The following is a 216856-nucleotide window of genomic DNA, read 5'->3' on the forward strand; positions in this document are numbered from 1 at the left end:
TATCGCCTTCGCATACAAAGTTCAGCATAGGTCACGAGACAAATCTCCCTAGTATTCCATATGTAATATCAATGAACAGAAGAGAGACCATGCCTGCTTTAGGGAGTGGTTATGCTTTTCCTAAGACTTTGCCTCCAGCACCTCCATTTGTGGCTGTCTCTGAAAAATAAACATACTACAGCAAGGGATGTGTTTGTGATATGTGTATAACCACTTTGCATCCAGTTAGTTTGGCCAGAAACACATGAAAAGAGCACACTACAAGCCTCAGTGTGCGTGGTAGAGCTTACCAGGGTCTGGTTGCCCAGGTTACCATGTCTTCACTCTCTTGCAAACAAGCTCCATAGAACATAGCTGGACTTGTTCTTTCCATGCATGAGCTTAAATATGGCAGTCAAAACTACACGCAGCCTTTGCAGCACAGTGTATTACACTACTTTCTGCAACATTATATTCCACAGACTATGGAATCACTATTAATATAGTCTATCATCTCGTTTGGTTTCTGAAAGCAGTGGCACAGAAAGCCACTCTGTTTTTTTTTTTTTCCTGGAGACTTTATAGTAATTCCAGACTACACAAGTATGGATGCAGTTGACATTGCTTGGTATTTGTCTGTATGGGGTTCACATGTTATTCAAGTACTACTATTCCTTAGGCTCTAATAAAGTCTCCTGAAGGCTCCATTTATTTTTAGTATTTTTGAAGCTGTATTTTTAAATCACCTAAGCAATAAAGCATGAGCTTAAAGTTACATTATATGATAGGGTAAAAACAAATAACAAGCCCACTCACCAGCACGTTCCCCTCAGCTATGTGCTCAGCCTCTAAAAACCTAGACTTTCTTTTTCCCTTGTTGTAATAACTAAACAATAATTTATGCTCCAAAGATTTGGACTAGAAAGGATATTTCATGGAGAACTTCAGATGGAATTTTTGCTGTGAAATCAAGTTTCTTAAAGATTTTAAAAACAAAAGAGAAAGCTTGGTTTGCCTAGAGATAGAATTTCATCTTCAATGAGCCTAACAGTGGCTGATCTATTATACAACATGAATTTCAGAAAGATGTCAACATCTTTTATGTATCTCCATACACACAAATGTAATTGAAAGACACCACAAACAAACTCCACTGCCTGCATAGATCCTCCAGTCAGACCCCGCAGCATATAAGAGTCTCTCTCTTTCATACACATTTCTGCATTAGGGCCCAAATCTCTGCCTTGCTATAGACATATTATGAGTTTCAGAGGTTGAAAGCCAAAGTCAGAAAAATATTTTTTGCTTGTTTAACAAGTCTTTATTTTCCAGATATCCCTATTAATACCATGTGGTCATCGTGCATCGTAGCCTTTTCAATAGTAAATTAAAATTGGGAATGTGTGCTCAGCCACACTGCTGGCCAGACCTGGAGAGATGAAGCTGCCATAGACTCACTTCCGTGGGGCTTCCAGATTCAGCAACTGAGCACAGTGGACAAGGCTAACTCACAATCTAACCTCTGGCTGCTATTTTCCTACATGTTAATAAAAGACAGAATTTAGACAAAAAGTACTGCGTTATGCTCACAGTGAAAAGCTCATAAGAGCAATTTTGAAGGATAAAAGCTTGATTGAAGCATTTGGGATGTCTTATAAAAATAACACCTTAAATTAAACATTTTTATACCATTGAATTTTCATGCCATATTTTTACTATTAATATACATGAACACAGACTCAGCAAATTTGTTACACTGTGCTTCAAACAGAAAAAAGATTCTTTAGAAAAAAGAAAACAATGTGAACATGGCACTAGTGCGAAAAAAGAACCTAGGGTCAAACTAACCATTTACAGATAGTTTATTTGTTTTAACCAAAAGGGTGGATGAGAAAAAGGTATCTGGCATACTTTGCCATTAATTTAATTAGTAGAAAATTAGATAAATAATAGCTACTGAATATAAGCCCTCAATAACTGCTACAATGAGGACATAAATATTAGGAGGCAGAAACTGTGGGTGAGGTGCTGAGATTAAGCACAATATTTCCTTCAGGTATCACTGCCTCTCTGTTAGACCACTAGAATGTTTTGAGATTACTTGTCTAACTCCTGTAAACCTTAGGAAAAGGATAGTTCAGCTGTTAATGCTATACGATCACTAATGAAATTATACTTCTTAGACAACTGCACATCCCATATCTACAAACTTTCCTCAGTTGTTGCATTTGGCCCTCTCTGCAGTAACACAATGGGGTTTCCTTTCTTCTCTAAACACACATGCAGCCCCTCACATAACATTTAAGGGAAAACTATTTTTCTACTTACCATGTAATCACCTGGAAATACGACAGAAAAAATCCCATAGAGATTACACACCAAAAAACCGAGATATACATTTGCAGAATCTATCACTTAAATGCAAAACAAACAAACAAACACCAAACAAGCAAACAAACAAACCCCACAAACACTGGCCAGTTCTAGTGCATTTAGTGATTACATTTTAAAAGTATAAATTCTTGTTGAGAAAGAGCAAAATACAGACAACGAGAAAAGAGGGTTAATCCATGCTGCCATCTCCTGGTTGCCACATCAGAAACACCGACTTCGATCACATTGCCTGCATTTTGAATGATACTGTGGAAAATGAAGAAACATCAGTAATGTTTGCTGAATAGTTAATGGCATGGACAGGTATTCCTTCTTTTCTGGAAAATTACTGCTATCTTTTCTGAAATAATAAACCAAGTTGCCATTTTCATCTTCCGATTTTCAGAGTGGTGTGAATGCAAAACTGAAGGGGGGCAGTGTATGTTTACTTATTCTTTCACGTGTAGGCTGACAGAGCTACAAACATAATACACACACTTTCAAGTGCAGGTAAATGAAACCAATGGCTGATTTGGGTGTTTTACCAAAAAGTAGGTGAAGAACTAGCTCCACAGAATTGGCTCATTTTTGAAGTTTACTGCTCCTTTCTTCATGCTTCTTTGCCAATTATTCCTGAAATCCTTCTTCTGTCCTTTTGGCAGACAGAACTGCAGTCTTCTTCCTCTCTTTTCTCAACAAAGTTATTGTTTGCCTTGGCCCTGCCACTGAAGTACTCCCTGTTGCTGAGAAAACCTAGCATTTGTGTGACCTTTCAAACTCTGCCTTGTTATTCAAGTCAAAACCCCAGCCTAACAAAATTTACTTAGTCCATTTGAAATGCAAGGTTTGGGGCAGAATCTGGTTTTACTCTGTGAACAGTGCAAAAATACCAGTAACCTAGAATTTGTTACAAAACTTGCCCCCTGGAGGAGTGGCCTAGTTCATTATTTGGCAAGTCTAAAACCTGCATGGGAAAATCAGTTTAGTTTTAATTTAACTGTATTAGAAATTTGGAGAGTATCACGCTGCACCTGCGACAGCCAAAACAGGAGAAACATATCTCAGTTTTTCTGCAAATAATGAGAACGCAGAATACAGTTAATTCCAAAGCATGGACCTAGCGGTTTATGGCCCAGGAAACACCCTGTTTTCAAATGTGTGCGGAGGGATCAGGCCACATAGCCCCCGCCTTCCTCAAGACACCACTATGGCGGCGAGGGCTGCCCGCGCGGGCCGCAGCAACCACCGCCCTCCCCCTCCCGTCTCGCCGTGATTGGCTGCAGTGGGAAGAAGCGCTGACGAGGCGCTCGGTGATTGGTCATTGGGGTAGGTGTTTTGGCGCGCAGGCGGTGCCGCGAGGCTTTCGGGCTTCGTGCTGAGGGGGCGCTGTGCCGTGTGTTGTCGGTGTGTTCCCGCTCAGGCTTTTCACCGGCGGCTGGACGGGACCTGCGGCGGCAGTGGCGCTCTGGGTGCCGGCTGGGAGGAAAGAACAACTCTCCTGTCAAGTAGTAGGGGAAAAAAAAAGGCCAGAAAGCAGGAGTCGTGGTGAGTACACATGGTGGATTGCAAACAGGGCGTGAACCTACAGTATCGAGGAACTGCAGAAAACTGGGTCCTATTGAGGGTGTATGGTCAGGAGGGAGGTTTGAAGACCAGTGGTGGTATCTCCTGCTGTGTCTGGTGGTGCCTCTAGAGGAGGAATTGAATAGAGCAGAACAGGCCAGTCTTGTGCTACCTTTAAAAGATTTGCTTTTCAAGGAAAAAACAGGTGTATGTTTTCTATGGATTTTGTGTCTTTTTCATTTTACTCTTTGCCAAGTGATGTAAGCAACCTGTAGTGTTGGCTCAAATTATGATGTGTATATTGTAGAGAATGTGTTTTTTTTGGTTTTTTGTTCTTGTTTTTTTTTAGTAAAGTCAGACACCATCATGAGTAGAAAGAAAGACCTCTTGCTGGCTGACAGTAATGAAGAGCTTAATAGAAGGAAAATGAGAGCTATAAGGTATGTGAATTTTTACATTAGTGCCTTTATTACTTTTAAGTTCTGACAGTATAATTGTCAGGAAGTAGTATTGAGGGAATGTAGAAAATAATGTTGTATTCTGCAGTGTTGATAATGAGTCCATTTTTTTATAATATGTATGTGTATAAAACATACAGTTTGTGGAAAGTTTTAGCATTTGGAGTAAGTTCAGGGAAAAAGACATTTTAAATGCATTTTAGGATGTTGTCAAATACTGAGTTATTAGGCTACCAATCTCTAGTATTGATCTCTGTATATAAATAAATAACTGTTGATCTTTTCAGTGTATTTTTAGTTAAATAATTACGGAATGAATGTGGTTAAAATTTATTTTGTGGCAACCTGTTAATACTGGTTCTAGTTATCTTAATGCTAGTTCTGCATACTTAAAAGCTCAGGTATCACTTCTATTGATAATTCATGCAGTAAATTGTTTCTCTTGTGTGTGTGGTGTGTGTTTTATTATCTTCACCTTCTTTTACGTAACGTCATTTTGTAAAAAAGCAGCCAAGCTTTGTTCTAAGGAAGGTGCAAGTCAGAATTCGTGTTTGGTTGATATCTCTAATGATCTTAAACTTTTACTTCTGAAGGCAGTGTCTTAAGATACTAGAAGAAGATTTTACAGAACCAAATCAGAGAAACAGTGATTTGTGTCCTATGTCAAAAGGTATGAGTGTGAAAGGTAACCCTTTGGATCTTTTATTTCCAGCGGTTTTGTGTTGTGCAGTATTCACTGTAAATGTATATTTTATATGGTCTGTTAAAGACAAGTGATGGGCTGCCAGATTTTGATTAACACATTGTTTATTTGCTGCATTTCCAGTACTCAGCAAGAACAACCAATACCTTTGTCTTCTCTTCCTTCTGTTTTTCTTGACAAAGCTACAACAAAGTCTGTTTTAAAAGAAACCTCATTTTTCTGGGATTTTCTTCTTGAGTTCCAAGAGTTGCAAAATTGTGTTGAGTATATGCTATTTATGCACACTTCATGAAACTAATTTTTTTGCCTGTGCTATAGGTACACATTTGTGTGTTTTCTTTTGCCTGTTTGCCTTCCCTTTCATGCATTTATCCTGTCCTGAATGTAGCAACAACCTAATACAGGTAATCATGCAGCTAATACCCTGATCATTAAATGAAAGGAAGTTTTTGTAATTCCCAGATGACTTCTGTATCTATTTATCCAGACTCCTATTCCTAATTTTCAAATGCTGTCATTACAAAAGTCGATGTCCTGTTGACTTGAATACCATGCAGAAGACTATTCCAGTGATCGTGTGTTCTTGTTTGTCATCTTGAGTAAGATGCCCTATGGTTAACAACATTTTTGGTCAAGAGTTTCCTGTGCTTCCTTTTACAGTGTTCCATGATGATGTGAAGGATGAAGACACTGATGTTATTGGCTTCTCTTCTACAGAAGTAAGTTGATCTAAAGCTTTCTATTCGGTAGTCACTGTGGTGGTCTGAAACAGTGATATTCCAGGATCTTTTGCATTTTCAATCTAAGCGATTAAAGCAAGCTCAGGTCCCCTCTGAGGTGACAGCCTGGACTTAATAACTACCTGTTCCCCAGCAAGGCTTTGCTCACATTTCATGTTACGTGGTGTAGCTATGTAGTGCGCATCTGATGTCTAAAGTTTGGTTTTAGGAAGGTTTGTTTTTACAGTTCTCATTGGTGTCCCATGTTTCCAGCATCATTCTACCCTCTTGTCTGCACATAATATGAAAGAAAGGAACCAGTGTGTGTGTGTATTAAAAAAAAAAAAAAAAATCTCTTTCCCTGTCAGCTCCCAAATAAAAGGACTTAAAAACTTTCTGTAAAAAAACAACTTCACTTTGCATCATAGTGCATAACTTAAGAATAGGTTATAGTTGGACTTGGTCCTGAAGGTCTCTTCCAACCAGGATGGTTCTATGATTCTAATATATGTCTGTTCCTGCATTTTAAAAAAATGCTCTGCTTGTGAATATTTTCTGTGTTGTGACATGTTAATGCCGTTTGTTTCACAGAAATTCATGGTTTTGATAAACATTAAGAGCTTGTTGAAATTTTTAAAAAAATTTTAATTTATGCAAAAGATCAGATGTGGCCATTCTGTTTGGTTGTTTGGTTGGTTTGTTAGTTTTTTCCTGTTATGAAATTCAGATTTAGCCTTTCTTGCAAAACACAAGTAAGTCAGATCTTTGGATTGAAATGGGGATGGGGGAGGCAGTCATGTAGGTGAAAACCAGCTTGTAGAATGTTTTTTACTGGGACTTGGATTTAGGCCTGTATTTGAACTTGCTTTACCTTTTCCCTCTGAATTTAGACCAAAACTGATTTTAAACTTGGGCTGCGCAGTGGCAATCCACGAAGGCTAGTAAGGTAAACCTTTATTAACTCAACTGGGTTTTTATGTGTTTAGATGCCAGACTATGGCGGGACTTGACTGAGCAAGCATTTCCAGCCATTTTTCTTCAGCTGTTGGGGGTTTTTTGGGTTGTTCTGTTGTGTGGGTTTTTTAAAATTATGATTTATATATTGATGAATTTAATGTGTTCTTTAAACTTTACCAATGTGTCCTCAGTATGGGTTTGTAGCACTGCTCGACCCTCGAGTACAAATAGAAATTCATTGAAAGGCTACAAGAAACAGATGCGTTTGGCTTGAAAGTGTTTGGAAGGGAAAGTTGTAAGCACTGCCTGGTAGGGATTTGGAGGGAGAACAGCAAGCTGCTGAAATGGCAGGCTATGGTGGGAAGGACTGCATCACTGAAGTGCCTCCTTCTCTCCACTCCCCTGCTGCTCCCATTGCACCTTTTGCTTAGATTAGATGGCAGCCGTGTTCTGTGGTGTTGTCATATGCAAATTACATTTATTTGCTTTATTTGTCTAGCCTGTGTGAAATTGAAGGCAATCTTAAAGTGAGTGTCTTTCCCTCCTCTTTCATTGCTGTGGAGATTAATGTTGATACAAATGAGAATAGGCCCAGATAATTCTTACAGATCTATTATATAAGTGATCTGTTCTACACACATCTACTCTGTAAGGGACGTATAGGAAATTTATCTTCTGAGATTGGTGCATGGCTAACCTTGCCCAAAGGAAAACAGAAACTCAAGGTTTCATGTATGGCTGTCAGTCACTGCAGCAGTCTTCTCCAGGTCTTTTCACAGTCCATCAGAAACAACAAACTGGACAGAGGAAGAACAACACTGTGTGTCCTTCCTGTCATTACATTAGTTTATGCAGCCTGCTTTCAAGAGAGTCTTGACAGCTGTTTAGATCTATATATGCTCAGAAGAAGAGCAGGTATGGGTGACCGTGCAACAGAATTTTAAGAGTTTTCCTAACAGGTTGTCAGTAGATGGTTTTAATAGAATTGGCTGTGCATTCTGAAGATTTTAACAGCCTAATCAATATCTCATGGAATATCTAAAGGAAAATATTTAGGCAACAAATGAAAAATTAATCCTGGGATGCTACTCTCACTGAGGTTAAAAATCACTACCTTCTACTAAGGATTTTTTTAGCCTTGCCAAAATTGTCAGGTGAAAAATAGTTACAAAAGATGAATTTTAAGATTATGCCAGTAAAAAGGAAACATTTTGAAAAATGAGGTATCTCTAGTATATTACAGTGCGAATTCTACTGTTTCAGAAATTGGTGTGTGTGTGTGTGTACTTAAAGAGAGATTTTGTAATACTCGTGTCTAAAGTATTTGCGGGTAGCTTGATATTTAAAATGTGTAGGTTTTTTCTTTACAAGTTTTGTTTTGCAGTCCCTTCAGACCCAGTACTGAGGAGAAAAAAGTTCAGCACCGAGTTTCTTCAAATGGTGGACTGAGGGATAAACCAGCTCTAGCTTCATCAGGAGACATGGTGTGTTAATATGAAACTTCCGTATATTTTCACTTGTTATTTTTGTATATGCGTAGTTAATAATGCACGTAGAACACAAAAGCCTGCAGCCTTAAAAGTTACATGCTATTATTTCATCTATAGTGTTTGTAAAATAACTAGATAAAATGAATGCAACTCAAACCCAACCAAACCACAGCTGAGGAGGGCTAGTATGTTCAGCTGCCTGTGAAACTCTTCATTTTGAATTTAACTTTTGTAAAAAAGACACCTGAGGCATCATAATATTCGAGTTTGGGGGTTTTATATTTCTTTTTAAATTCAAGATAGCTGCAAGATTAATGCAACACATTTGTTATATCACTGAATTAGTATATTTTAAGTTTTGGATGTATTTTTATGACTGCGTCATGGATCATAATGAGAACTACAAAGCAGAGAGGAAGCAATGTAATTCCATTTTTACCTATTACATCTCCCTGCATCTGCTCAAAATAGAGTGGTAATAGTTGTCATAGGGAAGTATTTCTAACGCAGTTAACATCCAAGTCCTAATAGGAGCAGGGTTTTCTGCCCTTTTTCTACTTCTAGGAAGGAGACATAGTTGGTCGAAGATGTTCAGGTATAGTAATTGGAAAGTTGTTCTAGAGATGAAGGTGACAACAAGAGTCTTTAGTGAACTCTGTGGTGATGTGTGTGACTGACAGATCTCTTCCAGATTGTAGACCGCACTTCCTTTTACTGAAACCAGTGTCTGGTTGGAGGCAGATCTGTTTCAGGTTTTTGAACTCTAAGTTTTAATTTCTCTCTAGTTTGAGTTTGTTCTCCTTAATGCTAGTGAGGAACTCTTCAGAAACTGGAGGTGGTCACATGTTAGTTAAGTTGCCTTTTAGTGAGGTGAACTGGTTGTCTAATAGTGACAGACTTACACAGCGCCATCCCTGACTTTTTGGGGAATCCCCAGCTGATTATGTTCTCATTTTGCTTTTTACAAAATACCAGTACTCTTAACGCTAGCTGTAGTAGTGCCAGTGGCAAAATAAGACCTTTCTGTATATACCTTTGCTCCTGTGCCAATTCATATGCAAATATTTTATTGCCTTTCATCAGTATGCCACTGGGAGCCTCTCGCAGTTTTTAATTTTTCTTGGTTTTCCAGAATATTTTCCTTTTTTTCTGAGATGCAGTATTCTCTGTGTTAGTAACTTTATTTTACTTTTCCTTCATGTACTATCTTTTCATTTGTTTTTTGTGTGTATCCAAATAAATTGCATGTATTTAACAAACAAAAAAGTTGGAATCCATGTTTCAGAAATACTACAGTGTAAATGTTCTCAGTGCAATTCAGATGAGCTAAGTATTTTGGGCCTGTTTGCAGTTACAGAGCTGCTCAGAGCCTTACACAGGTGATCAGTAGCCCACATCAAGTGCCTCTTTGTCAAAATGGCAAATTAGTGTAGCCCATCTTGTCTTGCAGTCATACAACCAACTTTATATTCATTGGTGAATCTTTCCCTAGGACAGCAAAACTGTGGAAGAAATTGATGGAGCTTTGCATGTAGCTATTTGTAATCTCAGCCACTTACATGACGCAGATGAGGTGAGTGAAAATAAGTTAAATAAATAATCTTAAATCCATTGATTAAAGCTTTTTGTTACGTGTAGTGACATATTAACATGCTATATAAACATGCTTTTACTGCCTTTGTTTTGACATCTCTTTTGTCCTCCAGCTGTTTGTGCTATTTCTGTGAATATACAGCTTTAAACCTCAGACTGTAATCTGCAGTTTAAAGGCTACAGGAATGGTCTGTAAAGGAGTACGTGTGCCTATGCGTAATTGAAATTTACTGGGTCAATTCATATATTTTGCAGAACCATACATAAGCCAGTCTTTAAGTACTAAGCTTGTGGTTCCTTGGATCAGGGTAAAATTCAGTGTTTGTTTTTGCTCCAGCAGCTATGCTAACTTCATAGTTTCCATGTCTGTTTCTGGATTTAAAGTTGGAAAAGAAATTATATGTGCAACAGAAATTTTGACAGACACAATATGTAAAACATGTAAAGCAAGTAATGCATTTTTGTGCATAGTATAAAATACAGGAAGAATCCTAAAATACTGGATAAAGCTGTTAATAGTTTTTACTGAGTAACCTATGAACCTCATAAATGATAATTATTTTATTTTAACTCTTATTGAATGTGCTGTGGAAAAGTCTGCAGTTCTGTCTTTGCTGTTTATTCACATTTTACCTGTATTCTGAGATAATGAGGCATAGAAGTGTTTAATGATTCAAAAGCTCAAAGCAAGTTTATTCTAGTAAGTGTGACATGAAGTGTCCTTCAAAACTGTTTTCCATTTGTTGCAGTGGCCGATTTGTCAGTTAAGCAAAGTTATGGTAAATACCTAATTCGTATACTAATAGCATCTTGTAAAAAAACCTACCATTTCAGCAGCTCGATGTCATAACTCATGCATACAACTGTGGTCTTCCAGCCACCTTTCAGCAAAGACTGAGAATTGACAAAGCAGTGTTGCATGACTCGAGATTTTTCTCCATAGGCTCTTCATTAACTGTAACTTTAGTGACAATACTGATGCTTAGCCATAGGAAGAATCTTTCTTTTTTTCCTTTATGCTCACAATGAGTTTTAAAAAAAAACAGTAGAAATGTTATTGTGCTAGTTGTCTGTGTACAGTGCTGTATTAGAGCGTCAAGAAAGGAAAGTGAGGCAATGGGCCCAAGGTCTGTGTGGTTCTTGCCTCATAGAGCTAAAGACTTCAGCTGACATGAGGATCCAAACAACACGAGCTGACTAGATGTTAGAGAAAATAAAGGAATTAATGAGCTACAGGTTTTCCTCAATTACATAATATAGTCATCCTCTGATTTGCCTTTTTTTGGTCACTCTTACTGATGGAGTATTATTTGCTGTCTTACTGTTCATTGCTTCTGTTCTGAATTTGAAAAGTGAGAATAATGAAATAATAACAATGAATAATGAAATAATAAATGCATGTTTATTCAACACTGCATGAAATAGATCCTGAAATACTTGGAATTGAAAGTGAAGCAGGAAGGAGACAAAGTTGCAGAAGCTGCTGATAGAACGTTTGACGAACTTATTACTTTGCTCTGTTCAAGGTAGTAATCTGGTTTATAGTGTGGCGAGGGTGAGTTGTTTTTATCAAGAAGTTTCTAATTCAGATAAAGAACTCTAAAAACATTTCAGTCTTCCTCGTAGCAGTGTTTCCTAATAACTGTCTTTAACTTCTGTGCAATATTTTTACTCTTTCATAGTGGCATCTTAGGACAGGTTTGCGTGGTTGGAAAACACTAGCACATGCAGCCTCTGCTCTTCAAAAAAAGAAAAAAATTGGAAGACACTTAATGATGTTAGTTGTCTGAAATAGCTCAATTATGAGAGCTTTTTGATATTGCCATTAGTGGAGGATGAGTTTAACAGTAAGAATAACTTTAAAATTGACTTTCTGTAAATTTTCAAGCTGACAGAAGTCCAAAGACACTTTATTTCTTAATTTTCGAAAATATTTGTCATCAACTTTGAGGGGGGAGGTGTCCAGAAGAGCCTTTGAGAGGCGAGCCTGATATCTTAATAGACTGAATTGCAAAATTCAACTGGTTGATTTTTCAGTTGGATTTGTATGGAAATATCAGGAGACTTGAATAGAAGAGTGCTTTAAACATTTAATAAATGTTTCTCCAAACAAAGTGACTTTTCAGTATGAACTCTTAACTTTTTTGTTTCCTCTGATTATTAAGTGGGTTTTCCATGCTTTACACTTTTTGAGGAAAATTATATTCCTCTATGAGATGTATCTTGTTTGTATTGTGGTGTAACTGGCAATTGTGTGTTCTAGTTGAAGCTTGAATCCGTACAGCTGAATGCTTATTAAATTCTGAAAAGTAGTATTTTTGATACAGGAAAAAGAAGTTGTGTGCAGAATTAGTGAAGAGTGTCAACAACTACAGTGCTACTATTGCAAAAGCTAAGGAAGTCATTGAAGAGAAGAAAAAGTGCATGATTGGTGCTGTCAGGATTGCAAAGGAATTAAAAATGACACCTTCTGTAAGAACCTATTGTGATCTCACTCAGGTAGTTACATTCTTGCACTGTGAAATTATTTTTAATGAATTCAGTCAAATATGTATTGAAAGTTTCTGTGATCTTTCAGTTTGCTCACTTCAATATTGAGATTTTTGCAGTAATGTATCCTTACTCCACCTCTACCCACACCCCTCCAGTTTATATTTGGTCTTGTTCACGGACTGGGGTCTGGTGGCTGACATGAAACACAGAAGATGGTCCTTTCCTCGAAGAATTTGCTATCTGAAACAGCAAATGGAGGGGGAGGACTGGAGAACTCTGGCATGGTACTGATCAGTGGAAGGGCAGTGTTCTCAGCACTTTAGAAGTCTCAAACCTTTTCCATTCCAGAGCTCTCCAGCCTTCTCACTGAACTACTCCAGAATGAGTAGCCATACTCTCCTGATCCTCTTGGTCCCAGGCTTTTACTTCCATTCCTCCTCCCCATCATATCTGCCATTCATAGACCACCCACACTGCCTGCCATGCTGTATCAGAGCAAAGGTCCAGCCTGTGAAATCTTCTGTCTCTGACAACAGAGAGGAAAAGGTGCTTAGAGAAGAATCTTAAGAACCTGGGCATTTAAAGAGTACAAGAAGCTGAAGGTTAAGGATTTTATAATCACTAGGATACATCAGGATCATTACACTGAGTAAATTTTACCTCATTGAGTCATAAGCTCGTGTAACACTTCCTTGAATGTCTTCATAATGCCTGTGGCAGTGTGTGTGTGCATATGTACATTGTATATATGCATGCATATGCAGTGGTAGTGGGTTCTACATTTTAATATTTAAAACCAGGTGCTTATTAAATAACTCCCTGTTTTCTTTCTAAAAGTGCTACACAGTTATTTCATTTAGAGCCTTTGTAGTCCCTGTGAGAAAAATAATAACTGGTCTTGTCATATGTTGAAGTAGTGTGATTTTTAGATTGGCATGTTGCCTGCACCCAGTTGTTTTCCATATGAAGAAACTTAAGTCTTCATCTGACCCAGAAAAGAAACCTGATACCTCATTTTTCTTCCTGTTCTTTGCCTCTGTCTTCCCCAGCGTGACTTCAGGGAGCTGGCAGCCGCTGCTGTCCTGCCTTCTTACTTGGAAGTCACCTTCTCAGTAGCTGTTTATACAAAAGGAAAATCCAACTCTTGCTTCTGTTTACATACTAACATTACAAAATCCCCAACCGTTAGGTCTGAGCAATGTAAGATGACGTAGTTGAGAACGGGCTGTTGGCTGTTAACCAGTAAACTCTTGGGCTTTTTTTTCTGTAAAACTAAAGATGTCATACTCTGGCTTTATCATGTTGTAGATAATAGGTTTTTGTATATTAGAAGCTGAGACTGTGCTTCTTAATTTCAGGTTATTTGTAATTTAAAGTTGTCAGTTGACACTGAGGTCTCAAGAGTCAACAGTTTGAAGGAAGAAATATGTCCAAGGTAAATGACTGGAGCTGGAGGTATATTGAGGGGTAAATGGATGAACTGGTTTTCTTAATTATATAAACTGTTCCTATAGCAGTTAAATAGCAGAAATTGAGCTGCCTCACTTGCCTTTTACTGAAAAACTACTAGTTCAGATGTGTATAAACTCATCACTAACAATGCACAGTGGCCTTCATTTGAGCCATCAGGGAGAAAGCAAGTGCAATTTGCTGTAATGTAAACAAACATGCATTTAAAGAATCCTTGGCAGACATCTGCCACTTCTAAACTTCCTCTTCTTTCCTTATAAGTAGAAATAATTTGAGTAAATAAGGGCTTAATTGTTTTTTAAAAATTGAATCAGTTTCTAATCTTCAGGAGAGACTTTAATGTCCAAGATGATATTTGGGTAATATCCCAGTTATCATGTTGCCCCCACTGGAAATGGCAAATATAATTTCTATACCAGAAATAATCAAGTAATTGTGCCACGGCTGAGATACAGCTGACCCTGTGCAGCTTGGTCATAAGGCTGGAGCTAAAATGTCTGTCTCTGTTTTTCTTGGAGACCTCTGTAAGTATTGAAAGGCTGCAATAAGGTCTCTCCAGACCCTTGTCCAGGCTGAACAACCGCATTTCTCTATGGAGTCAAATTCTTCGAGGAATGACAACTCAAATCGCTTCCCTGGGCAGCCTGTTGCAGTGCTTGACAAACATTGTGATGGCTGCTGTCATATGTTAGTTGAATCATTACAATATGGATAAAGTAATCTTTAAAATAATATTTTAGTAAACTTACCAACTTAGTACGTAGGGCCTATTTTGAAGACAATGTCATTGGTGAATGAGTATTTCAGAGAAGGCTATTTAAATGCGCAGTGGCAAACTCTCCCAAACTAGAAAAAACTAGAATGTGACCAAATGAAATTTGTTTGCATTGGAAGACCTTACAAGAACTTGAACAAAACGGGAAAAGGAGATCTGATAAAAGATGAGTATGAAGGCCTTGCATGCTGATGCCAGTCTAAAATAACATCAAAGGTGGAAAAAATCACAGCTAGGCAGTACATGGGAATTGAGGTACGTTCTGTGGGCGTAGGATACTGTAGATTGAAGGGTGGATACATTCCTGGAGAGGCAGGGGGAAGAAGAAAAGATAGGCTCTTCAGTACTGCTGCGCTTCGGTTTTCACAAATTGTTTATTATGATTGGACAGCAAAGCTAAGGATTTGATTAAGTTATATTTACAGTTCTGTTAGCCTAACCGTAAAGTACTACAGATATTTTGCTAGCTTTCATCAGTAAAGGAAACAGCTGTTTATTAGTGTAACAATAAAGGGAACAAAAAGAATGTACATTTTGGACTTCAGTTACCATTTTGTTCTTCAAGGCTGTTGGAGAATTAATTTTCTCCTTGCAGAATAATTTGTTGAACTAAACTGGGTATAGGTGTGAAAACTCAGTGAATGTTGGAGTACTCCATGCATGAGACAGAAAGCAAAAGGCAAGAGTTTTTAAGTACAAATGTGAAGATAATTGAGCAACCCAGTTTGTTGTTAATAGGAATGAAAGAATGAAACTGGAGTAGGTAATTAGCCTCTTATTTTGCCCCTCCATGAATAATATTGTGCTGAAAAGTATTGTATATCCCAAAGTGTCGAAGTGATTTAGGTATTCATGTCACCCTCTGTAATGTCTCTTGTCTCGAGGTTCTCCCTAAACACTGATGAGATTACACCTTTGTTAAAAAATCTGGGCAAGATTGAATGGGGAACAACAGGGAAGTAAGTATTTTTTTTTTAATAAAGAGGGTAGGTACAGTAATATAGCTGTTCTTATAGTGGTTAAATACGTATTGGAGATTAAATTAAAAAAAAAAATCCGTATATGCTTCTGGGTTTCTAAGAGTATAAGGAAACACAGCAAAACTTCAGATGCTGGTATTTCAGTCAGCATTCCAGTTAATCCAGTTACTGTTGGAGTTCTCACATTTCAGTTTTACTTGTGTTTCACCCAGCTATATTTCACTGTATCACTTAAGTTACCAAGATTCTTTTTATGCTGTGTGCTTTTTAGCTTTGGCCGGTATTTAATGATACAATCATTGAATCATTTAGGTTGGAGTAGACCTTTAGGATCATCAGGTCCAACCATAAACCTAACACTGCCAAGTTCACCACTAAACAATGTCCCTAAGCACCAGGTTTACATATTCATAGTAGATGTTTATCATTTCAGCATATGAAAATTACTTCATAGAAGAGTAAATAAATCTCTAAAATCAGCAGCAAATATTGAAATGTATAGTATTTCCACTTCACGGTCTAAATACCGATTGTGCCAAATGCCGAAAGAAATTGCTTAAGATGAACTTGCAGTAGAAAAAAACCCCTTATTTTTAAAATTACAATTGTTTTTATTTTATTAGTCCCATTCATTTTTCCCCACAGTCTTTGAAAATAAAACTTGACGGAATGGAGTTGCGTTTAGAGCCGTTGTAGTTAGCACTGATTATGTTAGAAAAGGCTTATTGCGTGCTATAATGCTTGAAAATCCTGCACGTTACAGGGAAGACTAACGGGTAGTGTGAAAACATCTGACATGCCTTTTGTTCTTAACATGAACTGTCTATCACATTATTAACATTTCTTTCCAATAGTTTGTATTTGTACCTGTGGTCTCTGATCATTTAAATGAGTAGTTCTTGTACTGAGCTGTGCCCAAGAATATGTGCCAATACTTATTAGGTTTCAGAAGTCATGTTACTGTTTTTGTTGTCTTGATATTCAAAAACAGGTTGTTTAAACCAGCCCTTAATGGGTTGTTTTCTTAATGTAGTGATATGTTCTTAATAAAACCTCTGCTGTGACTCGTGCTTTTCTGAAACAGACTGGATTATGCTAATCTGTCTACAAATAAATATTTTCCCAAATATAGTGAAGATAATGGACAACACACTCTTACCCTTGATGACAAAGAAGTGCTAAGCTGTGATACTCAGTCATCTGTAGAGAATATGTCTCTAGCACTTAACAGAGAAAGTAAAATAAATGCTCTTGCAAATAAACTCAGTGTTCACAAAGAAGTGAAAAATACTCAAGATCAAGAAGCACTTCCTATGCTGTGTCAGCAGAGTATTCCTGCTTTACCCAAGTCTCCATCCAGCCCTGATGTCATAATAGAAGAAATATTTGAAGATGACCTAGAAAGTAAGTTTCTTAGTACCCGATGCTTTAAATGTTCCATTGTTGAGCATGTTATTATGTGTTTTGTATTATGTTGTGTATTTTTAGTTAGTCTCAGCTCATATGAATTCTTTAATGATGTCCGTATTTCACTTTGCCTTCCTTTGAGCTATCATCCTTTCTTTTCTGTCCTGATTGAACTAAGCTTAGTGAAAACTTTCTCTCAGGCTGTCTCAAAGAGGTGTCCTAAGTTCCTGTGTCTGCATGGATGACTCTTTTTGGCTCTTAGTTATTACAGTCCCCCTCGAGGTTTCTGATATTGACTTCTGGAGGATGCTTTTCTGGCAGTTCCCTCAGCTTCCTGAATCTTCTTCCACGACATTGTCCTATGTTAACTAGCAATAAGATTTAGGTTCTTTACCTTGCGACTGTATTTGTAAGTGTGTAGCTAACAGGTCCAGGAAACGATTCTTCTCCACTGTTAGGCTCTTATGAGACTGAATGTGGAGACCAGTCTCCAGGTTTGATGCTGCAGAACTGAAAATGACTGTTGGGATAGGACTGAAGGCATTGGGAACAAGGTGGAACATGGAAATTCCAATTAGATAATGGAGGGGTAGATGCATCACACAGTATTACATAATTATATAATTAATATGCTTAACTTCAGAGTGCTTTACCTCTGTAACATACCTAGAAAATCCCTATGATTAATAATGCTTGGGGAGGATAAGGGGGGCGGTAGGGATCGTTTGAGAGAGTAATTGTGGTAGCCTGTAACTGTAATAGAGGTGAAGTGAATTTCAGAGCTTCAGTATGACTGTCTAAACATATTCCAGAATCTCAGTGGACCTCACAACCTCTTGTCAGAACAAAATTCCTTCAAACTGAAGTGTTACATGAATTTTGCATGTCTTGAATCTAAGAATTTTAATTATAGTTTTGGTATCTTGGAATTAGCCTGTGGACTGGCCGTGTGTACAAAGCCACTTTGTGTGCATCTGTTTCAGTCACAGGAGATTTTTGCCTTCACAGTACTCTAACAATACATGTAATTTTTCCTTACTTTGTGTGCTGCTTTACTGCATGTGTATAAATACTTAACTAACCTAATTCAATAAACTTTTCTCCTAAAAACCAAACAGAGTTTCCCACAGAATGTCACACTGATGAACAGAGGAAGAAACTCTTCAACAAGGAAACACCTTTTCAACACAAAGCTGGTTAGTGGTTTTCCTATCTGGTAAATGGTTTTGTTTTCAGTCAGAGACCCATCCTCTAAATAGTGAGAGCAGACACTGGAATTTGTTGGAGGGTTGGACACGTTAGCGTTCTAGTTGAGATCAGGAATGATCTAGGAAAGAGATCTCCTGACCGTATCTAGTTGGTGTGTATTTTCTCACAGGTAAGAGCAGGCTTGGGTACATAAATCAATTTCCTTTCAGCTAAAACTAGACTGGGAGGTGCTTACAGTGCAGATGTAAGTCTTAGCACCAACAGTTTTGCTCTGCAAAAACACTCCCTGGTCTGCTCTGCTTGCTAACGTAAAGGCTATACTGTCTTTTTAAGATTTGCCGTAAAATCACTTAGTTGGAAGTTGCAATACAGCAGTCCCAGGCAGCTTTCAGAAACTAAACATTGGCAGTATTTCTCAACACCTGGCAGATAATTGACATAATGGTAACTGAACAGTGTGTCCCATTTCTTAGGTCAGTACTGGATTTTGAACTGTTGTCTTTTTCTCCCCCTATGTTTATTTTTTCTGAATTATGAGTGAATGTATAAATGTACAAAACTGAGAGTAATTTCAGGAAATAGGTTACTTAGCTCAAAAATTCTGTAGGTACAGTTTGTGTGGTGCTTCGAGCTTCATTTGTTGCTGAGTGTAAATGGTAATAAAAGTTGAAGAGTCAAGATACCAGTATTGGAGAAGAAAGAAACTGAGCTAAGAAGTTGACGGGAAGAAGCGGGAAAATACTGCTGCAACAAGATGTGCTTTAGTCTAGGACACAAAGTAATACTAGCAAAGAAAAGAGATTAAGGAAATTTTTTTGTTTTGTTTGGAGCGGTTTTGGTATTTTAGTTGGGGTTTTTTATGTTGGTTGGTTTCTTGGTTTTGGTTTTATTGGTTTGGTTTTAACTCTCTAGAGCCATATAAACATGCTCTTCTCAATAACTTGTGCACTCAGTGGCTGCTCTCAATGGGACTTGACAGAGTATTAGGGAATTTTAGCATTTTAAGTCCGCAACCAATTCTGTGCAAATAAATAATTAGCAGAGAAAATCTCCTAATGGCTATACTGAAGTTAGTGTACTGTGTGCTCACCCTTTAGTAGACATAAAAGAATTTGTATAGAGAGAGAAACATGTCACAACTGTAACAGGTATGTGACATTTGAGCCTTTCAGACTCCTAAGTTTGAGTATACACTAGGAGAACAAGATTTTAAGAGATTAAATTATCATAGAATTAACTTGATGTGATTGTTTTTATTGGGAATATGCTAAAAGGTGTGTTCTGTGCAATACTGTATATTCTTGGATTATGGGAAGCATAGTTTGAAACTTGATATAATGAGTTTTTCATTCTTTCCTGCTAGTAGGGTTAGTTATCAGACAAATAATAGTTAATATTTTTTTCAAATCCTTTTCAGGCAGCTGTGGTTTGTTGGAATTTTTTGTTTGCATTTAGTTTAAGGAACATTTTCAAACAACTTAAAGACATCTCCTCTGAATTCATCTGGCCCTAGTGATCCAGAACTGGCCCAGCTCCTGTTGTTTTTTTGACTGGAGGTATCGGCCTCTGCTGATCCAGTGAAGTGCTGTTAATACCTGCTTTTCCTGCTCTACTTCAGAGGAGCTAGCAGACTTATCTCGTCGTCGGAAATGATGACCGGGGTGATCCCGAAGAGTTAATGTACCTGTAGCTGAACTCTTTCAAGTCATTCAGACTTTTTTACTCCGATAGCATCTTGTCTACTGGAAGTATCCAAGAGTGCTCTTGCATCTGCTCTGGACACTGCATTTCCTAAACTTCCAAGTACAGTTCTGTGTGCATGCTCAGAATGTTTCAAATGCCAGAAGCTTGGTACCACTTTTTGCCCATGATCAGTTGTAGTTCAGAGATGTGTACAGACAGGGCAGGGCTCTAGAATGCTGCAAATCCTGTCTGTTTCCTGTGCCCTGATCAGCCATCCTAGTGACATTGCGTCTAGATGATGCTGTCCACTCTTTGCAGGAAGTTTTGTGGTGTAAAATACTCCTGTAGGAATTGAATTACTGGGCTTCTAAAACCTTCTGGCCCATCCAGCACCTTTGGTGAGTAGCTTCAGAAAGTGAATGGAGTCAAGGGAGGTAGCTGCAGTGCAAAGGATTTGGATGCTTAGAAGTCCTGTCTTATATAGGGGTCATATCTTGGCTGGCTTTAGGCCTTTTCTTGATTTTCATGCATTACCACTGAATAACTATACAAAAGTATTTGGCATACCTGTTCATAGAGGTAGGAGTCTTAATCTGTCTCATTTGCTCTATAGAAATTCCCTATTTCTCTGTTAAATAGAGGATATACAAACTCTGAGTTACCTACTTAAATTTAGGTGACCACTTTGTAAGCAGACAGCCTTTTCTTTTGCAGGGTAGCTTAAGGAAGGTCGTTCAAAAGAGTGGTTCTAATCAGACAGCAAACACAATAACTAGTTTGAAACAAGCATGAGCAGACTTGTCTGATTAAAAACCATTCAAGGTAATGTTATGATTAATGCAGCATAAACTAATCACATGTATAATAATATCTGTTGGAGTCTTACTCTGTAAGTCTTACTTGATATCTGTTTTGTCTTACTCAGGTTCAACAGAGCTAGTGTTTGTAAGCCATGTTATAAATCCATGCCACTTCTATATTCGGAGATACTCGCAGATGAAAGAAGCAGCAGTTTTGGAGAAGAAACTGAAAACACTTTGTTGTAGTAAGAGTTCGTATCTCTTATCTTCAGATGTTTTGGAACTAGGTAAATTATTAATTTCTGAAGGTCATATTAGCTTAAAATGCTATCTTGCAGTAGGTCTTCCTTAGTATAATTTTTTTTTCCCCTTCTTCTCCCCTCCCTTTACATAGCAGACAGTCCTTATATGTTCTGAAATCTACAATTAATGCTTTTTGGCAAACATATGTGGACTTTTATTAAATCACATAAATGAAAACTCCAGAAATAAAAAAGCTCTGCAGTTCTTCTCAGCCTCAACAAATTGCATGCTTAGACTAACCAGCAGTTGAAACACCTGGCTGTAAATGTGATGTTTTCAAGCATTAGGCGGTGATTGTTAACGCGTAGTTCTTTTTCAGGATAGTGATTTTAATGACCAGCCTAGTTCTTTTGTTACTTCAGTAAATCAGCTTTCTTTCATGCAAGCAACATTACTTTTGAGTGGATATATGTGTGTTGGTTGTTTTTTTTTTAAATTAACTTTCTAGATAGAAACCATTCTGGAAGTAAAAAGGAAAGACAATAATGCATTGGTAAATCACTAAAATTATTTTCTAGCCTGCCTATTGACAGTGTCACTCACTTGCAGAAAGTGTTTATAAAACTCATAAAAAGTCCGTAACAACCCTCAATGTCAGTGTTTTTTTTGGCACTTCACTAAGATGTATGGAAGGTTTGCCAGAAATGACTTGTTAATGCAAGACAAACATCTCCTAGCCTTACAGACACTGTGAAAGTGAATGTGAGGAGAAAAGTTCTGGTGGCTGTCAGCACAAAGTTTTTATGTCTTTGTGTCTGTTTTAGGAGTAGTGCTTTTACTATCTGTGGAAGATAGACAACAGTAGAATATCATGCAGAACTGTAATAATTCTTCCAGTATGAAATCCTTACAAATATTTAATTTAATCGTTCTTTTCTTTATTTGCTTCTATGTAGGGGCTAGAGCTTTTATTAAGAGTAAGGAAACTGGAATGTGGTGCCGTGGAACTATCACTAAACTAATTCCGCTGAAAAGTAAAAATAACAGGAAGCCTTGTCGTCCTGTAAGATACAAAGTTTGTGATATTGCACTGCTGGAAGTATTCCTGATTGATTTTGGGAGCTCTGTAGTTCTAACTTCCTCAGGGTATGTTTACAGAGAGAGGTTTTTGTCTGCAGTTGTTGTCCTTGACTGTTGTTGCTCACGCTGATCACTGCTAAGAAACAAGTCCTCCATCAGCTTCACACAAGCAGATGACTCGGTATCTAAATGGCACTCATGTTCTGTATATATTTCCCACAGGAAGAGTGGCAGCCTATTTAAGTACACAAGTGTATAAGCCCTCACCCATTAAAATGTTAAAGTTAGACTTGCATTGCAAAAGAAAACACATTTCCTCTGTGTTCAACAAAAATGCATTTCAGTGAGGCTTTCTAGTTTCGTTTCAATGACATGACATTGTGCCAATTATTGCAACAGTCACCTTTAGCTTAAGTCTGGGGTTCAGTTTGGGGTGCTTTTCGCATTGGGCGTTTTTGCTTTTCTTATAAGCTAGTACTGGTTTTATTCCCATTGACAATAGATATGTTCCTGCTGAAAGGCCTGAACCTGCTACTCTGCAAACTATTGAAACAGATGACTTTTCTTTGTTTGTACGGAAGCCCAGTCAGCATATTGAGGTAGAACTTGCAGCTGTTCCTCCTTTAGCAGTACGGTGCTCATTGAAGGATGTTGTTCCCAAAAATGCAGTAAGTAAAAGTTGTTTGTACTATTTCAGGAGGTTTTTTTTTTCTTCCCATGATTTATGATAACTAAAATACATAATTTACGGTAATATTATTCCAGTATACACAGAATGAAACTCAAGAGTACAGGGTATGTTTTATTCTTTTAAAAAATTGAATCATCTCTTGGAAAAAGGTGGGTTGCATTGCTTTCTTTGAAAAGGAAACAAAAGCGTATAGCAATCTGTCTTAAAAAGCCTCTGGGTTTACAAATACATATTTGAGGTTCAAATCTCACTACTCTCACTGTAGATGTGTTCTTTGTCAAATTTAAAAACAAATTGCAGAACTGATATTCTTACTTCATGACTGTTTAATTTTATGCAAGTAATAACTTTCAAAAATCATCCCAACAGAACAAAGGGAGAATCTTTTCAGTCCTTTATTATAATACTTAAATTTTTTGCCACATATTGAAAAGTGTTGTCTGTTGTCTTTCAGTATAACAGTAAATTAAGTACTATCGTTCTGTTTCCTTACAAAAAGGACATATATTGCAGCATTCTTTTGTTTGATAGTTATTTATTAGGCTTTATTTTTGCAGCATTCACATAAGAATAAACTATGTCCAATGCTGCTGTGCATTTCTGACAGTATAACTGTTGGTTAGGTTGGTTGTTTTTGTTTCTTTTTTTTTTTTTTACCAGTCTGATGTTGTCTGAAAGAGCTTTAAATAGAAAAGATCTGAAACAATATTCACAGATGTAGCTGAAATGCCTTCCTTGTATTTGCTTTCGTTTTTATCGTACCTAAAAAGCACAGATTTGCAGTATCAAATGAGAACTGCATTAACTTGATCCAAGAGAAATAAATTCAGACTGGCTTTTTCAAGGTAGATAAAATGTCAGGAAAGATGAAGTGTAAATGGACCAAGATATCAATAAACTTTCAAATGAATTGGGAGAGCAGAAATGTAAGTCAGGAGATGAAACTGTGTAACAATTCTAATTTACTTAGCAAAAGAATCAGAGGATGAAATCTTGAATCTTTAAAAGAAATGTGATGGAAAGTGCAGCACTTTGATCTGGCTCAGTTTTGTACAGTTAAAAACACAAATCCATCATAGAAAAATACTGTTTAGTGCTGTCATGTGTGTGGACTACGCAGCCTAACAGTGTATTCAGTATTTCGTCTGTTAAAATGTGACTACACTCCCTTCCTCGCTCCTGCTTTTATTTTAATTACTAATTGTATTTTTTGTTTTAACATTCTCTGACATCTTCGTTAACTTTTTCTTTCTTCCTAACACAGAGTGAAGGTTGGGGAGAGGAAGCAAAGACAAAATTCTTAGGAATGGTAAATAATAAAGTTGTTTTAATGACAATATTTAGAGAAGAGGATGGTGTTCTCATTGTGGATTTGAAAAAGCCTCCATTTAATAAAACAAACAATAACATGCCAGTGTCTCTCAAGGATGCATTAGTTTTTTTAGACTTGGCAAGGTATGTATTTTCCTTTAGTTTGTGCTCTTACGCTGTAAATGACAGCATAAGACTTCCAAAGTGAAGTTTACCAAACAGGTTGTTTTTGCAGTGTTTAGTATATAAATGTGTGGTGTATTAATCTTCAGCAATATATGTTGATTTCTTTTTTTCACCTTCACTAATTAACACTGTGCCATACTCATTTGCACTAGTCAGGGCTTTATTTGGGTAATGAACTTTATTGTCGAAAACGACAGAATTTAGATTTCTGTACAAGTTTGAATAACAAGGGGTTGAAAGGAGAAGCCCTTAGTGTCTGTAACAGACAGAAAAACATATAGAAATCAGCCTTGTAGCAGTTTGATGTGACAGTGATGTGACAGCCACATGATGTGATGCATGTAGCAGAATGAATAGGAGAAACAACTGTAGGTCATAAGGAGGGGGAGTTTGATGGCATTAGAACAGCAGAGAGCTGCTTTGGTGGGACTTGTGGAAGAAGCAGGAAACAGAGAAAGCCAAACAACAAAGTTTGTTGTTTGGGTACGAGAGTATACAGAATGTTAGGGATTGGAAGGGACCTTGAAAGATCATCCAGTCCAATCCCCCTGCCAGAGCAGGAACACCTAGATGAGGTTACACAGGAAGGCGTCCAGGCAGGCGGCATGCAGTCCAGGGGTATGGCATGCACATCTGTAGGAAATTATGGTTCATTTTCTTGCATGCAGAGAAAGGACTTCTTTATCATAGAGTCATAGAAACAGAATAGTTTGGGTTGGAAAGGACCTTCAAAGGTCTGGTCCCAGTACAGACCCCTGAGGGACACCACTTGTTACCAGTGTCCATCCAGACATTGTGCCATTGTTCACTACTCTGTGGGTGTGACCATCCAGACATTTCCTCATCCACCGAAGAGTCCACCCATCAAATGCGCATCTCTCCAATTTAGAGAGAAGGATGTTGTGGGGGACCATGTCAAAAACTTTACATGAGTCCGAATAGCACTTTCTTTGTCCACTGATGTAGTTAGTCCATTGTAGAAGACCGCTAGGTCGGTCAGGCAGGACTTACACTTGGTGAAGCCATGCTGCCTGTCTCGAGTCACCTCCCTGTCCTCCGTGTGCCTTAGCAGAGCTAGGAGGATCTGTTCCATGATCTTCCCAGGCACACAGGCGAGGCTGGCAGGTCAGTAGTTCCTGGGGTCCTTGTTTCTACCCTTTTTAAAAATGAGTGCAATGTTTCCCTTTTCCCAGTCACCAGGGACTTCACCTGACCGACATGAATTCTCAAATATCATGGAGTTATATTTGAGCATAACTAGTGATGGTGGTGTGAACAGTGATAGATCCTACATGTGTGTTCTTCAGGTCGTTGCTTTTTCTCATAAGTGAGGAAAAGGAAATCTGAAAGAGAATGCTTTTATCAATGTAGTGGATTCTAGACTTGTACTTTATTTTTAAAAACAATTTAAGTGTGTGCTACTGCATCCCAAATACCAAAGTCTTTTTAGGAGCCAGCTGCCATATGTCATTCTTCATATGTTAACATTTGTGACGGAAGCAGCATTATCGAGAATTGGCTGCACCAACTGCAAGAAAGAAAGTTCAAGCTATTCATACAACTATGAATCAAGTTATTTTTATAAGACCATTTTGCATTTTTTGTGGGAATCTTGACATTTTAATATAAAAAGGTTCCTTCTCACTTAATTTTAACAGAATTAATTCAAAATTTCATTTTGTTTACCTTAGGTTTAGATCACAGCTTCCCAGTGAGTCAGGAAATAATACCGTCCTGCAGTATAGTCCACCTAAGATTCCACAGGAAAGAGAAGTCATTTCTGTTGTAGTTTGTCACATTAATAGCCCAAGTGATTTCTATCTCCAGCTGGTAAGTGTAGAAATAACCTCTATTTAAGTAAAACTCTGAAGAAACATTTGAATTTTGAGCTACTTTTAGTCCAAATTAAATAAGTAAAACTTTGGTTAACTTCTGTCACTTGTTACCAGTTTTAGCATTCCTAGAATTAATAGATTAGATTAATTCCTTCAATCTTAGATTAATCCTGGATAAATAACTTTCTGGAATTTTAGCAATTCCTGTAAACATTTTTATCATAGAATCATGTAACAGTTTGAGCTGGAAGGGACCTTCAAAGCTCATCCAGTCCAACCCCCTGCAGCGAGCAGGGACATCTTCAACCAGATCAGGTTGCTCAGAGCCTCATCCAGCCTGGCCTGGAATGTCTCCAGGGATGGGGCATCTGCCAAATCTCTGGGCAACCTGGGCCAGTATTTTACTACCCTCATTGTAAAAACTTTTTAACTCATGTCTGGCCTGAATCTCCCCTACTTTAGTTTAAAACCATTACCCCTTGTCCTGTTGCAACAGGCCCTGCTAAAAAGTCCGTCCCTGTCTTTCTTATATGTCCCTTTTAAGTACTGAAAGGCCACAGTAGGGTCTCCCCGGAGCCTTCTGTTCTCCAGGCTGAACAACCTCAACTCTTTCAGCCTGTCCTTACAGCAGAGCTGTTCCAGCCCTTTGATAATTTCTGTGGCTTCTCTGGCCCCTCTCCAACAGGTCCATATCTTTCCTGTACTGAGGCTCCAGAGCTGGACACAGGACTCCAGGTGGGGTCTCACCAGAGCAGAGGGGCAGAATCACCTCCCTCCACCTGCTGGCCACGCTGCTTTTGATGCAATTGGCCTTCTGGGCTGCAAGGGCACATTGCTGGCTCATGTCCAATTTTCCATCCACCAGTACCCCCGAGTCCTTCTCCATAGGGCTGCTCTCAATCCCTTCATCCCCCAGCCTGTATTGACATGTAGGTTGCCCTGGCCCGTGTGCAGGACCTTGCACTTAGCCTTGTTGAACATCATGAGGTTCACATGGGCCCACTTCTTGACCTTGTTCAGGTCCCTCTGGATGGCATCCTGTCCCTTAGGCGTGTCAGCTGCACCACTCAGCTTGATGTCGCCCATGAACTTGCAGAGGGTGCACTCCATCCCACTGTCTATGTCACTTATGAAAATCTGAAACAGTACTGGTCCCAGTATAGACCCTGTGGGACACCGCTTGTTACCAGTGTCCCTCCAGACATTGTGCCATTGACCACTACTTTCTGGGTGTGACCAGCCAGCTAGTTCCTCATCCACTGAGCAGCCCACTCATCAAATCCATATCTCTCAGATTTAGAGAGAAGGATGTTGTCGAGGACTGTGTCAAAGGCCTTACAGAAGTCCAGATAGACAGCATCTGTAGCCCTTTCTTTGTCTTCTGATACTTTTTTTTTCTGGTTTTGCGATGTGGTTAATTGCTATGTGAATTTGTAGTGTTTTACTCTTTTGGGTGGTCATTGAACAGGGTAATATTTAACAATTGTTAGGCTCTTTAATTCACTTTACATGTTCACAACCATTGTTTAATTTGGAAGGGGAACACTAGGGAGTACAGTACTGGAAAAAATGTTCCTTAAAAGAGTAAAATTACCATTAAAAAAAAATGGTGTGTATGTATGTTTTGTTTTTCTTATTTTAGAGAGAGAACCTGGATTCTTTAGATCTTCCAAAGAAAATTCAGGAAGAATATAAACATGAGGATGAGAAAAACCTGAAAATTGTCTGCCCTGTTGAAGGTCAGGCGTGTATTGCAAAACAGAGTGATGGGAATTGGTACAGAGCACAGATGATAGGTGAAGTATTGATTCTTTCACCCTAATGCTAGGTTGCAAAATCAGACGTGGCACTAGAGCAGAGTCACACACTGAAAATGAATACTAACAGACATGATTTTTACTAGGCATTCTTACACTAAGAGGTTCAGAAAGTCAGTAGTACTAATGCATATCATATTTTGATATTAATGGAGTAGTTTATACATGTATTTTTTAATAGAAGTAGTATACTTCATTTTCTGTACTTTACTGAAATTTCGTTATATATTTAATGTTTCACTTACTTTACTGTTACAGTTTGAAATACAGGTTTGTCTTTTATAGCCAACCTGTGAGTGTAACTAGTGTGGGTTAATAATTCCCCATAGAAATTGTGAAAGGGGTGGGGGTGTCCTGGTGCTGACCTCTGTGTTGCCTCTGTGAGCAGTGTAGGATACCTGTGTGCTGACATGTCTACTTGGCATCTGTTTAATGTGCCAGCATCTCAGAAAGTTGTTAGATGGAAGGGGACCAACATGCTAAATCTGTCATTTCAGGAACCTGAAAGAGCTGGTTCTTAACATATGAAAATGTGGTATTTTAATGATTATATGGTATAAATGTGCATTTTGCTCTCAAATCCTGGTGCTTTAACCTGTATCAGATATTCATTTTTTTGTTTTAATAACTTGGGTTGTTTTTCTTGAAGGGCTGCCAAGTCGTGAAGAAGTTATGGTAAAACATGTTGACTTTGGCAACATTGATAACTTAACTCTTAAAGATATACACAGAGTAAAGAAGGAGTTTTTGAGCATTCCAGAAAAGGTAAATTAGTGCTTGCTTGGATAAAATACTCAAAAATAATAGAATGTCAGTGGATGGAGGAGGAAAGTGAAGGTTGTTGACTTTCTGAAATAAATGTTAAGCAGGTTCCTTTTCACGTGGGTTTATGATATGACTTATTTAATATGTTTGGGTGCATATTGAAAAGACTTTTTATATAATTCACTTTTAAATGAAATCTAATGTTACCTTTCAGTGAGGAGGTATATATAGGTTTTGTATGTGTTTAATTCAAATACCTTCTTTTAGTCCATAGTGAGCCAGATTAATTTTTTCATTCCTTCATTTTCAAATGATGACCCAGTATGGTATCTTTTTAAAATTATATTTTTGTTTGGTTTATGGCATTTAAAGTTTGATGCTTTGCTAACTTTAGAGACTGTAGGAGTTTCCTGCTTCTGATGAGAAAAACTGAGTCAGAAAGGAAATGGCAAAATATTTTTGTCAAATAAAAAGCACACATAAGTAGAAAATAATTCTTTTTCTTCACCTGTTCGTTCAATAATTCCAGTTGCCAACTAGAGTTATGCTAAACCTTAAATCTTTGTGTGTTGATAGGGGTTTTTTAGCTAGTTGTAGGCGCTAGAAGCAATGATTAATTTAACTAAGGTTGGCCAGCATCTTTTACCGAAAATAGGATTTGTTTATATTTTGAGCAGATGTTTGTGGGGAAAGTTTCAGCCAGAATAATTGAGCTTTTTTTTTTGACAGCAAGGGAGAGGAAACATTTTGAAAATGACAAAATGTTCTTGCAGTTGCAATGTCTTAATCCGTCAGATCAGAACAGCTCATAAATAAGGGGTTTGGGATTTTCGATGTGTGTTATCCCATCATTCCAACTGATTGCTTGTTATTGACCAAATATAAATCCTCAGAAAAATCTGTCAGGAATTAGTCATCTCTTGAGCACGTAGTACTGGGCCTCCTCGCTTGGAACATGAAGGAGAAGGGGCTGAAGAGCTATGGATGCAGATGGATATATGACCACCAGGGAATCGCCTAAAAAAACTTGAACCTATCAGTTATTCTCAAATCCCATCATTCTTATACCATATATAGATTATTGTGAAACATGCTGGCAAGGTGTTTACACTTGACGTTTGTGTAAGAAATGACAGCTTCTTGTTGCTATTAGTTTTAATGAAAGTAATAAAAAGATCAGCAGGCCTTAGTCTGCTTATGTGTTGCTATGGGTTCAAATCTTTTCTATTTAAAAAAAAAAGAAATGAAGGATTTAAAATTCTTTGAAACATAAATGAACGCAAGATTGCAAAATGGAGCATTAGGAAGGTAAGGTTGGTTGTGCATGTAAGCATTAGCAAGTCTGCACACATGATCACATACTGCAGTGCCTCAAATGCATGTTTATTGTTGAAGAGTTTTGAATTAGGCTGTTAGAAGTTGGGCTTATTTTCAGCCCGTTAATACAGTTTGCAGACATTTTAATGGACTTCGGTGGTGCAGAAATCATGACCTGGAATGAGTGGTGCTTAATGTACTGTTGGTTTTGTCATCCACAGCCCTGTCTTTTAGTGTTTTTGTTTTTTAAACCTGTCAGTCAGTCTGATTTTCTTATTCCTGAGCACTGCCTGTATCTTAAGAATATCTGCACAAAACATTGGTATTTCTGTTGTCTTTATTTCCTTTCCTTAATTTTCCCCCCCATGTGTTAATTCTTCTTTCTTTTGGCCCAGTGAACAAGAAGGAGGAAACTATAACATTTGCAGTTAATTTAAAATTGAATCATAGTGTAGCCACTAAAGTTTGCAATAAAGATGCCAAACAAAAATTCTTTTAATCAAAGTACTTAATCTCATCTGATTTTCTGGGTCTCTCTTTTTTTTATGTCTGCTAATTAATAACTTTCAAAATTCTGGCAGGAATTTTCTGACATAGGTGCTGTGGTCATCTCATATCTCTGTCTTTAGTCCTTCAGACTTCTATATTGGTATAGTCGTGTTAATCTTTGGTGCTTCAGGCTTGGGTTATTACATCATGATAAGCAAAATATGATGGAAGCTTTATCACCTCTCTGCAGTAATCTCTCCTCATCTCTGCAGCCGGGTCTCTGCCCCATCATAAAGGGAGGCCAGGAGAAGTAAGCTCTGTTTCTAGCAAGAATGTATCTGTATTTGAAGTTCATGCTCAGCTGCTGATGGGGGGAGGGGATCATCTTAAATCAAATAATGGTAATGTGGAACCAGAACCAAGGTTTTGCAGCCCTGCTTGAGTGCAAAGCAAAAGCTATGATTTGGCTGTAATGGGATGGTCTTCATATGTGGTGGTAGACACATAATTTGAATTATTCTTTAGGCATTCAGGTGCAGGCTGGCTTTCATTGGGCCTTATAAAGGGGAAAGTGAGTGGAACAGAAAAGCGAAAGAAAGATTTGAAGAAATGACTAAAGATAAACTTATGCTGTGTTTAGTTGTTGGTAAGTTATCAAGATGTATTAATTTACATTTAAATAGTATTAAATTAACTCAAATGTAGAAAGATGCATTTTCATATTTTAAATAGTATAATATTTGTTTGAAGTACTTAGGTTCATTTTCACATCAGGCTACCTGTCACAAATATATCTAAACATGAACTAATTTGAGGAGACACAACAAATACAACTTCTGGAAAACACTGTTTATGTCTTCTGTTACAGACCAAACCAGCATTATGTGATATAAATATCCTGATCTGTTAACAAATGCTTGTTTCCAAAATACTGGCTATCCTTGACTCTTCTTGAGTTTTTTGCTGGTTGGGAGTATGATCGCTGCTGCTCTAAAACATAGGGGAAAAAAAAGTTCACATAACACACATATGTCTTAGTAGGGTTTTTCTCAATACCATTTGTTCTTAATATGCAGCTAGTTATTTTTCAACAACTATGGAATAGTCATTTGGAAGCTTATCTAATAAACGAAATTACGTATAGCAGTTATTTTGTACAAAATATTTTGTAATTGCTGATGTATTTAAGTTAATTTTATAGGTATGTGCAAAGCTAAGCCTCTCCATACTGTTGATGCTCAGAATCAATTATTTTCTAAATTTAATTTTACAAAATTGTGTATATTAGTACCATTTGCTGTGTCTTCAAAACCATAATCTTTTTACTGTCATTGATCAGCACTAATTATGTTTATATTATTTATTCTCAGAAATTTTAGATAATAACATCTTATCTGTTGAACTCTTTGACTCCTCTGCTGTTCATCCAAGAAGCTTTAGTATTAACTTGCAGCTGGTTAAAGAAGACCTGGCATCATCCTACATACCTGGGTAAATACAGTCTACATAACTTGGAAGTATTTAGAAATACTGAATTTGTGTAACAAAATTACTTCTTTAGTATGGCACCTCTAGTGGCTGGAATTTACCACATTTGTGAGAAATTCATTGCAAATCACATTCGTCAGCTGGCATAAGTTACAGAGTGTAACTCTGCGGTTTGGCATAGTTGAATTCTCAAACTAAATATTGATTAACATAATTGATTGCAATTAATTCAAAAGTTGGAAATTAAATGTTTCTGTCATACTTGTAATGTACTTAACTGCCAAGTCTTCCCAAATTTGTTATCATTAAGGTTCCCATTCCATTATAGTAAGAAAAGAAGTATTGCTTTTGTGTGTTTAACCTGCACCTGAAGTAAGTTGTCTCTTTGAAAGGTCTTTATTAGAAAACAAATACTCAGGTAACCAGGTATGACAGTGACAGCCAGAAGGGCTGGGAAGCCTGCTGGGGAAGATGAGGCTTGGAAGGAGATAGCACTGCTACTTGTAATTTGTTGATTTTTTATAAAGATATTCAATGTGTTGTATTCTTGAAAATCAATAATTACTCCATTAGTAGTTTTTGAATACTGGAAAATAAAAAGATTGTTTAATAGAAAGTTTTGATTCCAAAAGGGAATTCTTGATTTTTTTTTTTTCCCAGGAGGAAGTAAATAAGTGGATTTTCATCTCCTAGCTCAGAAATGCAACTAAACTCTAGTAACACTTTCTTGCATTAGTCACAATTTTTAATAAGATTTTTATAGTTAAACGGCTTTATTTAAATCCAAACAGCTAAATTGTGGCTACCAGTAAAGTATTTTGTTGTGTTGCAACTATATTTTGACATCTGCTTGCGGCCTTGTGTAATTCTGGTAACTTTACTAATGTGGGGTTTTGATCGCTCACTCATTTCTTCTTCTTTAGTTGGACTGGGAAGAAAATAGAAGAAATGGGAGGAAGAAAACTCCTGAGTCAAAATAAAGATAGGGAAATGGCTTACCCTTGGTACTTTTGAGGGCAAACAAGACTTGATTAGTTACTAATTAGCATAAATATTACTGACTCAGGCATTGGGACACAAAATACATATATAGCACCTACCTACCCCTTTCCCAGGCACAAATTCAATCCAAGCAGCTCTTATCCCTCTCCTGCACTTAAATGGCACTTGGTCCCTTCAGTGAGGCAGTGAACAGTGCAGAGCGTTGGGGTCAGGTCACTGAGATTTCTCCCCGCTGCTCCTTCCTTCTTGCTCATTTCTTCCTCTGCTCCAGCGTGGGCCTTCCATGGGCCTCAGTCCTTTCAGGAGTATGCCTGTTCACTCACAAAACATTTTCTACTTGTCTGACCTTGTGTTCCTTATACCACTCTCTCCCTGGTGTTTTTGCCCTTTATTAAAGTAGAGGTGCCACCAGCTTCACAGAATCGTAGAATAATTTGAGTTGGAAAGGACCTTCACAGGTCATCTAGTCCAGATAGACAACATCTGTAGCCCGCCCTTTGTCCACTGATGTAGTTACTCCATCACAGAAGGCCATAGGCAGGACTTGCCCTTGGTGAAGCTTTTCTGGTTGTCTTGAGTCACCTCCCTGTCCTCCATGTGCCTTAGCAGAGCTTCTAGGAGGATCTGTTCCATGATCTTGCCAGGCACACAGGTGAGGCTGACAGGTTGGTAGTTCTCAGGGTTGTTGTTTCTGCCCTTTCTAAAAGTGGGTGCGATGTTTCCCATTTCCCTTTTCCCAGTCACCAGAGTCCTCCAGAGCTCATTTCTGACACTTACTGAATTTCCCGTTTGTGAAGGTGAATGTCTGCAAAAGGCAGGAAACTGGTGAATAATTGAAACTTTAGGTCATTTACGATCACATTTGAGTTCTGATTACTCTTCCATGTTTAATGCTATTGAGGGACACCCAGGCCAATTCTAAACTAGTATAAGACGATATAAGCAGAAGGGTGCAGCGTTCCATTAATGCTGACTTAGAAGCGAACACCATCAACTCTGCGAGATTTAAACAGTCCTAGGGAGCACTGCAACCAGGGCGAGCAGATGGGCATAGCACTTTGTGCAAGGAGGCACTGCGGGCTGCTCATAGGTCCCCAGCCCAGGATAGTGCTCCAGACCTTTCCCATAATGGCAGGCATTTGCCTCAGAGTTTAAAACTGCTCCTGCAGGGAATGCCCAAATTGTCTCATGTTTCCAGCCAAGATGGAGCTGCTAAGGAAGGAGACTTCAGTACAAGCAGTAGGTTGCAACAAGTGCCCAAGCCCTTCTCCTGGAGAAAAGGCAAGTGCCTGCACAAGGTGTGCACAGGTTGATGATCTGATGCGTCAGATGGCTGAGTTGCAGGAAACAGTTAAAAGGCCATGCAGTATTAAAGGAGCTGAGATGGAGATAGGTGGTTCCAGAACCGTGCTCCTGTAGCGGACACTACTGAGAACGTAGCAGACACCACTGAGAATGAGGTGTCTTGGACCCTAGCGACCTGCAAAAGCAGAGTTCCACCTCAGTCTCCACCCTCCAGCATCTCAACCAAAAACAGATATGAAGCTTTACCAACTATAGATGCCAACAAGCAAGGTCTGCAAGGAGAAACTGTACCAGCCACACACAGTGGATACCATAAAAGAAACAAAAGATGCTCGTAGTGGCTGGCTCACTGGAGCACCTATCTCCCCTCCGACGGGGAGTCACAAGAGGTATAACGTTACTGAGAGGGCTTCACAACTTGCCAAGAGCAGAGACTACTGTCCACTGCTACTCTTTCATGTGGTCACAAATGACACTGCAAGCCAGAACCTGGGCAGAATCACCCTGCGTATGCAAGTGAAGAATATTTGTGCCCAAGTCATCCTTTCCCCCATTCTGCCAGCTGGAGGAAAGGGGGCAGCCAGAAATAGACATATAATGCACATCAGCTCCTGGCTTCAAGGCTGGTGCTGTTGTGAGGGTTTTGGCTTTTATGACTGTGGGTCATTCTTTTATGACTATAACCTGATAGGGAGGGATGGAATCCATCTGTCTAGAAGAGGCAAGAGAATCTTTGGCAGTAGTCTGGCCAACTTTGTGAGGTGGGCTTTACACTGATGAGCTTAGGGGAATGAAGTCCAATGTGGTGATGCTCACACCATCACATCCAGCTGGCAATGAGGCAGGCCAGCCAGAGCAGCAACAAGTATTCCTTAGCTGCCTACCAAGATGAGAACCAGAAGACCAACCACCTCATGGATATGTGTGACTGCGGTGGATCTTTCCTCATGAGCAACCCACATGCTTGATTGCTTCTCTGAAGTGCCTGTACACCAATGCACATAGCATGGGGAATAAATAGGAAGAATGAGAGGTCTATGTGTGTTCGCAGCACTATGATCTCATTGCAATTACTGAGATGTGGTGGGACAGTTCACATGACTAAAATGTCTTAGGAGGCTGTGTACTTTTTGGAAAGACAGGCCAGCAAGGCAAGGTGGAGGAGTTGCACTTTATTTGAGAGAGCAACTTGAATCTATCAAACACTGCCTAGAGAGGGATGAAGAACAAATTGAGAGCTTATGGGTAAAAATTAAGGGACAGGCTAACAAGGGGGCCATTGTGGGTATTTACTACAGCACACTTGATCAGAAGGAGTAAGTTGGTGAGGCTTTCTACAGACAGCTGGAAGGGGCCTCACAATCACATGCCGTGGTTCTCATGGGGAACTTGAATCACCCTGACATCTGCTGGGAAGACAGCTAAGCGCACACAGCCCAGGAGGTTCCTACAGGTCATTGATGAAAACTTCTTGACACAGGTAATGGAAGAGTCAATAGTCAATGTGGAGAGGTGTGCTGCTGGACCTTGTCCTAACAAACCAAGAAGGACTGGTTGGAGATGTGAAGGTCAGGGGCAGTCTTGGCTGCAGCGACCATGGAATGGTGGAGTTCAGGATCCTGTTTGGAGGAAGCAGGACAATAGGATTACAACCATGGACTTCAACAGGTTGAACTTTGGTGTCTTCAGGGTCCTACTTGAAAGAATCCCATAGGTCACGGCTTTAGAAGGTAGGAGGGTCCAAGAGAGCTGGTTAATATTCAAGTGTCACTTCCTCCAAACTCAAGATGGATGGATCCCTATGGACAAGAAAACAAGTAAAGGGAGTAAGAGGCCAGCATGGATGAGTAAGGAGCTCCTGTCAAAACTCAGGTGGAAGAAGAATATTTATGTAATATAGACAAAGGGACAGACCATCTGGAAGGAATACAAGGGGGCTGTTGAAGTATGCAGGGATGCCATAAGGAAAGTCAAACTCTACTTGGAAGCAAATCTGGCCAGAGATGTCAAGGACAACAAGAAGGGCTTCTTCAAGTACATCAGCAGCAAAAGGAAGGTCAGGGAAAATGTAGTTCTGCTGTTTGATGGGGAGGGTGCCCTAGTGACAGATGATAGAGAGGAAACAGTTACTGAATGCGTTCTTCGCTTCCATCTTTACTGCTAAAACCGGCCCTTGGGTATCCCAGACCCTAAGAAATAGGAGAGAAAGTCTGGAGAAAGGAAGACTTTCTCTTGGTTGAAGAGGATCAGGTTAGAGATCATTTATGCAAACTGGACATGCACAAATCCATAGGCTCTGGTGAGATGCTCCCATGAGTGCTGAGAGAGCTGGCAGACGATATTGCTAAGACACTCTCCATTAAGTTTGAAATGTCTTGGAGAACAGGAGAGGTGCCTGAGGACTGGAGGAAAGCCAGTGTCACTGCAGTCTTCAAAAAGAACAAGAGGATGACCCAGGAAGCTACAGGCCAGTCAGCCTCACCTGCATCCCTGGAAAGGTGATGGAACAGCTGATTCTGGATGTCATCTCCAAGCATGTGAAGGAAAAGAAGGTTGTCAGTAGTCAGCATGGATTCGCCAAAGGGAAATAATGTCTCACCAACCTGATAGCTTTCTGTGATGGCATGACTGACTGAGTAGACAATAAGAGAGCAGTGGACGTGGTCTATCTTGACTTCAGCAAGACTTTTGGTGGTGTCTCTCAGAACATGCTCATAGTTAGAAGCTCAGGAAGTGTGGGTTGGGTGAGTGGATAGTGAGGTGTGTTGAGAACTGGCTGGATGGCAGAGCTCAGAGGGTTCTGATCAACGGTGCAGAGTCTGGTTGGAGGCCTGTAGTTAGTGGCATTCCCCAGGGGTCAGTACCGGGTCCAGTCTTGTTTAACCTGTTCATCAGTGACCTGGATGAAGAGACTGAATGAACCATCAGCAAGTTTGCTGATACGAAACTGGGAGGAGTGGTTGATACACCAAAAGGCTGTGCTGCCATTCAGTGAGACCTGGACAGGCTCGAGGACAGGGCAGAGAACAATATGATTAGATTAAACAAGGGCAAGTATGGGGTCCTGCACCTGGGGAGGAATAATCCCAGGCACCAGTACAGGTTAGGGGCTGACCTGCTGGAAAGCAGCACTGCAGAGAGGGACCCGGGAGTTCTGGTTGACAACAGGTTGACCATGAGCCAACCATGTGCCTTTGTGGCCAAGAAGGCCAGTGATACCTGGGGTGCATTAGGAAGAATGTGACCAGCAGGTCAAGGGAGGTTCTCCTCCCCCTCTGCCCTGGTGAGGCCACATATCTGGAGTACTGCATCCAGTTCCAGGCTCCCCACTTCAAGAAGGACAAGGAACTACTGGAGAGAGTCCAGTAGAGAGCTATGGAGATTATCAGGGATCTGGAGCATCTTATGGGAAGAGACTGAGAGAGCTGGGTCTGTTCAGCCTGGAGAAGAGAAGGCTGAGAGGGGATCTCAGCAATGTTTATAAATATCTCAAGAGTGGATCTCAATAGAATGGGACCAGACTCCTTTCAGTGATGCCAGATGATAGGATATGGGGCAATGGGCACAGACTGAAGCACAGGAGCTTCTGTCTGAATATGAGGAAAAACTTACTTACTTTGAGGGTGACAGAGCAATGGGTTAGACTAGTTGATCTCCAGAGGTCTCTTCCAACCGCAACTATTCTGTGATCAGACCTTATTCCTGCTTTGGGAAAGGAAGTAGTCCATACAGAATTCTAGGAAGAAACCTTGGAGTCTGAAGTTCTTCACAAATTGACTGTTTTTTTTCCAGTGGATCTGCAATGATAACACTACACTGGAGTTACTAGAGGGGGGTTGTGAGACATTAATGTGTATCACTTTGGAGAACTCTCTGTGACAGGTTGCTTCTGTCCATTTCATGGCTTAGACTAGTTGTAAGCCAGCTAAGCAAGTTTGAGATACAGTGTTAATTTCTTTCCTGGTTCTACAAGTGAGCTGTTTTACCTCTCACTTTCTAAATACGTGCATCAGAAAGGTTTGCATAAAAAATTGTGTAGCAGTGTGTAGTGGATGATTCAATACTCACAGAATTTTCTCTCACAGAGCAGTTTGTTTCTTTCCCATGAAGGAAAAGACAGGTGGTAGATCTCTGAAAACAGAAAGTATTTTCGTCCTGGAGGCCTAGAAGTGGTCAGCAGTTAAACTCATGCTTACTGTCTCCTGTAGTCAGGGATGTTTACAAGAAGCCAATTCTTTTGCATTAACAGTTTTTGGTTGGTTTGTTGGTTTTTTTTGTTGTTTTGTTTTTGTTTTTTAATTCAAACTGCAATCTCTTAACATCTCTAGTTGGCACAATTCACACAGAGTTGTATGAAGCCGAGCTGTAGCTCAAAATACATAGCAGCCAACTCTTGGTTGCTATTGGGCTTTATTCTGTCCAGTTCACACAACTTAAAGAAGTTTTCATCAAGGTATTATCATGGCCATAGTTCGTTCAGTACTCTGCTTTGGAAAGTGCTAGCACCCCTTGTGTTGTGTTTCTGTCCTCAGGGAATGCTAAACAGGGAAGCGTTTCACTAATGTTGATATTATTCTGAAAGGAATATTTACACATCTTAGTCGAATGTTGCAGCTTTTTCTCAGAGGCAACACTGATTTCCAGAAGCATGATATTAGTAATTTGATGTCTTTTAAGCGAGACACAAACATTAATGTTCAGCAGTCGATTTATGTCAGGCTTTTCTGCTGGCAGGCTATGTTGCGTAGTGCTCTCATCTGTCAGTAGAATGTGCAAGAATGCCTTCTGAAGGAGGATAAAAAGAAGCTACTATCATGATTGTTTCAGAAGTGGCATTTAGAAATGTTTTTGTTTTCACTGGGATTTTTTTTCTGCTTTTTTAAGTTATACAGGTTTTTTTCACTCTTCATACTGAATGATTCCTGTCACTTTGAACTGTGATTATTGAGCTCTTTTCCACTTTGTTTAAATCGCATTTAAACTTTCCATTCTGATTACTTTATGCTCTTTACAGGTCCACTGAAAATACTGCTGTAAGACCCAATGAAATATGGGATGTTCCTCTAGTAGGAATTCCTGAAACCTCAGAAGCTTTAAATCCTTCAGACATGGAATCTGTAGGTGGAGATTTCAAATCCCTTTGTAAGAAAGAGCTACAAGTGAGAATTAGTCATGTTGTGTCTCCTAGTAAAATTTTTATACAGTGGCTGTCATCAGAAAGTGTACTGAAAAGGTACTAAAATTTAAAGAACTTTTCTTGAGTTCAGGCATTTTTATTATGATTGGTGAAATACAGTTAGGACAAACTCATTAGGATTGCAGTTGGCACTGGATTCTCTTTTGAATGCTGCTGATTTTTCTTGCTTTGTTGAGGCAAGTGTAAGAACAGAAAACAGATTTCTACTGTGTTGTGGTTTATTAAATACTTACTATTCCAAATTAAGTACCTGGTCTAACTCCTGTTTCAAATCAGGTTTAATGTAGTGGGCGTTGGGGCCTGATAAATGCAACACTGTCCAGAAAGATTAAATCTTTGTTTTCTTTTCTCCTCCTCATTCCTTTGTTAGAAATCTTCTTAAATAATGCTGATATCCTAGGTCATAGAACTTCAAGTTATTTCTTTCAACATTATTCTAATATGCTGTTATGAAAGTTTGAAGGCAATTTCTAGACAAGTATCTACCAAAGGAAAGTTGATACACTAGGTAATGGTTAGGTAATAGTGCATACTGTTGAGAGACAGTTAAGTGGAAATGTCATTGCTTAGTGCAAGTTGCTTATTTTCTGTCTCTTCTCCTTTCTTTTGTCCTCTTCTTGCATGTAGCTGCCTAGAGTCCCATTGAATTAGTTATGACACTGAATGAGTAAGTACCACACTAGCAAGCTGTCGACAAAAGGAAGTGCACCTTTCAAATAGTGCTATGCAGAAGGGTCAGAATCACTTACATTAATAGTTTGATAGTTTTACAGAATTTACAGATGGCATGATAGTTTTACAGAATTTTAATCAGATTGCATGTATTTTGAAGCTCCATTTCGTTTATTTCTGACATGTCATGAAGAAAAACTGCAATACTACATGTCTGTTAAACAGTTACTAAACTTCACTGTATGCTATTTAAGCAGCAATGGACTAAATAAACCCTTTATTCACTGGATAAAATTTTACCACTAGAAAAGCGTGTTTTTTAATGTCAGTTTACAGGAGACGATGGCTTCAATCTACAAAGACTCCCAACCACAGTCCATGAAGTGGGAAAGTAATATGCATTGTGCTGTTTACGTACATGATTTGAAACAGTGGCAAAGAGGTCAAATAATCAGGATTGTCTCTGAAACAAGTGTAGAGGTAAACTTGTTATCATAAGAGGGTTCATACTTGTATTTCTAAAGTCTTTAAGCATTCCATGATTGAAATCATATCAAATCTTTGCTTCTTTTATGTTAGTGTTTTCTCATGCAGTGTTTTGCTTTTTTTGAGAGTTTAGGTTCTATTGTATTGCTGCAACTAAGATCGCGGTCTCATCAAAGCTCAGACACCTTTAGCAGGGAACCTGGTAGTTGAGGAAGGCTCATGAGGTTTGACTTTATGTATGTTTACACTATGCTTTGCAACATAGCACAGATTCCCAGGCTATAGCCTAACAGTTTGGATTTCAGAAGCTGAATCTGAGGATCGCATTAATTCACACTTAATGATCCTTGCTGAAAGATGGAGGTGGTTGAACTGAGTGCCCCACCACAGGAGCACATGCAGTCACGCTGTTGCTGGAACCCTAAACTGACGATGATGGTGCCATGCAAGGGTAACATTTTCCACAGTAATTTCTCATGCAGCAGTGCTTTAAGCATGCATTTTGTTGCACTCGTTTGAAAAGGGTAAGGAGCATCAGAAGAGGCATTTTGTGAATAGATAACTACTCAGTTCAAAAGTAAGAGTGTCTTTTTAATGAGACAGATAATCCAGCACTGGATTAGCATTGGTTCTCTCCACCTTCATCAGATTATGCCCATGGGTCTTGTTAGCAGGAGGCAGAAGTGGGACTTTCTATACTTCTGATTTGCATCATCTGCTTTCTAAGGCTAAAAGCCCTTGAACAGCTGTTTTACCACGTCAGAATAAAAAGCAAGGGCTGGAGGGCCACTATTTCAGCATTTCTAGGTTTGCAAATTTAAATGCATCAACATAACTGAAGCAGAGGAAGAGAAATTTTCTTATTTAAGTAACAGCTTCTGTAAAGTTGTTTAACCCCCTTTGAGCACGTTTGTGTGTTTTGTACTCTTGGTATGCTGTGGCAGTCATTTCAGTTGTGTGATGGGGTATTTCAGTGCAAAGGCCACTTATTGAATCCTGGTAATGCTTGTTTGAATTTTGTTTACTTATTTAGGTGTGCGTTGAATTATTATTCATTACGGATAACACTAAGAGGTGTGGTTTTTGTTATTTCATTGTGTTTCTTGTCTGTAAAAGGTAATTCTTTATGATTTTGGAGCTGAAAAAACAGTGGATATCAGCTGCCTGAGAAAACTTGAGGAAAACATGAAGATAATTAGGACATTAGCAGTAGAATGTTCCTTGACAGATATAAGGTAGCCTTTCCCTTATACTGAGTAGCAGTCTTAGAAACCTAATAATGTCATAGCTTAATATTTTTCTCTATTAGCACTGATTATCTAAGATTTGGATGTGGTTTGCTTTTTGAATAAAAAAGAAATAGGATGGCAGCTGCGATTTGTTTTATAAAGATTTGTTTGGGTTTTTTTCAAGGGTTATGCTACATATCAATAAAGCAGAAACTGTGCTATAGAAAGAATATTTATAGGATGAATTATAAAATACTGTACAGTTGATAGAGGTTTTTCTTACTTTATTGAATGCTTTTGCCTTGGCTTGGAATTTGAGATGGAATTTGTGAAGATGTGAAGGAGGTCTCCCTTTTCTGGACTGTAGAAAAGAGAGAGAACCAGGGTATTCTCCTGTGCATTTGTATATGTGCTGTCTATATTGCAAAGAAATACAACCATGTTTGTAATACCCATTCCCTGAATAAATATAAAAAGCCGAATTTACAAGTGAAGTATGGATTTTCCTTTGTTCTGTTAAGACAGATGTCATGCTTCTGGGATTCGTGATCCTCAGTTTTGAAGTTTTGTGGTTACTTTTTTTAATTCTTCCTGTCAAATAGATCCAGAGGTGAATAACAATTTCTTTTTCCTGTTGCCTGTAAGGCAGATTCTTTTTTCCACTGACAGTACAGGCAGTTTCAAACAAATCAGAACTCAGTAGAGGGAAGGGTTTGTGGTTAAGCTCAGGAGATGCGAACTTATCTTGTACTAAAGGAGATAACAGTTTGTTCTATGTTAGACCAACAGGTGGAAGCACCCAGTGGACAGCAACAGTGTGTGAATGTTTGTCCTATTACCTAACTGGGGCAGAAGTCAAAATAATCATACAGGTTTGTATTCAAAAGCAGTGATCTTTGTAAAACTTCTGTCAGGTTGTCTGTTAATTTTTTTCTGAGTATTTTCACTGTTCAAAAAAGTCCTGAGTGGAACTTGCTTGGATTCCTGTTTGCTGCAGGGTAAAAGATGCTTTTTATTTTTTCTGCTTTATTTTCATTATTCACTGGAGCACTAGAGCGGCTTGGCTACCCAGTGTAGAAAGGATACAGTTTCAGATATATTTAGTTACTGAAAAAGAATAATACTTACATCTTTGGGATCATTCATCCTGGCAACTTTTATGGAGAGATGAGCAAGATGCTCATGTTCTTAATGAGGAAAAAATTCAGTAACTACTATATTAGTTTTCAAGCCTTAGAAACTGAAAGAACTAGTCCGATGCTGTATGAACATGATTAGTAATTGATTTCTTCCATTGGTAAAAAAACCTGAATTATTGGGAGGGCTCAATTTGCTTAGTGTCTGTTGGCAGCTGCCGGTGAGGTTTTACAGAGTATCTGGAAATAAAAGCACTGATGAGCAAAGTTATTTATGAGTGGGTTTAAAGCTCCTACTAGAGGAAAACGAGTATTTGGCAGTTCATTCTAATAGAACAGCTATGGCAAGAAGAAAGGTTATGTTCTGGTACCTTTTATTTTAATGTCATATTTAGAACAGTTGATAAAATTATGGGAACTGTGACATGGATTAAATAAATTTTGTCTTCTGATATAGGCATCAGTTGTTCAATGATGTCTGATTTGCAGTCAGTAACAATAAAATGAAAAATATGCTGGTAGTTTAGAAGAAATGCATGTTGTGATGTGTTGTCTAGCTCTCTCATTTTTTACAGGAAAGTGATGCGGCTTGGACATTGCCTGTGAAAATTATTTGCAGAGATGAAACAGGACAATTGATTGATATTTCAGAACACCTTATTAAAATGGGTTTGGCTTTTAGAAACAGAAGGTTTGGATACTTTTATATTCTTTCAAACTGTTGTATTCACATCGTCATAAGTTAATAAGTAAAACAAAAATTTGCAGTGTCATCTACAACATATGTAGCAGCAGAATTCCATTTTTAGTGAACTTATATGAGTATAACATCATTAGTTGTATCCATTGCGCGTTTCAGTTCTCTGAATTAGTAGATGAGATGTTTGAGGGTATTTTAACAAGCATTTTCCATCTTTGTATGTTTGTTTTTTAACTTCTGTCATTTTATTCTTTTGCACTTTGCAAATCCTGTGTCAGTTAATGTGTTCATATGATTTGGTTGAATCTGCTAGAACTGATAAAGCTGCTGTGGCTTGCTCAGACTCCAAGGAACATCTTAAAGCATGTTTAGAGCAAGAGAACACACAACTGGATGGTTGCAATTCCAAAACTACATGTGCAAGAAACAGCGTTGCTCCAGAGGAAAACGTTACTGTTTCAGGAAGTGAACAAAAATCATTTGAAGCAAATAAGACACTGCTTCATTCAGGAATGGATGAAATATATAAATCCCCCATTATACCTGAAGCAAAAATTTTTCAAGCTGTAGTAAGCTATGTTGGACATGATGGAACTATTTACATAGTACCGAAAGCATTTGGTAAGATTACATAGAAGAAAATACATTTTTGTCAATGAATCTGATAGCTTTGGTATATTAGAATATACCAGATTTGTGTTCTGTTATTGTATATGTGTTCTGTATCGGAACACTGTTCTGGAAGATTCTTTTGGGGGAGGATTGCTGTTGGGAGGTAATGTGGCCTTTGGTGGGGCGGTGAGGGGTGCCCATGCACCCTGTTCTCTGCAGTGGTGGGGAGGTGTCCCGCAGCCCCCCAGCAGAGCAAGCCCAAATCCCCAGAAGGTGACCCCCTGTCCTTATACAGCCATCAGCATTGGCTCTCCTGCCACCCAGCCAAGAAATCAAACCACCCCAAGCGCTTGGACAGACAGGGTACTTGCCTCTCTTGCCTAGGCAGTGTTGGGTAAAGCAGCAAGTGCTTTAGTTTATAATGTTGAGATTGTGATACATTTTACCAATAATAATGAGGATACAGTCCTAAAGATTCTTAGCAGTTTTCCTGGTTCTTAAATATTACTGGAATTTTTCCTTCAGTATGAGCTCAGTACTCAGTTTCCTTGGGCTCTTTATTTGTATTGTGATAGATTCTGTAGCTCTCAGTCTTTTCTGTGTGTACTGTTTGAAAGAGGTTCATTTTCATCTGACAGACGCGGTGTCAGTCTTCAGTACCATCATAATATGTTGTGCTTTAGATAAATGCTTCCGTGTGAGAACACTCATTTTTTAAAGGTTTTTTGACAGCTTTGACTATTAGATCATACAATAAAACGCTGAAATTCAAAGCACAGTAACCCCATTTGCCTGAGACTGTTGTGTTCTTGCAGCTCTTTCTGTACAGTCTACCCATAGCAGAAGAGGGTCTCCTGGACACTGGTTTTCTGTTGTTTCATGGTGTCCTACAACTGCCTCTGGGAATTTCTTGTTTTGTTCACAGAGAGGCTCTTCTATTACTGCTGCCAAGGTGTCAGTTGCAAAATTTATAGACCCTTCTTTGAGGTAAAAATCCAGAATTACTAATGGCTTCGCAACTGGGAATGCAGTTTACTTTCTGCATTAAGTAATAACTTGTTTGCATATACCAGACATTGAACATATATATTGTGTGAGTGTTGGAAAGTATTGTTTGGAGCAGCATATGTATTTTATGTTTATACATGTCTTCATCTGAATCTACTGGGTTCTAGTGATTGAAATAATTTACACTAATATGCTGTAGACTATTTTGAATTTATTTTTTTTTATTTCCTTGCCCCCAGAAACTGAACTAAACAAATTGATGACTGAAATACAAAGTAACTTCAAATGCCTTGGTCTTCTGGAACCCTACTGCTGGAAAAAGGGAGAAGCCTGTGTTGTAAGAGGATCAGATACCATGTGGTACCGAGGTAAAGTTGTAGAGCTCTGCGGTAGTACTCTCCAGGTAAGTTTGATTATGGGGTGAGGGGTGTGCATGAGCATGTGCGCATGTATGTTTTGGTTTTTTTTAAAAAAAAGGCAAATAATATAAGCCTCTAAAATAAATTTATGATCGCACCTGTTTTTGTTCAGCTGGCCTGACTATCCAGATGTTTGTTCTGCTTTAAAGTGTGGTAACTGTCCTGATTTTTTACATTTATTTTAAAGATTAATTCCATCTGACTATTTCAGTTGTCACAATTTTTCCCATAGCATTCCTGGTGATTATAAATGTTCTTAAGTAAAAAGCTACTCTTGGTCACCTGTAAGTTTTTTCTTCTTTTGTTGTTGTTGTTATCGCATGCAGAATGCTTTGAAAACAAGTAGGTTTAGCTTCCCTCAACCCTATCCCCTCCCAAAAAGTAGTGACCGTTTTGAATTTTTTCTGCTGCACAGGTATACAGATACTTTTTCTAATTAGCAGTTAATCTAACCTAAACTCTTGAGTCTGCTCATGCTTTTTGAATGCAGATTTGCAAGTTTCACGTTATACTAGTTCACAAATTTTGTGTCTTTCAATTTGAAACTGCTGTTGGTTATTACACAAAAGGTAGGATCTCCTGCAAGACAAGTTTAGAAACAGAACTTTTAATCTGCCATACCAGGTTTTAATCCTTTCCTCCATTTCCATGTTGTCACATCATATACTTGTCAGCAAACCATTATTTTTTTCTCCAGAAAAGCAAATGCTGCAAATGGACACTTTGTCTTATTAAACTTGACTAAATAAATAGGGATTATTTCAGGAAAGCTTTTCTTTTTGTATAGGTACAGTACATAGACCATGGCTGCATAGAGAAGATTCCTCAGTGTCATCTGTATCCAACTACATTATACACTGGTATTCCTCCATTTTGCATCCCGTGTCAGCTCTACAAGACAGTGCCGGTGAGTAGTGGTAAATTTGAAGACATTTTAGTAGGTAGTTACTCAAATTGCTACACTGCTTAGTCATACAAAGGCAGAGACTAATTGGTGTTTTTTCTTGACTATGAGAATTCTGACAATAGCTCATGAGGATCATTTCAACACCACAGCCTTTATCAGGAAATGCTGGATTGCTTTGTCAAGTAACCGTGCTTCAAAAGTAGCTGTCATTGGAATTAAATATTTGTGAGACAGGACACTGCAGTAGTTGGCAGGATGGTACTCTGAAGTGACAGTCCACTTTGCAATAGCAGCAATGAGAAATAAGGCCTGGGTTTCTTAATGCAGAATGGCCAGAAAATTGTAATTCATCAAACCCTGCCAAGTGTTTCTGTCATTCTGAACTGAGCTGTGTAAGACAATCTGTTATGCTAAGCTAACAAAGTGAATTGTTTTAGTAAGTAATTGATAGGTAAATTACATCTTCACATATTCAAATTTGATTGGTGTATTTAGTACATGCGAATTGCTGAAACAACTAGCTTAATTTTAAATTTACTTTTAAAGAAAGCTTTTTTTATTGCTGGAAGCAGTTCAACTGATAGATTAAGACAGACAGACTTCAAAGCCTACAGGTTGGGAGGCAAACAGATACTGCAGGGAATAAAATAAGTATTTGAAGTATCCTGTGTTTTCAGTTGTCTGTTATCATCAAGTGTCATTCTCTATCTTTGGATTATGCTTCAGGTAGTTGCGCACACAGACATTATTATGTATGTAGTAAGGGTCAGACTGGGCAAACAGAATCTCTTTCTAAGCCACTTCAACATCTGAAAATTGCTGCTTGGCTTTGTCGCACACTGAGTTTTAGTGTACCAAATAGCAGATAATGTTTATACTGTTGTAGATAAACTAATGATATAAGTTTTTAAATTATAGACACATATTTTCCTCTTACTGTGTTAAGAATAGCAAGAGTATTACTTGTCAGCATCTTAATGTCTGGAGGTTTCTTGCTTTTTACCAAACAGATGGGAAATTTTTGGCAGCAGGATGCAGTAAATTGCCTTCAAGAACTACTTACAAATGAAGAGGTTGAAATACATGTTCAGGTAACTTAATTTATTCATAAATGTGGAATGAGGCTTATTTTTTCTTTTTTTTTTTTTTTTTTTTTTTAGTTTTAACTTCCATTAAGAATAATAGGTGAAGGATTATAGCAGTAAATGTATTTATTAGAACAAAATCCAAAGTTAAAGTTCTCTTCTGACTTTACTTATAGTTTTTAGGCCTTAATGTAGAGATATTAATATTCTTTGGTCCTGTTTGTATTCTGTGTTGTCATTCTGAAAAGCAACTTACGTACCTTACCTGTATAAATTCTTCTAAATTCAATTCCAAGTGATTAAAATTTGGCATAATTAAGTCTGGTCATGCTTAAATTAATGTATTAACATTATAATCAAACACATAATCTGTGTTGTCAGAAAACCTGTAATTTCAGGTAGTTCAATTCTGAATGATAAATTGTGAAAGACAAGGTTGTATTGTTGAGTGAGTAAACATGAGATGTTTCAGTGTTAGACTGAGTAGTTGGTGCCACCATTCCAGAGATAGATATAGTCCCATTTCTGCCATAGCTGATGCTAATAGCCATCCTTACTGGTTTTGTATCTTTGATGAATGAGTATGGTGCATATAGGAATGACAAGTTTGAATTTGTGACCAGGGGTCACTATTTCTAAAAGCTCAGTCATGCTATTACTATTATAATCTAATTTTCTCTTGTGTAAATAGGAATTACCAGATAACCCATGGGACAAATTGTCCATCAACCTGTATTTTGGAGGAATGTCACTTTCTTCCTTCATGGCATACCAAAAGTACTGTGTTGCTGAGGATGGTCAGGACATATCAGAGCTGGTGAGATGTTTTTCTCTGTGTGTGTCTTTTGCTGCTGTTATTCTAACATTAAAAAGATTACTCAGATCCATTCCAGGAATAAGCGGTTCAGAACAGTTCATAAGAAAGCAAATATTAGAGGTGTTCAGTTGTTCCAGAAAAGGAGCAAGGCATCCAGAGCTGAAGCTCATCCCAGGAGCAGAACCTCTGGACAGGCAGCTCTGAAAGCACTGAAACAGAATCTGCTCAGGGTTTAGCTGTAGGAACCAAGCAGCCATCCTCACAAGCTAATGAATAAGCTGCATTCATTAAAGGATACTGTTATTATATAAGGTATAGCCAGCGTATATAATTTATCATTTTATAGTTTTGTAACTTTATTTCATTGCTTCAAATCTGTTTTCAGGTAAGTAATCAAGGGGAGGAGGAGTTGCAGGTGCTGATCTCTTTAAAGGGAATTCCATATTTAATGCATTTTTGAACTAATGGTAATCAAGCTAGCAAGTCAGTATGTTAGGATCATTTCAGAGATACATTATTTATATTTTTAAAGTGTTCATTAACTAGTTCTGTTGTCTTTTAGCTAAAATTTTTTTAAAACCTAGTAAGTATTGAAAGGAAATGTTGATTAATAGTTTTTTCATCAAGGACACACTGTTTACATTATTAGATAAATCCTTTGAACCAGAAATCATGCCAAAGCTAGTTTGCATTTTGTTACTAAACATGATGCTTGACTAAAGTCTGTCTTGGTCCAGGAACTAATTGAAGGAGATGTTTCTGATTCACCTTCCTACATGTTGCCACCGCTGCCTGATCCAGGAGATATCTTTCCTGTCAGAGTTACCCATTTGGTGTCCCCTAAGGAGGTACGTTTTGTAAACATCTCAGGCAAGAATTCTTGCAGGCAAGAATTGTTGCAGTCCCATCATGCTGGTGAAAAGGAAAACATGACTTAACAATTTTAGATAATATAAAAAAGTATTAGTAAGGTTGCAAAATGCTACTGAGTTATTGATACAGATGACTGTACAATGCAACTATCTGGATCAGCTCTTATTTTAAATACCCTTGGAGTGAGTGGAGTCTAATCCAGTTGGTGGCCGGTCACGAGTGGTGTTCCCCTGGGCTCAGTGTTGGGGCCAGTTCTGTTTAATCTTTATCAATGATCTGGACAAGGGGATTGAGTGGACCTTCAGTAGGTTTGCAGATGGTACCAAGTTGCGTGGGAGTGTTGATCTGCTGGAGGGTGGGAAGGCCATACAGAGAAATCTGGACCGGCTGGATCGTTGGGCTGAGGTTCAACAAGGCCAAGAGCTGCGGACAGGCTGCAGAGGGACGGGGCTGGAGAGGGGAAGGTTTGGTTGGTTGGGTTTTTTTAAAGGCATTTCAGTTAGAAGCTGTTCTATAGATTTTAATTAGCCTGTGTTGGTTGTTTAAACTTTCATTTCCTTGTCCTACAGCATTATAAATGAGGTGAATTGAATGTCATTGTATAGCAAACCAAACACCATTTCAAAAGTTTTTCTTTCATCAACTTTAAAATTAATCTTTGGTTTGATATTATGAAAGTGATATTATTTACCAAGTAGCAGAAGGGAGGAATCCTAGTAAGAAACAGCTGTGAAATCTTACATAGGTATATTGTCTAATATGTGCATTCCCTTCATTCATGTGGTGTTGATAAGTCATGAGACTCTTCTGCTTTTGGAAAAAAAATTGGTGTAAGTATGAAATTATTCTTAAATTGAGGACAGAAGAAAGGGGAGCAAGGATGTGTTGAAAGCTTCAAAGCTGGGGATGAGTAATCTTCTAATAATCCTTGATCACTGATGGAACTTGTAGGTTTTAAGTCGTGTGCAAAACTTGTAATATGAGAGAGAGGCTTTTCTTTGAGTAGGTCTATATTTGCTTTGAGCCTTCTGAGAGCCCCCTGCCGCCATCTGCCCAGGAGGGAGATGCCAGCTGTGACTTTGAGAGCCTTGAAGAAGCCCTGAAATGGTGCAATAAGTGTGTGGAGTCTTTTCCTCTTGTAACACGCTTCCAAACAGGTATATTAGTGTGTTTATTTTCCCTTTTGTTTCATGTGGATTTAAAAAAAGCCTGAAATTATTTTTGAGGAATAGGAGTAGTTGTTTCTGTATATCTTTAAATAAAACTTTTGGACACTACACTACAATTGTATGTTACACTATAATCATATGTTTTTACTTTTTGTGAAATTGAGGCTTCTCTCATTCTGTTACAGAAAAAAAGATGGAAACAACTCAGACTGATGTTTATGAAAGTTGATTAACTGATTGCATACAGCAAAAATAAAACTTTTCGCTTAAAATGACTGAAGCTGTTAACTCTGAAAATCTTGCTAATAAATTCTGTGCAAGTTATGTACAGAAAATCATGTTACCAAGAGTTAGAAATTATATGAACCCTAAAGAGCATCACAGAAATAATCTCACTTCACTTTAATTCTGGATTTCCACATTAAGGCAAAACATGGGCTTTAATACTCTTGTCCACAGTTCTTAGGCTTAAAATAATGTGAAGTATGTGGGTCTAAAACTTTGTGAAGAAACCAGTACTTGATTCTACCAACTAGAAACATTCTGCTTGAGGTTTTAGGCAGCATCTGCTTTCTGTCCTCTGGACTATTGTCTACTCTCTTACAGATCAATCGGTTTACTAAATGAAATGTGCAGATGAGTCAAAGTCAAAAAGTTTAAATGTTAAGCAGTTTGGATGTGTATCTTCCATAGAATCGTAGAATACCAGGTTGGAAGGGTACCAAGCAATTTTCTGTTAACTCTCGTGATTGCCATGCGAGATAGATAAACTACTGGCATACCAATGATTGTGAATGGGAGTTCAGAGAGAATTGGAGGGTGCATAGAACAAAATAGCACAAATAAGAGAAGAAAAAAAATATCTGTCATGGAGTAAAATGTATTTTCAAGTTCAGTTAGTTTGTGCTGCACTGTGAGTATATTTTGGGGTGTTTTGTCATATTTTTGATTTGTTTTTTGTTTGTTTTTTCTATTTACAGAAATGCCTTGTCTTGTAGAATACCAGGATGGTTTCTGGTATAGAGCAAAGGTCCTGTCTGTTGAAGAATTTGACCCTGTTAAGATCCTGGTTCAGTTTGTTGACTATGGTAATTTTTCGGTTGTCCCTGCAAGCAGGTAAATACATAGGAAAAAAAAAATGCATGTAAAATGTCTGTGTGTCTGTAAGTATACACTTATTATGAAATCTGTACTTACTTATAAGTGTATGTATTTTACAATTATTAATATTTATTTTTATATAACTATAGATATATTATTTTTAATAATTTAGCATTAGATTTCAGTTGTAGAGAAGGTTGGTTAGCTGGTTAAATAATTTGTCTGCAGGGTATGGGGTTGTGCACCTGCTTCTCTTTCTTGAGGTGTTCTGAGAAGGACATTGTTATAATATATTTCTGTGAAGTAGGCTCAGGCTTCTGATCTGCTTTTGCACCCAAGGAGCTTACACAGAATAGGGATGGAGTCTTCCAGGTGTACAAATCCTCTGATCCTATGTGACTGCAATCTGCATAGAACACAGCTGGGGAATAAGATAAGGGCACATCTGAGTGAGACTCAGCCCCTGCTGCTTGTGTAGAAATTGGAAGTTCAGATCCCTGTTCTGTCTGGTGCTGAGCTGCTCTGGGAACTGCTCCTGTGCTGACACATAGATGTCAGCGAAGCATCTCTAACACCCTAAGCTTTTAGGATCCCCTAAGTTTGTCTGAATTTTCTCTCTTGAAGCACTTATATATATATATACTGCTTAATCACATTGACTTGCTCGTGAATTCCTTGGGGGATCTACAAGTCCTTGGTGAAGATAAGGCAAAAGGGGCATTTGAACAGATTTCCTGCTTCATGAACTGTCAGGATCATGAGAGAGAGTGTGTATTTTATTTCAGGGTTGCACTTCCTCCTCTGCTTCCCCACTCATAGAATCATTTCAGTTGGAAAACACCCTCAGGATCATAGAGTCCAACCATAACCTAACCTAACTCTAGCACTAAACCATGTCCGAAGGAACCTCATCCCTTTTAAACCCTCCAGGGACGGTGACTCCACCACTTCCCTGGGCAGCCTGTTCCAATGCCTGACAACCCTTTCCATGAAGAATGTTTTCCTAATATCCAATCTAAACTGCCCCTGGTGTGACTTGAGGCCATTTCCTCTTGTCCTATCACTTGCTACTTAGAAGAAACCAACACCCTCCATGCTACAACCTCCTTTCAGGTAGTTGTAGGCAGCGATAAGGTCTCCCCTCAGCCTCCTTTTCTCAAGGCTGGACAGCCTCAGTTCCCTCAACTGCTCCTCATCGCACTTGTGCTCCAGACCCCTCACCAGCTTTGTTGCCCTTCTCTGAACACTCTTCAACACCTCAATGCCTTTCCTGTGGTGAGGGGCCCAAAACTGAACACAGGATTCAAGGTGTGGCCTCACCACTGCTGAGTACAGGGGGATGATCACTGGTCTGGCCCTGCTGGCCACACTATTCCTGATACAAACCAGGATGCTGTTGGCCTTCTTGGCCACCTGGGCACACTGCTGGCTCATGTTCATCCAGCTGTCAATCAACAGCCCCAGATCCTTTTCCACCAGGCAGCTTTTCAGCTACTCTTCCCCAAGCCTGTAGCACTGTGTGGGATTGTGACCCAAGTGCAGGACCTGGCACTTGCCCTTGGTGAGCCTCATACACTCCCTTGCTTCTGGGGTAGAAAGACAGAAGAACTGGGAGATAGTAATAACAAAACTAAGGTACCTATTTCAGTAGCGTGCCTAGAGCCCATCCAAGCGTGAAGCACTTGGGAGCACAAGGCCTGTGTCGTTTTCCAGACACACCAGATTTGGAGCTTTCACTGTGATGACTTGGCTTGCATTCCTGTGCTCAAATCTGTGCATTGTAGTGGGGAGCTGGTGTGCCTGGCGGGCTGAGGGGTCTGTGTGATACTGGCCTTGCTTCTTCATGGTTCCTGTGCTGAAATCCTTCGGAGGGCCAAGCCGTACCTGATGAATTGTTTGGTCTGACACCAGCATGGTATTGTGAAGCAGGAACTCTGATCCCAGTTTCCACACTGTAAATCTGTCACATGAACCATCAAGCTATACTCATGGCCATACTGAGAGTTTAGCTTGACAGGTGGATTGTTGGCAGGCAAACATTCTTCATTTTTGTTTTAGATTGCGTCACGTACCTTATCATCTGCTGAAGTACCCTGTTCAGGCAGTACGAGCTCTGTTGGCTGGATTTAAACCTGCTTTGTATGACAAAGATGAGAAAAGAATTCCTTATTCCCCAGAATGGAGTGTGCAAGCATTGTGGGCTATGATGGAGTGCGTTGAAGGAAAACAGCTTTCTGCTTCCATCCTTGTGAGAAACACTTTTTTCTTCTCCTAGTTCTTGCTCAGCCCATAATTCTTATTAGCACTCTTGAGTATAATTTGACTATTTTCTTACTGTGAACCCTCCTAATTTAAAATTGTGAACTATTTACCATGAAAGAATGCTGCTGAAGAGAGAATATCATGTGGTGTGCTGCTCTTAATCCTGCAATCAAAAAGTTTTTGAGCATTCCTGTTATTTTAGACCTGTTTACTTAAAAACAGAAGTGTTCTTTCTATATTCAGAGTTACATTTAGGCATTGAGTGTAGTCAGTAAAACCACTTTGACTATTGGTTAGCTTGAGATTTAAATCTGTTGCTGTCAAGTCTCTCAACTTCTGTTTCCCAGGCTGTTTCACCAGAAGTCACCATTTCCTTGTATGGAGATGACCAAAACTTAGTTCACATGAAGCTGATAGAAATGGGACTTGCAGATTTGGATGAGTGACATGTAAGTATAGTGCATGTGAACTACAAATTCATACTGTTACAAAGGTACGATTTCAGAAGTTTTAAGCAAAGTGTCAACTGTCAGTAATGTTAATAACTAGAAGGGTTTTGGGATTTGTGTTTTTGTTGTTTTTCTTTTTTAAAATCACTTCTGTCCACCCTTCCCCTCTTTTAATAAAATAAAATGCTGTTTAAAAAAAAAAAATTCTTTCCATATGCATTACTGAAGTCTACTGTATGAATGAACAGGTACTGAAACAAAGAGCCCTAAGGCGATATAACAGAGCTTTTGCTGCTAGTAACTGAAAAAGGTAACTTGCAGATGTGGGGCAGTGTATTCTGCCCAAACAATCAAAATTAATTGGTTTTCTTCATTTTCAGCATTTGATCTCCATGTCCAGTGTCAGTGGTTCTCAGACAGATCCATGATAGCAATTGGATGTCCATACATCTAGTCAAACATGGAATATTTTAAATCAAAAGCTTTATAATATGTGTTGTCTACAGAGAATACTGGAGACAAGGATTTTCAAATTTCTTGGCTGACTCTGTTAAGTAGTCATTTTCCCTCCCATTTAAAAAGAACTCTTCTATAATCTGTGCTTACAGATAATGTTCCCAAAACTTTTGAATCTTGAAATAGTGAAATTATATGCTCACGTCTCAATATCTTTTGACCTCAGAGCCTGGAGTATTGTTCTATGATCTTTTTCATAAGAGTAGATAGAATTAATGTCAGTAGTAAAGAAATTGATAAAAAGCTGGTGTACTTGTTCTAGTATCTTGTTAGAAGACTGGAAGGGAAGATAACTTTATTGCTGTGATAAAATCTGTGTTTATGTTTCAGGCATATTTGGTACTGGAAAAGTCTGTTACCGGAGTCTGGAATGGGGAGTGCACATTGGGGGCAGAGGGTGTTACTGTCTTTGTTCTGTAACATGTTTGCATTGGCCGCTGTGGTTTCTGTTTTCAGTTGTGATGAGAAGGATGCATTTTGATTGGCTTTGCACTTTCTTCTTACTGGAGCTGCACTGTTCATTTGAAAGTGTTGGAATAAAAAGGAACTTGCATATAAAAGCTTGTTTGCTTTTGCTGCTATAATATGTGAGGTTTCTTTATATGTCTTTCTATTGTACTAGCATAGTGTATCTTTTACATTTAAAGCTTAGCCCCTTTCAGGCTTGCCCTGGAGAATTCTGTCTAGATTATCAAGAAAAACATAACGTTGAAGACTCCACAACTCTCTGGGCAACTAGCTCCAGCGCTCAATCACCCTCAGTAAAAAAGTGTTTCTTAATGTTCAGGCAGAACCTCCTCTGTTTCAGTTTGCTCCCATATTTGTGCACATACCTTATGCATGTCTCTTCCCTCAAGATCCCATGAAATCAAGCATACAAAGCTTGTCTCAGCAGTGTGGCTCAGGTGTGCTGCAGGGGTAGCTTACGTGTTTACACTAGCAGTGGAAGAATCCTTTCACAGTTTTAGTACATATTCTGATATTAATCAGACATGTGCTACATGCTGTTGCAAATATCCTATCAAGCTGTCATATCTTCACAATACATTTTTCCTTCTTTTTAAAATGAAAATAAGTTGCTTATCAACCATCTTGAAAGGGACTTCACCCTGAATTACAAAAGAAGTGCTGTTTAAGATTGCCAGAATCTGCCTATCCGCCCAACAAGCAACTTGTAGCTTTGAGCAAGCATAGTTCCCACTACTGCTAATTGCTCCTCCTCTGCCTCCCCAAGTGAAAAAAAAAAAAGAGCACAGACACAGTAACTACAGTGCTTGCGTTCACTCAGGAGAAAGGGAGGGGACAAGGGGCAGGAAGCATCTTCTGCTGAGCAAGAGAACTAAACTTTTCGGCATTCACTACACTGCAGAGTTCAAGCAGACGCTAGCAGTATCACTTTGCTTGTCTACTGTAGAATTTTAATAGGCAAGTCATCTTAAAAATGCCTGTTAGGTGGAAGAATAGGATGAGATGGCCTTGGTTTCTGGTATTTCCTGCCCCATTTCTGAGTAGCTTGGAGCATTAAACTGTCCCATAGTCTCACCTGTCCTGGCCTTATTAATATAGAAGAGCAGTTTACAGAACAGAGCTTGGGGTCTGCTAATGCTATTGCCTCTTAACTGTGAGATTAAGAAAAAAATAAGATTATGAGGGAAGAACAATAGCCTTAGATTAACTGAAAAGGAGTGCTACCATTCATTTACTCTTTTAAGTCAAGCAATAAGTAGACTGAGAACCATACTCTTAAATCTGGCCCCCTGCTGTATTTCACCAAACAGGGGTTCCAACAGCACAACTTAACTTGGATTGAGGAATCATCTAAAAAGGTAATATACTGCTGTTTGATGAATTTTCATTGACAGCTGATTTTAAAATACACCCTTTAAACCACACATGACAGAATACTGAATCAACTGCTGCTTAAAAGTAGAAATAGGGAAAAAAAATACAAAAAGCTCTGATGTAGTAACACCCAGTGAAAAATAAATTTATGTCAGGAAAACTATAAACAATATATACACACAAGCTTCAAGGGGTTTCTCTTCTTGTTTACAGGAATGTACATTATTTTTGCTGATATGCAAACACTTCCATCAGTTTTGACATTACCTACAACTTGGTGTCCATGATAATGTTACCATCCTTGTCCTTTATTCTTACTCTCCCTGAGACGTACTTTGTTTCCTGCTGTCCATTCACATACACAGTCTTGACGGTACCATCTGGATACTCCCGTCTCTTGAACTGTGGGGTGTGCAGTTCTCTCTGGCCATTATTGAACTCTATAGTTTTGCTTCCATCTCTGCAGTAAATAAATGTATGTGAGTACTTAAAAAAACCCACAACATTGTAATGACTATGTATAGGCTTGAGCTTAATCTCAGAACGAATATTAAATGTGCAAGCCTAAATGAAGGAAGAACTTTAAAAAAAATAACACTGTGAAAAGCCTGTTTTGTTAAATATCATCCTGGCTGGCTGGTACTGAAAAACTTGTTTCTGCAAAACTGATATAACTTCTTTATACTTGAGAGCCTCTATTGGACTTTCTCTGCACAAAATCTATTGCTGCAACAGTCCAAGAAAAGTTTAAAACTTCGTGTTTCAGCACTGTCCATTTGGATGTCAGACCTGATTGCCACACCAGCTATATTCTCATATGTTCTCTAGGATTACAGACAAATCAAAAATCTCTCAGGTTAGCCTATGCGAAAATACACAGGTAATCAGTCTTTGTCTCCTTACAGCTACCAAAAAAAAAAAAAAAACCCAGACATTTCAAGCAGTAAATCCAGGTTCACAATACAATCTATTCAAATGTAAACTTATAGAAATAGATCTGTCACCGCATACTGCCTTTGGCAGTAAGCCCTAACTGCTACCTTCCCATCAACAGGCCAGGGTACCTGAAAAGGTAAAGCTTACCGCTGGATACGAACAATAGTACCATCTGGAAAGATACTTTCTTCTTGCCCATCCGTAAATAAATTTTTAATAGTTTGATCAGGGAATGTAATTTCTTTCTTGCCATCAGGATAATGCTTTTCTGAAATTGAGAAAGTACGCTTATTACATAAATGCAGGTATGTATATATGGGCAGCAATTTTAAGGGTTGGTTGGGCTGGATTATTTCTTTACCTATTTGCCCATTTGAAAATTGCAAGACCTCTAAGCCATCGGAGTACGTAGTATGTGTAGTCTTAGCATCGGCATAATAATAAATCTGCAGAAAACAGTTCAGATTTAACATAACTAGTGAGAAATTGTGTGTCTGTGTGTGTGTATACATGTGCATGGAAAACGTGCAGACAATGTAGGATACATACCACTGTTTGATCGGGCATAACCTGCTTCACATCCCCATTGAAGAAGGTTATAGTTATGGTCTTCCCATCAGAACCCACTTTTTTCCATGTCCCATTGGGGAAAAATATGAGGTGACAGCCATTTTTCAAAACCTTTTCAACCTAATGAATACATTACAGAGTGGTCAATATTGAGCCATCACACGTTCTCATTCAACTTCCAGAACAGCTGTCTTGTGGAATTTCAGAGTGCCAAGCTCTCATGTTACCTTCCCATCAGGATAAGCAGTTTCTCTCTCTATCTCTTCACTGTCTGTAAATGCAGGTCCAGATGGTAGTGACACGTTAGCTTCATTAGGAGAGGTGTCCTGAAATGACAGCAATAACTAAGCATAAACTCAAATCAAGCTTTGTCTTTTTACTTTTTTTTTTTTGTCTTTTTTTCCTAGGCTGATAGGTATTTTAGGAAACGAGCATCAGAGGAGGAAGACAAGTGTAGGAAGGCATGAACACAGTCTGGGGTTTATGTAGCTCCTAGTATAACTCGGGTGGTAAGGCAGACTGAGACTTGGCAATAACTGTCTGTGGTCAGCCGCAGTCTGGACTGGAGTGGAATTCAGTGTTGTGCTGTAGCATAGTGTGCAGGTGCCTTCAGGCATCCATTTCAAGGTATGAAACAACTGATGAAGTTTCATGAAACCTGAATGCTGCCTCCAGCATTTAATGTAAGAATTAATTCAATGGTTTACAAGATTCTTGCACGGTTTCCCTTTATGGAACATAATAAATCTTTTCCCCCTCCCTCAAAAGGTAACATTTTGCAAAATTCAAGGGAGCATAAGATTACGATTTTATTTTCTTTCCTCAGCCAAAGAATGTTGCAACTACTAGACACAGGTAAAACATTCTGCACTGACTACCTACCTAGCCATTTTCTGGTATGACAATAAAATTGCGGTTGAAGAGCATAGCATTTGAGTCCACAGCTTCACCAGTCACCCTCCAGGTGTTCATTTACATACAAATAACTATTGTTTTATTTTAGGTTTCCCCTCTTAAAAATTAAAGCAAGATACAGAACTTACTCCCGTAAAAGTGCTAGAAGAATCTTCTAGTGCTGTCATTGTCTCAGAGTTGCTTCTGTCACTAGCAGGTGCTGATGCAGATGTTCTAGAAAGCTTTCCTACTCAGATACATGTAACAAAGTTAATTTGGACAGTAAAATTAAAGTACAGTTTAAGTGTTAACACAGGAAGTCAAGTTGCACAGGACACCTACATTTACATGCAGTAGAAACGGAAAGTATATTTATGAAAAGAATCAGCATAAGCCAGCTAGGGTGTGTCATTGTTTCATGTGTCGGCAAGAAGCTGCAACTGAAGAATCACAACAGGCCTAATATTTGCACTTTCCTATTTCATTTCTGTAGAGATTTACAAAGGAATTTCCTGCCCACCCCCAGGATCTAGACAACATTGTTGCTTCTGCCTTACAATGAATAAAGGAAGACTAATGTAACCTTTTAACAGGAACTGATTGATTGGCAGACTTTTCCCGTGTCTCTCCTTGCACGCCAGAAAGATTACCAAAATAAACCAGAAAGAGCTGCTGTTCTGGAAGATATTCCTCAACAGGTAACGGTTAGCTGAGCTGCCAGAGGTGTCAAAAAAGTACCTTCCAGTGACTTTCGGTACCTGATTATTCCATAGGAAAGGGTATGGCTGCCAACAGCATTTGCTCTTAGCTGTGAATAAGGACACCACTACAGCACTGCCCATACAATAAGAGATCCTGATCACAGAGGGTTCTGAAGAGACACAGCAGTTCCAATGCTATCAATATGGCCTTCTAATCAGCATCCACAGCCTGGAGAACATCAACGATTAATGCCATTTTGGATTACAGAATGCAGTTTCTGGTAAACCCCAGAGCACCAAACATGACCAAAAGACCTGAATGGTCTCATCACAGTGCTCTCCAGAATCTTGCCCATATGCTCAGGTCCATACAACTATTCTCTTCCTACTTTTGACTGTCACACTTGGTGATGCATTCTTTTTAATGAAAGGAAAACTCCACATTAATTTGCTTTTAAAGCATTCTCTGATTAGACAAACATTTATACCTTTTGCCTGTGAGTAACTTTTGCCATTTATCTTGCTGTACTTCTGTACTGGAAGAAGCAGAGATGCACTTTGACTTTTCAGGCCTCTGTTTGGTAGACACTAGAAGAAAGGAAATTATTCATAGTTTACCTGACGTTTACTTGTAGCTGTTCATTCAGCATTTCTTCACAAACTATCAATTTTTGAGATTTAACCAACAGAAGGGCTTGTGTGCTGCAGCCCAAGTTGTACTTAGGAATTCTTCCCCTGTCTGCTGCCTCGCTACCAACAACTGCAGAATGTTAATTTGGTGCAAGCAATCCAGAATAACAGTTGCAGTTTCAAAACTAAATATAACTGCTTTAGACAAAGGTGAACTGCCTGGTTTGTCTGGTTGATCCTTAAGGTGCAGAGGTTCACAGGGTAGATCCAATCTATGATCTTATAATTGTTTCCTTCTGAATTTCTAAGATGAGCTCCTCAACAGAATAGATGCTGCACATTTGGAGAGAAAGTGACATGAAGAAAATTCTGTGTCTGTCACCACTACTGGAGTCCCAAGGTCAGTACATTAAAACTAAACATCTAGGTTGTAGCTACTTGATTCCAAATTTATGATCCAAAACTCAGGCTGTTCACACAGATGAATTTAAACCAGCAATAACTTACAGATTCTGCTCTTTTTAGAGTGCCAGAATTTTCTATTTTCCTCTTGCTTCCAGCAGCTTCTACTTTCTTCCAGGCTTCTAGACGAAACCTCTCCATAATCTTGACTTCTTCTTTTAGCTCCATATTCTCATTTACTAAAACTTCTATTTGATCTTTCAGGCGTCGATGGGTGGTTGACCATTTTGCCTCTTTTCGTTTTAAATCTTCCTGTAACTCTGCAATCTGCTGTTTTAAAGCCTTAGAAAAATGCATGTTTATCAATTAAGGAGCTTTCATATTTTAATATATTAAAATATTTTGATATTCTACTAGAAATACGAGCACAAAAAAACCCCACAAGAATGGCAAAAAAATAAGATCAGCTTAATCAGGCAAAAAGTGAAAGGAAAGAAATTTTCTTCCCTGAAGAGATATTATTCACTTCACCCAACATTATAAGGTCAGCTTAAATCACAGGAAGTGTCTCTATTGCCCTTTTGGCATCCTTTACACTTCACAGATCAGCCAGTACAAATACACTTGAGACAGTGTAGGAGACAGAAAGTGAGGGTTGGACTAGGTGACCTTTGGAGGTCCTTTCCAATCCAAACCATTCTATGATTCCACGAAACATGAGATCTTTAAGGCCACCCTTGAGAGAACCCTTCAAAAATCTCAGCACAGGCAAACAGGGAGGACACAACCACGTAGAACACATGTGAATGTGCCAAGCCAGGTAAGCAAATGTTAGTTCACTCTTTTGACCTTCCGTAAGGAAAACGTGTAGGAAAGGAAGAGGGAAATTCATGTGTGATGTTTAATATGACTTGTCTATACATCTCATGAACCCTGCATCCTGACAATGAACGAACAAACGTCTCATTTCTTCATCTGACCTACAAGTAATAAGAAAATGTAACTTTGAAAATTATAGATTATTACACTTACTCTACAAGTTATAGACAGAATAAGACTCAAATACAGTTCTAGTCTGCACTTTGATCCACTACCATGAATAAAAACTTACAACTTAACTGCAGTAATTTTGTATCAAAGTTGAAGATCATTCTACCAGAGTCAGGAGTAGTTTTTAAGTACAGAAACACGACAAAAACATTTTCTCATCAGCGGTTTTGCCTTTGAACCATCAAACAACATTGTGAAGACTGTAGTTCCTTCCTCAGGCCATTTCTACTAACAGTTTGCATCTTGAAATCACTTGCAACCTTCAATTAAGTTACAATTTTGTTCTCAACTGCCTTTAAATGAATGTGTTTCTGTATGGACTAGAAGAGTAACACAATTTTATACCTGAATTTCATCACGTTCTTTTTTATCTGGAATTGCTTTAGCTTCTGTGGTATATTTTTCAAAAACTTTACGCTCCTTTTGCAGTTTTTTCATTTCCTTTTTTTTGTATTCTTCTATTGCAGCCAGTTCTTGGGCTTTCTGCTGTTGAAACTCTGCCACTTCCTTCCTACAATTACAAAACAAAGTTTTGTTTTAGCCCAGAACTACTTCAAATCTGGATTTTAAGGAAGAAAATGAAGAGACTGAATTTTGTGGTCACTGATTCCAACCCAGCACCTGTTACCCCCAGGAAGACTTACCTATAAAATGGTATTACTTATTTAAGGAGTAAGAATTGTCACATGGCTAGCTTGAAGTCCAACAATTAATGGTTCGATATTTTCTAGTCACAAAAGCAATCCTGAATTTAACAAAGCTTTGGCTAAAAATCGCCCAACATTCTTCAAAGGAGTAGAACACTGTTCCCCCAAAAGTACCCGGGAAAAGAATCTGCTAACAGCAGGGGGTCACAAATTAAACATTAGCCAACAACATGATGCCGTTTCCAAACAAAACAGAAGTGACTTTGGTAGGGTATGCCATATTGAAGTCACCAGAGATGATTATTCTGCTCTGTATGTCACTTGTAAATCCCCCAGTTCAAATTAAAATATTCTCCAATCCAAAGGAAAATCAATCAATCATGTTAGCATGAAGATCAGTTTTGCAAGACCAGTTTAGGACTGTGTTATCACTCAGAACAAAATTCTCCTAAATGAAGCCTTCAAAGATATCTTATTAATCTAGCAGGGGTTCCTAATATTACAATTTGTGTGTGAGTCATAACTACAGTTTAATATACATAGAGAAACAATCAGTTTCTTGACCTATGTCTCCACTGTAACTGAACACATCAATTATTTACCTGTGCTGTTGGTAATTGGACATTATGATAGTCTGAACATACTGTGTAAGTGAATGCACCAAAATGTTTCAATTAAAAATTACCTGAAATTTGCCAAGGCATGCTCTCTTTCTTCACGGAGTTTAGTCAGAGTTGTGTTTTCAGTTCTGAATCTCTCTATTTCGTTTTCCAATTCAGTGAGTCTCTCCCTCAGCACCTGGGATGGAACTGTGTTTCCTGTCAAAGAACAGCCACATGCAAGTTATCTAATCGGCATCCATAAGACTGAAGGAGGCAATTACCACACATCAGTTAAAAAAAAAAAAAATAGTATTTTAGAGATAGTAGTAGTATTGCAAAAAAAAAAAAACCCTGCTATTCAAATAACACAGAAGTGACATTTTAAAGCACTCTGCACTATTTACTCAAATACTGAGTATATCTATCATCTCTGTAGAACTAAATATATATTAGGAATTGGAATGTGAAGGGCTTCATGTCAAGCTGGAGAAATTAAACAAAGGTATAAAGGCCAAGCATCAAACAGGAAAGTTTATGGTTGAAGTTTTTTCAAGTTTTATTCACAAAGTCTGTTCACACCCATCACCAATGTGAAATCTATTGCAGAGGCCAATAATAGGATTTGTGGACTTTTTTGCCATCCCAGTTTCCTGTTCAGTCAGTACTTAACTCTCCCAGGATTTTAAGAATGCACTTCTGAGTAAGCAAGAGAAGACCCTAAATATTGATGGTGCAGTGTAGGTAGTTGCCTCCTCCACTCTTAAATGCTCTGAGACTCAGTAAAAACAAAACAAAACAAAACAAAAACCTACCCCTCTTCCTGCAAGCAATATCTAGCAGGCATCTTTAGATAACCCTACAAAATCAATTCTCGTGCATTTCATATGCACTTCTCATAAAAACCTAAACAAAATCCTAAACATTAAGTGGAACAGAGTTTGAAACCAAGATCTCACCACCTTACAGAGAAGAGGAGCTTTTAGGGGTACTCCTTCCCCAGACTATAACCATATATTCAAAATCAACTTGGACAAAGCAGAAAAATGAAGCCATGTTTCCCATAATCCATATGAACTCTCTAGATACCATACTACTGTCAGAAAACCCAGACAGGGATGTCGCCTCCTTGTATTTTATAAGGGGACCAAGCGCAGAGCATTACCCTGCTGGGGTGTAAATGCACACTGTCACTGGAATGGGAGGCACCACTTTGCTTTCAGCCCGCCTTTGACACTTTGGAAACAGTGATCAAGAAACTCCAGATGAAGTTGATTCAATAGCTGGTCTGACAGAAAACTAGCCTCCGGGGGAGGCAAAAAGTTTTCACTGATTGTACTTATTCTGCAAGCTGCATAATGATTACATTTGACATCAGACATGCAACCAGGAGAGGAGATGAAAGGTGAGAAGAGGGCCACTGCCTGCAGCAGAAGTCTTGTACTTAACACTCTTCGGTGTAATGTCAGGTTGCAGCTTAAGCACTAGAAGGGAAGACTTGTAACATATGTCTTCTTCAACATTTCCTACCAGTTGCTGTTCTCTCACCTCCTGGCTCTGGTTCCACATTTGATTTGATTTCACTCTCTGAATGACAGCCTGCCTTCTGTTTCGGTCTCAGTGAAGGAAACAGTTTCATCATCAGGTTTGATGCAGGAGGTCCATTTGAATCACTGTCCACTGCAGATTCTCTGGACATTTCATCTCCCCTCTTTGCAGCAACTTTTCTCTTTATTGCTTTATCTGGGATCGTTGTATCATTCTCACTGGAAAAATCCATCTGTAAAGGTACTTTGGTATATTTCTCAGGTAAATCACTGTTACCGTAATTTTCATCAAGATCACTCCACGTTCTTTCATCATCAAACTCAAACTTATTCCTACTTATACAGGACATGGTTCTCTGATGGTCTGAAGCTCTTCTAGTCTTCTGCTTTGACAGTGCACTGCAATCTTTGTCTGACAAGCCAAGGTCAGCACCGCCATTTTTGTTTTCTTTGCTAATGTCTGTAGCAGAATGTCCATATTCAAAAAATTCTGGATCAGTTTCTGTATGCCTCACAAAGGGTGTCTTAGCATCTTCATGCTTTAATGTGGTCTCAAATTCACTCTCAGAATCTGTAGTAGTATCACCATTGCCCTCACTCTCATCTTCATTTACAATCCATTGATTACTTTTTAAAACAGGAGCTGCTGTCATGGAAGAAGCTGAAAGTATTACACTGTCCTTCGTTCTGAAAGCTGTTCCTGGATTTGAGACTGTATGCATAATTGCTCTATCATTTGTATTTCCCTGCGTCATACAGTCTGCCTTTTTGTTTCTCTTGTTTATGAGTTCAACAGCCAGCACCTTTACTTGCTGCTGTTTTGCCTTGATAGGGGTAGAAGACATTCTACGGCCTTTTAAAGTTTGCTGATCTTGATCTAAGATCCTTTGCACAAATGAGGAATTACTTGAGAAAGATATTTCATCTGCAGCTTGTTCTAGAAACAAAAATTCATCCAACTCTAGATTCTCTTTTTCTTTTTCCTTTTCCCAGTTTTCCAGCTTATTCTGAAATGAAACTTCAAAAGACAGTTCTGAGTCTTTTACAGGTTGACCTATAGGACATTTAGAATTAGAAAAGGCACTTGCCAGCTCATGAGACAACTGAGGCTTTTCTGTGCCAGGTACGTAGTTTCCAATTTTGCCAGAATTAGGCTTAGCAAATTCTACTGCGCTCTCTTTATTTTCTGTTTTGTTGTTAATATCTGGTGGGAAAGAATCTCTCATCTGTCCATCATGATTTTTCCCTGGGTGCATTCTCATTTCTAATGGTAAGATATTTTTTCCATTGTGATTCCTGAGTACCAGGGTCTTCTGAATAGCACAAAGTTTTGCTTTATTGGGATTGTTATATTTTTTACATGGTGCAGGAGGGTTCTCAGAAACCTGTTCTTTGCCAGGAGGCATAGCTTTTTTCTGTATTTGTGATCTGTCCACTTTAACATTTCTGTTATCTGAAGCCCTTGGTTGAAATTTTGGAGTGTTTTCTCCAAGTTTTGTAATTTTAGATTTGGCATTAGTGAATCTTGTTAAGCCTTCTCCTCTTTTCAGGAAAGGTCGTTTAATCACTGGTTTTTGATTGGTTGATCCATTTGTCTGCTGAAAAGGGGTAAGGAAAAGTAAAATGCAAAACGTTAGAAAGCCCCTTACACAGTTTAAAGATTTCTTCACATAAACCCCATATACGAGTACAAATTTATATACGACATTTCTACTGAATTTCTGAAGACATTGTAAAAAAGTGAAATATTAGGGGCTTATTGTATTACTTTTAAGAACGTGAATATTGTTTTCAGTATTAGCTTTTGATGCTAGAGTCTTCCTTGTACATTTTTAAAGCACCTATTGCATCTTGACACAACCTATAAAGAACAATTAATTTAAACAAACAAACAAACACAACACCAAAAAACCCCACAAACCTGTAACTTATGGTTTTGCTCCAGTCGTTGCTCCTCTAGTTTTATCTGTTCTTCCAGGAATTCTTCAAATGTCTGTTTCTTCTCCTGAATCACAGCTTTAATAGGTCTAGTGGAATTTAAAAAAAAAAAAAAAAAAGTCTAACACTTCTATATAAAATAACTATGTTAAAGGTCACTGCTATTCAAATACCTAAGGTGTAGTCACATAAAAGATGAAAAATTATGAGGTACTTTGGTCATTAAGTATCAAAGTTCATCTGAGAAATGCATTGTAACACTAGCTGTTGATCTTCTGAGAAACAGTTTATCAAACCCCTGCTTTAGTTACCATATGCAGGTTTTGCTGTTTCTTCTTTCACTGCCTTTCTTCTGCCCAGACCACCAAACTTTCACTCATATTTTGCTCATACTGCCAATCTCTACAGAACCACCTTCTTACTCAGTAATGACACTGAGATTGTGTTCCTTATCTCTCTTTGATGCTTCAGCTCCTTCACATCCTGGTGCCGGGTCTGGCTGGAACGGAGTGAGCTTTCTTCACAGCAGCCCATATGGTGCTGTGGTTTGGATTTGTGACTACAATGGTCTTGACAGGACACCAATGTTTGAGCTGTTACTGAACATTATTTTGATGCTCAAAGCTTTCTTTGCATTTTCATGCTGCTCCCCTGCCCTCAGCAAGTAGGCTGAGGGTGGGCAAGTGGCTGAGAGGGGTGACACAGCCATAACAGCTGACTCAACTGACCAAACAGATATTCCATGCAATGTAACATCATGTTCAGCAGTAAAAACTGGGGGCGTGCTCTTCCAAAAGTAGCTGTTGCTCAGAGGCCAAAGCGGGCATCTATCTGTTTGTGAGAAGTGGAGAGGGACAGTCTTCACATCTTTGTGGGTTTTTTTCCCTCCCTTTCTCCTCTAGTTATTAAAGTGTTTTTATCTCAACCCACAAGTTTTCTTGAGTTGGCTCCTCTGATACTCTCTCCCATTCTGCTCTGGGGGACAGGGCGAGCAAGCAACTCAGCGGGTACTTAGTTGTGCTGGCTGGGCTCAACCCACCGCAGCCTGGAACAAGCCTGTCTTGCTTTTGTGATGAGCTGGCAGATAAGGCAGAGCTTTAAAACAATGTCAGCCACTCCTTCTGTTCCATCAGCTCCATAAACAAAGCTTTTATACAAGAAGGCTTCTGGCACAAGCACCATTGTTTCTTCTTAGCCATAAACAGATATTTAAACAAACATAACTCCTGGAAATAAAGTCACAGCCTTACACTCCTTCATATTACCACTTTTGCCACATAACAGTGGATAGGGGATTGTACTAAATCAAATTTGGAACAGTAATTATAACTACTTATATACCAAGCCTATACTAAAAGGTGCTTCTGAATTATCATTACCCCAGGCTGCACACACCTCTTCAGCCAATACACAACTTCACATTTTTCACAGCATAAGCAATTTCAAGGTAGAGCCTCTCTTACTACAGGTCTCCGCAGTACCGAGCAAAATGGCATCTTTGGTTGAGAAAACTACATACATTGAGAATATCAGACTCTTTAAACCAGGACTCAGAATTCAACCAAACCTGCATTATCTACTTGATAAAAACAGCACAATAATGGTCTGAATTACCTTTCCTCTGTATTAGTCCACAAATGTTTTCCTCTGCTGGAATTTTCAGACAGATCTGCACTTTCCACACGTAAAGGATCAATATGATGATCTTCACTGTCCATTAGTATTTCCATCTTTTGTTCTGGACACCATATGTTTTTTCCTGCAAAATCAATAGAATTTTTTTTCCTCCCTAACAACAAATTAGTTTTCAGCTCTTACTTTAAGCAGCATTCAGGTCAGATTAAAACCAGAAGAGAGCTTCATCATAATGTAGTCTGAATTTCTACAAAAAATAGTCCTCAGATTTCCCCAAGTTAATTCTTATTTGAATTCAAGCTTTTATTTTTTTCAAGGAACATCCAATTATGTATTAAACATTTTCCAGAGACCTTAAATATCTCTGATTGTTCATCTTCTTTGCTATTGTGAATTCATAGCTTATAAATAAAAGAACTGAACAAATTTGGATGTTTGCTGTACTGAAGGGCTCTCTTATCAAGCTTCTGTTTTGCATGTATATATGTATGAATTAAGATCAACTTATCCTTTCACATCTGCTTAGACCAAGCCCTCTGATTAAAAGCTTTAAAGCTGGTATGAAGTATGATGAAATGCTATCTCATACCTTTTCACCAAAACCAGATTTTTCAGCAACCTTATTAATTTGCTAGATCAGAACTAAAACCACTAATGCAACCACGGCAGCACAGTAGTCATGCTGGTGCCAACGGTAAAACTGAGAGGAGGAAAGATAAAGAACTCCAGCACATTGCTTCTGATGTACAAATAATTTTTAGTCATACAACAGGATCTCTTTCTCAACCCATCTGGACTCCTCATTCCAGTTCAGTTACTAATCCTCCGAATAGAGCTGGGCTGAACACATTCGATATCCCTGGAGAGATTGTTATTTTCCATTTGCCATATGAAAATGTGGGTACAGTTCAGCCCAGACAATTCAGCCATCCAATATCTGTCATTATTTGCTGTTTTCCCAGTCTTTATCATACATAAACTCCAGCAGTAAAGATTATATTTCTTTTTCCTAAAACAGACAAGCATTTCATACAGAGAGAAGAACTTCATTTTTTTCCTCGTGCTGCTTCTAACAAAACTCACATGGACATCAACAGGAACACTCTGAGGTCTGGAAGCTGTCACTACACCAATCAACAAATCAAGTAAACCAACACTTGTATAAAATCCTCACAATGCTCAACATCTACAAGGGGAAAAAAACCCCACCACATACCAAGTTATCTTTCTATAAATGACTAACCAGTAATATATTTGCCTCCCTCATTTTTAAACCTTGTTTCTCACAGACTGACAGACTCCCGAAAGACTGTTTTTCAAAGATGAGGTGCATTCCTTGTTGTTTAACTTTTGTAAAGTAACTGTCTTGTGTATGTTGAGAAACAGAGCATAAGCGCTGTCTCCAAAGTGATTCTGACACCCAGATGATGGCAACTGGTGTTAAGTTGTTAAAGTCAACTGAATACCCAGGTCCTAGCTTTTGACTTTTAGCCATTAGAATACAGCCTTGAAATTAAAAGAAAACAATGGCTGTGTCATTGTATTTGTATTACAACACCACTTTTCCACAGGAGAAAAGAAATGGCACTGAAAGGCAAGACCAATCACCCAGCCTCCATTCTTACATTACTGAATAAGTGATTAGGCAATCTGGATTTTGTTCTCTTAATGCTAAGCCCTAAATTCATTTTCTCAGGTAGGCAGAGTGAAAGAAATATCTTCACCTAAGTCAGGTTGGACTGATACTGCCAAGAAAAGAGAATACCCCTGCTCAACTCCAAAAGCTTTTTCCAGCCCAGCACTGCCCCCTCCCTTTGCACACAGCAAACAAGACTGGAAAACTGATACAGGTTACAAATGTTTGTTTTTTCAATACAGATGAGCTCCTCAGTCTAGTCCAGTTCATCACATGATGCACGAGCACAAACAAATAGGGACCACTTAATTTGAATACAGTGACTGCTTAAAGCAATCAAAAGTACTGACAAACAGCTAATCAGAAATGAAATCAATTGTTTGTTTTACACTGTCTTTTATACTTAACATACTTTCTTCAAAACAAGGGCTCCCATCATAGCACAAATTGATCAAGTTACCATTACAGTTGGAATTTCATAAAAACAAGACAGTGTTCCTTCTAGAGCAGCACTCAACGATCAGTCACTGAAGCAATACAGCATTCACCTTTGATTAATTAAGTAGTCTTAAGATGAAGAACACTGAAGACTCTTTCAGATTTTAACTAGAAAATGAGATTAAATTCTTTGGTTTACTCAAAGTATGGCATATGGTGTCTTTCTCAACTTACCAAGAGCTGCTGTCTGGCCAGTCACCATGCTAAGTAGCTTCTGCCGCTCGTCCATCAGCCTTTGAAGCTGCTCTATGTGTTGTTTCCTTAGCTGTTCCCGTTTCTGTTGTTGCAATTCCTTCAGCTTTTCAAATAAAAAAATAAATGTGTTAGACAACAGGTTTACTTAGAATGTACCACACAATTAGTATCATCAAGACAATGAGTATTTCTTGTTTTAAAGGTGTTCTATCAGGTAAGTGTAATACGAAAGAATTAAGAATATGAAATGCTATAGTAAAGAAAATTTTGGTTGGTGTGTTTTTGGTTTTTTGGGGGTTTTTTGTTGGTTTTTGGTGTTTGTTTGTTTGTTTGGTTTTTAATCTGTGAATGCACATGTTATTTCCAGTTTGCCCAATTAGCAGTTCCACTAGTTTTAATTGACCAATCTGGAAACAATAGGAATGAGAACACTCATTTCTGCTGCATAAGAAAACATTCAAATTCCGCTCTTTTAACATTAACTTCTACTATGCAGTGGTTTTATTAAAATATTAAATACTTCATAATAATTAAAGCTTTAGAAAAAAGTGTGTTGCACTTTTTTCTGTCAAAGATCTCACAGAGGACCAAGTGGGGGGTGGAAAAAGAGCACTGGAGAACGTTAAGACTCATTAAGTTGTCTGAAATAAAAAGGAATTAAAAGACTGACTACATTCAGCAATCCAGTCTTCATTTTCTTGTGTAGCAGGAGTCCTTGGCCCTGCCTCAAGGCCAGCCTCGAGGGCCATATGAATGGCATTCTGTACCCTATCAAATCCCAGCAACAAGTGGTGGGCCTCTAAGCCTATCCCTGTATCTCCAGCACATGCATATGTGCTAGTTCCAACTCCTTCAAAGGAGAGACAGGAGGCCTGGTGAAATCCTTCCACAGATCAACAGTTGGACCACACTTGTCATCCAACAGGTAAGAAAATTTCGCTTGAATTCTCCTTGTAGTCCCTTAAATTTTCAGCGAAAACAGAAGTAAGAACTATGCAAGTCGAAGCTGTGAGCCAAGTGATCTTTGGATCTTGATCACTAAGTCTCATCTCCAACTTGATTTATTAAAAACATCGTACTTCTACCTGTTCTCATAATACCCTCAGAAAACCAAACTGAAAAAGATCTCATACATCCAAAACTACATTTGCCACTACAAGCATCAGATTTTTTTTTATAATATATTAAACTGTCAATAACTTTCTAAGACAGGAAACTTAACAATTCTTCTTATGATACCATTCAATCACCTAACATCTGTCATTTAGCCACTGTCTGACACTGCTGACAATACCAAAAAAGTAAATACATATATTCCTATAATGTAAAATGGAAGAAAAAACTTATATAGCATCAGATAAGTTGTAGAATTGTACTCTAGAGCCTCACACACACACACACACCCCACACTTCAGTGAACGGACATGGGGATTTGTGCTGAGGTAGCTGCTAGCAGAGTGGACAGGAGGCGAGTTCTTAATCCTCAACAGCAAGATCTATTAAAGCACCCCTGAACACTTTCAGCTAACACGATACATACATCTAGTAATTGGGAAGTGCTGTGACCAAATGTGTACCCCATTACAGCAGATCAACTGACATGCTTGTATTGGAAAAAAACAATAACATCACAACATTGTAATTCCAGGCCTTTTTGTCCCAAAGTCTTGGATACTTCATCACATCAAACACTAACGTCTCCCTTCATGTAAACAGAAGCAGGTATATGGGTGTACATACCTACTTTGAGAACTAACAGAGGATGTTGCTATAGATACGACATACAACTTCACCATGTTGAGAATATCTGTGGTGAAGTACTAACACTGTAACAACCAGCACCCCATTTCCACAGCTTCAAGTGAAGAAACAATTGAACATCGTAAAACTGCGTGCACCTTTCCAGAAAAAGACATCTTGAGAACAAGTGCACTGCCACTGAATGCAATTTCATTGTAAACTGGAATCTGTGCCAGCTGGAAACAAATTAAGTTAGACTCTTAATAACTGCACACCAACTTTAATGCACACATAACTGTGACTTAGGACTTGCTCTTTAAGCTTGCTGTGTTCTATACATTGCAAAGAGTTTGCTTACTTTCAGGTATGACAAATCATATGCTGGAAACAAAAAAAAAACAAACCAAACCAAAACAAACCCAAACCAACCCAACAAACAAAAGTCTTACTTCTTGCACATCAAGGAGTTCTAGAACCTTTACCTGTTCAACCTTTTGCAGGAGTGGATCGCTGCGATCGGATTTATTCTGACCATCCACCTCACCATGGGCAAAGTCTGTTTTAGAGGCTTCTACATTATATGCTGCTGGAAAAGATGTTTCAGTGGTACATTGCTGAAGTGTACAAGAGCTGCCAGACTTTTCTTCACACAAGGAGTCATCACTTACGGAACAGCTGTCCGAATGCTGCGACACTTCAGCAGGGAAAGCTGTGATGTTTTCAAGTCCAGATAACAAATTTTCTGTGTTGATTTTCAAACCAGTAAAACTAGGATCTAGTAAGACTCCAGCACGGGAACTATCAGACATCCAGTGTGCAATGAAGTTTTGTTCAATATTCAGATCTTCAACAGTTGGCATCTTGCAAATTGTACTCCAATTTATTTGCTGATGTAGCATTAACATAACAATGTTATGTTATGTAGTGTTAGGACAGTAAATCTTCCAAAGTTCCAGGTATTTGGTGTGGATGGCTACATACTTTTAACACCTAGAAATATAAGCAGATAAACAAAATAAGAAACCTACAATAACAAACTCCCAGTAAAAGAAAGTTGCCCTCTTATAACCAGCCTGGTGTATTTATAAAAGTAAGTCACAATCTGCTTTTCCCTAGGCAATAGAAACAATTTTGACAACTAGTAACACACACTTCCTGTGCAAGAAGTCAACATAATCCAACTTTTAATCTTATTATTTATTTGAGTGCAGCTAATACTGTCAAGCTGTGTATAATAGCCTCTTCAGGAGTACAGAGAGGGATTAACAATTATTTTAAAGTGCCTGCAACAAAAGAAGAGAGGTGATTTGAGGAGTTGAAAGAGACAATTCCCTCATAGGACCTTCGTATTAATACAAAGTTTCAAATATGTCCATCTAAATACAGACATTTTACTGCACATATTTCAATGCAGCACTTAAAATTTTTGTGTCTTCCTTAGTTTCTCATGGAAACTCTACAATCACGCTGGCTGTTAGCTTCTCCCTCCCAAGCAGCTGCTGCCTTTTGAATCCATCCAAAATAAAAGAGATCGAAGGTTGCAAAGTTTCAGTGGTAACAAAATTCCTACAAGTATCATAAAACATAAGCCTGGAGAAAAGACTACTAAGAAGAGACCTCATTGCGGTCTACAGCTTCCTCACAAGGGGAGAAGGAAGGGCAGGTGCCAAACTCTTCTCTTTAGTGACCAATAACAGAACCCAAGGGAATGTCAGGAAGATGTGCTGGGGGAGGTTTAGGTTGGACATTAGGAAAAGGTTCTTTCCCCAGAGAGTGGTGGAGCACTGGAACAGGCTCCCCAGGGAGGCCCCAAGCCTGACAGTGTTCAAGAAGAGACTGGACAACACCCTCAGCCACATGGTGTGAACTGTGGGGTTGTTATATGCAGGGACAGGAGTTGGACTCAATGATCCTTGTGGGTCCCTTCCAACTCGGGACATTCTATTAACGAATTCAGGTAGATTGGAGACTCAACATGATTTCCTCACTTAGGAAGAAAAGGAGACAGAACTGCTGCTGATGTGGCAGCAAGAGCCTGACCACTCAGCCCTGTCACCTCCGGTTGCTCCCAGGGCCATTCCCTCTGCCTGGGCACACGGGGTGTCCCCAGGAACACAGAGGAGCCCGGAGGACAATGGACAGACAGACACAGCAGCCCAGGCCCAACAGTCCTGATGATCAGAAAATAACTTCACAAAGCTTCCTTGTTCCCCAGAGATCAGTTCGTGCCGGCTCTTGCTTTGTTTTCCCGCTGTAAAGGGGCTTATGCTTTTCGACAGAAACTTGTGACTACGAGAAACAGCAAAATTCCCTTAGGAAAATTCTTTTCAGCTGCCTTCTGTTTTAAGACGCTGCTGAAAGTTTCCCAGCGGGGTGCAGATTCCTGCATCAGCAAACTCAAGCCGATAGGGCTCACATGCTATTTTTCCTGTCACCTTTTGGAGACTCTTCGAGGCAGTCTGCCGATTTAAAGCTCCCCCTGAAGTCTACGGGCAGCAGCACCTCCGCGCCACCTCAATGAGCAGGGCTGAAGCTGACCCACCCCGGGATGGCAAGCAGGGACGAAGGGAACCCCAAAAGGTCTCCGGTGTGGAGACAAGCACAGCCGAGGGGCCAGGCCCGGTGCCTCCCCCCGCGCCCCGCGGACACGGACACCGCCCCAGCCCGCGGCACCGCACACAGGACACCCCCAGCGCCCGCCGCTCCCCGAGCCACCCGTACCGCGACAGCTCCAACCCGGAGCCCCTCACAGGTACCGAGGCGGCAGCAACAGCGTCGCACCTCAAGCCGCTTCCACAGCAACACTCGACTCCAGCCGTCGCCCCCATCTCTTGTATTACAAACCTGCCGCCATCGCACAGCCTCCCGGCGCCACAGGCTGGGCACGCCCCAGCGCGGGGCATGCCGGGAGTTGTAGTCCCGAGCCACTGCGTCCCCCGCCCCGCCGCGAGGCCGTCCTTGGCGCTCGAACTACAGCTCCCAGGAGCCTCCGCGGTGAAAAGGCCGTTGACGGGCAGCAACACTGAAGTAGTGCGGCGGCAATCGGCACTGGCCCTGTTCCTGCCCGGGCTGTCAAGGCGGGAAGAGGCGGTGAGGATGAGGTGGAGGGATTGCTTTCAGGCGGCTGGGTTTGCTCCTCGCTCCTGAGGACGGCCCGTAGGTGGAGGCGGTTCTCGAGTCCCTCCTGCGTCGCTGCTGATGGCTCTGTGGGCAGATGGTGTTCCTCTGGGCCTGTCCGCGCTGTGTCCCGCCTGGTGTGAGGAGGTTCCCGTCGGTGAGCTGTCCGCAGGCCCTTCAGCGTGCAGGGGTGAGGCTCTGGGTATGTGGTGTGCTTTTATTGCGGCTGCTTATACTCTTTTAATCTTTAAATAGCTGCAGTGAGGGAGGAATGGAAAGATAAATGTGCAGAAAGCATCCAGTGACCCTCTGACATACTGTGCTTTACACATGCTCTGTCTTACTGAGTGAAATTAGCGTTTTCCCCTGAACTACAGTAAATGGCAGAGCACCATGCTCCAAAAACTTGTGGCACATTGCAGGCTATGACCTGTTCTGGCAGCTGCTGTGGGTGGGTACAAAACTGAGTTCTAGGTTGTACAAACCTGGGGCAACCCTTTTGGTTGCATACTAATTGTTTTAATTTCTGCTGTTATTTTCTATAGTTCCACAGGGCTCTTTCTACAAAACTTTCCGTCATCTTCCTGCACTTTGGTTTTGCCAGTTATGCATATATTGTCTATGTGATTATCCTAGTCCAGATTCTGCACTAACAGTGGGAAGCTACTGTGCTGGTAAATACAAGGATTTGTACTCATGCGTTTTTTAAAGCCAGCATCACATTTAGTCCCTTTGACATCTTCAGAAGGAAAATACAGTAGAGGTTTGTTTTCAGTTTACCTGTACACTGAATGCCTCACAGGACTACAGATTATTCATGGTCTCTTGTTGGGTGATAAAAATTTATTTTGGGCTTCTTTTCTGTGCTAAAAATGTAATCCATTGTTAACAATGGTGTTGAATTTGTGGTTTGATCACAAAGTACAAGTTCATGTGCTTGTGTGAATTTGTTTTGAGGCTATTGTGGCCTTTATGGATTTCCACCAACATAAGTTAAAATTATAAGAACTGAACCGGTGGAAATTGTCAGCAGTTCCACTTTGCATAACTTCTTCGATGCTGCAACCACATGGTATTCCAGTTATAAAAGTGTTTATCAGCAGTTAATTAATTCTCAACACAAGGATTTAATACAATAGTTTTCTCTTCTGATACTGAATTTTGGAACTGTTGCCATTTAAGAGAAAAGCCAAACACTGCTAAAATTCCTTGAGAAGCTTGGTCTCCTAGGGAAATAGGAGAAGAGAGGCTAGTATTCAGTGGCAGCATTCATTAACAATGAAATAGAATAAAATATTCGCTGAAGGGAGAGAAAAAATGCTGGGAACAGACTTAGGACAGCTTCTAACTCACTTTCCTGCTCTCTGTCAGGTATTCCAAAGTTCACTTGTACTTTAAGAGACAATTCCTTCCTCCTGCCACATGCAGCAAGGGTTGCTGCTCCTTAGTGTTCAGTGGACTGCACTTTGCTTGGTTTATTTGACTGATCTGCTGTCCTTTCAGGTGTTTTACAGGGAGGTATAAGTGTGTCCCAGCTCTCCAGTTGTACCTCACGCAGTTGGGGAAGCAGGAGGATCTTAGAGGGAGGGCAGCTGCCTGAGCAGGTGAGTGTAAATGATTTGGCTCCTTCAATATTTAAAGAGAGGAGTGGGGTCAGGGTCATTTAAGTTCTTATCCTTACAACAGAGAAGGGGGGGTGCATTTGCAGAGGAACTTGGAGAAAACAAATCTCCCAAGTTTACACATTCGTTTCTGCTTACCAGCTCACTTATGGTTTACTTATAGATCAATTCTGGCAATATTTTGTTTTCTCAGTTCGTAGCAGCTTGACTTTCATAGGCCCTCTAGCTTGCATTTAACACTTATCTACCACTGAAGGGCTCTGAAGCCCTGGAAAGCCCGTGGCATGCTGAGGAGATCATGTGGTATATAAAGGGCTCCATGCACTGTATAGTGTTCTTATTAATACTGTAATTATCATTCTCATTGGTTTTTAAAATAACTTGACACTTAATATGCATCCAGAAAAATAAGTACACATTGATGATATATTTTAGTCACTTAAACCAGATGTTGCCTTTATATTTTGTTGTCATAAATTCTACTATTGTTTAAATAAAACTCTCCCAGCCTCTCATATCTTAGCATAGTTTGTCACAAATGACACACAGCTGATTTTCATTCAGGTTGTTTTACAGAGAATTTAAGTTGACACTGCTGAGAAAAGCAGTTCGCTTACTTTCATCTCTTCCCCTGCCACTCCATCACTTCTGCTGCTACACTACTTCTTTTTGTAAATCTTGGCCATAGGCCACATTGTGAATTCAGTCAAGAAACAGATCTGGTTTAAAGCTAGTTTCTTGGGTTTAGGGGTTTTGTTGTTGTTGTTGAGGTTTTATTTGTTGTGTTTGGTTTAATTTAGATCAGTTTTCCAAAGGTCTTTTTAAATGTTGTGGCATGGGGTTTTTTAATATATTTACAGGTTATAAATCAGTGAGTGGAAACATTAAAAGCAGTTTGCATTCTTGAAAAAGACAGATATTTTATAATGGTACTGTGTGAAAGGGGAACTGAAAGAGAGGTTGACCCAGTCTAAAGTGAGATAATTCCACATTACTTACAGTGAGTATTAGCAGCAAGAGATCAAGGCAAGACTTAGTTCAAGTCATGACTTCACTGAAAATGTAGGTCACACTACATTTTCCACGTAATTAAAAAAAAATTATTAGGAGATGTTCTGGGTGGATTTGTTTACCAGATGAATAAAATCGGATTTGTTTTGGAACTTCCCAGACTTGCAAAGAATATATTTGGGGACAGACTACTCAGGTGGATTGTGGGAATGAAAGTTTTCTCAGCCAAAAAAAAAATTTCCTTTCTCTTTTAACAGAAGGGCAGTGACAATCTTTGCAGACTGTGTGTTGTTTATTAAAGTGAAATACCCACTCAAGAGGAGAGCAGACTGAAAGTGTGCATAAAAGAAAATGGTGGAGTGGTTTATTTTGTGCTGAATCACAAGGTAAGTTCCAGATTTGTTTCTGAGATCTCAGTAGGAAAATATCAAGTGATGCAAGTTGTAGGGTGTTAATCTTGCCTCATGTGGAGAAATAAGAACTGTAGAGATTATGTGTCTGTTCAATATTTAAATGGAAATATTCAGTTTACGTTTTTAATGCATCTGGCTCTGTAGTACTGAAATGTCACATAAAAAATTAAGAGCAATATTCTCCCTCCACAAAAGAACCAGGCAGGTATTTCTCGTGAATAAAATTGCCATGCTGTTTTTCTTCTGTCATTGTTAGTGAAGGGAAGCTGAGTAAGGAGATGCATCACCAAACTGACTTTTGGTCATGTTATTGTTAATGTTAATGCAAGCGTTTGATTACAGAGTGTGGAATAGATTGTTGTAGAGTTAGAAATCTGTGATATTCCAGTTTTTTATTTAAATACACCTTTTATTTTGAGTATATATTGAACACATGGCCTGGATAAATCAAGGAGCCTGTTTGCCTGACATACTCAGCAGTGAAATCAGTGGGCTGTACCCGTACGGGTACATCACCTGCCTGGGGATGATCTCAGGGACTGTGGCCAGCTGGCACAGCTGCTCCCACACTCATACTAGTGAACTCCCTTGGACCTCAGGACTGAGTGTTCATATCCAAACTGCCTAATGGGAATGTCATGGTGATGTTCTGTCTCCCAAACCAGGAGAAACCAGGAGGGTGTCAGTTGACAGAAACTAGAGGTGTGCGTGTGCCGAGGAACACGCTAGTGACAGGGAATTATCTAACATTATCTAACTTTATAGTGAAGGCATAATACCTTGTTAGTTCTGCCGCTTGAAGGTGACATTTATTTCCTCCTTCCCCTAGGTACTAATTCCAGCAAGCTCATAAATACTGCCATAATGAGTGCTTACTTCTAATCCACCTTGGGGATAAGGTAATGCATTGTATTACTATTTCAGTTTTTTGTTTTCTCTGTATACAGTTTTTAAATTTTGAGAAGAGTAAGATTGAGTTAATTTCTCCCTATCACTCTTGTTTAATGTTTACTAACAACACTGGGTGAATTACTTGAAATCTTGCTCTTATGTATAGCTCCTACAGGTGATTGTCATTTTACAAGCAGCAAAAATCATATACGTTGTCCTCAGAGTCTGCAGTTTAAATTGTGTATAACATAAGACGCTAACATTAAAGGAAAAAGAAAGGAATGTGTGAAGAAAATGAATATTATAGGTATGTTATCATCTTGTTGAGAGCCCAGCAGTTTCCTGGTGACTCTGACAATGCACATCTGTTCAGGAGAGGAAGTGAAGAATTAAAGAATAACATATCAAGGTCTAGCAAGGGTATTCCTAAAATGTGATAGATTTCTTTGCGCTTTAAATTCAAGATTTCCAAGATGTGTTGACACATCTCTGTGGTGGTTGTAAAGCAACAGGTGGACAATAATTAAGGCTCACATTTATCCAATCGAACTGCTGATTTCCAAATACAATTTGGAGGGAAAAAAAAGTCAAGAGCATGCCTCATAAAGCCAATAGCTTTAAAAAAAATTTGCTAAAAAAAGAAGTTGAAAATGGCAAATATACTAAGAGTTAATGCAGTACAAAAACATATTCATTGAAATCTGTATTTTGAATCATCTTTATATTTCAAAACCTGGAATTTTTGAGCTCTAGGATGCTGAGGATAGCTAACAAGTGGCCAACCTGTTCAGGGTATATGTTACCCAAGCTTCAGAAGTTATGTTATGGTTAAAGATTAAAAAGAACCTCAGAACAAATCTGGGCTCAGTGCTGCTGTGTCAGGGAACAGCTCGTATTTTTAAAGCTGCACTTATGTCATATGTAACAAATAAAAGTAATGTTTCCAAGCAGAGTAGATCTAATTTCATTCTGATGTTATAACTTTTCATTTATCTGTGTCCATCAGTTCTTGAATGCTTAATGTTAACTGTTTGAGGTGCAAAATCCACTGCCTCTTACTTCTGACCATTTCATTTTATTTGACTTCTTTAAATGTTTTTATTTTGTCCTAACTATGCAGAAAGTTTTAACTTTCAGCATATGTATGATTCCAGTAAAACAATGTATGATTTTTTTATAAGGCTACCAAACATGATGATGATTATTATTATTATTCAGTGTTCTAGCAAGCTTTTTGTTTTTTGGGACACTCTTGCCAGAAATAGCTTTGAGTTTGTACCACGTTGGCCACAACAGAACTTGGTGCATTATTGGACCTCCTACGTGCTGCTAAAGGCACTACAGAACGTTGGGCACTTGGTCACCTTCATATCTTCGTAGTTACTGTAGAAAAGTAGACACACTCTGAAGAAATCCATATTTTAGTTGAGCTGAACTGTTCCGTGAAAGAGTCCTGCTCTCTCTGCTGGCCGTGGATGAAGTGCAGATGTGCTATGTTTCTAAATCAAATGTTTCAGTTAAAATATGGTCCAAAAAGGTCTGGTTTAGAATGTTTCCGTTGCAACTGTATTTGTAACCTGTGCTTCAGAGCACAGTTGTTCTCGTGTATACTGCTGATGTCCTCAGCTGTCCTGGTCTAAAAAATATTCAGAAGTATCAGCTCCCTGTTTTATGTGCGGATTTCATTTGGACATCAGTTGAAAAGGGGAAGTTTTTTCAGATTGGTATATGAGGTTAATAAATCACAAGATGACGTGTCTGACCAAAGGCTAGACAGGCAGGGTAGGTATATTTGGCATAGTTTATTCATCTGTCAGTTACTTAGGGAAAGAATATTTTAGAAGGTGAGTATTTAGAATCAGCTTTTAAGAAATCAGCAACCATGAAACTGGCAATAAAGTTAATAGAAAAATTAGAATTTTTCGGGAAAGAAATATTAGTTCCATTCTACAAAGTCTTTCCATTATTTTTTTTTCTTTTAATGAAACTTTAAGACTTCAAGTTGGAAATGTGGATAAAATATTAAAAATAACAAAAAAGCTACTCGAATGACTGTCTTTATTTGACTCCACTGGGAAAAAAATGACAGTAACCTGAAAGTTTGAGTTAATTTCAACAGAATGCATTTCACATTTTTCCATTTCAGTTTGCACCTACATTCCAGCTCCCTGATACGTGCAAAGCTTCTACCAACTCAACAGGTATTATAAGAGTATGGTTCAAGCTTTATGATTTTCTGATTGAAGCTCTGTTTATCATCACAACTTTTTGTCTTTTCTTGTCTCACATGGGATTTTGCAATCCAGTCTGATTTGTTGTTTTTAGAAGTGCTGAGCATCTTTTTCTCTCATGAAAATTCTTGGGAGAGCCGAAAATAAAGATAACTGAGGCTGCTCTGAGTTGATAGGGAAACCGTATTGTTATAACTATTTCTAATTATTGAGTTAAAGGAACAAAACCAGCTCAAATACTCTTAAAGCTATTAACAAAATGCAGCCTTCACTTATACACACTGCTCTTCAATCATAGGGTGGGTATTTAATTACTATGTGGGAATATACTAGAAGTTACACTTGGTCTAAAATTCCTGATGCTGAATGCCAAAAACAGATCATGGCCTGGAGAGAACTGACTTTGGGAAACTGGGCAGTGGCATTTACTTCAGTGATTCTGTTAGGTCTGAATAACAACGATCCTTTGCATATTCTTTTTATTTTTCAAATTAAATAGATATAATGCTTAATACTTTAAAGGTAATTTAATTTATAAAGTTTATTCCTGTCCATCTGTTCAGAAGTATTTGTGTATCCTTAAACGCCTATGATGTTTACATTAATATAAATTCTAATAAAATGTGTATGATCTTTCTTTACATATAGGGCTAGTATTAAGTGTATTTCACCCAGTGAAATGGAGGGAACACAGCTCCTGGCAGTTTATGATGTGGCACTTGGATCCTGCTTATGAACAAGATTATTTGTTAAATAATGCACCATCAGCTTATGACAGTGTGCACGGAGTCCGTAAAACAGCAGTCATCTCTTTGGAGTTTGAGGTACTGCTTCTGCAGTACTAGGCACTTGAAAAGGCACCAAGTTTTGGATTTGTTATATCACTGATAGATAACACAACGATTGTAACCTGCGTTTCCATCCAGACACTAAATCACTAAACAGTAATGTGTAAAATCACTTTTGTCTGTCTTGCAGCCTGTAAAGCGTGTATAAAACTTCTAAGTCTCTAAATTCCTATTTGTAAAGAATTTGTGCAAGAAAACAATATTTAAAAGAAAGATGTAAATCTCATACTTTATTATAACTGAACCATTATGACAATTTAAGTTGATATTCGGAAGCAATATTTTACTTTGTGTGGAAAAAGAACTCACTGCTGTGGAAGGTTCATAGCTCTGTAAATGAATCCAGCTGATAAAGATCCTTGGATTGATTCTGTGCGGCAGAGGTGACAACTGTAGTGGCACACTAGCAGATACAGTTGCATCCAGGCATTCGCCACTTTTGTACTATTATTTTGTTCTTAGTTCATTTGAGGAATGATTGTGCTTTGTGGAGAAGAGGAAATATATGGAGTGTGGAGAATACAAAATAAGAAGATAAGAGATGCAAGTCGTAGTGATACAGAGAGATTAGGGAAGTGAAAATAAAAGCTGTCAGGTTTTTATTCTTTTTCAAAAATGATGTGTCATTTAGGTTCGCCTCTTAATCAATTTGCATTGTTTTAGATATTATCTGCAGCTTTGTTGTTATTGTTTCTCTGTTTCTATCAGGGTGATGAATTTGTTGTGTATAAAACCTGTCAGGTTAAAATTAGATACGTTGTTAAGTTTTGCTTTGCTGAAGATCAAATAAAACCATTTCAGCCTGCAATTGGGATGGAACTGGAGCAAGATAACAATGAGCCATTCACAATGTTATTTACAGCAAGAGATTAAAAAATTACAGCAAGAGAGTAAGAAATGTTTTCTGCTTGTGTATTGATTTGCTTCCAGAGTTTCCTAAATATTTATTAGAACATTTTTTAGAGTACTTGTATAAAGAGAGCATAATGAAAAATAATTGGTAGTTTATTTGCGGATGTTACCAAATTAGTGATTACCATGTGGCATCTGTGTAGCATCTGTTTAACGGATTTCCTATAGGCATAATTACCAACAGCAGTTGCAACTCCTCCTGTGACAGTGTGTTTCAAGAGAAGCATGGGATGCACTTTTGCATAAATCATCAGATGGTCTATAAATAATTCAAATGCAAAGTTCTAAACAAAGACCTTCTAAGACCTTAAAGTACTATCATGAACTCAGGATCTCTTAGACAACCGGTTTACAGCTCAGCAATACAACTCGAGTACTCATAAGAGAATCTGGGTGCTACTTTTGTGTTGTGAATTGCATACATAAACATGGGTGTTGATATAGGATTAGTTTTAATCATCTTTCCCGAATGTGTGTTTCAAAAATTATATTTTAAATCTTTTGTAAACTCTTTGTTTAGGCTATGCAAATGCAAATCTTTCAAATCCTGTAAGAACTGGTCTTCAGGACAGATTGGGAAATCCTGTCCCTCTGAAAGGTGTTGATATCAAGGCAAGGACAACAGACTTTGCAGCACAGGTACAGTATGCTATTTATTGTCCTTTTCCGTAACTCAGCCCAGAAAAATTAATGTTTTTTGAACAGTGTTGTAGTCAAAATGCCATTGTAGAGAAACCTTCTGCCATAGTATACACACTCTGTTCCCTTCAGAAGACCTTCTTGGCAACCTCTTTCCCAGTCGAATTATAAACCAGTGAGAAATACCTAGTCTGATTCAAGGTTTATGGAAATGTATCTGTATTTTGGTTTTGACTTTGGTTAGACAACCTAAATTACCTTTCACAAGTATCAATACAAAATAACTTACTACTCTAACCTGAGAATTAACTAATAAAAATTAGCTAAGCAGGCTAAAGTAAGGATCCACCTTGTTTTAGTACATATGCCCTAACAACACATTCTGTCAAGTCACAGGTCTTTTTCCAGTCCTGGGGCATAATTCCACAATCTCCTCCCCCTCCAGCTGCATCTCCCTGAAGCAGTTTCCATCACGCTAAAGCTGTGGCTTTCCTGAGTTCTGTCACATGTGTCTCCCCACAAGGATGTGTATTCAGGCATTTCCAGTGCTGAAGTAGCTTCATAAAAGTAAATAATGGGGGTTTTTGTTATGTTTTTGCCAAAGCTTTAGGAAAGAAAGCAGAGGAAAACAGGAGAAAAGGGTTTGAAATAATGGACTGCAGAAGAGTCTGTGCTTGAGCTATTTTGACACAACTGTTGTTGGATCTGTCTGATTCCTTTGAACAACTTTTCTCATGAGGGATTTTGGGGGGTTTTTTGTCTGGTTTATTACAGAATGAATTACTATCCAGTGGCATCTGTTTTATGACCCAGTCCATCAAAGCAAAAAAGAGTCTGAACGTACAGGGCATAAACCAGAAATTATCAGATGACAAGGAACAATACGAATGGGCAATGAGGAATTGCTAAAGTTTTCTGATGACACGTGGGAAGTAAATAAAAGAGTAGATGTGAGAAGGAAGTCAGATGCAATCTGCCACCTCAGAGACATTAGAAGACTGATACTATACATATAGAAGTAATGTAGGCTTTTCAAAATACCCTTTTAGTTTATTGTAAAAATAGACCAAGTCTTTGTGGAGGTTTAATCTTCCTTCTTGTTTAATCCTTACTGCTTGACACTATTATGGACACACTGTGGTGGTGACTTCTTGGGTAGGCAATAGCTTGACAGCTCTAGCTTTGCCAGTATATCAGATAACCTTTGGAAGGTCATGGCTTACTCTTCTGGAAGCATCAGGGAATCCACGGACCCACCGTAGTCCCCCACAGAGTAAGCCAAAGTGTTGGAAACGTATCTCCAAATTCTACAACTGTGATCAAAATCACCTACATCACTGAACCGAGTTTTTGGCATGGCTGTATCACCTTTCATGTGCCTGTTTCTGTGTCACCATCGCAACAGGACAAAGCATTAAATGAAAACACACAGGTTTGTTAAAATACAATCTTAAAATAGCATCTTCTTGTTTTGAAACAAGAGTTCTGTGCCTAGGGCATAGTAGTCACCCACGAACGATTGTTCTCCTTTTCATGTCTTGTCTTTTATTATAAGGTAACTGTAAACATCCTTGTCATAAAGCAACGTGAACCCAAACTTAGAAATGCTGTGATTGGTAGAAAGCCTCTATCTCTGAGGATGTATTTGTTCCTGCAAGACTTAGAAAGTTGACTTGAGTTGGCACAGGTTAGATTTTATATTTTGAGTTTGCTGGTTTTGTGCTGCTGTCTCCCCTCAGCCTCCTTTTCTCCAGGCTGAACAGCCCCAGTTCCCTCAGCCGCTCCTCATCAGACTTGTGCTCCATGCCCCTCACCAGCTTTGTTGTCCTCTGCACTCCCTCCAGCACCTCAATGTCTTTCCTGTAGTGAGGGGCCCAAAACTAAACATGATATTCAAGGTATGTCCAGTTGGAATCTCCCCAGGAGTAACTAGTATCCATTACCCCGTGGCTTTTCCATGTGACTCCTTGTAAAAAGGGAGTCTGCATCTTCTTTGTAGCCACCCTTTAAATACTGGAACATGGTGACAAGGTCTCCCCTAAGCCTTCTCAAGTCTGAACAAACCCACTTCTCTCAGCCTTTCCTCACACAACAGCTTCTCAGTCCTTTGATCATCTTTGTGGCCTTTCTCTGGAGCTTCTCCAGTCTGTCCACATCTTGTGGGTCACACATTCAGTATCTGTAAGTAATAAACAGAAGGAGGTTTTCAAGAGTATTACATGAGCCAAGTGAAGAAGCCACCATGGAATGCCCTCAGTGGAGACTCCTGATGTTTATCGGCAGATTGGCTACTCAGCACAGTGTTCTGTTGAATTCCCTTTTGCTGGGAGTACACCCTGTACACCAGATGCAGTGAGTTCCAAGTGCCCAGCTTCATGTTCCTTTGTGCAGCACAGTCCACCCTGTATTTGCATCCTTGTGACTTAGTCTTGCTATTTTTTTAAAGCATTGCTTAATTCTCTGTGTAATAAACTTTATACATAAAGTTTGTATGTGAAAGCAGTAAAGTATAGCCAACCTCAGCATCAAGATGATACATATATTTTCTTGTATTTTTGACAAGACACTTTAAACAAATAATTTCTAAACACTGAACCAAAACTATGTGCGACAAGGATATAATGGGGAGTAGAGTAGTAGACTTGTGATTGACTCTTGTAGGAATTAACTCCCAAAATGCAGTTCAAGATTTCTTCTTTTTCAGCAGAATTGCCAGTTGTTTTTTAAAAGTTTCTCACAGTTTTTTACACTAATTAAACTTAATATTCTCTACTTTTTACATAATTTGGATAATTACTATCTAAGCATCCATTTAAAATAAGATTATCTTCTAAATTACCTTAACCAAGTCTGTAAATGTTTATAAATTTGTGTCTGTAGTTACAATTTTCTAGGACATAAAGCTGCAAGAACAGGTAGAGTTTCAAAAGTATTTAATATTGAAGAATAAGTACTTGAACATCTACCTTCCATCTGACCTGAGGGTAGCAATTTGACAGATAATTTTATTCATGGGAGTTGTCTATTTTTTGGCAGGGAAAGTCAGATAAAATAGGATTAGTTTTGTTAATACTGCCTTTAGCAACATATATGGTGAAATGAATAATTTTATAGAGACTTTGCATTCTCAGCAGAGGAGAAGGATCATTGATTGTTCCTGCTGGGTAACAGGAATGCTTATTTCTTAGCACCTTTAAAAATAATTTTCAGAGGGAATTTGAAATACAGACCAGAAAACCTGGGGGGGAAAAAAGGCAGTCCCTTCTTTCTAAATTATTAGAGGGCAGAGTGTTTCACCAGAGGACAAAAATCTTACAAGTTGCCCATTATTGTGTGTATTAAAATCAAAGTAGACTAGAACCCAAACAAACACAAACTGCAGAAATCCCAACGAAACATTGCCAAGTTTAAGTTTGAAAGCCAGGAGTGTGCTTGTCAAAACATTAAGGTGGATACTCTTGATAGTAGTGATTGTATGGTGGAACAATTAAATAGGATTAGGATAACTGATGTTTTAAAGTGATATAGAGTACTTTGCTGAAAGTTGTCAAGAAATCTGTTGTCAATAAATAATTTAAATAGTTATATTGCTTCCCTTTTCTTCTTCCTTAGGCCTGAATGCAGTAGCTTTTCTTTTTCAGTTGGTGGCTGCTCTTGTGCTGCAGTTCATACACTGCACAAAGAAATTGAAAGGGATAGTTTTCAAAAGACTGATAAAACTGGATGATTCATCTAATTCAAGGTGTGCTTTTAAATAAAATCTTGTAATTTAATGTAGTAATGTAAACTTTCTCAACACACAGAAGATTAATTTCATTATGGAGACTCAATGACTAAACTGCATGATATGGCTGTAGAAAAGGGAATGGAAGGTATTAATCATATTGGTGGCATAAGAAGATGGATGGAGGAAGGAATGCTGTGTGAAATATGATACAAAAATAGAGAAGCATAGAAAGCAGTAAAAGATACTTCATACTTATTAGAATTATTTAATAGTTCAGGTTGGATGTGACCTCTGGAGGTCATCTCTTCTTTAAAGCAGGGCCAACTCAGATATTGGATAAGTTCTTCAGGATCTGGCCCAGCTGAGTATTAAATATCTTCAAGGATGGAGATTCATCTACCTCAACCTTTATAAGGGCAACCTTTTCCACTTTTAATATCACTTATTTTAGAAAGTAGGAAAAAAATTCTATTGGACCTTTCGTTCATGAAATTTGTGCCGTTTGGCCTGCATCCTTGTTTAGAATTATAATTATGGTTTGATGTTCTTCATAAGCATATACCATAAAATATTCTGGACACGACTTTTGAAATTATTAGAGCAGACAATTTTTCACAGCACAGTTTCCACCCTTTCCTTTAGCTGCAGTGATGGAATGCTGGTGCTGGATCCCCAGCCCTCACTTCTGTGTGTCACAGTGCGCTATTATCTTTTCAATATACTGTCCGTATGGGGATATAGCGGAAGATTTGGTGAGGAGGTTAGTTAACTGTAAATACGCTCAAGTGACTTGCACCTGTCTGTAGAAAAAGCACACGCATCACACTAGTTGTTTTACTGACCTTGTGTGCTTGATGAATAGAACCTCTGTGTTAGATAACATAGGCCTGTGAGAAACTCTAGGCACCTTATCACTATGTCTGAGATTGCTGCTTTGTTGTGAGAAAGAGTGGGAGGCTGCGCCTGCCTGAAGCCTTGAAATACAGGCGAGCTCAGCAGGCCTGGTGATCTTCCAGCAGGGCTGAACTGACCAGCACCTGCGTCCCCACCTGTGTCACCTCTGCCTGGGAGTTTAGGTGCAACTTCGGAGATTCCCCAGTAGAGAGGTAACTAAAATAAAACTTACTCTTTGCAATGCATTCATGGCCTCTGGCTCTTCTTGCAGTGTGCCTGCGTATGTGTACACACTGTCCCTGCGTCTGGAAATTCCCTTTTGTTGCAGGCAAAGTGAAGAATTATCAGGTGGCAAGTTTTTTGGTATAAAGGAAAGGCAAAGGTATTAAAAGAAGCATGAAGAAGTCAGCCTCCAGTGAATCTGGATTGCCCCAGCCACCAACAGCTTCCTTGTGCCAAAATGGGAAGGTTTACACACGTTGTACTTTACAGGGCATGTAGGAACAGGATAAAGAAACAGTCAGGAGAGTGCTGCAAAGTCTTCCTCCCTCTTTTGAAATTCCCTGACAGTAGGAAAAAGTTGGTTGTATAGTTTTGGCTACTCAATCTGGAATACAAATAAAACTGTATTGATCACTGGCTGAAAGCAGGCTGGGTAGACCAAAAAAGAAAATTCTAACATATCTGAACGCACGAAGGGGGAGTCAGGTTGCCTTTATGAAATGCAGTGTACTTCACTGTGGTGATTGAAATAGTGCAGATAAATGCAAGTAATGATTGTAAGTCTACATATTTCACATGTGGAAGATTCTAAAAAGACAAAGTGGCTCAAGTTATGGTGTTTTCTGCATTAGATTACATTTTATACAGGCTGGACCATCGTCCTATAGAAAATACCCTATTTCAAATAATTACAGTTAAAATAAATTTTCTTCATGCTCCTTTGGTGTATTTACAAGATCTCATTGTAATAAAATTTCATTTCTACACACTGTGGTGTTCACTGGGCTTTTGAGTTGGTCAAGAAAACGATAAAGGGGGTAAGAATTGTTGAGAGGCGATTTCCATCTGTTTGCTAGCAACTTGAACTTGGGAAAGACTGGGATTCTGCCACCAAGAAGATATTTGGCATCGAGTTTATCTAACATCAGTTCTCTTTCTACTGTGGGAAACTACAGCAGGTCTGTGGAATCCTCGACAGAGAGTATGGGAATAGAGATCAGCCTTGAAGATATTAAGGTTTACCCTTGAGAAGGATGGGAGTAGAGGAGTGTCCGGAGATATTAAGTTGTACCCATGAGAGAGAAGGGAGTAGAAGAGTAACATGGATGATAGCAAAATTAGCCAATGAGATGTTACTGCTGTAACTTGTAACCAGTAGTGAAGAGACACGTGAATTGGTACAACTGTATAAAAATGCACTTGTAGCAATAAATGGCATCTACTACTTTCATCCTGGAAGAACTTGGTCCATGTCGTTTGTCCGTCTCAACCACAACATTCTACTTAAAATATTGAATCGCATAGTTCTTTAAGATAATAGCAGAGTTAGCTTTCCTTGCAGTTTTATATAAATTGTTTAAACTGAGGACATTTGATCTTATATTTTTACTGAATAATAATTCTCACAGTCACAGACTTCAAGATATGGAAATAAAGGGTCTTAAAGTCTTGACTTTACATATATATGCAGTATTTTACTTACCTGCAACTCTGTTAAGAATACCTTAATATTTCTTTTTTACCTTAATCTCTGGTTCATTGCATATTATACAAGTACTTTCATAATACCTCTAATGCTTTGATTTCTCCTAAAATCTTATATGCCATTTTAATGGCACAGTAAAAAAAGCATAAAGTAGTGATTCAGTTAAAAATGGCAGATGTTTTGACAGAGGAACGTGATAAACAAAGAACTAATAAATATCTTTATAACATGTCAGTGTTTTCAATTGGATGGCTTTCTAATTCCTGCAGTGTGCCTTGAAATGCAAACAGCAGAACAGTTCTTTTTCTCCTGCTCTGCTTTTCTTGCCAGTCATCGGTCAGTTTGTGAATACATAGGTCAGTTTTGTTAGGAGGAATTACTTATCTCTTTTTCTTTTTTTCCTGCAGTTACTCTGCATTCTGATTTTGTTTGGACAAAAAACGCATTAGTTTTATACTGCACCAAACACTGAAGCCTAATAACAAAACCAGACTAAAGGCGATTTCTTTTAATGTAATGGGCTTTTCATGGGTGTTTGAATGAATACGTTACATCTTCTAAATTAAGGAGCTGCACATAATCACACTTTGGTACTTTGTGATCTGAGGAAATGTAGTTAGAGAGTGAGCACTGAGGCAGCATCCAGTGTGTACAGAATAAACTCTACGTGTGCTTATCTGACCATTGAAAGTGTTGAGAAGCAGGAGATTCCACGGCCACCACAGGTAACGTGTTACACTGCCCCAGCAGACGGGGAAGTGTTGTAAGAGGCTACTAAGGCAAACTGTGGAATCTTTTCCATAGGTGTTTTCATGAGAATTTAAGCAAACATCTGCCAGGGATGGAGTAGATACACTTAATCTTGTAAGAAGAGGTTGCTAAGAGGAACATCCTAAGGTCCTTCTGTTTCCAAGGTGCTCTGAATCCTTGTTTTCAGCTGGGTAAGATACTGACTCTTTTTAGTAAATATTACAAAGGGAAGATTCATATTACAATTTATTTGTGAAGAGCTAGGGTACAGGTTTCTTAAGAACTAGAAAGATTCTAATGTAGACAATTACAAATTAGCTTCTAAATCTGCAGTTAAGACTTTGTAGGGTCAATTGCTGCATTATCTTAGAAAGTGCTGGCAAAAATACACATAAAAGAAATATTTTTTTTTTCCTTCACTGTAGTTTATTCAAATAGTTTGGTGTTTTCACTGTTGCAACAGTACATCCCCAATGGGTACATACAGAAAGTAAACAGTCATGCTAAGGCCTGAGATTCACTTGAGTGATGTGTGTTCCTTAAGAGACTGTTTCCAAGATATATTAGCACTCTGGCTCTAGCAAAGGCAGGTAAATAAGCAAATAGGGTATGGTTTATTTGCTTTTTCTTACAAGATCTTATTTTCGCTGCATGTTACATTAAAAAGCTGTGCTTACCTACAGGCAGTTCTTTTAACGTGCCAAATACTCTTAAGAAATTTAAAAGGGTTGTATTTTCTACAGGGAAACCCTTGTCACGCGTTTCCCCCAAAACCCCATCACCCGAGGGCAAAGAGCACCTTTGTACCGGGATACTGAGCGCGCTCGTTCTGCTCGGACAAGCCGGGAGCACCCGGGCGCTGTGTGTCCTGACACAAAGGTCAACGGCGCCAGCGCGCCTCCGAGCGCCTCCGCTCGCTGCTAACCAGCTCCCTTCACCGGAGAAGCGCCCGGCGCGGCCCCGCTCTCGAGGAGGGGCTCCCCGGGCCAGCGCGGACAAGCAGCTCCGGCCGTCACCCGCCGCGACCCGCCACGGCCGGCATCAGCGGGCGGAGCGGGACGGCACAGTTATGCGGCGCGCATCGGGCTGGAGAACACCCCGCCCCGGAGCAAACGGAGCCGCTGCCTTCCCAAGGCGGAGCCGGCAAAAGGCAGGGCCTTGCCAGCCTTGCGCACCCCCCCGGGGCCTCCGGCTGCCGCGCGGAAGGCACGGAGCCTCCGGGCTCCGGGCCCCGCCCCTGTGCGTCACGGGCTGGCGGGGCGCCGATTGGCTGTAGCCGCCGCCTCGCTCCCTCCTCGCCCGGAGGTGGATGTCGCAGCCGCTTTTCACAGTTGTCGGTTGAAATTCGGCCCAAAATGGCGGCGGCGGGCAGCAGCGGGGCTGAGGCGGCAGCGGCGGCCAGGCTGGAGGGGGCGGAGGAAGAGGAGGAGACGGCGGCTGCGACGGAGGACGAGGAGGACGGGGAGGAAGATGGTAGTGGGGCTGGCAGGGCGGCGGGCGGGGAGGCCGGCGGCGAGGCTGGCGGCGGTGGTGGCGAGAGCGAGGAGGAGGACGATGTGTTCGAGGTGGAGAAGATCCTTGACGTGAAGACCGAGGGGGTGAGTAGGCTGCGCCGCCGCCTGTCAGCGCGGCGTCCCTGGCCGCTCCCGGGGCTGCGGCGGGGCCCTCAGGGCGGCTGCGTTGCCGTGCGGCGGAGCTGGCGGGCAGCCCGACTGTCCCCGCACCGAGGGGGCGGCTGCCCGGGCGGGTGTTCGCCCTGCTCCCCGGGGAGCTGCAGCGGGGCTGGGAACGGGTTTGAACCATGCGCTTGCAGCTGGGCGGGCCCGAGCGACCGCGTCCTCCCGGGATGTTCCCCCGCTCCCTGCGCGCCGGGTGTGCGGGCAGACACCGCTGCTCTGGTAGGGCCCCCTGCGTGGCTCGTGTAAAAATAGTCGGTCCGTGATAACCCTATTTAAAATACGTTGTGCATAGTTCTGCAGGCGAGCTTTTTGTATCTTACAACTTTGACGAAAGAAATTAAATTTGGAGTATATTTACTAATTTTTTTATTTTGTCTGCATTGTTAAACTACTCCTCGCTCTTATGCCTGAACTGCAGCAGTGTTTTGGTCTAGAGAGCTGAGTACAGAAACGGGCAGGAATGAATATAATGGAGAACTTGGAGCTTGCTTCGAAGTCCGTTTAGTGAGGCTATTGTTTACTGGCATATACAGTGTGTGAAGACCCCTTAAAATAAGGATTTTTTCCAATTAAAATAAATAGCTGTAGTGATCTTTGCTTTTCTTAGAAATATCACACCTTGTCTTCTTTCTTTGAAAGCAGCCTGGACTGTTTGAAATGTTTCTAAAATTTCCTGAACCTCAAATACAAAAAATAATTAACACAGCCTTTTTTGAGTCTGAAAATTGTTTATTTTAATTAATTTATGCTTTTTATTTTAGGTTTCAGTCAGATACATAATAGTACAGAATTCTGCCTGTTTAGTCTAAAACAACAGGGTTATGAAACCCATAGGCTGGAGAACCTTCAGATCAATAATTTCCTGTATTTTTTGGTACTATTACAATTGGGTTCTATCTTGACTGAAATATCTTGATGGCTTAAGGATGTTATGCTTTAGATGTAATACAGTATTTACAGCTTTGCCTATACAAAGTGTTGGTCAAAATAATAAATCAAGTTTGAAAACAAGAGCACCTTTTTTTTTTTTTTTTTTTTGTTTTTTCCTCCTTCTTCCTCCCCTTCATGATGGAACCTAAAATCTGTACTGGAGGCCGGGGGGGGCAAGTCATACCATTCCACACACTTCTAAAGACTACTGAAACACATCAAGTGCTATCTCTTAAAAAGGTCACTGGCATGTCCTAGTAAAAAGGTGTCTTACACCCCCTCTTTCTATCACCCCCGCCTCCTGGCAGCCCATTCTGCAGCAGGTCCTGAGCTGTGTGCACTTGAGGTTTCCAGGCTGGGTCAGCGCAGCTTTGCTGTGCTCGTGTGCCTTGCCCAGAATGTGTTGATTGTAGCTTTGTAGCATGGGCTCCAGCTGCATCAGGTCAGCTTTCCAGTGCTCTTAAGTGGGGGCCATGCTCCTGTGCTTCAGAAATACAGGGCATGGCAGGTACACCCAGTCCTAACTTCCAAAATGGCTGGAAAAATCTGTGTTTTATGTTCAGTGCGGTGTATTTTACGTAGTCTGCTTTAGGCTGGTGGTTCCCAGCTTGCAGATTCCCAGGTCTGAGATAAGCAAATACGCTGAGTGGGCCTCTGTGCAGCACAGCATGAGGCCAGTCAGGGTGTTCCTGTGTCACTGCCGCAGAAGCTGGAGAGCACTGCACAGAGGAGCTCTGGCCAGTCGCAGTCCCAGTGTTGCGGGAGCTGGTAGTAGAGGCAGCGTGAGAGAGACAGACAGACAGTCCTTCTGTGATGGGACTGGGCTGGGGAGTTAGACCTGCTGATAAATGAAACGTTAGCATTAGCAATACAAGTTTGGAAATGTTTCCTCTCAGTACATCTAGAAACCCTTTCATGCTGCACTAAAATTCTACTAAAACAACAGGCTCCAGTGCAAATTGTGACATTCCCCAGCTGAGCTGGATGACCTTAACTCTGCTCTTTAATGACATAGTGATACCCTTATCTGTGGTGGTTGTTTCTAGCCCTATCACTAGTTCTCCTAGAAACCACTGCAATATAAAAATGCGTGGGAAGTGTTCTGTTATTTGTTAGAAGAAAGAAATAACAGCGTGCAGTAAAATAATGTTGACAGGCGAGTATAGGGCTGTGTATGTGTCTTTAGTATGATGATCGATCTCCTGTCTTCACTTAAACTGCATTTTTGTATCACTCTCTATGTACTGAATGTAAAGTCATCCAACAGCCGAATAGTCTTGCATTTGTATCCAGCTTTCTCAGTTAATTAAAAAAGACTTCTAACGTATTTTGTGCCTGAGTTATAAGGGTGTGACGGTAACTCTGTAGCTAACTGAAGTCCTGCATCACCAGGCAGCTGAGAGACCAGCTGGCTGGGAAGCGGATTTGTGGGGAAGGAGCTGGGAGTCCCCACACAGGAGTATGTTGGACATGAGTCAGCAGTTCTTGCAGCACTGCATTTTACTTATTAGTTCTGGAGATCCCTTATAACAGAAATTATTCTGGGACTGTAATAAGAAAGTTATTAATCACTTATTTCGTGAGTAACCCTATTACAAGAAAGAGAGAGGTGAACATGATTTTGAAAACTAATTCCTGAATGAAGAGTGTATGGTTAAGCTACATTATAAGAGGAGACATATTACACTAATATATCTCAATATAGGCTATTTATTTGTATCTGTGAAGCAAAATATAGAAGACTGGAAGTAGAGGTGATTGCTAAAGTTTAATGGCATATATACATATACTTGGTAAAAGGTTAATGGTGCTCAGCCAAAATGTAAATTTATGGATATAGATACATTTAATAGTAAGTGTCAAATGGCAGTTCTTTTGAAGCTTTCCTTCTCCAGGCTTAGTTAGCAGTTCAGGTTCTTTTAGAGCTTTATCAATCTATTTCTTAAAGAAACAGATATTATTATTTTGTCTCTCGAAAGGTGCTTTCTGTAGTACCTGTGCACTTTTTATATTTAGAAAATAAGTTTAGGAGTTGCCTGGTACTCATTATCAGCTTTTTATAGGGAAAATGGATTTCCTTAAGTTTGGTGCCAGCTTTTGTCAGACATCTGTTTGAAAAGATTCAGATTTAAGCAGTAAAGGTGACCACATTGATTTCATAGTGCAGGGGGCTCTGAGCTTGCCACTTGTCTGGCTATAGCAGCAGCATGACCGCAAGCTAGTAAGTTGCCTCTCAGCAACAAAATGAGTCCATCTCCAGAAACATAAGGATTCAGACTACTTTATTTAGGAGAAAGGCAAGAGAGAATTTGATGGAAAGCTGTGTTTTAATGGTAAAAGACTTTCTAGTCTACTGAAAAAAACAAGGTAGAGACTAAAAGGTGCAATTTCATCCCATGGTGAAGTTAAATACTGTTGAAACAATTGGTCCAGGGCTTTCATATGTCATCTTTTACCAAAATCTTTATAACTACACTGAGATGCACACACAGATTTTCTCTAGGTTTAACCTGATCTCATTGGTATTGGTGGTGGTTGTTCTTGGTGGTGTGCTGGATTTTTTTTCTGATGGTTAGTATTTCAGGTTATCAAAGGTAGCATTGATAACTAAACTAACGTAAGTTACAAGTTCCAGTATAAAACTAGGTGAATGGCATTGATGCATTATAAATCAAAAGGGCTTACTCTTCAGCAAAGAGAAACAATTCAAGCTTGACTTCTTAATAGAAGAAATAATAAAACTTTAAAAAAATAGTTTTATAACTTCTCAGAAAATCCATTTCAGTAAAATGACTGGGAATTTATGATCTGTACATTGTAGCTGTGGTTCTGAACAAATTTTAGATATTATAATGTTTTTTAATAAAACCACTCCAACTACTGAAATGTTTTACAGGCTTCTTAGTACAGTATGTGATGCAGATGGAAATAATTCTGGGAATTCTTATGTCAGCGCTGAGTTGAACTCACGATATATTCATTTCTTTATACACAAAGTGATTTATCCACCGAGATCCCCAAGAACTGAGTAAATGCAATACTGTGCTGTATTGTATTAACTGTTGGGGTTTTTCTTACAGGGTAAAATTCTCTATAAGGTACGGTGGAAAGGATATACCTCTGATGATGATACGTGGGAACCAGAGGCTCATTTGGAAGACTGCAAAGAAGTGCTGCTTGAATTCAGAAAAAAGATTGTGGACAATAAGCCTAAACCTGTTAAAAAAGACATACAGGTGCGTTTCACCTTCCAGTGTCGTACACTGAAGACGTATTCTCTGTTGAGGCTCTGCTAATGGGGGGAGGGAGAAAGGAAGACGTTTTAGATATGGAATTAAGAAGAGTTAAAGAATCTCTTCAGTCTGAAGGTGTTTTGTGATAGTCTGAATCCCTTCAGTCTGAAGTTGGAAGTGGATATTGTTACAGCTCTCTGGTTAGGGATTTTTTTGTTAATTTACAGGTTTGCTTGCAGACTCTAAATCCATCTAAACTTTTTCAGTTTTTAGTGGGACTATATGAATGATGTGTGGTCATTTTAGCTTGTTTTTGACAACATAAACAACCCCATTTCCCTACGCACATGCATTTTGCCTTGTCACCACAGTTGAGCGCTGCTCAATTCACCATCCTGCTTTGTGTAGCAGATTGGTGAATTATTGCATGTTAACCATTAAATTAGGTAAGATAAGAATACAGAAAAATTAATTGTAAGAAGGCAGCATATGGCTTTTTGTTTTCCAACTGCTCAATCAGTTTCAAAATCAAGCATAAGAATCTGTTTTGAAAACCAGTACCCTGCTTCTGGGAAACCTATAGCTAAATTTTACAAAGTCACATTAATTGTTTTTGAAATAAAATAGTTCAGATTCAGTTCTGTTCTGGAATCTTGTTCTTGGATGTATGATTGGTTTTCTTGACTTGTTTATGCATTGGTTCTCATTCAAGCATTTAGTAATATAATTTAGGTAAGTGAGATAGAATTGCATTTACGAATTTTATTATTTGGCAATGTGGAATGATGTTTGTAGTGTTTAAAAAGAGATTTACTTTTTCCAAGCACCACTGCTACTATTTTTGTATAGTTTACATCAGAGTGATATGGTTTAATGGGGAAGAAAATATTTTATTTTTTTCTTTACCTTTTAGAAACTGTCTCTAAATGATGATGTATTTGAAGCAGAATCTGACAGTGACCGGCAAAGTGAAACAAAAGAGGATGTTTCACCAAAGAAGAAAAAGAAGAAGTCAAAAGATGGAGAGGATAGAAGTCCAGATGATCCGAAGAAGAAAAAGTCTAAGTCTGCGAAACTCAAAGAAAAACCCAGAACAGAACGTGAAAATTCCTCAGATACTTTGGTTTCAGATTCAAAGCCAAAAAAAAGGACTTCGGAAACTAAGGAGGATTCAAAGGACCCGAAGAAGCAAAGGAAAGAAGATACTAATGAAATAAAGAAAAAGAAGGGAGAAGTTAAAGATTTAAAAATAAAATCTAAAGAAGATTCTAAAGAAGATAAAAAATCACAGAAGGAGAAGCATGGAGATGTTCAGTTTGACTCAGAATTAAGTACTCTAGAAGTTGCGTTTTCTCAAGAAACTGATAATGAAAATTCAGACTTAATTTCTGAAAATAAAGATGAGCAGCAAATAGTAATAAGTGGAGAGGAGAGGATGGAACAAGAGGTTGCTGAAAAAGATTCCTTTGCTGATAGGCATCTTGATGGATCAGCAAGTAATGAAGATGATAGTGTTGATGTTAAGGTTAAAAGAAAGAAGAAAAAAAATCAGAAAGTTGAAGATTTTAAAGAAGAAGGTAGAAAAGTGGAAACTCAAGATTTAGAGAAGAAAAGCATGCATAAAAGGCAAAAAGCTCAAGAAAAAGTAAGAGTACTGGGAGAGGTGGAGAAAGTGTCACCTCCTTCACCAGTGCAGAAGGGTTTGAAATTGAGTGCTGATGAAAGAGGGCGCAAGTCCATGGATTCGCCTGGGGAGGTGAGCAATGTTAAGGCTTTGGGGTGGGGGCTGGGGATCAAATCAAACATCTGCAGGGTACAGGTGTCTCAGTAGGCCGCTGCTCAGGATGGCTAAGAGAAAAATACAAACTGGAAAGTTAATGAGCTGGATGAAGCTAAAGAAAGGCCCACTGATCACTGTGTAAGAGGGAAACTGAAACATTTCTGGATTCTGAACACTGTAAGGGAGGGAACACTTTAGGGCAGATAAGGGTGTCTTTAAATGTGAAAATATTAACTTCTCCTGTTTTTTATGTGTATTTAGAATGAGATTTCCTGTTCCCTCAAAGCCTGCTGTCATTTTTAGCTTTGTTCCCCTCACCCTCAACAGTTGCCTTGATTTGACTTTTTTCTACTTGTATAGTAAGACATTCAGTCTTGAGCGACTACCCGTCCAACGCTGCACAATGAACTGCTGTTTTGAGTTAAAACACACCCTTGATCTCTTTCAAAAGCCAGCCACTCCATTATACCTTACATGCATTAGCACCTATGTGCGAATTGGAAATAGTTTCTAGACCCAGGTGTCCCAGATAATTGTGCTGTTGGCTTGTTAGAATTCCTGGGGTGCTTAAAGAAGGTCAGTGCTGTCATAACTGCTTTGAATATGGTGCTACAAAGGTGTTAAATACTTTGAAATAATTGCATTCTTGCCAGGTTCAGTATTTGGAACAAATGAAAAGTTCATCATTTTAAATTGCGTTCAAAACGCTGTTTTTGACAAATCTGCATCTCAAGCCATAAAACGCCATTCATGGCTGAGATGCAGTAGAAATCTGAATTGAAGTTGTTCTATTTTGGAAATAACAGTTCTTCTCTTAAGGAAGAAGCCTTCACAGACTTAACCTCTGACTCACCTGTTCAATTATTTTCTTAGGAATGTCCACAAGTCTGTTACATACAGGTTTCAGTAGTACTAGTTTTGAATATATTTTATCGTTGGAGTAGTGAAAGGACTTTATTTTCCATTTTTTCTCTACCACTTTAATTTGATCTTTGTTCTCAATATCAGGAGAAAGAAGGAAAGAAAACTGAAACAAAAGAAAAATCTCAAAAAAAAGAGGCTGAAAAAGAAGAAAAGAACAGAAAAGAACAAAGGGGCCTAAAAAGTAAGTGCTAACTGCTTAAAGGACAGAAGAGAATGGCCCTTCAGGACATTCTCCTCTTATTTCTGCAAGAGCAGATATTGTGTAGTTTTGTTACACTTACTAGAAACAAGAATTTCTGCTTTTATTTTAGGAAGCAAAAGTCTGCTGTTTAATGGCTTTGTTAATATATGCTGCATGAGAATGATGTCTGTACTTTCACATATGAAGCATGGAAGTGTATAGAAATCTCTAACGTTTTTGTAGGCAAGTCAAGATTTTGCCCCTTTTCATTTAATTTTGTTGACTACACTTCCATGGCATCCAACAGTATTTTTTTTAGAGGAATTCATCCAATTATTGGCTATTTCCAGAAGTGTTCTGATGATACTATGAATACACACCTCCTGTGTTTAGAAAACTAGTGGTTGCCCATCAGACAAACTTCTTGCCTGTTGCTTTAGGCACAATGATGAAGTTTATTTTTACATTGTACAACCCTTAAAATGTCACCAGAACTGGATGATTTGATACATGAAGAAAAATATCTAGGGTGTATTTCTGTTCTTAGTAGTATAATGAAGTATTAATGTTACCACTCTTGATCTCTCTAAGGAGAACTAGGTAACTGCACCTCTGATAACCATTAATTGGAGGAGCTGTGATGCTTTACCTAGCTGTTGCTAGAGAAACATCTTTCCCTGCAAGTAGCGCAGATGCTTACAATGCTTAGAAAAGTAGTAACAGACAGAATTATTAATTATGTTCCTTATACAGCATGTCTGTCGTCTGTTCATCACAGATACTGAACCATATTTTCAAGGTAATATTTTACACATACTTCTAAACTGCATTTCTTAAGAAGAAGATGGTGCCATGTTGAAAGCAGAACTCAGACTTGCCAGGGGGTAGCTGAGGTGAACTAGCTCTCCCCGATTTTTAGCTTATGTTGTTAAGCTTGCTCCTGTGCTTCAGCAATGATTAACTTATGGAAAGAGGACAGACCTTTTCTAAACAGACTCTGGTCACTCACTTAAACTTACTTATGTAATAGTCTTTGGCAACTCAAGTAGTCACTCTTGGTAACTCCCTTCTAGGCTTGAAGGATGTCAAAAGTGCATTTGACTTGTTTAATGTAGCTTCAGAAGAAAAAAGTGAATATTCTGAGAATAACTGCAAAAGAGAAGAATCTTCGCTAGAATATAAATTCATAGAAGAATTAAAATCAAAAGACAGCAAGGTGTACAAGGAAAGGAGGAACATAAAAGATGAAACAGACACATGGACTTACACTGCTGCAGAAGGTGATCGAGAAATGGTGGATGCGTGTCAAATGAAGAACTCTGGTGAGCAGTAGAAACAAATGTAGGGGAAAGCTGAGCACTGGCAGTTAATGTTTTCTTCATTCCTGCTTGCATCTTCTAGCGCTGCAGTTCTTGTCTCCCCAGGAGGCTGACATGGCGTTTTCTTTTGAAACTCACTGATAACTTTCCAGTGAGTTTCCAGTGTGTTTCTGCTATCACAGTAATGGAGTGTTCACCTTCTCCTGTTGCTTCAGCCTAATTTATTGGAACAAACAATAGTTTGTTTCAAGTAAAAGCATTTTATGTCTGTTTGTAATGTAACCTTCATTGTTTGGAACCATTCCATGCTGACTTTTAGAGTTTGTTTGAGTGAAAAGTAGTAGTATGTTAAGATGCTGATCATTGAAGCAATGGCAAGCAGCGAATTGTTTGGAAATTCAGAAGATACTTAATACTCGTTTTGCATTTTTTCTTCCACAAAATCAAATACATGATAGATGGCAAGCAGCAAGTCTTGAGTTTGGGTATGGACATGCAGTTAGAATGGCTGACACTAGAAGACTTTCAGAAGCATCTTGATGGAGAAGATGAGAATCATGTGTCAACAGGACCTATATCAAGTAGTGAGTAATTGCTGGGAGGAAGGGACATTTCTTAGCAGGTGTTTCAAAGTGAAATATCCTGTAACTGCCTTGAATTTGTTTTCTAGCTCTCCTGAGGGATGCTGTTAAAAGTGGAGATTACATGACAGTAAAAATGGCACTTTCTTCAAGCGAGGAATATAATCTGGATCAAGAGGTAATTTTTCTGCAATAGAAGTATTTTTGGGGTGGGTCAGGAGTGAAGAGTACAAATTTGGATTGTTTGAGAAGTTTTCCTGTCTTGGCTGGTAGCAGATTTCTGTTTAACCTTGGGGAAAAAAGCACAGCGTGAGAAAAGGACATACAGATTTTAAGGCTTCAGTAGTTGTTTTCTGTTTCTTCCAAAGAAAAAGTGAAGTTTGATAGAAGCATCCTAGTAGCTGGATTTGCAGGTTTGCCCACCGGATTTAACTGAATATTAAATTCAGAACTTAACATGGTATAAGGAGTTATGGTACCCATCACGTCAAGTGGCTAAACTACGTAAAATATCTATACATTAAAAACAAGAATGTTCTTTGGCAGAGGGGGACCTTTTCACTCCATGAATGATTAGTTTTCTGCCAGTTCTTCATCAGCTGTGTTCTTACTGGTTTTCGTTCAAGGATCTGTTTTCCTGTTAAATAGTGCTATAGCTCTATTTCTCAGGATTAAAATCTCTGATACCAGTATTTTCACTGGTGATCTTGTGTAGTTGTATTATGTAGCATTTGAGAACTATAGATTTTGCTAAGACTTCTGCAGCGTAGTAGAAAAGATGCCAAATGAACTCGTGAGGCAAGCATGTGTTCTTTGGATTGTAGTGTCTGGGAGGAAGTGCAAGAGTGAGTGTGGGGACTGACCACTCTCAGAGATCTCTTTGTACATACACTCCAATAAAATCCAAAAGCAACGTTGTGGTAGCAGCCACCTTAGCCATTGCAGTTTACCTCCAGTGGCTACTGGTTTGTTTTTCCATCGTCTTGCTGTCTTCCTCACCCTCAAATATCTTGCTGCCTTTCTTCCTGGCTCATTCTGGTTTTCCTCCTTCTTGTGCTGGTCCTTGGAACATTACGGGTTTTGCAGATTATGGAGCTCAGAGTGTGAGGCCTGTGGACAAGAGAGGTGGGAGGTGATGGTTTGTTGGTATCTGACAGCCATATATATGTGCATTCTTCTGCCAGGGAGGCAGATCTTGGTGAAACCTGTTCACACACTTGCAATTTTTGTATTGTGGCTTTGATTTATCTTAAAGTATTTGATTTTTTTTTTTTTTTAATGGCAATGATTCTTCTTGCAGGACTCAAGTGGAATGACCCTAGTAATGCTGGCTGCTGCTGGTGGGCACGATGACCTTCTCCGGGTCCTAATCAGGAAAGGAGCTAAAGTTAATGGTAGACAGAAAAATGGAACAACTGCATTGATACTCGCAGCTGAAAAGGTTGGCTTGGTTATTGTTGTATTTATGGTTCTCAGCTCTTACGTTTCAAAGTGGTACACGTTTTTTTTTCCCGTTGGATGATGCTTAAGAAGTAGTTATCAGGATATAGCAGAGTAACCTTAATTGCATCATTTCAGCAGCTGTGGTTACTGTAGTGTAAATAAATTCTGATCACAAACCCTACCCTGAGCAGAGAATATCATAGAGCTGCCTTGAGTGAAAGTGGAGGCAAAGGATATCTCAGAATTTGTCAGTCATAGGGGCTGAAGTTCTTGTGTTAGAATTGCTTGTTATGATCTCTGGATACACATGATCCAAACTTGGGACACTTTGAGAGCAAGTCTCTGAGCAGGGTTTACTGTATGAGAGCTGGGACATGGAGACTCTGGCAAGCTCTTCTCAAACTAAGACCAACTAGACCAGTAAGTTACAGGATGTTTCATGGGTGTGCTCTTTAGTTCAAGTTGGTTTATGTGTTTTCCCATGTACAGTAGATAAAAGTATGAAGGGGAACTTGATTCCAGTTTGGTGATTAGTGCAAACATCCTGTTTTCTTCCTGTGGTGTAGATTTAGAAAACAGTAAGAGTTGTAAATACTCATGGCTATCTGTGTGCCCGAATATGAATTGCTCTAGAGAACAGCGTTGTGTCATGTCTCATGCTTTGGATTTTCCTGATAGATTTTAAATAAATGCCACTTTATATTCTGAAAAAAAAACCAGAATCTTTTCTGCTTACTCATCTTGTGGTTTGGTTTGGGTTTTCTTTCAGAATTTTCTAACAACAGTAGCTATTCTTCTGGAAGCTGGGGCATACGTCAACAGGCAGCAGAACAGCGGTGAAACTGCTTTAATGAAGGTAAATTCAGTGTTTGCCCTGACACTGTTTTGTAGTAAATAATTTTTGCAAACTAATAAAACATAAAAGCATGTTTGTAGAGTTGATTTAGGGAAACGTACTGTATTTGAGATACAAATATTTATCTTGGTTATTATAGGCAGTGTTTTAATCAACTTTTTAATGTACTGTTATATCTCAACAATAAATGCAGATGCTATGAGCATACAGTGTTAAATGTGCCTCATCCTCTTCCATTGTTTGACTCTAAGAAACGTGGATGTGATCTTAAAACTGAGATAATCAGGTTGTCAGCAGGAAGAGAAGAATTCCAAAAAGGAGAGTCTTTTACTTGGCTGTTGCTGTGGTTGACTTTTGTAGTTTCATTGCAGGCCAGAAATAAAATAACCAGTTTGGGGTCTCCTTCCTACTGCCTATTCCACACCCCTAGCACAAAGGATTTTTTTTTTTTTTTTTTTTTTTTTTTTAATTTTTATTTCATTGTAATGGGAAAATTCCAGGGCCCTTTAAATGGTTTGTGCTCCTCTGTTTGTTTGTTTGTTTGTGTGGGGTGTTTTTGTTTTGTTTTGGGGTGGGGTTTTTTTGTTTATATCGAATCATAGAACGTCCTGAGTTGGAAGGGACCCACAAGGATCATTGAGTCCAACTCCTGTCCCTGCACAGGACAACCCCACAGTTCACACCATGTGTCTGAGGGTGCTGTCCAGTCTCTTCTTGAACACTGTCAGGCTTGGGGCCGTGACACCTCCCTGGGGAGCCTGTTCCAGTGCTCCAGCACCCTCTGGGGGAAGAACCTTTTCCTGATGTCCAACCTAAACCTCCCCTGGCACATCTTCCTGACATTCCCTCAGGTTCTGTCGTTGGTCACCAAAGAGAAGAGTTTGGTGCCTGCCCCTCCTCCTCCCCTTGTGAGGAAGCTGTAGCCACAATGACATCTCCTCTCAGTCTCCTCCAGGCTGAACAAACCAAGTGATTTAAATGTGTTTATCAAGTGACTCTTATTTAACCTTAGGAGTTGGATCATACTTTTTAAAAGGGGGGACAGAATTCTTGGCACTTAATTCCTTTGAAGTGGTGTGTGATTTTTATAGGTTTCTTTAGTTCTGGAATATTATGGATTGAAAGCACAGATGAAAGTTGGGAGCTGAGATGAATTTCAGAAGTTAGCTTCTGAAAGGTCTCATGAAGATAGAAATGTCTATCTTTTGTGCCTTTCCCTAATTTGCCGGAGTTTAGAGTTGAGTTAGCACTCGCAGAGCAAATGCCTAAAGTTGTGTTCTGAATTGTAAATAATTTTGGATTTTAATTCATTTCTGTACTTCTGCTTACTTCAGTGTTATGCTCTGTTCTCATGGGCGATTTGTCATTGTCCATCCTTCTTTTTTCTCACTTTCTGCACAGGCTTGTAAAAGAGGGAATTCGGATATAGTGCGGCTTATGATTGAAAGTGGGGCAGACTGTAACATTTTGTCAAAGCATCAGAACAGCGCACTGCATTTTGCTAAACAATGTAATAACATACTGGTGTATGAGCAGCTCAAGAGTCATTTGGACACGTGAGTAAACTGTACTTTGAAGTTTGTTCTGGTGAAGTTTGCAGTACCAGGCATGTCATAGTTTTGATTTAAGTCAAGGAGAAGAGGGGGAGATTTCAGGAAAGAAAACAGATCTCATTTGGGCAGGAAGCTAGCGTAAATCATGGGAAATGAAAATGGTGTGAGCTAACAGAATTAGCAGACACTTCCTTAAACACTGAGTAAAGAGATGGAAAGGAGGACAAGAAAACTACCAGAAGTGAAAGATTCCTAAAACTAAAAATACAACCATTAGGAAAACTAAAAAGTGTATAAGCATTGGACAGCTGAATGTAAACTCTTATTACGACATGCCAAATAAAATACTGTGCTAAAAAGCATAAAAAAATAAAAGGGCATCAAACAAAAACACCATGAAAAGTCAATGCAGATAGTTATGGTGTCATTGGACCCTTAAACATGAGCTGAGAGAGCCACAAGGAACAACTGAGGAAGCTTTTAGACTCACTACCTGAATATACCAGTTCAGTGCTTCTTGTCAGTCAGAAAGGAAGAGAATATTGTAGTAGTGGAGCCAAAAATAAAATGTAAGTCTGTGGTGTCCAAATGCCTTAAATAGCACAGGCCATTCCAGTGATGTTGTTTCAAAAGCAGATGAAGCCAAAAGGAGAAATAAAGATGCTCAGATATGGAGTAGCTTGTGTGAGGGTAGACTGGGGGACGTGATACACGTCACCTTGGGACAGATTAAAAGGTCAAAGTGTGAAATCAGAAAAAAACGACAAAAATAACCTCAAGCCATAAGGCAGGTTCTACAGGCCATCCTGTTAAATGTTTGGTGATAGGTTTGAAATGGGGGGATATTTTTGCACAGGAAAACGGAATTATGGATCTCGTTGCAGAATGCTGTGGTCACAGGTGCATGGGATTTTGGAAGCAGATCCAAGGAGAGGTGCGATTTGGCTGCAGTCCCTAGTTTTAGAGCCCTCTAGATCAGATTGCTGGAACCTAAGACAGCGTCCCAAAAAAAGACAGCTGTTGAGTAATTTCCCATATTTAATATGGCTTTGTCTAGCATCTGGAAACTAGGCTAGTTGGGCTTCTGGGCTTGCTTTGCTGGGGCAATTCTTGTGGTTTCTTTATGATCAAACGCTTGAGTTTTAGATTCTGCAGATGGTAACCTCAGCTAGCACAGAGGGGAAGAATGCACTGAATAATGGCTCCAACAGCTGCGAAGCTGAGAGGGTCAGAACCTTGGCCTTGCAAAAGCGTTTAAAACCCATTAGTGTCAAAACAGCTTTCTGACGAGGATCACTTGGTGGCCTGCGTGTTAAAGTGCCAGATACTATTGGTGGATGTAGTGTCTCTTCTGGGGGCTAGGCTGCTCGCTTCAATTAACACCCAATCAAAAAAACACCCAAACCACCAAAACAAAGCAAGCAACCAAAAACCAAACCAAATTTTAAAAAAACACACAAAACACCAAACAAAAAAACCTCACCATGGCAGAACCAGTTTGGCTCTGTAATGGTAGCATTGCTGCTTTTTTACTGCATTCTAGTAAATTGTGAACTGCATTTTTGCAGTAGTATTGCCAGTAAAATTATACAGTGACTTATTTATTTTTACATTGTATGTACTCTCAGTCAGGCTGGTAAATCAGCCACCCTGGGGCAGTGGCTGTCTGCTGCAGTGCATTTGTCTCACCTCTTTATTTTAATCGACCTGATAGCTGAAATTTCAAAAACAGATCACTGATAAAATGTTTTATTAACAAAATATTGGGACTTGGGGTTCATCCGTGCATAAATGATGAAGTGATAAAGGCAGTCACTCCTGAAAACTGGCAATCCAGACAGGTAATCTGGAATCCTTTTTTGTGTCAAGCTCTCATTACGTTTGTCTGATAAAGTAATTTTACCATGTGCAGTACAGGTCTCACTTGTTTGGCCTTTCAGGCTCTCGAGGGTAGCAGAAGACACCATCAGGGATTATTTTGAAACTCGTCTGGCTTTGCTGGAGCCAGTCTTTCCCATCGCATGTCATCGTCTCTGTGAAGGGCCAGACTTTTCTACAGATTTTAACTATAGACCCCCACAGAACGTGCCAGAAGGTAGGAGGGTTGTTGTTGTGGTGAGCGTATTGTTTGGTTTTGGGAAAAAAGGTGGAACTGTGTGTTATTAAACTGCCTTGTTAAGTATGTCTTAAAGTGGTTGCTGTATGACTTACTGTATTGCAGTATGTTATACCAAAGATGTTCTGATGATGGAGATGCTCTGATTAGGGAGGGCAGCGATGTTTTGATGCATTGTGGGTGTGGTTTGTCTTTTTTTCTTTTAAGAGGTTTTTTCAATTGCCACAGACATAGTGGCTTTCTTCTGTCTTTCTGATCATGGGTGCCATTAGCTTTCTGAGGTTACGTTAGCTAAGTGACAGGTATTATAGGAAAGGAGTGGTTTACCTCAGAGTGATTAATTTTGAAAAAGCTTAATCTGGGAGCATACCTGGAAAACCTCATGGTGGAACGTCGTGTTTTGTAGCCAGTACCTAACATGCTGCAGTGTGGGAGCACAGTCACAGCACTGCTGTGACACGAATGCAGCCTAGAAATGCCATCAAAAAGAAGCCAGCATCCATCAGCTCCGGGTGGCCCATAGAGCCTTTCAGAAAGCTGGGAATCGAATTCCCAAGATACTTGGGAATGTTTCTTCATTCCTTTAGGAATCCAGATTCTAATTTCTGACACTTGGCTTAGCTAAGTCATTTTTATTCACCTTCTGAGTGTATCAGGGAAATATCTACTGATTTTTCTTGAAGTAACACATTAATGTGGCTGAAATACTACTTAAACTAAGATGGAAAGTGGTTGTGTCTCTCCAGTTTCCTGGTTGTTAAGAGCTGTAATAAAAGTCTTCCAGTGGTTGATTATAGGTATAATTTTCAAAATTAAGAAACCTTAGATAATTTGATATATTAAAATGGGGCGTTTGTGGGTATTGAAGACTGAATTGTCTGGTCTCGGTTGTCCCTACCAAGAGAAAAGACAACCCAAACCACATTAAATTCTATATCTCTCGTTAGGTAAAGCTAAAACCACAGAGGTGACCCATATTGAAGATTGCCGTATTCATTTTGCTCTCCTTTCTAATAGCCACATACAATTATTTCTGCTGCCAAAAGACCTTAACTTAGTGACCAAATCAGTAGTGTTCTGTGCTGGGATCTACTGGCTCAGGAGGTTGGATAGCTGTGTGTTGCTTTGATACTCCATTGATGTTCAGTATATACTAAAGTAGTTTTATATATATACATATATACACACACACATATATATTTGTACCTAACTGTCTTCAAACATTCAGTGTGTGCAGTTGTTTTAAATAATGGATCTAATTCATGTGCCTGAATTGCCTTCCCTTTCAGGATCGGGAATTCTCCTCTTTATTTTCCATGCAAATTTCCTTGGTAAAAATGTCATTGCTCGGCTCTGTGGACCATGCAGTGTACAAGCTGTGGTTTTAAACGACAAATTCCAGCTCCCTGTATTTCTGGTAAATCTTTTCATATAACTCATCAACTATAAAACTGCTTTATAGTCTTCACGGAGCAGCCTGGGAAATCTTAGTGCCTTAATTTGGATTTTGAGTATTGTGATGAAGCTTTTTTTATCATGATAGGGTTGTTGGGGTTTTTTAGTGAAACTTAATTCTTTTTTGTATCTGGAGAGAACTACAGAGCTTGCATATACTAGAACTCCATAAAAAAATTATGCCTTAAAAGGCAGGGATGTATTTTAATAGTACTGGACAACCTGCTTCTAGGTGGCCCTGCCTGAGCGCCAGAGGGTGCCTGGTTGGAGCAGATGGGACCTCAGAGGTCCCTTCCAACCTCAACTCTTCTGTGATTCTGGGACTTCAGAACTGAGGGTTTGAGCAGGCAGCTGAGAACTCTGTAGTTAAAGCTGTTTAACTTCTCATTCACCCAGCGTCTCAAATTTTTGACCCAAGCAAGTTCTGAAATATAACTACTTTGCCTTGATTTAACAACCTACCTCGTATTTTTAATGATTAATTTATATTTTTTATTAGTTTTTTTAAAGCTATTAAATGCATCACTACACATACTTTTTCAAGTCCTCTTGTTTTCTCTGTGGTCACACCAAAGGTTCTCTGCAGCATACACAACTTTCTTTCGAAAAATGCATAGTTAAAATATTGTGTTCTTTGGTCCACTCGTGTAGCACTTTCAGTCATATCCTGCCATTAACTTTGTCCGTTTTCTTTTTTCCTTTAGGATAGTCACTTTATTTATTCCTTCAGCCCTACTGCAGGCCTTAACAAGCTTTTTATACGGTTGACAGAAGCTCCTACTGCCAAGGTACAAAATGCTCTCAAAATTAAATGCCTGTATTAATTTTTTGTACACTAACTCTTCCATAGTTTAAATGCTTCCTAGTTATATGTTGCAAACGTAAAAATTAAGGATTTCCCACCCTCTCCTCATGCCAGTTCCCATCAGTCTCAGTTCCATTCTGTGACATTGCTGGAACTCAGGAACTCTGCCAGGGGTGTTTTAGTTTTGTCAGAAGTGAATGTTTTTGTGCTGCAGTCAGAATAATTCATGCACCAGGATACGCTGCTGTTACAGCTAAACGTTTTCCCCCTCTATACTGAGAATTTAATGACAGATACATGGAGTGTCAGTTATTTTTTGCATACAGATGGTTTAGCTTGTGCATTTTGGAGAGCTTGGAAGTGTTTCCTAGGACATCAGTCTGCTTTGGAATAGTCTGTGTAGTCTGTTGTGTTTTCCAGGTGGTTTGGGCAACAGTCGCACTACATGCTGTAAGAGGAATAACAGATCCTGCTCTGGTAGCATCTCTTTTTGTCCTTGGAAGATGCACCAGTAAATTTTCTAGATCTTCATATTTAAAACTTATACACTTAGATGTTTTATTGTGCTTAAAAAGAAATTAAACTCTTATTCAATTGAAAGTACCTGTGTATGTCTGCACCTAATGCGGTGGTGGTGTAATTGAGTCCTACAACCTGTTCATTTTTCAGTAGGGCTGTTAAAAATTGATTTTTATTAATCAGAGATTATAAATACTTTTTTTTTTTCTTAGTCACTTGCAATTTTATGCCTTTTCTCATGCTTTTCTTATATTAGAAGAAGTGCTGAACACAGTAGTTACACGTGAACGATCTGTGAAACCTTTGTTTGCTTTTGCAGGTGAAGCTGCTCATAGGCGCATACCGGGTGCAGTTGCAGTGACCTCAGGGCTGAGAGCACGTTGAGTGGGCCGACACGTTTTTGGACATACTTCTGACTCCTCTGCTCAGAGACTGACAAAGCAGTTTGGAACTTTCTGGCACCGCACTCTTAAGACGAAGTTCCCATCTCGCTGTCACTCGTTGGCAGGCCCATAGGAGTGTGTGTTGGGGAGCAGCTCAGTGTGCTGCGCTGGTGGGACAGGGCTCTCAGCTTTTTTTACTTTGTACAGATGTAGATGTAAGTATTTGTGCCAATACATACAATTCTGTTTTTCTTTAACTTGTGGAGTCCAGACTGCATATTTCAGCTTTTCCACAATGTGGAGTGGTGCATATAAGAACTATTTAAGGTAACTACGTGAAATGTCTTTTTTAATAGAAAGATCTTTTCCATTTGTAAACTAAAATTTTCTACCTGCTCTAACTGTAATGTTTCTATGTAAAATGCAGAACTGTCGTATTCTTGGAGCTGTGGGCAGAAATTACACTTGGAAGTCACAGCATTAGATCTAACTTTGAATTGCTGAGGGCTGTGTTCTGTTTTGAAGCTTCTCCTGCTCTTGTCTCCCAATGAGACAGCAGTTGTGCTTTGAGCCATTCCCTTTGAACAAACACCGTTAGGGCTGCAGGTATGAACAAGACATTGGAATAGCTTCCATTCATAGAAGATCGCAGTCAGATTCCTAATTATATCATGGTTTTAAAACTACTTTTGTGTTAGAGAAGCAACTGATAGTTTTACAGACATCTTAACATCTGAGTTGTTAGTCAAGTGATATGTGGGAAAACAAATACAAGCTGAAAACAGCAAACTTGTAACTACCTGAAAGGTGCAGGCAATGCTGTTTGTAGACAAGAAGATCCCTAGAGGATTTCAGATGTTCTCAGCCTGGCAGATGATGAGAATGTATATTGCCCTGAAATTCAGAAGTTCAGTTCCTCAGTGCAAAGAGCTGCTATTATTTTTTTTTAATTTATTTAAATGACCCATTTAATCAGATGACAGCAGTTCTGTGATGGTCCTGGGCTATAAAATACAAATGTAATACTTCTCCATGAGGTATAAAATATTTTTCTTTGTAAATTAACCAACATCTTGAAAAATCTAAGAAAAAAAAAAAGAAAAAAAATGCAGATTGTGCCTTTGCTGTTCTGGTTGCCACAGGTAGCTTACATGCCACTATGTGCCTATCTTGTTAGCAAAACTACGGGGGATAAATCCTTAATGTATCTGAGTGCTCACCATCAAAATGGTGCGGATGTCTTAAGTATTCTGTTAGAACTGTGACTTTTTAATATAAAGTTCAATTAATTTTTAATTTTTGGTTCTTGAAAGTTCAAAACTTTCACATTTAAGAGATGCCAGATGTAACAAAGCACACTATTTCAAGTTTGTGCAATGTCCCATTAAGCTGTAAGGCTAGAACAGCAACATGACATACTCATTTCTGGTTTGATTTAGAATTGTTGTGTGTCCTTTTGCACACAGTGGTGATGAGATGTGAGCACATCTACGTTTTGAACAGACTTGGTACCTCCACCTCTCTGAAATCCGTTAGATACCTCATTTTGTTAAGTGTGGGCACCTGAAATGCATGAAAAGCACTGGCTGAGAATCGGGTACAGTGTTGTGAGCACTTAGGACAGGGTGTAGCTCTTTCTTCTTAGTCAGTGTGCATAACCACGGAAGGTGAAGTAAGGATGGGCACATTCGTTGACTGTTCCATATTGGAGTGACAGTTCTTATGGATGTAGCTCACCCCTCCTCAGTTACTCCGGTGTGTAGGTGTAACAGTGCTGTCTCTGTGTGACAAGTGCTGCACAGCACTTATTCCTCGTAAATGTTTGAGCTGTTTGGGGTGGGGACAAAAGGTTTTGGAACAAATGTCCATATAATATAGATTCTATTTAGAAACTGTTGTACAGTCTAACCTAAAACTGTCTAGCAATGCTCCAAGAGTTTACATAGCAAGTAGATTGTCAAAGGCTGATTGGGGGCAGGGAGGAAGGGGATGTTTTGTTTGGGGTTTTGTTTTCTTTTCTTTCCTTGAGGCATTTGGGGGAGAGAGAGGAGTCCTACAGGACATGGGAATAAAATTGGGGTTCATGCTGCTTTTGTTATGGGATGGATTTTGCAGCCATCTTTTTCTTCTAGTTGGTGATACAAATTCAAAATCCTTACTGAAGGTGCATATGGTAAAGATGTTTGAAGCTGGTTTTTGTCTGATTCCTATTATATGGTTTTTATCCAATTGCTAAGAAAAAGGTTTTGGTAGACAAAGAGAAAGTAGCTACAATAAAAAAACAGTTCTTTAGGCCTGGTGGAGAAAGACCTTTGAAGTATTTGCTCACTTTCTTCTTGCTGCTGTCAGTGAGGCTCAACAGCTGCAGATGCCATCACTGCACTGGCACCATTGTTCTAGAGGCTGGTGGGTGATGCTGCTGATTTTAGCACAGGTCCTCTGTGCTTTCTGCATCCATTCTTTAAAAATGTGATGGTTTCTGATCAGTCTGGACAGACAAGAGCTGTTTCAGTCTACAGAAGAGACAGCACGGAGTGCAGCTGCTACCTCAGCCAGCCAGGATTGCTCAGTGTCCCAGGGCCTGTCTGTACCCTCACTTTCTGAGAAGTCATCCTGTTCCCTGGAGCTGTGACCTGTACAGACCAAGTGGGGAGAATTTGTGGAAGAAAACCTCAGGCTTGTTTACAGCAGTTGCACATCTCTGTTCTGTGGGAAAAGCTGCTGTCCTTGCCCCAAACAGTAACTGCTAGAGCCTCAGCCTGCAACGGCTGTGCTTACGTGCATTTTTTTTTTAAAAAGGCTTTACCAGGCTGATTGTGACATCCTGTCTGGAAAAGTTTGTGTGGGACATGTACAAGCATTTGGCATTTCCATTGATTTCCTGGACCTCTCAGCTCTACTGTATTAACATTCCACAGTACGTATTTCGCTAAGCAGTAGGGTGAAGATCCCTAAACTACAAGTGAATGTTGCCCCACACAACCTCCCCTGCATTCACCCTCTGAAACAGAAGGGCTACCAGGAACCCCCAGTGGTTCCACAGTGTGGGGACACCAGTTAAGTACAGCAAGACCATACTGACTTGCACTGTTTTTATTAGTGGTATGATGCAACACATATGTACACTGAAAATTACACAAAATGTCCTCATTACTGTGCACCTCTAAGATGAGCTTGGCTCTATCTTCTCTACCCCTTCCATTACACAGCTGAAGCTGGACTTCCTAGCCCTTGAGCATCCTGTTTTCCAGAGCGAGCAAACCCACTGCCTGTCACCACAACTCCTGTGCTTGAACCTCCTGATTATCTTAGTGGCCTCCACTGGACTGTTCCCATAGATCTCTTGTCTTCAGGAGCCCAGAACTGGGCCCAGCACTCCAGCTGCAGTCTCAGCAGCACTGAGAGGAGGAGCAGTGTCCTTCCTTGCCCCTGCTCAGCTGTGCTCTTCTGACAGCCTTCATCTTGGCTGGTCCTTCAGGACTGCCTGAGCAGCTGCTGCAGAGCTGCATCAGGTTTTTCTGTACCCACTGCAGAACTTCAAATTTGCCTTTTTCAAACTTCATGAGGTTCCTCTCAGGTCCTTGATTCATGTTCACTGCCTCGCTGATTACAGGAAATAGAAAGAAAGATCCTGTTATAATAGCACTGTAAGGCTGAAGAAATCACATCAAAATTTGCATTTCATTATTAATTTCATTCATGGGTTTTTCATCTTTTTATTTGTCTGCATTTAGACAGCAGGTATTTTTATCACAACTTCCAACTCGACTGCACGGACAGTGAAATCTTAGTGCAGCTTTAATGTCCCCACTGGGTGACATTTTCCTTCCAGTCCTTTTCAGCTGTTGCTGGCTCACCCAATGCTTCCATGCTCCTTCTAATTACTACAACTTAAATACAATCCACACCATTGTTTTTTCTTTAAATATAAACCCACAATTTCCCCATCTTTTGTCACATATTTTATTGCTTGAAATTATTTTTTACTCACTTCATTTAAGTCTAAAGTTGTTTTAAGTCCAAAACCAATCATTTAACCAAGGAGCAGCCTTTCAATGTATCAATTACTCTGATTCCTATTGTAACAGGTACAAATTTTAATCCTGTTATCAGAAGCATTTGAGTATTGGAAGTATTGGAGATCTGAAAGAAAATCTGCTTCTGGTACAGCCCAGATAAAAAGGGAGTCAAAGCCTCAGTTCCACAAAGCTGGCCGAGAGCAGCTTTACACTACTGAATACTGCACTGAACGCTGCTACCACATGCTCTGCCAGAGGCTGAAAAATGTAATGTCACAGCAGCTGTAACTCACCTCATACAGCAAAAGGCACGTTGAACCTCGCAAGCAGATGTCTTCAGATTCGTATGGGGTGCTGGAGAGGGACACACCAATCCAGGCTGGTCCCACTGCCATCATTTCCAGCGGCCGGTTCCCTCAGGTCTTGCAGGGCAGAGCTGTCTACAGGTAGAGAGAACAGCTCAACCCAGAGCAGCAATTCAAACCTCTCCCCTGCTCACCTAGGTGTCACAGATTTAATTAAGGATTTTATGGTGTAACAACATTGTTCTTGTGCCCAGGAGCAGAGAGAACAATGAAGAAAAAGAGAACACAACATTTGTCAGGCACAAAAATAATACAAAGAGACTGATAACTGAGCACAAAAGAAACAGATTACATCACAAGAATCACAACCACTGTTAAGTGCTCTAATGAGTGACAACACGATTATCTTCTCACCCCGATGGTCCTTGTAATCACACTACAGCAGAAGCCCTCTTCATTTCTGAGGGTGTGCAGCCACCAGCACTTTGCACTGAAACCTAATGCAGAGAAGAACGTTTTCAGGAAATAAGCGATTCAGGCTGGGGAGTTACAAGAGATACTTGAGTGATAACTTCCTTGAAAACACACTTTTGTACTCAAAGTACTGCAAACAACACGACTCGAACTACAAAGCAGCGCACTAGCAAATGTGGTTGGATAAAGAGCTGGGAAATGCTAACACTTCCCTTCGTGGCCCTTCCAAGAGGCACCTGGAACTCACTGCCACTGTACAGGAACCGCAGCAGCAGGCAGCCACACACAATATTTTGACCTCACTGCAAATTAAATCAGAACCTGGTGCATTTTCTGGTCCAACAGAACTATATGCAAACATTTCAGCACTGAAGAAGGGAACACAATGACACACCAAGGCCTGCTCTGATGTCTACAAAATACTGCTCAGCCACCAGTTAAGGAAGACCAAACTGAGCAGGTGCAACTTTTTGTGCCTGACCTGGCTCACTCTCCCAGGCTTCTGCAACTTTTTCACCATTTGCTATTGCACACTGCCCCAAGGACAATGCAGTCCACTCACGTTTTTGTCTACCCTCAATTTTTAACACCCTTTAATTAGGCCATTAGGCTGTGTCATCCAGGTTCACGCTGCAATCTGAAATGCAAACACACAAACTAATAATGGGGACTGAGAAAAAAAGGGTTTTATCACTCCCCTTGGACAAGGAGTCATTATTTAGCCAGTCAAAGAAACACTTGTATCTCCAAGGAACCTTGGCCAGGGCTCTTCCCTTCACAGGAAGGAAACTCTTAAGTTGAGGACATAAAAATTCTGAGACGCCAAGGAAACCTGCCAAGCGCTCAAATGGCTCCTTTGCACAGGGCCAGCCTGATACATAAAGATGAGAAAGAAAGCTGAAACATCAGCTGACATAAAACCTCTTCCGAGTCAAGCTTTGAAAAAATTAAGTGTTTTTTCTGTCACTACTTCTTTTCTGCTAAAGAGTTTTAACTGCATTGTCTTTTATAAATGTTGTGAGTAAATGCTTGTAGTTTACTTATTTCCATAGCCTGATGTATCTTATGCATTATTGTGTGATTATTTTTATATTACAATTTTACTGTGATGTTACTAAGAAAATAACAGGGAAGTCCTTCGCAAAGGGCAAGGCAAAACCACACAACAGAGTGCAGATCAGTTTTCCCACCTCCTCAGACACCGCTGCCCAATAGGTAACAGGCTCAGGTCAGGGAACACTTAATCTGGACATGAGTTCAGTGCATTGGGCCTGATGGGAGGGAAGTGGCTGTTGGCACTGAGAGGCCACTGTCACTGAAAGGACACAGCAGCTGGAAGAGGCATGCGAGGACAAGGGAAAGGAAATGTCACTCCTGTCTTCAAGGGCAGGAAGGAGGATTGGGGGGACTACAGGCCCTGGGAAGGTGATGGACCAACCACACCTGAAAACCATTTCCAGACCAGTAAGGACAAGAAGGTAACTGGGAGTAGTCAGCATGGATTTACACAGGGGTCATTTGCAAATCCTTAAGGATCCTAACCTGACAGCCTCTGTGATAAGGTGACCAGTTCAGTGGATATGGAGAGAACAGAGGGTATTGTCTACCTTGACTTTAGGAAGGTTTCTGACACTGCCGTAGTTTCTTCATTGACAAGCAGATAAAGCACAGACTAGGTTAAGTGGACAATGAGGTGGACTGAAATCTGGCTAAACAGCCAGGCTCAGAAGGTTCTCATCAACGGCACAAAGTACAGTTTAGAGGGCAGCAAGTAGCAAAGTACTCCAGGAATTCCTACTGGGGCCAGGCCTTTCCAGCATCTTAATTTATGACCTGGTTGATGGGACAGAGCATACCCTCAGCAAGTCTGCTGGGGACATGAAGCTGGGAGGAGTGGCTGATACACTAGAGAGTCATGCTTCCATCCAGATTGACCTCAAGAGGCTGGAAAAATGGGCTCAACATGATCTGATGACATTCAGAGGGAAATGCCAAATCCTGCACCTGGGGAGGAATAATCCCAGACACCAGCACAGCTGGAAGCCAACTGGCTGGAAAGTAGCTTTGCCAATAAGCACCTGGGGGTCTTGGTGAACACCAAGTCCAAGAACCACCATGAGCAAAGAATATAACCTGACCACGAAGAGGATTGATGGCATCCTGCACTCACTACAAAGAAAGCTGCCAGCAGATGAAGAGGGATGATCCTTCTCCTCTACTCACCACTGGTGAGACATCTGGAGTGTTGTGTCCTGTGTTGCGCTCCCCAGTACAAGAGACATGGACATACTGGATTGAGTTCAGTGAATGGAAGACAACTGAGGGACTGGAGCATCTTTCATGTTCTAAAAGGCTGAAAGAGCTGAGACTGTTCAGCCTGGAAAAGGTGGGGCAAAATCTTACAAATATTTACAAACATCTAATGAGAGATATAAAGATGGCAGAGACAGAGTCTTCCCAGTGGTGCTCAGGGACAGGACCAGAGGCAATGGGAACAAACTGAAAAATGGGAGCTTCCCTCTGAACATCAGGAAAGTTTTACTGTGAGGGTGACCAAGCACCAGCACAGGTTGCCCACAGGCTGTGGAGTTTCCATTTCCTAGAGAACCCAAATGGACATAGTCCTGGGCAACCTGCTCTACCTGGCATCCTGCTTTGAGCAGCATGTTGGCATACAAGTCTCCACAACACCTTCCAACTTCAGGTATTCTGGGGTTCTGTGAAAAGCCTGCCCCAACTTCCACTGCAGAGGTGAGATGCGAGTTAGCACCACAGAGCTCAGGAGAGGAGAAGTCATTGCCAGCAGCAAAGGCAACTACCAGACTGTCTGACATACAGCACCTGCCTGGGGTGACCTCAACACCAGGAGGGGAACAGGGCCCCAACTCTTCCTCTGAAGCATGCACACAGAAAATTTTTAATTTGGAAAAATCCTGGTACAAAGCAGCGCTACAGAAGTGAAATAGGCAACAAGGCATAGCAGGTAGAGAGTAAAAGGTACAAAAAAAAGGAAGCAGAGCTTCTGTGGAGTGTGTAAGAGGATTCTGCTTCTCCTGGGTAGAAATTTTGAACTATTTCAGTCTTGGGCATCAAAGAGCACATGAGCAATTTTTCAGTATTAGTCATAACTCAAGAGTACAGTTTGAGCAGTATTACTGCAGAAATATTTCTTCTCTCATGTAGCCCTTTCCATGCTTTTTACAGAATGACAAAGAACCCCATCATGTTCATATTTCCCATGCAACTCTCTGAAGTTTTACTGCTTAACTTCCAACATTAATTTACCAGGTGACTTGGAAATCAGTAAAAGGACCTCCGTAATTAGCAATAAATCACACAGACTACTACTATAGAATCACAGAATGGTTTGGGTTGAAAGGGACCTTTGAACATCATTTAGTCCCACCCCGCCTTTTTACCTCCAATATGAAAGATTGATTACATCTCTCAGATGTTGATAAATAGCTCAATATATCTAGCTCTCTGTTTACTGTTAACATCACTATAGAGACAGTTCTGAGTATGTTCACTGGGCCAAACACAGAAGAGAACTAACGCAAATTCCTCTTGCTGTATCAGCAAAACTTGCACACCTTGGTCAAATCCCAGTGTTTAAAATAATTTTTACTTTATAAAACTGATATTTTGGAATTTCAGAACTACTGAACCAAGCTGCGTCCATCTCCCTTTAAAACCTCCCTATCTGTCAGTCCGCAGAGACGCTCCCAACGCCCAGGGCAGACAACACCACACACCTGCACGTACACAAACCCAACTCTACACCAGGTCTTACAGGGTACATGGCCATGGCCTTCTGGACCAAAGGCCAATCCCAAGGACTGTTCCGAATAAGAAACTACAGTGTTGATGGTACAAACTGGATTCTGAGTGCAACATACTGACAGCATCCACTAGCTCAGATAGGACATCATATTAATGTGGCACTGTGGTTTGGGATGTAAGACACCATACAGCCAGCCAGATATTGAGCTGTCTGCAAACATATATTTCTGCTGCATACATATATTTCAAGTCCTTTAAAAACATGTCAACATAGAACAGGAATTATGCAAGGAATTACATTATCCAAAAGCAAGTATTAGCTGAAGCGTACAAGCAGAATTACTCTACATCAAATTGCAAATGTGAACAAAAAGAGGGCTCCTAATTTCAGAAATTGCTGAATAAACCAAATATCCTAATACATACCTTGTACTAACACTTGGTTTAGGAATCCCTTTTGTTTAAGACAGCAGAAGGATTCTGCATAAGCCAGTCTTCATCTGCATTTTATTATTTTAATAGTAACCTAAAAAAATAAAGAAACAGTAAATAACTGTGACACACTAGAAAATACAGTAGTTTCTCTTTTCAAATTCCCACAATATGGAGAAATAAAAGAAAACGTCACATTACCGGAAAAAAAAAATCAATTTATTCTCTACCCATTGTAACCACTTAGTTGTTACTACACAGATTTCTTGAAAGATTTTAAATCTTATTTTACGATGTCAGTGGTTAAAAAACAGCTGTTCCAAGAACATTACAAAGTTCCTATATTTTCATACTTCTGCTTGGAATAGATTGAGTGCAGTTCTCCTCCAAAGAACCCCAAGTCACTTCTCTTCAGAGGGTTTTTAAAACACATCTATCAAACACAACACTGTCTTCTTCCAGCCTGTCAATGAACGTGGCCAAAGTGACATTTCATCCTTCTCATTGCCACCACAATAATTAGGACACTTGCACACACAGTTACTAACAAAACTTGAGAACTAGCTGCTCTCACTGTAGTTGTACTGAGGGTGTGGAAGCACAAATACAGTCTCATCCCCATTCCACAGCCTGCTGTGGTACAGACATTTAGCAGATACTTAAAAGAGGCAATTCTATCTCTGAAAATACAACTGAATTAAATTGGAGTAAAATGTTGTCCTAGTTCAGAATAACATTTCAGAGCAGAACTGCATAAAAGTCTCACTAAAATACATATTAATAATAGAACATTAGAAACTGCTGCAAACGTTTAAGACTTTCGTAATGTCAAAAATCTGCAACAGATCTGCTTGGATTAGCAGTATGTGCAACTGGAAGAACTAATGGCAAGTCAGAGTATAATTTTAGTCCTATTACATTAATAATTAAAATTATTGCTAGTATATTCAAAAAGGCCTAAATAATAACTGAAAGCATTAATAAAGGCATCCATCCTGAACTCTGTGCGTCTTCTTCCAGAGTCCATAGGCAAAATAGTTTGGATAACTAAAGTGTTTAAAATCCAACAGCTCCCTGCCCCAGTCATTCAGGTTTCAAAACAGCTCTCACCCCACCCATACGCACACATTCCCTCCTCCCTCACCCACAACTAAAATCACCTCTTCTCCACAAATACCCCAATTTAATGGAACATGTGAGCACTGCAATGTTTGATATGTTTAGCATAATCCATTGCTCCAGCTGGGGATGCAGACACAGAAACATGTTGCAGAACCAAGGAGCCCAAAAGAAACCTCTGTAGAGAGGCCGAATGTGTGGAAAGACCCTGGTGACAGGGGCACAAAGGGATCAAGAGCTCTCTATGCTCTCAGATAAAGACTTCTTAAAACAATTTACCTACATTTCAGGATCCTGTTTGATGATCAGAGAACTCAGCACGTCCTGCCAACTATTTGTTACAGAAAGAATTACTCTGGAAAGCCAAACACAGGTTGCACCTTTCACATTAGTTTTGCTCCAGGGACAGCCCCAAAAAGCAACTCAGAAGTGACATATGTGCAAATTACAACACACAACCACAAACATTAACAATAAAGGTAATGTTTGCCTTATTGGGTACAGCTGAGGCTAGCAGCTCAGCATAAATATGATTTCAAAGTCGGCAGAATTTCATGTCTGAGTCCTATTAAAAGTGCCCTTAATCCATCAATTCTCCCATTTGCTTCCTTATCTTTCCCCTCACCATGGTGCAGCTTGCTATAACACATATCAAAGTTCAAATGTTCTGTTACCTATTCCATAACACAGACATTCTGTGAGATCATACCTTCTTCCTAAAGCAGATATGACAAAGCACAGGACACTAACACTTTATAACTAGGGCTGTAATTTTACAAGTGCCAGTATTAAAATCATTGAGCAGGTCCAATACAATAATGGCCAGGGGACCAGGCTGGAACTGTCATCTGCACAAATATTAGTGTCCTAGGACACCACCTCCATATGGTGAAACCAATCCAGCTACTGATGAGTACTACCCGTCCTAAGGGAAGCTACAATTACAAACTGCACATCTTTCAGTCTCTATTTTAATATTAATCAGGCTTTTCTTCCTTTTTCACTCTATCTACAAACAGCAAGGCTAATATCTCTAAAGGCCTAACACAGTCTCTCTCCTTTCAGTAACAGCCAGTGGGTATGACCTTCACTCTCTTGGCCACCCAGGTTCACTGAAGAGAAAGCAGTGAGACAGATTCTTGGCAGCTGATACTAGTGACAAAACTGTAGCCAATAAATTTGATATGTTTTTGAAGACAAGCCTTAAAACCAGCCAGTAAGACTACATAGTCATGTTGTTATAAATTAACCATTTACCATAACTCAAATACTTGCAAAGTGGTTCTAGTGTGTCTGTGTTTTCTTTTAAACAGTGTGTCTCTCCCTTTGCACTATTTCTTTGGGATTCTCTCTCTACCAAGAAATTAAGATCATTCCAACCTCCTTACCCTACAGAAACCTAAACAAACCCCATTGTTCATACTTAACAGCACTTTGTTAGACTTGAACGTATCCTAGCAGCTAGTTCTGAAAAAAGGGATCTGTAAGAGTAAGCAGGAACACACCAAAGTAAGTGACTCTGAATCATCTTCATTCATATGATAAAGCTTTTCTTTAAATTAAAGCTCAAAGTGGGTATGGTGCCAAGCAAAAGGAATCTGAAATATTTTAAGAGGCTAACAGCATGATAAACATGCCTAGTCTGAAGAGAACAGATGCATCACACACAAAGTGAGTGATACTGTGCATCCACTGTGCCATTATTAAGGAAAACTGAAAACCAGCTCCTCAGTACAACCTATCTCAAGCAATAGATTCAGCTTAACAGATACTCCCCACAATTGCCTTTCCCATAGAGAATTGTGATGCGAGACAAGCTCCAAGCTGCCACAGCAGCATCCTAAGCAGGAACAGCAAGGACAATCCACACCACCAAAGGATGTTTTACGTTTACCTCACACACCCCGATGCTGTGCAGATTCATTGGCTTGACTGACAGGTTGCCTTTTTTTTTAAAAAAAAAAAAATGGTAGGATTTTTGAGAGCTACTGTAACAAAGTTTATTTTATGTTTACTTGAAAAATTACCTAGCAAGAGCAGCACAGGTAAATTTTGACTTCCACTGAAGTGGACCATACAACATTTTGCACCAGCAGGAATAGGGATCATTGAGAGTAGCAGAGCCACTATCCATCACACAGAAAGGAAGAACTCCAGTGCCGAGCTGTTCTCAGGAGAACACACAATCCCTTGTGGCCATTTATTTGGGGTTTCCAAAGGGAACCCGTGATGATCCGCAGAGCTGTGTTCATGTTTGCACTTGTTCAGGTTTACCTATCAAAAGGTAACAGATAACAATGTTGGCTGCTGATGTACTAACAAAAGACACAGTGCTAGACATTTTTAAGTGATCAAGCAATCTCTTCCTCCCCATTCTTAATTTTTATTCAAGTCTGGCCGAACCTGCTCACCTTAATCATGAGTAGCCCCTGCTAAGGACAAGAGCACACACTTGCAACCATAAAACCATCAGGGAGCAAATCAGTTGTCTCCTGGGCATCATTGCATGGCTGCCACTGATTACCAGAGACAAACTGCAAGATAACCTTCCCCAAATTAAGAGCAAATACCTGCCAACAGCTAGAAGTATTTAAGGGAAAAAGTGAACACTACCAAATTAAGGCTCAGGAGATCCTAGCAGCAGACGGGCAAATTTTTGAACTGAGCCAGCAAGGCATTCAATTCCCTTGACACAGCTATTAAGAACATTTTAGATCTATTTCACGACTTTCTATTTATAAGGTATATGGTATCTGAAGTTAGCATCTTACACAGCATGAGGAATGTGAACGTAGTCATATTCCTCTTCTGGAATCAGACACCAAAAAAGAAAAAATGGTGGCAGTTACCAATGACAATACTTCAATCAAGGGACAATTATTTTTCTGTTTTGCCTGGACTGCAAAACTTCACTCATGCAGAAGTTAAACTTTTTCTTCAATATTTGGGGAATGATGAGCATGTCTGAAAATATTTAAACAGAAAGGACAAAGATTTCATCTGCACAGCTTAAGCAAGGTCTAAATGAAGACACTGAAATGTCTAAGTACTTTGTAAATTTAATAAAAATAGTTCATTTGCGAGTCATTATGTTCCTAAATGTAAGAACACGCACTTAATACAAAAGTAGGATCTTCTTTTTTTTTGCTAAAAATGGTTCCCTACAATTTCAAAGAAGTTTGGATTTAACCAGAAGGGAATAAAATCTTTAACCTCCTAACATCACTCAGGCTTATATCACACAGGATAATTGAAGTGTAACATTTTTTAATGTATTTTATATATACATTATATTTTTGTAAAATTTTCTGCTATGAGGCTGTAGTCATACGAAGTCATTATTATAATCCCATATGAAACGGCAACTCAATCCCATATTTTGAAAACAGCCCTCTCTCCCCTATATTGCTAACATTCCCACGGGAAGTTGAGGAATGTGCAGCACCAGAAGAGCTGGCTAACCAAACAGTGATTTTCATAATTATCCATTCTACGTATGTATTAATACAGCAGGAACACCTTCACATGTTCAGATTTTTACTTTCAATGACTGTGCTCATGCTGAGCAGCTCAGAAAACCATCCAAGTAACAGTATCACTGTCTCCATTCAGAGCTCACATGCTCCATTACATGGATGCAAAGTTCCTGAGCATTTTAAGATACTTTACCTTATCATGAACAGCTAAGAAGCATAAAACTGTTGAAGGAGGAAGGGAATAACCTTTAACCCTCATCATCTCTTTCACCTAGAAATAATGATGTATAAATGTGACTTCACCAATTAACATAAAACTTAAAGAAACCTCACAGAAGAAAAGCATCTGAAACCGTCGCCTAACTCAGCATTGGAAGTTACAGTTAAAATTTCATGAACTTGCTTTATGTCAGGTTCTAGACATTCTGAGGGAGTTCAACCTATCACAGAAACTTATGGCTTGTTTACACACAGAGTCTGAAACAAATTTAGAAAAGTCTGCTGTAAACTATTAATAGATGTAGTTAAACCAGTACAGCTACCAGAGAGTTAAGTAGTACCAGTACTGCTCTAGTGCTTTAAGCAGTCAGGATATCATTGCACTACACACTGTGTAAGCAAGTTTACAATTACACAATCTGAGAGAACCACCAAGATCATTTTAGACACGCTTCAATATGCGTAGTTTTATTAACATCAATTTAGTTTGATTTCAAAGTAATTTTTAAAATTGTTTTAAAGTAGCAAAAATCTGCATAGGCAAAGCCTACGAGACAGTTTTCTAAAATTTTACAGAAAATCATCCAAACTTTGTATTACAGAAAACTGCTTATATTAATATCTATAGCTGAGATGTGATGATCTCAGTAGTTTGAGAATATTCTGAATCTTCAAAAAACTACAGGCTATCTAGTTTCAAGGTAAACTTCCTAGATTAAGCATATCCATCTTTCTCTAATTCAAAAAAACAGCATTCCTAAGAAATTGTGAAACTCGCTGATACACAGCATGTTTACTTCCAAAGTGATAGCAATGTTGCCTTACACAACTTGACACAACGCTCCCCATTCCCTCCTGTAAAGATTCCTTACCTGTCACTTGTGCAGCAGGTGCCAAGTTAGGCCAGGTCCTAACCTCCTCTTCAAAATAATGACAGCAGAATCGATTATCTTTGTGGGGCTAAGAGCTCTGAAGCCGTAAGACTGTGCTGGGGGAAAGGGCAGGGCAAGCTGTGGTCGCACGGTCCTTATAAAGAGCAACAACTCAAGATTCACTCAAAGAGCTTTCATCTTTGAAGTGCTTCACGTGAAAATGTAAAATTTAACAATACCAAGCAATACGTACATCTATCTTGAAATGAAACCTAGTAAGGAAGCACTCAAATACCTAAGCATGTAATAGGTTTTTAATGTTAATTCAAATAAACTTCAATAAGGTCAAAGCTTTATCTAGGTGGCAGAATCACAGAGTGATTGAGGTTAAAGGACCTCTGCAGGTCACCGGGTCCAACCCCCTGCTCAAGCAGGGCCACCTGGAGCCAGTTGCCCAGGACCAGCTTTCCATATCTCCAAGGATGGGGACTCCACAACCTCTCAGTGCTTGGTCACCCTCACAGTAAAAAAGTGTTCCCTGATGTTCAAACAGAGACTCCTGTGTTTGTTGGTGCCCACTGCCTCTGGTTCTGTCCAAAAATTTGGTAATTCATTGTGCAATTAAGTAATTTCCTCGATATGCTAACTTTGCTGGGTGGCAATTTTTATCTCCGATTACAAATAAAGAACACCAACTTCTAGCTTCCATGATAATAAAGCCATATTTGGTAGAAAAAATAACATCCTACATTAGATTTGAAATACACAGGAAATAGAATCTGTATTTCAAGATAAAGACAACAGAAGAGCATTAATAAACTGCAGAGTATCCTGCAAATGCTTTATTAACTATTGGTCCCACTGACATACAGACTTACCTGTTTACACAAAAAAAAAAAAAGCAGCAATGTTGAATACAGGTGCTATTTGTCATGAAAACCTGTGTTTTGAGGAGATGAAGGCGTCTACAGATCTGTTTCAATATGACATAACCAGTCCTTGCAACAAACCAAGCCTTCACTTGCCCAGCCTAAGCAGATCACTATTCAGACCTGGGCTAAAAGTTGTGCCTAACACTACCAAGGAACCTGAGAAAAAATATAAGGAAGAATACGCAGAGAACTCGGCTGCATAAAACTGAAGAGCAAAGATTCTCTACTTGCTACTGTTGTCCTGTTGTACTCTCTGGCAAGCTGGGACTCAAACTTGGCTTTTTGTCTTTTACTTGCACAACTGGACACATTGCTGATGCTGCACTAAGATTTCTCTCAACTTTCTATTACCATTTTACTTTCCTTATTTTAATAGAAGTGGCTACTCCTGTAAGATGTTGTTCCTACCCAACGCAAAACAGCTTTCCAAGTGAACAAATATTAAAAAAAGCATTAAGCTTCAGTTCTCATATATGTTAAATAAACATCTGTAATGAGGGAATAATTTCAACTTTGAATAACAGATTTAACTATCAGGCATCTCAATGTGCGTTGAACACTATTTAAAATTAAACCCTTCCATCACCTGTCCCCTTAAAAGACACTCCAGTTTGCCACAACTTTCTTCACTTGAGAACAAAGTACAAAGGCCTTAATGATGCAACCATGTTTGCACAGGACTAGGCCAAGACCACATGGTAGGAAACACACCATTTCATTTTGTATCATCTTACACACAAAGGTAGTCAGCTGGCACCATATTCAAGACCAAAATATTCTGAATCGAAGAGATGACTGTTGGCACTATTTTTTATCATGTTTTTTTGTTCAAAGTTTCAAGATGCAAGCTCATACTATAATTTTCACATTAAAAATATGCATTTAAGTTATCAAAATTGTCAGGTGACAAATTTGGAAATATCAACACATTAATGAGAAAAAACATAGAAGTTCTTACTTCAGTTACCTGTTCATGACTTTTGACATACACAAGGAAAACATGACTGTTCTAACACACTACAAACATCAATTGTTTTATCTTGAAAAGAAACTCCACATAAGCAAGCAGCAGCTCTCAAAGTCCACATTTCAAACCGAAGTTGTGCGTATTGATGCATCTATTTCTTCAAAAGGTTAACAGAACATTTACCTGTTATCAGATTCTTCCACTACTTCTTACAGACCATCTTCAACGAACTCGCAGTGTGCTCTCCTATTCTGTTCAACCTTGTTCTTGCCTTCTTGTTATCTCTTATTTAAAAATCTGTTTCATTCTGAACTCTGCAAAATCTCACATCTGATAGCTGAGTATGCTCTGCAGAGATTTATGCATAAATTTTGAGTGATTCTTGTTTACACCACACTGTGTAAACTAAAATAAATGCATATATACAAACAGTTTAAAGATGAACCTCAGCACCTACAGGCATAATCAAGTCTTTGCATCTTCATTCCAAAATTTGAGAATCTGACTGAAACAGTAATCTAAGAGATTGATTTTTTGTAACACATCTTGAATTATCAAAGGAATTTGTGTCTTTGACAGTACATGTGTTAACAAGTTGGGGTTTTGGTTTAGTTTTTATTTGTATACAATATTTTTAAAGTCTCTACACAAGCTTACTCAGATCAATACCTCATTGAGAATACCACATTTATAATTCAGGAAAAGCAACATCTGGAAATGCACTACCAATGACTGAAAAGGTGTGAACTAAGACAACTATAGCTGGGAAGAGCACACACTGATTTAAGGGGTCCATGTCTATACCACCTTCGACCCCCATCTGCAGCAACTGCCACTGCATGACTGAAATCTGCTATGCAGAAGTGATGAAGATTGTGAAAAGCATCCTCGTAGCCATAAAGGAACTCCATTAACTGAGGCAGGTGAAGCGACTGCTGAACCAGCCAAAGGTACTACCACAGTCAAAGTCCTGGCAAGCTATCAGTGTTGTGTAGCTGTACACCTACCCCATCAGCAGACAAGCTGTCTCAGGTGTTGGCTGTTCAACTACTCAGGTTTATCACTGTGGAAAGATAATTTCTTCATCAACTTATATCCTTGTTTTGCCACAAACAAGCCAAGAGATTACATTTTCCTGCAATAAGAACAGGATCGGATTTCAGCAGCATTTTATTTTTAAGCAGGAGCTCTCTAAACTTGTGCAAGTCCTCCTCTATTGGAAGCATTGGTAAATTAAAAGTATCCGAACTTCTGGCCTCTCTCAGCACAATTTTGTTTTGCCTATTTAGCCTTTCCCTATATGTCATTAATAAAGTTCCACCTCTGTTCCTTTACATTTATGTAGACACAAACTAAAAATATGAGAAAATATCTAGCCAACTCCCCATTGACATCACTCTTCTCCATATCTCAATGAAACACAGGCTTTCAAGACTTAATTTTGTCCCATAAAGCATCTAGTTTACTTACATGCCTACACTGGACTAATTTCACTTACAGCAGAACTCTGGAACAACATTTAAGAATTTTAGATTAAGTTTATCAAGAGTCATATTTGGAGTTTTAATTCTATGGCAGCTTCCAAAATTGAAAAGAAAGAAACTGAAAGATAAGGTCAAACCACATCTTCATGCTTTTCCACGTAACTATCTCCCCCATCTGTAAATGCATGAAGAGCACTTATCTACTTTTACTTTTCCACATTAGTATTTCCACACACCTATGAGTCACGAGAGGGTACATACCTATTTTTGTAAGTTCGCCTGTATTCTGTCAATTATTGTGTATTGATCTATGCAAATAGAAACTTTAACATTAAATTCATCCAGCAGACTTTTTCCCCCGCTCAGGAAGAACCATAAATCCTTTTTAGCGACACAACAGGTTAAGAATACATCCATTATATTCATACACTAACAAAACACATATGGAGAGGTATGTAATGACTTGCCAAATCATATGAAGATCAGTTTTTACCGTGCATCTGACTCTTTTCTTTATCCCATTTCCATCAAGTTTAGTATTACAACCCTCAAAATAAAGTTTTATACAGCTTGTATCTTCCACATCATCAAGAAATTTAAAGCCTTTAACATTAAAGAAAACCTGGAATACAAAATAAGAAACAAGGTCCTAAATGGAACAGATAAGGGTACCCAGAGAAGGCCAGCAACCATGTTCAAAGATGAGTTATTTGGCCCAGTGCTACAGTCAGTATATCACATTATGTCCTTACATCACCACTGAAGATTTGCAGAAGCTTGCAGAATTTTCACCATAAGACTAATGGAAGGTTAGGGTTGAGTCACAATGTCCTCAATGTCAAATCAGTGAAAGATTTAGAGCTCAAATACTTCACAAACATGTAGGACCTCTAGTAAAATAAAGATTTCCTATCTTCTTTAAAGATACATCATTCAGGTTCCTTGACACTGGGAAGTTTTTAAGATACCCATTTTAAAAACAATTTTGATTTTTAATTTTTTTTTTTTTTACAATAATATGAGGAAGTTTCTACAAGTTTTCCCACCTGAGGCACAAATATCCCACCTTTCCCACAAATTAAGCAACATGTAAGAATCAAGCCCTCAGTCTCTCCCAAAAATCTAGATGAACACTTTCAAATCTGTGAGTACTTCTGTGACCACTACAGCAATAAAGCAGAAATGCAAATATAGTATCAAGGTTCTGGGCACAGTTTTAAAATCAGCATTTATTTCCTAAAAATATCAGACACTTAGAAAATTCAGGTTTATGGTTACTGGAAGAAGAAAAAGACACATGGAAGAATTAATTTCAAAGGCAGTAAGAATAATGCTCAAGATGAGCTTTCATCCTACTAGGCTTAAAGGCACAACAGTCTTTGATAACAACTGTCACTTGGATTATTGAATTACTGGTATTCATAGCACATGGTACCATCTCCAGTAAAGTACATGTGCCTCATCTAACCAATTCTAAGACACTAACAACAAATTTAATACCTATAACTGGGTAAAATAAAATTCTATTTCTTGTTAAGTCTCTATAACAAATAGTTTTACACAATGGTCCCAATTTAAAGATTAAAAAACACATGCCCAGTAACATAAATGGAACTCAACACAAGAGCATGATTTCTTCAAAGATTTGTACCTTCCCTCACCCTTCAGTGGACAGGCTTAATTTCAGTCAACACAATTTTTAAAGTTTCACTTTTAAAATAATGAAACTCAAACTATTTTTTTTTATGTTTAATACAGTACTATTCAGAGCAAACATCAAGTTATTTGTGATTAATTTACTGGTTTGTACACATGCTTGTAATTAAAACCAGATTATCTATGGAAACTAAACTTAGTCGTGTTTGGTTGGGTTTTTTTGATCTTTAACATTAATACTGAAGTAGCTGGCAAGCAGAAAAAAAATCTAGATTTAATCATACAGGAGAAGTATATCAAGTGATTTTATCCTGAGCCAGCTGTCACTTTAGAAACAGTAAGAGGCATCTCGGACTTCAGTTTACTTTCCTAATATAACACGTTTTCATGACTTGCCACTTTCTTCCCATATGCAATAGAAAAAGTGTATTTTGCACAAAGCATGCAGAGTAAACAGAAAACAAGCTTAGCAATGCAAACCCCTCCTAAACAAGTTCCATAATATTAAACAAATGCTCTAGTACCCCTTCTACAAACATTTGCATTCAGCAGCATGAATAAATTACGAAACTGTACACAACTGTGATGCAAGAATGATGCTGAACATGCATTAAGTGATAGTACAAAAGCTACACAAAGCAAAACAAGGCAACGATAAACTGGCACATATACCAAAAGGGTCCTAAAAGCATAGCCATCTCGACTGCCTTCTTGACATTATTTTCACTTTTAAACCAGTAATTCAATATATTATTTCATACATTTTCTTTTAAAACTCTGAACATTCAGTTTTTGAAATGTAATAACTGCATTCTTCACACACTGAGGCACAGCTCTGGTTCTGAAAATGTCAAACGTAGAACTGCTACTGATACAACGCTGGAAGTTCTAGAAGCACAATGTTCCACATTGGAACTAAACTGAAGGTGAACTGCTGTTGCATTTTTAAAGTTTTCCTTCTGTGCCTCCTGGAAAAGGCTCTTGATTTGAAGTTGATTAAAACTGGAGCTGTAGCTTACCTTTCACCTGCTCCATCCCTTAAGGAGGACCATAAGACATGGAACAATGAAGTGCTATTGTATTAAAGAATGAAGAATGTTACCGTTTTAAAAGACAGTATTTCTCATACTTGTAACTGCATTTTCCATATTTTCTTCCAAGAAGAAGTACATGTGAATAGTCTTGCTTCTCTAAAGCAACTGTGTTTACCATCTTTTCTGGAGAAATCATGAAGAACACTTTTTTCCATGTTTTACTGGCTTGCATGTAACCTTCTTGGCAAATGCAGAAAGTGAACAGACAGATCAAGCTCACTTAATTTGGCTCAATATTTTAGTGTACTTTTTTTTTCATTACTTCAGACACCTGCCCTCTTGGGCAAGCTATCATTAAAAATGTAAAACAACTCTGCTATCCAGACATCTAAAGCACTAAACATATTTCTTACCTATTTGTTCTAACCTATATATTTCTTAGAAGTACTGAAAAGTCATTCAAACCCACTTAACGAAAACATATACATGCAAAAGCTACATTCTCTACGTAGCATGTAGACACAGCACAAACTAACCTATGTCCACATAGTTATGAAGAGTCTTGCTCTACTGCCCACTCTTTGCTGTTCTTCCTCGCTGAAATAAGCAGAATCGACAATTTTCCCTGAGTTTCTTTAACCATGCTCACTGCATGGGCACAGAGGTGCAAGAGCAGCACAAAGCAGGCGAGAGGCAGGACCAAGCAGCAAGGAGGGCAATGGGCTGTTCCCATCTGCAGCAATGCATGTACTGAATGATTTTAAATACGAACACAAAGATTTCAAATATCTCATTAGCATACAAATATTTAAAATATTTGTAAGCAGTTTGAAAGACCACTTCCAGGTGACAATTCAAATACTGCATTCTACAGTACTGTGAGAGCTGGTTTGTACAGGGTTTTTCCTGCAACTTCATGCTAGATAAAAATATTTAAAGCTTAGTAACAGCACTGCAGAATAAATCCTTTTAAGAGCAAATAACAGACAGTAAAGAGGCTTTTTTTTAAAAAAAGAGACCCATTAAAATACCTAAAACACCAAGAACAAACAGCTGCAAAAAGAATTACAATAAATCCTTGTGGTTTTTACATCTTTCCAGATTTATTACATTTCCTCTTCCAACTTATGTGGTTTTCCGCCTTAGGTATATGTGGTTATTTAAAGAGGGAAAACCTATTTTGCTTGGGGGTCTGGGGCACGGTTAGGCATTGGAGTTGGTTGTTTGCTTGGGGGGGTGTGTGTTCTAGTGTGTTTGGTTGGTGGTTTTTCTTCTGAATGTTCACTGAGAATAAAAGAACATTCCCTTTCACACAACTTAAGAATTGATTACAGTGAAATTAAGGCAAAAAACTAATGAAAATACATTAATTCTATCCCAAAATTGCTACAAAATATTCACCATTTCATTCTCCTTCACACCATCTTCTGTTTGGTGCTTCTCTGGTTATGACACACAGGTGTAAGACTGGATTCTCACTGGTTTGATGAGAAGCTAGCAATTTTAAAATCAGCTGTTCCATACTCAGAACAACATGAAGTGGGTACGTTTGTATATAGTTGCCATATTCAGACACAAAAATCAAGTCCTACAGAACAATTTCATAAGAACAAAATACAAGAAACATATCCAACTGCAGTGACACCATCCTGCATCCTGTGAATATTAACATTTTTTTACAGAAAATGAATTCACTTTGGTTTGTCTGATATTCCTCGGCCATCTGCACAACGCTAATCCCAAAGATTAAAAAATCCAGGATGTTAATGTAACTAGTATTTCCACCTCTCCATTAAAAATTAGTTCATGGTTTTCATGTATAACAAGTTTTAAAGTTATTTTTGTGAATCTGTTGTAGATATAAAAGTAAACCACATTTCTCCCATTTTATTATGTTACTTTATTTCACCACCAGCACCCCTCCCCAGACTTTTTTCAATTTACAGTTTACATAAAGGACTCTTCACACTTACTCCTGTTCAAGGTTCTATCCAATTTCTTTTACTGAGAAATTAAAGGCAAGCACAATAACTTTATTCTCGCTGCGCTTCTTTCAAGTCAAGCACTTAACATCCCACATACAGTTAGCATGTAAATTAAATCAAATTATACAGTTATGCTTTACTCTACAGAAATTAAGATATAAAAGCACACTAGTAAAACTAGGAACAACAGAAGCTGTAGACAAACCATTTACCAAAACAAATGGGAAAACCTTATGAGCACATGTATGCAGTAAGCACAGTTAAGTTCCTTCTGAATCCCATACCTCCTACTTTGAACATTTTGTCCCCTATTTGAGGGACTACATACAAATCACTAAGTTTTTACCCACATTTACAATTTTTTTAATGTGATTTTGGTATAAATTAATCATTACATGAAATCAGTTTTAAAAATATTTTTTACCTGTAAGTATGATATACTTATCTGTGAAATTACACTTTTCTGAATGGTTCCTTCAACTACGAGTAAACGTTTGCTGTTCTAAATCGCTTTTCTGAAGAAATCCATCTCTTACTATTTGTAGAAGTCAGGCCAAAGCCATTATTATGAAAACCTCAAAATATCGATTACATTAATTCTCATAGTAGCTTAAGGAAGTTCAAGATGGAAAAGACCTATTAAATCTATCCCATTGAAAATGAACACATTGAGGGCTTGCATTTAAAATACTAAAAAGTGTTGTTTTCATGAAAATGTAATGTTCAGTTTATTCTACAACTTATATTTTAGATATAGATAATTTTGATAAACTTCAGTATTTCATGGATTACTGTCAAAACAAACCTGAAATGCCTACAGCTATGATTTTTTAAAGTATCTTAAGGGGAAAACCCCAGAACTCTTAACAAAGCGGAGTTCTTCATAACAGCAAAACACCAAATCGGTGAGACCACCTACTAAGACTAAATATATTTTACAGTATATCCCAAAAGGCAACAAAAAGCCAATCCCATGGGAAGAGTTATACCTGACATTAAGTATTGCAAGTTTTTAGTCAATCCTTCTATTGTTAATAAGTTCTCACATTTCATTTAATGTACTTTTAAGAAAATGAATGACTTTGGGATAATACACTCCAACGTTTGCCACTGAACTAGCACTGAACAGTCAATCATCTTCCTCTGTATTTTCCACTGGCCACACTCACGCCCTCCTCACCGTTCAAGAATCAGGGAGGTTTGGACTGATATTCCCTCATACTAGAAGTGAGCTAACAGCCCACAGAAAGCATCAAATCCCAAGGTGGTTTCATATCTTGATGATAGCACAGTGCCTAAATGAATAAACTCAGGGCTCCTGAGAAGAAAATTAAATTGCATTCGAAGTATGTGCTCTCTCAAGTCCCCAGTCTCATCCCCAAGCACAAGTCAGCAAGAGAGGCTGGATGCAGACTCTGTAAAACCACCCACGGGTATGCACCACTTCAAGTCTCAGGCTGAGAATCCATTCACGTTTGTGTTCCAATGTAAACTGACCCCATCAGCTACTCCCTGTCATTTTAATAGTTCAATTACAATGCATTCTGACTTGTCTTCACTGAGAAAGGAAGAATTATGATCCAAGTTGTTATAGAAAAAATTACATATTAAGAAGTACGGCAAAAATTTGTTCCCACAACATGCTTAAGTAAAATGAGCTTCATGCCATTGGAGCACACCACTCATTTGCTGAACATCTCACCTCAAAGCATATTCACCCTTCAAAAGCCCTATGGGGTTTTCCTTCTCACTTGAGAATCTTCCTTTAGATCAGTTATTTCAGCATTTTTGAGCCAAGCTATCTAAAGCCAGATTGTGACTGTTCAACAATCAGTACTTCATAAGTCAATGCATTTGTATGTAGTACCTTGTACAAGAATTGGTAATTCTAGATTATTCTACTTTTCAAGTTAAAAAGATCTGAAATCAGAAATGGAAAACAGGAAAAATTAGTTTGGTGTAACATTTTAAAATCTGAATGTGTACTTTAGATCAGAATGTTCTTCAAAGAATGCGTACTTTAAAATCCTATTGGATTATGGTTAAAATTAAATTAATGTAACCTTTAGTTCACCTTGTTCTCTTGTCATCTATTATAACCTTTTTTTTCTAATAAGCCTCCAGTTTTATCATGTGTTTATGTCCAATATGATAAAATAGATGTGAACACTAAGTAAATCAACTTAAGATCAGGAATTTTCTTTCTAGATAATCCGTAATCATTTTTAAGTATCTTTCTTAGGAAATAAATACAGTTAAGTATATCTGAATCGCCACCAAGCTTCCCAAGATATCAATGTGCTTTATCTAATGAGCACACTGGACAGAAGTACAAAAAAATTTATTTTGGTTCTGACTTAATTTCAAGTGCCAAACAGCTCCACTTGAAATGACCAAGGTGATAAATACATAAGCAGTTTGACAATCTGGAGTCTGGTGGTGGTGTCTTCTTTTACTTAAAGAATAAAGCTTTACTATCTTTAAGTATTAAAATTGTGTCTCGTGTGAAAATTAAGCAGTTTAGATTGAAATTTCAGGAATAATATAAAAACTCAAGTATCTGTCAATTCTACACCGCTGCCAAGTTTAGTTCTATCATAGCATATAGCAGAAAGAGTCAGGACTTTACTGTGCTTTCTGGTCAGACCAAAGGCAGTTAAAAATTTAAGTACATTTGTACACAGGAAAAAAAAAAAATAAACTGATCAGCCAGATGAGAAACAAGAAAAATTAGTCACTTGCAGCACACAGGCAATACCTTCAAGCAAAAACACCCTTTGACCAACTCTACATACCAGTTTTAGGAACCAAACCGAGACCATTCCTTTTTTAACAAATATTGTATTTATCCTATCACTGTAGAGTCAGTTACTACCACAAATGGCAAATGAAAAACACTGTCTTCATCCTTGAGCTGTATACAATCAACATGGTCAGGCAGCCCTAAGAAAGCTTTCAAGAGCAGAATCTGGCAGGCTGTCATCAGCTACAAAAGAAATTCTTATGAAATCTTTAGAGTGCGCCCAAGTCCAACATTTCAGTATTTATTTTTTAGGACTTAAGGCTTGGATATTTAAAAAGATATTACATTATTTTCTGGAATAAGGACAGCAGATAAATTCACTGCTACCACATGGCAGAGCCATCCCAATCTGAGTTTTAGAGGAATCATAGCTCACACCTGTGGAATGAAAATTACTAATATTAAAATCTACAATAACTTTTAAATACAGATATACCTCTGCTTGCTAGCAAAAATGCAGTGCAACAAATGCACTTAAAACAGCATGAGGTTGGCAAAGAAAGAATTAATCACTTTTTGCAGTTTCGGCATGTTTAATGTACTTGTGAAACATATGCAGATACTATAAGGATGATGGTGTAAGTATCTGAACAAATGAACATGTGTTAGCCAGAAGGCCTGAATGACACAGACTTTTACTTTGAAAAACTAAACAGACCTCTTCAACTTGGTTCAAGTTATATTTAAAATGTGTTCCCCTTACAGCGCTGCAGTTTAGAATTACCAACTCACACCAGTACTTCCTCAATCCCCATAAAAATGTCATGTACAAGGGCAGAAAAGATGAGACAGAAGTAATGTAATGTTTAGACACCTTCCTAGACACCTATGTAAACAGAATTTTCAACTGCACACAGCACACCAAAGCAGAGAGCTTAAGCAGTTGCTATAAGCAAACACTAGTTTATAGTCAGTGAAAAAACCCATCCATTTTCCCAAATGTTGAGTGTTAGGAGCAGTGTGCTATGTAAAACCAGTTGCAAGGTTTTTTTGGAAGAGTGCTGTAACAAGATACACAGATCAAGTAAGGAAAAGAGTATTTCAATCTAACTCACTATCGCATTACAAACTATGATGTGTGGCATATATCTCAAATCGAGCAAAAAAGGGCAACATCAAAAACAGTCTAGAGGAAAATGCTCAATAGTTACTTACAGATGTCACAAGTGAAGATCTACTGAAGTGATAACTCCTGAACTAGATTAAAAAAATCTCCATGCTAAGCTACATAACACTGGTAATTTTAATAAGAGTGTACAAAATGCCAGCAATGCCTCTATTTTCGTGTTACCTTTTGCTCCCAATTCAATTCACCAGGACCATCCCTCCTATATTAAGAAGTAGCACACACATGCTCCCTCTGCTGCTTGCATCCCATGCTTTGAGCTGCTTACATACCATTTCAATATAATTAGGGCATATTATCTCAAAAGAGTTTTTAATCAATTTAGCATCACTGCTCATGCTAAGTTTTAGTAATTTCTATTTCTGAAAATGTGAGTGAACTGATAAAAACAGAACACTAGTATTTTCCAACTATTTTGCACAGAAAAAAGCTACAGTAACCAAAAATATCTCTACTTTCTTGCCATTACAAGAATAGAACCAATAGGCCTTTTCCATCATCTTCCATGACTGATAAAATCTGAACCATAATAAGCTTCCTAACAGCTTTATCATCAGTTTTATCTTAAGAGTCAATCAGTGAATCTAGACTGAGTTGTGATGGAAATGAGTATTTTTCAAATTCATCATTCTGTAAAATATTTATCAAGAATACTTGTGTGCAATCCTTCTAAATGCGTATTACTTACTATAAGTGAACAATTATTTTAACCAGAAAACATATCTTTGCCTCCTAATAAACAGTTAATCGTTGACAACAGACTTATGTCTATTCCAAACAACCATTGAGAGAAATGTATACTTATAATGATGCATTACACAGTGAAAGGCTTTAAACCAGCTTGCACGAATGTTTCCTTCCTTGCAACAGCAAGATACTTTAATGACCAATAGGACACAGAGATGTCACAATTTTTTTTTTTTTCTGTAGAAATAAGGTCCTGGTAAACTTATTCATACCATTATGAATAAAGCATACATACAGATTCTTTGTCCAAAGTATCCCCTGCTCCCAAGTTAAATTTTCCATTTATTTGAGTAACGCATACACTCTGTTGATAGGCTTATTGTGACCAAGTTTGCAAAGGGAGACTAAGATTCAAGGACACAGTATCCTTGAGAACACCTTGTATAAAATCTGATGCTCTTCAAAAGTCAAAACAAACAAAAGCAGTTGTGTTATAAACCATTCATAGTATGTACTACAACATGCGCTTTAGCTAAACAAATTCACTCTAAGAACGGAACTTTCTTGACACATAGTAGAAACTACCTAAGAATGGAACATGTTGCTGCTTATAATTAAGCATAAAATTATTCTCACCCAGTATTAGTAATAACATTCCCCAAATCCTTTCGAGTTATTTTTATACTTTATTGTAATCAGATAACTGCACGTTTTACAGCATAGTCACACATTGTATTTTGCTAGTCACAAACACATTGCCTTACATAATGATCCGCATCATTTCTGCTCTATACTGCAAAGCCTATGACTGAATACAAAAAAAGTTTTACAAAAGAAACTGTTTTAAAGACTACAATAACAATAAAACCGTTTCCAGATAACAGCTAAAATTATAAAGGCATATCACTGTATAGTTTTACTGGAAGTTCTAAACAGTAAGGAATGAAATAAGTTTCAGTATCTGCGACGCTTGTTAGGTCCTTCAAAGTTGCCCCCTGGGTTTCCTCTACCAAAGCCACCAGGTCCACCACTCACGGCACCTACACCACTCATTGGCGGCTGAGGAGTTTCAGAGCCTGTTCTACTAACCAGAGGTGAACCCATCTGTGATGGACCTCCTTGAGGGAATCTCTCGTTATGCTAACACAAGTCCATTTGGAACATGCCAAATGTGAGTTACAACAAAAACCACAAGCGATGTTGTCATGGAGTGCAGCAGATAGTCCAGCAGAATCAGGATCAAACATAGAGGGAAGAAAGGAGCAATTCAATTAGTTATTATGGAAAAAGAGCTGGAAATTAAAGAGTGCTAATGTTATGCTCCAACTTGTTAAGTAAACTAAAAATTTAAAACAAGTATTAAGACCAACTCTGGTGCTGAATGTAATGTCATCCTTTCAAGCTCATCTGAAGCAATATATATTCTCTATGTAACAGAGGAGAGAACAAATAACAATTTTATACCTGAGCCCTATTCTGCCTTACAAACCCACTACAATGTTTCCCCCCTTAAATAAATTAGACACAGAAACATTGTCAAACTATGGAAAAAAACACAGCTCTTCTATTTCTAGAGACTGCAGGGTTATTCTTTTAATATCAATATAACCTGAAGAGGTACACCAATGTAACTGTGGATATTTCAGTCCATACTACCTGGAGTCAGTCTTTAGTAAGGCACTTCAGGAATATTTAGTTAAGACTTTTAAAATCCAGTCCAAGTAGTGACAAAATGTATAACTGGACCATGCTTAGTTTAAAAAAAATCTTGATTTATATATATCTAAGGCTAACCTGAAATATCAATATAAGATGAAAATCCAGTTACTGTTCCATATTTATTTTCCTTAGTTCTATGCCTAATATTAATAAAGGTATATGTGCTTACACAGATGTATTTGGCTATAGCAGTTAAGACCTAAACCAGAAAGCATGCATCTGAGCACTTATAGTTCAGTATTTATGCAAGTGTTAAAACACAGAACACCATATGATGAAATTTAAAACATTAAGTCAGCATAACATAAACCATTAAAAGCACAGATATATGGTAAAAACAGATCTTGAAATAACTCATCATTCACCTGTTGAGGTCAGTTACGCTTTCAGAAGAAATTCTTTCTGTACAGAGATCTACAATATTCAGAGTTCAACAAGAACTTTATTTATACACCCAAATCAGAAAACGATTCTTCTGAAAGTCTAACTCCAATAATAGTGGCAGAGCTCAAGGTCTAAAGTCTGCTAACTCATATATATATATTAAAAACAGCATTACATCCATACAAAAATATATGCAACTTAGATCCTGGTTGAATGTTTGTTTAGAGTTTGTTTAGAATTTGACATGGAATAAGAAAAAAGCTACTGCAGCAGCTGCATAAAGATCTACTCCTTCCCAAAGTACCTTAAAATCTGCAGCACTGGTTAAAAAATGTTTTAAAATTCTCTTTAACTCGTGCCAGCTTGTTAGCAATGGATATGGATTTCAATAAATACTTTAACAGATACTCCTGATAATTTTTACCATTTGACTTTTGGACAAAAAGTCCTCTTTTCAACAAGGACCCCTCACTCCAGATAATGAGAAAACTGCAGTAATTTGCTACCTACAATAAAGTGGAGGGAGGGAAGGTATTTTTAAAATGTTACGTTCAAAGATAATCTATGTTTCAGATGACTGCAGTGGAGCAAAAAGATTGCTCCAACTTTCCCCTAAAAAAAAAAAAATATCAGAAAGGCATCCAATTTAAAGAACGAAAACTCTATTTCTGGTTTATAAAGCATATCCTCCATTTCCCTTAGTAAAAAGTGAAATAAACTCTCCCAGTGTTTTAGTAGACAGCCCCCAAAGGATCTTTAAAGTGTATTTCCAACAGCAGCAAAAATACAATAAGGCTATTCCTTTCCGAAGTGGCCTGCCCCACAAATTAAAAACTTTGAAAGTCCAAAATGAAGAAAAAAAAAAAAAAGCATCGAATTTGTCCTTAAGTAGCATGCAGAAGAAAACGAAAGTAAAAAAAAAAACAAACCCAAAACCAAAAAAACAAACACAACAACAACCAAAAAAACACATGCATTTTGAACTGTCAGTATATTCCCCACATTTCCATTCCTGGAATGACTTTTTGTAGAAAAACCACCATTGGAGACAGGTACCATGATTTACACCAGCATGTTCTTTTCCCTACCCCTCTTTTTCAGTGTCTATATAATCATAAGAGAATGTTCTAGAGGTGACCAGTAACACAGTGGTCTCCAGCAAAAGCATCTCTGAAAACACTATGTTGTGAAAAGCATCCCCTGCTTTATAAGAAATGATACAACTGATTAAATGAGCTGGTTCCTATGAAGTGAAGTGAGATCCTCTTCTTTAACTGGTAAAGACCAGACTTATAATGTATTTTGTGCTCAATCAAAATCTCATTTTCCTCTAGGGAAAAAAGGATTTTGTCCAAACTTCATACACAGATTGCTCAATTGCAGATGGATACTGTTGAGAAGGCACATGAAAAAAATACAGCTACAAAATGCTTCTGTGTTCCAATAAAGCTACAATGGAATCACTTTTTACATTATGCATACAACCCCTAGAACATCCCAAATATCTATTTACAGAATAATATTGAAAAAATACATAAAAATCAGATTAAAAATTATATAGTTGTTTCTCTACACAAGACATTACAGCTAGGAAAAGTGACTGGCTATGAGAACAGAGCAAAAATAGCTAGTTTTTTAACTGCATCCCAATGGTAAATGTGCTCTTGATAAAAAAAATGCAGATGTATACAAGACATTCCCTACCATCCTTGGCAGCTGGGCAATTTTATTTTTCCTGGATTGATATGACAGTTCTCCCTAACAGCTGCTGGCACGCTTATTTAAGTGGTGTAATTACTGTCATAATCTCATGCTTTCAACATGGTTAGAAAATAAATACAAAAAACACTACAGTAGTTTAAAAAAATTAAACAGTTTACACAAAGATATCTTCACACTACATAGCTTCCAACACTTAACTGTTCATCAAAAGCCCCAACAAGCCAATATACAGAATTCAGTTTCACAAAAGAAAAACAGCAAACGCCTACATTTACAGATTACTCTGGTACGTTGTTCCTTTTTCACTTCACAGAAGTGATTGCATTCTACCAGCGAGTTTTTCATGACAGGTCATACACACAGAGTTTTGCCAAAAGTGCTGCACATTCTAATCTCAATTTTAAAGTCTGGTTACTGATCAAAATACCCCATTCCTAAGGGAAGTATGATTTTGACAGTAATATCAAACGAAGATTTCCCTTCTGTGTTGTAAATTATTTGCTTGAACAAGTTTTATCAACGATTTCTAACAGATTCAAGGCATGTAACATGTTCTTACTCAGTGTGAAAATATCTTTGGTAACAAAAATGAGCCATGAGACATGACAGCTATTCAAAATAATTAAATTTGTGATACGTTACCACTGTTCCATTATCTGGCATCATTGGTGTTCCCATATTTGCAGCTCCTTCTGGTCCCATGGAAGGACCAGGACCCATTGCAGGGCCAGGTAAAGTTCCTCTGTTGTTCATATTCATACCCATCATTGGAGGAGGGCCTTGGTTACCAGCAGGTGCTGGGCTAAACGCATCTATGCAAAACAATCTATACTTAGAGCTGTCCTATCCAAATTTTACAAAAATAAACAAACAATTTACAATATTTAAAAAGCCAAATGTACAAGACTTCCAATACTTGAAATAAAAAACTATATATATATATTCTTTGAGACTGTACATTTATCTCAATCATCTGCTTTTAAACAGATTTTCAGTAATCCCTATTAATTTGCATTACATCATCTGCCTCATGTATTTGAAAATCCTGAACTTTACAGCTAAATATAGGTGTACTGTTTCTGTGCAGGAACTGTTCATATAGCATACATATGCAGTATACACATCACAAATTAGCAAAAGTCTCGAGTGATTTTGCACTTACTGGCAGCTATAAAGCAACTTGGCTCTTTAGGGATCATAACATATTAAATATACATTTGCTGTTCTACTAGTATTGACGGTATATAGTGTTACAGTATATTAGTCTAATGTCTAAAAGCAATACCAAATATGGTACCCAACTCTACAAGAAATTATTTGCAATACGGCGTAAATAAATATTGCATTTAAATGTAATTTATAACAGTAAAAGTAACAAAAAACTATGGGAAGTTTTGTTAGAATTGAAAGTAACAGAAAAGTCTCCTCCAAAATTCTGATTCACAGTAAAGGGTAGAAGAAAAGCTTAAAAAAATATATCTTTTGAGGAGATCATTTAGCTGTAGCACTGTGCAAGGAAACACCACTCTGCCATTACCCACTAAAATATTCAACAGTTCATAAAATTGCCTTTGTAACATTTTCTCATGTTATAAGAAAGAAGTCTGATTATATACATAATTTAGATCTGCTATTATGAAACTTCATCAACTTTAAGACTGGTGGTGATGCATTTCCCCCTCTCCCCCAGAAATAATCCACCCTTTCCAGCCAAAAGTATGCATCCAAAATTTGGTAATGGAAGAAACGTGCCTTTGGAATCTAGCCTACGTTCTAAGTCATGATAACATGAAAGAATATCAAGAAATCTGACATGTTGCTAGACTAACAAACTTGTTATTTTTATTTCAAAAATCAGCCTTTCACCTCTCATCAGGACTGTAACTTCTTCAGCAATGAATACATAAATGTACATCCTTGTGAGCAGGTCATTTAGCACAGATACAGTACCATGGCTATCTGCAGGTATGCAAAATTGCATCTTTATTACCTGCCCTGAATACACATGACAGCAGTCAGCGAAACCACTGCATCCAAGATATTGCTGCTAAAATGGCAGACCTGGGCTTGATCATATACATTATGCCAACTTCAAGGTGCTTAGCAAAAACAATCCATGCAACATGAGAAATGCTAAATATTAGAATCTAAAGAGAAAAGTCCTGTAATTTTGAAAAGCAGAACTTGTTTGAGCTTAGTAATGACTCTAAGACCTCTCTGTGACATTAAGTCAAAACAAAGGTATGTGCAAGTCGGACACTTCCTACCTACCCACAATCATCATCAGTTCATGTAGCAAGTAGAAGATTGTGCTACAATTCAAGACACAGTTCAATGTGCCTTAGAACTGTCTTTAGTGTCATCCATTCAGTGACTACATATGGAAGAAAAGTGAGAAGTCTAAACTGCTAATATAAGGAGAAACCATTGTTTTCAGAGACTAGAGTACTCTGCAAGTCTATCACAATGGCAGTGCTTAGCACTGGTAGCAGTTGACACTAACTAAAAGCAGTCAATGCTCAATTTCTGTTCTTTGCCTGCTTGTCAGCCTAATTAACCTTAGCAGCCGGCCACATGCAGGTAGTGTTTGCTTATCCTTCAACTGCAACCAAAGTTCTCATCCTCTGTAACATACAAATGCACCCATGTTGCTTCCAGGGTAAAGTATACTAACTTACACTATCAAACCTCTACATTATTAAGCCAGTTTGAGGCAGAGTCAGTTCTGACAGGAGGACAACCATGGAATAATGCAAGGAGAAAGTGGGGCCCTGCACAGCTTCAGTGGGAGGCCACTATGACATTTTAGCTGTACCTCTGAGGTCCTTCTAGCTCCAAAGAAGAGCCTAAGAACTAACCACTTGTTTGCCCATTCTTTTTGGTACAACACTGATGTGAGAAGTTTATTCACTTGACCAGGTTCAGTAACAGACACAAATCAGTCAGTGTTCATGCCACAAGACACATGCAATAAAGGTCTTTTTCTGCAATCTGGAGGTGTCCAAACCACACATGCCAAGGTCTGGCAGAGTTGGCAACAAGCCAATTCTTACCAAAGCAGAGAAAATTGCCAAAAATATTTTTTTTCCATATTGAGAAGTTTTCAGCTGAACCTTCATGTCACAGATCCAGTTAAGTGCTATGATGAGGCATATGGATTCTCTCAGAACATGTGTGCCACAGAAAACAATATAAAAGAGTGCCCCTGCGCAAGTCAGTCCACAACTAATTAAATCTGTCACAGAGGCACCTTGCTTTTTAATAACACTACCATGTGGGTATTTCCATTACTGAGCATACTCCAGCTCCCCACAGAATGAGAAGTCATAAACAGCACAGGTAAAGGCCAGTTAAAAATAAAGTTACAATTCCAACAGAAATGTTAAGAAAGGATTCCAAGACAAATAATTAAAGCTCTACTATTTTAACACCTACTGCAGATTTCTGGGGTCTTTTTTTTTTGGTGGTAGTAGTTGGGTTGTTAATGGGCCAAAGAAAAACAAACAAAAACAACAACAAAATAGCTGCAGTGAGCTAACCTAAAATCCAGATACTGTGAAAACAAAAGCTATCTTTAACTATTCATTATGGATATTTTTACCTTTTTAAAATAGTAATTTACTGTTACTGTAACTTTTTTTGGAACTACAAGTTTATTTCTATAAGCATTGTATCAAGTTCAAAATCAAGTTCTGGCACAAAGCTTACAAAACAAGACTATGATGAACATCACTGTTAAGCATTACAACCTGACAAGAAAAGGTCTGTGAACTGACAGCTATAAATACACTTTTTTACATATAGATTTTAAACATGTATCTTGTGGATCCGGACAACTGTCACAGTACCAAGATTTACCAAGTCTCCTAATTAAATTTGCAGTCTCCTAAATTTTTAAGTAGACTGCAATAACATGCAGATGTACAACTTAAAAAAAAAAACTGGTCACAACTTCTGTTTCAGCTTGTTATTTGTAGACAACTTCACAATGCCTTCCTGTAGAGTTACTCTTAAAACTCTCAATCGTCACTGAAACAAAAAACCTATTTGTATTTTACAGCTATAAATGTGTCTCAATTAATAGATGCAAAGAAATGGTGAATAATGTATTTTAAAATATGGACTGAGCAGATTCAGTACTCTATAAATTCACATTACTCAAAAGGTCAAGTGAAAATGTCTTCTAAGTTTTGCATGTACTTTCAAATTCAAAATATCTAAAACAGTATTAACTTTTCTTTAAATTATCATCTTAATTTATTTTAAATTAACATCAGGGAGCTTCCCAGAGATATATATATTACCAATTAATACAGTTTAGTAAGATTTATTTTTTAAAGAAATATTCTAAGTTTCAGTCTTGTTTAAAAGCAGATATTCTGGATAAGTAAGATTTCAAACTGTTTCAGTCTGCATAATACGGAGCAAGCACTAATTATTAAGAATGTACTTGTCTACACTTCAGAGTAACAGTTTTAGCAGTGACAACATTTTAATTCACAGAAGAGAGAATATTCGCAAATACAGACTTGCAATAAATTAGTAGAACAGCAACCACATTATTCATATTTTTTTTGTCAGGCATGTCAACAAGAACTTATCAATTTCAATCTCTGTATCATTTCACTGCATGCAATTACAGACCCAACTTCTCTGAACTGGTAGTCCCTCCAAAAGAACACCAAATACTTTATGAATAGAAAATTCCTCTTTTGTATCAGATGATTTCTAGAGCATCACCTTTCCCTGCCTTTTGTTTCTCTTAACTTGCACATTATATTTTTATCCCACAGGCAGTCAAAACAATAAAATAAAGATACACCTTGGGAAAATAAAAAAAACTGTTTGGAAGCAAAATATGTGAGCTTTTTTAAATTTCCTAATACTGTTTGATCCTTTTTACCAGTAGTTGTCACTAATTAATAGTGCTTGAGTAACATGTACAGTCCCAAAGAAAAATAAATTTTACATTACAGAAGCCTTTTCCTTCAGATCCCTACCTCCCATGTTTATTGCTCCACGAGGACCCATATCACCCATCCTCATTTCCTGTTCTCTCTGAAAGCAAACATAGTTTTCATGGTCAACCTATCATCCTCAGAACTTATAACATTCCCATTTACTCCATGAAAATAAAAATTTTCAAGTTTCAAAAGTTTCAATTGATTACAAAAATGTACAAGGCATAAAGATAACTATAGTCCCCTGTTCTTATAAAATCAAATGGAATAAGTTCAATATAGCAATGCTGTATTATCTTGCATAATGCTAAAGGTTAAATATCACAAATTTCATTCATCAGATGCAGCAGTCTAAAACTCCCAAATAGTCATGTGATCAAGTACAAATGATTCCATCTTCTCACAGTGTTTTTCATTAATAAGAAGTATATTTACATTTTAACTGTAAATAAAGAGGTCTTATTACAGTATTGCCTGAAGGCCGTGGTTCAATAATACAGTCAATCTGGCTTCACAACTCAAAAACGTTTGTGTTGACTGGAAACCAAGCTGTGATGTGTTACATTACAGTACATAAACTCAATCTGCCAGTTCACCTTTGTTCAAATAGTTTTGACTTCAGTTAGTGGTGGCTCACTTTTTTATAGATCATATTACACTACTACTGCATCAGTTCAGTTACCATCATTTTGAAAACAGTATAGAAATATTGTATCAAATTATATATGCATTTACACTAAATAGACAAACACGCCAAACTGATCCAGATTCAACTGATGCTCAGTCATCCAACAGCAAGAGTTCTGACATTACTGATAATGAACCACGGCCTGCTGTGAAATAACACTCAAATGACAGTACCAAGAGCTACAAAAATTTTAGTTATTACTGTTTATATCAAATGGATAAAATAGAAACAAATTCATAGTTCAAAATGAAAACGAATAAAACATATACCAAAAAATTTGTCTCATTAATTTTCTGCAAGAACATTAATGTATATTCCATTCTTGAGCTAACACTAAGTATACGCAAAAAAATTTACCAGATTCTGAAAATCATTCCACTTGTGACATGAGTATAATTTCAGATGCACTTTGAAAGCAATTCTATATACTAGGCAACTGAAACAGTCTTAATGAGAGTAGCTTTAAACTGAAATATTAATAAAATCAAATTACATTCATACTATTTTTATGGTTTCGCAAATCTCCTGTTTGTTCAATCATGTTTGGGATGCCAAACGCAAGTCTTCTATCTTCATACACTTAAAGCAGCAGACACCAACATTTGACATAACAAAGGCAACAGTTTCGCAAAAATATCCTGGTATGGGAAACTGTCATAAGTTACATGACAAAAGGCTCTCAGGTCAATAACTTTGGTTTTAGTAACTCATATTAACCTAGAAAATATACTTAAGAAGATTATACACTATTTTCAAGTGAATATGGCTTAGTGCAGAGGAAAAGGCCGGCCTTGTAACTAGAAGACACAGGCAGGTTTTAAGGTCCAGCTCTGAAAGGCCACTGATGAGCACCAGGAAGGATCTCTTCTTCTGACCCTCCAACCTACGTAAGACCTTTATAACAGAACTACTTTGTCAGACCTTTCACAGTTCTGTCAAACAAAGTTTTAAGTAAAATCAGCAGCCCTATTAGGATCAATCATACCCACAAATTGATACCAAAATCACAAAATCAGTATACAACCTTGTTGATATTAGTCTGCTTTTATAGCTCAGCCCTGACACGAAGAAGCAGAAGGACAAGTGGTACGTCACCCTTCATGTCAAACCCTAGCCCCACACGGTAGAAAAACACCATGGCTATCAGTTTATATCACTCAGACTGCGTGTGCACGTATGCGCGCATATGTGCATGTGTGAAAACAGCACATGCCACAAACTGCTATGAGATATTCTTTATCTGCAGCAGGAAGTATCAGTTTTTGAATTACTGCACATAACTTACTCGATGCACCTCAGGTTGGTGGTTTTATTTTTAACGTGAAACATAAGGCAGGGCCAAGTATAACACCAGCTGGATAAGGATGTTAAGTACAGAGCTATAAGGCTGTACTAGTTACTAGAACTTGACTCATTTTCTCTGCAAATGGAAGCAGCATTGGCAAGCTATAACATATACTTTGTTTAAAAAAAGCACACTACACTTCCTCCTACCAATAAACCACTGTTTTTTCTCAGCTTGAAATGCTAGCAGTCTTCAGTTAACAATATGTACAACAAGAAAGGGGTAGAACCTGTGATTTTTAAGTCTAGTCTACCCTTTGTAACAAAAACCATTAAGTAATCATTTGCCATTTTGTAGCTTTAACTTTGGTGTTTAATTCTTACAATATAAAAACATTTCAGCTATAGACTGAAGATCCATTAATATGCCTTATGATCTCTGTTGCCTGTTTATCTATGAACATACCTACAAAAAATATTATTATTCTTACTGTTGCACATTAACACATTAATGTTCTTTGAACGTTCAGTATGGGGAAATGCTTCTGTACAGTTAACACAGAATCGGCAAATTTAAGATAAAGCCTCTATCAGAGAAAATACTCAATTTCAAATGTTTACTGACAACATATATCATTAGTGTAACACATAACATTAACTATAAAGACACATACTTAGATAATTTGCCAAAACCTCTATTTGCAGGAGCCCGAATGATAACAAAAATTCAGTGCTATCCCACACAAATCATGTCCTAGTACTATGGGAGCATAAAAAAGTTATCGCACGTTAACTTAGGTCAACTATTCCACAGGTTTTGCCTAAATTACGACACAGAAAGAAATACCAACAGGCAGCTGGGTAGCCAAACCAGTGCTGGCTGATATTCCAGCCCACTCGAGAGCTTCATTCTTGGATACTCAAGCTCTTTGCAGAACATAACAATGACAGCATTATCTTCTCAGAGCTTCTTTTCCTTGCTATGCGACTGCCTATTCTTCTGTAGAATAGCAGCCTGCTTCAGCCCTTTCCCTGTAGCCACCCGGAACTACCCAGAATAGGGAGTTAAAATTGAGCAGCAAGAGAGGAGGCTGAACTTTTAATAGAGAAATATGTAGGGAAGTGATTAAGAATCTCTGAAGTCATCCAGCAGCTGGCAAAACAACTTAAACTAGAAGAGAACAATAAAAATGGATGATACATAATTACAGCAGGAAAATAAAGCCATAAGTAGGAATGTGTAGTAAAGCACAATTAAACTTTGGGAAGATTGATTTAAAAAAAGAAGAAAAAACGGAAGCAAACAATAACATCCTATTGCAAAAGGATAATTCTTTACACAAAAGCTTTCCAAATAATTCCTGTTGCAGGGCTCTTGTAAAATACTTCCAAACTAATGCAAACAAACCTCTAGAAGATCTGATTCATCTAAGTAATTTGCTGTTACAAAAACTGCTAAAATGGCAACTATAGCTTTATACTTGCCAATTACTTCAGATACAAGCATTGAAAATGAGATTTCCTCACAATCCCAACTCATTTTAATGTCAACTGCAAAAAGCAGATCTACACAAAAACACTGAATGCACCCAGTTTTCAAATTACATATATACTGTACATTTCATATAGTAGGGCTTTTCCACTTTTTACAAGTACTAGAAACAAGATTTCTTGAGCATTTGAGGTGTATCATGTGCAACGTTCTTACACCTCTATCACCATCAGTAGTCTAAGTAAACAGAGTACTGCCAAGACGATTCTTCCATTTTTAAAAAATGTATTAGTATATTTTTAAATTCATTCTGTAAAACCATAGAACTGTCCTGAAAAGATGCTCAAGAATCGATACCGAAGAATGTATCAGAAACAATTCTCTTCTCACATTGCAAATAAAAACACAAGTAGTTATGAAACTGGGTTTTTTTAACTGAGAAACTAATCCTAATTTTCCCCCCAGAAAAAAAGGTCTTGCAATTGTAGCAGCCCAAAGAAAATTAAAAACCTTGTCTCCAAATCAGCAATATTACAGTAACAAAACTGTAAAAAAAAAAAAAAAAAGGAATGGAATCAATATGGCATGGCATATTTTAGAAAAGCAAAAAGATAGTTATCTACAGAAATATTAACACGAGAGATCATGAGTTTTCTTCGAGTGTTTGTGGTCAGGAGTTGCACTTCGCAACTAACACAGGACTATTCACTCACCTTTCAGCTAAGGAATGGTGAACAAAATAATGCTAAGATACAGCATAAAAGAACACTTACCCCATAAGCCTAAACTGGCATATTAATATCAGTAATTTATTTTAAAACTAATTAACAGAAAAAGTATAGGAATGTATCTGGGAAAAAGCTTCCATGCACTACATCTTTTTTTCTGTGTTTTTTGTTTTGGGAACAAAGAAAGAAATTCAACTTCTGTGTGGTCTTCCCTCATTTCCCTTCTACATCTCTGGGAGAGCAGTCAGCTGTTGAGGGCAGTCCTCAGCATCTTAACCCCACAGAAAAAACACAAATGCAGTTAAAACGAGCCAAAAATATTTACTACCCTAAGATGAAATTATTATCTAAAAACACCAAAAAAGTATTTTACCTCAAATGTTTTAAAAACAGAGATGTATTGTACTAAAAAAATAATACTGAATTTATATTATACCACAGCATATTAAAAACGTAAGTCTTAATATACTAGTATATTTTACGTAGGATTAATAAAGAATTGGGTAGGATAGTACTACATGGTACAACTTCATTAACTAAGTTTAACTAAGTATTGAAAAGCCTTTCAGTGCCTCACTTAACACACATTAACACTGGGATAGAAATGGATTGCAGTTTTGTGCATGAGAGAACACACATATACTCGATACTTCTGTCTTACAGATTTAGAAGAAACTGTCTTCAAAAAGAAAGTTACATATTCTCTCCAATTCATCTTTAATACCAGCCATTGATTTATAAGATTGAAGACAGTTTAAGATCTTCCTCTGTTTAGGTAAAACTAGCTTCTACGTTCCAAAACACACAAGTTGTTGGGGTTTATTGGGGAGAGTACGGTGTGAAATAAAAGCATATTGGGAGGATCACCATTGAGTCATCCTCCTACAGCTGGAAGCAAAACCCAATGTGAAGAAAAGCTGACTCCCTTGCAACACATCAATCCTCACGTGATATTTTTAAGTCAGGTCTACACTGACAATTTTGTCAAAGAAAGTAGTTTAATTGCACTAATACTATTCACATTACAAAGACATTTAGGGGACACATCACTAATCAGCAACATTTAATAATCCTCTGAAAGAAAATATTATTAAATACAGAAGGGACAGTCCCTATGCTACTCTAAAATAAGCCAGCTCACTAGGAGGCCCCTCAAATTTAAGAGCATCAAGGAGACTGAAAGGTGCCAGGAACTGCAACACATTTTAGTAAACACTGTAGTGTAAATGTCATTGTACGCACTAGCACTCAAAAGACTGTCACTAATTAAGACTGCATGGTCTTATTAATGCAATCTGATTACAAGTATTGAAAACATTCAAGAATGAGCAATCGTTACATTACTATTATCTCAGAAGATATTGCTGCAAGTCATCTTTCTTAAGACTTGTTTCAACATGACTTGTGAGATTTTAAGTTTTCCTCAAAATTTTTGGCAAAAGACAGACAAGTACATCAGTATACTTGCTGTTCTTGCACCCCGGCCAAGAAAAAAAATGTATTTTATACCTTCTAAATATGACTTCTGCTTATAAAAGGCAGCAGTCCACATGTTGGTCTTTGCTTTGTAATGCAGAAGAACCATTATTCTGTCTACCAGTTTTTACTTACATTTCAGGTGTTCCTTTTTGTCTTGGGTTTTTGGGTTTGGTTTTAATTGAAAATTTTCTAGTTACTTCTCTTAGACAGAAAACCTGCAATGTACTGCAAAATGTGAGTATATAATTACACAATCAAAAAGTAAAACTGGATTAAAAAGTAATTTCTTTCTATAAAATGTGGACCAAAACACCACCAATGAAAGAGGAAAGTACATTTATTTTTCTAAACACGAAAGACTCCAAAACACTCCTGCTATTCATCAACATCCATATGGCACACCGGGCTTGTTCCAGCCTGGAAATGTGTTTCAGGTACTACTTCAAAATTTGCAAAGGGAAAACTAAAATATCTTGTAAAAAACCACTGATGCTAGAAAACAGGTTAAGAGCTGGTTAAAGTTGTTTCAAAAAAAAAAATCAACTGAAAATGGCTAACATCTTAGAGTGAAATTGGTTGTAATAATGAGTCACTCTCAGTAAAATGCTAAAATACTGACAAAAATTGTGGTGTTCTTTTTTTTTGGTTAAGTTGCTTTTGTTTGTTTTTTGTTTGTTTGTTTGTTTTGTCTTTTGTTTTTTTTTTTTTTTTTCCAAAATGTAAGTTTGAGGTAGAATGCAAACTAGATTAGAGAACAGTCCAAAATACTTGCAACTGTTATAAAACTGAGACACTTTCTCACTCCTATGTCATGAGCTGCAGAAAATAACTACTGCTGTAAACAGTAAGTCAAATGAACTAGAAAAGGCAAACAAAATTCAAAACTATGTGAAAAGAGTATTAAAAAATCATTACTGGTTTTCATCTCATAACAAGTGAACAAAAGAATACTTACTGTCCGAGCCAGAAAAGGTAATATTAAAAACTTTTTTTTTTTAAAGACATTCATTAATAGACACCTTATCATGGAGACAACTGAGAATTCAGCAATGTAGAGATACTCAGTCATCTTCAATATTACAAACTGTCCATTAGAACTGCAGATCCTGTGTACATGCATATAGATTTTTTTGAATGTCTTTATGTAGTGATCTTAGACGCTGGGCTTGAGTATTGCAATCTTTTACAGAAAATATCCAGAAGTCACAACAACTTGAAGAAAAGGCATATGTGCCTTTTAAGACCTTTTATCACATAAGCAACTGCGGGTTTGAAACAAAACTCATTCTTTCATAATGCTATATTACAGGTCAAAAATTCAAATAACAATCTAAACTTGTTGACAAAAACACAGTCTAAAATAAAACAAGATTTACAGTAGAACCTACTCTGTTGATTATAGTGCTCCCACCTCTCCCACATCCGTTTGTGATAATACAGTAAATATTGTATATTTAACAACAGAATAAAACTGACTAAAAAGGCAAGTTAACTATAGTTCCTCATTTTCCCACAACTTGTGGAAAATGTTCACCAGTCAAAATCTCTCTGTTTACAGATGGCAAATTCTGGCTAGAAACAATTTACATAGAAACAGTAGCCAGGAATAAAATCCAAATGTTTGAATTCCATGCCTCTATTCAATCATCTTTACCTCATCTGTTCAGGCAAAGGAAAATCCTATCATGTCCCTTCATTTTCTACGGCTATGACAAATGAAACACTCTCTGAGAGTATAACTGCAAAGACAGAACTACTTTTTTTTCCCCCCCTAAACATCGTTGACCATTTGAGAGCAAACAGAAACAGAAGTATTCTGTCAAAATTCCTCCTTGATCTAACAACTAACATTCACAAAGAAGATAAAATTCTGCTTCTCAAATATTTTAAGGTAAAATTCAGAAACCATTTTTTACAAGACAAGGGTGCTTAGAGAAGTGAATCACTTCAACAGATCTGGAAATTCTTTAAAAAAAAAGAGGATACCTATATATAAACTCTTTTAATACCAACTTCCTCATCACAACATTCTGTCAACTAATTCAGTTCTGCCAGAGTCAAGAGCCACTTTAAATCCATGGAACCAATATATAAAACCACTTATCAGATTTCTATTAGCTTCATTTTTTGAATGGCAATAATGAAGTTAAAAACGTAAATTTAAAATCCAAATCAACAGCTGTAAAGGACACAAATATTTTTTCATTTGTAATTAATTCAAGGCACTCAACTATTTACTTACCTGCAAAACTACTTTCTGAAAGTATTATCTCCATATCTCCAAGTTGACAATTGATACATGTAAGATAATCACATTACATTCACAACATATTCACATCTTCAGAGGCATATTAGACAATTCTATGCTGCAACTTAGAATTGTTCTGGGTTTATTTTAAGCTGTAGAAACAGCACGAGAGCAGGTAAGTATCAAAACAGATATCCACGGAAGCATGGAGGATACCCTACATTCACAGAACAAGTTGCAAATAATTTAAGATGCACTCCACAATTCATCCCAGTGGGTGTGGCTGAAGGGCTGTTTAACTGGCAAGGAAGTCTGGGCTAACTGTACCATCATGCAGAAACACATTAAAATATTAAACTGAAAACTGGGTACTATAAAACAGTGCTGCATTTTAGATTTCACAAATATTAAAGTTTTCCTTGCACAAATATTCAAATATACGCAAATATTCAAAGAGAGTGAACACTTCACTGATTCGAAACAATTTTCCCCAACTGCAATACCAAGGATGAGATGCAGTGAAAATCATCCATGTTTACTTAGAAAAAAAAACCTAACTAGTCAAGAACAAGATCATTTACTGTTTATGTAAAAATTTAACTACCTCTGAATTGGAACGTCAAATATAAGATAGCAAAATCATCTTAAAACACTTTAAAAGCAGCACTAGTTATAGCCACACTACACATGGCTCTTTTCCAGACATTTGCATTAGCAATCTTTCCTCACCAAGTAGATAATATGCTGACTAAACTGTAAAAAAAGACCCCACCAACTGTAGTTGCTATCTCATAACTGATCTGAGCTACCAAGTGACTACAATACACAAGTCAAATATGAAAACCAAAGTTTCAAATTAAGATCGAGGGAAATTTTCATCGCTAAAATGAGGTCCTGTAGGAGAAACTTCTAACAAATATATTCCGTCTTTTATACGTTATGAATGTTGCTTAGTCAGAATAGTTCAATATTTAAGATTTCTTCAACAAAGTTCTGGCATGTCCACACATGCAGTGCTTAAACATACAAAACATGAACAAAGAAGGACCAGTGAAACTTCCTGCCCTGAAACCAGGCTCCATAGTTTTCCTGTTCTTCACAGTTTTCCAGTTAATCTTTTATACAACCTGGAGGTCACATACCATGAAACAGAAGTAAGATGAGGTAGACTTAATGAAGAAAGATGCTTACCATTTGAATAAACAGAGTTCTCAGGAAAACAATATACATTGTACCAGGCATTTCTAGTATTTTAATAAAAAGTTTGAGAAACCGGTCATCCAAACAAATCAGAACAGATTAATAAAAATTGTTTTCTAATTATATCTCCTGACCCAGGTCCCCACACATTAACTCTTGAGATAGTGTCTGCTTTCATCAAATGGTATCTAACAAAAACTACTATTTATGTATCAGGGACCCAAAGGTCAGAATCATGGCAGGGACACGATGGGAATCACAACATATAGGGATAAACAGGGATAAACAAAAATAGTTAGCTCTTACCTAAAGAACATACAAGTTCCCCTATAGACAAACAAATGTTTAATAGTTCAGAAAGGGCAGGGGGGGAACAAACACAAGGACTCTATATCAAATTTTAAAAGAATTATAAAAAACAGTACCATATATGAAAGAGAAACAAAGCCTGAAAAAACTAATTTGGCATCATGTTGTCTTTTTCAGATCATAGAATCATTAAGGTTGGAAAAGACCTTTAATATCAAGCCCAACCATTAACGTAGCACTGTCAAATTCACCATTAAACCATGTCCCTAAGTGCCACGTCTATACCTCTTCTAAACATCTCCAGGGATGGTGACTCCACTGCTTCCCTGGGCAGCCTGTTCCAGTGCTTCATAACCTTTGCGGTGAAGATAGTTTTCCTAATATCCAATCCAAACCTCCCCTGGTGTGACATGAGGCCATTTCCTCTTGGCCTATCACTTGTTACTTGGGGGAAGAGACCAACACCTTCCATGCTACACTCTCCTTTCAGGTAGTTGTAGACAGAATAAGGTCTCCCCTCAGCCTCCTTTTCTCCAGGCTGAACCGCCTCAGTTCCCTCAGCCGCTCCTCATCAGACTTGTGCTCCAGGCCCCTCACCAGCTTCACTGTCCTTCTCTGAACTCTCTCCAGTACCTCAATGTCTTTCCTGTGGGGCCCAAATCTGAAAACAGGATTCAAGATGCAGCCTCACCAGTGCTGAGTACAGGGGCCAATCACTGCCCTGGTCCTGCTGGCCACACTATTCCTGATACAAGCCAGGATGCTGTTGGCCTTCTTGGCCAACTGGGCACACTGCTGGTTCACATTCAGCTGGCTGCTAACCAATACCCACAGGTTGTTTTCCAGCAGGCAGCATATTAAAAATGCTAATTCATCTAACAAAACCACCTAATGTCTGGAAAATTGAAGTGGAACCTAAAGAAAGGCTTAATGGAAGACAGAAGTATCAGGCTTAAATTCCATATTCCTCATGGAAGAGTTAATAACCCAAAACAAGCACTAGCTCTGGTAATGAGATAAACCTACTTGATGCCTATACTACAGAAAGGAGGCTTATGAAATACTAATGAGAAAAAACATTATATATTTTTATTTAAAAATAGCATTTAGCTTGGTATCAAAAGACAGGTAACCTCACTAAGACAAGTTAATTTCTATGCCTCAGTTAACTGCATTACCACTATTAAAATCTTCCACCCTGTGGGAGCTACTGAAGCAGAATGTTATAGGCTAATTTAAAGGTCAGAGGCATACTGCTCTTGCTAAAAAACACTACTCGGGAGCCACTGCCTCTTGACAGAGAAACCAAATCTTATTTAAGCTTTCCTCAGACTAAGCAAGAGATCCACTAACAGGTTCCTTCACATCACAAATACTATTTCTATAGACGCATTCAAAATATCCGAAAAGCAATAAATATTTTCTTCTTTCTTTAAACACAGATCCTTTGAATAAAGACAGAATTTTCAGAGGAACTTATTTTGGCTGGAAGTCTCAATGCCACCGAGTAAGATCTCAGAATTTGGACAGGAGGATCAGTCCAAAATAAGTACCAAGTAGGTAACTGAAATGGAAAGTTAATGTCTTCTTAGTCTGGGTAAATATGTGTACAAACACCAAGTCAAACTTAACTGCAGTAGCTGAGGAAGAAAAAAGTGAAAATTAAGGCAAACATTAACTTTAGCTTCTTCAAAATATGTAGGGCATTTATCAAACAATTACTTAAAGGATTTTTCTAAATTCGTTATAAACGCCTCATTTTTACTTGTTTTTACTTTTACATTACGAGATGGAAAATCGAAGAACTTCATATTTGAGGAACTTAAACAGATCTTGTTTAATTTGTGAGCAGTAACTATTTTCAGGAATTATATTAAAAATATGAAATACAGAGTTTATAAATCTGCTCTTTAATATTTTCTTTCATTTTATCTGTAAAATGCATAAAATGAGAAAAGCTAAGTATGCAAATGGAGCATTCTATAAGTAAGTACATGAGATGCATTTGAAGTCTTTCCATTAATGGAACAAAAAAGGCATCTGCTAAATCTGAGGCCTCATAAAACATGAAGACTGACAAAGACTGATGTCATTTTGCTATTGCATATGAAGTATCTTTTGAAAAGTGTTCTTTTAGTTTCTTGATCCATTAGTCTTACTGAAAGAAAATGAACTTATAAAGGAAAACAGACAATCTAAAAAGCACAGACAATAAAATTCCTTATAGATTAGTATAGAAGAGAACAAACCTGGGAATGCTTACAAGTAGTACTGCAACACCTAAATTTGTACTGGAGATTTATGCACTTCTGACAGCACATTAAGGGACAAAATTACTTATGAATGGTCATTTGTTCTCCTTGCAAGTTCACATGAAGTAATTACTAGTACGTTCTAAAGCATTTTGTACAAACTTTGGAAGATAATGGCAAAAGTCTCCTAAATATCTATAACATAATTCAACACAAAAATTTATCACATCACCCTAAATATTCATAGTTCACACACACTGACATATAAAGTTATACATTAAATGTAACATCATAACGATTATTTGCTTCATGACTGAAAAATTACCTTAGTAGCATCCTTGATACACATAAAAACATGATCTAAAAAGTTAATTATAAAGCATCCTAAAATGGTTGTGAAATAAATACTTTTAAAGTATCTTATTCTATAAATAGCTTTGGTTTATATATACAAACACGTAATACGCCACAAAAAGACAGTTGAAGTTCTGCTGTGATTTTTATGCAGTGTCTTTTCACACTAAAAGCAGATATGACAGTTAAAATAGTTTTTGATATCTGGCAGTATAATTAAAGACTGAAAATAATTTCTTTAGTTTCTGTAAATAATACCATGTTAATATTTTAAGCCCTGTTAAAGAACTATTATTCTTGCCTGAAGCACCAAATTCAGTATCTAAAACGCTTTTTGATAAACAGAAGAAACTCAAGATTGAAGCATCTGTTTACTAATGCATATCACTGCAATCCTGCAAAAATAAAAAAAAAAAATTTAGTGCTACTGCCAAAACTAAGACCACCCACAAAACCACAAACTGCATATTTATAAACTGCTTGCTGCAGTCTATGCTGCTTTATGCATAGGAAGAAACTTAATCACTGAAGCAAAAACACTGCCAAGAAAGCAGGAATGTTTTGTCAGGTTGTGTTTGGTTGGGTGGTTTTTTTGTTTGGTTGGTTTTGGTTTTTTGTGTTGTTTTGGTTTTTTAGTTCTACATTTAACCATCCAAGCTAATTTTAACTCAAAAGATTTTTAAGGTGTCAAACACAAACTATTTACTTCTTCCATGAGTATGTATGCTGAATTGCAATATAGAGGTAATAGATCTCTCCCAATCAAACTCCACAAGAGAGCCTTTATAAAGCACCCTAGCTTTATAGCAGTTTGTTAAGAAAGAGACTATATTCACACAACCTCACAAAACTGCACTCCCGTCAGCTTCATTAAGTATACTACGCTGTCAAGATAAAATAACCAAAATGTATTGTTAGTAGAAAACAGATCAAATTTGAAAAGATCCTTGGAAATTTTTATTATTAGAAATCTGCTTTAGCTTAGTTTAGTTTTGAATAAGTTAGGAAATGATCCTGCATTCAATGAAAATTCAACCTTCTTACATAACTGAAGCTTCTGAGCATAATGGAATCAGGAGATAGAAAAAAAAAAAGCAGTTCTAGTCACATAAGAGTCAGGAAGTAAAAAAAACTATTCCTTAATTACAGAAGTCCAAGGAAATGTGATAGTCTTGTTTCAAAAATATCCACTAAATTCGCAAGTGAATGTAGAAGTGAGGGAATAAGATACATCTCAGTAGGCTCAAAATAACAAAGAAATGGGAAGCTACATTTATAAACCACTCTAAAGAAGGATAAAACTCTTAGAACAAAGACTTAATATGCAGGGTTTTTTTTTTCCCCCCAATCAAGTTTCTAGTATTCTTGAAGCTATGATCTTTGTTGTTGTTTTGGGACATGCTTTTTTACTCCTCACTCTCATCTTAGAGCTTTTGATCCAAGTCCACTACAATCTCTGCTGTTGAGGCAATCTCCACTGCTTCAGCAGCTGCCACTTTATGCTGATACTTACACAACATACTTGAGCAGCAGTGCTTCTGTGTAAGAAAAACTAAAGGAAAGCTAAACAAAACCTAGAAATAATTCTTTAAAAGACTGAGAGATTAACAAAAAATTATTAATAAAAAAAGTTTTACATGAAAGAACGGTAAGCATTCAGAAGTCGAAACCAACAAATTAGCAAGAAACAGTTCCTTACACATGCAAGTTATAGATCAAAAAAGGTGAGTTTCCTTAGAGGTAAGAAGATGAGTACTCCCAAAAATCTCAACTCCCTCTTTAAACCACCAGTAAGAAGAGCTGTAAGCCATAGGCCAGTGTCACAGCTATTGCTAAATACAATACCAACCAGACACTATTTTGCAGTGTTACTATAAATTTGAGCACCATAAAACTAAGACTACAACTCCTACATATTTTAGTCTCTTTTGTATATGTACAAAAACTATTTTAATACACTAAATATACATCACTGTTTTCAAAGTTGGTGACATGAATAAAAGTAGTTCCTGTAACTGGAATTATTTGGTTAAAAGGCTGTAATCAAGATTTAACAATGTAAATCTATATAAGTCATTCACAATAGGATAGTAACCTTTGCACAGTCTGAATAATTAATGTACTAGTAGCACTTAGAAGTACTATGGTTTTTTTTAGAAAATATTTGTGTTGCTGAAAAATAAAGTATTGCTTCCAATCACCACCAGCAAGCTCCACTTTTAGCAAGATATATGTATGCAAAATACAAATCAGCAAAATATTAGAGGAAAACAAGGTTCATGATTAAGTTATCATGAAATCAGAATGCATATATATTAAGCTCTAACAGCAGATTTTAACTAATCAATTTTTAGAAAGCAAGGGAAAAATCCCTAACCAATACAGAAGTGTTTATGGATAACTTATTTACTAGTGATCACACAACTAGATTAATAAAACTGGTTAGGCATCACTAGGTTGCCCATTAGACCAACAATCAATGCAAACATTTTTAATGTACAACATCACCATGAACAAGAACACTTAAGGAACAGAGATACTCACACACAAAATATTTATATAATCTGTAACTGAACCGAGTAACTGGTAACTGCTTTAAACTTGATCACCAGATGTTTTTCAACTTTGAAAAAACAAAAAAAACAACAACAACAACAAAGTGTAAGAAAGTAAAGAAAAGCTACAGAAAGAAACTTTAAAGAGGAAAGCCTAATACTGCAGCCCTGTATGACAGAATCCAGTTCTGGTTGTCATTGCACTTACCATTTATGTCCTTTTATACTGAACAGTAAAAAGGGATAGGATATAAGTGAAGGAAGCTTACTTTTCAAAGCTTTTGAGAAACAAAAACAAGGATTAGAAACAATTATTATTTTCCTTCTAAATACATGGTTGGCAGAAAACTTATATATGTTAAAGGGACTATGCCAAAAGAGTTGATCAAGACCCGATACACCAGTATCACAAAATGCAATTTTCACCAAGAGGCAAGTTTTAAACTCTTAAAACAGAGAATAACTTTTCCAGTGTGTATACAGTGGTAATCTCAGACTAGAAGCAATTACCAGATGGAGCCTGTTCACAGTAAAAAAGTACTACCAAAAAGAATTTTAGAAAAATTAGCTGTATAAGAAATTCTACTAAATTGAAAAAAGATTTGATGTATCATATTGTAATCTCCAGAAATGGTTTACAATTCTTCTCTGTTGCAAAATGCAAAGGCTTTTTCAAATTCCCATTTATATAAGTACAGTTATCAAAAGACATTATAATGAACACCTATAAAACGATGGGCCATGCTTAGAGTTATATAGCTCTTCTTATTGGAAATAGTTGCTAAAGAAAGTAAATACATCACTTCCAATTTTGTTTCAATTCTTCCTCTTTTAAAGTTCAAAGGACAGTAGAAGCAAAACCTAAGTCAACAAATGACCAGAATACTAAAGACTAGTCTGAAGATTAAGAAAACATTTCTTTTTAAATTACTGTATATGCCACTTCAACTTGACATGACATTAAAAAAACACCACCTGTACAATACATTCCTTTATGTAACTTCTAACACATTTGGTAGGGTTGTCACTGCACAGCTACATCTATATATTCTTGCAGTGTATTAACTAGTTCCAGATGAACACACAATCTCACTAACGCAATTCAATGGGAAAGCTACACTCTTTCAAAGCATTCTTCCATCTTTACCTTTCCCACAAAAAAATTTCATCTTATAAAAATTACAAAAATGATGCATAGTCATTGAAGTGCTTTACATGAGCCATTCCTCTTCTCACACTATACTTTTTGTCATGTCCAGCACAGCAACGTGAACAGTTTCTATCCACACAGAGCTCAGAGTTTAAAGATGCAGATAAGCACGAGGATGTCTAAACTGTGGCAAGCATTTCAAGCACAGAGGCTCCATAAATTCATCTCAAGACAGCTGCAAGAAGAAAACTGGTAGAAGCTGCTGTGAACAACATTATCTAGTTTTCCCAGCACCCAAAACTGCAAGGTATAGGCCACAATCTCCTAACAGCAATGGAATCTGAGGGAGCTACTGCCACCCCCAGGCTGTGGGGTGGCTCCCCAGCTTCCCTTCCTGCAGCGAGTAGCAGGGGTCTCACTGATCAGCCACAGGAGGATTTTCACAGATAGCTTATAAGGTCAGAAAGTCAGGCCACCCCAAAAGATGCTACATGAAGACATTAAGGTGAAATTTCTTATTTGGCGCTACGGAAGTCACAATCGGTAAGTGCTATTTCTAAACTACATCAGACAATTGTTATACATTATTAAATGTACGTTGTGAAATACTATGTGGGAACAAACTAAAGGTCATTATGAGTTTTGAATCCTTGATCTTCATCACCCCAAAGAAAACACAGGCTGAAAGTAATTTTCTTCTAGAGCGTGAGCACATATTGAAATAAATTATTGTGTTCTGCTGCAAGTTTCTCAAAACACAATCAACAAAATCAACTGATAGCTGTTACTAACATCAAAGGAGCAATTGTGATTCCTCCCCATCTTTACTAAAAACACTAACGGGCAGAGGATATGAAAAGATGTCCTGCTGAGAACAGGAAATGTTTTATTTTCTAACTTCTGTTAGGATGTCTCAGAACATACATAATATATACTTCTCAACCCTACAGAAATGTTTTGATATAAGTGTAAAATGGGTATTTCTTCCTCAAAACACAAAATCAGAAAGTAAATGAAACATAAAACTGCTGCTTTCTCAGCTATGTACCAAGTTGTACCTGTAATGGGGAGCAAAATTTCCCCCTGAAGACTACAGTTGTTGTAACAGCGTAAAAGAGCATTGTGTGAATTGCTTATTCATTGCTTCCTCACTAAGAATAGTCATAACAGTAAAAGGCATCCTTCTCACATGAAACTAAAGCACTCACAATATGGGTTGCATTCATTTAATTGCTTTGGTTGGTAGAAAGAAAAAAATCATACCATAATAGATCATAACAAAAATTTAGAAGTTGACTTCTCTGATACCACCATTTTGCTAGTCCTGCAGGATGAGTCTTCACAGGCAGAACACACCTGAATTACTAATATAAACAATGTAGACATTATAGCAGAGGACAATTTTTTCCCCCAACTTCATCATCTTTTGGTCTCCTTTAGCAAAGATTTTGAGGTTTTTACCGTACTAGTTTTAAAGTAGGGTCAAAAGGGAGAGTGGTTTTAGGCTCCCTAGGAAGTTAACACTGCCCATTTCGTTTCTGAAGTATATAATTCTTAATAAGTTAAGCATAAGCCAAAACAAGTAATTCAAACAGTCTTAACAGCCTGAACTGGTTTAAAACTTAAACCTTTGGTCAAAGTAGGGCACTTCCTCATGGAAACATCATTTATTCTCATGATACTCTACTTAGGAAATTTGGAAAAACTCATTTCCTGAATAAAAAAGGCAAATTATTATCTGAACACCTTCACTTCAGTGAAATGTCCCTCCACCAGCTTGTAGGAAAAACAAGTGATACCACTGAACAAGAGAACAACTACACTATTAAATTTGTACCACTCCATTCATGCGAGCAATGGAATACTAAAGGAAGAACAGTAAACAGGAGGAAGGTAGCTCAATAGCTAGTATGTAAAAATATTACATTGTTTTTTAAAAGTATTTTACACTTTCAACTTCTGGTCACAGAATTTTACTTACATTGTCCATGAAATTTGGCTTAAATCCTCCCTCCTGCTGTCGCCGTAGTTCCTCCTGTTCCCTCTGGCGTAGCATCTCTTCCTCACGACGTCGATGCTCTTCTTCATGTCTAGAATATTTTTCAAAAACTATGTTAACTTAGAATTCTTGACCTGTTCACGCTTATACTCAGTCTCAGGAGATAAGATTGAGCACGTAAACAAAATCAGTCATTATTCCATTTTTTCTATAAGGTAATGCAGTAATCTACTCCACCTGATGGGTTTGAATATTACTGATTTATTTTTTTAACCGGAATACAGGTAATTACAATACCAGTGGCATTCTATACCTATTCTTCTGGATACATTTGGTGAGCAGGTTAAAATACTCCAGTTTTTAAAAAGTCATTATGGATTAAAACATTTCAATACTGCTGAAAGACACATTTTTAACTCTGTGAAATGTTTGCGGTTTGTTCTTTTCTCCTCGTGTACATTCCTTATGGTATTTAACATAAAAAGTATAAATTCAATCATGATGATGATACGATGTCTATTTTCTTCAATTGCAGCAGAGGCATGAAAACAAGTATTTGTATGAATCAGACCTTAAAGGAAAAATTGTTTGCAACATAAAAAGTGAAAATACCCTCAAAACTTATCTCCTGTCAGACTATAAATTTGCAGTGCTTCTATTCCACATGCAAATCACCTGCCCACAAATCTTAGAAGGATGTTCATATCTATTCAGCTCTATTAGAGCTACACTTCAGTCACAAGGTTAAAATAAATCATATGAAACAAAAAAATTCTGTTAAGACATTTCTACACTATTTAGAAAGCTCAGGTATTTACAATAGAACTAGCAGAGTTGAAATAAATGAAAAAAGCAGTCTTTTATACTAGCATAAGTGATCATTTTTCTGTTCATTAACAGAAATATCACACATTATGCTTTTGAAAAGGAACTTTTCAGCAGCAGAAACGTTTTTATTTGATATCCAAATTCATGCAGGCCTACATCAGCTCCATGCCACACCTTTGCACAGTAGAAGACAAAATACCTCAATTGTATCTGCTTGCGTTTTTGAAGTTCTTGATTTCGAAGTTCTTCCAAACGCCTCAGTTCTTCTTGACGTCGCATGAGATCTAACAGGATTAAAAACGTATTAAAGATAAAAGTTGCCAATCACCAATGTGGCAGCACAAAAAAAAAAATCACTATTGCTGTCAGATTACAGTTCTAATATTCAGTTTTTAAAGAACTTCCTCAAAGCATTTAACTGGCTCCTTCCATATATGAAAAAACATGCTGGATCCACAGTTCACAAACACGGAAATCTACAGGGCTGGCAAAGCCCCTCAAGCAGGTTACGGAACTGGAAATCTGAAGTCTTCAAACAAATAAGAGGAGAAAGAAAAATATTTTCAATCACTTAAATCACATCCTAGTTGTAAAACGGCCAGCATCAATTTTCTAACAATGCTGTGTACTGCTAAAGCCACACTAGCAAGAAAACTAGTACAGCGTATAGAGGTTTATACTCTCCACTAGCTATTGCAGACCACTGCATGGCACACATCAGAAAAAAGTGATATGAACTTCAGGTACATGTAACCTGAGCCTCTGTAGACATTTGTCATGACTCTGCTTATAGTGACTTACAAATGACTAATCTTTAACACTACCAGAAAGGAACAGCCATATCCTCTTAAAAAACACTTATAAAGCTCTTAAAAAGCAGGGTCCAACCAACAGTAATTACTTTTGCTGTACTAGTTTCTGACATTATTGATTTCTACCTGGAAATGTATAGTTTCTTAAATGAGTATTAATTCTACCTTTTGTTAGAAAGCAGTTATTTGCCCTTTCTGTCTTCATAGGATATTGGCCACATGACATTATTTACGGACACAAGGAGAAACATTCCACTATATCACATATTATGTGCATCAGCATATATTGTTTACAACTTAAACTTTTACTTTAATATCCAAAAACTACAATGACCAGTACATTTCACCAAAATATCATATATTTGTTTTCTTCTCTAATGAAGATGATTATCAGATTTTTTTACTCTCACAGCATCCTTATTGATACTAGAAGTCCTTTCTCAAGCACATTTTGCAAGCACATTTTTCCAATCTCTTCTACAAAGCTAACACATTTCATACTTCAATAGAATATGATTGCATTGAAGATTCATTTGAATCGTGAAGTGTGAGGGCTTCTTTCCAACTGTACTTGCCACTGAAGAGCTGGTCACTGTTATCCTGATACTCAGGGGAGCACCACAAGTACACTTTTTTTTAATAAACTTTATATTATTTCAGAGTACAAGTGTACTTTTTTGTTTCAAAAATAACCTTTAGGTTGTTTCAGGGTATTACTGATACCAAGAATTGACCCATTCTATCCTCAATATTGTCCACTGTGGGAAAAGGTATTTCCTTGCCAGTTCTTCATTCTTTCAAATTTATGCAGCATTCCCTTTTTCTTGTGTTAATATACTTGCATGAGATTTCCTACTTTTTTGCTACAAATTTATCATTTACTCCCTTTTATTCTTAAGGTGTAGAGTTTTACTTTTCTCAGTGCCCTCTTATTTTTTTCCAGAGCATAGTTCTGATTATTGGCTTTCCTGAAATGTATGTTCCAGTACCATTTGTCAATGGCAGAATCTTCGCACAAAGTCTTACAAGCCAGATGAAAACATAGATCTACAGGTTGCAGCTGTGCACAGAGTCATTCATATAAAAGACCTGCAGTGATGTAATTCTGGACTGACGTATGCCGGACACAGGCCCTCTCTCTGAATAGAAAAAACCTGCACTAAAGCAGCTGCGGGAAAAAAAAAAAAAAAAAAAGGACAAAGCACTTTCTTGTGCTTACAGAAGGGCAAGGTCTTCATTTTGTCGTCAACCTCCTGCAGAGCAGAGGGCAGATGATCTAAGTGTACTCTCACATCAGAAGTTAATTCTACAAGCAGGAATACCAAGTCCAAAAAATATTTTTGTTTTAGTTGCTGATTTTTAAGGTTCTAGAGATGAAAAACAGATGTTCAGCTGTCATATAACTTAGGAAGAATGAAATTTCTGGTTAAATTTAGTCACATTTCCCAGTATTTTCATAAATTATTTCATCACCATTATGAGAGAATATTTACAAAAGTCTGAAGCATACCACCAATATGTAGATCAGAAATATCATGTCAATTTACTCACACGTGAAAACATGTATTCTGCTTTACAAATTACTTCTGACTCAATCTGTCAAAACATGACACTCAAAAGTGAAAAATTACACGGATCACAAGAATGAAGTCTACCTTCAGTATTAATACCACAAAAAACTGAGTACTTAAGTCAACATGTTCAAGTCACACCAGCTCTCATAAAGCAATTTTTATAAAACCTTCACGTCCAGGAGTATATGGACTCTCATAAGCTCACCCTTCCCGTCTTTTTAGCTCCTGACAACTAATATATTGCATTTCATATTTCAAAGTAACTACTTTAACATAGCCTTAAAATCTGTTGTTTGTGCATCAGGTATACAAAAACATCAATTTTAGGTTCTGATGCCTCAAAAGTTTCATTACAGAACAAGGACTCCCACACTAACAGAATGTTAGTTTCCTCACTGGAATATCAGCACCAAAAGCATTCATATTCTAGTGGCTCTTCAACAGAAGGATTGTCTTCCTTTTCCATACAAAAGCGGAGCTTAATAGATATCTTAAAATAATCTCTAATATCTTCAAAACATACGTAAGCTGCTCTCCCATGTTTTACCATCAAGACCTTTTCCACCTTAATAAAAGGTCACTGTCATCACAGTTTAAAACATTATTAAGGCATGGTAATTTAAGAAAAAGTAATCCCTAACCTTGCCATCAAGTGCAGGCATAACTTTTAGAACTGGATCATTAGCACTACCAAATATTAACAATTAGTAAAGCCAATGGTTAATTTATCCAACCTATATTTTCAGCACTGAACCACCTTTACCAATGTCAGTCACACACATACACAAAATTTAAAAGTGAGTCTAATTGAAAAGGGGAGGCTTTACTGTATATTACATGCATTGTTGTTATATCACATTAACATTCACACTCCTCACCTACAAGACATACCTATGCTTAGATGCAAACCAAATGCTTTAACATTTTTTGCTTGGAAAATAAACTAATACACAACTTGACAGTTGTCATTTCAGGTGCTGCAGTAATAATCTGGCATTTCTAAACAGTTTTTTATTTTATTATGCTCTGTATTTCAGCACAAATAATACCAATATGGTTTCACACTAAAGGAAGCATGCCTATTTAGAAAAAACAGGCAAAGTTAAACTTTTCCCTAATGACAACTTTCAGTTGCAGTACATTTAAGAATACTATAAAAAAAATGAAATATGGTAATTTTAATATCTTTTCCAGTTTTGAAAAAGTTTTAAAACAGATTTTTAAAAAGACTGTGTGTTCACATTCAATATATCCAAGCATTTAGGTGCTTTAATTCCACCAACCCAGCAAATACTCTAATCCAGCTTGTATAGATGTTTTCAACATGTCATTCAAGCCAGCAGAAAAAATTAAGATAAACCAGTCTCAAACAGGAAAGTCGTACTACCAACAAAAATGTCCTTTCTTAAGAACAGGTAAAGACAAATAATTGCAGTAGACAACCTGTATGAGTTACCTGGGTTTAAGTTTTGAAATGCATTCACTACTTAGAATCTCAAGTTCAAATCCCTTTAAAGTGACGATATATCCTTATTCAGTCTATCAAGCTAGTTATTGTACTGTCTTACGAACTCTTAGGGTTAGGTAGCCACGATCTCCCTTAAGTTAAGATTTTTTAAAAAGTTCAGTGTTTCATTCATGCAACAAACCTTGAGATACTTTCTGATATGCAATATATTTAAATTTTATACATTAAAGTCTTGCAATTCAGCAGTCATACAGAGGGAGCTAAAATCAAGTAGTAGTTCAATATCTCTGAACTGGAAAGCAGTGACTGCATGTCCACAGCATTTTGGGAAAAGCATGTTCTGAGGACTGACAAGCAGAAAGTACCAGATACTCGCCCTGCTACTGTCCTCTCTGCCCAAGAAACACTAGAGGACTTCTTTTCACCCAACAGTAGCGAAAGACAAGATGTCCAAACAATTATGAAAGAGGGATACATGATCTTAAAATGTCAAGAACGACTGAAATTCATGGCAACTGTGAGTTATTTTGAGTTGTTACATACATATAATACTATGCACTCAGACTTCTCAGTTGGGTTTCAGATGAAAAAAAAGTAACACCAGCTACTATAACATTCAAAATCATACCAGAGGTGCACAGAACAGCCAAAACAAGCTATCGTTTTTCTATTTTCTCCCACACATAACACACAAACAATACCTAACTAGTACCATAAGCAACACCAAAAATATGAAATAATTTTACTGATGAATATGGATCTTATAATTCAATTTCCTTACATAAACTACTTACACCAGACAAATTTTAAATGTGAAGGAAAGAGACTAAACAATCACCCTTTTCTGAGTTTCGTACTCCATTTCTGCAAATCATCAAGAAATGTGTAAGAAAAAATATTGCTTTTCTCAGTTCAATGCATTTCATTAAATAGTGTCTGGCAAAATCTCCCAAGTTTAACATACAGCTCAATATGCTACACAAAGAAAACGTAAGGCGAAACAAATTTAATACCAGCAGATTATCTGATTTTACCTTGCCTCATCAGCATAAGCTGATGCTCATGTCTAGCTGCTTCCATTTCTGCCTCTAGCTTCTCTTTGGCTTCTCTAATGTTCCTGTCAACCTGCTCACGCTGTTGCTTTTCCATCTCATCAAGAGCCTTCCACCGTGAAGCATACTCAAACTCAAACGTCCCAGGCTGAGCAAAACGTGGAGGCTGTTCTCTTTCCCTAATAAAAATTTTGCAGTTAAAATGTACAGAAGGACACATCAACAGCTGCAACAGCCAAAGAATTTATAAACAATTACTTCAAGTGTAGATCTGACTTTAAGTCAACCTGTTAGATGACTACATTCTAAACTAGTCAAAGTTTAATTCAGCTGTTAAGACAAGCAACACAATCAGTGAAATTATTCAAATAAAGACCTGTTCCATTTACATAATTTGAAGATAAAAATTAATATTTACATCACTACAAAATACTAAGCTGCAACACTAGATTAAGTGTGTTCACCATTCTAAAGGAAACAGTCAATTAATAAAACCAGTTATTTAAATAAATGTAAAAGCTTACTAGACAGCTCAGAACATTAGCCAGAAACTCTAAGCATTAAAAAGTACCAATATTTTATTTTGCATTCTAACACTAATAGTGCCATATTTTTAAAAAGTCGTATTCTACAGCCTTACCAGAATAAGCATTTTAGCTTCAGGCAACATGATCTCTAAATAGCAATCAAATTTCAATATTAAAAAATAAGTGACTTCTGCTTCGTTATCAAGACTCACTTTCTCATGTCACGCTCAAGGTTTTGTCTGAACTATGGAAGCTGAACAAATTTATAGCCCACTGACTCTCCAGTCAGGGGGCTATTGAGAGAACAAAAAAATCTGTGGGTATACAAATCTCTGTGGGATTAGACCACACCCCTAATCCATAGAAGACCATAGCCTGGCTGGCAACAAGCTCCAACTGATTTCAGTGTAGGCCAGGAATCTACGTACTTTAGTAAATGCACAGAATGTTAAACCAGCAAGTCTGAATTTTGCTATAATTAGGAAATCTTGGCATGGTCCCATTTAATCTTTTGACACAAAATAGCGCAATGCACAAAACACTACTTCCTGTTACACAATCTCAAAAATAAAAATCAGCACATATTTATCAAGCTAAGTAAGTAACTTAAACCATGTTTTCTAAAAAAATCTGAACACAACTTACTTGTGATACTGTTGTGTTTTTTGCATTAGCTTCTCTGGGAGCCCATCTTCATCATCAAATTGTTCCATTGGTTCTACAACAACAGGTCGAGGTGTTCTGGAAGACAGTTTCAATTGAATAACTGAATCAAAAATGAAGCAGTTAATTTAGTATTTTGAGGAAACCGTCCTGAAAGCTAACATATGTGTTATCTATAATTCTTGTGTCTTGCAATTTCTTCTTAAATCGTAGAATTCCAATGAATCCTGATCTTAAGAATTATCTTTAAAAACAATTGTTTCTACGCCCAAAACCAGCTATTCCACCTAGAAACTACAACTCACTTGGTGTAGTTCTGTTTGCTATGAAGTATTCAAAGGTTAAAAGAATCTCGAAACCATCTACAAATAATTACAAAATATTCAGGAAAGAAATACCTTTTTATCAGTGAGGCAAAAGTGGCCATGACTATATTGACAAAAGACCAAACAAACTCAAAACAGAGTAACACAACCAATTAATGTTTCCACGGAATATTAAAAGATACTTTTAAAAGTTACTCCACAATTGAAAACAGCTTGATAATTTGGCATTAATATTCCAGTGATAATTAGAAAAACACTTCTATTGAAGTTATTTAAAACCCATTCTTTGGACAACCACACTCTCACTAATCCGAATCCAAATTTATCTTTGAAAATACCTTCCTTGAATTCTCATTATCTGTAGTAATCAGAGGCAAGTTATTAGCCATTACTGCCAGGGAGAGTAGTATAAGGATCCTGTATTGTGTAAAAAGCTCTTTGCATCAGTCTTGGGAACACAGCCTATAATACACACCTCAAAGCAATAAGAGCTAGGGACACTATTTTCAAAATGCCAGTGTTTATTTATTGTGTTCCATGTCATTTTTTTTTCTGTTAAAATATCTGAAAAGTGAAATAAATCAATATACTTTCAAAAACACTAACAGCTGAAAAATAAAGCTTAGGGCACTGAGTGCAAATTAAAAAGATCAAGTCTGGAATCACAGAGCACAACTCACAAACTACTTTTCCTGATGTTATCTGCATGGCAGTTTGCTGGCAGTTGTGAAGACCACAGTTCAGTTTCATTTAAATAACTAGCTACCATTTAAAACAGTAACTTTAAATCTCTGTATTAACATTTCAAAAGCCTGGTTTTGCTACATGTAGCCCAGAAAATGAGAGATTTTCTTTTGATTAGGCAAAGAGTTTTCAGCTAAAAATGTAAAATTTTAAATTCTGAAGCAAAACTTCAGCAGCACATTCATGCTAATTGTCTTCACAACTGCACATTAGGGAACATGGCAGTCAGCTAAGCAAGATAAAAGATCAAGTGCTTTTTATTCACTCAGGCTATAGTTAGATGGTCATCTCAATCCAACCGATCTACTCAGCTGGTAGAACAAGAAAACCCTCCCTCATACCCTAGCTTCTTTTCCCTGACACATCTCTCCTGCCAAGAATAGCATTCATGTAACACTGAACTAGATTGGTTCCCTTGTTTGGCTCACCATGCTACCAGTCAAACACTAAGGCCAAGAAAACTTAGGGGATAAGAAAAAACTGCTGACACCTACTGATAACAGTAAAGCCATATTCAGATTGAATTTACTACATAGCCACCAAGTCAGTTCAGTGGCACGCAAGATTTTGAGATTATCATGAGAAAGAGGAGTTCCAGACTCTTTCCCCACCTGCAATCTCATCCACGCAACATTTTCTCCTGCCTTATCATCTGCTGGGTGTGATGTTCATGGCACTCATGTTAGCAAGCACCTTCACGTGCTTAAACAGCAAAAAAAAACTCCAAATAAAACCAGCCAAATACTTTCTGTTGTTTTAGCAAGCATAAGTGGCTTATGGAAGTATCAGAAATTTCTCAAGCAGATAGACCAAGAGCACAGCCGAGGCAGGAAGAGAAAAAGAAGTAAAGGTTCCTCAATTTGATGTCAGCAAGCTTCCATGCTGTGGAGCCACAGCCTTATTTTCCCAAACGAGAATCAGAAAAATTTAAAAAATTCTGAATATATATCATTTCACACAATCTTTAGGAAAGCACTTGAAAATGTCACTAGTGAATGTGTTGAAGCACAGCAATTAACACTCTCTTCACCAAGTACAGAAATAAGAGGTGCAAGAGAGAAGTGCTGTAATTTGTAAGCTTGCTTGCCTTTAAAATAGAAAGTTTTCCAGGGATTGTTGCCATAATCTTCTGCAGAATCTAAGTCTTCATTAAAAAAACTACTTCTGGCCTTTCAAGACACAAATAAAACTTCTGCAATAGAAATAAACGCAGGAAGACTCACCTGAGTTTACAGAAATTTGAGCCACTTGGTGCACAATTTTGCCAAGAAACAGAAGCATGTTGTTTTGTCACATTGTTACTGGGATCAAGCAGAGTGCAATCAATGTAAATAAAGCATCACTAGAAAAAAGTAATCATGCACGTAGACAAGGAAAAGCAAAATGTTGCTATCAGACTCTAATATAGTAACTACAAGTCTTATATACAGTAAGCAGAAAAAGATGGTTTTCCCTCGCTCAAAAAGAAAATCAAGAGTATTTTGGGTATTGAGGTAGAACACCTTAATTTCTCACTTGATGGCTTTCACAATTTGAAAATAAAATAAGAACTAGGGAATACTCATTAATGTGGTTTATGTTCACATCATAAATATATACTCACACGAATTCAAACAAAAGCCTGTGAACTTACGTTGTTAGCAAGAATGCCCCATCGCTGCATCTTTCTAGAGCTTTCCGTGCTGGAGGTTTTGCGGCAAACTCTACAAAACCTTTTCCTGTAGCTCTGCCACGATCATCTACTACGACAACAGCTCTTTCCACTGGTCCAAATTGAGAGAATGCTTGTTCCAGCAGCTCATTAGAAACAACAGGTGAAAGATTCTTCACTGTTAGGGCAGCTCCATGTGTAGCAAATCGAATTCGAAGTGGTCTGCTCTTCAAAATAGTACCATCAAGTTCTGCTTTTGCTATTTCAGCCAGTGTCCTAGATTCCTTTTTCAAGATAAAAAAATATTTTACATATTTTATTTTCAAAGAAAACAGATATCACTTTTGTGGTTTCTTCCCCCACCCCTCCCAAAAGTAACAATTTATTTTTTCCTTAACTTGAGCACAACAGCATCAGGGCCATTCAACTCTTTCTTCCTAAAAAACTTCCCCTAAAAAAACCCCAAAGTTCCCGTTCACTGATTGAGGAAAAAAAAATTTGTGATCCCCTATGATTTATGCTAAAAAAACGACAGAGGCAAAAAAAAATTTGTTGCACATTAGAGGACTTAAGAAAATATTCTTATGATGGATACATTTGTGCTGCTCTGTAAAGGCTTTCAGTAGAGTTGAAAACTTGATGTTTTTTCACATTTAACTACTCAAATGCTTATATTCTGCATCCCTAGCTCCATATAATAGGAAACATCATTTTCAAAGATTACACTACAGATCTAAGGTGTTTTGGTTTGGCTTTTGTTTTGTTTTTAAATAAATGAAAATACCACACTTGCTCATTATCACTGTTGGATGAACTCTCAAAGGACATCCATTTCGAATTTCATCAACAAATGACAAAATTACCTTATTTGCTCACACATTCATTCTCCTCACATTCATGGGCTTTCTGCACCCACACCCATGAGACAGTCTGTATCAACAACTGACTTTTTCCCATTACAGAAATTTTCATCGAGTTTGATAGCTGCAATCCCTTACATTTAAATAAATTACTCTTTAGATGATAGCCATCTTCTCCACAGTTCAAGTCACTAGGTAAATTGTTAAAAAAAAAAAAAACCCACACACCATATTCCCTAAACATAACGGAAAAGGGAAGTTCAGATAAAAGCTGTATCTAATCATACAAAATTGAGTAATGACATGTAAATGTATCGCACTTCCTCCAAAAAATTGCTAATTCAGGCTGGGGGATTCTCAGGTGTATGATGTATGATAGAATGCCACAAGCACTTATCTTTAAGATGACAACAACAACAAAAAATTCCTAACCAGTAAAATATATGTAAAAATCGTAACTAGAGATGCCCAAAGCACTCTAAAGCTATTTCCAGAATGATATAAATCAGCGCATTCTCGACGCAGAGTCATGAAAACTAGTCCTGCTCGTTAAACTGACATTTAAATACAGCATCTTAAGTTTTTCAGATTATGTCTTTTTTGCATGCTCACTTGACTATTTTCGATCATGTAATGTATTATCCCTAAAAATCTAGCCTTATCTAGACACAAGTAATTTAAACAACCCAAAGTCTCATTTCTTTGCAATTCTAAGATTCTGCGTTTAATTTTCACGGCGTGTGAGCAGTGGTATTTTGAAACCGTGGTCAGTCTTTCAAATTAACTGTTTCGTGTAAAATATATATACACAGAAACAAATTTCAGGCTGTAGTGTGAATATAGGTTTGAGCCTATGAAATAGACACTATATATGCTTCATATATAGTCTCCTTTGCCTTGTTTTTTCTTAATTAAAACATACTCTGCTAGGTTCTTTTGCTGTTCTTATTGAAAGTAGAGAATCCATCCTCTAGTCAGTGCACAGATTACCAAATCAAAGCAAATGTTTAGTCCCTAAAGGGATGCATATATATTTTATGTATACGTATTTTTTACCTAGTTCTAAAGTACGACAAATTCTCTGAGCTAAATAAAGGAAGCCTTTACACAGGTGTTACAGGAACAAAGCAAATGGCGCAGCACAATCTCCCATTCACGAAAGACCAAACTGCAGGTGTACCCGTGGTAACAGCACGTAAACTGGTGGAGCTACCCTGAAACCAGCGGAGTATCGCGCAGTGAGGTGGGAATCTAAACGCGATGGGCTGGAAAAGCTGCTCACAACGCAGGCCTCTGGCTTGGGTGCAGGGAGGAAAATAGGGGAGGGGGGACACGGCAGAGGAAGCTGAGGGAACAGCGCTAGCAGCAGGGACAGAGAATGAGGCAGCTGTCCTTCTATACAGTCGCCCGACAAAGAAAGGCGGGGGGAGCCTGGAGCAGGAGTCTCCGGCTTCCAAAGGCAGCCCCGGGTTACAGGGCAGCCACACGGACTGGCGCGAACGCTCACCAGGCGGATGAAGCCAAAGCCACGGTCCCGGTTGATGAAGACCTCGCTCGGCTCCCCGTAGCGCTCGAAGAGGCGCTTGAAATCTTCCTCGGTGATATCAGTCGGCAAATTCCCCACGAACAGTCGGCAGCGCTGAGTGTAGCTCTTCTCGCCAGGTTTGAGAAAGCTTTTGATATCGATGGTGAACCCAACCTCCTGTTCTTCATCTCCACCTTCTTTGCTCGGCGGTAGCGCCATGGCCGCCACCGCCTCACTCTCCGTTTCTAGGCCCCGCAATCCCTTCAGATTGCCGCCGCCACCCCCCACCATGCCCATCGGCGCCGCTGGGGAGCTGTTCTCGATCCGCACTTGCTTCAAGTTCCTGTTCGCTGCCATATTCAAAACCTCGCTCCTTTCTCGCTGGTTTTCTCGGGGGCCGCGGAGCCCGGTTCAGCAACCTCCGCCTCCGACCCTCAGCCAATTCAAAATGGCGCCGCCGCCACCCTCGGCGAGTTGTAACGTCCCCGTGGAAAGGCCCGCCCACCCCCGCGCGCGCGGCCTTCCTCGCTATCGCCCCGGCTGCTGCTGGGCGCGGGGTGGGGCTCACGCATGCGCCGTCCCGTGCGGCACTGCGGGGGGCGGGGGCGGGGGCGGGGGCGGGGGCGTGCTGTCTGTGATCGGAGCGCCGTGGCTGCACTCGCACCTGTGCAGGCGAGTGTGCCTCAGGCAGCGGGACGTCGCTCCGTGTGTCTGCAGAGACAGGTGCGCGCCAGCGGGCTGCGCTGCCTGAGAGGATAACCCGCCTAGAAGCCTCCCTACTGCTCCTGGTTCGCGGGGCTCTCTCGGTGCCTGACCCGCGCGCAGCTGCAGCGGAGCTGCAACGCAGCCATATTGGGTTAGAGGAGCGACGTCCGGAGCCTTCGGATCCTGGAAGCTCTGCCACAGTCCCCTCTCAGGCTAACGAGCACCTTGCTGGGCTCTGCCCTGAGGGAAGGGGACCGGGGTGCCCTGGTGGGGTGACTGGCCGGTGGGAGGGAGCTGGGGGGGGGAGCTGCAGGATAGCTCTGCGGAGTGACGGGGGGAAGAGCGGGAGGAGCTGCCGGCCCCGCAGGAAAAGCGTTCCCCGAGGTAGATGAGGGAGACAAATCTGAGTGGAGAGAGGCCTTGTTACATCCGCCGCTCACAGAAGAATTTCTTAGAGGGCAACAGCTTTCATCATAGAGGTGATGACTTCCTTTGGAGAGGTGTGAAATCAAACCTTTCCTTCCTTGGGCACCCCCTGTAGTTAGGACCGTATGTCTCACCTGCAGCACAAGACTACATTTTTCTCACCTGCCAAATGCCCAGTTGCTTGGTTTGATCTGTGTGCCTCAACTGGCACACGGCTGCTCAGGCAAAGAGCTCATCAGTCTGCCTGGAGCATCATAGAAAGCCACATAATAATCAGTTCTTGGCTCATTGCTGTAGTAGCTAGAGTGCTTCAGGTGCCCATGTAGCTTTGCATCATGTGGGGGAACTCCCAGGTAATGCAGTGAAACTTCAGGAGAAAGTAACTGTATTATTTGTTTTATTAATACAACTATGGTACTGAAAGAGTCCAGACAATCGCATGGGTAATAGTTACTTCAGCTAGTGAGTGGTATGTACTGTTCTTTTGAAGAAGCAACATCAAATAGGATGTTCAAGAAAAGGTTCATTCCATAACAGGTGTAAATCCATTCCCTGTCCACTGGGGAATATTTTAAGTTCCTCTGTCTTGTTTTTCCATCTGAGGCACAATAAAGATATCAGTCACTTTCCTCTTATCTCTGAGCTTGTACCAGGATTTGGAGAAAACATGAGCTCCCAGACAGCATGTATTGCTGTATCAGCCCAGCTGTTTCTGAAGCAGATTCATGGGTATAGGGCATTGAACTGAACCCAGATTTAAACCTCAGAAAATAAACACAGTAGAGGAGGGTGTCTACTCACAGCAAGGATGGGAAGTCAGGCCGTGTAGGAACATTAGGGGATATTAGAGTAACAGTATAGGATTTAATCACCTTGACTGTCCAAAGAACTGTGGTTTGTAGTATATTTTGGATTCTATAACAAGTGTTAAGGCAAAAAAATTACTTATAGCAAACCAATAGCTTTTTAAAACTGGTAAGCATGTGAAGGGAGTGAAATATATAAATATATAGAAATATAGAAATATATAGAAATATATAAATGATGTGATTATACATTGTAGAGAGTGAAACCTCAGTAGATGGGAAAAAGGAGATGTGTGGTAGTCTGCTTGTTATTGCCAGTGCTGTGTAATAATTTTTCTCTTTAGCCAGCCGCAGTCCAGGAGGTTCCTCCAGTGCACTGATGATAACTTCCTCATGCAGATGGTGGAGGAGCCGATTAGGAGAGGTGCACTGCTGGATCTCATCCTCACTAACAAAGAGGGTCTGGTCGAAGCAGTAAAGGTTGAGGGCTGCCTGGGTTGCAGTGACCACGAGATGGTGGAGTTCAGCATCTCGTGTGGCAGGAACAGAATAGCAAGTAGAATTGCAACCCTGGACTTTAGCAGGGCTAATTTCGGCCTTTTCAAGCAATTGCTGGGGGAAATCCCATGGGCAAGACTGCTTGAAGGCAAAGGGGCCCAAGAGAGCTGAATTGCATTCAGAGATTGCTTCTTCCATGCTCAGGATCAGAGCATCCCCACACGTAGGAAGTCGAGGAAGGGAGCCAGGAGGCCTGTGTGGTTGAATAGGGATCTGTTGGGTATGCTCAAGCAGAAGAGGAGAGTTTACAGGTCATGGAAGCAGGGGCTGGCCACTTGGGAGGAATATAAGGCTGCTGTTAGAGGATGTAGGAAGGCAGCTAGGATAGCCAAGGCCTCCTTAGAATTACAGCTGGCGAGAGGGGTCAAGGACAGCAAAAAGAACTTTTTCAAATACACAGCAGATAAAACTAATACCAGAGGCAATGTAGGCCCACTGATGAATGAGGTGGGTGCCCTGGTGGCGGAAGACACAGAGAAGGAAGAATTGCTGAATGCCTTCTTTGTCTCTGTCTACTCTGCTGGAGGCTGTCCTGGGGAGCCCTGTACCCGAGACCCCGGATGAAGCCAGGTCAATGGAGGAGTTTGCTTTAGTCGATGAGGACTGAGTTAGGGAGCAATTAAATAGTCTGGACATCCATAAATCCATGGGTCCAGATGGGATGCATCTGCAGGTGCTGAGGGAGCTGGCTGAAGTCATTGCTAGACTGCTCTCCATCATTTTTGCCAAGTCTTGGGAAACGGAACAGATGCCCGAGGATTGGAGGAAAGCCAATGTCACTCCAGTCTTCAAAAAGGGCAAGAAGGAGGACCCGGGTAATTATAGACCGGTCAGCCTCACCTCTGTCCCTGGGAAAGTAATGGAACAGCTTATCCTTGGTGCCATCTCAAGGCATATCAGGGATAAGAGGGTCATTAGGGGCAGTCAGCGTGGCTTTACCAAGGGAAGTCATGTGTAACCAACCTCATAGCCTTTTATGAGAATGTAACAAGGTGGATGGATGATGGCAGAGCGGTGGGTGTGGTCTACCTTGACTTCAGTAAAGCCTTTGACACAGTCTCTCACAGCATCCTCACAGCTAAATTGAGGAGGTGTGGTCTAGACAATAGAGTAGTGAGGTGGGTTGCAAACTGGCTTAAAGAGAGAAGCCAGAGAGTGGTGGTCAATGGTGCGGAGTCCAGTTGGAGGCCAGTATCTAGTGGAGTGCCTCAGGGGTCAGTACTGGGGCCAATATTATTCAATATATTCATTAATGATTTAGACGAGGGAATTGAGTGTACTATCAGCAAGTTTGCTGATGACACTAAGCTGGGAGGAGTGGCTGACACGCCAGAAGGCTGTGCTGCCATCCAGCGGGACCTGGACAGGCTGGAGAGTTGGGCGGGGAATAACCTGATGAAATTTAACAAGGGAAAGTGTAGAGTCCTGCATCTGGGCAGGAACAACCCTAGGTTCCAGTTTAGGTTGGGAAATTACATATTAGAGAGCAGTGTAGGGGAGAGGGACCTGGGGGTCCTGGTGGACAACAGGATGACCATGAGCCAGCACTGTGCCCTTGTGGCCAGGAAGGCCAATGGCATCCTCGGGTGTATTACAAGGGGGGTGGTCAGTAGATCGAGAGAGGTCCTCCTTCCCCTCTACTCTGCCCTGGTAAGACCCCATCTGGAATATTGTGTCCAGTTCTGGGCCCCTCAGTTCCAGAAGGACAGGGAACTGCTGGAGACAGTCCAGCGTAGGACAACAAAGATGATTAAGGGAGTGGAGCATCTCCCTTATGAAGAAAGGCTGAGGGAGCTGGGTCTCTTTAGTTTGGAGGAGACTGAGGGGTGACCTTATTAATGTTTATAAATATATAAAGGGTGAGTGCCATGAGGATGGAGCCAGGCTCTTCTCAGTGGCAAACAATGATATGACAAGGAGTAATGGGATCAAGCTGGAACACAAGAGGTTCCACTTAAATTTGAGAAAAAACTTCTTCTCAGTGAGGGTGACAGAGCACTGGAACAGGCTGCCCAGGGAGGTTGTGGAGTCTCCTTCCCTGAAGACATTCAAAGCCTGCCTGGACACATTCCTGTGTGACCTCACCTAGGCGTTCCTGCTTCATCAGGGGGATTGGACTGGATGATCTTTCGAGGTCCCTTCCAATCCCAAACATACTGTGATACTGTGTGACCAATGACAGAACCTGAGGGAATGGCAGGAAGATGTGCCAGGGGAGGTTTAGATTGGACATTAGGAAAAGGTTCTTCCCCCAGAGGGTGCTGGAGCACTGGAACAGGCTCCCCAGGGAGGTGTCACAGCCCTAAGCCTGACAGTGTTCAAGAAGAGACTGGACAAGACCCTCAGACACATGGTGTGAACTGTGGGGTTGTCATATGCAGGGACAGGAGTTGGACTCGATCCTTGTGGGTCCCTTCCAACTCAGGACATTCTATGATTCTAATAAAATTGCAATGGTTTTCAGACACATCTTTCCAAATCAGGCTAGTAATACAAGCTAAAACCATTTAAATATATAACCATGATTTCTTGTGTACTGTAAAAAGTTAATAGGAGGAGCAAGGAGTGTTTACAAATTCCATGCTATTCTTTCCTTAGCTGTAGTAATGTCTGAATAGTAAGTGATAGTCCAGTAAAATCAATAAAAATCTAACTTCCAGAAACAAGAAAATTATTTATATATCTGGGAAAAAAAAAAAAAAAAAAAGAGAGAACAAAATGTATTTCATATGCTCATGCATCCATAGCTTACTTCTGTTAGTGAGACTCATGGTATAACTATAATGCACATACTTGCACTGTTTTTAAACTTTGTTGAGCAGGAGCAATTTGCACATGCCCTACAGTCAAACATTTTAGTGTGATGTACAAAAAGAACTGATGCCTGCTATGCTCAAACACTTTCTCACCTTAATTTACAATATATTATTTCACATTTTACTCATTCATCATGACAACCCCAGACAGTTCATGTCCTGCCTGACTGCCCAGAGTCTTTGGGGCTCAATGATTGCTGCACCTTGCCACTGACAGCAGTTAACAAAAAAAAAAAACATTTTGAAAGGAGACAAAATGGATGCCTTGAAGTTCTTGTTCCAATGCTTTCCTTCAGTTATAAACTTCCATTTAAATTTTTATTATTCACTAGTTGCAACTCATCACAGGAAGAGGTCTGCTAGACTGTTCCAGCCACTATCTGTAAGTTTGGTATTGAATACTTTAAATGCATCTGAACTACATGAAAGTAATTTCAGAATAGTGGGGGAGTAACAGTTATGATCACATAGTAATTTGCTTTCACTCTGTAATTCCTGAGGGTTTTTTTTTTGGAAGCCTGAATTTATTCAACTTGGCATTCAAAAGGCCACATCAGACAGCCCTAACTTTGTACCAAGGAAGTTTGCTTTGGTCTGGAATTTATTTTAAGGTCTTAGGAAGGTCACAACTTCTTGTGTTAGTAATATACTGCCTTTACATGTACTACCAGATTCCCTTTTCTGACTCGTGTACAGCCTTGAATTGTGATTTTGCAAATGGCTGAGTATTTCAATTTATTAGCCTAACTACAATATTCTGCGTATGCATGGCTGTGCTACAATCACTGTTCCCTTAAGGACAATAACATTTTAGTGTAAGAATGCAGGAGCAGAATTGTGAAAATCACCTGTATTTTTCATTTTGTCTGCTACAGAGAAAGGTTGGTATATGCTGAAGTGTTAATGCTATCAAGAGATTTGGGTGTATTTCCAAAACACACACCATCCAGCCATGTGCCATATGAGACACAGTCAGAAGGAACTGTTCTAGCTTTTAATTTTCTGTACATCAGCATTACCTCCCTATCAAATAGCAGGATTCTACAGAAAATCAGGGAGGCATCAGACCTCTAAAAGGAAGTCATCAGATATTTTTATGCTGCAAACGCTACACATCTTGATCTGCAAAAAAATCCCAAACTATTTGTATTCACCCTTGAACACCTTCAGAGTGATTGCTCAGATAACACTGCTCCAGTGGAGATGGCTGTATTAGTGCTAAAGTTAACTTTTGCACAGAGGCAATTGTGATTTACTGCTCAACACACCTCTGGACTCCCAGATTTATTTCTTTCTACTTCTGGAATCTGCAACAAGTCATGGTTGGGATCAGTACTTTGAACTCAAGCTACAATGGTAGATCATGACAGAATATATCAGGCTGAAAGGGAGGGGGATGCTCCACTTGGGAGGAGGAGAGAAAGAAGGGAAAGCATGAAATTCTGCACTGAAGAAGTAAAGGATGCAGCAGGCGGTGGCTGATGGCCTGAGGCTGGGATCCTGTTGAGGAGAGCAGGGCCAGGGGACTGACTGCAGTATTATTCATGGCAATATCCAAACAAATTAAGTTTAGGGTAGGTTTTGCTCTCCACTGCTGAGCTTTTCATACAAGGTTAAATTGGAAAAGGATATTAAAAGCACTAGCTATCATAGCTGTGCCAGTTAGCCTGGTGGTATAAACATAACAGTGTGGAGAAAGAAGTGCTTAATGCAATCTGATGAAGTGATGCATACTTTGTAATTATCTGAGGATGACCTCATGCTACTACTCGGGCATTAAAAGTGGTTAGAAGACAATGTCATTGCAGTGCCATCTGGTGACAAATACTGGAATTATCACTAGAACTTTAATAGAATAAATCAAGTGAAAATCAAGATGGAAAATGCTCAATAAAATTATCTCTCTGGTCCCAGATGAACAGGATGACTTGTATTTTCTATTTTTAAACCTGGTGGGCAGGCCTCTTTTCTCTGTTCTCCTCAATATTAGCATAATTCAACAAGATGCATTCATCATTTTTACATGGAGAGAAATGTATATGAATCACATTTATAAAATAATCTGTAAAACCTAACCTAATATGGTTAGTACCTATATGCACACCATATTAACAGATTTTTTTACGTGAATGAAGACCAGTATTTCAGAATTATCTAAATATAAGAAATCAGTATTATTCTTTAAAACAACACTGTGCAGACAAACTTTAACCACTCTCCAGTGCTTTAACCCTGATATGAACTAATAAAAACTGCACTACCAAATCACAAAACTGCCTGGTATTCTTCATCCCATACTTTGTGCACCATGAAAAGGATCCATCACTAGTTTATGTGTTGTTATCACCTCTACACAGCAGCTCCCATCCAAATAACCACACACGGAGGTCAAGACAAGGGAACAATCTTTGTGGTGCAGTCAGTCAAAATAGAGCCATGCCATTGATGAAGTAGTAGGTTCTTAAAAATACTAAACCCCACACCCATCAGGGATTTTCTTCCTCAGTACTTGTGACACCATTTGTGATGCAGGAAAAATTTGTTGTTGGGATCACATGAGCAATGGAAGAGCACTGAGCTGAAGCTGAGTAGACTACCAGCTGTTGAGGAAGAACCCTGTTAAGCAGCACAGATCCTGATGCAGAGCTGACACGTCTTCTCCACTCCATGGTGAATTTGGGAAGCATGGGTTCAAAGAGTAGGAGAGGGCGGTGGCATCGCACTGAGAAGATGTGATAAACAGCTGTTGGTCCAAAAGACAATTATGAGAGTATCACAGTAAATTTGTGAAACTTAGCATAGCTGGAAACATGGGACAGGTTGAAGACGCTGTTAACATCTAATTCTCAAATGCTGGATAAGCAGGAGAGCTGCCTCGCAGTTAGATCACTGATATGGAGATAAGGGGGTTCCAAGCACTGGCTATCTCAGTTTCTTTTTGTGGAAACTTTTTGGGAGATAGTGGGCAATTCTTTCCAGTGCTTATCTGTTGTCCTAATGATTTTGAGCAAGAGGTTTCACTGCATTAGCAGGCAAGAAAGAAGCTGGAGTTTGAATGAGGTCTCTATGAACTGTTTCCCTTATTGTAAAGTGATGGATTCACAGTCTGCACATATAGTGATCTAATAACAATTCTCACAGTATGCTTAAGATACATTTCCACAAGCAACCGAGCTGATCTAATAGTTCATTGTCACCAAAATGGAGGAGTAAACACTCCCTTCCTTCCTCTAGTGCTTCGCTTTCCCTTATTTTCCTCTCACCCTTGGCCATAGAGCATCTGGCTCCTTGTGCTGGCTGGCATGTTCAGCAGACCCTTCCATGATCCAGTCAGCTCACTAACCAAAAGAAAACTTGACACTTTTCTACTGAATTAGTTTTCTGCTGTGTTAGTGAATTGAATCAGCTTGAAGAGGGGTCTGACAAGAACATGGCGCACCACAGAGGTGACCAGCATGTAAGTGGCCAGCAGCAGGGAGAAGGCAAAATGACAAAAGAGTTGATATGTTTCAGTTTCAACCATTACAGAACTTTACCCTTTGTCATTTTTGGTTTAGAACAAGTGGTGGAGGCTGAAGCCTGGATGGCTTGGGTACCGAGTAGGGACCCAAAGCAGGAGACAAGCATGTCTGGCTATCACCTGGAAACCAGGGCAGTGTCATCAGGTGAAAAAACAAGCCTGGAAAATCACAGAATCACAGAGTGTTAGGGGTTGGTTCCTTTTCAAGCATAGCTCAGTTTCTTTGTTTATGACTTCTTCATAGTGACACTTTTTGAATTTGAGGATAATGAAGAAAATAATTATTTTTGTATGAAAATGATTCGGCAACAATACTGTATTTTATAATCATTATTAATGTTACATAAAATAGTTGCTGAATTCCAAACCTGTGTACACGGTAAAGAATTCTAGTTCAGATGTAACCTCAGACCAAACTTTTTCAGTTTACCTCTCCCAGATTGAGCCTTGACTTCTGAAAGTCCCTTGATAGGAGGTACTGTTCACACAATCCCTCCAAGCTCCAATATCTAGAATGTGTTAGATTAGGGTACTTACATCTTGACTCTTATAAGAGAATCTAGACAGAGAATCCTTGAAAAGTAGTTCTGCATAAATAATTGCACATGGCTTTGTATCTTTAGTACATATATCATTGTCTCCGACAGGGTTGCATAACTAAGCACTTGTTAAGACTTTGTTTGCCTAAACATGCAACCATTAGAAGTGGCCTATAAAGTTTTGGCAGCCTTATGTTTTTCATGCAAACCTATTAGTATGACAAAATTCAGAGAGTATATATTTAACCCTCTCTCTAAAGCATGTATTTTCAGTATGAAATACATAGGTGGAAGAGTTAGTGTCATACAAATCAGATATTCTCTGCTAAGCATCATACTAAAACAAGTGGTGTGAAATACTGGTTTTAACTTGTAAAACCTGTAATGAAATGTACAGATAATTATAAAATAACTCCTTGATATTTAGCCATAGTGGTGGAGATTAAATAATATACTTAGTCCATGAAAGGCTATTAAGAGGATAATTCAAAGTCTGAAGAGCCAATAACACCATAGAGAGAACTATGTGGCTTTTAAAGGCTTCCTTTCATTTGAGAGACCATTCACTTGGTGTCCAGTAGGATGTGGTAGATGGTCAATGATTGGTTGCCTTTACTCCAAATCATCTCTCTTACAATCTGTAGGAAAACATATTTATTGCATTTGAGTATTTGTATCTTCTCTGATTAAGCTTATATCTTCTGTAAATTTTCTTACATAATTCATCTTTGTACAGTTATTTCTTCTTATGATTTTCCTTTCAAATTGGGGCATAAGACTGTTTCCATGTGAATTGATCTACACTGCGACAGTGCCACTGGGGCTGAAAATGTTCTGTAATCTGAACAATTAAAGAACTCTTGCAACAGACACTGACTGTGATCTGGAAAAGTATGAGACATTTCTTTGTGGTCTTTATTTTTGCTTTTCAGGTCTAGGATTGGGTTTTGGGTTGGGCAAGGGAAGGAGTTTAAACTGAATTGGGAATGTGTGAACTCAATTTTCATTAGTTAATGTAATAATTTTACCTAAACCTTTTCAATTCTTCACAGAAAGGGTTGTCAGGCACTGGAACAGGCTGCCCAGGGAAGTGGTGGAGTCACCATCCCTGGAGGTGTTTAAAAGGTGTGTAGATGTGGTGCTTAGGGACATGGTTTAGTGGTGGACTTGGCAGTGTTAGGTTAATGGTTGGACTTGATGATCTTAAAGGTCTTCTTCCAACCTAAATGATTCTATGATTCTATGATTTCACTCATATCTGTCAGTCATTCTTACAGCTAGATAAGAAATAGTCTTTATAAACTTCGAAGATTTCCTACAGATCTAAATATTTTACCATCCTGAAAATTCAGTAACTTGAAAATTTTACCTAATCAAAATTATGAAGTAATGAACAAACTAGGTGAATTGAAATATTATTTTGATACATTTAAAAATATTTAATTTCAATTTTATTTTATTATTTTTAAGGGAGGATATGGTTTGTCTGTAGTGTAGAACACGGGAATTCAGGTACTGCCATAATAGAGAAACCCCAAAGCCCATCTAGTTCATTGTACTATCTTTGACAGAGAGTTGATGCCAAATGTTTAAGAGAAATGTGTCTAGGAAGTAGATGCAGATAGCAGATGTACAGTTTTACTGGGGAAAAAAAAAAAAAAACCAAAAAACAGCAAAAATAATGCAAGATGTGTAATCCCAAAGTTGCTAAATTAAAATTGATGCCAGAAAGTTAAGTTTCACTTCATGTTGTGTAAAGCTGTTTTCAATTTGCTATAGTTACTATCCAGTATTTTTTTACTCAGGTATATGTCTAAAACTATACCACACACAGATCAGATTTTAAACATTTTATATATTTGTATTACATTTGCAAAACTCTGTGGACCTAAGTCTTGTAAGTGTGGCTGTGCCTGGCAGCACCACTTACTGGTCTGCAGAGCCTCTGCTTCATTCTTTGTCCTGACATTTCTTACTATCCCTGCCTTATTTCTTACTGTTTTTTTTTAACATATTACTCATCTGGTTATACAGCTGAATGTGAATGGCATGGGGGAACTAATCCAGCTAAAAGAACAAAGGGAAAGGGAAAAGAAAAGCAAGTTAAGGGTTGTTTAAGCCAGTGTTGATAGCAAATAAACGCAGAACCATATTTCATCCTGCTCTCAAGCAGCATCTGTTAGATGCATCATCTTCCCTGAGGGGAGGGAAGAAACACTCCCTAAAGCAGATCTTAGATATCTGGAATTAGGAGGTATCCACCTGTGTGGGCATGACAAGGAGTCTGTCCCTGTAGCAAACGCACTTCAGGAATTTGAGGAGGAAACCTAGCAGATCCTGCTGCAGTTCAAAACTTTTCTATCCTTGTGTCAGCCATTTCTCTTCCAAGTCTTGCCAGCTTTCCGGTACACTGCTCATCAAAGTGGACTCAAGCTAAAATAGCAGGCTGAACTAGGGCAAATGAGACATGAGCACATATTTCTTGCTCCCAGCTCTTCCTGGTAAAGTTATCTTGGCAAGGAGGTAGCTCAGGTACCAGGCAGACAGCTGAGAAATGTAACACACTAAATCATGCTAGGAAAATTAGCCATAAACTTTTAGCCTAGTGGTAACATTCAATGTAGATCCACGTTTTTTTCCCCAGAGGTATAGTCCATGTAATAGTCCAGTTACAGCCCATTTTATCTCTTCCCAGACCAAAATAAAGAAGGCCACAGGCTCCCCAGTTAGTCTCTCGAGGAAATCCTAAAATAAATGAAAGGGCAGTTTGGCTCATTCAGCAAACAAATACAGTAAACCACAACATGCCTGCAGGTCAGGGAGCCTTGCAGTGATAGCCTAGTCTCAAATAAAACCTCTTGCACTTAAAGACAAGGCAGCCAGCTTCTGTTAAGTCTACCAGCAGAGAACTATTGCCCAGAGCACTTCTCTGCACCAATGGACTGATGAGTTCTGGGCAGAATCAGCTGCTCCCACAGGTCCTCATGGTGCTACTTACACTGTGTGAGTTTCTGCAAGTCACTGGTTAAATCTGCAGCACAGCAAGATTGCTTCGTTGCCCAGCAATGAAGAAATCTGTTAGGAATTGCACTGTCTCATATGGAAATTTAAGACCTAACATTGCATTTTGCCAGCTTCTAGATAAGACTACATATGTGAGCTCTTTTTTTTTTTTTTTTCTGGTATGTTTTTTCCTTGTATTAAAGACTATAAAGGGAGATAAATTAGGGTTACTGTTTGAATATCAGACCAAGCAAAGGCAGATATTTCATGTGAACACATTTAACACATTATCCTGTGGCCTAGAGCAATTTGTTTAAGTCAGTATCTTCAAAAGCAGGTGACAAAAGGTAGAGGCTAAAATCAGTGGAAGCCATAAGTACTTATTATCTCCAAAAATAAGGCCATTTTTATATAGGTGTCTATGGGACATACAGTCTACTGAGTCTTGATCTTCATAAGATCTCAATTTCTGCACTGGGGGAAATGTTTACTTGCTTCACAAGGTTAATGTAATGTAATATGAATTAACTTTTAAGCACTCTGAATCCTCAAATGAAAGGAACTCTTCAGGTATAAATTCCCAAGATTAATAATGAATGCATTATCACACACTGAATCCCAGTTATCCTATGGCAGAAACGTGAGCAGGACAAATCCCCAAAGCAAGTGATGTTCACTAGGTGTTCCAGTTCTGACAAAAATTGGGACACTGTGGTCATTTTTTATCAGGCAAAGGACTGAATGTACTTCTTGTAGGAACAGGACTAGAAGGAATAATAAAAAAAATTAAGCCAGATACCCCTAGTCTGCAAATCAGCTCATGTGATCACCTGATACCTCACAAAGAGGCATCCTTGATGCAACCTACATTGCCATGTACGATGTACAAAGGAGCCCACATGCAAAACGAACACCCCATAGCATTTGCACAGTGGGATGCACACGTGCCTAAGCCCAGCTAGGGGTGAATGCCGTGTTTGATGTGTATAGAAAATAAGGTGAAGTTTGAAAAAAATGTCATGATCCATAAGCACCTGTGGAGCCCAGTAACATTTCAGGATCCTGCAGTGTCCAGTATCCCATATCCAATTCCTTTGGACACAGTCAAACCAAACTGGAACTACATGGTCACCAAAAGTCACAAATTCAGCTTTTTTTGCAGATTAACTTATTTGGTGGGTACTCAAGGGAGAACTGTGACCAGAACACTGGAGATACTTTTTCTCAAACTAGCCCAATCCTGACTCACCATGCTGAGTGTGATGGGTTGCAGAATGCAGTGAGGAGAACCTCCTCTGACATCTGCACGTGCTTTCTAAGACATGTCAGACTTCAGTGATGCCCTAAAATGGAGAAGTCAACTTCATTGATGCAGAGGGAGAACAGACTGGCTGGGGTCCAGGTGTGAAAGGATACTGCTGTCTCTGAGCCTGTGTATGAAAAATAGGTCTGGTGAGAGAAGGTTGCTTTGTTTGGCTACCAATAACTTGCTCTCTGTAGCAAAAAAATGTTTTCTTTCTTGGTATTTGTCATGGTTCAAAAGAAATAAAGAAATAATAATTTCATGTTTATTTTTACTTTTTCTTTCTCACATGACCAGGTGGAATATTTACATGACCTGGCCCTGGACTAGGTCACCTAAACCTGGCTGGTGGCCAAACTCAGGCAAGATACTACCATGCATTGCAGCAGAATTTAAATGGTTTTGCACTGAAAAGAATTTGAGCACAGGCAAAATTGGCCATAAAGACAGCTGCAAGACTGAATATCAAAAGTTAAGTAGAGAACTGGAGTGCTGGTAGGTAATTTTGAACCATCTATATGCATCCCTTCAGGGACTAAACATTAGCTTTGATTTGGTAATCTGTGCACTGACTAGAGGATGGATTCTCTACTTTCAATAAGAACCGCAAAAGAACCCTGAAGAGTATGTTTTAATTAAGAAAAGATAAGGCAAAGGAGACTCTTGGCTATAATCAGAGACATAGACACAGTTAAGCATTTTGTGAGTCCAGCCATTACTTTGCTACGTTGAAGAGTGGCAAAAGACATCTTTCCAAGCTGTGTTGCCATATGAATCATAGGAGGAAGCTATAGGTACAGGTCAATAATAAGGACAAAATGGAATGTAACTGGAGAACAGTGGCATCCAGCCCACATATCAAGACAGATAAGGCCTAGTCTAGAACATGGACGCTACAAATCCAAATGAAACATATTCTGCCCTGACATGGAAGAAAAGAAGAAAGAAGCTGTATGACCAGTGCAGGGAACCAACATGTGCCAGCCTCCAAAGCAAATGCATTTAAAGGATGAAAGCCTTAATCTAAAGCATGGCAACATCACCCTCACTTTTTCATGTTCCTGCTCTTAATGGGAGATGCCCAAGACAGAGCATTTGGAGGATGAGGAGACAGTCAAAATACCAAAATACAGTGAGAGCTGAAGCTATTATCGCTGGCATGGACTATACACTAGTACCCTCCACCCCAGAAAGCGGTGAATGTTCCCATAAAATACAGAAGTGTTAGCTGTGTTAAAAGCAAAATATGCTGCAATCAGCACAAAAATTGGAGGAGTCAGAGTGGGCAGCAGGAAGACCTTGGAGAAGGAGCTGGACAATAAAGCAGCAATGGATCCAACTGCACTTGCAATAAGTGGCCAGTTTGGTTTTCAAAGTGTGAATTACTTTCATGCAATTACTCCGTGTATGCTACAAAACACACACAGTTTTTAGTTATTTATATGGTAATTCTCCCACTTATTCTACATCCATATAGCCTTGCATAGCATCGCACATTTCTTATTATGTCTTACTGTTTTTTTAGTAACTGTGCTACCAGAGGTTGTCTTTTAAAATACTTATTTAGCACTGATGGTCTAATTAGTTTTTTAATTATTACTTTTTTTTTTTCTTCCCTGTAACTGGAGACTTGTCTGTCAGCAGAGGCTGGCGCATGAAGTCTCTTGTGAAGAACCTCATGAATAATTGATCCCTTCCACAACGCCAGCGCCTCCCATCCTTCCAAAGAGGCCGAGATCAGAGGCTGATGTGCCTTCTTCTGCCATTTTTCACCCCGTGCTATTGTTCCCCGTGAGCTGAGCTCACCAGGAGGCCCAGCCCGGCCGCCAGCCACAAAGCCACCACCACTCTCAAAATGGAGGCCTGAGGGCGATGGCAGCTTCACTCCCGTTGAGATCTATGTGCTTTGGCAGCCATTTCTAAAGAGGGCGTTCTTTGCAGGCTTCAGGCCCTGCCGAGGGTGAACCTTGGCTTTTGGGAATCCGTGGAAATGCTCAGCTCCGAATGTAACACTGCAGGGGTGTGGTGCTTGAGGTCCCAGTGGTTTCCAGCACTGTGGGAATCTGAAATACCCACCTTGTTTCCGAATTAGGACAAAATTTGGGAAAGTAAGCCTATACACAGTACAGAAAACTTCAGGCACGATTTTAACTTCTAGGCCAAGTAACTGGTGTACACAATCCTATAACTGACTTTGTAGTCAAGAAGAGAGCACTGAAATCTTCAGGAGTCTATTCTCTATTTCTTGTATACAGAGGTTGGCCCTGCTCCAACATGTCTGTTTGTGCCAGGGGATCCCCTTGGCCACTAACTGTGATGGTTGCTTGGCCCCAATTCCCCAATGTGTATTTACTCTTACCAGCTACTTCTCCAATGGGCAATACATTTGTAAGATAATAATGTAATTTTACTGTTTTTTTTTCCATTTACCCTTTCTTACGAGGAATATTCACTGTATCCTCCATAGAGGTGTTGCAGTCACCCCTGCTCACCCCTAAGTGCCTTGGCACACCTGGTATCTTAGTGCCTATGGGTACATTTCTCCAAAACACAGGTGGTGGAAGTGGCTGTAAGGCCAGGTGCCAGGTGAGCTGGTGCCCTGCCCGGGGCAGCCACCTCAGGTACAGCTGGTGGGCCTGGGGCAGACAGCAAAAATCCTTCAGGCACCGCTTCAAATGGAGCATCGTCCCCGCAACAGAATGGGACTGTGACAGTAGTTTTGGGTTGGCTTTCATGGTGCAGCTATAGGTATATTCAAAGCATCTTCCAAGTCAGATGTAGAAGGAAGAAAAAGTACTTTGTTTTTATTGATTTAAGGATACCTCTTGGAAGTACACTGTTTTTTTAAAGTGTGAGTGATCGGAACAACTTCTAAAGGAAAGTGTATTATCAGGCCTTAACAAACAAAGACACTTGCAATGTGGGCTTCCAACTGCTGCAGTTTTTAGGTTCCGCTGACTGATCTGACCCGACAGAAGGGCTTGTATTCATAGCCTTACTTGTCAAAATACTTGCCTAAATTGAACAGTGATTTCAAAAGTAGAAGAAAATACAAGCTATTCAAATTTCTGATGTTTCAAATACAATATGAATTCTGATGTTCTAGATGTTTACTATTTAATTCATTTTTAGCTTATGAGACTATTTGGTTTTGAAATGGTGATAGGTAAAAAAAATATCAGCTATGATTGAATAATTATGATAGCACAAACTGATTTTTAAAAAGTCTGGGGAAAAAAAAATATTCCTTACAAATATTTATCCAAAGCGATAATGGGAACTTTGAGCTATTCTTTTTTTTTGAGATTGCCTCAAGCTAATTCTGAGAGTGGAGGAGAAAAGCAATGTGTATGTTGGGGAAGCTAAGTGGAACATTTTGGGTAGATATGTATATATATCTACTTAACTAATTGCTTCTTTCTGAAGTCTAAGTCAGATATTACGTGAATATACACACTTTATTTTATACCATTTCTATAATTTAGTTCCATTTAAAACTACAATTGCAATATATTTTACAACAGATGTTGATTGATCTCATGGAACTCATTTCAAGCCCAATATTAATTAGTACATTAAGGCCATATAAAGTTAAATCAAATATACTTAAAATGTAAATACTTTCAAACAGGTACAAAGATGTTTATAAAGTCATTAACACAGTGGGACTAAGTCATACTCTTAAGTTATACTGCAACGTAAAACATTACATTAAGTAAATCATTGTACCATTTCGATTACTGTTACAAATACAAGTGCTGAAGATTGTATTGTAAGATCTTATAATGCATTAAACAAAAACTTATATTAATAAATGCAGATGGATGAGCATTCAGTTATACCCTCTTGCACCACTACATATAATACTGGCTAGAAATTGCTACTTTTTAGTAAGACGGCAGTTGCCAGGATGTAGGCTGAAAAATGCTTGGTTTAATTTGAAATTTTATTGCCAGATTTCACACTTTATACTTAGCAAGAACTGTTTCTTGCCAAGTGAACTTTCAGAAGACCATACTGTGCAAAATGGGTGATACTGTATTTGAAAAATACACATAAATCTGTGAACACAGACTGCAGTCCATCCAGACAGTGCGAATGTTTAACCTAGAGAAGAGCTGCCTGTGAGAAGCACTGTATTTACTGTTATAAAACATTCGTTGTGTATTTCAAAATCACTTCAGGGAAGCCTAGCACAGCATCCTCAGATGGAAGTCATCTTGGGAATGTGATAAAAGTTGTGGTTAATCAAGAATTTAAAAAATATATATTCAGTATTCTGGTATGAATCTCTTACTTCTCCCAGTGGAAATGCTTGAGGATCAGAGGAGCAAGCAGTACAAAAAGTAAAACAAAGCACATTGTAGAAGTGTGGAAAAGGCTCACATCATAAAGAGGACTGCAGTAAGGCCATCAAAGGCAACTAATATTCTTTTTCTAAACTTGTGGAAAGAGGCAGAACTGCAAAACTTGCTCTCCAGGTAGCTTAAATGAATGGATGAATGGCACAGAGGGATCAAGCTTGAATGAAGTCTCAGTGAAGAAGTACCTTTGCAGATTACATAGGTCTTCTTGATATGCAAAGGTATTTGATGTAGAATGACAAGAATTACAGTGAAAAGTAGTTCAGGGATCATCACTACACAGTCAGATAGTTGTGCTACACAGTGAAATAATGATGAAGGAAGAACATCCATCAGCCTGCTCAGCTGCCGCTCGTGCAGACTTGAGCAGCCACCAGTGGACGTTTTTATAGGAGTGTGTGTTCTGCCTTCACGTTCGTCTCCGCTTAGCTCGTTTAAAGATCTATGTGGATCTGTTTGGGAACTGGTCACAAAACTATCTACCTACAATGACACTTTGGTATAGGTACCAAGTAGACCAAATACCAGGTGTCCCAGACAATGTGATTTTTAAAGTTACGGTTTTTTTCTTAGTTACAACTACAAATTCATTTCTACTTACCTCCCAGAGACTGACTGGGAGTAACTGTATATTAAAAAGTAGCTGTGGTTACTTAATTGGCTGGTAAGTGGCAGAATATTCAATCTCCATTTACTCAGCAGAAGCTGGGACATGTCTCCGAGTTTCCTTATTATTTCACTAGAATACATTGGGTGTTACTGTAGCTAGATATGCAACTCAGTTAGTTCAATCTCATCTATAGAAACTGTACTGCTACAGTTGTGTAACTGTTGTCAGCACAGTTAAGCTTCCATCTAAATTCTGTCTTTAGTCCTATATTGTTTTATTTTAGAAAATTTGTTTGACTTGAAAAGCTGGACAGACTAGTTCTGAATTTCAGATGATGGAGAAAAATATCATGCTGCTGTGTAACATTGACATGTGTTAAAATTGCTTCAATCTAAAATATTCAAGTTATAAAGCACTACAGACACTATAGTCTGATAGCCAAATACTTCATACGATCTGGATCTTAGGACACACTAGTTCAAAATAATCTATTTCTATCTATCTTACCTTGCCTTCCACTCTTAAAACTCGTGCAAAAATCACAAATGGGATGTTTTACTTGAGCAGAAGTTGTAATTAAGTAAACCTGTACATAACTATGATGAGTGCAATAAGTATCCCGGTCATTTACTAGAATACTTCTCCTGATCAGGTAAGCCTTAGGACCTGGTTCCAAATTTGTACCTGCTGGATCACCTTTTGTTGGAGAATGGCTTAAAAATAAGGGACATGGGTCTGCAGAGCAGTTGTACAAGCAGAGCCTGTTCTGAAGGCCTTAGCATAAGCAGCAAGACTACGCCACAGTGGGAACCGCTGACTCTTTCAGCAAAATCAGCAAGGACACCGTGACCTTGGCAGAGTCTCATAAACAGCTTTGGAGAAGCAAGAGCACAGGAATGTAGAACAAGCATAGCTAGTAGCTGCAAGTAGGAGGACCACGCAAATGTGACTGTTAGACCTTAAGCCAATTAGCAGGTGACAGGTATGCATAATTATCATGAACTGTATAAGTATATGCTGTTTGGGCTAATAAATGGAACTATGCTTTATCACTCATATTGAGTCGACCTGCGTGTTCCTCCGCCGCTCAAAAACCTTTCAGTACAGATTTATTATAATCCAGATCAAGCGTGAATACAGCATTGCATTTCCATTACACTACCAGAGCACTTGATACAGTGTTTATGCCTCTTTTTTTGGTGGATATCCGTTTTCATACTGTGTATAGAAGGACAAAAGATGCTTGATTCAGCAAGAAACCAAAAGCAGCTTGGTGAGATAATGCCCAATCTAATATCAAATCCTCTAGAACAGAGTTGATGCTAACCTTGGCGTTTTTTTACAAACGCTAGAAGTTGCATGGTGAGTTTGTATAAGCTCAGGACTTTGCATCCCATGGCTGCAATGGTTTTGATCCAGTACTACTAGATTTCCTAGAAGAGATTTGCAGCCTTGTAGAACTATGGCTGTATGGTCTGTTCTATCAATCATGCAGAGGAAGAGTGTCTTCAGAAACCAGCTACAGGTTTTGGAGGTTTGTTTTGTTTTGTATTAATTAAAACACCTGAGTAACAATTTTAGCTGCACTATATAACAATTATTAACAAGAATGATTCTGAGCTGGTGTACTGTGAAAATTACTTAAATAGGGACATTCTCAAGTAAACTTTCATTCTTACAATAGAATGTGTCACATAGAAAGTTATTTAATATCAGGGTGCAGGAGAAGACTTTGGTGTGTTGTAAACTGGTTGTACAGTTACTATTATATCTAAAATTAATATTTTCTGTCCATATTTCATTTTCTAAAGTCATAGTTTAGTTTGGGGCAGTAGTAATCAACAGCTACCAGTAAGTTCATTAGGAACTATCAGGTGTCACTTTTGAAAAGACAGTTGCTTATTCAATATCTTACTATCTTAGCATACCAAATAACATGATAGAAAATCTACCTGATCTGAATACGCATTCTAGAGTTTTTCTAGGACATTGAGAGCTAACTTTATCTGGGGTAGGATTAAAACTTAGGTATTGTATCCCAGTGCCTGCTGTCTACATCCTGCAACAATGTACTTGAATAAAAATCTCTGACTTGTATTTAAAACTTAAAAAGCAAATTTCTGGTCTTCTGGTTGTGAAGGAAATACTGGAGTAATGAATGAGGTATGACTGATCAGCAATGTTTAGCCTAAATAAGAACTGTGAGTGGCAACTACCAGTTAGTGAAAGAACTCTGTGAACAGACAAAAGAAGGGAGATGGGATTTCTGTGGTCACTTTGTTTTTCCTGAGAGGAGTCATCCCCTGGGGCCTGTCTGGGAGCAGATAACAGCGTCTGTGCCACTATTCTTGCCAGGATGGTGGAGAGGGTAACTCCGGTCACCACCCCTCCAGTAGAGTAGCCACAGCAAAGCCAATGGAAACCCCACACCATGATATGCCTCAATCCATAGACTACTTCAAGGGCTAGGAGAAGATGCCCCAAAAAATGTATGGATAGTACACTGGGATTTGTCAGAGGTCTTTTAGGCTGAGAACTTGCTGATCCCCACTGTAGAATAAAAAGGAGTAGGAAAGCCTCTGGGTCTTTGCCATACGGAAACTTACAGGATGATGAAGAGATCATAAAATAACCAGAAAGCCTGAACATTCATGGTTAGTATAGGCAGTCATGAATCTTCAGTCTTCATCTGATGCTTAGAATATGAACATCCCCCTTCCCTCACTCTTCTGCTTAAATACAATTGTTCTAAATGACTGTGTTTAAAGACCTTGAAGTCTTAATACATGATTCAAGTCATGATCAAACTGATGTAACGGATTGTTTTAGTTTCCAGGGAACTAGAATACTAATGGGCTAAAACCTGTTGTGGAAGGATTGGTAAGAGAATGAGCAAAGACTTATCTGTGCTGTGAGCTGCAAATGGTAGAGGGACATCTTCTGCTGAAGATCCTTGGACAAAGAATAGAAGAAATGTGTATGGGTGGTACCACTGTGGGAGCCCATTGAAAATCAGCAAACCAGAAATTGCTACTACTTGTGGGAAGTAGATAAGTGATCCAGAGCAACTCTTTGATAGTAACGTAGATTATTAATTAGGCTTGTTATTTGTTGGGAGAAGAACACAGTGAGACACAGACTGTCCAGTAAGGTCTTACAATACTCTGATGAAAATTTTTTGATGCAGCAAGGGAAAGCATGTTGAAGGAAGCTTGTACAAGATACATTTTTATCCAACCGAGGAACTGTTTCAAAATGGAAAGTTAAGAGAACACCTAGGAAGGAAAGACTAGGAAATAGGAATTCAAGATCATTAGGAAAATGAGAGCAACCAGAAATTGGAGACAAGGTGCCAGTTCCTGAAATAAATAATTTACATACACAAATGTGAAGTGTTTCATTGTGTAAGAAAGACAGTCAATGTACAAAGAGACCAACCTGGTTAAACCATTAGTTCTTCCTTCTTCTTAAACAACAAGAAAACACAGAGAAAGTGTAAAATAGATCAAATTACTAAGCAAGAAATAAAAATATACAGCATAAGTATAAAGGCACAAGGCCAAGACACACAGAAAATAAAAACGAAGGAGGCAGTGAGCTAAGACCATCAAGGAATAGTACCTACATATTTAATTACATTGGCAGTGACATGAATATCAAGAAAAGAGTTAGACCACTGATCAATACATAAGAAAATTATCATCAGATCTAACAGTTTAATGCCTTTTTTGCATCAGCTTCCACCACCAAGGTCAGTTGTGGTCAGATGGCAGCACAATGCCATAGTTAAACGAGTAAGTACTCAGCTAAGAGTAAGAAAGAACAGATTAGACAATACTTTGAATTGTATACTCTCAAATTGTCTGAACTTGCAGGAACATCAGTCTAGGATGCTTAAAGCACTGGGTGAAGTAGTTAACAGCTATATTTGACAAATTGTGAAAAATAATGAGAGATTAGAAAAGGAAAAACATCATACTTATATTTAAAAAGGGGGAAAAGAGAAATTAGGGAATTCTAAACCAATCAGCCTAGTGTCTTTTCCTGTAAAAATGTTGGAACAAACTACTTATAAGAATCAGAAAGAACAAAAGCTACAGCCAACATAAAGCAAATCATAGCAAGTTAGCTTAATTGTTTTCTGTGTCAGGTTAATGGGTCTTATAGATAAAGAACCAGTTGATGTTTTGTATGTGAAAGGCTAACAAGTAACTTGGAGAAACATAATCTAGATGAAATGACTGTAATGTGAAACTGTACTATTGGAGTCACCATTGATTGTTCTCCATCCAGGCAGGAGAGCAGAGAGGGTATTGACTGGCGTCTTGCAGGGCAGGGTCCAGTATTGTTCACTATTTCAAAAGGTATCTGAGTAGTTAAATAGAAAATCCAGCTTGGAGATGACACAAAAATTGGAGAAGTTTTAACTACGTTTAGTCAGGGTTAGAATTCAAAAGAGTAAATCGGAGAAGTCACCTGGATTTAAAAAAAAAAAATTCTATAACTCAACAGGGCAAAGAGCAAGATGCTACCTTTGGGCAAAAATAATCAAATGTAGGATAGAGAAGAAGGAAGTGCTCAGGTGAGTGTTCTACAAACAAGGATGTGGGACTCCTGGTGTATTACCAACATACAATGGTGTTACAAAAAACCACAAATAGTGGAGTGGTGAAAAAGGAATAGTCTAGAAGACACAGGAAATATTCCCACATTATATGGTACTGGAGATTCTTCAACTGTAATACTGTGTTCAACTCAGGGCACTCAACAAAGTCATGCATCAACTAACGAGTGTCCAGAGAAAATTAAAAGAATGACTAGAGCTGTAGAGAATATGGTCTGAAAGAAATTAGGAATATAATCTGGGTATATGTGTTCTCAAAAAAACCAAGAAAGATTCAAAGCGGATGTTAGAGAAACCTTCCAAATGTTTAAAGTGTTGAAGTGTTGGAATAAAATTCATGAGGTTGTAGAGGTTAATTTAAAAAAAAGCTAACTGAAGATTTAAAGAGCAGGTTAGGAATGGTAAGGATATAACTCACTTTGCATTGGGCTAAAATTCCCTGACCCTGAGAGATCCATTTCATCCTTAGCATTCCACATCTTTTCCACAACCTGATCAGTTCTATGAGATTTCAGCCTAGTCACACAGAGCAGCAGTCCAAATCACACCGCCTTTCCAAATTGTCTCAGAAATATATATATGTATATATGAGTTTTTATACAAAAAATGCTTGCTCAGATATTTTTAGCTGTGAATATTCAGTCATAATATTTATTTTCAATATCCTTCTCTAGACTTAGGATTAGGACACCCTGGTGAGGTCTTAAATTAAAGTCTTATAAACAATAGTGGTAGAGTGTGTTTCTACAGACAGAAGATTATTGTGTTGGAGCTAGCTAGCTTAATACTGTATAGGAATGGAGCATAGATTGCTTTCTCAATGGCTGAATGAATCATTTCACTAATCCATTCATGGCAGGAGGATAAGAGGCTGATGTGACACTTTGATACCATTTCCTCAAAAAACAGCTGGAACTCTTCATATGTGAACTGAGCCATTGTCACTTCTGGCCTGTTCAGGGAATTCTTGGTTTGGGGCCTTATTACTTTCAATATTTCAATTTCTTTGCACAAAATACTTAAGATTATTTTAGACACCTTTTGCACCTAAAGATACCGCACAGTAGTTGAAATGGAATTAATTATTCATTCTCCAATCAGTATCTGAAAAGTGCCAGAGTATTGTTTCACGTTCTAAGGAGCTGGTGCGGCACACTGTCACACGCTGACCCCTTCTGATCCCTGCATGTGCACAGGCCGCTGCGGAGTAATGAGCCGTTCCCAAAGGTGCAAGACAGTCTTTCTTCCGTGTGTTGTGGTTGTGATTCTCCTTGACTGTGTCATTTCTTTTTATTTGCAGAAGATACTACACTATGTCTGTAATGATGACTGTCATTTTTAGCACTCCTAGTGGTAAGTTTCCCAGGAATAACTGTTCTGGTGCTTCACACTATCTTTGGTATATTCTAAACTAATTTTAAGCAAATAAAGAGGGAATAAGTTGTTCACTTAAGCAAGTCCTTTTTCTCTTTATAATACCATATATGTTAGCCAGTACCAGCACGCTTTTGGTTTCACGTTGCATCTCTTTGTTTCCACATGATTCAGTTTGTTCCCCACACAACAGATGAGCTGCTTCTTGTTGTGTATCATGACAGTCTCACCTGCCATCTCTGATGGCAAATGTGAGAAGTCCATTACCCTGCTGGTCGTTACTTTTTATCTCTGTATCTTTCTCGGCAACTGTCCAAAACCATTTGTTTCTCTAGTTTGACATCTGCCTTTCCAGATATCTTTTTTTTTCAGTTACAAATCAGTGTAGAACATCTACGTTCCCTCCCTCTTAGCTTCCCTCCCAGTCTCACAGTAGCACCCTTGCTGTGGTGGATAAAAGAGGACACCTGGATCCAGCTACCACCCAACATAGGATCTGTCTCCAACCCTGAAAACAAAAAATTGTAGATGATACCTACAGGTGAAGTTGCTTTGCATATCAATACTGGATATATTTTTCCAGTTTTCAGGACTTCTTATCAATACAAACATGGCTGTGTTCTACAGGGCTAAGCAGCTTACAGTTAAAAATATAAAAACCTCCAGTATTCTCTTATGTTGTTTAAAAATACTGCTTATCTAGTCTCCACAGGGGGATGGCAAGTTATGTGCAAATATGTACTATATGAAAGGATCATTTCAGATTAAAAAAAAATTAATGACAACTGAAAACTTCAATTTTTTCTCTGTTGTATAATGTTTCACTAGAGTTTCGCTGTCTGTCCCAGTGTTAGGTAATGGAGCTGCTGCAATGACTAACTTTCCCAGAAACAAAACCAAACAAATCATACTATGTAGTCAAAATGGCTAAAGACAGCTTTTCGTTGCTGGAATTAATCACTGGTATTGCCATAGTCCACAGCGGAACTTCTACATTTGTTTGTTTGTTTGTTTTTAAATCCTTTGCTCTGTTTGCTCTAAGACCATACTCAGCTGCAAAATATATTTTGGAGCTGAGAAATGCGGCTTCTCAGCTGTGCCACTGAGGAATCCAAGCAGCATCAACTCGTTAGGGATTATATGTCTTCTGTCCTGCAGTGGGATTGCTCTGGGAGTCACTTTCTGGGCTAATAGCTCTGTAGCTGATCACAGCAAGTCTTGACAAGCAGACAAGAAGCTGATCCCAGAGCTTTGCCTGCTGTATTTAAAGGAGATCTACCCCACACATTTCATGTGCACTGGAATTCTTTGGTGTTCTTTGCATTACCATTGTAATCATGCTTTTGACTTTTAATCTTGAGTCCTCACTGATATTCTTGAGACCTGCTTTCTGGTCCTGTATTGATTCTCCCACTCCAGTAGCGACATTTGTTGTTGACCAGATCACCCCAGCCCTCTGCATACACTAGAACTTGTATTTGGTTCTTTTTAGCTTTGTTAGTGGATGTGCTCTTGACTGACTACTGAATTGGGTAAAATGTTTGGCAGTTCTGGCTTCCTGAGTTCACCATCTTCTTCATTTACAATGAAAACCTGTGGGTTTTGCTGTGGCCTATTTTGCACGGTTTATTGCTTGTCGGGAAGTAGTAGGTGCAAATATTCTCAGCTATTAATACATATATGGTTTTAAGTGTTTTAATTTCATTGGACTGGGCTAGACTTATCTTGGATTAATGCTTGTCAACAGCAAATAAGGAAAATACATGCAGTATTTTAGGCAAAGAGGGTTGATCTCAAGACAGTATTATTAACCTTGCATATAAAATGAGAACTCTCCAAGCTCTTAACTTTTATGTTTCTTTCTCTATAATGCAAAATATACTGAATTAGCTTTGCTCCATATTCAAGCAATATTGCATTTCTGTGCTTAAAAGTCCTGTGCTATGGAGAAAATTTCATAGTGATTTTTTTCTAAAAAGTCAGATAATTCTCTTTTTCTCTGGAGTCTTTTTTAAAATGATGAACATAGTTGAATATTCCTCAATCGCTTACTATCAAATAGTACACAATTGCTATATTTCATTGCAAAGAAGTGTAATCATGGTTCCCTGGTCCAATGCCAAATGTACAAGGCAACCACTACCTCAGCTGGTATATACCGGGTAATATTCAGTGCATCAGCTTCTGAGTGACAACTAGAAAGTGGCAACACTAAAACAGGTAAATCCTTCAGCTTCTCTATATTTTTTAATTTATATGATTCACATTTAGTCTGAAATTTAAAAGTGATCAATGCCCAAGAAACACTTGTGTTAGATTTTCTAGAACTGAGGGAATTGGGAGAGGTAGGAATCCTGTGAAGGTTCTGAACTCTCTTCTGAGTCAGTGAGAGAAAGAAAATCAAAACACTTCTGACTTTTACTCCATATATTGACAAATTTTTACTACAAAAGTGCACATCTTACAATATACAAATGAAGGTTTTATGTTTAATTTCATTTGAACCATCCAAATTCCTGTTTATCTCACTGCTTCTAGTGAAATAGTTTCATTTTAATTCTGAAAGCATCATATTGGATTTATACATTTATTGTGATGATGACATTCCCAGCAGTGACAGACTTGATATAGAACTGCAAAAAATTCTGAATGCACCCATTAATCCACACAAAAATGTCTGAATTAGATTATTTTCTCTATCAAATATAGATTAAAACGATGTAATTATTAATTTAAAATATCTATCCGAGTTTGCATCTAGGCAAATGTGAAGAAAATTAAGCCCCTTGCTGTTTGTTGCTGGAGGAAAATCAGAATTAAAAAATGAAACCCAATTCAGGAAAAATAACTGGTCAGCTGTTATTAACTGTTCCTTGTAAATAAACCACAAGTTTTTCCTGATATGCTTATCTTAGAATTTAACCACCCTTTAAAAGATCTCTTACTGAAATGAGTGATTGCTACAAACAACAAAACCAACAACAAAAACCAAAAAGCTGTTTAGTGGAAAATACAAACCTCTGTTTAATTTCAGTGGCTTTCACAACTACTTTAGGTGTTCATTTGTTTCCTCCAGAAGAAAAACTGAAAATAAACTCAGTTATTTCTTGATGTAATCTCACTTATGTCCGAAGAAATAAAAAAAATACATATTCTGAGGAATATACAATTTTATATTTCTTTTATAGCAGAAGAACAAGAAAGTTATGGTAATTCTTCTTTAGTAGTTCCTGCATTCTTAATTCCTTTGTCTCCAGTTCCTTCATCTGCCATCTACTTATGTATAATCACATCTCGACAAACACGAAGCTCATCAGTCTTCCTCTGACACGCTGATTAGACCACATGTAGTTTAAGTGTTACAAGACATTTTTCCATTTTTCATTCTAATTCTTGATCCTAGTTAAACTACCTGGGCCCTATTAATGACAAAAGGATATGCAGGATGGCTTCACTGGTCAGAAAGCCAGGAAGGGCTGTTGTGTTCCCTCTCCCGATTGATTCTAGAATAGACCCTTGGCTGCTTAATCAACACAGAACAAAGACTTTCTCGGATTTAATTCCCACATGAGTTTTAATATAACTTTTAGGAAAATAAAAAAACAGAACATTTGTAGTGATGAAGAATCCATGCTGAAGCTTGATAAGAAGTTCCAGTGCTAAAACTGCCTTTCTTTTGTTCTGTTGTGTCTGCCTTCAACATCTAGGCAATACACAAGGCGCTCTAGTACTACCAAATACAAGGTTCTCATGGGAGAAATCTTAAATAAAGTTAGGATTTGTACAAAGCTAAAGTCACTTGGTCTTCTGAGTACAATGGTGTCTTCCACTACAGATTGGCTTTGCTCTCTTCAGACATCCAAAAGTTGGGCATTTAGAATGAGTAAGCATCAAGATGACCCTAAACAATCAATGGTGAGAAAAAAGTATGTGCAGAAATACTGTACCATCTACAGAGCAGTGCAGTTTTGTGAGTTGAAAACCACATTGTAAGTCAATTTTTTCATTCTCTTAGTTATTCACTGTACTCGTCTCATTTGTTACATCTGGAGGGGTTTTTTTATGTTTTGGACCATAAACTTCAGTACTGGTCCACAACTTTGCCAAGTACAGTTGTAACATCACTTCCCTATAACCTCTTAACATTTTGTTCTTTATATATGTCTAAGGATTATAATGGTCCTCTTGTCCACAAGACAGTGCTGAAGGATAATATTTTGCTGTGACCCAGTTAGCACTGGGCAGGATGGAGGACCTGGGCTCTTAAAGATGGTAACATTTCTTCCCAACTGATGAGCTTGCATGTAGAAATATTAAAATGCCTGTTTCCTCCTTGCACTCTCCTACTAAATAACTATATCATTCTACGTTAGTGACATGTCCTTACAGATTAACTGTATTAATTAACTGGCTTATAGTTGGAAAAGAAGGAAGAGCTCCAATTACATTTTATAAATGTCTTGCTGGATCACATTGTGTTATGAGCTTCTCCTGTGCACAGTGGAAAGTGACTTCTCATCTCTTACTTTGGGGTCCCCACAGAAGCTAAAGCAGAAGTTTCTCTAAATCATGCCATCATAAGATTTGCTGTCATTATCAGTGACCCATCAGGTATAGGGTAAGAAAACTCCGATACTCATTTCTTTCCCATTCCCATATTGCATGAATTACATTATTACATTAATTCCTGCTCTCTGATTCCCTAGTTTTCTGCTGCTGGAGAGCTCTTCATAATAGGGATTTTCCACTAATTAGCCATTTAAATTTTGTGTGTTGAAAAGTGACTTTGTAGAGCAAAGTTTTCAACCTAGGATCCTTCCTCACAGGTGTCTTCATATTTTTACTTCTGTTTCACACTTCCGTTTTGTCAACATAATCAGAAATAGAGACAAATACTCTATTTTTTTCAATCAGTAAGCTGCATCCATTGACACTTTCCCATTAAATTAAAGGTCTATAAACTGCAGAGAGTTAAAATTTATGGTATCTGTCTTTCTTGTAAAAGGATTTATATTAAAGTTCAGATAAAGCCTTCTCCTGTATGTTATCCAGTTGTAAGCTTCCTCTCTCACGTTACATCGAAGTTATACCTCTTCCTTTTCTATCAGTTAACTGGTATCTCACTATTATCTGTGTAGAGAAACAAGCCACCTACCCCAGTGGGTTGTCTGTTCTCTAGCAGAACAGTGACTTTGGGTTGGTTGGAGTTGTTTCGATAATACGGTCAATGTTAGGTATCTTGAAATCCTGAGTCTTTAAAACGTGACACATGGGTTACATTATCCAAAAGGCATGGGGCAGAGCCCACAGAAACCCATATCTCCTGTTTGTTCCAAAAGAAACCTTGAAACATACCTATTTAACAATTATGATCCATGGCAATATATGCAATCTGTTGTTTCCCACCTCTCTCCTTACTGATTTCTATCCACTAACCTACATTTGCAAAAGTTTTAAGCTGAAGGCTGAGAGAATATTTGGGGAGATATCACTCTACTGTTGTCTTCTGCTGTTCTCTAGACATCCACCATTGGCCACTGTGATAGATGGGATCCTTGGCTTACCAGGCTGTTGGTTTGACTGCTTTTAAGTTTCTATATTCCTGTAAGCCTGAAAATTCTCTGTTTGCCCAAGTTAGCTTGTGATTGACAAATTCTTAGATTCCATCCATACTGATACACTCCAGTCTGAGGTGCAAACACTGTAAGCAAGCAAAGCAAACAGCTTGCTATAATGCCAAGAACTGAGAGAAGGAAACTGGTGCTGGAACATGGAAATGTGGGAAGATATGCTGAGGGGCTTGAATGATTACCGAGATAAGGAAAGGATGGGAGCTGGAACAAGGTTTCAAAGAGACAGTGGACAAGGATATAAGCCCCACATGTACAGGAATGTGTATCTTCAAACTGGAAGTCAAGATACATGAAAAAATTGAAGACTGAGACACAGGCTGCAGGGCAGGTAGTGATGGAGAAGAAAAGGAAATGCATGGTCCTTTTGAATGCAGATTAGGATCCAGGATTCCTGAGTCACATGGTAAAGAGTCAATGTAAAATATCAGTTTTTCTCTCATTAGTGACTGGGCTGCACAAAATACACAGATGGTAGTTTTCTCCTGTTCTTTTTTGCTATTAACTCATGTCACCAGAATTTGTTCTATAAACTCCTGAGTTTTGAACTTTCTAGATGAGGCACATGGATGTAAATTTGCTTCAACAAGATAGAATTTCTGATGGTTGTTTTCTTGATTGCCTTTTAGGAAGTTACCTCCTAAAAGTAGCTTGGACTGTGTTAAGATTACAGAGACTAAAACATTCAAAAAGCTGAGAGCACTCAAATTCAAGCTGCTTGTGAAAACTTAATTCAAACTCCTGGAATAGATGTACTATGATACAGTCTTTTATTTATGAGACCACATGCTATTTTTACCACAGGATACCTAGTATTCAGAGTATGAAATAATAAAAGTATGGAATCATAGAATGGTTTGGGTTGGAAGGGACCTTAAAGACCATCTAGTTTCAATCCTCTTGCCATAGGCAGGGACACTTTGCACTAGACCAGGTTGCTCAAAGCCCCATCCAGCCTGGTCTTGAACACTTCCAGGGATGGGGCATCCACAGCTTCTCTGGGCAGCCTGTTCCAGTGCCTCACCACCCTTATGGGGAAGAATTTCTTCCTTATATCTAATCTAAATCTATACTCTTTCAGTTTAAAACCATTACCCCTTGTCCTGTCACTACATGCCCTTGTAAAAAGTCCTCAGCTTTCTTGTAGGTCCCCATTAGGTACTTGGAGGCTGCCATAAGGTCTCCCTGGAGCCTTTTCTTCTCCAGGCTGAATAACCCCAACTCTCTGCCTTTCTTCATAGCAAAGGTGCTCCAACCGTCTGATCATCTTTGTGGACTTGCTCCAACAGATCCATGTCCCTCTTAAGTTGGGGGCCACAGAGCTGGATGCAGTAGTCCACATGGGGTCTCACCAGAACGGAGTAGAGGGAGAGAATCATGTCCCTCAACCTGCTGGTCACACTTCTTTTGCTGCAGCTCACGATACGGTTGGCTTTCTGAGCTGCAAGTGCACATTGCTTGGTCTTGTTGAGCTTCTCATCAACCAACGCCCCCATGTCCTTCTCCTCAGGGCTGCTCTCAAACCGCTATCCACCCAGCCTGTAATTGTGCTTGGGACTGACCCAACCCACGTAGCCTGTTGTTTGTATGACCCTTTGCTCATCTAGTGCAAAAGCTACACAGTGCAGTGACTGAGGCAGAAGATATCAAGAAAGTTGGTTGTGTGTTCTGGACAGAAAAGTATCACCTGAGCAACTGGATTCTCTCCTTGTCTCATTTCAAAAAATCCTGCCTGAGGCTGAAACTCTTAATTCAGATTTGGGACAGGCAATGAGAGTTATGTATTTTTCACTTCCTCAGTATCCAGCCTCATGCTCTGGAGCCTTCTCAACTGCAAGTAAAGTTGATGTCAGATGTGATTGCCAAATGCAGTGTAAAAATAAATGCTATATCCTCGATGATATCGGGCCAACTTTGGCCTTTCAAGCAATTGCTAGGGGAAATCCCGTGGGAAAGGGTCCTTAAAGGTAAAGGGGCCCAAGACGGTTGGTTAGCTTTCAGGGACTGCTTCTTCCAAGCTCAAGATCAGAGCATCCCGACACGTAGGAAGTCAAGGAAGGGAGCCAGGAGACCTGCATGGTTAAACAGGGAACTGCTGACCGAGCTCAAGTGCAAGAAGACAGTTTATAGATCATGGAGGGAGGGGCTGGCCACTTGGGAAGAATATAAGGCTGTTATCAGAAGATGTAGGGAGGTAACTAGGAAAGCTAAGGCCTCCTTAGAATTATACCTTGTGAGAGGGGTCAAGGACAACAGAAAGAGCTTTTTCAAATACATGGCAGATAAAACTAACACCAGAGGCAATGTAGGCCCACTGATGAATGAGGTGGGTGCCCTGGTGACAGAAGATACAGAGAAGGCAGAGTTACTGAATGCCTTCTTTGTCTCTGTCTACTCTGCCAGAAACTGTCCTGAGGAGCCCCGTACCGCTGAGGCCCCAGAGGAAGGCAGGACAGTGCAGGAGTTTGCCTTAGTTGATGATGACTGGGTTAGGGAGAAATTAGGCAATCTGAACATCCATAAATCAATGGGTCTGGATGGGATGCACCCGCGGGTGCTGAGGGAGCTGGCTGAGGTCATTGCTAGGTCATTCTCCATCATCTTTGCTAAGTCATGGGGAATGGGAGAGGTGCCTGAGGACTGGAGGAAAGCAAATGTCACTCCAGTCTTCAAAAAGGGCAAGGAGTAGAACCCAGGTAACTATAGACCAGTCAGCCATCCCTGGAAAGGTTATGGTGCCATCTCTAGGCATATCAAGGATAAGAGGGGCAGTCAACATGGCTTCACCAAAGGGAAGTCATGCTTAACCAACCTCATAGCCTTTTCTGAGGACATAACGAGGTGGATAGATGATGGCAGAGCAGTGGATGTGGTCTACCTTGACTTCAGTAAAGCATTTGACGCAGTCTCACACAGCATCCTCACAGCTAAACTGAGGGAGTGCGATCTGGACAATCAAGTAATGAGGTGGACTGCGAACTGGCAGAAGGAGAGAAGCCAGAGAGTTGTGGTCAGTGGGGCAGAGTCCAGTTGGAGGCCTGTATCTAGTGGAGTGCTTCAGGGGTCAGTACTGGGGTGTATATAATTCAATATATTCATCAACTATTTGGACAAGGGAATTGAGTGTACTATCAGCAAGTTTGTTGATGACACTAAGCTGGGAGGAGTGGTTGACACTCCAGAAGGATGTGCTGCCATCCAGAGAGATCTGGACAGGCTGGAGAATCAGACAGGGAAAAATTTAATGAAATATAACAAGGGCAAGTGTAGAGTCTTGCATCTGGGCAAGAACAACTCCAGGTTCCAGTATAAGTTGGGGAATGACCTGTTAGAGAGCAGTGTAGGGCACAGAGACCTGAGGTCCTGGTGGACAGCAGGATGACCGTGAGCCAGCACTGTGCCCTTGTGGCCAGGAAGGCCAATGGCATCCTGGGGTGTATTAGAAGGGGGTTGGTTAGTAGGTTGAGAGAGGTCCTCCTTCCCCTCTACTCTGCCCTGTTGAGACCACACCTGGAATATTGTGTCCAGTTCTGGGCCCCTCAGTTCAAGAAGGACAGGGAACTGCTGGAGAGAGTCCAGCATAGGGCAAGAAAGATGATTAAGGGAGTGGAGCATCTCCTGTATGAGGAAAGGCTGAGGGAGCTGGGTCTCTTTAGTTTGGAGGAGACTGAGGGGTGACCTCATTAATGTTTATAAATATGTAAAGAGTGAGTGTCACGAGGATGGAGCCAGGCTCTTCTCAGTGACAACCAATGATTAGACAAGGGGTAATGGGTTCAAACTGGAACACAAAAGGTTCCACTTAAATTTGAGAAGAAACTTCTCAGTGAGGGTAACAGAACACTGGAACAGGCTGCCCAGGGAGGTTGTGGAGTCTCCTTCTCTGGAGACATTCAAAACCCCCCTGGACACCTTCCTGTGTAACCTCATCTGGGTGTTCCTGCTCCAGCAGAGGAATTAGACTAGATGATCTTTCAAGGTCCCTTCCAATTCCCAACATTCTATGATTCTGTGACGAACATAGCGATCCAAAACAAGCAGACAAAATAACACGTATTTTTGACACTAGCATAATTGTACATGGGGGATAAATGGACTAATGTTTGTGCAACTGTCATCTGCCAGTGACAGGTGTCAAAAGAATCATAGAATTAGAGAATATCCTGAGTCAGAAGGGACCCATGAGGATCATTAAGTCCTACTCTTGACTCCACACGGGGCAACCTAGAAATTAAATTGCATATCTAAGAGCACTGTCCAAATGTTTCTTGAACACCAATAGGTTTGGGGCCATAAGCACTTCCCTAAGGAGCTTGTTCCAGTGCTTGACCTCCCTCTTAGTGAAGAACTTTTTCTTAATATCTGCTTTGAACTTACTGACACCGCTTTAAACCATTCCCTTATGTCCTGTCTCTGAACACCAAAAAGAAGGAACCAGCACATCTGTCTCTGCTCTGCCTCATGAGGAAACTGTAGACAGCAATGAGGTCACCCCTCAATCTCCTCTAAGCTGAACAAGCCTAGTATTCTCATCTGCTCCTCCTAAATCAGGGGTGTCAAACTCATTTTCACTGGGGGCGACATCAGCTTCATGGTTGCCCTAAAAGGGCTGAATTTAATTTTAGGACTGTATAAATGCAGGAGTAGTTATACTTCTACAGTCCTAAAATTACATTTGGCCCTTTGAAGGTAACCACAGGGCTGATGTGGCCCCCGGTGAAAATGAGTTGGACATCCCTGTTAAAAGTCATGCTCTCTAGTCCTTTCACCATCTTTGCTGTCCTACTTTGGACACATCTGAATGTTTCTATATCCTTTTTATGTTGTGGAGCCCCAAACTGCACACAGTATTCAGGGTGAGGCCACATCAATGCTGAATATAGTGGGACTATGATTTCTTTTGGCCAGTTAGCTATACTGTGCCTAATGCACCCAAGGATATGGTTGCCCTTTTTGGCCACCAGGACACATTATTGATTCATATTCAGCTTACCATCAACCAAAACCTCCAGATCCCTTTCTGCAGGGCCGCACTTGCACTCTAAGCTCTTGTCCCCCAGTACATATGTACATCCAGGATTACATCATCCCAAGGAAAATTGTTTAGAGCATGGAGTGGTGTTTCTTAAAAAGCATGAACTGAATACCTGAACATGGGGATAAAACAAAATGTTGAAGGGTACTTACAAATGTCATTCACCTTACATGCTGAGGTGATATGAAAAAGGAGTATTAGTGCAATTTTGGAATAATGCATACACTCAAATTTGCATTGCACTCAAGGATATATCCAGAAGAAATAATCACTCACCAAGGAGAAGGTGAGGGCTCTCAGTCCCAGGAAGTCTCCTTAAATAGTGTCCCACTCTAAGGGGCTCCAATCACAGTCCTGCTGCTCTGAGAAGACCACTCCAAGGGGGTCTTCAGCAGGTGCCCCATTTTACAGCCTGGTTGGATCTGAGCTATGGTCATTATGAGCATGATCCAGAAGCTTCTTTGGAGCTGGGGTGCCTCACTGGCTAAGGACCCTATCTGTTGATGGAGTGTCTCACCCCTCCTGCTCCCCCCACAGAAGGGTGTACGTGACTGGAGTTACCTTGCCTCTGGAGGGGACAGGACTTGACAGCTGGCATCCAAGCAAGGCGCATATGTGAGGACAGCCACAGTGGGGCACGAAAGGTGCGAAAGAGCCAGCAACTGCCATATTGAAAGCCTTGGACCTTATCAAGCTGTGTGCAACTGACACAGTCTCATCACACAATCTTTGTGGAAAGCAGGGTTGGATCCTTCCCACTTGCAAGGCTCTGTGGGGCACATCTTTTGAGTCTCGTGGCAAGGGAGGGACTGTGCTGTTTAGCATTACACTCCCATTCACCTTACAGTTCAATGAAGCTCTGGTGGAAAGATCCTGTAGTAAATTTCCAGACTGTGTCCTGCCCATTTTTCCAAATAGCCTTTTAACATATACACCAGCAATGCATTAATCCAATCTGAAGGTACTGATCACCATGGCACAGTCCTAATCCAACAAGAAAGGACAGGTTGCCTAAAAAGCAACATTTTTCATTGCTAGAACAGGCTCAGACACTTTGAATGAAACTGAAGAAAAATGGCTTTGCTCTGAAAAGGTTTGCAAAAAATTACAATTTTTTTTTGTTTTTTGTCTAAGAAGCATGTGTCAAAATATTGTCAAAACTATCATCACAGTAATTTGCAGCAAGGGACTCTCACAATTTTTAATAATTTGATTTTTTAAAATTAAATTTCCTACAAGTAGTTTCCTAAAGACTGTTTTAAAAACTGACCAGTTTTAAGCCTTATGAAATGGAATTGACTTCATGACTTCATATTTTGCAGGTTTTCTCTCAGCCAGCTCTAAATAATGCTAATAACCAATTAAAGACGCCATTATGGATCTTACTGAGATAAAGCAGAAGCCAGATCACCAGTCAAAAACTACTAATTCCTTTTCATATACCACTTTGATTTACGCGGACTAGCAGTGCCATTTCACAAATGGCATATATATTGTTCCCCTGTGCTGCCCACTGCACCCCTTTATCTTGCACTGTCACCCACCTGACTCCACATGCAGCAAGATCAATGTGTTGGTCCAACTGAAAATTGCTCAGTTTTTAGCCACATGAATGTCCGCGTCAGCATAGAAAGGTGACAGCAATGTTTAGCCAGTAACTGAGGTGAGGACAGGAATGCTACTTTTGGCAGCAGCTTTATCATGCAGCAACTTGCCTGTGGTGAAACCACACATTAAACTTCATGAAGCCTGACCTTATTCAAGCTCCTCAGTATGCGAAATACCAGGAAAATGAAGGAATACCATATACCAGATTTTATGGAAAGAGAGTTGAAGGTTCCTGTGCACTGACGCCCTTTCTTTCAATACTGTTCTTATAGACCTCACAGGAGATCTTCAACCTTTAAGTAGAAAGATCTTGTTTAGGAGGAGACTATAAAAGGTTTGATTTACCAAATCCAGTACTTGAATAATTGTTTTCAAATAGCTTTTGAGATCAACTAATGAAAACCAATAAATAAATTTAGAAAGAATAAGGACTTTTCTTTACATATACAAATACATACACAGATGCCACTCCAAAGATAGGTTATGGTAAGATGAGAAGGTAAGGTCTTCCAGCAACTCCCTCCTGCAGAAACCAAGTTGTTCCATCCTCCTTCAGGCTATGCATTCTTCAGGGTGTTTGTGGGGCCTTCTGTACCTGTCTGACACATACCTCGTTTCAACTCACTAAGGTGGCAAAAAGCTATTCACCTTTTTTTTCTTTAATTGGTTTAGTAGCTTGGAGAACAAATGCTATTAATGGTGGTGGGGCTCAAATATAGATGAATGTCACAGCTGGCAGCTTTTCTCAGCTAAATGTCACTAAACCAACAAGAAGTGATGCTATTTTAGACTTGGACTTACAGTTTGAGGACAGTATAGAAAAGCTAGTTGTGGAAAATTATCCTAAAGTTGATTTGGTGTAGATTGCATGGAAAGATAACAAAAGCAGGCCTACATCTAAGCCTCTTTATTTCATAAGGCAAATTCTGGCAAACTAAGAGACCTAGTTAATCAAGCCAACTGAACTGAGGAGGTCAGAAGTTTGAAATAGGAATGATTTACTGTTTCTTCAAGGGGCAGGTGCTAACACAGTGCATAAAAAAGATAATTGAGAATAAGTAGAGAGCTTTCAGGGAAAGAGGTACTGACCAGCAAAAAAGCTTTGCTCCACATCGAGAAGCACAGAGATAAGATTATATTTTCCATAGCAGAATGAGGGAAATGGCAGCAGGTAGTACTGAACAGGAGAGTGTCAAACTGGAGAGTGTCTGCTAGCAGATTTCTTTGGGAGGTATTCTTGGGATTGACCTTATTGTTTGGCAAAGAAGATAAAATAAGCTTATTGCATTGGCTGGTTTCACAAAATTAGGCAGCAGCATCAACACAGCTGCAGTGGGATGTCATATGGAAAAACAATGAATGACCTCAGTGATTGAACTAATGGAAACAAAACAAACTGCTATGATACAAAATGCAAAGTCATGCACTTGGAGGCTAACATAAATTTGCTGTTCGTGGAGGACTCTGCCAGTAAATGAGTGAGGTAGAAAAGAACATAGGTACTGCTAGAATAGATGGTGGCTATCTAATGTATTTGGGCAAAAAGGCAACTGTGCACCCAAGACTGTGGTATTTCATGGAGGTATAGAAATATTAATGTACCATACAATGTAGTAATTAGATTTAAAATGGTATATTATGGGAATTTGAACACACATTCAAGACAGATTAATTCCGACTGGGACAGGTGGCAATAAAGGCTAGTAAAATGACCAGAGGAATGAAGATCTGTTGAGCTAGAAGAAACTAAAAGATCTTTGTTTAGTCTAGCAAAAGGAAGGCTGAGAGGGAATATGATTACTGTCTATAAATATATCAGGGGTAAACACCAGGGAAGGAGAAGAGCTATTTAAGCCAAAGGAGGAATACTGGCACAAAAACAAATGGGTTCTTGAATAAATTTAGTCTGGTAATTAGAAGAAGGTTTCTAACCACCAAAACAATGGAGTTCTGGAACAAATTTGCAACAGGAGTAGGGGGTAAACATATCAAACTATCATTAAGATGGACCTTGAAAAGCTTCTGGAAGGGATTATATGACACAGTTTCCTGTAATAGCAAGAAACTGGGCTCAGCAACCTAGGAAGTCTCTTCCAGTCTTAAGGTCCTGTATTCCGTTTTGCACTGCTATTTCTTCTCCATAAAGGCAAAAATATCCAACTAAACTCTGCAAATCTTTAAAAACTAATAAAAATTATGTTGATTATTGTAAATCCACTGCAACTGATTTCACAATAACACTTTCTTGGGTATTATATCCTCAGTCTTTTCTGTATTGAAATGTCTTCCACAGAGAGGTCACCTAGTTTAGAACATAAGTTATTCTTTACTTTTTCAAAACTGAAATGTGGGATGTGGCATAAAGGTCATTTGAAGACATATCACACATTGAATAGTCGTCTTATAGGACAGCGTATATTGTCTCATATTTGACCTTTTGAAGGATACCTTTTGGTTAAATAAACTACAAATTAAACACCTGAATGGAATTTATTTATAGATACATATTGATTTGTTTATAAATATTATGAAAATTATATGTAACTCAACAACCATAATGAAAACCACAGGTGATGTTTCGTAGAAGGCTATTTTTTTCATTTTTGTATAGTATGGGGTCTGCTATGTACAGTACAAACATATACAGACATATGGTATCTCTTCATTAAAAGCTGTAGTCTATAAAGAATAGCTGCAATATCTAATGAAGCTCAAAAATCGGAACACCAATAGAGGGAATACTATAGAATAAAACCAAAATGATCAAGGTGTTACTTATCACAGGTGTTTTAAGATTATACATTTGTTTGTTTGTTTTTAATCTTTTTTTCCTTCCGCTATTATTTCTTGAAGCTGTCTTGGGCAACCAACTAGTAGATCAGAACTCCATTATGCCATTGGCACGAAAAGACAACATGTTCCATCAACAAATAGTTTGTCCACACCTTTCTTCTTTGTGATGGCAAGGGCAATTGAGGCTAAACAGACAAAGCCGTTAAATTAAGGAGAGAAAAGAAAAAGAAATATTGGTAGAAATGGTAAGAGGAGAAAGTAGAGAAAAGAATAAGAGGATAAATAAAACTGTAAGGCAGAGATTACAAGATTTGTGGGGCAGGGCAGTATGGAAGCCAACAATGACATAACCTAAATCCTGGGGTCACATATTTTACAAAGGATTAGACTCCATTTTCACTTCCACATGTGATGGC

General features: G+C 38.7%; 4 protein-coding genes and 2 long non-coding RNA genes across 28 annotated transcripts; 4 read left to right on the top strand and 2 right to left on the bottom strand.

Moving 5' to 3' along the window:
* The first annotated feature begins 3714 nt into the window (after positions 1 to 3714).
* Positions 3715 to 55379, top strand: RNF17 (ring finger protein 17). Of its 6 annotated transcripts, none has more exons than XM_065831302.2 (38): positions 3715 to 3897; positions 4265 to 4355; positions 4967 to 5043; positions 5737 to 5795; positions 6686 to 6741; positions 8137 to 8236; positions 9735 to 9815; positions 11261 to 11361; positions 12163 to 12334; positions 13687 to 13763; positions 15458 to 15532; positions 16686 to 16957; positions 18079 to 18156; positions 20778 to 20939; positions 21852 to 22041; positions 22478 to 22643; positions 23931 to 24121; positions 25855 to 25993; positions 27641 to 27794; positions 28465 to 28580; positions 30912 to 31032; positions 31757 to 31877; positions 39196 to 39414; positions 40380 to 40530; positions 41653 to 41771; positions 42547 to 42637; positions 43477 to 43592; positions 43915 to 44222; positions 45461 to 45624; positions 46428 to 46547; positions 47558 to 47638; positions 48324 to 48449; positions 49187 to 49297; positions 50329 to 50479; positions 51472 to 51607; positions 53651 to 53840; positions 54202 to 54303; positions 54684 to 55379. In XM_065831302.2, the coding sequence occupies exons 2-37, from the start codon at positions 4282 to 4284 to the stop codon at positions 54298 to 54300; spliced, it is 4764 nt and encodes a 1587-aa protein (XP_065687374.2). In that variant the 5' UTR covers positions 3715 to 3897; positions 4265 to 4281; the 3' UTR covers positions 54301 to 54303; positions 54684 to 55379. The 6 variants fall into 6 exon arrangements, 4 of the variants coding, with proteins under 4 accessions (XP_065687374.2, XP_065687383.2, XP_071660031.1 ...); XM_065831311.2 differs by having other exon boundaries at positions 55150 to 55379; XM_071803930.1 differs by having other exon boundaries at positions 4270 to 4355.
* Positions 55380 to 56715: 1336 nt separating this feature from the next.
* CPAP (centrosome assembly and centriole elongation protein) lies at positions 56716 to 75186 on the bottom strand. 5 transcript variants are annotated; one of them, XM_071803951.1, is made up of 16 exons: positions 75124 to 75186; positions 72762 to 73269; positions 70519 to 70642; positions 68190 to 68334; positions 66559 to 66664; positions 64639 to 66235; positions 63177 to 63309; positions 62190 to 62355; positions 60900 to 61136; positions 60251 to 60350; positions 59211 to 59308; positions 58395 to 58493; positions 58147 to 58287; positions 57959 to 58043; positions 57745 to 57865; positions 56716 to 57121 (listed from the first exon to the last, which is right to left on the bottom strand). In XM_071803951.1, the coding sequence occupies exons 2-16, from the start codon at positions 73182 to 73184 to the stop codon at positions 56929 to 56931; spliced, it is 3768 nt and encodes a 1255-aa protein (XP_071660052.1). In that variant the 5' UTR covers positions 73185 to 73269; positions 75124 to 75186; the 3' UTR covers positions 56716 to 56928. The 5 variants fall into 5 exon arrangements, with proteins under 5 accessions (XP_071660052.1, XP_071660055.1, XP_065687343.2 ...); XM_071803954.1 differs by having other exon boundaries at positions 64639 to 66232; positions 75061 to 75156; XM_065831271.2 differs by having other exon boundaries at positions 75061 to 75156.
* A 94-nt stretch (positions 75187 to 75280) lies between these two features.
* Positions 75281 to 87184, top strand: LOC136098115 (uncharacterized). 5 transcript variants are annotated; one of them, XR_011737378.1, is made up of 8 exons: positions 75281 to 75598; positions 76900 to 77000; positions 78287 to 78415; positions 79272 to 79341; positions 81480 to 81534; positions 82213 to 82388; positions 83845 to 83963; positions 84738 to 87184. It is a non-coding gene; the product is annotated as an uncharacterized lncRNA (long non-coding RNA). The 5 variants fall into 5 exon arrangements; XR_011737375.1 differs by lacking the exon at positions 81480 to 81534; XR_011737376.1 differs by lacking the exon at positions 81480 to 81534 and having other exon boundaries at positions 75281 to 75586.
* Positions 87185 to 87194: 10 nt separating this feature from the next.
* On the top strand, positions 87195 to 89573 carry LOC139827137 (uncharacterized). The gene is made up of 2 exons (XR_011737380.1): positions 87195 to 88796; positions 88913 to 89573. It is a non-coding gene; the product is annotated as an uncharacterized lncRNA (long non-coding RNA).
* A 2755-nt stretch (positions 89574 to 92328) lies between these two features.
* MPHOSPH8 (M-phase phosphoprotein 8) lies at positions 92329 to 113106 on the top strand. The gene is made up of 14 exons (XM_065831234.2): positions 92329 to 92640; positions 96732 to 96887; positions 97798 to 98640; positions 99673 to 99769; positions 100843 to 101091; positions 101547 to 101672; positions 101759 to 101847; positions 102970 to 103110; positions 103882 to 103968; positions 105370 to 105524; positions 107462 to 107616; positions 108927 to 109054; positions 109797 to 109880; positions 110736 to 113106. The coding sequence occupies exons 1-14, from the start codon at positions 92398 to 92400 to the stop codon at positions 110775 to 110777; spliced, it is 2595 nt and encodes an 864-aa protein (XP_065687306.2). The 5' UTR covers positions 92329 to 92397; the 3' UTR covers positions 110778 to 113106.
* A 771-nt stretch (positions 113107 to 113877) lies between these two features.
* PSPC1 (paraspeckle component 1) lies at positions 113878 to 177231 on the bottom strand. 10 transcript variants are annotated; one of them, XR_010650904.2, is made up of 12 exons: positions 176709 to 177226; positions 174324 to 174625; positions 171603 to 171698; positions 170413 to 170609; positions 165724 to 165808; positions 164679 to 164787; positions 146998 to 147055; positions 142640 to 142809; positions 119807 to 119906; positions 115538 to 115620; positions 115112 to 115258; positions 113878 to 114402 (listed from the first exon to the last, which is right to left on the bottom strand). XR_010650904.2 is itself a non-coding variant. In XM_065831180.2 (9 exons), the coding sequence occupies exons 1-9, from the start codon at positions 177081 to 177083 to the stop codon at positions 139127 to 139129; spliced, it is 1578 nt and encodes a 525-aa protein (XP_065687252.1). In that variant the 5' UTR covers positions 177084 to 177225; the 3' UTR covers positions 133584 to 139126. The 10 variants fall into 10 exon arrangements, 1 of the variants encoding a protein (XP_065687252.1); XR_010650909.2 differs by lacking the exons at positions 142640 to 142809; positions 146998 to 147055 and adding an exon at positions 122959 to 123205 and having other exon boundaries at positions 176709 to 177231; XR_010650905.2 differs by lacking the exon at positions 115538 to 115620.
* Between the last annotated feature and the right edge of the window lie 39625 nt (positions 177232 to 216856).

The sequence above is a fragment of the Patagioenas fasciata genome, chromosome 1 (genome assembly GCF_037038585.1).
Source record: "Patagioenas fasciata isolate bPatFas1 chromosome 1, bPatFas1.hap1, whole genome shotgun sequence".
Lineage (NCBI taxonomy): Eukaryota > Metazoa > Chordata > Aves > Columbiformes > Columbidae > Patagioenas > Patagioenas fasciata.

Coding starts and splice junctions, on each gene's coding strand:
- RNF17 (XM_065831302.2), top strand. CDS start 4,282: ATGAGTAGAAAGAAAGACCTCTTGCTGGCTGACAGTAATGAAGAGCTT. Junction 8,237..9,734: donor TAGCTTCATCAGGAGACATG/GTGTGTTAATAT, acceptor ATCTTTCCCTAG/GACAGCAAAACTGTGGAAGA. Junction 46,548..47,557: donor AGCTCTACAAGACAGTGCCG/GTGAGTAGTGGT, acceptor TTTACCAAACAG/ATGGGAAATTTTTGGCAGCA.
- CPAP (XM_071803951.1), bottom strand. CDS start 73,184: ATGTTAATGCTACATCAGCAAATAAATTGGAGTACAATTTGCAAGATG. Junction 68,335..70,518: donor TGGCCAGACAGCAGCTCTTG/GTAAGTTGAGAA, acceptor TTGATTTTGCAG/GAAAAAACATATGGTGTCCA. Junction 63,310..64,638: donor TGTGGAACCAGAGCCAGGAG/GTGAGAGAACAG, acceptor GTTCTTTGACAG/GAAACACAGTTCCATCCCAG.
- MPHOSPH8 (XM_065831234.2), top strand. CDS start 92,398: ATGGCGGCGGCGGGCAGCAGCGGGGCTGAGGCGGCAGCGGCGGCCAGG. Junction 99,770..100,842: donor AGAACAAAGGGGCCTAAAAA/GTAAGTGCTAAC, acceptor ACTCCCTTCTAG/GCTTGAAGGATGTCAAAAGT. Junction 101,848..102,969: donor AATATAATCTGGATCAAGAG/GTAATTTTTCTG, acceptor TTCTTCTTGCAG/GACTCAAGTGGAATGACCCT.
- PSPC1 (XM_065831180.2), bottom strand. CDS start 177,083: ATGGCAGCGAACAGGAACTTGAAGCAAGTGCGGATCGAGAACAGCTCC. Junction 147,056..164,678: donor AGCCAAATTTCATGGACAAT/GTAAGTAAAATT, acceptor GTTTGCTTTCAG/AGAGAACAGGAAATGAGGAT. Junction 142,810..146,997: donor TGGAGCAATAAACATGGGAG/GTAGGGATCTGA, acceptor TGTTTTGCATAG/ATGCGTTTAGCCCAGCACCT.